This window comes from Danio rerio, chromosome 3 (assembly GCF_052040795.2).
Source record: "Danio rerio strain M-AB ecotype USA chromosome 3, GRCz13ab, whole genome shotgun sequence".
NCBI lineage: Eukaryota > Metazoa > Chordata > Actinopteri > Cypriniformes > Danionidae > Danio > Danio rerio.
Window position 1 is genome coordinate 45,950,803 of NC_141023.1, and position 288,358 is coordinate 46,239,160.

Consider the following 288,358-nt stretch of genomic DNA (forward strand, 5'->3'; position numbering starts at 1 on the left):
CGTGCAACCCTCCCACACAAGCCACATTTGGGGAGAATCGTTGATATTGTTGTCACATGAACACAATGACCACTCTTTTACATAAAATATTGCAACTACTTCAGAGTTGTTGTAGGCCTCTTGGTTGCCTCTTTGACCAGTTTCCTCCTGGCTCTTTCCTCCAGTTTAGAGTGACGTTCTGATTCAGGGAGGGTCTGTGTTGTACCAAATACATTCCACTTTTTAAAAAAGGACTTCACTGTGCTTCTAGGCATTGATAAAGCATTTGATTTTTTTTTGTATCCATCTCCTAACTTGTGCCTGGCCACAACTTTATCCCAGAGATCTTTTGACAATGCCTTGCCACCCATAGTTGATGGTTTGCTTCAGTTGCACTACCTGAGGTTGAAATGTTACACTAAAGCTATTTTCATGCTGAGCTGATCAAATTGACCACCAATGAAAGTTAAATTGTGTTGTGTGTCGTTAAGAAGGTGATTAGCTACATATGATTGAGTTTACAAGTATTTTTTAGGAGGGGAGTGATCCTTTTCACAACTGAGTGAATTCTGTTTCTATGCTTGTTGTTGTTTTCTAACATGTTGGTGTTATATCTTTTACATGGATGTTATACATTGTACTGAATAATTACACCTAGATAAAACAAAACTGTGTCTGTCTTCATTTCAGGCTACAATGCAACAAAATGTAAATATTTTGAAGGGGGGTGATTCTTTTCTATACCCACTATATGTGTGAGTATACCTGCTAATACTCCTGTTTTTCCCAGGGGTCTTCCTTATTGCAGACCCATCTCCAAACTTGACTGCCACAGATGTGTAGGAATGGCTGACGTTGGCCATAGCAATGACAAACAGCAGTGGAACGCAAGCTCACAAACGCATTTAAATCCATAAACAAAGTGGCAGGTGTAGCATTTTCAATGTGGCTTTAGACACAATATGAGAATATAACGAGTTAACCAGATACACTGCAGGTGGTTACAAGTAACAAAACACAATTAAATAAATAATTTGCAAGCTAGAGAAAACAAGGAGGCAACCATTTTGATCACACTTACTTACACTTGTTAAACGGAGGAAGAAACTTATCTATGAACTGTGTACTGATAAAGTTCCTGTCAAGCTCTGTCAAAGTCCAAACTAAACTTTGCCGGACACCGGCCCTCGAGGACCGAGTTTGGAAAGGCCTGGCTAACAGTACAGTTAAAGTCTGCAGACCCGGTACCAGGTCCGTGACGTCATCGAATTTCGCTTTTAGATTTAAAGGGCTAGCATTGCACCAGACCCCCTTAAATGGTTTCGTTTGAAAGTGTAGAATCTATATTTTATGCACATATGCATCAGTTTGGTTTTTACTCTACTGTAAAAAAGTTATTTACACTTAAATACACAGTATTTTGGATACCCGAGCTAGGTATTTTACATTGGTTCATTTTCATATTTTTCATGACACATGTACAAGTTATAGCTCAAAAGAAAGCTCTTGCCAGTGCTCATGTGGTTCTAGCATTCTTTTTAGTGAATTATATTTACATATCAAACAGTTGCTGAAAGAATCGCGGTATTTCCATGGCCCAGAAGCAAAAACAATACATTTATGGTCACTAAGCAGCCCCAGATAGCACAGACAGCTGTCATCTCTTACCTTCTGCTGTGTGCTTCAGGGCCATTTCTCCTGTTTTTGAGGTGATGTGCATGTTATCCTTTTATATGTCTGACGTGGTCTAAACACAGTGAATTATGTTTGATCAAACAAAAGAATAGTGAAATATGAAAACAATGATCGGTCCCTGTGGCTTGTATAGCACCTCTCATCAGTTTGAGTACAATAAATTTTGCATAGATTATGGTAACATTTTTCCTATGATTACAGACATGTGCAGGAACCACCTAAATTAATTACAGCAAGCTAGACCACACAGAACCTAAAAAATACACTTTCAAATTTGAGTTTATAAAAAAATACAAAAAAGTGTAAAAAAAAAATAAATAATAAGTGTAAAATAATAAGTGTAAAATAAAAATAAAAAAACTTTTTATTAGGTGTTACTTATAACATAGACAACATATACAGTTATTTCAAACACTTTCAATAGTGTTTTATGAGAATTCAAAGGGTTTTCTTTAAAATGATACCAAATTTTTGCATTTACACCTCTGCATTTGGATTTGGGAAGCTTTTAAATGTGTGTAGGCAAAATCCAGGCAGAAATCCCAAAATACAGAGTTTTTAAGCATTGTAGTGATGAAATCAACAGAGACATTGATTGATTGTATTTCAATATACAATATATTTACTATTGTTGAGTCATGGCCTGAGAAGAGTATGTTAATGTTCTTCTCACCCACTTTATCTCCTCAACTTTCTTCTCATGTTCAGCTAGGTTTGGGGGTTGGTTTTCACTCATGTTTGACAATGCTTTGCTCAGGGTATAATAAGGAATGATAACTGTTGAACTGGGAGAATTGCTTTTACTCTGCGTCTCCCACACACCCGTGCATAGCCTCATATGCTATTTCACGGCCTTTGTTGCTCAGCAAATGTTACAGCTAATTTCTTTATAAAGTATGTTAGTTTGTTTCATTCTACTGTCTGAATATTTAAACATGTAACTTAATTAGAAACTTACCTTTAAGGCGTTAAGATTATTTCTCTTTATCAATGATGATAACTTTAATGGAGTCAGATTAATTACAATGGATTCAGATAAATAATTGGTTTAAACACTTCATCCTTTGACTGCTTTCTGTTTCCGATTACTGGTTCAGAATAGCAGCGTAAGCATCAAGCCTTACAATAGTCTTTTCTGATCCTTCCTTTAACAAACGTCTGACGAATCCCCCGTTGTAAGCGTGTAGATAGCTGAAGCACTCGACAGAAAAAATAACAGGAACAGCACAAGGCTGGGCTATAATGCTAAGGTATTTTTGCAAAAATAAACCTCAATCACTGACTCTAACAGTTTCACCTATGGGTAGAGAAAATAACAGTAACTTTCCCCTCATACTTCCAAAAATATCCAGCAAAGCACAGCATCTTCATGACTTCATTCAACCAGGATTTTCTACAGTGTTTGTCCTCATTTTCTTTGCTACTGTTTGTGGGCGGGGCCACAGGTTTCAATTTTTCCGGGTGTGTGCATGCAACAATTGGGCAGAGCTTATGTTTCGTATTAATGTCACGCCTAAATGGCTAAAGACTCATTATCAAGACGATTCATTTGAAGCACTATGAGTCGACTCTTTTATAAATGAATCAATAGTTTTAAAAACGGTGCACTTTCAGATTTAAGCCTTAGCTGGATATTTCACTTCACTTATAGCTTACTTAGAGTCTCACACTGCATTAAAGGTCATTTTCAAAAACCCATAATAGGGCACTTTAATCTAATTTTTATTATGATGAGAGAATTTGCAAGCATTTAACACTCCATCAATAAACATGATTTTTCAGTGAAGACTAATCTGTCTCTTTCAGTTGACTACTGCATTCATCAACTCAATATAAATGCATCTGATTGGTTAAAATGGTCATTACTGCAAATAAATGTGGAAAATAGCAGCGATTAATTTAATATAAATGTAATTTATTGGAAACTTATTTCTCATGGTTGCAAATGCATAATCTGACGGAATGTGCATGGATCTACATAATGCTGTGAATTGACACTTTTAATGTGTTTTTACATTTGATTTCAATTGTGTCAACCATAATCATTTATTTTAACTTTGCAGGGGCATATTTGCCATCTTATCATGAGTTTGTGAGCAATTTTTGGTAATTTTCATAGAATTTTTACCTCAAACTTTATTCATTTTCAACCCTCCTTATGTTTTACAAATACAAAATGTAATTGTTTTGTGAACTTTGACAAATTTAGTGACTATATATCCAGCCAATGATATTATCAATCTTCCACTGATCAATCTTATTCATGTTCGAATTCCCTCAAAATGTCAAGACCTGGCCAGTGAAGCATCATGTATTTCATGACAGCAATATTGTTCATTAAATTATGATTGATGGCACAGGGTCACTGTGAGAATCAACCATAGCAGATGTAAATGATGTTTGATTGTAGAGGTGATCTTGGGAACAGATGACTTCTGAGAGCAGACACTGCAAATTGATCCAACTTCTTTGTCTTTCACCATGAACTGTCATATATGCTCCAAGGATCTGGGCCAAGTCCAAGTCTAATCCAATCTCAGATCTCAGTGCATGACATGTTTGCCCTTGTGATGACAAGGCCTTTGAACATGTAAACTGTGTGAAGCAGTCCCTGAGTGAATCCATTTATTAACGTGTGATTAAAGCACTTCACGGACTACAGAGAATGTGCACTCTCTTTCTTTCTTTCTTTCTTTTTTTTTTTTTTTTTTTTTCACAACGTGATTCAGGTCACCAGTGTTTAAAGTCAACATGAAGCACCATTTGCAGGCAATTTTAATTCCATGAAGGTCAGGGTGAAGTTCAGCCTCAAGAGCATCTTGACATGGTGCCTCTTTCAGATTTAGCGCAAGCAAATAATAGCCAACTGATGAATTGCTCCAAACTGCAAAAAATCTTTTTACATTCAAAACGCCACAACTGAGATAAAAATAGCACTCAAATCAAAACTCATTGTGATATAGTCATGTGATTGTAATTTAAAGGCTTTTTAAATAAGCTGTGTAATGGAATGATTCATTGGTTCTCAAACCTGGTCCTGGCGCTGTTCTGCAAATGTTGAATATCTCTATTGTTTAAAGTCCACATGAAGCAGAAGTTGCTGAGACTTTTATTTCAATATGTTGATGTATTTCTAATTAAAACTGACTATTGAGTAGGGGGTAGGCTTTGGGCCACTTGGGACATAAGAAATCTACTGAATTGTACATATACATTTACATTTAGTTATATAGCAGATGCTAAATGAGGAGGTATTGAGGAGGTATTCAGCAATTCAACTAGAAGAGGGGATACACACAAGAGCTGCTAATTATACAAAGTAACTTGTTTGTGCTCAAAAAATGTAGTGCTAAAGTAGGAGGTTTTTTATGGACAGAGGGAGAGAGAGAGAGAGAAAGTGCTTCAGTAGGTGGCTTTGGTATCATTCAGTGGGGTTCAGGTGCTCTTGGAAGAGATGGGTTTTTAGTTGTTGTTTGAAGGATACCCGTGTATCCACAATCCAAGAGGAAATGGGAAGATCATTCCACCAGTGTGGAACATTGAATCAAAAGGCTTTGGAAAGTGATTTGTAGCCTTTCTGTGATCGCACCACAAAGCGTGTTTTCTTCATTAAAAAAATAAAAAATAAAATTCTGCATTGTTTTACAAAAATTTATTTAGACAAAATATATTATTAAGTGTGAATGGTTATTTACCCATAATCATCATCTCACATAGTTTTATACCCTTTAAATAAGCGATTCTCAGCTACAGTCCTGAAGGACCATCAGCACGGCACGTTTTGCATGTCTCCTTTGTCTGTGACTCCCTTTTCAGATCTTGCAGCAGAGATTTTCTTACTACGGGGGAGATAATTTTTTTATTTTTTATTTTTTTTTGTAGTAACTACCATTGGAAAATCCATAATGATAACTTTGTAACGTGAAGCACTTACAGTTGAAGTCAGAATTTTAATATATATATATTATATATTATTTATTTATTTATTTATTTATTTATTTATTTATTTATTTTAAGGTCAAAATTATTGATCGGTTGTCTACAAAAACAAACCACTGTATACAGTAACTTGCCTAATTACCCTATCCTGCCTAGTTAACCTTATTAACCTAGTTAAGCCTCACTTTAAGCTGTATAGAAGGGTCTTGAAAAATATCTAGTCAAATATTATTTACTGTCATCATGACAAAGATAAAATAAATCAGTTATTAGAAATGAGTTATTAAAACTATTATGTTTATCAGTGTGTTGAATAAATATACTCTCTGTTGATTAGAAATTGGGGGCAAACATAAACAAGGGCGCTAATAATTCAAGGGGGCTAATAATTGTGACTTCAACTGTACATAGGGTTAGTCTTTTAGTCTTGTTTTTTACGTATTTCTATGGGCACAGCACTAGCTTTAGCCATTATTCATTTTAGGCTAATGATTTCAGGCTTGTCTTCAACAGGCTTTGGGTAGGTCTCACTCAGCACCCTTGTTCAGTAGTCAGTGCACTGATCAGCTCAGCAGCCATTTTAAGTGCTGTCTCAATTGCAAAATTCTTCAAATACACTGAAGCATTCATGCCATCATGAAAACTAAGGTGCATCGAATTGCACGGTGTGCCCTTAACGTAAAGTTCAGAAGGATAAAATATGAATCACATGACCCAAATCATCAAACATAATGCCAAAAATGTAAAAATATGTTACTTATTTAATTTTAACATTAACAGACATAGCTAGATAGGTTAGGAGCAATCTAGCAATAATTTATAATTGCTTCATAGTTGACATGTTGCTTGTATATGAAAGAATCAAATTATTTAGCTGCACTAAAAATAAATATTTCAAATCTGTTGCAAACTATTTATATGGATTTAATTTAAACAAACAAATTAAATGTTGTAATGTTTAAATTAATTTTGTTATTTAAATTCAGCCTAAATAAATTGCTTACAACCACCCAACTTAAAACATTTAGTAAATCCAAGGAATCATGTTTGAATATTTTTTTTCAGTGTATAATGTACTTATAAAAACTTTGTAAAATTTATATATGAAAATTATTAGTTCTGCTTTTATAAATTCCAGCTTTGATAAGGTACAACGAGGAAGTTCTCATGGCAAAGTCAGAGTATCCCATTGTGTAGACCTACGGATGAGTAAAGTTTTGTAAACAAATTTCGGGAGAAGAATGCGCAGAAGTTTCAGTATCGAATATGTCATTGACAATTATCCCATTATAAAATCAGTTCTTGAACAAACCCCTATATATACCAAAGCTGTCTTACCTGCAACATCTCACGACTTTAGCATCCCTCCACCACCCCATCATCTTACCTTTGTGCATTACATTCCCGGGGGGAGCGTTCTGGGGCTGGGCTAGATACTTTGCTCGAATCCCAACTCCTCTTTGTTTCCTGATAAGGGGAATAACTCGAGTTGGGGAGTCTCCTCGAGCTCAGAGCCCTCTCCCCGGACAGCATGACAAATATGCTTTATACTTAAACAAATGCAAGTGTGAACTTGTGAAATGACCTCAGAAGCTATAGAGTGTTGATATATCTGTCTTGCAGTTTCTCCTAAGTAGCTGGGTTTGATTAAGGAGACATGTATAATGTGCAGTGTTGGTAGTCCTTCAGAAATGTGGTTGAGAACCACTACTTTACATTTAGCACACTTCATTCAAACTGGAATCATGGCAGAATATCCCGTGATGTCCACTTGGCAGCGCACTAATGGATCAAACCGCTGAAGCGGTAAGAAAAACATTGTTGACATTGCATGTACAGAGTGTTATATGCCAGGACCAGGTTTGAGAACCATTAGGATGATTCATAATGTGTCTGCTGTTTTTGGAAAATGTGTCCCATGACATTGTACAGATGGAGCATATTTCAATGACAGTGAGGATGCTGTAACTTATAATAATTTAGATTCTCCTGAGCCAACATCTTGGAATAGTGTTATGCATTGAAAGTCACCTTTGAATAAAAAAAAAAAAAACATTTTATATTTGCAGATCACTCTCTTGAATTACCTGGAAAGACACTGACAGATGGAAACATTTAGGATGGACCAGTGGGCTGTGGAAACATCTCATGTTGGCTGTCTGGAGAGATACACCACTGCACAGAAAAATGGGGTGTCTGTCTCACTTAGCTCTGCTATTACTATTGCTAAACAACAAGACACACATGTTGACTAAAGTCGCAGCCACATTTGCTGTTCATTGAATTTTCATAAGTGAAATTCAGTCATGTCAATAAGAATCCTTCAGTCAAGGGAAATTATCTAATCATTCTGTAGATTTTGTAACATGCTTTCTACGAATGGGCTGTATGACATCTAGACAGGAGCTTTGTTTTAAAATGCCTTCTTTGTGAGCTGTTTGTTTTCACGATTTGGTAGTTTCAAAATACTGAAGCTTCCAACTTCCATAGATGCCATTGTCATTTTTAAATAGTTGTATCATTGATTGGGCGACACAGTGGCGCAGTAGGTAGTGCTGTCGCCTTATAGCTACTCACTGTTTCAAACCTTGGCTGGGTGAGTTGGCGTTTCTGTGTGGAGTTTGCATGTTTTCACTGCGTTCGTGTGGGTTTCCTCTGGGTGCTCCGGTTTCCCCCACAATCCAAAGACATGTGGTTAGGGTGAATTGGGCTAAATTGTCCATAGTGTATGAGTGTGTATGGATGTTTCCCAGAGATGGGTTGCAGCTGAAAGGCCATCCGCTGCATAAAACATGTGCTAGATAAGTTGGCAGTTCATTCCACTGTGGTGATCCCAGATTAATAAAGGGAATAAACTGAAAAAAAATGAATGAATGAAGGAATGAGTATCATTGATATAGGGTGGTAGCAGTCGGTAGCGCTGTCGCCTCACAGCAAGAAGGTTGCTGGTGCTCTGGTTTCCCTCAAAGACATGCGCTTTAGATGATCTGAGTAAGCTAAATTGTCTGTAGTGTATGTGTATGTATCCTTGTCCTCCAGATTGGGGGTTGAGCATTGGGCTAATGACCCATCTCGAAAAAACGTTATGTTACGAAAAGGTAACATGGTGCGGCTAAATATCAACTTTGATATAAATGACCCTGAGAGAAAGTCCTTAAGTATCATTGATTTGTTACAGTAAGTTATGTCGGATGTGTGACAGATAGATTACTTAACTGTAATAGAGTCGAGGAACTATGATGTCACCTTGTTGGCTAATCAGCTGCTAGCATTAAACTGGTTCCCTCTATAAAATCCCTATAGGATTCTCCCATAGGCTTTTCGAAGATTGCAAATAATAAGCTCTGAGTTCAAACACTGCTCATTACACTTACAGGTTATATTCAACCGGATAATCCTCACACCAAAATACAACTTTGAGCCCTTTTAGATCTGTAATGCAAACGCAAGAACTAAAAAATTAACATTAGGCCATAAACGGACTACAGTGCCCTCGGGGAGACACAACTTTTCAAGCATATTTCTTAGAAACACTGTCCATGACAAAAAGTTAATCTCTCTGTTTGTTATATTGTAATCAACACTATATATATTATATACAAATAAATACGCAAAAACACAAAGACCTATGTGCCTTATGGATCGTTTTTTTATGTGGGAAATACATCTGTTTTGCTTTAAGGTTGTTGTAAAAGTTTTAAAACTGTAAGTATAAATGTGCCTATATAGTATTATCACAAGACATTTAAATAAGTGTATCACTTGCGTGCATACAGCCTGTTTACCTTAACAGACAACAGCAATGAGAAATGAGGAACATGTTCCATCATGGATACATAACATAATATTTTTCTTTTTTTGTTCGGAAGTACAGTGAAAAGCAGCCCATACAGTCACATCTACTATACAATTTATGGAGGAGTGTAAAAATTGCAGTTATGACAAAGTCAAATGTGTTCAGATGAAGAAAAAAAGACAAAAAAAATTCTTGATCACGTTAAAGTGACAGTTAACATGCATAAATTTTTACACATTTATCCACACGTTTGCATTACTGAAAGACAGACTTCACTGGTAAGTATTATCTTCATAATATCATTTAATTAAAATAAATAATCCACAAATGAACCTGTCTCGACAGTCTCTAAAAGTGAAGGCATTATCTACTCACAATCCAAATTCCTAATTAGAAAAATACTACAAACTATAAAATACTATTCATGAAAATACCTATAAAACAGACAAATGCAAATGCCCGACACAGGCGAGCTGTGTTCCAGACAAGTTCAACTCGATGACGTGTAATGTCTCCGACACCGCCTGTAGTCCCATTTAGCAACTTGACAGCAACCGTCTTTTTAAAGAAGCATAACCGATTTAAAAATTCAAGAGTCTAATGTACCAGATGTGTTATATGTCGTAGAATAAAACGTGAAAGTATATTTAGTTTTTGTTTGCCACAAACCTTTTTAAGCAATTTTACTGAAACCCCATTCAAAAAACCCATTGACTTTGGGACGAGGGAACCGGAAGCGTTAAAATGCTAACTCGCTTCCGAGTTTTTGCAAAGGAATTGACGTCATAGTTCCTCCATTTTATAAAGCTGATAGCTCCTTGTTCATCAAAAAGGAAGCTAAGAACTGATAAACGTTTAAATACTTTAATAAATAAATAAAAACAAAACAAACTAGAAACAGCAGTCACAATATATTTCTTAGTTCCTGAATGAATTAGCTGCTTTGAGCGAATCATCTGAATTCATTATTCAGTGATGGGTTTTAGTTTCTCATTTAGCACAGCAATTTCAACATAGCTTAATCAAATTTTACGTACTGTCAGAAGTAAAATCCATTTGGCCAACCACCCAGGTTGTTCCTTAAGAAATAGAGGAAGCTCAAAAAATAAACAAGTCTGCTTATGGTATAATAAAGAATGACTGAGCTTATTGTAAATCTATACCAAAATCCAAGTACTGGTCATACCTGTCACCGACTCGGTCCCAGTCATTCCCCTCGCTGGCCAGCAGAGGCCACCATCTCCGGACTTCTAAGCATTACATCATCCACTTACACTGATCTAGCACACCTGAACTGAATCCAGCTAACGACCCACGTACCCTTTATAAGCCAGCACCAAACGCTCATTCAGTGCGAAGTCTTGTTTAGCCCCGGCCAGCATTTCTGAGCATTATTCCTGCCTGATTTCTCGTGTATTACTCCAGCCTGTTCTTGACTCTGCTTCGCCTTCTGCCTGCCCACGACCCACGCATTATATACGGACTCAGATATTCGCTGCCTGCCCACGAACCACGCCTATTATACGGACTCTGATATTCGCTGCCTGCCCACGACCCACGCCTGGTTCACGGACTCTGATACTTGCAGCCTGTCCTCGATCTATGCCTGGTAATACCCTCTGTGTCTGTTCATCGCCAGTCTTTATTCATCATAGACTGTTGCTATTGTGTGTTTGCACGTTAGTGAATATTGTGTGTGTGTTCAAGAGCTTGATTAATAAATACTGCATAATGGATCCCTCCGTGTCAGTCTCCTCGTTACAATACCTCCTTTAGAAAGAGAGAGAAAAACAAAACAACATGTGTAATGCAAAAGAGGAAAATAATCTACAAGCCTACAAGTCAGTATACTATAAATAAAATTTGCTTTTCAGTTCAAACAAAAAAGTCTGACTACAGAGCAGGTTAAAATCTTAAATCCACAGGGACAACATCCCAGAGTATCCTTGGAGGGGAAGGCGGGTAAAAGGATATTAAAGACTGTACATAGTAGAATTTAAATTCAATGTTTTTACTAGTATGAGCACTGGATGAAATTGTTAGCTTCTGAAACCAAAGCCATTTCTAGCTTGGGTGGCAAGGTTAACACCTCGGAACCAAGGACATTGACCAGAAGCTGAGAGAAAAAAGCCATCGGTCGTGGCCCCTCGATTGATTTGGGTAAGCCCACGATTTGAATGTTTTGGTACTGGCTGCGACTCTCAAGATCGAAGACTTTAGTTTTGTAACTCGTTGTGCTCCTGGAGCCTCAAACACAGTGTCAAGTTGATTGAGCTGCTGACTAATCTTTGTAGCATCAGACTCGAGGTTGCCAATGTGAAGATTATGATCAGCCACTGATCATTGGATTGGATTGGATCATCTGGTTTGGCTGCCAAACTTTCGAAAGATGTTTTGAAGTCTTCTGCAATCAAGGCTCTAAGGTTGTCATGTAACGCACAAATCTCAGCTAACAAAGTTAGCACTTGGCAAAAGAGAGCTATGTCTTTCTTTATCGACCTGTCTCCCCCTTTTTGACATTTCAAAAGCGAATTAAGTCACAGAACAGTAGATAAACAAATACTGTCAGATATCAACAACAGCACTGATGTTAAAGAACAAAACTGAAAAAAAATTTTTGGGAGCGGACCGCTCCTCATAACCGGAACTCTTCTTAGTTTCCCATTTAAAAGTAAGTATATCATTTTAGTTTTTAAAACAAGCCTTTGTTTAATATTTCAAAAGTTCTATTTAAAACACTAATTTCCTTTCAAAAAAATTTAACTAAATGTTGCAATAGCACGTAGCGCAAGCTCTGTAATTGGTCAGCTTGGTAGCTGTGCCTTGCTTGGGTGATGCTGAGAGCGGCAGGCACAATGGAGCGAGTGTTCACAAGTGTTGAGTCCCATGATGGAGCTCCAGATATTTTTGTGTTTACCTTATGATTAATGTTGTTGCACATCCGCTGATTTCCACCTATGAATGAGGTAGCATTGAGGTAGCATTCAGAAAAATCAAAACACCCGCAAAGAAACTCTATACAGAGGAACATAACAACATTACTGCCAGCTAGCGCTTCAAAAGTGTCCTTGCAGAGCTGCACAAACAGCCTGCAGAAGTATAAATGCATGGCTACCGCAAGGCATGTGTTGTGGGTCACAGCGATTTGCTCAACGCAGAAGTATAAATCATGTGTAAATATGGTATCATTGGCAACCCAGAGCTATATTTCATGCAAACTTAAACTGTAGAGATCTGTACATCAGATGTTTTGTTAAGTGTCTGTGTTTATATACAATTGTGTCTGTATCCTAACATGATATAAAAAAAAAAACAAAAAACTGTATACGTATTTATTTTCTCACATGCAAGGGTGCGCATACAAATTTGGTCAACAAAAATGGTACAGTGCACATATACCGCTTGTTTTTTTGTTTTGTTTTTTCTGACAAGAGACAAAAACTAAAAATATCTATTTGGAAGTAGTAGTAAAACTTTACATTGCTCATAAACAAAGAAAAAGGGATAAAAAAAAATAAGCCCTGCATGTTTTCAGAAAATATTGCAAAGGTGCAGTAAAACATGTGAGGGTATAAGACAGATCCTTTTGGCACTCCATACCATACTGTTGTTAACTTTTATGATTCCCCATTTAAATGAGGTTCATTAATTAATGCATTTACTAACATGAACTACAGCAATTCTTGTTAAGCATTTATTAATCAGAATTCAATATTTACTAATGCATTATTAACATACAAGTTCATGCCTGTTCATAATAACATTAGTTAATGCACTGTGAATTAACAGGAACTAACAATGAACAACTGTATTTTCATTACCTATGTTAACTAACATAAACAAATACTGTAGTAAATGTATTGTTCATTTGTCCATGTTAGAAAATGCATTTGTGTTATCATTAAAAAAAATGCTAAAGGTCAGATAGATGGGATTTAAAGTCATCTTAGTGCCTGTTTCTGAATGCCAGTTCAAATTCAGGTTGCCCCATATGACAGTAATGTGGATTGATGAGGCATTTCATGCGAGCAACAGGCTTCTCAAGTCTTATCTTTTTTCAATGAATGTGAAATACAAAGAGGGCACAGAGAATATATGAGTGTGTCCATGTCACAGTCAGAGACTGATTTAAAACAGCCAGTTTCACGCTCTATAAACCCATCCCACCATTCAAGTTCAACCTTCCCTTCAAACTCCAGCACACAATTGCTAATCAGTATGGCTTGCATGTTATTCTTTTAAAAAACACTGTCAATCAGCCCCACGTCCTTCCTGTCTTAAATCAGATTGGCTTGAATGCCTTGAATAATTGTTGTTCTATCGTTAATCTGGGGCTGTAGTAATGCCAACCTATTAGTCACTCAAAACATCAACAGCTGTTCCAGGATTTTCATTGCTGGAAACCTTGATAACAGCTTTGCTGTTTCACAAATATGTTGTATGCTCTTTAGGAGGCACTGGAACTCTGTCAAGTGATTATTTCAATCTCCTTTTGATTAAGACGGCACCACGGTGTGTTTTAATTACTATATTTTGCAATCCAATAAATATATGTTGTCCTCCTGTCTTCTCCAGTAGAGACCAGTGTGATTGAGTCAAATAAAAGGGCAGCTTTAACAAATATTTCTTTGTTGTTTCAGAAATTATTAAATATAAAGTTTTTACTTTTTTTAATCCAATAAACTCACTAAACCTTATGCTTTCTTCTTAATATTGCTTGAGTTCCACATTGAAAATCCCTTGCTGTTGACATGCAGCCAATAATCTGAATTACCCACAGTTGCTGTGTTTCTCCACCTTAATTTTGCACATTGAGGTTTTGGTGGCTGCACTGAGCAGGATCAGCGGCCCACAGGGACTTGGATGGCGCCCGTGATGGAGTCAGTCAACACCTTTAGTTTCAGAAATTCCAGTTCCAGAACTTCATGCATTCCTGCTGAAAGGCTTGAATGCTAATCCTGCCTTATCCTGCGGAAAACACATCCCAGTCCCAGGACGAAGAGGCACATCAATCAAGGATTTGGCCTCTAGCCCCTTTTTCCATCTCCTGTGCATATACTCATCCTGCTTCCCACATGTCGAATTTGTACATCCCTAAACATAATATAAATGGACACATTTTCACCATCGCGTCCAATCTCTTTTCCACCCTGATTGCAATTGTCTGCTACTGCTTGGATTTCATTACTGAGGCTGTCACTGTGTATTCTGGCATTGTTATCACCAGGAAGGACAAACAATGTAAAATGGACAGGCGCATTATTAAGTTGACTTGCTTATAAAAGAGTATACTGCAGAAAGAAAGTTATCCTCTTTTGAGTACATATATTGGTAACACTTTAGTTTAGGTCACAAATCATGGCATTAACAAGCCATTAACCAGTTAAGCTCTGGGGCTATTTGGGGTAATTCCGCCTGAATTTGGCATTCTGATTTAAAAAGCTTCCCATACCCAAACAAATACAAACGTTTGGTATCATTTGAAAGGAAACCCTTTGAGATTTCATAAAATACATTTGAAATTGAAAATAATTGTTGTATATATTGTCTGTGTTATAATAAACACACAAAAAAGGCGCTTTTTTTTTAATAAACTGAAGTTTGGTAATGTGTGACTCGGGCCTTGAGTGTTCCAGCACCCTGGAAACAATTTTATTTCTTTTTATTTCAACGCTGAAATTTAACTCATTTTGCAGAGGACAACCATAAGGTAAAAGAAGATGTAGCTTGTCTATCTGTGCTAGCTCCGGCAGCTCACGGAGCAAATAAACAATAATTTCCCTTGTATGTTTACAAAAAACGAGTTAATACTTTATGATTCATTCGAAGACTTTTGGATATGTGATAGTAAATCAATAAAAATAACGATGGATCCTTATTATTGGGAATGAGAGCTTAAATTTGATGTATTACTTGCAATGTGTGTCTAATATCAGCGATGTGAAAAATATGCATACTGAACAATGTAAAAAATTTGTGTTAGGGGGAGTCGAGATATTTTACATCGAGTGTAAATTAGATGTAAATAACTTTGTTAAAATACAACAAATATCAAAGTGATGTATATCAGTTGAAAATAGACATTCTAAGCTTTCACCAAATAGGTCATATGGTGTTATTGATGCAGACAGACCTCTTAAATCTATAGTTATTCTCCCGATGACGTCATTTTGTCCCCGGTACCGGGCACGCAGAGTTTAACTGGTTAACAAACACTACTAGCTTAATAGTTTACTAATTAGTTGTTTATTAATAGTTAGTAAGGTATAAGTTGAGTTTAGGTATTGGGTATAGGATTAGGGAAGCAGAATAAGATTACACTTTATAACTGCTAATGAACAGGTAATAACTTAATTAGTAGGCAGGTCATAAACAAGTAGTTAATAGCGTGACCTAAACTAAAGTGTTACCCATATTTTTATACAGTTGAAGGCAAGATTATTAGCCCTCCTTTGAAATTGTAATTATTTTTAAAAACATTTCCAAAGCACTATGTAATAGAGAGATTTTTTCAACACAATTTTAAAACATAATTAGTAGCTAATTTCTACATATTATTGAGCGAGATACTAGTATTTGGCTTGAAGTGCCATTTAAAAGCTTTATTAGGTTAATTAAGTGAACTTGACAAATTAGATTAATTAGTCAAGTCACTGGACAAGTGGATTGCTGTATAGCCTTAAAAAATCATTTCTTAACGAGGCTAATAATATTAAACTTAAAACTAATATATATATATATATATATATATATATATATATATATATATATATATATATATATATATATATATTTTTTTTTTTTTTTTTTTTTTTTTTTTTAATGAAAACTGCTTTTATTCCAGGCAAACTAAAATATATAACACCTTCTCCAGATTAAATAAACATTATAGAAAATTCAAGGAAAATATACTTTAAGCCAGAGGTTTGCAAACTTGTTCCTGGATATTTTAGTTCCAACTCCAACTAAACATCTGATAATAAACAACCTGATAATCATGCTCTTTCTAAGTACACTACAAACTGCCAGGCAGGTTACGCAACAAGCCAGAATGTAAACAAAGGACCCGCCATGTTTGAAATACACAGCGAGAGATTACTTGCGATCGCCGTGCATCTATATCTGAAATAACTAACTTCTTGAGCTGATTATAATAACGTGCGCTTGATTATTGACAAGCTTTGAAAACCCGATCCTGTGAGAAGCTGACAAATGCGAGAATGACACATTCAGAAAGAAAAGGACAAACGCGAGAGTAGAGCACTGAAAAAAATGGAAAGCCAAGGAGCACGTTTATTTCTTCAGCAAATGTGAACAAACTGCCTTGTTTTAATTTTTATCATCACCTTTTGGACTAATATGAACTGGGAATGATGGAATGACTGTCTAACAGAGGCTACATGTGCTGCTGAAGATTACAGACACAGATGAGAGGTTTTCACTGACTGTAGGCTATACTTTGTATTGTTATGAACCTAATTACGGACAAAATGTATGCTGTGTGTACTTTTTCTGTAGTTGGTAACATATCGAGGACTGTAAGTGTCTGTATGTGTTCATATATGTTCATTTATTTATCTATTTAATATAATTATAGACGTTACAGTAGGCTATTTCGCACTGTCATTGATCAGCAGTTATAATCAACTCATGTTCATAGAAAAGTTAGTAATAAACATTTATACATAAGTATTTATGTGTGTTAAGCGTCTGTTTTGTGAGAAGTGCTTTTCATATGATATGTGATCGACCCGTACAGCTTTATTGTAGACATTTTCTCGAGCGAGCATGACCTCGACTGAAACTTTATCATCCACCACGCCCACCAAAAGGGTACCCTTTGTAGCAGAAACGCAAGCCTGATAAAGGTGACCCGTACCGACCCGAACCGTACCGTACTGGACCAGTCAGTGAAAATGAGCCAAAAGTGGCCTCTGGTGGATTTGTAAAAACAAAAACTGCAAAAATAAAAACATAGCTCTTTGGGATATATTTGGTGCTCTCTAAAAATGTATGTAGGGGTACATTTTCAAAATGAGTCTGAATTGGTAAAATTATGTATAATAAATTATATTTTTAAAGTACATTCAAACAGAAATATTACAATAATTTAGATTTTTTAAAATAGTTCCAAATAACATTTAATTTTGTTGTCATAATGTAGCCAAAAATGGACAGCAGTTGTTACAGTTCAGGTGGAGACCCTCCACAGGTTTTATAACCTGCATGCTGTCTCCACTCCTCACACTCAGTGAGGTTTTTCCCAAAACCTGTCATCTTTATTTGTCTCTTCATACGGCGAATGGTTTGTTTACTTTGAAAATTTACTTCATCTTCCTTCACACCCATCCTTTATTACTCCCTTTCTCGCATTAGCTGCCCTTTCAGGCTTCTCAGACTGTAACAATGGACTCGTCTTGTCTGCCAGTGTGCAAAACTCAAAGAAAAAAAAGGACCGGCTGCTGACACCACCTATTCAGCACAGCTCTTCCCACAGCCATCACAGGACTTTTGCTTTGTGACAGATTTTATTAACGGCAGGAGACATTGATGGATTTGCTTTCTGGCCAAGAACAGTCTCTGCCTTTTCACACCCAAAACACACACATCAATCAGAAAACCTGTTCCCTTTGGAGGTTCTCTCAAACATTGCTGCTCTATCCAGCAGATTGCTGGAGTCGAGTAGGGATGTCGGGATGTGAAATTGGCATTAGCCCCACTGAGCTAATTTTCTGACTGTAATGAAAGCCTGGATTTAATTTTGCAGCGTGAGATCCGATCCTCTGACAGAAGCGGTATTTTTATTAGCTTGATGCAGGAGGTTCTTCCTCTCCTGCTTTGTGCCCTGGAGGTGGCCATTTCGGTCATTTGCTGGCGATTCTTATCATACAGAGTATTGGGATTGCTCTCACCCATAGTCACCTTTTCACATTCCATTTCTCGCTGCCGAAATAGTTTTTTCATAACCAGAGGCTTCACTGGACGCTCTTATCTTTGGCTCGGTTTCAAATGAAACACATTTGGCTCACATTTCACTATACACAATTTATTTGTATAATTATTTTTTTTTCAAGTGAGGCTCAGCTTTTTCATAATGTTAATGGTTTGTTTTTGTATTCATTGTTTTGCACCCTCGCCCTGTTATTTTATTGAAACTTTATCTCAAAGGCTGTGTTTACAGTACACTGCAAGCGGAAAAGAAAGTGTAGATTTTTTGATGATATCTAAAAATGTTTTTTTTTTTTTTACTTTTAGACACAAATTGGCATTCAATCCAATTGGTCATTAATCCCATCCTAAAATTATTCAGGTTATTATTTTACTAACCTGTAAAACCCAACAGTCGTCCTGATCTAATGAAATGAGTGTAGTTAACTCAAAATTTACTAAAAGTTAATTCTACTCATTTGAAAAGAGTTTTGAATGAGTCATTTACTCAAATGGATTAAGTTCACAGTACTCATTAGGATTAGTTTTTGAACTTAAATGGTTTGTTGCAATCAGTTTCCTCAAATAGGTTGAGTTACCTGAACTTTTTGGGTTTTACAGTGTATAAAACATGGACATTACAGTTTTATTTGTATAATTGATATCATGATTTCCTAGTGTGGAGTTAAAAGTTGTTATGAGTGTCTGCTGCAATAAAAGGTGAAAGAAAAACAAAAGAATAATTTCTTATTTATTGTTTGTGAGATCTACATTTCTAAAGTGAAATAATATTATTAGATTAGCCTACACTCAGAAATACAGATACAATATCTGTCACTTGGATGGTACCTCTTCAAAAGCAACTATTTTGTCTAACATAGGCTCATTCTGAAAACATAGCCCTATACATATTTCTGGAGATCGCAAATTATGTAGCCTGAAGTACGTATGGCTGCATTTTGTCTTTAAAACTAACAATGCGGGGCAGTATGCCGGCAGACTTCAGATGCAGAGAGGAGTTTATCAGCACGATGGGGTTCAGATCCACTGAAGAACAGTTCCAGAAAGCAAGTAAAACAAAAACAAAAGCTATAAAAATAAAATAAACAAGTAAATAACAGGGTGAGAATGTGGTAAAATCTGAAAATGTGGTAAAAAATCAGACGAGGGCTTTTCTTTTTCAAATTGTTGGTTGGGTTCAGGAGAGTGGGTGGGCGGGTCAATCAATACAATTGGTTGGGTTTAGGGAAGGAGGAGAGTGGGTCAGCCAGTCATTCATTCACTCAGTTAAACAGTCAGTCAACAGCGGCCTCTGGTGGGTTTATGCAAGAACAGCAGGCGCGAATGGCACTCGCCAGAGAAATTTGAGAGAAAATGTAAAAATGTAAACAGCGGCCTCTGGTGGATTCGCGAAAACAAAAATGACAAAAAAACTGGGATGTATTTGGCGCTCTCCAAACATGTTATATGGAGCTATGTTTTCAGAATGAGCCTGGGTTGATTTTGTCTTAGTGTTACATATAAATACCTAAAACCTAATTATTTATAGTGTTACATAATAATACTTAAATCTGTACCTCATTGTACCTCAAAGGTACAAACGTGTTCCCTAATGGTGCTGATGTGCAGCTGTAAAGTACCAAAAGATACCACCTCAGTGACTTTGTACCTTTATTTCTGAGAGTGTATATTTATTTGTAATTAAGGAGAAAGAAAGAGTGTGTGCATGTGTGTTTGTATGACAAATTCGAATAATATGACTAAACGTAAATAATGTAAATAATGACTAAATGTAAATAATGACATTGGTATGACAAAAAGAATTTTACCTACATGTATGAGAACAAATTTCCCCATGTGCTCATTTACCAAAAGACTTATAAGAAATTTAGAATGTTTTTTTTTTTTAAAGTAAAATGCGCACAATTTCATTGTGAGCACAGTATAAAAAAAAAAAAAACTATAAGTGTCCCCACAAATCACAAAAACAAATATGGCACACGTAAATAATTTGTTAACATAATCACTTACCAATATATAACAATGCTGGAGGATATACATATGAAGACAAAATTATTAGCTGTGAAATTTAAATTATCTTTCAAATATTTTCCATATGCTGTTTAATGGATTTCTTAAGTCTTTGCTATGATGATAGTACATAATATTTTACGAGTTATTATGCGCAACGCAGTGGTGCAGTAGGTAGTGCTGTCACCTCACAGCAAGAAGGTCGCGGGTTAAGCCTCTGCTGGGTCAGTTTGCAATTCTGTGTGGAGTTTGCATGTTCGCGTGGGTTTCCTCCGGGTGCTCCAGTTTCCCCCACAGTCTAAAGATATGCAGTATAGGTGAATAGGGTAGAAATTGTCTATAGTGTATGAGAGTGAATGAGAGTGTATGGATGTTCCCAGAGATGGGTTGTAGCTGAAAGGGCATCCCCTGCTTAAAAAAAAAATTGCTGGATAAGTTGGCGATTCATTCAGCTGTGGTGGCCCAAGATTATTAAAGGGACTAAGCCAAAAAGAAAATGAATTAATTAATTAATTATTTATTTTGCAAGATAGTACTATTCTTTTTAAGTAGCAATTTAAAGACTTAAATGCTAGGTTTACTTAACCCAATATATCCTAGGCAAGTTAAGCAAGTCATTGGATAACATTAGTTTGTTCTGTAGCCAGTCAAAAAATTAATAAAGAAAATACTGAATGTTGTAATAATATAAACCTTAAAATCACTTTAGAGAAATGTAAAAACTACTTATTCCAGCTTTTTGAAAGTCTTATGAAAACAAAATTATATTTTCCTTGGGAAAGAAAAAAATATAATAGGAAATACTTTGAAAATCTCCATGCTTTGTTAAACATCACTTGGGAAATGCTTTAAAAAAAGGAACAAAATTGGGCTAATCAATTTGTCTTCAACTTTATATATAGCTGTCAAAGTTTAAAGTCTCTCATTCTCATAGCCTTTAAAAAACATAATATTGTCAAATATATTACAATTGTTGTAAAATCATTACGTTATATCAATTTAGTGCTTGTTATTATTGTGATATGTTATTAATAATAGATATTAACCATGCTGAAAGTAGTTTTTACTACAACTGTAATATTTAATCTGCATAGACATGTCTGCTTCATTATAAAACATTAGAACACTTAGGGCCCTATCATACACCCGGCGCAATGTGGCGCAAAGTGCGACTCAATTGCTAGTTTCAGCTTGGCGCAAGAGTCGTTTTGAGGTGTTGCGCCACACTGTTTAAATAGCATATGCATTTGCGCTCATATGTGTGCCCATAGGCGTTCTGGTCTAAAAAGGAAGGCGTTTTGAGGCGCATTGGTGGCGCGTTGCTATTTTGAGAAACTATGATAGATTTTTCACTACACTGTAAATTCTAACATGTTCAGTTTACTTAAAAAAAGTTTGGAAACCGATTGCCTTATTTTTGCAATATAAACTTACAAGGAAATCTTAAGTTAAGTTTAATTATTGCCTTGAAGTAAGAAAACTAAAACTTATAAAGTAAACTAACTGTTAAAAATTAAGTAAGTTTAATAGAAAATTCTAGTTAACATACTTGTCATTATTTAGTAATCTTACTTAGGGTTTTATAGTAAGATTACTTTAATAACTCTATTTAACTAATACTGTTCTACCATGTTCAGTTAACATCTTGAATGCTAGTAGTCTCAACATTGTTTTAATCCACCATTTTAAGTAATGTCAACTAAAGAAACTACGTGCAATCGGTTTCCACATTTTCTTCAATTAAACTGAACATAAAATATGTAGTTCAACCTACAAGTAATGACATTATACAGGTCTTAAATGTAAACATTTTATTTGACAAAATTAGCAGAATTTCACAATACACTTGTAATATTTTAGTATCACAATACACTTGTACACAATACAGTTTTGTAAAAACCTGTTGTAAAGTGCTGTAATATACTGTAAACAGCAATACAGACAAAAAATATAATAAACATGTTCAACCCTAAAACACAAGTTTTCGAAAAGGTTTGAAAATCTATCAAAAAAACTTTAAATACTTGACACTTGGAAAAAAGATACTTGAATTAGTGTAATTAAACATGCCATTGCACCAGCACCTTAAACATGGCAGCATATAGACACTCACAGAGGAACAGATATTAAGCTTTAAAGCTAATTTGTTAGACTGTGTAGTTTAGATTTTCCTACAGAAAATATCACATTAGTGTGGTCAAAAGTATTGAGTTTGGTATCAATCAATACTGAAATATTAAAAAATATCCATTTTCCACCAGCATTTGAGTGCTACTGAGCTCGTTCTTAAACACCATTGATTGGCCACTGTGTTCACATGCTCAACAGAAATGACTGTGATTGGCTGTGACTGTCATAGGTTTACCATTTTTCACTGAGTCCAAACAAAGTTACACAGACACTGAAGTGTTTCAAAGCCATGTCGATAGCTGATTTGTTTAGAAGCTAACATATAAGCTATCTGGTGATGAATCGACTGATCGACAGTGCTTTGAAGTTATCCAGTGTCTTTGTATCTTTGCACCTGGTGAACAGTGGTGAAGTGTGGTAAAAATAATGACCTTCAAAGCCAATCAGTCATATCTACTGAGCATGTGAACACAATGGCCAATCAGTTCTTGCAATGTTAGTGGGAAATGGATGGACTTTTTTTTTATTTATTTCAGTACCGATTGGTACCAAACTCAATACTTTTGACAACCCTATTAATCACAATAGACTTTTTTGGTAAAAAAAAAAAAAAAGTGTTTTAAACACCAAAATGCTACAGTCCTAAATGTAACACTGCAAACAGCAACATGTTAAAAAGCAACACTTTGTAACTAAACATGCCATTATACCTGAACCTTTAAACATAAAGCACAGCAGTATATAGGCACTCGCCGAATCAAACACATTACGCTTCCCTCCCAGCAAAAGCAACACACGTTGAACAAATTCAAATGCATTGCTCAAAGTCTTTGGGTAGTCCGAATTCAGTGTGTAAATCAAAGCAAAAAAAGAGACATACTGCATGTGGCAAAGTCCATAACCACTTTTCCTTCCAGTATAAAGGCCCACATTGCATCCATAATGAGGTTCTTTAGACATCTTCACACACGACAGTCAGCAGGCCAACATCTTCTGCACTGAAGTCCGACTCTACAATTACATCCTATGAATAGAGAAAGAAAAATAAGTAAAGTTTGATATTCTAAATGGCACTAATAAAGCCTGTAGTGGCCAGGAGACCAAAAGCAGAGGTGAAAAAAATACAATTCCTTGTGCTTAATTTAGTAACACTTTAGTAGGAACCAATTACCCTATTAACTAGTTGCTTATTAGCATGACTATTTGTGTTTATAGTACATTTTACATTCAAATCCTTCTTATAAGAAGGCCTTGCTATGGTGCTCCTTCTTCAATGTAGACCAACACGATGGATTTGCCTGTACTGCTTCTACTAGGCTTGTCATGATAGTGGAATTTATTACCAATCCATATAGTAATTTTAAAAACATCCATTTCCTGCTAACATTTGAGCATTGTTGAGTGTCATTTCTGTTAAGCATGTGAACAGAATGGCAAAACAGTGCTGTTTAAAAATGTGCTCAAAAGTGCTTAAAATGTTAGCAGGAAATTTGCTGCTTAAAATTGCAGCAGAGATTGGTACTAAATTCCAGTATCTTGAACATGATACTATTCTAAAGGAACAATACATTTTTTTAATTAAAGAAACACTGTAATGTAATAAAACAAACTGCAGTAAAAGTACTTTTAAAACATTTTCAAGAAATTAAATGCAAATGTGTGAGAGACCAATTGGTGCTACATAATCAATATAAATATTTTGTAGGGAAAACTTAATAAATTGGGAACCGATTCATGAATGCATTTGGTTTTGCTAGATTAAAGCAGTGAGTCAAGTTTGCATTATTTAGCACACTTTTTAAAAATGTATTCATAACTATTTTTTAATAAGAAAATTTATGTTTTAGTATGGCTTTTAGAACAAGGGTGCAGCCATCTACAATCCCACAGCAGGTGACTTCACAGGGTTGGTTATAATACGAAGCATCTTTGACTTTGTGGCTTTTAACACTATCTTTTTACATCTTAATCCAGCAGGTTCTTTCAACTGAAATTATATTTCTCTCAACATAATACATAGGTATTACACTTATTAAGATTTTTTTTTCAAGCTAATCTTCCTCCTTTTCAAAACAAGTGTGTTTAAAAATTAAAGAAATGCATTCATTACTTCACTGGCCTATGAAGCTAACTGACCCTGTGACGGCACAAGCTGCTGTATTTGCAACATAGCAATGCTCTTGCTCCAAAGGCCATAATATAACATCCCTCTTACTTTCAAATACTTACATTAAATGCATTTGTTTTATTTTAATAAAATTGAAAATTTTTATTAATAAGTGAAGTAAACTGGAATGACTGCTTCATTTCCAGTCTAAGAAAGCAGAAACAATAATACTACTTACAAAACACATCCTGAAAATTTCTTTAGACTCATCCCTCTAAAGGACTGAAAGACCCCGGAGAACTGCTGCCAGATGACCTTGAAAAAGTAAAGACAGGTAGACATGCATTATAGCCCAATGAAAACATCAAATGCAATTTATTGCAATCAAATGCAAATTATGATTCAAAGATGATGTCACAAAAATACCTTTGAATTAACATGTTGAAAATTTCTTCTAGTTTTCTAATGCAATTTTCTCCTGTTTTTTTTTTATTTCAATCAAACGAGCAGTGTGTGTCCAATGCAGCGTAGAACTTGGATCTCACATTTCTTCCTGATATTCGATTGAATTCTGCAAAGATCCAATCAAAACATTATTAGTCATTAATAACATTCAAAAACACAAATTCACAAAATCACACAAAGTTTTGAAAAGAAAACAAACCTTCTGCAGCACTTGCATCAGCTGGTGTTTCCTCTATGACTTCCTTCTGGATGTCACTGTTGTGCACAAAAACGTAAAGTGTTATTGACATGGCTAAGCGAAATTCTAAAACAAAAAACAGAAATCAGAAACACATGCAATGATACAATGCAATGCCATTTAGCAACAGATGTTACACTTTAACATGACATAGTTAAATGTTCTTGAATAATAAAAGCTGCCAAATACTCCCGGCGCCTGTCATCAAAAGCATGAGCTATACTTGTCACCAAACAGTAATAAACACAACCCCCGATTAAATATAATCATGGCATTGTTGCTGGTGTGCCTTACTTTTATGCGCATTAAAAGTGGAATAAATATTTGTCTCAATTGATGTCTTTAAAAGGACACTGAACTTTCTGACTAGGGTTGCACGGTTTACCGGTACTATGGTAGTATCGTGATACTATGGCTCCAAGATACTGGCGGTGCCACTGTAGTTTGTAAACGGTAGTATTGTCATTAACAGTCTGCCTACAATACATAATGCTGCATGTGAAAAAGTCACTAAAATACTTACACGATTCAGCAACAATAGATCATTGTATTTTAATAGTCTATGGAGCCTTCTAAGGTTGTAAAACTGTAGAATTTGCGCCTTTTATAGTAGCCTATTGCATATTTTGTGATGGTTCATTTTGAATCGGAATTCATTTATTTCTGTTCCTGTCAATATGATATAATAGCTACAACAACAGTGACAATCTATTAAAAAGAATGACTCATAAAGTGAAATTTTGAATTACTTTGGATTCTTATCCGATAATAAGTGTGAAAAAAGTATGATAGATGAAAAACCCAAAATAGCAACAGGAAACAATTTTTGACCACTTCATATAGCCTAGGTTTGTTGGAAAAATGCTCTTTTCTTTATGTATCTTTATTTTAATGTATTTTTTTTTTGCTGGAATGAATACATTTTAGGTGAAGAGATGTGCAAATACTTTTTTCAACAATAAGGGAATTATTTAAATTCAAGTAGGCCTATAATAACATATACAATATATTATTTCTGACATTTTTCTTTATTTCATGGATTTAAGTTATGAATTACAGTATTGCAATACTACTTGGTATCACCATACTTCAGCTGGTATAGTATTGTAACATAAATTAATGGTATCACAACACAACAACCCTATTTCTAACTAGTCCTCAGATGATTATTCAAATGGACAAAATATTCGGACTATTCTTGATCATGCAGTTCTTTGCTGAGAATTTTGTTAAATGTACTTTTAATGCATTAAACGATTTAAAATTACCCTGACACTCAGTAAGGAGACAAAGTAACGTTAATAGAACAATTCATGAATATGTTCTATGGCTTGTGCGGTATTGTTCAAAAAGTTTTCTTTGATGTGTAAGTGCAAAACTTACATTTCCACTGCATATCAGCTCACAAACTGGTAGTCTGAAATAAAAAATAAATAAAGGGTATAATGATATTACAAACCAAATATGCCACTCACAATACTCTAATGGTGTGCTACAATTTAAACAACCTTGTAATTGTTCAAATTTATTTGCCCTAAATTGTTAAAAATTAGTGAAACCTTTAAAAATGCAAACTAACAGGTTTGGCAAAGCCTGTTTCTTTACAGAAAGTTTGCTTATAACAAAGGCTTGTTGATGCCTTTGTGTGATATTGAGCAAACAAAGGGATGTTTCTGTGCTTGGTTGTACGAGTTATACCACTTCATCATTAACGTTATCCATCACACATATTCAGTCGCGTCTGGTCAGATTTATTTGTCATTACAGCAATACAAAAAACTCAATAACGTAACGGCAACACTGGAATAAACCTTCAAAACGGCATAAAGAAAAGACAAATAGCATATAAAACAAATAAATGAGTTAATGAAATATCTCTCGCATTTTCATAAGTTTAACTTTAAGTTTCATAGGGATTGTTAGCATAAGCACACTTTAGCATCATGTGTAAATATGTATCTGCCTCATACAGTGACACGAATCGTAATCGCATCGAAATCCTAAATTACCTACGACACTCACGGGTCCATTTTGAGCTGAAACTGCTTTATAATGTTCTAAAAGCCTCGGCGGGTTAAAACTGCTGCTGCCCCGGCGATCATGGAGAAAAAAACGACTGGTCTGGTCATGAGCCGCTCGCTGACGCCGGACCGAATCACAGCTGATCTCCTCACCTGCTTCCTGCAGGTGATCTCAAAAAAGTAAATCTTTAAAAAAAAACACGCATATTTTCGTCACAACAAGCGCCACTAAAGTTCAGCGATAACTAACGTTACTGTATTTGTAATGCGGATAAATAGGTTTCGTTTTCTTTTTTTAAAAATGTAGACCTACAGCTATGTGTTAACTTTACATCTATTTGAACGGATCATTGCGCGCGCTCTTGCTCTCTCAGTGCATCATTTAAAATGGCGCGGCCCGCTCTTTTAGAGCATAACGCCCACTTTACAAATTACTACTAACTTTACAAATTATTAATAGTTATTAAAAAGGACTAAGCAGCTAAAAATAGCTTATCTAGTAAAGTAGACAGTATTGCAAATAACGTGCAGTGGTCAAAACGATTAGTCACAACATCATGGGCTATTAATTAGTTCACAAAACAGCAAACAATTTCACAAAGTGCAGGAAATAAACAGATTACTGATACTATACAAATAAAATCAAAGTAGTAATTAAAACGAAAAGTTTACCTTGATTTACAGCAGTACATCTTCTCAATATGAAATCCTGTCCTTCAATGGCGGTGCTGGGTGGCGGTTGGTTGTGACTCGGGATGGTGGATGGGAAATCACCACCCAGTACGCATGCGTAACAGCATGGCTTAGCCCTTATAAGCAATTTTACTCAAATTACATTAGTTATGGGAACTTTATACCTTACTATGTCAGCAACACTAATGCATTTCTAGTAAACTCAACAATTAGCCTAAAATTAAGTAAACACACTAGAATTTTGATAGTAAGGAATACTATTCGCATTTACAGTGTAGACCAAAACAAACCCTGTCCAAAGTCCAGCGCAGAGTTGCGCCTCGCTTACGCACTGCTTAATACACACAAGATGTAGAGCAATACGCAAATATCTTTACATTTGAAAAGGTATATATAGGTATATACAGGATATAAATATAAAGAATTAAAATATTACAAAACATACTATTTTCTAGCCTACATAAAAATGAAAAACCACTGTTTTAGTGCCTTCTTCATCTCGGAAGGCTTTTTCAGTTCATTCATAACAATTTGCTTTTGTATATGTTATTAATATTAGCAGTATCATTTATTATATCCATATTTATATTTGTTTTATTAAAAACAAGCTTAGATTTGCCCACAGGTTTTAGACCACATGGGGCACAGCATGTGTATTTGGATATAACTCAGTTGTTTAACCACACTTCGTTATTATTGTTCATTTATTCGTTTGCTGGAACACTAAAAAAAAATTATTCAAAAATGATTCCTTAGATTTACTCAATTTTTTTACGTTAAGTGGTTCTTAACAATTTATTTGTGTTGAATTTAAACAAACAAATTAAGTTGAACATTATTAAACTTAATTTGCTTGTTTAAATTCAACATAAATAAATTGTTTGCAACAGTTCTGCATGCAACACTTTTTTCAGTGAAATTAGAACTGAATTTAGAAATATTTTTGAAACAAAACTTTGTGCTTAACAAACAAAATTAATTATTTATAGACTAATTGATGTCTGTGCGTAAAGATTTCCCTATCCACGGGAGCGAAAGTGAAAGTAAATCATTTATCTCTCATTCTTGCGCGGTAGATGCTGTTTAACTGTTTTCTTGCTAGTGAAATGCTCAGTTTTTCCACTTCCACTTACTTTACTTTACATTAAGAAAATAGACTCACATTAAGAAAATAGACTCAATCCTTTTAGACCATGCGCAATGGCGCAAATCGAATTTTTCCGTCCTTTTATTAGCAAAAACGCATTCTGACACGCACTGAAAGTGTTTGCGCCCTGTGTTTTGCGCTTTGCGCATGGACCGTCAAAATAGAGCACTTAGTGTGTCTTAGTGAGTAAACAATATATCTCTTTATTATACCTGTCAACATCCATTCATTTTCTTTTCGGCTTAGTCTCTTTATTAATCAGGAGTCACCACAGTGGAATGAACCGCCAACTTATCCAGCATATGTTTTACGCAGCGGATGCCCATCCAGTTGCAACCCATCACTGGAAAACACCCATACAATCCCATTCACACACATACACTACAGAAAAGTTTGCTTACCCAATTCACCTATATCGCATGTCTTTGGACTTGTAGGGGAAACCAGAGCACCCAGAATAAACCCACACCAACACGTGGAGAAAATGCAAACTCCACACTGAAATGCCAATTCAAAGTTATAGCTATTATAAAAAAACTTGAAGTTATCAAATCTCATTAACCTTTTCCTCACAGTAAACATTCTGATGAGAGCAGCGAATGAATCTCTGACATAGATTTTTCATTTGATTACATTAAATAACAGGTGTCACTTTAAAAACAAACAGATTTACAAAAGCGATTGCTTTCCTAACTTTACATGCTAATTTAAGCCAAATTTAGTTAGACATGGTTAGATGTTAGTTGTTTTAGATGTATATGTCTGTTCAAACCAACCTCGGGAAGCCAATACGGAAGTAACTAAAACTGCAATTCATCGACTCTCCTTGGAGGCCTGGCTTCAGGAAATCCAAATGATTTCTGACTACAATAGTAAATTGTTCAATTTTACAGCTGATAAAAACATATTTACAGCCTGGTACAAAAGATGGCTTTGGTGCACATAGCCATGATTACCCTTTATGACAATTGTGAGGGGGTGAATTTTTTTATAACTCATCCATTTTGTTTTTATTCAGTTATGTCTGTATAATTAAGGTTGTGGCTACTTGAGTGACAGCTAGGTCTTGGTGCTCGCTGTCTCGTCACCTTAGCTGATCTGGCTAATTAGCCATTGAGCTCGGCATATACATTGTATTTTTGTTTTGCTCCCAAACCATTCAAGTGGCCTCCATTTGCCAGGTGAGTGACATTATATACTTATATACCATCGCTATAAATGTATTTGTTTTACTTAAGATAATTTATCATTTATAATGTTCTTTAGACCTGTAATGCACTCCAGAATATGAAAGATTGATAAGCTGTAGTCTCTAGAACAGTTATTTCTAACATTGTCATACAGTGTTTGGAAGTAATTCATGTTTTTCTTCTGTAGAAAAACGCCATAAGAACAATGTTTAGTGCCTCAATGTTTTACAACAGAGTTTTTAAAAGACTAAACACTTTTTTGAAATAATATACAACCAAGCACATGAGGTTAAAACAGTAATGAGTCGCGGGTAATGAAGTATTAAGCGTATCTTCCAAAGAAAAGCCTGTCTAAGCCAGATCTAAGCAAAATACTAGCAGGTGTCTGTAGCTCCGCTTACACTCCGCCTCTTTGCCCTTTTTGGTATCCCGCAGTCGGTTCGAAGACGCACGAACAAAATGCCGATGGTTGGCCACGCCTACTTGTAGCTTCTATTGCAGTGTTCAGAAACCTATGGGTGACGTCACGGAAACTACGTACATATTTTTTACAGTCTTTAGTTCAAACACACACTGAAAACCCAGAGTGACCACTTTTGCTCCACTTCAAATTGCTATTTATCACTGGAGCGCGTCATTAACGCACCGCAACACGAACTGACTGTTTTGAAGATTGCATTGAAGGGGCAACGGTGCCTGTAATGAAAAGGAAGGGAATCCATTACTTCAAAGTGTTTTCTTGCCTAAATAAAATAAAAGCATAGAACAGACTCACATTTAAGAGCAAGTGGCATCCCCTGGTGGTTTGGCAGTATGGGTTGTGTATAGGGAAGATCGGCTCCTTGATGATTATTGCCACCCTTCATACACAGATTAAACATGCAGGAAAATATGGGAAAATACCTTTGAGGGATGATAGCGGGATAGAATTGTAAAACACAGGACAATCCCGGGAAAACAGGAGAGTTGGCAGATATGGTCTTTACACATCTACTAAAATGTCCAGATTTGTGTCCGGTTTTAAACCACATTTACAAGTAGCTCAGAACAGAAGCAGATTAGCATTTAAACATATAAAACAATTTCTGATCTGTGTCAAAAATACATGCTGCCAAATTGTCATGGTGGCTTTTTTATATAGCTAACTACAAAGCAAAACTGGAAAGAAACCATTTGTATGCACACAGCATCCATGTAATAAGGTATTAAATCTGAAGCCACTCTGCAAACAACATATCAGACAGCTGTTTCATTCAGAGGATCTGTTATTGATACTGTTAATGTAAGGCTGATGTCTCAAGGTAAACAGGAAAACACAGAGTATACACTCCTAATGAAATAATCACATCTTTTTTCAGAACACTTAGCAAAATGAACAAATATTAAACAGATGTCTCATTTATCATATTCACAATTTAATTTTGAGCCTTATTTAGAATGTTTTGAATATAGTGTTAGTAATATTTCACATACTTCAGTGAAACAACTTTCAGTCTAAACACATTTACTCATTCTTTTTTCTTCATCTTAGTTTATTATTTATCACGGGTCGCCACAGTGAAACAAATCCGCCAACTATTCCAGCAAATGTTTAACTTCAGTTGCAACCCATTACTGGGAAACACCCATACGCTCTCGCATTTACGCATGCTCTCAGTATAGCAATTTTGTTTACCCAATTCACTTAAACATGTCTTGGACTGAGGAGTGTATGCTCCTCCCAATCGAATGGCTCATCCAATCCAGCCAGAAAGATGTGGAGGAGGGTGGTCTCACTGAACCCAAGCCCCCGGACTGCCTCGAGAAGATCTTCGGTGTAGATGCCGAAGGGGCGATGGTTCCGCGGGTGAGACAGTTCTCTGGCTGGGGGTTGGTCGATGGGTCCTTCTTCCTGGGAGCGAGCTGGGCACAGAAATAACCCCATTTCTGCTGAGTCCTCTACTGGCCAGTTCGTACTGTCATGATCAGGGTTGGGGAAAAAGGAGCGAGGACCCAAGCGCAGAGTAAATAAAGTATTTATTTATACTTAAACAAAATAAAAGGCAAAAACAGCTAAACAAACTACCCCGAGTGGGAAAACATTAACAAAACAAATAAACAAACAACACTGGACTGGGCAGGCTGGCAGGGATAAAGACTTGAAACACGACAGGACAAGACTTCAAACGACAACATGTGATGACGAACTGGCATAGGACAGCAGACATGAGAGGTTTGTAAACGGTAGGAAATAACACAAACAGATGAACATAATTAACTAATAATGGGTTAACAAGGAAGGTGGGACTAGACAATAGACGGGAGAGCACATGACACAAAGAGACAACACAAGCCATGCGCTCACATAAAACAAGACTAGAACACGCAGCCAATGAGATAACTCATTAACCGCATGTTCATAACAACACAAGCATGTGGTGCGTGTTTACATGCTAAACACAACACCAACAGAAGACTGAATGCAAAACACGAGTACACAATGAATGAAAACCCTCACCGTGCACACACACACGCAGTGTGCATGTTTCATCCCAGCGCCGACCAAAACCGAAACCAACTAGACTGAGACGCTGGGAATGAAACACCACGCTGCAGACAGACAAACACTAACACGAGTACAGAGCCCTCGCGGCCGCATCAAGCGGGAGACACAGAGACACACAATGACAGAAACAGGACAAGACAGAACTAGTGTCCGAGCTCTGCCACCAAAACAAGAATTTACAAGACCAGAGTGGCAGAACCCTGACACTCTGCAATGACTCTAATAACTTATTAATAAAGTCATCTGGAACGGCCAAGGAAGCGTTCTTGCAGGACTTCCAGAGTTCATCAAGATTCTTTGGATTCATCTTCAATGCCTCATTTCTCATCTTATGTCAGACATGCTCGATAATGTTCATGCCTGGCCACTAGGCTGACCATTCCTGAAGCACCTTGACCTTCTTTGCTTACAGGAACTTTGTTGTGGAGGCTGAAGTATAAGAAGGATCGCTATAAAGCAGTGGTTCTCAAACTTTTTTCACCAAGTACCACCTTAGAAAAAAATTGTCTCTCCAAGTACCACCTTACGACGCTATTTTTAACCAGTATTAAAAAATAGCGTCGTAGGCCTAATTAAGCAGCTACAGGTGTGCACAGTTTAAAAATGATGCAAATTAATTCCTATTATTAAGAATATGTATTATTGTCAATCACTTTAAACATTTTTAATAGTCTGAACATTAACTGTGCTTGCAGATAAAAAAAAAAAGTTTTAGTTAAAATGTGCTTTTAAAAGTTCATTAAAAATTACCTGTTCTTAAAAAGTAAAAAAAGAAAACTGCTGTACTTAAATCTAAAGTATTCATAGTAGCCTATTCATCAAAAGCTGGAGATGTTGCTTGGACCTTATGAATATAGGCTATATGTCATATTCCTACACTTTCAGACAAATCTTGAAATATATGTTAAATGTACATATGACAGGGTTCATACAGGCACAGCCTAATGAAAATCAAGGAATTTTAAGCACTTTTTCCAGCACCTAATTTTTTTTTCAAGACTGACATGTTATGTATTGAAGACCTGAAATGTATTCTCAGCAACCCATAAAACATTGCATACGAATAGATACAAATAAAAACCATTAATAATAATATGTATTAATCATATATTAATAATATAATAAACCTGCACTAAATGCTTGTGATATCTTTTTTGTACTCAAGTAAAAATACTATTACACTGCTAAAATAACACAAATTTTAGTAAATAATACTAATATTAGGTAAAAGTACAAAGTACTCTTTTAAAAAGTACTAGTTGGTTACTTTTGAAAAAAAAATCAGATTTTCATTATGAAATCACTTTTTTTAAGTTTAAACCTGATTGAATGGTTTAATTGCTTAAATCCCAAAGCTACATGTATAGGAATTTGCACTAACAAAGGAAGTATGGTCAATTTTTCCTTTCATGACAATTAATATTTTTCAAAAGCACTGGTAAAACTACCACATAATCTTAAAGGCCATAGAGACACTTTTTGCCCATTTTTTAAACGATATTTTCAAGCTTTGAAAGGTTAAATTAAAGTATATGGTAAAAAGATTTAAATTTAGCCTTTTATTTACATTTGTTACACTATTTTTCTTTACAATATGGCAAATTTGTTTCTTAAATAGCTGTTCATCACATGTAGATTTTATTTTACACTTGATCTTAATCTAAAATAGAAACTTAAAAAAAATACAAGTACACTGTCAGTAAAAAAATAAATCAAATGGCTTAATTTTACTTGAGGTATTTAAAATGTGACAACAATACATTTATCAAAGCAGTGCTTTAAGAGTCTTATTGTTAATTTTGATAAATAAACAAGTAACAACGGATTGCTTTGACCTGTAATGCTTTAAGACGGATCAGAATACAGCTAAATGTATAAATCACACAAATACCTCACCCAGAAACATTTCCAGCATAATTATTTTGTCGTAAAGAAACAAAAAAAAATTCCACCTTTGCTAAAAGTAAGTTTCACTTTACAACACAGCCAAACAAGAAGACCATTAGCATTGTCATCGATCATGCATCAATCTATTTCTAAATACTTGATAACTTTGAATACTTTTGACTAAATTTAGTCAAGGAGCAAAGATAAATAATGTCTACTTTAATAGTGGAGAGATCGCGATTATATTCAATCTGAGCACGCAGGCGATCATGAGAGGACTTGCAGTTCATTTGAAAAAAGCCTATTTAAGAGCTCGCATGTCTGTTTTAGCGATTTGCGTACATGACTGCGCTGTCGTGTTAAAATAGAGCACTCGCCACATTTGCAGAAATTAGTAATTGCGCAATACCTCCAATCCCGCGCCGCCATTCAGACTGTATTTAGAGGAGTGACAGGTGAGAGGCGAGTCGACTGGCTGTCGGAGAGCGAAACCGAAACGTGTATGTAGATCATCAAAAAGGCAGGAAATATGTCCGCGGTTTAATTACTCTGCTAGACATCTCTATAGTGAAAACATCCGAGAAGCATTATTCCAACAAAACATTTGTTTTTAAGTTGTTTTTTCTGTCTCTGCAACACAGAAAGCATTTGTCCCGCCCTTACGTTTCACGCAACTCAATAGTATGATCCTGCACAACTGGAGTAGCTGCACTCTCAGGACCGCATTTTTAGGACCCTAGTTTTTTGCGGAAGCGCCACCTACCGGATTGGATGACATAGTGAAACTGCATTTCTAGGACCCGTTTTCAGGCACTTTTTTCCAGAGGTTAAAGTGTAAAACGCCTGCTTTAAATAACTATTTTAAAATGAAACAAATGAATTTACACCTAAAATATAAATGAATAAATAGAGTTGAGTGGCTTAAAAGTCTTAAATTCCTTGAAAAATACTGTATATTGATGAACCCCATTACATTGAACTAATTGGCTCAGTATTAGGCAAAATAAATTGAAATCAAATGGGATCAGCATTTGCAGTTACTAATTTAATACCAGGTTGTAAAGGTTTTAGAGAGTCAAGACACAAAAATGATTCAAGAATGTACATTTATATAAATATCCACACAGTCTTTCTGTATTAATGCAATTCAACCACAAAAATGACCCCACTGTTTATTAAGTTGCTGCATTCAATTTTTTATTCCTGTGAATGAGAGAGAAGAAGAGAGTTCAAATATATGTATGTATGTATATATATACACACAGTAGGGTAAATAAATATTCAACACGTTTCCAATTGTCTCAGAAAACATATTTCTAAAGGTGCTATTGACCTGAAAACCAAAGAAAAAAATATATGAATAGAAAACAAATCTAATTACTTTACAAATTGTTATCAACATCTGGTGAAAATTTCATGTCAACAGCACCTTTATAAATATGTTTTCTGAGAAAAATGGAAACGTGTTGAATATTCAATTCAATTTCAATTAATTTCATCTTTATTTCTAAAGCCCTTTTACAATGTAGATTGTGTCAAAGCAGCTTAACATTTATTAAATTCAGTTCAGTTCAGTGTGGTTTAGTTTTCACTGCTGAAAGTCCAAACACTGAAAAGCAAATCCATCGATGCACAGTTCCACAAGTCCTAAACCAAGCAAACCAATGGCGACAGTGGAGGAACAAAACTTTACCAATTGATGAAAGTGAAGGAATAAACCTTGAGAGAAACCAGGATCAGTTGGGCACAACCATTTCTCTTCTGGCCACACTTCACGTGCAGAGCTGCAGTCTAAGCGCTGGAGGCTGAAGAACACTGGGCGTCCATCGTGGAGAAGCTGCAGGTGTGAGTAGGGCACCAGCGGGTTTTCAGGCTGGACCACAGGATCAATGTGGGCACTCATCTGTCGCTGGGGTCTTTCATTAATCAGTATCATGCTCTCCACTTCTCCATGACCACCACTGCATCTGATCATGATACGGTCTGGTCCAGGATTATGGATACATCTAGAAGTCCTCTATGGTGGCATCATCTCTTCACAGGTCACGATCTCTAGAGGCCTCTAGATAAATATCCCCAGGTGGAAATAGGGAACAAGGAAAATAATTAGCGCAGCTGCTGTTCATAGTGTATTTAAACAAAAGATATTAAATATCAAGACAAAAATGAAGTGCTATGAGATAAATTAGCAGTTTTATAAATAAACATGAAACGCACATGATTATTTATAACAAAATGTCTGGTGCATTAAGACAGCAAGAATGTGTCCTCCAGGTGGTTTGTCAATCCCACTCACCCGCATAGAGCACATGGGGCAGCACAGTGGTTGAAACCGTCGCCTCACAGCAAGAAGGTTGCTGGTTCAAGCCCCGGCTGGGCCAGTGGTCATTTCTGTGTGGAGTTTGCATGTTCTCCCCATGTTCAAGTATATAATTGTAAATGGGTGTTTCCCAGTACTGGGTTGCGGCTGGAAGGGTATCCACTGTGTAAAACATATGCTGCATAAGTTGGCGGTTCATTCTGCTGTGGCAACCCCTGATAAATAAAGGGACTAAGTCGAAAAGAAAAATGAATGTATATAGATATTCTTGAATATGTAAAATCATGTATATAAACTCAAAAGGTTAATCAATTGTTATGCAATTAAATTTAGATTAATATTTAATATAAGTGGTATAAAAACAAACATTTGCTTTACAGTGTTAGCTATAATATATATACACACACAGATATATATATATATATATGCACTGTTGGGAGAACCAAACAGGAAACCTTACTGCCAACTCCATATTTTTTAGTATATAAGAGCAATACCCACCTATAGAATGGTCTCTCTTCTTTCGTCAGTTGTTTGTCAATCTGTCTGTTAAATTCTTTTACTTCACTGCAATAGAGAACAATCACTGTTGAGTTAACATATATACCAGTAACAAAAAGGCTCTTTGAGCATTGTGCAAAATTAACCATATTCTGACCTGTAATGATAATCGTTACCAGAAAGAAAGACCTGCTCAGCATCATCCAAAGACAAGCTCCTCAAGACACCCAGAACATGTACGATGTCCTATGAAAAAAATAAAATAAAATCATTTAAATATGGACTAAAATACCACCACAGAACAGCAAATCATTTTACATGGGTTCATAAATGAGTAGCACCCACCATGCAGTTTATATACTTATTTGGCCAGACATTCCTCTGGAAAATGAACACCACAGATAAGCTGCACTTCATCATAGATATGCTATAAACTCAAGAACACAGCTAGCATTTGTAACTGTATTTATAAACTGCTTATCAATGTCTATTAAATGTAGAGTTAATGCTAAACAAATAAAATATTAATAAATTAACTAGTTATTAAATGCTTAATAAATTATTTATAGTATGCAGATGTTATAAAGTGTAACTCAACAGTTTGCGATAACCTCAATGAAAATATTCCTGTAGTTTGTTTTCTTTTGTTCTTACAATGGGCCTAGGCAATCCAATCATATTGGCCATCACTTCTTATTCGCCAGGTAAAACATACTTGATATACATTAAAGATATGAGACTTTATATGGTTAAGGCCTGCAGAATAAGCCTAACTTTTAAAACCGTCAAACATCTCATTCATCACTGTAAAACGATGACAAAACATCAGGCTAATAACACATTGTGGGGCTAACAGGCAGTCAACACAATTTTTAATGTGCTAATGTAATACAACGTTGAGTAATGGTTTTTACACGAATATAGCAAAATATAGATAAATCTGAAACTCTCACATCAACGTGCTTTTACCATCTTAGTTTAATGCATGTGTCACTAAGCGTATTAGACCGCCGTTAAGTCAACAAGCCATTAAATCAACAATGTTTCGATAAACCATTGTCACGAACTACGATCGTCGTAGCATTTAATCAAACTAGAAAACGAACTCTAGAAAATTATTAACAGTTATAGCAGCTCTTACTCTGGCTGTGTAAAATTATCCATAATTATTATTATCATATTCTTCTGGAAAAAAAACTCGTCACGTAACATTTTTGTCCCAGTCCCCAGACCCTTGGGGTAAATCATGCAGGCTAATCTGGCATTTCTGCATAACTTTACAGTATAAAACAGCAGCATTACAAAATAAACACATACTTTAACAGTTTAAAATAAAACTTAATAGAAAATCGGTACTTACACTTTCCTTGTCATCCGTGTCGTCCATTAGCGCATCCTTGATCCAATCCGACAGTTGGCGCTGTCACAAAAATATAGGGTCCTAAAGATGCGGTCCTAAAAATGCGGTCCTGAGAGTGCAGCCACTCCAGTTGTGCAGGATTACCCTTCTCACGCAACTAGACAAGGTCGACTGTGATTGGCTACTTTTCATGTCAGTCAAATCACGCTTCAGAATCAATTCTTAAACTTCGGATACTGATTTTCAGCAGCTTATGACACAATGCACTAAAATAAACATTCTAAGCACAGCGTTGTGATCGTACGCTTCACAAAACAGCCACTGCTGATCACATCGATGTTATATTACGCATTAAAGGATTAAAAGTGTTAATTGTTTCTTTCATTATTCAGCGGTTCCTCCGCGTACCACTTGGAGGAAGCCCGCGTACCACTAGTGGTACGCGTACCACAGTTTGAGAACCACTGCTATAAAGAATATAAACATGGTAAAGAATTTGTCCTCTCCTATGGTTTGCAATGTAATGAGCAGTACAAATGTCTTGAAACTTGACTTTTTTATGTTGCCATCCACTTTGCACATCTCTACTTTGCACACCCCCAAACAAAATGTAACACCAATTGATTTATTTGAGAATAATGTCCATGCGGGTTCCAATAGGTCTTTTGCAGTATTTGTGATGATTGAGATGCAGTTCAACAGATTACTCATCGAAAAAAATCTATCTTCTGCCACTTTTTGATCAACTAGTAGTTAAGTATATATATATATATATATATATATATATATATATATATATATATATATATATATATATATTGTTAGACATAATGCCTGAGGACCTAAAAATATTTCCGTTCTCTCTGGAGAGTTTTCTGTCTTTGGGAGCACTTTTGATAATTTCAGGGTTACTGGGCAGAAACGTTTTTGTTCTCAGAGAGCTGGTTTAGTGGATTGATAGCCAAGGGGCACTTGACAAAAATGACAGCCAATGACATTCATGCACACAGAGAGGGGCTATTTTGAGCTCAAAAAACTTCATTTTTTAAACACCGGAAAAACAGGGGGAAAACATATCAAGTAAAAATCCAGTTAGCTCAGAGCTTAATGATAATTACACAGAAAGAATGTCACAGAAACGTCACGTGCGATTGGTTATTTTGAGCCATTCTGATCAATTATATGGTTGGCAGTATCCACGAGAAAGACAGCCTGATTATGTGTAATTTATATATTTCATTAGCATTAATAACACATCTAGGTCATCTGCTACTGTACTGCATTCTGTGTTGACACAGCTCTCATGAGATTTTGTTTCATTTATCTATTTTTATGCCCATTTTTGGCATGTGATTTAAAAAATGCTGCCATAGAAACAACAGGATGTACACAAAATTGTCAAACATGTTATAGAGCACTCAATACAAGACATATTTACTGGAGGCAGATCAACAGTACATATTTCGATTTTCAGATTTTGGAGTCTCTTCTAATGTTCGGATGAGCTGCTTAAGGTGTGTTTGATTGGGAACATACTTAGGCCCTGTTTACACCTGGTATTAAGATGCATTTTCGTTGATCCTATCACAAGTGGACAGGACTAAGTGTAGGTGTGAACAGAGTGTGAATTGTGGAGCTTGATGTGTCATTTGTTGGGGGCCATGGTTAGTCTTTCTTCTGGTTTCCATCCTCAAAGTAATGGTCAAACAGAGAGAGCCAACCAGGATTTGGAGCTTACATTACGATGTTTGATCTCTCAGAATCCTTCCTCCTGGAGTCAGCAACTCTCTTGGGTTGAGTACGCACATAACTACGTGTGCATATCTGCAACGGGCCTATCTCTGTTTGAGTGTAGTTTAGGGTACCAGCCACCTGTTTTTTCAAGTCTGGAATCTGAAGTCGCGGTCGCTTCTGCTCACGCTTTTGTCCAGAGGTGCCAATGCTCCAAGTGGGTGTTCGCACCAAGGCTAAAGCCAATCACCACTGGTCTAAGCCTTCCGGTTACGTTGTCAATCAAAAAGTGTGACTTTTATCCAAAAACATTCCACTCCGTACCATTTGTAATAAGCTTGCTCCTAAATATATCAGTTTGTTTTCTGTCACTAAGATCATTAGTCCAGTGGCAGTCTGCCTTAAACTACCTCCGGTGTACAGGAGAGGACATCCCGTTTTCATGTTTCTAAATAAAGCCCGTTTTTCATACGGCCATTAACCAGCCTACCCCGGTCTTAGTGACCCCCCACCCCTCGCCCTGCGGTCATGTCCTGATTTTTGTGAGATTCATAGGCTACCTTCGCCTGACTTCTGGCTATCTTCTGTCCTGTTGATTTGTTCTATGAACTTGTCAATTAAATTTTATTTGCAATTGGATTCAGTCTAATAGACTTTGTAAAATTTAAATCCACCAGAGGCGCAATGCACACTTTAGCCAACCAGACCAGCTTGACTGACGCACCCGACCCCTTAAACTCAACCGATAGTGTTTTCAAAAGCAATCTAGATAAAGAAAAGCCGTTGCGGCCTCATAATTTGACCACATTTTCAGCCTGTTATCTATTTTTTTAATTACCTGGTTTCTGGAATCGTTCTTTGCCAGACTCAAACTTTGTTGTCGCGATCAACTTCACTCTGCATTCCAAGTCCATCTATGTATGCAGTGGGATACTGAGCAACCTAGTAACATCGGAAAAGCAGTCCACACAGAAGTAATTCTTTCAGCTATATTTATTAAAAGGAACAAAAGCTGTCGGTGGTGTCATACCACCTAGTAGGGTATGTTTAGCAAACAAAATGGAGCCAGACATGCCTCTGGGTACATCTTTCACAGTCTCCAGAAATGTAGACAGACATATGTATCCACACTGAGCCTGTTTTGGAAGTGGGACTTCAGTGTTTCAGAATGACCACAAAAACATTACAATGCTGATTCTATTTTGAGTGAACCAGTTGTTTTGTTTTCCTCACTCTAGTTGACGAAAACCCTGGATTTTGTCATTTTATTTCCTTTCTTAACTAAATAACAGAGACAAGTAGATTAATACACAGGACTTTTCCTCAAGTTCTGCAGCAACCCTGTAATTACAAACTATTAAGCAGCGAAGCCGAATCTGAATCACATAGCAAATGAACAGCTTTTTAAACCCACTTGGATGTTTGTCATTCTCTGAGCCTTGAGCACCCTACTGTGAAGCACATACTGTATAGAATGTGTGCGGAAAGTTCATTACTTGCGTTTATCCGCTCCATAAGCCCAGCGAGTCGTCTGTGAAAACCTGGCATTGTTAAGCAGCTCCCTCCTTATTAAGCTCATATTAGATCAGTTAATGCACCGGGGGGTGTATAGCATTCCTTTAGATTTCATGCTAATTCAACCTTTCTAGAGCCTTTGGGTGATTGAAGGTGTCAAGTCTCCATTGTTCTCTTAACACACGCCCGATTTAAAGCACCCTTCAGGATCTGTGACTTAATGCCAGCTGTTAAAGCCTTGTTAGATTTGCCACTGTCTTAATATGAAAGCCCGGACTGCTACCCTTTCAATTTATTACAGTCTATTTTATCCTCGGGTTCTTAAAACATTCTCACCCTCACATAATGGGAAATTTTTATCCTCTGTCTAGACCTTATGATTCTGCATGGATTTTCTTTCTGACTCAAATTTTACTTTAAATGTGGAAGTTAATATAAATATGAAAGTAAAAAAAAACAGTAATTTAGCAAATGTGGGTATAGAAAAATAAATTAAACACTGAAAAGTCTTTACTTTAGCACAACCTGCTATATACATATTGAATAGAACAACCTGGATTGTAAATATATTGAATCTTGAATGAAAGAGTGACATTTATTGAATGAGAAAGAACTGTTTTAATTTGTAAACTGTTTTTAATTTAGTTTGTATGTGTGACAGTGTAGCTTACAAATTGGATTTAACAGACCAATACATCTACTTTTGCCAAAATAATTACTTGCAGAATAATGTAAAGTTGCAAATAATTTCAAGATTCAATGTGAAGATATACTACCTGAGAAAAATCTTGCCGCCTATCCAAGTTTTAGGAACAACAAATATTACCTTGACTCCTGATCATTTGGTGTAAAAAGTGGCTTCTATGAAAGGCAAAGGCCTCTATAGTATGCTTATTTCACCAAAATAATGTACGGTCATCCCTTGATTTTTTATTATTTAATTAGAACAGTAAAGTCCGACTTTGCTTAAATAAAAGTCTTGACACTCAACAAAAATAATGTATAGTATAAAATATAAAGTCATGGTGCAGTAGAAAAATAATAAATATTGTGTATGACTCCCATGAGCTTGGAGGACTCCATCCATACATCTCTGCAATGACTCTAATAACTTATTAATAAAGTCATCTGGAGGCCAAGAAAGTGTTTCTGCACTCTCAGAGTCCATCAAGATTCTTTAGATTCATTTTCAATGCTTGATTTCTCATGCTCAATAATGTTCATGCCTGGTAATTGGGTTGGCCAATCCTGGAGCACCTTGACCTTCTTTGTTTTTTCAGGAACTTTGATGTAGAGGCTGAAGTATAAGGAGTGCTATCCTGCTGAAGAATTTCCCCTGTGGTTTGCAATTTAATGGGCAGCACAAATGTCTTGATACCTCAGGCTGTCGATGTTGTTATTCACTCTGCAGATCTCTCGCACGTCCCCATACTGTATGTAACCCCAAACCATGATTATTCCTTCACCAAACTTGACTGATTTTTGTGAGAATCTTGGGTCCATGCGGGTTCCAGTAGGTCTTCTGCAGTATTTGTGACGATTGAAATCGACTTTCTGCCACTTTTCCAAATGATCAACTAGAAATCAAGCTATTATTTTTTGCTCTTACAACTGGGGTCGATGACAAGACTTTTGTCAAGTAGTGTATTTAAATGTTTTTTTTTTAAATAAGTCCTGCTTTGCAACCTTTTATGTTGTTTAATTAATGTTTCCTGCAAGGTAGTTGGTTTATATGCTTATTAATGATTAATATTATGCATAGCTTCTCTTGTCGTCATCTGGCCTTCTGTTTCGCCATATGTTCCTACGGTTGTTGTCAGTATACAGTATATATCAAGTAGGACTGGGATATTATTGTTACTGTATATAAGCTTATGAAGTTAAAAATTAAACAGGCATCAGAGGCTCAGTGGTTAACACTGTCGCCTCACAGCAAGAAGGTCATTGGTTCGAGTCCCGGCTGGGTCAGTTGGCATTTCTGTGTGGAGTTTGCTTGTTCTCCTTGTGTTGGCGTGGGTCTCCTCTGTGTGCTCCGGTTTCCCCCACAGTCCAAGACTGTGTGTGAGTGTGAATGTGTGTATAGATGTATAGGTGCATCCACTGTGTAAAACATATGCTGGATAAGTTGGCGGTTCATTCCGCTGTGGTGACCCTTGACGCATAAACGGACTAAACTGAAGTAAAATGAATGAATGAATGAATGAATGAACTGGCCATAGTGAATGAGTGTGTATGGGTGTTTCCCATTACTGGGTTGCAACTGCTGTGTAAAACATATGCCGGAATAGTTGGCGGGTCATTCTTCTGTAGTGACCTCTGAAACAGAGACTAGGTTAAAGTAAAACGAATAAATGAATGAATCAATGACAAGCATTAGAATTTCTCCAACGCTTTTTTCACCATGCACATTTTAGAATCAATTTTAAAGAAATTTACTGTAAAACCCCAACTAAACAATATTGAAGTGCGACACCATAAATATATTCATTTAAGTTTGATCTATCAACTACTATTCAAAAATCAATCAATTTCTGTTTTTAATATGAAAAAGTTTCACAGCTTAGATTTTTCCCTATACATTTTGAGCAAAGACAATAATGACTAAAAAACAAACTAAAATGTAAGGCATCTTTATACAATGACCGTACGGCGTATTTTAAAAAATAACATCTTAAATATTTATACTGTTAGGTATATTTTTTATAGATAGTTTAGTAACTCCAGGTCAAAAAGTAATAGTGTAAATTTTAACATGAATATCTTTAATGCTTAATGAGGATCAACCATTTTTTCCCTTATATTATGAACCTTTTTTTTCTCACTTAAGTTATTTAAATGATTAAAAGAGAATGATAACTTGCATTTATTATGCTTAATGTACTCAAAAAAAACTAAAAATGACATTGTCACAACCAGCGATCGCTTCCCAGAGGATCGCTGGTTCTCACATGAACTCTCAGAACTACATTTCCGCATTCCCCAGGACTACACATTCATACATGCACTGCTCCCAAACACGCACGCCTGCTCACTCATGTATCCTGATTGCAAGCACCAGCTGAACCTTTTTCACAGACTGATTTGATTTCATTCTTAAGCCACTCTCTCACGCTACCAGTTTGCCGAGTCTTGTTTTCCCTGAGTAACATTACAACGCGGTTCCCTGTCTTGTCTCTCCGTGTATCGATCCTAGCCTAGTACCCTTGTTATCCTGGTTAGCCGCCTGCCTTTCGACCTTTAGCCTGTTTGACTTTATGATTCTGGACTGCCTATATATACCTGTTTGCACCTAATGACCACTGCTTGCCTGACTTTTTGAATAAACTGCATATTGGATCTTACCTCCTGTTGTCTCCTGTCACTCCACCCCAGTCGTGGTAACAGACATCTTGCAGGAAAACCTATTTTAATTTTATTTAATTTTATTTGTTATTATTTATTTAGATATATTTATTTTAGTGCTTTTAAAGATTTTTCATTTTGCCAAAAAAAGTACAAAAAACATATATCTATAATGAACTTAGCTCAATTGTTTGTTTGTTCAGTCTATAGTTTTCACAAAACTGTCAAAGCTGGGAAGATTTGCTTATTATATGCGAAAATCTTAATGCAGTTGTAAAAACTGACAATGTAACCTGGCAAGTTAATTAAAATAAAATTGAGAACACTTAATTTTGATGGTCCATTTGAGTATTAGTCGATTGTCTGCTTAATATCTGTTGATACTGCTCCTTGAACACATTTAACTGACTATTTGACACTTTGGAAGTAGTCTACACATTACACTAACCCTAACCCCAACCTAACACTCTACTTATAATCTAATGAGAATTAGTTGCCATGTAGATGCAATGTAACGTAAATTCAACAATTTAGTAAATAAAGTGTGACCAAAAAAACTGTTAGGTTAAGGCTAATTTATACTTCAGCGTCAAGCGCATGTGTATGTTCTGGCACATCCTTCGCGCAGTCGCATAGCCCTCACCGTGGCTGATGCTGACATATACCTCTCAAAAATTTAACTACATGTCGAATTGACGCGTAGCACAAGCTCTGTGATTGGTCGGCTTGCTAGCTGTGACCATAGTGAGCATAACCTTTAGTAAGTTAGAGAGGCATAACTTGCAGTTATCAAGATACCAATGAACCATGCAAAATGTCTCAACGAGATGTTATTGGCAAGATGATGGAAATATTTACCAGAGAACATTTTTACCAAATGAGTTTACTCCAAATTTATCCACAACCAATTCATTTGATATATTATATTCATTCATTTAGCAACTCCACCATGCAACTCGCTAACTTCATCTGTTTTGTCATGAAAGTTAGTCAACTTGGTGTTGCCCATCTGTGTTTGCAAATAACAGTAAAATGGCAGGCGCATTAAGTATGAAAGCCTAGTGGCTGTACGTTAAAACCTAATTTGAGTTTAGGGTTGGGGAAGGTGTAGAAATGAATAACTATGATGCTTGGCTTTAGAAAAGGTGTAGACGTTAATAACTGTGATGGTTGGGTTTAGGTGTGGAGTAGGTGTAGATGTTAAAAACTGATGTACAGCGCCATTTTGCCGACAACATATTTTTGACACGTGGGTCTCCATAACTTCAAGTTACACCTCTAACGTACTACAAGTTAAACCCCTTCATGTTCCACCCCTGTCTTGCACTCCACAGACAGAGCCTACTCCACTAGGAAAGTGTTTGGAGAGAGTGTTTACAAGAGTCAAGTCCCTTAAAGTGGCATGAAGTTTTTTGTGTTCACCTTATGATTAAAGTTGTAGCACGTCCAAATGTTTCAACCTCTGAATGAGCTATTAAGATAGCGTTCAGAAATAGTAAAGCACCCATGAAGAAACTTGACACACAGAAACATAAAAACCTACTGCCAGCTAGCTAGCACTTCGGAAGTGTTATTACAGAGCAACACAAACAGCACGCGGAAGTATAAATGCACGACTATGTGCAAGATAGGAGCCGTGTCATGCCATTCACTTGACGCAGATGTATAAATCAGCCTTTACCCTTTCCATTTGTGTTCAATTTTAGCATCTGATGACTTTTAAAGTACATGTATATATGGTATATCTTAAGCGCATGACTGTTTTATGATGAAACTCTGGCAAACGTGTTGCTCTGATGACTGTTGTATTTTCTGGTGAGAGATGTGAGTTCAGCATGCATGACACATTTTGGACAGGAGTGGGTGTTCAGCCCACATGGCAAAATGAGTGGAGAGCCTCTGCAACAGGCTTTTGTTATTCTGAGTACCAGGCTCTTTGAACAGCATCATATTCACGTTGTTTTCGAAAGCTTAGAATATTGTTTGTTAATGTCACATGCAGTCGCAGCCTTTAATACTTCAGCATTGGGTCGGTATTTGTCAAATGTAGGTGCTAGCCACCCATTTTGGATTGTTTAATGTCAAACTTGGATTTGTCTTCAATATTTTCTATGCCACATGTAATCAATTCCAGTGGATCCTATACAGAGCACTGCAGCTGTTTCAGTGCGCTTCAAATTCAAATATCAGAGCTCAAAATGAAAGGGCTTCTATTGCTTTTTTTTTCCATAAAATTGCCAAATTGGAGTTGTTTGCGAAGAGAGGAGTTGGATGTGGGGTGTCTGCAGATGGACTGACAAGCCACTTTTTTCTCTCTTTTTCTCTTTTATATTGCTATTTTGCACACTCAGACTGCGAGAGGATGAAAAAAATGGTTTTCATGGCAACAGCAGAGAAATTGTCTAGATGACCATTAAAAAGAGGTGCTTATTGTGAGATGCAGCTTTTGTGAAAACCATTATGACACCTGACAACATCTTGAAACTATTTTCAATTTAAGACAAGTTATCCAAAATAAACCAATCTTGCAAAAACAAATTTTATTAATCAAATAATGAACATATTCACATATTCAAGCATTATCAAGCGAGAGAGGGTTCTGTGGTTCCAAATATTTAGTCCAAGTATATATAAAAGTTGAAGGTGCAGTGTTGGATTGTCCACCTTGTGGTTGAACTAGGTAATGCAGTCCTAATTCAAAATGTTGCAGAGGTTTTTTTTTTTTTTTACCTGGCCATTTCTTCAACAATTTTCACATGCAGGTTGCCAGATTGACAATAACTGACGACGGAGCTTGTGATAATTGTATCAAGCAGATTTTGTATGTCTAATTACTCTGAAGGTTTCATTTTGGGTCGCACCAACATATTGGGACAACCTTTGAGGCTAAAATGAAATATGCTGTTCTTTATCAAATGAATTGAGTGTAGTTAACTCAAACTGAAAGTTAATTCTACTCATTTGAAAAGAGTTTTGACGGTAATGATTTAATTAAATACCTCATTGCTTCAACTTAAATGGCGTAAGTTCACAGTACTCATATAGATTATTTTTTTAACTCAAATGGTTTGTAGCAATCGGTTTCCTGAAACAATTTGAGTTGCCTTAACTTATTACAGTACTCAGTTGGTTTGAGTTCTCTTCATTTATTTGGTTTTACTCTGCTCAAATAGCTTTTTTTAAGTTAATGGTACTCATTGGGATTAGTTTTTGAACTTAAATGGTTTGTTGCAATCGGTTTCCTCAAATGGTTTGAGTCACCTCTAACTTCTTGGGTTTTACAGTGTGTCAAAGCAACCCGGAGTTGCAGACCAAATCATTCTGACACAGAATGCAGTATTTGGACTTGCTATTTAGGATGCAGTATGAGGACTTTTGTATTGTTCTTTTTTTATTTTATTTTATTTTTTTAAGATAAAAATGTTCACTTAGCATTTTTTCTAAATATCTACAGGTAAGGAAAGGTCAAAAGCATTCAATTACCATACAAGGTGTTTGGACAAAATGCAAACATAGTCAAAATATACTGAATAAATGTATGTACTTGCAATATGTAGTGAATGAATCAGAAAAGGGAATAATCATAAATTGAAGACAATCACTTGTGTAATGAATATGGCCGACCAGACACATAATTATTCTGCTTTTATTCAACAAATAATAAACAGTCAGTTTTTCCAACCCGGAAAAGATTGGATAGTCAGTTGTAATCCTATCCCAAGGTATTTACGACACGAAGGAATGCTCAGAACTGGACAAACAGAGAACTTCTATAAGCTCCTTGCTTAAGACAGATGCTTTGAATGTAAACATTTATTATTTTTGTCTGTAACCAGGTGTTTTGCAACAAGTCTCTTGCTCATGTATTAATATTATGGTTTTAATACTTCTGCAATCAATGTTTAACTCTAACACAGCTAAGTGAGGTTGTAGATAGTTCATGTTTGATGTCCCTGCAAAGCTAATTTGGTTTACTGAATGATTGTTTAGATGTCATGTTAATGTGTGTGCATCATATTCCATGTTAAGAAACTTGAAAATTTTTGCATCAGTTTAAAACCAGAATGCCAATGCAAATCACCAAGCTTCACTCCGGAGAGTGGACACAAAACTATCCTTATAAAAACTTGTGACCTCAGGCCTCCGCCCAGAGACTAGAAGGCCTAGACCAGGGAAAACTTGAATTCAGAATCCAGGAGAACCCCAGAGGACTCCAGGAACCAGGAGGGGACCCAGACAAAATGAGTTAATCACACAGACATTCTCATCTGTAATATCGTTCTTTAGTTCTTTTCTGTTTTGAGTCTGTTTAAGTTTAGTATGCAGTGAAACCATGACCAGTCCTTTTTGCCACCTCAAAAACTTGATACGACAGATTCCTCCCCACTCCAAGCCTTACGAGGATAAAAAAACTGAACACCAGTTAACCACGTGCTCAACAGAGGGAGTTATTCACATCAAAAAATTAATCAAAGTAACGCCTCCTGATTAGCACAGAACTGGTGTTAACTAAAATGTAACACTAAAGAGACCAAAGAAGGGTTAAATTGATTATCTGTGGTTCGCTTGGATTGTTTCCATCATTAAACCAAATCAAATTGTTATTTTTCTTCCTATACTGATCTCTACACTTGTATGAATGTGTGTTTGTGTTAGGTATTAGTTTCTGTTAGCTTACTCAATAAAGTTTCATTTTAATTTAATTTTAATAGCAATAGCCATAATTGAAGTCAACTGTCCATTTGAACAATCGCTGGACGATTCATTTGTTCAGATTTAAAGAGTCGATTCTTTTGAAACCCTAATCAAATGAACTTTCAATTCTCTTTGAGCTTATTCGCTACACTTGCTTTGTTTCTAAATGAATCAATGTGTTTCGATGTATCGGTCTAGTCAATGACTCGGAATCAGCCATGTCAAAATACTCATATAATGTAATGTCATGAAATGTGTACATCCAAAGCGCTTCACAATCATGAGGGAGGTCTCTCCACTCCACCATCAGTGTGCAGTGTCAACCTGGATGATGTGACGGCAGCCACAGGACAATGACGCCAGTGTGTTCACCACACAACAGCTATGGGTGGAGTACGGAGACAGTGATAGAGACAACTTGATCGACAGAGATAATTGGAAGGCCATGATGGGTAAGGGTAATGGGTAAGTGAATTTTTAATGACCACAGAGGCTCAGGACCTCGGTTTAACGTCTCATCTGAAAGACATCATTTAGTCACTTGTTTTTGTACTGAACAAATCCGTGTGATTCAATGAATCAGTAAAGTGAATGATTCTCTGGTTCGATCAATGACTCACTTTTAATTGCAGCCACTTGTTTTTGTATTGAAAAAAATCAGTGTGTTTAAATGAATCAGTAGAGTGGATGAATCTTTGACTCAATCATAATTACAGTTACTTGTTTTATATCCATATGAATCGTTGTGTTTCAATGAATCACTGTAGTGAATAACTCTGTGACTCAATCCTCAAGTCAATCACTTATTTGTATTCGGTTTCTGAATGACTCAGTGTACTTTAATGACTTACTGAATTTCTAATATACGTAGTATTACATCATTGGTACTATGAAAGTGAATGATTTGAGCAAATCTGTAATTTTATATCACTATTATGAAAACTCCTCCTAAACTCCTTTTGACTTGAACTTTTACATGCATTCTGGCCTACAAATAGTTTCCACAACCCCATAAAGTGCTTGTTTAGAAAGTCCAGAAAGTGTGTGATCAACATTACATAGCCAGTTTGTCACAAAATACACAGAGGCAGAGATTTATTCAGTCACAAGAACCCACAATCCCCTGGAGTTGCTCTGCACAAAGGCACGATTAGAAGGTAGCAGCCGAGCCAAACAGCTTCTGATGTTTGGTTGTTGTAGAGCTAATCTAACACTGTTGATTCTGACACAGTTTCAGCAGCTTAATTGTGCTTTAGGGACTGGAGACAGAAATGTGATTCATTCCATCTCATTACAAAAAAAAAGATGTAAATCATCATGCATTCTCATCCCATTGCCTGCATTCATGCATTCCTACAGTACATCACTCAGAATGAGGACTGAATCTGAATTGATTTCCAATCTACAAGGTTATACCGGTGGGGTTTTCTCACAGCCTCAGAGATGTACATTTTTTTTTTAATTTGTAACTCTGACTTATAATACTCTTGTGAATTGAATCCCAAACCCACATTTCTTTCAGTTCTATGTGCAAGAATAGGCGTTTATTATAATACAAGTCTAATTTTCTTTTTCTTTTAAAGGGCACCTATGATGAAAATGATTTCTTTTTTAAGCTGTATGTAGGTATAGTGTGTCTACAGTCATATTGAGGTGATATAAACACAATTTGTGCATGAATATTGCAATAACATTGTGTCAGACTCATCGTTGCAGAAAGGCTTGAAGTAACTCTACAACAAATACATCGAATAATCATTGGGAAAGTACTTGTTGGAGTATTTCCTACAAACTTTATGCGAGATTTATGTTTCGTTTATCTGACACAGCTGGATATTAATGCATGCTCTGACAGGTAGGTGGGAATATTAGGCGGGAAGATCTAACATTAAAGGCACAGGCAACAAAAACAGCTCCAATGTGTTCAAAGCAGAAAAATTCTAATATTCTGAGAGGTATAATAAATAATCTGATGGGTGTTTTGAGATGAAACTCCAGACACTCACTGGAGGCACAAAAGCCTTATTTTAAATCTTGAAAAAGGGGTAAAATAGGTGCCCTTTAAGCTATATGTTGATACAAACACCTATTTCATTTATATTCATTACCTAGTTTTATCAGTAGGATAAATCTGCCTGTTTTGACTGAATATTTTTTGTGCTATCATGCGTTCATCATGTATGAACCATTATAGGGATGTCAAATGTATATTTATATTATGTATTATTTTTAATTAATAATGGTACTAAGATACAGATCAGTGCAAACTATTTCTGGTCAATTAAAGAGCAGACCCCCAAACATCCTTCACGGGTGAATGGGCCTTATATGGGGGCCTTTAATTCACATCCTGTGTGTGTGTAACTCAAAGATATAATTGTCATTTTAGAAAGCGAAACATCAGTTTATTAGTTGAGTATTTTTTTATTATTCATATAGTAATATTAAATCTTCTTCGTTTGTTTTATAAATAAGAAATGAGACGTGAGATTCCAGCATGAGATTTATTTCGAAATGCGGTTCCCCTGGTGCTTTTACCTATCACGACATCATCACTTCAGGGCTTACTTTCGCACTCTTCATTTTCACACAGCAGAAGGTGAAATGAGAATAATCAAGACATTAAGGGCAACCAGAATATCACCAGAATGTATGAATAAATCCATCCGTTTTTTACAAATAAATCAAAGTCACAGCATAGCTCAGAAACCACCATTAATATTTTCAGCATTATACTGCATTTTCCAAACCATTTTTTTACTTACAGTGGGATCATGCCTGAACTAAAAACCTTCAAGGTAAACATACTGAAGAACTACAACATGTTTTTTTTTTGTTTTTTTTTGTTTTGTTTTTTTTTTCAGTAATGTGATAGCAATTTGATACGACTCAAATTTTGTAAATATTGGATACAACAGGTATGTTTTACCATATATTTTTATAGTTATTACAGAAATTTTCAAATTGAACATGTACAATATGCATGGACCATCACGATTCTCATGGTATGATAACCTTATCATGGTTTCTCAGTTTGACGGTATTGTGATCACTGCTCTGAAAAATATTCTTCTTAAATGTCTGGGTAAAAAACAAAAACTTTTCCCCTTTGAACACAATATATTTTATTTTGAGAAACATTTAAAATAATTTGGAGCAGTAAACATGTCAGGCCAAATAATTCAAATAAATCATTTACTTGTGCTGTCTTCATTATTTTTTAAAATCTAAATCCAAGAATCTTAATGAATTCTGGGAGTCCTGCAAGAATGCTTTCTTTGTCATCCCGAATAACTTTATTAATAAGTTATTTGCGTCATTGCAGAGATGTATGGATGCAGTCCTCCAAGATCATAGGAGTCATATTAATATATTAATTCTTTTTCCACACCACCATTACTATTCTGTCCTGTACATGATTTCTGTTAAGTGACAAGACTTTTGTCTTAGCAAAGTCAGACCTTAATGTCCTAATTAAATAATTAAAAATCAAGCCATGATCATATTTTATTTTGGTGAAAAAAGTTTAATCTAGAGGCCTTTGTTATTATTTGTTGTTCCTAAAACTTGGATAGGCGACAAGACCAGGTAGTGTATATATGTCAGTGGCTACCATTTTCATCATTCTTCAAAATGTCTTTTTGTGTTCAACAGTAAAAAAAAAAAAAAAAAAACTTAAAGATTTAGAACCACTTGAGGGAAAGTAAAATGCAATTTAACATTTTCATCCCTTTAAAAAATGGATATGAATAAAAGAGTATAGTTTGAGAGTGTATTTTAACTGATTTAAATGAGTATCTTGAGAAACTTGAGATTGAAAGAACTGATGTGTGTGCTGTATAAGTTGCGGTCTCAGCTGGAGTCTCACCCAAGGGATACAGATACAGTGACTGTCTGACACGCACTCTCCTATTAGCACAGCCATGCTGGAATACTGACAGATCTGCTGCTCAGGAATCTGCTCAGTAGAATTCCGAAACGTTTCATTTTTTTAATGATTGCCCCATTTCATTAGAAGCATCTGTTCTGGCTTTCCGATGTCTGCTTATGAAAGTTTTTAAGCAATTAGTTTGAATCAGTCATTATTTTTGTGTAATCTGTGCGGCTGAAATTTGACATCTTGTGGATTTAACTCCTATTGTTTTTGTAGTCATTCACTTTATTTACTTTTTTTTATTTGACTTTTTGTGAGTGACGTAACAGACATAACTGATGAGCTCATCAATGACACTTTTTTTGAGTTTCATAATTTTTGACAGTATTACTAGCTATGTGTCCACATAATTTATGGCCATTTTTATATGTTTTTATTTATTTATTTATTTATTTATTTATTTATTTATTTATTTATTTATTTATTTATTTATTTGTTTGTTTGTTTGTTTATTTATTCAGTTTATTGCGATTCCGATTCCTGATATTGGAATTGATGGATTTCATTCTAAAGATTGTTTTTTTTTCAGTATTGTTTTTGTGCATTTGTTCTTTGTTTTTTTTATATTTTTTAGGTTTATTCCGATTCTAATTCCTGATACTAGAAATGACGGATTTCCTTCCGAAGACTTTTTTCTCAATGTATTTGATTTTCTTTCTCTCAGTGTTGTATTTTTATTAATTAATTCATTCATTCATTTGATTATATACTTGTGTTTAATAAAATTATTATTATTTTTTAATTTATGTTTGTCAAGGTTGCATTTATATAAAATTAATTGATGTATTTTTTGTTATTTATTTTAGCTAAAGTAGAGTGTAGTTTAATTACTTTGAGTTTGTTTGTTTGTTTGTTTGTTTGTTTGTTATTCTGATTCTAATTCCTGATACTAGATTTGATGGATTTCATTCCAGGGATTGATTTCTCAATGTTTGTTTGTTTGTTTATTTATCTCTTTTACTTCTTAGTTTTAAAGATTGGAGAAGCTGTGACCACAGAATTTAAAGGGAGCTGAAAGACTTTTTTTATATAAACATGAAGACACATTTCCATAGCTTTGATTGTTTGTAAAATGAAATTTGAATCTTAACCTACACCTCGCCAGTAGTCTACAAAATAAGCCTCATTTGAGCATATCATTTATTTTATGGATGGTTCAAGAAAATTGCTTGTATAAAATACATGTGCACAGTTCAGTTAAATGACAAAGTGTACTTTATATGCCACTGCAACTCAGTTTAGGAGTATTTTCTACTTTTGAACTGAAAAAAAAAAAGTGTATAAAGCAGTAGTTGACTCCTATTGATAATCAACTCTTGATTTACAGTAACCTTGCTTGGATTTGGGGAATCAAATATTTTTTTTAATAAACTGCCAGCTATTGCTACAGTAACAACAACAAATGGACTATTTGCACGGCTGGAGTTTTGCAGCCACTGGTAAACCTCAGGTGAAAGGTGTATGTGACTGTTTTTAAATTCACAATGTTCTCTTTACAGCATTGATTTTTGTAAAAATGTAAACAATGTGACATTTGTAACAATGTAATTAAAGGCAATCCTTCTTGACAGGTCTGATACCCATTTTATATCATATTTCAGTCAGAGAGTAAAGATCACTGATTTTTAAAGAAATCAGATCATAAATGCTGTGATTTTGTAATGGCATGAAAGTTCACCAGAGGCACTTGAGCTGGCTGACTGAAAGCTAAAAGTCTGTGTCCATATACCCATTACGTATTTTCATCAGTATCTCTAGATGCACCACAAAAATTCTTTCTCGTGACTTTTTCTCAGTGGATCACGTAATTTACACAACAGTTATGGTAACGCTTTACAATAAGGTTGTATTAGTAAATATTATTCACTAACATATACAAACAATGAACAATACATTTATTTTTATGCTATTTGTTCATGTTAGTTAGCGTTTATTAATAAAATACAGTTGTTCATGTTAACATTAATGTTTATAATCATGAATCTGCATGTACAAATTTTGTTCATAATTAGTAATGTTAATAAATATATAAACTAATGAAACCTTATTGCAAAGTATGACCACAATAATGTAAAAATCTCTCTTAAAAAATAAAAGAACATAAACTTGCTAATTATATTTTCCATATGTAAGATTCTATTCTATCAGCTCAACGACAGAATTCGATGAATGGTTGAGGTTAAATGCGTGTAAGCCTTTTCTAGCACTTCTGAAAACAATGGTTATATTAGAATTTATTTATATTTCTTTTCAACTACAAATTCAATATGATTCCAATTTTAAGTTACTGTCAGATTTAAACTGTATTTCTAATTAGGAATGGGTCACATTAGTTGTTCATGAATCAATTAAGAGTTTTGATTTCTATCTGATCCCAAACTCTTTAGTTATGCGTTCATTAGGGACCCAATTCTGCACAGAGTTTTCAAGCCCCAGGGTTTAGGTGTTTCTCACACACAGCATCTAGACATTCTGAATTAGTCAGAGGATGCAGGGTTAACTAAATCCCAATTAGTTTGGTTGCATCCTGCTCACACCGAAAGTGTTGACTTCTCCAAACAGTCTAGTGCAATTTGTTGTATATCATGTACACAGATCAAGGTAGCACCAGCCTCCACATAAACTACTCCAGTGGTTCCCAACCTTTTTTTTTCTTTGCCTGAGACCCTAATTTCCCCCCAAAAATATTGTAAGGGCCCTCTCCACATTAAAGATTACAGTAAGGATGACAAAAAAAAAAAATGCATGTAGCTGGGTCAGGGACACTTTGCTTTGAGAAAAAGGAATAAAATTTGGTTCTGGTAGCTACCTTGGTATCCTGCATTTCCAGTATTGTTAGCATTGCAACCCGATATGTTTAAAGCTTCCACACCTGGGTCCAGTATTCTTGGGTCATTAATATTAGCAGCTGAAGGCGAATCAGTGAGACTCGGTTGTTTTTGTGGAGGACGGATTACAAGTTTGTCCATATTTTAGTCAGCCAGGGGATGAAATCAACCCGGGCTCATTGTGAAAACGTAGCCCCGCGGACGTTTCTGCGGACGTTTTCCGCTGTTCCCTAGACTCGATCCCAGTCGTCGTCCCCGCGGCCAGCTCCTCCTCCTCCTCCGGGGCCTCCGCTCCGCCGACGCAACGCTGTGAGCTAAGCGGACAAACTGGTTGCATCGGGAAAGACCTCCACTCGGAGGTGAGGCGGCGAGCGCGAAGAGGAGGGGCTGAGCGGCGCCACACCGCCCCGCAGCGTTCGCTCGAAAAAAACTAAACGCGGCCTTACGTACCTCCGGCCACGTAAATCGCGGTCTCCAGAAACGTCCGCTGGGCTACGTTTCCAGAATGAGCTTAGGTTGGATAAAATGAACTGCTAGGAATCGTAAAAATGACACAACCCCCCACAGTGCTCGTTGAGGCCGCCTTGTGGGCCGGGACCCCACTGTTGGGAACCGCTGATCTACTGGTTATAAAAGATTTCAGGAGAATTCAGAATGAATCAAAACTTAACGCTTTATTTCCAGATAAAAATGTGCATCATGTCATCTACAGAAAAATAATAAAAAATTCAGAAGAAAATGCGCAACATCAATTACTCAAAGATAAAGTCCAAATTATACATAGTGCTGAGCTTGGGAGCTCTTCACTACGGACCGATCTGGATACAGACTAGCGACCATGAGACATTTCCTCCCTCTCTTTAAAAACACTATGAGAGCAATGAATGGTTATTTTGTTAAAGTTAACCAGTCATTTAAAGATTTACTCATCTATTGAGATTTAATCAAAATGTATCAAATATCATGAGCAAAACCCTGTTACCATTCACACCTGATTATGTATCAATACCAGAGGGGAAGGAATGTTCAGGAAAGACGGCAAAAATATGTCAAAGTCTATCCCTAGCATTTTTCTTCATATTCCTGAGTTTTTGTTGTTTTATTACAGTGCCCTTTTCAATGGAAAATTTAAATATATTTAAAATTTGAGGAAAATCCATCCCTACACGTATATCTTAGAAAGTCACAACTTGTGGTAATTTAACAGATTATAGACATGTTATAGAGGTTATAGAGTTTATCACCTCATTATGGACTTCAAGGAAATTACCAATTAGAAGAAGAAAATAATCTGAGATCTAATGATTAAACCTTAAATTACTTTTACAAAAAGGCCATGTTTGTATTGCAATTAGTTTAATTCTTCAGACATGAGTTTTAATCCTAAATCAAGTGTTTAGAAAACACCGTGCGTGGATCTAGTTTTGTTCAGCAACGTTAATAAACTAAACAGAGCTTGCTTCATTAAATATTCATTTGCTTTGTACAATCTCTGAAAATGTCATGCTGTGTTTGGATTTATCAGTTGCATTACTTATTTATTTTTACGCAGTACATCACTTTCTCATTTGTCGAGTCTTTAATGAGACGCTTCAAAATAACCCTTCCAGACACAAAATTCAGCATGTTTGGTCTGAAGCTAACAAAGACAGCTCTGAGGCTTTGCCCAATCAGAGAGTAAATGTCCATCACAGCTTCAGCCCGAGTCTAAAAAAGCTTTCGAAACGTGGAGGTGAGAGGAGTGCTCAGGTGGAGTTTGACAGGCGAGTGGATGAGGAGCAGCGGTGACACACAGGACAGCATGATGCTCTTATCCAGGCAGCCATGACTCACCATCAGTGCCCTAACAACTCACTTACTGAAGGAGGACTTCAAAGTCTAGGAGATCAACTGCAACCAGTTAAACATTGTAATAATTCTAGAAATTAGTAGTATTGTAATGTGTTTCCTAGTCTTGGGTTGTAGCTGAAAAGGCATCCACTGCATAAAACTTATGTCAGAGTAAATGATGGTTCATTCCACTGTGGTGACCCCTGATAAATCAAGGACCACATTTTTATCTATGCAGTTTTGCTGTTTTTCTACAAGGAAACGCAAGGTCACATGACTAAAACTGAGACTTTCTGAAAACTCTAGCCAGGGTGAAGACTTTCCAAAACATTGGGTACAGTGTACACTGTTAACCCTTACTGTAGATTATGCAGTAAATAACTGTAAAATAGCCAGTGTTTAGCTGTAATGAAAAGAAACAGTATTTTACTGTAAAAGGAGCAGGATTTGTATGAAATTCTGTAGTGTAAAGAATAAATTACAGTAATTTACTCTATGTACCATTACAGATATTTACTGTGATAATAAATGGTAAATTACTGTTCAACCATTACTGCCCCATCTACTCTGATGCTTTATGTTGCTATTTTATATTTATTTTATCTCTGTGTTTTCTTTGGTTCCTTTTATGTTTTTAACATTGAGTATCAAGAGTCAACCAATGCCACAGAGCTTATTAAAAGGTAAGTGTAAGATATGGACGAAATGCATTTAAAGGCAAAAATATTCACACAGAGCAAAGAAATTGTCACAATAATTTTTTAACTTTGTTTACTTTTTCTATAATTAATCTAATTTAATTGCCTAGTTTGACCTATAGTTAAGATTTTAAATTGCAATTTCAACTGAATATTAGTATTTTGCTAAATAACTAGTAAAAATGTGTTATTTAAAAAAATATATATATATCTTAAACAACACGCACATACATTTTTGCAGGGACTCAATGAATTTGTCTGGAAAAGTGGCAAGTAAAACTGCCATTAACAGTATAAAGGCTTTCCTAAATAAATGTATAAATCATGATATTTGTTGTGTTTTTTATTAAGCCCTGCTTCAGCACACTACCTTTAGATTTAGTTTGATCAGGTGTGTTTAATTAGTATAACTGCACTGTTACTCTGTAGATTGTGCAGTAAATACTGTAAAAAAACAATGATTTAGGCATGACCACACACTCCCACAGGCTGTCCGTCTTATTCTAAACACAAAGGTGTTAGAAAGAGTTTTCAGAAAATGCTGGCCCTTTAAGAGAGTCAGGTGTTTGATTTGTTTACTGCTGAGTGTGCTCTATTCTCTGTCTATCAATTCAGATGTTGAGTCTGATATGTTTTAGGCTTTAAATAAGAATCTAAAATGAGTAAGTAAAATGTGTTCAAATGTTTTTGAGGGTTTATAAAATAAGGCTGTGTTTTAAGTTATATTGTTGTTATCTTGAACTGTGTACTTGAAAGCTACATTGTTAGCTAGTTAGCCTCTCCTCATATAACTTCTTACATTACTTTTGTTTAAGTATATGTATTTATTGGATATTGCATACTGTCATAATGTACAGATGCTAACAGTTGTATGTATCTTTCTGGCAACTAAGCCAAAATTAAATTCCATCATCTCAGTAAGGGAACATGTGCACATCATCACAGGGAATCACAAAAACATGATACACATAGCCATCCACACACAAAAGCTCCCCTGTCCAGTCCCAGGTTGTGAGTTTGTTGCTAAGTATTTTTCAGAGCAGTGTTTCCATCTATGAATTTATATTAGAAACAATAAAAAAGTTTGTTGTCATGAGATAATTATAACAATAAAAGATTGGATCCTTTGGTTTTTCGGTGTTGCCAACTTTATTTTTGTTTTCTATAATTATTTTAAACTTTTTGAGATTTGACAGAGCTTTTAATTATTTAAAACTTTAAAATTTAAAATAATTATTTTGTGTTTTTTGCTGTTCAGTTTTTTTTTTTTTTTTTTTTTGCATGGTCAGCATTGAGGAGAGAGTAAAACATTTCACTGCAGCACTTTGTGTGTGTGTGTGTGTGTGTGTGTTTATTGGATATGTGATTGTGATAAATGTTGGCAGTTGCTTTCAAAGTATGCTATAAACCAGGGGTGCTTAATCCTGTTCCTGGAGATCTACCTTCCTGCAGATTTCAGTTGCTATCCATATCAAACACACCTAAACCAATTAATTAGGACCTGAACACCACGTGATAATTACAGGCAGGTGTGTTTGATATGGGTAGCAACTGAAATCTGCAGGAACGTAGATATCCAGGAACAGGATTGAGCACCCCTGCTATATACCATGGGGGTCAAACTCCAAGTTACTGGAGAACTGCAGAGCAGCAGAGTTTAGTTCCCACCCTGCTTCAACATTACCTGTAGATTTCTAACAAGCCTTAATTAGTTTTATCAGGTGTGTTTAATTAAAGTTACAGCTTAAAGTCCTGGTCACACTGCACTTTTCTCCCTATAGTCTTCCATTCATAAGCATGTGAATGCTGCAGACCTGGAATGCAAACTCATGCAACAAATTTTACAGTTTGCAGCATTGGAAAGTTCAAACTTGGAGAACTCTGAACTGCGAAATCACATCATGGGATTGACTAATCAAAGATCAAACCATGACCTCTCTGAACAGAAATTATGGACCAGTTGTTTGCTTTTTCAATCTCTAAATATTTTGTTTAATCCCACTCCTTTTCGCAGAGCCATATGACAGAATTTTGCATGCTTAAACGTTAGTTTGACTGCAGCCTTGCTGTGCAGACCTGTGGCTCTCAGTAATATGTAAGCTGATATTTATATCTGCTGATTTCTTAATTTTGTTATACATTTTCTGTTTTATATTTGTTTGCTGCCAAAACAATAAAATAAATTTGTCAGAATTTACAACTTAATTAATTTAAAGAATTAATAACATGTAAGAATACTAATTAATTTTAGTAACACCTTGACATACTATTGTGTATGCAGTATAATGCTGTGAGTTGTAACACTACAGTACAGTAATTAACTGTACACAGTTTCCAGTTAGTCACCACTACTGCTCTATTACAGTAATTAACTGGCAACACTGTTGCCAGCTACTCACTGCAATGGTTCGGTTACAGTAAACAACTGGCAACACTGTTGCCAGCCACTCACTGTAATGGTTCAGTTTCAGTAATTAACTGGCAACACTGTTGCCAGTTACTTACTGTAACCAAACTTTTACAGTTAGTAGCTGGCAACAGTGTTGCCAGTGTTCTACTGTAAAAAAGCCTGGTAAGGTCTAACAGTGTAGCCACGTGGACGCTAAAACCAGAGTTTAAGTCTCATGACGTCAGTGTGTGAGCTGTTTTCTACTTTCTGATTAGCCAACATGGCTGCGTTCACCCAACCGCTCAAGACTGTGAGATAATACAGAATCAATTTGATGGCTGACTTTGGTATTTAAAATGACTAAAACAACATTTCAGACGTTGTGCGATGTGGTCAGTCCACTTGTTTGTCCATTGATGTCATCCCCTTGTGTCCACATAACTTTTTTGATGCATATGCTGGATTTTATTTGGTAAATCTGTTTCCATCAAAGTTAATGCACATGGTTTTATCAGATAAAAAAAAGTTAATCTAACTCTACACTATTTAGGCCTAACAAATCAGATTTTTATATTTGGGTTGCATATAATTTCTATCCATTTTGATGACATATATTTTTTGTCATAATTGCACTAATACACTTTATGTGATAAATGAAACAAATAAGAACACATTTCATGTAAAATATCAATACATCCAATGTGTTTTAAATGCTTGTGTCAAAATGGCATACTTCACCTTTAATATTTAGGGACAATATTGACGCAACTCCACACAAAAGATGAAATTATACATCCATTGTGTGGAGTATGGAGCTGCGTCAATTTTGCCCTCAAATTTTAAAGATGCAGTAAATTTGACACCCAGTGGTTGAACTAGGTATTGCATTCCTGGAACAAAACAAACGCAGGTTGCAAAACAAATGCAAGTGAAGGTTGCCAGATTAAAGACCAACAGGACTATCAGGATGAGCAGTCTGACCATCAAGCCTTAAAGCTTAAATTGTGTTCTATATAAAAGCAATAACGCGCAATAGAAGGAATATTTTCCATATTAAAGCAGTTTTTGTTCCAACCAACACCTACAACTGATATATTAAAAACAGCTTCTATTTCTTGAAGCTGAACAACAACAACAACAACAACAACAACAACCTCTCAATGATCTTCTCAGGTACACCTCAGGTGCTTTTTTCCAATCTTAAATGGGAATAAATGTGAGTTTTAATGCCATTTGACATGACATTTATTGTCATACTACTGAAAGCAGCAGATCTTGAAAATAAAATATACCATTTGAAATGTAACTTTATAACTGTGAAAATGCAAACCAACACATATCAGTGATTTACCATGTGCATTTAATAATGTTAAGGAGGTTAATTATGTATGAATTAGATTATAAACCTTACCGTTTCATGAGTGAGTGCACTGTTTTGTGCTTCTGAATGGCTGTATTTAAACTTCTGTCATGTTTCTTCTGGTGCAAACAGGCAAATTGCTTATTACTGCATATCTTGTCACACAGCGTGTTGTTGGGACGTTCAGAACATTTATATTATTTGCTAATTAGTAACCACCTCGGGTGGAACTCTGAATCTGCGTCTCATTTTGAATCTGCTACTGTCCACCTGAGGTCGCATTTTGGTCACTGACTTAAATTGAATGAATGAACGAGCGCATGAATGAATGACCTTTCTGGGTGAATGAATGAATTACATGGTTTTCCACCAACGCAACCCTGGGTGCTGAAATATATTGGGCAAAACTGGCATTGGAAAGAACCAAAACAAAAAGGTACCCATTCCGGTACGCAACTCATATTTTCAAAGCAGAATATCTGAGTTTAGGATTGTTTTTTCAGATAAACAAGAATGTTCACTTGGCATGTTTCGTAAATATCTGCAAACATATTATGGTAGTTTTATGCTTTAGAAGAGTCAAAAACTTACATAACAGCACCTTTAAGTAAACCATTTTCATAGAATTAAATTGTTTGTACAGCTACCGAGCAGGCACAGGATGTCAACATGTCAGATTGATGTTATACCCCAATGTCGTGGTACGTTGCATTTTGGGTGGAAATGAAAATCAGGTTGATGTCAGAACCCTACATCAGTGTCCAATGTCAGACAGATGTTGGGTTTTGGCCACTTTCAAATGCAACATAATAACAAGCAAATATCAAAGTCTAACGATGCGACAGATTGACGTTGTGTGGACGTTACCACTAAGACATCAATCAGACACTATTTTGGTTGCCAAAACTGATGATTAAATGTCAGTATTTATCATCAATATGACAAGGGTTTAAAATGTTGGCTTAACATTCGATTTTGGTTACTTTCCAATTGTAACGAGGAGACTGACACGGAGGGATCCATTATGCAGTATTTATTAATCACACTCTTACTCAAACACTCAATATGCACAAAGGTGCAAACACACATCAACAGTAGTAGTAATGGTCTCAAGGCTGGCGGCAGACAGACACAGAGTGATTTACCAGGCATGGGTCAAAGGCAGGCGGCGTGATTCAGAGTCCATGTATCAGGCTTGGGTCGAGGGCAGGCAGCGAGTATCAGAGTCTGTGTATCAGGCTTGGGTCGTGGGCAGGCAGAAGGCAAAGCAGAGTCAGAGACGGGCTGGAGTAATTCACAGGAGATCAGGCAGGATATAATGCTCAGTAATGCTGGCCGGGGCTGAACAAGACTTCGCACTGAATGACTGTTTGAGTGCGGCTTATAAAGGGTACGTGGGTCGTTAACTGAAATGGGAATCAGGTGTGCACGATCAGTGTAAGTGGATGATGTAATGCTAGAATCCCGGAGATGGCGGCCTCTGCTGGCCAGCGAGGGGAATGACTGAGACCGAGTCGGTGACACCAATTCAACCAAAATCAATCAAATATCAACGTCATTTGACATCGTAATTGGCCATCAAAATAACGTTGCCCTCAGACACAGGCTAGTTGTTGAATTTTGGTTACCCAAATTCACAACATAAATTTAACATTTAACAAAGTTTTTTGACGTTATGTGCCTACTGGGTAGAAATTTGATAAAATCTAAGGGTTACAAACAGTTAATGATAAACTTGAGTGTGATTGTACACATAAATTTACATATCTTGTCATTTACATTTATAATAATAAAAAGCTTAATGATATTTGATCCTTTAAAATGTGCATAAAAATAGATGGATAGAAATGTAGTAAATGGTTGCTTTTTTACAGCTTTCTTCAGAATATCTTGTTTTGTGTTCCAAGAAAAAAAGAAAATTGTTTATGAATTTATGAAAAAAACAATTCATGGGGTGAACTATCTCCTTCACGGTAGAACAAACCGCCTGGATCAAACTGCAGCTAGTTAACTCCACCCGAACAGCACCTCATGCTCAAGGACTGGATGTGTTTTAATCCCACTGATCATCAGTCACAAGTTTACTTTCTTCTGAAATTCGCAGGCCATAAAACATGCATGCATTTTATCATGCCGCATGTCTTGGGCTTGTTTTAATGAGACAGTGACACCAGCACTACATTTCAAAGCTCTGATACTGTCACCGTTTGTCAGCGCTCTCAAACCTTCCCCATATGTCTCAACGCCGGCAGACCTTACGATTCATTTTCTTTCACTCTCACGCTCACTCTCTACTCCGCCGAATGCACTTTTTCATTCAAGCTCGGATGTCTATTTGTTTTGCTCCCATTTTCTTCGCCGAGTAAATTTACTTTCCCAAGTCGTATATATCTCCCTGATCCTGCCAGCGAACAATATTTTCTCTGGGTTTTATTGCCCGGGTCTTTTTGGCAGAATCAAACCTGACAAGCTTGTTAGACTTGCAGCAACAATAGCATCTACCCTAGAGATAAACTATAATCTCACAAAGAAGTTGCTCGCTCACTGTATGAGTGTGTGTTTCTCACTTTTTGACAATCGGATGACCTATAGCAGGTGTTGGGTTTGTTTATCTGAAGATGAAATATTAAAACGTGCGCTTTCTGAAGCAAGTATGAAAAAAGAAAACCCTAATCTGGGTACAACAGGCGTAAGCGAGTGCTAGAATAATTCCTCACGGCTGTTTCTCTGTCACACTTCAGCGACAGAAGCCTAATGGTTAATCATCCAGGGCTCTGAAGCAAAAGTTGTGTTTTTTGTTTCAAGCAGGGGGCGACCCAGATACTCTTCTGTCTTTAATAACAAAAGTGTTGTTGATCACCGCTGGGCCTTTGAGAAATCTGCTTAACCCCATTTAACACCCGAGCAATTGTCCCTGCCATTAACGCACCTGAAAACAACACTAAACGAAAACTGGATACTGGTGGTTAGAAAATGAGATCAATTCAGAGTTAACACACTTTACCTCGAAGTAAAGGAATTCAATTAGATTGGTTCCACTTCAATAAGCAGGACAAGGGCTTTTTTTTTTTTTTTGCTCTAGGGGTTTCATAGCTGCTTGTACACGATCAGTTGCTGCTTTTTCTGTGGATTCAAGCAGATCTGTCTCTTAAATTCAGTGGTTTAGGTCAAAATTAAGATTATTTGGTAACATTTTACTTGAAGGGATTGTTTGTAAGTGTCATGAACTTTATAATCATGACATGACACATGTCATGAGTATGTATGGGATTTTATGCATTCTCATGACAAGTGTCATTATCTCAGTTATGTCATTTTAATTGCATAAGTGACATTGACATGTCTTTCTTATGACAACTTGACATCAAGACCATATAACTTGTCATACATCTGTCATAAACAGTGAGTGTCACAAGGCCATGAATATTTTCTGGTCACTTTTTTTCAATAGCCATAAGTATTTATTGACATTTACAAGGTGCTGTATGTAAGTTTTTGACTCTTCTAAAGCATAAAAATATCATAATATGTTTGCTGATATTTAAGAAACATGCTAAGTGAACATTCTTGCTTATCTGAAAAACAATACTGAAGTTAGATATTCTGCTTTGAAAATGTCTGTTACGTGCCGAAACGGCTGTCTTTATTTTGCTAATTTAACTCACCTAGTGCCAGTTTAGCCAATTAAATTTCAGCACCATGGGTTTACTTGTTTAAAAACTGTATCCACGACCAAATTGCAACCTCCGGTGAACAGTAGCAAACTTCAAAATGAGACGCAGATTCAGCGTTCCACATGAGGTGGTTATTAATTAGCAAAGAATATAAATATTACAAATTTAAACATTAGGTGAGCAGGTTACATTGTACATTGTTACATTGTAACCGCGTGTCCTAACAAGATTTGCATGTGCCGAATCACTGATATGTGTTGGCTTACACTGAGTCACAGTTATAAACTTCAATTTCAAGTGTTTTTTTTTTCAAGATCCAAAGTGAACTATCTGTTGCTGCTTTCAGTAATATGGCAATAAATGTCATGTAAAATGGCATTTAAACTCACATTATTAACATTAACCACTGAATAATGTACTTGAGGTGTACCTAAGGTGATCATTGTCAGTCTATCTGTTCAGCTGCAAGAAATAGAAGCCTCTTCTAAAATATATATTTTAGGTGTTGATTAGGACAAAAAACTCCTTTTAATATAGATAACATCGTCAAGCACAAGTGATTTACATGTTTAGTCAATGCAAAGATGCGAATGCACATTCTGTGGCTCGATACATGCAAAAAAGGTGGCGCGAATGATGTAATTTGTGCAAATGAAGCGGCGCGAATTTAGCTTTTTGTGTGATTGATGCGCTCAACGTGCTTAACGCCTGTATTGCATGTTTCGTGCGAATAGTTTGAGTTCGAAAATCTGAACTTCAGCGGACACTTGCACCGCACGGTAATAAATCAGCAGCTTGCTCTTGTGGAGGTGTGATTATGATATAGCACATGTTGTTGGTGTCCCAGGGTAAAATCCTCCAGCCGACACCAACAACAATTCATCAAACTGGGCCGGCTCAGTCAGAAGCACCGCTAAAAGCTTCCATCATCCAGGTTAAGTTTCTGGAGGAGTTTATGAGCTCACAAAGCTGGATACACCTCTGAAAGGATCTAGTGGACACGGCTCCAAACGAATCAACGCTGTTTTTCAGCCTTCCTAAAGCACATAAACACAACTATTCTCTCAATAAAATCCATATTAGTCATTTAGCAACGAAGTTAGGGTCACCTGGCAAGCAGAAGTCTTGCCCATGATGCGAATCTGCGTCTGTTGTGAAGTGAATTTGACGTGCGAATAAAGCAGATTTGACGCGCAAATGAAGCAAGTAAACTGTCTATTTACGCATGATCAGGCTTGATAATTAGGCCAACTTCTGCTGATGACTCTGTTCTGTTCTGTTGTTGACTTCTGCTATATCTTATTCAACCACTGGGTGTCAAACTTACATACTGCACCTTTACTGATGTTTTAATGACAAATTAAATTTGTACCACTGTAGTTGAGGTCAAGAAAAATATGAATGATGTTCTAATATTTAAGACACAATTAAAGCAGCCTAATGACAATCATCTTTATGACAGATGTATGCAACCCAGGGTCAAAGGAAATATGTGCCCTGGACTACATTTTTGAAAACTGAAAAATATGTACCCTGAACTATGTTTTATTGCCATTTTTGTTTCCACAAAGACACTAGAGGTCATCGTGTCTATTTTTGACCATATCTCAAATACATTACTGTTGCACATTTTCTCATACGTGAAATTTCTCGCAAATCCACCATAGGCTAATGTGTATATTTCTGGCCACCTGAACATCCTTCTGGCGATATTTCCATGAGAGAGGCCGGTCAGATTGTCACAGTGCATGAAATATCAGCTTGATATCGATTGATCCACCTGCCCTCTTCCCTAAACCCAACCAATAGTGTTTTCCAAAGCAAACCAGAAGAGAAAATCCATCGCAGTGGTGTGCTTCTACCATGGTTTCACACTACTCTTTGTTTTGGTTATGATTTAAACTGATTTCTGGAACTGCCCTTCTAAAATCCAAACCTAGCCTCCCCAATCTGGTGTCTTTTGTGGTGAGTTATTGAGCAAACCAGTCAAGCCAGAATGGTGTTCAATATGGAAGTAAGTGGTCAGTGGTACCACACCGAAGCTTATATTTTATGCACAAAATAGCGACATTATGTACCTAAAGGCACATATTTCTCAGAATTGTGTCCCTGGGCACATTCATCCAATGAGCCTGTATATGATGTATGACAAGTTGTCAAGACAAACACAGATTATGATGTATTTTTTATGTGTTTGTTCTCTTTTCATTGTCATGATCTATCAGAAACCATTCTAATATGATGATATGATGATACAGAAACATGTATTGTTGAAAACTTGAAATATTGTACTGAAACTTTCAAAAAAAAAAAGAAAAAAAAGGAACATAATTAAAGCTGGACTGGAGCTTTTAAATCCTTACGGATTGTGAAATATGGTTGCATCACACACTAGTGTTCACATGAAAAAAATATTATTATTACAGTTATCCTGCCTGAGTAACTCCTGTGATTTCATGCAGTAGATCATCACTGACATTCAGCTAATGTTTACACCATATACACACGCACTAGCACTTTCTACACTTACTTGGTACATTCAAAACTGAGGCGATAATTTCTCTCAGGAGAGGTTTAATGGGGTCATGAACTGGCTGTTTTATTTTTTTCTGTTCTCCGTGGTCCACTTATAATGTTATCAAAACAATTACATAACTTAAGAGTAATGGGTTATTTTCCTGTTTTGTTTTGACCTCCTCATTGGAACACATTGCATAGATGTGGCAAATTAAAGGCTTTGAAGTAAACTTGTGCCCACTAATGTGATTGACTTTTTGATTGTTTGGAAAGACAGTTGTGTGCCTGCTGATTTAAACTTAAATGTTTGACAGCCTGGGCAACGCAGTGGCGCAGTAGGTAGCGCTGTCACCTCACAGCTAGAAGGTCGCTGGTTCAAGCCTCGGCTGAGCCAGTTGCCATTTCTGTGTGAAGTTTGCATGTTCTCCCTGCATTCGCGTGGGTTTCCTCCGGGTGCTCCGGTTTCCCCCACAGTCCAAAGACATGCGGTACAGGTGAATTGGGTAGGCTAAATTGTCCGTAGTGTATGGGTGTGAATGAGTGTGTATGGATGTTTCCCAGTGATGGGTTGCAGCTGGAAGGGCATCCTCTGCATGGAACATATACTGAATAGGTTGGAGGCTTATTTCCGCTGTGGTGACCCCAGATTAATAAAGGGACTAAGCCGAAAAGAAAATGAATGTTTAACGCCTCACATAATTTAATTTGATATATTTATACTTAATTTTTTTTTTTTTACAATGATTCTTATATTTTGTAAAAACCACATTAGCATATAATCTAGGCTAAACATTGGACCATGATGCCCTGAACAAGAAAATTTCTAAGATTTTCAGGAGGGGTAAATCTGGGATAAAATGATCTAAAACTCCTGTAGTGTGTGTATTACTGAACCCAATCTTTTCAGTGCATTTTTTGTGCCCACTTTTTAACATTACTTTTTAATTAATGATCAGATCATGGAATCAAGAAAACTGGCGGTCACACTTTTATTTTGATAGTCCATTTGTTGAATTTAAGTTACATTTCATATCCATGCCAACTAATTCTCATTAGATTATAAGTAGACTGTTAGGTTGGGGTTGGGGTTAAGGTTAGTGTAAGTTGACATGTACTTACAAAGTTTCTTGTAGTTGGTTAAATGTCTGTTAAATATCTGTATCAACAGATATTAAGCAGACTGTCTACTAATACTCAACTTGACCATCAAAATAAAGTGTTACCAAACTGGCTTTGAAATTGATTTGAACAAGTGAGTAATAGATGTAAAACATAGATTGTGTAACCATTATAACACTGTGTTTTACATCTGTTTAAAATGACTTGGTTATAATCAAAATTGCCCATGAATGCGTACCCTAACCTGATGTGGGGAAACAAAGTTGTTTTTCAATCGATTTTTGGGGCACAAAAGTGTTCTTGGAACTTCATATGTTTGCAGTTTTTGATTTCTTTTCTGGACCTTAAACATTTTAAGAGCCATTGCTGCATGGTCAGAGATCTCTCGGATTTCATCTAAAATATCTTGATTGTTTTTGGTTAAACTAATCCTTTAAATGTCCTTGTCCTTTACAAGTTGTAATAGAAGTCTCCAGTGTCTATGAAGTTTCAGTTTAAAATACCTCACAGATTATGTATTAAACTATGCTATAAATGCTCCCTTTTGGGATGAAGCCAAATATGTGCTCTTTTCTTTTGTGTCTCTTTAAATGCAAATGAGCTACTATTCCCCACCTCCTTTCCAGAACAGGGCAGAGCCTTTACATTCAATGCCTTGGTTACTCCAGTAACAAAAAACAAAGCATCGAAGTGAAGTTTATTTAACCTAATTTCGAGAGGATTAGATGCTTATGATTGTCCACAGCTGGTCCCGCATTAGACATACATTATTCACCCATCAGACGATTCCTAACTTACTAAAAATAATCAGTTTCTTACCTCAGTATCTTTGTCTTGAAGAATCCCCTTCCCACCCCTACTCCCCCTCCTTTCTAGATTGGGCAGCAAGGTGACCTAATGATTAGCCCAGTTGCCTCACAGCAAAAATGTCCCCACTGAACCAGTTAACATTTCTGTACGGAGTCTGCTTGTTTTCTCCATGCTTACATGGGTTCCTCTGTTTCTTCCCACAGTCCAAAAGCACGCAACCTAAGTAAAATTGGCATCACAGTTGAACTATCAGTAAGCCGTATATCTCTCTCCAGCCATCCCTTTATCTGTCATTAGCCAGAAATAAGTCAGGGGAGTTTATCGAGATCTACCTGCGCTCAAACTCCCCTCTCACCCTGCTAATGGGAGTGAGCCCAGGGCTCGAGGATCTTATGAAATCAGGGCTCTCTCCCAGGACATCATACCAAATAAGCTTTTTTATGAATCATCAGCTAAGTGTGAACTCTTGAAATGCATTTTAAAGCCTTGACAGTATAAATTATTCATTTACTATGCGCTCACAAAAAAAAGACCAAACAGAAATTTACTAACATTATTGGTGGCTGTGAATGTAAACATCTGTGAAATGATGGTGACAACACATTACTTAACCAGGCCTCGTACCCTTAGGTGAGAATGGTTTAAAATTGGGATGTTGTGATGTGTAAAAACATTCAGTCAGAACTACAATCCAAGCGTTCGCAGGCGTTCAAAAACTTGAGCTTTCTGATGTAGAGAACGGCTCCCTTTGGAGTGACTTTGTGCTTTTTAACTTTGCAGATCTTTTTCATGCTCAAACAGCCACATTACACACGAAAGGAAGCCGAAAGTGTCAAAAGCATAATAGGACCCCTTTAAACCTCACTTACCATGTCTCTGATGACAGTTATGCAGGGATCTCTGCACCGCACAGCCCAACGAGATCACAGTTCACGGCAAAAGTGTGAAAGCGCACAGACAATCAAACTGCAATCCTTAGTTACTTAACAGCCATCTGGATTAAGAACTGCAAATCTATTTATTTACGCAGCAACAGGATATTCGAAACAGAAAAATGTCACACTGAGGTATAATGCAAACCACAAAAACAAGCTGCTTCAATTAATTGTAAATCGCTTTGACCTAAAGATAATATCTAGCTTTCAAAGTGCGAGTGTTTGAAGTCGAAAATTTCTAAATGTCAGAATATATTCCCAAAAACAATGGGAAACCTTTCCCTGTGTCTGACAAGCAGATTTTATGATCACCTTTAAAGTCATGAGGAATAACCTCATTTGTCAATCTCCATAACACCTTCACAAATAAAATGGAGTTCTTGATTTTCAATACATTATCATCAACTATTTATTTATTTATTTATTTATTTATTTATTTATTTATTTATTTATTTATTTATTTATTTATTTATTTATTCTGTAAATAACAGTAGCACTTTAGTTTAGGTCACAATTCATGTTATAAATATATTATATTAGCTGTCTATTATTATTATTTTTTATTATTATTATTATTATTATTATTATTATTATTATTATTATTAATTCATTCATTCATTTTCTTGTCGGTTTGGTATATTTATTAATCCGGGGTCGCCACAGCACAATGAACCGCCAACTTATCCAGCAAATTTTTACGCAGTGAATGCCCTTCCACCCGCAACCCATCTCTGAGAAATATTATAATTATAATTATTATTATTATTATTGTTATTATTTTTATTATTATTATTATTAGTAGTAGTAGTAGTAGTAGTAGTATTACCTTTATTTTACCAGGAAAGACACATTGAGATAAAAAAATAATTTTAAGAGTGACCTTACCAAGATTAGACAGTATACATATCACATGGGTCAGACAACAAACAAAAAAGAAATATGTAAAAAAAAAAAAATCACACTGACAAACACACTATACAAACTACTTTAAGATTGTCCTTTTTCCACTATGTTGACGCACATCCGACTGAAATGTTTCGAAGGGGGAGGTAAGGTCATATTTTAAGGGTGAATGAATTTTGTAATTAATAATGTGCACAGTTCATTGTTTATAATATACATTAGTATATGTCAGAGATGCCCAAACTAGGGCCTGCAGGCCAAATTTGTTCCTTGGTAACATTTATCTTGGCCCGCCATCCCATCTTAGAAGAGGGGTGTTTTTTTTTTTTTTTTTGGTAGTTTGTTGTATTGTTGAGCTACAAAAAAAAGCAAACTGAAATTAAAAGTTTTGTTTAAATGTTGTAAATAAATCCGAATGTTTTATGTTCAATCTACCACCCAAATGTATCTTATTTCCTATTTCTAAAAGTTACCTTTCATCTGACCTGTCTTCCTCAAAAATGTGTGATGTTTGTGTATGTTCGTATATTACTTATACATTCACAACAGCTTTTACTGTAATATTACAAAATAAATATGTAACTTGGTACAAACTTGCATTTGTTATTTTATTTTAATGAATATTTTAATGAACATTTTGTATATAACTGTTCATATTAATAGTAGTGTGAATAATATTAAGAAGAAAGTCATTTATGTTTAGTGGAAAGATGGCAGCAATAGAACAATTAAAATTGTGTTTGCTACTATCATAAAAACAGTCAAAAAAGTAGACCATACTGTATTAGTGATGTTCTGTATAGCCTTCATTTTTGTGTATAGTGAGAATCCCCCGTCCTTATTCAAAAATATTTTTGGAGTGTACAATTTAGAGGAATACATCACAATAAAATATGTTCAATGTACACACCATGTCTTTGGTATGAATGTGTGAATCAAGCCTATAAACAATAAGGATTTAAGAAATAAGAAATCACCATGTACCCAAGCCGTTAACCCCAGAGATTGGCGTGCACTTCTTTTCTCGGATGACTCTTCGTTCAAGGTCAGAATCAGATGCTCTGGTGTGGTTGGCATGAGAGAACCACTCTACTCACCCTTCTGCATGTCAATTACCAGCTCGACATTTCGCTCCACCATGGGATGTCATTATGAACGATGAATTGTGAAGCCTGGCAGGACTTTAACTGTTGCACTGTAAGAATGAACGCATGGCATCATTGCTATAAACGGCGACGCACTCGCGTCATCATAGGAGGGCCACTAAATTAGATGCAGATGTTCAGCTTTCAGCGTCCATCCATTGAGAAGGCTTTCATTACACACCAAATAAAGCTCTTTATACCACCCCCACACACACTTTCTGATGCCATCACACAGCATATGCTTTCCATCAATAAACATTTCACAATTAGGTGGAAATTTGTGTACTTACCGCTCAGTTAGGCTTTATTCATATTGGTATTAGAAATTGACATTGCTATTAAATGGCTATTTAAGGGATTCAGAGTAGGTATAGTTAACCTTAATAAATGAAAAATTACACATAATTTACTCACCTTCAAGTGTTTCAAAATGAGTCTTTATGTTTTTTTTTTTCTTCTATAAGGATATTTTAAAGCAGCTGAAAAACGGTAGGCTAACCATTGACTTCCATGGCAATAAAAACAAAGCTATGGAAGTCAATGCTTAGCCTACATGTTTCCAACTGTCTTCAGAATATCTTCTTCAGTGTTTAACAGAGGAGAGAAATTCGTAAGAATTTGAAACAATGTGTGCATAAATGACTGACTGTTAATTTCTGGGTGAACTACCCCTTTCAATCGTTTTAAAGCAGAATAATTGTGTGATTGTCAGTATGGGGATGTGTTATAATAAGAATATGATGATGTGTGGTTCAGCTTTACGCAGTCAAAGATGTAACGCAGGCTTTAATTTGACAGGCTAATTTCACTAATTTGCAGTTGATGCTTTGTTTTGAGCAAGACGTGCACAGTTTCTAATTCTCTCAGTAAAGTGAAAATTGGGCCTTCGCCATCTCTTTTAGGTTTTTCACTTTCTGAAAAAGCAAGACGTGTATTTTTCCCTGTGAAATCATTTTGCTGTGGTTTAATAGATGAAAACAGAAAGTCTTATTTTGAAACGGTCAAATAAATCAGTGACAAACAACAGAAACACGATACTGCCCTCTGCTGCTACAAGCGGGGTAAATGCAGAGAGGTTCATTCATTTAATTGCCTGCTCCACTAAATGGTTGACCATGATTTGACTCTTTTAAATAATGACTGTTAAAGCCATTTAAAGAATTACTTTTTTAAAGAATGGTTAACACACACAGCATTGTTGGTTTACAAGAAAATCAAGTATAATCCTGGTCCACTACTAAACTTGATTTTGGTTTTATTGTATAAAAAAGCATGATCTTATATAATCTGAAATATTTTATGGCATACTTCAAAACTTAAAGATGATTTAGCATTCAAAAATATTTTGGTAATAATAATTTGGTCTTACACTACATATTTTCTGATTTTATATGATATACATATACAGTACTTTTACCATAATCTGATATATCAATCAACCATTTGGTAGAGGTTAATATTTTAGAAATTATGGGAAAAAATCATTGAGTTTGATAACTAGCAACATTAGGTGTTAAGAAATGCAATCCATTTTTTCTATTTATTTTTGGTTGGCAGTTAAAGGGTTAAAGAGATAGCTCTCCCAAAAAGTAAATGCTGTATTAACTCACTCTCCAAAACGTTCCAAACCTGTTTGCATCAATTTGTTAAGTTTAAGAAAGTAACTGAAGAATGTTGAAAATGTTAACTTCCATAGTCTTCGATATTCCATTCCTATTTTTTTCTACAGATATGGACGGCAATGGCTGTTTTTATTATTATTTTTTTTTATTTATTTATTTTTTATTTTTTAACATTCTTGTCCTAGTGTCATTTTCTACATAAATACTCTACATGACAACATTTGTTTTTGGAATTTGGAAGAATTGTTACTGTACCTTTAGTTTATAAAATGACAACAAATTAACATTTTACCCAATGCATACCTACTAATAGCAAAAAGCCTATATGGCCATATAACAGCAATGCAATATAACCACGACCCGTCTATTAATGCGCCCTCTAGCGGCGAAATATTCTATTCAGTCTTCAATACGTCAATAGATGGCAGTCTTTCTGACTTTTTTCCAATCAAATTTGGCATGAAACAGAAGTCCTTTTTCCACTATGTTGACGTACATCCGACTGAAACGTTTCAAGGGGAGGGGTAAGGTTATATTTTGAGGGTGAATGAATTTTGTAGTTTATAATGATGTGCACAGTACATAGTTTATAACAAACATTACTATATATCAGAGATGCCCAAACTAGGTATATCAAAGTTGACCCTTGATGACATTTAATTTGGCCCCTTATCCCCATCTCAAAAGAAGAAAAAAGCAAACTGAAATTAAATGTTTCTATCAGGGGCGTTGCTAGGGTCGAAGGAGATGAGGGGCTTAGCCACCCCCCCACCCCCACCCCTCCCCGTCAAAAAAAAAGTTCTAATTCATCCCGTTAAAATACCCCCACTTTCAAAAGGTGTAGGCTACTACTGTAATCTTAATAATGGATTATAAAGGATTTAATAATAAATAAAAGTTTTTTGAGTTGACAGTCTTTTAACAATAAATTGTGAAGCTTTGTAACTTGTAACACAAAAAAAAAAAACCTTGATAAATTAACCGACTTCTCATTTACTAGTTTGATATTCTTAGGCCCACAAGGAATCTGCAGTCACAAAGTTCCGCAGATTTTTAGCCCATCACTGATTCTGTTTATTTACTTGAGTTAATGTGTGTAAATTTATATTTGTTCATTTTTTTTATTATTAATTTCAGTAAAATTATTGACTAATATGAAAATATTTATGCTTTATTTACAATGAAGTTTTTACAGTAATATTTTCTGTCTTTTAGTAGAGATATTATATGAGAGACTTGCTTTGTTTACCAAATAAAGTAGATCTAATTGGATTTCCATTTTAAACATTAAATAAAAGTTAAAAAGATATTTTTATTTAATATATTATGGTTTTAGTTATGAAACTCCCAAAATCATTCCGCATAAATCTGCAGATTTTTAACAAAATTCTCTGAGAAATAACAAAAAACATCCGCAGATTCTGTCTGGCCCTATGATCCATGATCATACCTCTTGAGCCGCCTATCTCCTCCTGATTTGCAGTTTCTGTTTGTTTGTTTATTTGTTTGTTTGTTTTTTGTTTGTTTTTTGAAACTGTAATTTTCTGCATGTCTTCAAATATGAAAATATGATTTATTTTATAGTGTGAGTTGATTAACTAAGGTGTAGCGTTGTCATGACACTGCAATTTTTGAATTCAGTACCTCGCAAATAATGATATTCAATAGGTTACTATTTTGAATATAATAACAGTTGGCCCTTCCTAAGAAAAAGTTTTGGGCACCCCTGCTACATACAGTATAATATAAAAAATAAGTCAGTACGTTTTGATTTCAATGCAACTTTATATTTTAGGTGAAAAGTGACAAAGGCTATACATTATTCAACAAAGCCACTTTCAATTTTTATGCATGTTTTTTATTGTTATTTTTTGCTCAAAATTAAAAATGTTTTACAGCAAAACTTTTTTTAATAAAAAGTTCAATTTGTTGCTATTTGATTCATTCATTTTTCATTTCAATTTAGTCCAATTTAGTCCAATTTAGTATTAATCTGGGGTCGCCACAACGGAATGAACCACTAACTTATCCACCAAATGTTTTACACAGCGGATGCCCTTCCAGCTCCAACTTATCACTTGGAAACACCCATACACTCTTATTCACAAACATACACTACGGTCAAGTTTAGCTTACCCAATTCATCTGTACTGCATGTCTTTGGACTTGTAAGGGAAACCAGAGCACCCGGAGAAAACCCACGCGAACGCAGGGAGAACATGCAAACTCCACAGAGAAAACAAGGTAGTGCTGTCGCCTCACAGCAAGAAGGTCGCTGGTTCGAGCCTCGGTTCAGTTGGCGTTTCTGTGTGGAGTTTGCATGTTCTCCCTGTGTTCGCGTGGTTTTCCTCCGGGTGCTCCGGTTTTCCCCACAGTCCAAAGACATGTGGTACAGGTGAATTGGGTAGGCTAAATTGTCCGTACTGTATGAGTGTGTGTGTTAATGTGGGTGAATGTTTCCCAGAGATGGGTTAAGGCTGGAAGGGCATCTGCTGGATAAGTTGGTGGTTCATTCCGCTGTGGTGACCCCGGATTAATAAAGGAACTTAGCCGACAAGAAAATGAATGAATGAATGAATAATAATATGTGCTATAATTTGCCTTCTCAAACAGACAGAAGTGTTTATGTCTTGTAAATGTATTTAAAATCGATATATTCCTGATATATTTTGCTCTTATTTTTAAATAGAGATGTGAATCAAACTGACTCATTGTCTGTTTGCTGTACCTGTCCAACTTTCAGCTGCATGAGGTCGAGAGTTATTAAATATACTCTGCATTAAACCCAGAGTTAACAGAGAAGGTTTATATAAAGCGTTGTAAAACCCCTTAATCTGATCTTAAACAGTTTTGATTTCTTTGGATTTGTCAACCAACCTTTGCTTACTCTGCTCGTTTTGTGCTACAGACCTCTGACAGCAAAAATATATCTATGTTTATATGTTTTGTTTGTTTTCCTTTTGGAATATCATGTATATCATATGTACATGAACATCATAAATGACGAACATCATATGCCAGAATTATTAGCCCCCTTTGAATTTTTTTTTTCTTTTTTAAATATTTCCCAAATGATGGGTAATAGAGCAAGGAAATTTTCTCAATATGTCTGATAATATTATTTCTTCTGGAGAAAGTCTTATTCGTCTTATTTTGGCTAGAATAGAAGCAGTTTAAGAAAATTTAAACACCATTTTAAAGACAAAATTATTATCCCCTTATATAAAATATTATTTACTGTCATCATGTCAAAGATAAAATAAATCAGTTATTAAAAATGAGTTATTAAAACCAATATGTTTAGAAATGTGTAGAAAAAAATCTTCACTCCATTTAACAGAAATTGGGGAAAAAATAAACAGGGGGGCTAATTATTCTGACTTCAACTGTATTTCATATTAATATTAGGACCCGGCAGGCACCTTATTGTCAAAATGATATCAAAAACAAGTAAAAAAAAAAACAAACACAAATCAATTTGATGTCAAAACCTTGATGTCTATTTGACCTCCACACATTGATGCTATTTTGACCACCAATATAACAACACAATAGAATATAAGAAAGTTTTTTTTTTTTTTTTTTAACTGAAAGCTTCAATTTCAAGTATGCAATGGATATTGTGTATTATTTGATGCCAAAAAACATGTGAAAAAAACAATAACAGGACTGCAATCGATTTTTGATGTGTTTTTGGTGCTATAGTGTTCGATGTCAATTTCAAGGTAATGATTTGTTTAACATCAAGGTAGTTTATTTTGTATATGTTTTTTGACATTCTTTGACATCAAGTTTCCGGTTGGGAAGTAGGAGCACAACAATTAAATGTGTTGTTGTTTAGGCTTATCTCTGCGACCACTTCCTTTTCAGAAACCTTTGGAAATGCGAAAACCCACCATTGGCTAGTATTAGTCTCAGATTGTGTGTGTACACTGGCCGCCAGGGCGCAGCTGCAGCACAAACTCACATTGTTTTGTTTGCACTGATAGATTGTAATCTAAATGAATAATCAGTGGTTGGTGCCTCAAAGTCTCTTAGGCAGCTGAGGCTCCATCCTGCCCATCATCTAGCTGTGTGTGAAGCAGAATGTAAAAAAAAAAAAACACACACACAGCACTACAATGAGTCACATCTCACTCTCAGAGATACGGCTGGCATGCAGCCTGCCTCCCCCTTCCCCAAACCACACACTATTCTGGGCGGTGATTAAGCCTCACACTTCCATCAGCGGGTGGAGAAGTGTGGGCAACATGGGACGTGATCGGCTATGTAGGAGTAGACATGAGAAATGGAAGCAGGAGACAGAGAGAGAGAGAAACATTGACTTTTAAGGCCTTTTTATTGCAAGTTTTAAAATTTTGATTTAAACAGAAAATAAGATACTGGAAAGCTGTTAAAGCAGAGATTTGCAAACCGCTGATACTTAAAGATAGATGTTAAGACAGTTTTCAGAGTTAGCATGACACTGATTTGCCCCTCATTTGTAACTGAACAATGTCAAGTCATTTAACATTTCATAAAAACTATACTCTACATTTTATTTTATTTTAGTATTAAAAAGGCATCAGTTTAAAGATTACTCTTATATAGAGAATGAAGTCACATGAATTGCTCATGTGAGATTTTTTCACAGACTTCAACAGAGTGTAAAAATCTGTGGATCTTGTCTATCAAATCTGATCTTTAATTTGTGTTCTTCATTTGGATTCAAGTCAGTTGATTGGCCGGACAATTCTACAGCTTGATTTTTTTTTTTTTTTTTGCTGAAATGTCCACTCTGGGTTCATCTTTATCACCCTGATAATGTTGATAATGTTGCACTGAAGCAGCTGATATTAATTTAGAATGCAGAAAGGACAGAAGGTTGCTGAAGAACTTAGAGATTTCAGCTGCTGTCTGGGCTGCATCCCTGCATCATTTCATTTTATTACACATAACTTAATTTGTAACCTAATTAGTTTAGTTTTCTTTGCATATATGGATTTCTTTGGTTGTTACCAACAGCCGGGGAAAATTCAAGTCAACAGCACCTTTAGAAATATGTTCTCTGAGAAAAATAGTGACGTGTTTAATACTTATTACCCCCACTGTATGTATTACGTTACAATTTTGTTAAATGCTTATGTAATCTGCAATGTTTTGGCAACACTTGCCAATAAAGCTCTTTTGAATTGAATTGAATTGAGAGGGAGAGCCTTTTTTGACTTTTGACTTTAAAACATCTTTATTTTACAATAACATATCAAAGAGCAAAGTACAATTATTACAAATTATCACAAGAGACTATCTGATCACCAGACGTCACCAATCAAATAATAGCATGTCCTCTTCACATATCAGTGTACATACACTCATTTTATTTTTTACTTGTTCAAACTACTTAATTTAAATGAGCTGAAACAACACAATTCTTGAGATTTCATTGGGACAACTTAATTTTTTTATGTTCAATTCACATAAATTTGTTGAGTTAACTTAATCGTTTTGTGTTGGGACAACATGAATGAATTGTGTGGAACCCTGCATTTTTTAGATTGTAAGGTTTCATTTACTCCCCATTTAAATTTAAATTATGAATAAAATAAATTCCTTGTGAGTTGAAAACAATTTATCTTCCATTCAAATCTTGGATTTAACCAAGACACCAAAACAGTTTTCCTTATTTGATTTAGCTTAGAGAGAAAGATTTTAACTTTCAAAAATCTTTTAATCAAAACAAATATTATAACCATTTATAAACTTTACAACTTACCAAACATAGTTCTCCAAATTCTCCTCTCACCACAAGAGCATTTTGACACACCACCTCACATAAAAGAAACACATATTATTTGTTTATTTACAATATACATATTCCACAGTGACCCGATACTCCAAATATTTTACTAAATATTTTATACTAAATATTTTTACATTTGTGAGAAATTTTAAAATGGCCAATTTTGTTTGTCCCATCAGAAAATTGCTAAGTTTACACATTGTGCTTCCTATTCTTTTTTATACTTTACTCCAATAATAAATAATAAAATAAAATTTTGTGAATATAAGGCCTAATTTATTAGATACTTTATTTAATAACTCAAATAAGGGAGCTTATTGAAAACTAACATGAAGAGAAAGAGAAGTGAGAATGATCTTTCGCATGACTCACTTTGTAACTTAAGTTTGTTTTGATGTTGGCTCTGGTTTGGTTTGCAAATGATCTGTGATCCTGTTCTTTTTAAAAGCTGTTGAAACAAAAGGACATTCGAAAAATGCAGAAAAGGACTCCCAGGTCATCCACAATGTAGGTGAATGTTTTTGATTTAATACAGAATATTTTTTAGCTGAAACTGTGTTTATTGGTTAATATTACTGTTGTGTGCAATGGCAGTATGCACTGACATGTACAGTCGTCAACACTGTTTGTTTACAATTTGTTTATTTACTGTAGGTTGAAGCTGCCAAAATAAGCACACACCATTTTGTGGAATATTGCAGCAAACATTTCCTCTTTCAGTTGTGAACATGAACATGCTCAGGACCTTTTGGACCAAGGCTGTGGATTAAATGTAGCAAAGATAAAATTGAGTTTTGCACCATAAACACAGTCCATTGAGGCATCAAATTTGACATACATTACACTTTCACTTATTGGGATTGAAAATATATTATAAACATCCCTATGTGTGTTATGGCTCTGTCTTGACTTTTGGATGTTTGTGTTAATACACTAAAGTTAGATAGTTTTAAAAATTAACTAATCTAAAGCCAAATTAAAATGCATTTTTTACTGTTTTGTTCTTTCAAAAAGTATTTATTCACCCAGTAACTGTTGAAACATTATTTTCATGTAAAAATTTTTTTTTTACATTTTCATAATTTTTATTTAATATTTAGATGCTAAATTAAGTGTCTTGTTTCTATATAGAAAAGTTTTACCCAAATTGTTATTAACAATTTTGCAATAATTAAAATATTTACATTTAAACAAAATGAGCAAATCAAAAAGTCAAAGTATGATTTAAATGGTGCAGAATTAAAGTAACTGTATACATTTATTAATAATAATTTTGAAACCAAAAAAATTGATTTTGAGTACATGCATCAAACACTGCAGACATATTGTGCTTATATATTATTTTGTTTTCTTTATAAACTACAACAACCTTGTGGAAGCACACAAAATAATGTCGACACACCAACAGTAGGGTATATGATGGATTTCCCTGCTATTATCTGTTCACAAACTAAGAATTGTTCCTGTTTTTATATTTGGATATAATAAAGTTAAATTATATCATGTCGAGTATGAACTGACTTCGAGAGCACAGCAGATGGCAGTGTCTTACAAAAACATGCAGAAAAGTCTGTACATTCACAAAGTTTTTTTTAAAAATGTTTTTCATATTTTAGATTTTTTCAAGTTGTATTATTTTGTATCATATCATCATTTTATCATACTGAGCATATTTGCTCAGCCCAATAGTGAACACTAACATTGGTAGGCTGAAATTGTAAAATCAGCAGAATAAGAGTATGGTGTTTTTATTTTATTTTATTTTATTTTTTTTATGTTCTTTTCAGTTGTTTCAATAACTATATTTTATTAGTTTAACAAAAGTCTCACACCCCTGCTAAAAATAAAAAATTCAGAAACCATCACAGAAGTTCTAAAGGTTTTAATAATGGTTATAATGGAAATTTTATTGGTTTAAATTGAAGGTATAATGATCATTTTAGTGTCTACTGGCGTTATTTTGCCTTCTATTGGTGACAAGTTAAAACCCAATAAATCCTATTATTTCCCAAAATTCTTTAACCAATTAAAATGTAGTTGCTTTAATTGTTCAAATGTGAAGATTTTAAAGGTTTCAATTGTGTTTTGTGGGAACCATTCATATGCTGGAATGGTTTCTATTGTTTTGTTTGTTTGTTTGTTTGTTTGTTTGTTTGTTCACTTTTCCCTCAGCAGATACAGTATGCTGAACTTTTTACTCTTCTTGGACGTTTTGTTCGTTCATCAACGTATAGTTTCATATTTCAGAACGAATGTTATGAGAATTAAAGAGCAACAATTTATTCCGCTCACTTTCTAATTTAATCGAGCACTGTGTTAAATCATGTCTATTCAGCGTCAGTTCACTTCGGAAGTGTGATGAAGGGTTAACGCAAATTCATTACATCACCGGCTAAACACAATACCAGCGGCCATCTTTACTAACAGCAACAACTGCTGCTTCACTGAAGAAAGAAAATAAATGTATTGTTTTGTATTTTAGATGTGTCATTCAGGGAAACGCGTCTCATGTGGCAGCCCAAAAAGAGGTAAGATGCCGTTTTCCTTATTTCAATATTCATCCCGTTTTATTTGTGTGCTTTCAGAGTAAGATGTAAAGCCGCGCACGAGTGAATGAAACTCCGGCACTATACCTGAGTGTTTCATAACAATTATCCATTCCTTATAATTAGTCATGAACTGAGCTTTTAGCTAACGGGATGACTGATGTATAGACGTTTTTACAGCATACACAATGTTGTCACTCTCTGAACACTGTTTTGAGTAATTACAATATTATAAGTAGACAAAAACTGACGTACAACTAATTATTAGCTAAGAGAAAGTTCACGAATATTTTTCTTTGAGTAGAACTATTTAATGCTTAATTTAAACAGCAATTTTTAAAAGTGTACACAATATAGGCTAATAACATGCTTAAACAACATAATTGAAAACGCATAAAATAATATAGGCCTATTATTTTTTTATTAACATATGCTAACATAAATGGTAACGTAATATTATGACCTATTAAATTAATATGTAATTTATAGAGATTGAGGGATTTAACTATCAAGTAAGAAGGTTTGTCAATTAAATCATATTTTAATAAATAAATAAATAAATATATATATATATATATATATATATATATATATATATATATATATATATATATATATATATATATATATATATACATTTAAAGTCAGAATTATTAGCCCCTCTGAATTATTAGCCCCCCTGTTAATTTTTTTTCCCCAATTACTGTTTAACGGAGACAAAAAAAATTTAACACATTTCTAAATATAACAGTTTTAATTACTCATTTCTGATTACGGATTTATTTTATTTTTGCCATGATGGCAGAATATAATATTTTACTAGATATTTTTCATGAAACTTCTATACAGCTTAAAGTGACATTTAAAGACTTAACTAGGTTAATAATAATAAGGTTAGAGTAATTAGGCAAGTTATTGCATAAACATGGTTTGTTCTGGATACTATAAAAACAAAATTGGCTTAAAGAGGCTTATAATTTTGTCTTTAAAAATGGTGTTTAAAAAATGAAAAACTGCTTTTATTCTGATATAAACAAAACAAATAAGATTTTCTCCATTAGAAAAAAAAAACATTATCAGACATACTGTAAAAATGTCCTTGCTCTGTTAAACATCATTTGGGATATATATATATATATATATATATATATATATATATATATATATATATATATATATATATATATATATATATATATATAATATAAATTCTAAGGGGGGCCAATAATTCTGACTTAAACTGTGTACAACGATCAAAAGTTTGGGGTCAGTAGGATTTTAAATGTTTTAAAGTAAGCTTATCCTGCTCACCAAGGCTGCATTTATTTATTCAAAAATACAGTGCAAACTGTAAAATGTTGTTGCACTATAAAATAACTATTCAAAGGTAGTTTATTATTTAATTTAATCGTTTATTCCAGTGATTTAAAAGATGACTTTTTTTAGCTTAATTACTACAGTCTTCAGAGTCACGTAATCCTTCAGAATCATAATAATATTATAATATAAATTATTATTGTTGTTATTGCTATTATTATTATTATTATTATTAATGTCAAAAGTAATAAAAGCAATAATGACTGAAGTAATAATTTCATTAAAATGACATACAATAAGTAATAAATATTTAATAAATATTTATTTAACAATTTAATATTTTTTACATTTAATAAATGCCACCTCGATGAATAGAATAATTTTATTTAAATTATTGAATAATATATATATATATATATATATATATATATATATATATATATATATATATATATATATATATATATTCTTTTATAATATTTTGTCTTCTGGTCTTATTTATTTTAGTTCGACTAGAATAAAAGCCGTTTTTAAGTTTTTAAAAAACGTTTTAAGGTCAAAATTATTAGCCCCTTTAAGCTATTTTTTTCCGATAGTCTACAGAACAAACCATGGCAATGACAAATAAATCACTTATTAAAAAAATGAGTTATTAAAACTAATATGTTTAGAAATGTGTTGAAAAAAATTATATCTTCGTTAAACGGAAATTAGGTAAGAAAAAAAAACAGGGGGCTAAGAGTTGAGACTTCAACTGTATCTATAAATTGTACAAAATTGGAGGTCTTTTAACATGATCAAAACAATTAAAAACAGCTACATTTTATCAGTAATTAAACATAGCTGATTAAATTTATTTCAATGAATAATTAGCTTTAATTGTTAAAGTTTTTAAACATTGCTAATAATAATACTTGTTATTATAAAGATTTTATTGGGTAAAGAACAATATATTTTACTTTATTGACATTGTTACAATATAATTTGTTTTTATAAATGTTCAAAAATCTTGCAATAGCCCCTGATTTAGGGTTTTTCTAGTTTTTTAATGAACACCCTTTATAATGAGTTAAGATTTGTCCATAAACTGCTTTTCATTGACTGTCTTTCTCTATTCAAACCAAAATCTATCAGACAACATTAGGACAATTCAACACAAGTCATTCTGGAAGTTGAAACAGCTTCTTAAAGTAACAACGCACATTTACACACAAGTGCAAGAGGTGTGAGGGCATTGAGTGCAGTCTGACTGGGCTGTTTGTTACCAAAAACAACTGAAACAGTCTCTATAGTTCATTAAAATGTTGTTAAGTGCGCACACAGTCCTGGCTTTATGGGTGTGTCTGCATGGCAGCATTGTTGATGTTTCCTCTGCAGCGACCTTTAGCCTCGCTGTGATTGCGTGGAGGTGTGGTTCATCAGACACTCCCAGTGTTTACTGCCACAGGCCTGAGCTCAGACTCTCAGCACCGGGTACAAAATCCTCAATTAGGCCAGATTTATGCCCCCAAATAATCCGAGGTCTCATTTATTAGGCTTTGCATAAAAAAGTTTCTAAAAATGTACACACGCCAGCATAAATATAATGAATTTATTAGTGATTGTTGCTCATTTTGATGATTTAAAGTTCAGTTAGCTCAACTAAGTCAATATTTAAGTTAAATATGTTTATTTACACCTGCACAAGTATTCCAACCCCATATTGTGCATACGCCATTGAATAAGACCCTGGGATCGTTGGCCATCATTTCTTGCAATAGAGCCATTCCAGCATTATGAATGTGACATTTACAATAAAAACAAAAGAAAATTCACAGGGAATGTTTATGTTAACAGTATATTTACACATGTGTTTATATTCTCCATATATATCACAGAGTTAGGAGCTAGAAAATTATCAATCTATAAAAGTATTTTATATTTCAAACATTAGAAATAAACATGCGTTATGTTTGTTGACATACTTTGTAGAAATTCTGTGAATTAAACCACACAGGCCAAAAGAAATATTACTTCTGAAAATAATAAGAGTTGGCTCTCTATAGAACAAAAAATATTATTATTATTTTTTATTTAAAATGTTTGCATTTATAAGGAAAAAGCTTTTACGGATGTGACAAATGTTAAATCAGAACTTGTGTGACTGGTAAATCAAAAAATATTATTTGAAAATGATAAAAGAGATATTTGTTTGGGTTGTTTACATTACTGTAAATACAAGCCTGTTGAAACAACCTAGAAAAGGTTTCACTATTATCACTATTATGTTGAAAACTTTATTTTTCATAGCAAGGTTGACATTTGCATGGAATTGCTCAATAGTGACTTATTTTTCTTTTGTGTGTAACAGATTGATTTAAAGGGGAAGTTTACACTCAAAGATATCTACATTCTACATTTACTCACATTCGAGTGGTTCTAAACCTTTTTTCTTTCTTCTGTTGAACACAAAACAAGATGTTCTGAAAATATTTTGGGGGAAAATGGCTTTTGACATAGTAGGAACAACAAGTAGGAACAACAAGTAATATAGAAGTCAGATTCTCAAACTCAAACGGGTCTGAAACAAGTGAAACAAGATGAGTAAAATTTACTTTGCAGAATTTTAGCTTTTGGGTGAACTGTGCTTTTAAAGTGCCACAGTGTTGTTGTTGTTGTGTTTCGGCTGTTTGCAGTCATTGCAGTGAAGAAGAATTTAACAACCGCCCAGAACTGGAGGAACCAGATTGTTATTATTGATATTTATTCAAGCTTCTCATATTAATGGGCTTCGCTAGAATTTGCTTGACAAACAGACCTGTCGGAACTAGTGAATGTGTGTTACGATTTAAGAATAATATTTGCAAGCTGCTCTTAAATGGCAGAGCCATGTGTTTTAATTGTTTATCTGTGCCCTTTTGTCTGCGTAGCTTCAAATGCCAACTTATTTTCACAGCTTCTCTGCTTATGTGAGGCCGGGTAAATTAATTTGAGCAAAGATGCCAGCAAAATGAACAACAAATTCAAGCTGAGGCAAAATGCATAATTCAATATGCATAATTAAACTAAATTATTATGATTTTCATGATTACGATTGACAACGCAGTGGCGCAGTGGGTAGCACGTTCGTCTCACAGAAAGAAGGTCGCTGGGTCGCTGGTTCTATCCTCGCCTCAGTTGGCGTTTCTGTGTGGAGTTCGCATGTTCTCCCTGCGTTCGCGTGGGTTTCCTCCAGGTACTCCGGTTTCCCCCACAGTCCAAAGACATGCGGTGCAGGTGAATTGGGTAGGCTAAATTGTCCGTAGTGTATGAATGTGTATGTGTAGATGTTTCCCAAAGATGGGTTGCGGCTGGAAGGGCATCTGCTGCGTAAAAACTTGCTGGATAAGTTGGCGGTTCGTTCATTCATTCATTCATCCCAGATTAATAAAGGGACTAAGCCCACAAGAAAATGAATGAATGAATGATTACAATTAATTGTGTAACTGTGAATTGCTTCACAACATTGTATTTAATTCTGCATATCATGCATCAGCTTTCTTTTTCCAGTTTTTTTTTCAGTGATGAGTTTTGTAACAATCACAGATAAAACCGATCAGACACTGTTCTGCTTGTACTCGTGAATAACAAAGTGATGAAACTAAAACAGGGTGGCTCAGTGGGTAGCACTGTCGAGCCCCAGCTGGGCCAGTTGGCATTTCTGTGCAGAGTTTGCATGTTCTTCCCATGTTGGCGTGGGTTTCCTCCGGGTGCTTCGGTTTCCCCCACAGTCCAAAGACATGGTTCATAGGTGAATTGAATAAACTAAAATTGGCCGCAGTGTAAGAGTGTGTACGAGTGTTTTCCAGTACTGGGTTGCAGCTGGAAGGGCATCAACTGTGTAAAATGTGTTGTAGTTGGTGGTTCGTTCTGCTGTGGCGACTCCTGATAAATAAAGAGACTAAACTGAAGGAAAATGAAAATTAACTATAACAAAAGCTTTCCTATAACTAATGGCGTGCACAGACATGCCTTTTAGGAATGCACTGATATGTAAATTAGATACTGATATGTATCTAAACACAGATAACAATTTATATTTGGAATCTAACCAATATGTAAATGCAGAGAACCGATTATAGAGTGATACAAGTCTATTTATTCAATGGTCTGTTGAAATTCTTGATTCTGATTGGCTGGAAGTTGTGCAATAAAATAGTTTAATGCACAGGTAGTTCCAGTCAGTTTTGATCACAGTACGAAATAAATGTGCTTCCCTTTAAACATTATAGTAGTAACCATAGTAAGAGTAGGGCCCAATCCCAACTCTACCCCTTAGCCCTTCCCCTTACCCCTACCCCTCGTTTTGCGTGTGCATGCCAAGGGGTAGGGGTGTCCCAATTATCTTTAGCTTGAAGGCGTAGGGCTAAGGGAAAGGGGTGAATAGCCCTTCGAACGAAGATTTTTCAGCACCACACTTGAAACCAAATGGTAAGAAAATTTCCCAGAATACACCTGCCACAAAGGCAGTATTGCTGAACCCAGAAGTAATGAGATCCACAAATTAGTATGTTTTTGTCATTATTACGAATTTTTACGACAAACAAACATGTGTTTAAATATATTCATAACCGCATTCGTGTTTTACTGTCATGCTTTAAAAAAAACACAACATTTTGCAATCTATAACTTCAGTACAGCAGTCCCACAGCATTCTGACACTGCAATACCCTGTCAGTCATGTCTAGTGGCTGTCAATTGGCATTTTACAGTGTTTGCTATTATGTTAATGTTTTTTTTTGGTGTGTTTACAATAAGGCCACTGAGTAAATACACAGTAGAGTTACGATCTTATTGCCACATTAGATTGTTATGATAACATACTATATGCCTTTAGTGATTTCCTTAAGATAAATACCAAAAAAAAAAAAAAAAAAAACACACACATGAATCTCACATGAAGCATCAGATCGCGTGTACATATGATGACGTGTGCAGGTGGTGTAGTGCTGTCCCAATTCTTAGGGGAAAATTTTGAAGCCCTTAAGGGGAAGGGGTAGGGGTAGGGTTACAAAAATAGAATTGGGATTGGGCCTAAGAGTCTCTATTCAACTGTGAACTAGGGATGTCAAAAATATTGAGTTTGGTACCAATTGGCACTGTGATTTAAAAAAAAAAAAAAGATCATTCCTGCGAACATATGAGTACATTCATAAGCACCACTGACTGGCCATTGTGTTCATGTGCTCATCAGATATGACAACAGCCAGTAAGTTGTTGGAAATAAAACTAAAGAGTATGACAGTATACAAAGAAATATTGTTAAATAAGCTTTTTTGATTGTCTAGGTGATTGTCAATAATAAAAGGCATCCTTTATCATAAACCTTCAAATTGTTAGCATCAGGACATTGATACTGTGTTTCCAGTTGTGTATAAAAATAGGACAAAAGTAGGGCTGCTCGATTTTCTATATATATATATATATATATATATATATATATATATATATATATATATATATATATATATATATATATATATATATATATATATATATATATATATATATATATATATCTTGATAACCCAATATTACAAAAAATAAATAAAGTATCTAATTATGTTTGAATGTCTGAATGGCCCTAAGACTTAGATTGACTGTTTGTAATGATACTGACATGCTCAGAAAAGAAAATTCTAAATGGGTCCCATGTTTCAGAAAAAGCCAAAGTATAGCCATTTATTGTAAGCCTGATTTTTTCCAAATGCATGAAACTCATTGCATCTCGCAAGCATTTGTCAAAACTTGGGGGAAATTTTTGTTTCCATAATACACAGAATACACTGTCTTGCTAACAGTGTCAGAAATGCAAGAGCGTTTGCAGTAGTTTGATAACCCTGCTATGTTTGGAGAAAGTCCAAAAAGTGCAATAAGAGGACACGGTTCGATGTGTATCTTTGTCACAGAAGAGAAACACTTGAATATTGATAGCCAAAAATTAGTGATTAATGGACAAAGCCAAAACATATGAATTAAGTCTGCAGGTGCTTGATTACAGTGATCACATATAGGGTCCAAGTCTTGAGTTATACTTGCCAACCTCACTTTTGTCCAGTATATTCGATGAACAAATTTTAACTGGATGGGGCACAGAGGTATGAACGTAGGACAAAATCTGGTCCCACGTCTCATCCTCAAATGTAAGATTAAGGTCTGACTCCCGGTTGGAGTAGGGGTAGACATTAATAAAATACGATTTAATGGGATATTTAATAAATACTGTAAATAATTCTTGTTAACTTCAAACCGCAGCTGCATTTCTTTTAGCAGCAACCAAATCTAATTGCTAAAAATTGCTAAGAACTAAAACCGTAATTGCTAAGAATGATGTGGGTGAAGCTGTCAAACTGATATCATTAGAGAAGATCCACCACTCCAAACTCGAAAGTAAATGATCAGAATTTGATTGAAGATTACCAAAACTTTTTTTCTAGCACAATTGAACCATCCACCTAAAGAATAACAATGTGTCAATAAAAAAAAAAAAAAATTCTAAATAAACATTGTACCTTTTAATTTCATGTAGACTATATTGATCTCAGTCATGTTTTTCTCTAAATAGCCTTCATTGGAAGCCAAAATAGTCATCTCTAAGCTTAATATAGCTCGTGTTAACCAGCGCTGACTTGAATAATAAAGCATTCTCAGTTGTCGACAGGCCGAGTCTCACCCACCGCAGGTGTCAGTTCACCGCAGCATATTTCACATACATGCGTCCATCCTCAAGCAGCATGTGCTGAAAAGATGAACGGTGAGGACTGTTCCCTGTCTGTGAATCAATTTAAAGGAATTCTGACGTGCTCTAAAACAGCGGCCCCTGTTTTGAAATCTTCGTGTCCACATGTCTGCAGTAAAGACGGGACCTTTCGTCTGCAGCTGCGCTCGAGCGGGACTTGAAAGCTGGAGGTCCTGGTATTTATAGGCACTGTTAGCATAGTGTGTCCCTGGTGGTCTGGACATTGTTTTCTTAGTCTACTGCATCGCCTGTTTGACTTAAAGTTTGCGTTGTTATCGTTACCTGCTATCATCGGGTAAATGTTATTCTCTGCATTTGAACTGTAGTTTGCGAAAGTTGAAGTTCGCAAACACCAATGAACTCTTTGCTTTTGTCGATATCACTGTTCCGTTAAACCAAACAGCTGCTTAGCTTTATTTTTTTAACTTCATATTTCAAGCAAACGCCTGGTAAAAAAAGGAGTCTGTACAAATAACTTCTTTTTTTTAGCCTTAGTCTGCTCACATGACACAATAACATTCCTCAGAGATGTCATGTGATGCGACCTCACAGGCTTTGATGCAGATGAACCGGATTCATATCCATGCTCAGGTGTCCTCAGATCAAAAGCAGTCAGCGTAATTTGTTAGTCAGCGCTGCCAAATCAAATTTAAGCTTCTCAAGGGTTCGACAAACTTGCGTGGGATGCACTCTAGTAATGGTGTACGTGGCGACTTGTTGGTTAGTGCTTGTTTTTTTGTTGACTTCTATGAACTAAGTCTGTATGTGTACTGAAAACAATCATCAGTCAGTGATTCTCTGTGTTTTAGGATCAAAAGCAATGTCTTCCAATGCAGGATTCAAAGGCCTTGCTTCCTCCCAAATATGATCATGTATTTCTAATAGTATTTTTATTGGTAGTTGTAGTAATGGTAGTAATAATAAATAATAATCCGCTTGAATTTTGCAGAAATAAACTAGTATTATTAATTTATTCATTCATTTTCCTTCTGCTTTGCCCCTTATTTATCAGGAATCGTAAGTGGAATAAACAGCCGGCTATTCCAGCATATGTTTTACGCGGCATGCCCTTTCAGCTGCGACTTAGTAATGGGAAACACTCATACACTCTGACATTCACAAACACTCATACACTATGGCCAATTTAGTTCATCCAGTTCACCTATAGTACCTGTCTTTAGACTTTGAGGGAAACCCATGCAAAAACAGGGAGAACATGCAAACTCTACACAGAAATGCCAACTGGCCCATCCGGGACTTGAACCAGTGACCTTCTTGGAGTGTGGCAGCAGTGCTAACCACTGAGCCACCGTGCCACCAAATTAGTATTTTTTTTCATTCATTTTCTTTTCAGCTTAGTTCCTTTATTAATTAGGGGTCACCACAGCGGAATGAACCGCCAACTTATCTGGCATATGTTTTACGCAGCGGATCCCCTTTCATTTAAGCTTATATAATTCACCTATACTTCAGGTCTTTGGACTATGGGGGAAACCAGGGCACCTGGAAGAAACCCACACCAATATGGGGAGAGCATGCAAACTCCACAAAGAAATGCCAACTGACCCATCCAGGGCTCTAACCTGCAAATCCTCTTGCTGTGAGGCAGTCGTGCTAGCCACTGCGCCACCTCGCCGCCCCCAATCTAGTATTACTTATTATTATTTTTTTTCAAATCACTGAACCAGCCTACATACATTGATTTATATTGACAAAATGAACATTTATGGATTAGATCGGCAGAAATTGCAGGTTTTCACGTTTAACTTTTATATTCTATTAGAAGGACAGTCATCTTGCTTTTGTTATACTATCAAAAAAATATGAAAATGTTAAAATAAAAAGGCCTTTTAAATTAAAACCATGCGGAACAACCCCAAGCAGAACAGCTGTTGAGCAGAACAACTCAAAAAAGCTGTAATTATACCCTAAAATTACCCTTATGACTGTGTAAAGGTGAGGATATTAAAATGTATGATCGTTTAACCTTTTAACAAAACCTAGATTTTTATTAACTCATGTACATGATATTGGTAACACTTTATTTTAATGGTTCGTTTGAGTATTAGTAGAGTGTCTGCTTAATATCTCTGTTGATACTGCTTCTTCAACCGACATTTAACTGACTATAATAAACTTACACTAACCTTAACCCTAACCCTAATCTAACACTCTACTTAATCTAATGAGAATCAATTGGCATGTGGATGCAATGTAACTTAAATTCAACAAACGGACCATCAAAATAAAGTGTGACCATGATATTTGTACCTTGAGTAATTTAATTAAAATTTAATTAAAAAAATTAAAGTAACTATTAACCTTTTGCATATATTTTTTTTTTTAGTACAGAGAACAAAAAATTATGAAATTAATTATTAATTTTTAATACTTAATAGTTACACCTTTACTGACATTGATTTCTTTACCAGCATCAGTCCTGGTAACTTCTACTGAAGAAAAAACAGAAATAAAGTGTCAAACCTGACAAATTCGACAGGTCGATATTTTTTCTAATATAATGGAAGTCTGTTAGGAAGAATGTGTGACGCTTTTTGCTTAAATACTGTTTTAAGGGGAAGGGTGTCTGTCGCCTCACAGCAAAAAGGTCACTGGTTTGAGTCCCAGCTGGGTCAGTTAGCAGTTCAGTGTGGAGTTTGCATGTTCTCACCGTGCTGGTGTGGGTTTCCTCCTTAGTCCAAATACAAGCACTATATAGGTGGATTGAATAAACTAAATTGGTCGCATTGTATGTGTGTGCATGTGAGAGTGTAATGGTGTTTCTCAGTAATGGGTTGCAGCTGGAGGGACATCTGATGTGTAAAACATTTTCTAGATAAGTTGGTGGTTCATTCTGCTGTGGCGATTCCCTGATGAATAAAGCACCTAAGCTGATGGAAAATGAAAATTAATGTTTGAAAGGGTTCCATGGGGACATTTTTGTTTTGAAGGTCCTGAAAGAAACATTTTTTTAATGCATAATGTAAGCTAGATTTTTGGAAGGATATTAGTGTAAAATGTTAATAGTTCAATGAAAAATGCAATTTTTTTGCCAAAATGTATGTTTGCATTAGCAGAGCCAAAATATGATTAAATAAAATAAAACAAAAAAGACAAAAATGCCCATAAGGATGCAAAACCTTAAACATTTAACCTGCTCTCATGCTGTATATATTCAGGACATGAGAAAATGTTGTTTAATTTAAGTTAAATAAAAATGATGATGTTCTTTAAGAAATATGAAGAGTTCTTCAAAACAACATGCAATCCATAAACACAAAAGGGAGCTTTTTCCAAGAACTTAGCACATATTTTTAAGTATATATATATATATACATATTTGTCTTGTTCATTTATCTTGGCTGCCCTTATTTGTCATGGCCCCAGCTGTCATGGGTCCAGTCTGTTTTTGAGTAGGAGCTGTAGCGCTGATGTCTGCTGTTGATATGTTTGTTTTACCCAAAAAGAACATTGTGAAAGTGCTCACTTCATCACTCTGGTCATTGTTCGAAATTTATCTTAATGTTTTCTAGATGAAACAGAACATCTGCTATTCTGGAAAAAAAAAAAGTTTAATATTTGTAGTAATCCAAATTTCACAGAAGTCTATTAAAAGCTATATGTGCATGTCTCAATAATTTGGATGAATCATGTTATATATAAGAGAGGAAGATTCTGAGAAGATTGAACCAGAGATTGAAAATCATTTCTGAGCATAGTAAATCTGCATCTACTGCTGGATTGAATCTAATAGAGCCCATCAATATGCCGACTGCATGACAGCAAGCTGATTTCTGCTCTACTCATACCTGATTTCTGATTATTTGACTATATAGTGCTGATTCATTACCACCATTCCAACAACAGCTAAAAACCCATCTGCTCAGAGATCACTCGAACACCTGTGAACAAACCCAAGAACCCCTCTTCTCTCCCCCTCCACAACCTCAACACATTACGCAATTACAAGTGTGCCTCACACAGGTGAGTGGGCTTAACAAACCACCTGTAGAAAAGTTTGTGAAGCTTGTTTACGTACTAATTTTGAGAAGATCTTGTGCTTATGATTGACCACGGCGGTCCCACATTAGCTATCATTTGATTTACCAATCAGACAAATCCAAACACACATAATTAACTAAATGACCTTACTTAAGTTATCTTCGTCTTGAAGAATCCCCCCATCCACCCCGTCTCCTGCCCCTCTTTCCTAGAATAATGCTGGGTAGGGTGTCATGCATGGTGGGTCAATGGTTAGCACTGCTGCCTCACAGCAAGAAGGTTGCTGATTTGAGTCCTGGCTGGGCCAGTTGGCTTTTCTGTGTGGAGTTTAAATGTTTTTCCCATGCTCACATGGGTTTCCACCGGGTGCTCCAGTTTCCACCCACAGTCCAAAGCCATGCGTTATAGGTGAATTGAGGTGAATTATATTAGTGTGAGAGCATATGAGTGTTTTTACAAGGAATAAACTGAATAAATAAATTCGAGAGAGCTCTTGAGACCTATCTGAGCTCAGACTCCCCTTTCTCCCAATAAAACGGGAGGGAGCCCTGGGCTTGAGGATCTTCTGAGCACCCAGGACAGCATGCCAAACACTCTTTATTTATCAATCATCAGCTAAGTGTGTACTCTGTGAAACCTATAGACTTTTTTTCTTTGTTGCTGCATGGAGGGCATCATAGTGGCCAGCCCCTTCCTATAGGGTGCTTAGAACTTCCATTAATAATTGTCATAAGCCAGAGCAGCGTTTCTCAGCTGGGTGTCAATACTGTTTTCAGTGGCTTACAGAGTGTTTTTGTGATGCAAAACTTTAATTTTGAAAGAAAGATGTGTTTTAAAGGCGTCAGAAGCGGTTCAAGTGTGAGAGAAAAAAGATCTCTGTAGTGTCTGCCGCCAGATCAAATGCTGAAGTATAGTGTCAGTGTTCCTGACCTGTCAGCAGTTATATTGTACTCCTGGGCTCTTCAATACACACACAAACACAAAATACCTCACTGCATTTTAAAGAGCAAATCATTTTACTGGCATGAGACTAAGAAACTATAAAAATATTCCATTTCCAAAAATGACCAATAAATGTATGTTACTAATACTATTCTGGATTTGTATGTTACTAAAACTATTCCGATTTGCATGTTGATTCTTATCAGGAGCAGTTTTTGTCCTTTATGCTGAGTTCAGACTGCATGATTTTCAAAGTGGTCATGTCACAGATGTTTTCACACTGCATGACTATCTGGGTTAGCATTCTGTCTGTGCTGTGTTTACACTGTAGGATGGATCGGCGGCAAGAGAGTTCACACTGCATGACTTTAAAATAGGTAGAATCATCGACAACTTTGTCTAAACTACGTCTTACAACCAAACAAATGCAAGAAGTGACATGGAAACAATGCGAGGTCACGTAATATATCTTTTGTTATTAACTACATAATGGAAAAGAAGGCTTTAGCTTCCAAAAATGTAGCTATTGATGTTGCTCACCTGGCTTATGAAGAGAATTAACAATTTCTCCGCGGACACGGGTGCTCCTGCCAAATTTACACTAGCTTTTCCTCCATTTCTTGGGTACAAATAAACTGAAAATGAGCACTTTTAACTTCTCCCCCAGCCTTCCGCTGGCCTGCAGGTACCTGTACTTGTGAATGCTGTTCTCTAATTGGCTGCAAGTGATCGCGGAGGTTATTTTCCGTCAAAACTCATTTGACACGGCATGATTTGAATCGCCGACAGCTCCAGATATATAGCATGCCAAATATCCCACGGGCATTGGTGACTCATCGGCGATTCTCTCATATCTCGTCCTTGATAGTTCATACTGTGTGATTGTTACTCATGTGAAAAACACCAATTTGCCTGTAATTTTAGTCATTTGTCTGCAATTTCTCAAAACCTGTCGGCGAGTCAAAATCAGCTAAAATTATGCAGTCTGAACTTGGCATTAGTTAGTTGGTGTTGTGTAGTATTTACTTAGTTGGTGTTGTGCACAAAATGCAGTCTGACAACGAGGGAAATACATCGCAGCAGTTGTTTTCCTTCCCATTAGATCGCATTTTGTAAATAATCGGTCCAGGAGGTGGCGCTGATGGTCAGTAGTATTAGTTAAAAGACGTTAAAAGCAAATAAAATAGATTAAAACTATTGTTTCAAAGCTGTCCAAATGTGACTTTATACGCATCAGCTGCAGACCGACAGTTCTTGGCATCCTCCGCAAAGCATAATGGGAAATTTTGCATTCTAAGAAAAATGTCTACTTGGACCAGTTTTGCAACAGCATTTTAATCACTCCATACCTATAAAAAAAAAAAACATTGTGCATATATAAGATGTGCTTCACACAGGTGAGTTGACTTGACAAGCCACCTGTGGAAACACTCTTCTCTATTAAAACTCCATTCTCCTGCTTAATTCTCTGAACACTAACAGTTCCTTTGTGTAATTAGCACTTCTTGTGTCTGCTAAATGACAATGTAATTTATTGCCTGTTTTTTTCTGTAAGTCTGCTTTAGACCTGCTTTAGGCAGAATAGAAATAAAAAAAAAAGTTTTGTCTCCCTGTTGAATCTTGAACCAATCGGATGAGAGGAAGTGTGCAGTACTAGAAGACGAACCCAACGGCACAAGAGCGAGGGGTGGGATGTGGGCGGGGCAAAGGCCATGTGTTTTGAGCTTAAGGACCGCCCTCTTGGGAATTAGCTGGCTTTCTGGGAAAGTTAAAATGTGGGATCATTTTTGGGAATGGTAAAGGAATTTTTCCCCTCTCTTTCCTTCTCCTCTCCTCACTCATGCGGGTCTCACAGTGTTTTCTTTGTGCTGACTCCCGATGCCTACATTCTCCCGTGCACACATGGAAAAGCGTTGGAGGCTTTTTTTTCTATTTTTTATTATTTCTGGTGCTTTTTCTGGCCGCTCTCACAGCTATATTTAGCTGCACAGCTGACCCCCTCCGGGTTACTGCGGATGAGTCATTCAGTGTTTGTGCGAGAAGTTCTCATTGTGTAGTAATGCTGTAATATGGCCATAATGTGTCAGGCCAAACATCAATTGGATAGGATTTTACAGAACAACTGTTAACTATTTAAAATAAACACAACTGGAAAACATACCTAAGATTTTTTTAACAAACATAACTTGATCTTCAACTGAGTAAATTGTACCGTGTGATTGTTGTAGTCAACATTTACATCTGTTGATTATTTTATCCATGGGCTCTACTTACACTGAAGCACCGTTTCATTCTTTGTTTAAGGGTAAAAAGAATTTAGACATACCTGAGCAGCAATATAATGTTAAGCTATTAATAATAATACATTTATGTCTGATTTGCCCCTCTTGGAAATAAGAGAAAAATCTCAGTCAGGGCGATGTAGGGTTGTAGATAAAATATCATATCTTTAATATTTTTAAGAATTCAATAACAATACTAAGGACTGGGTGATTAAGACAGGGGTGTCCAAACTCAGTCCTGGAGGACTGGTGTCCTGCATAGTTTAGTTCCAACTTCTCTCAACACAAGCTGCCTGGAAGTTTTTAGTATACCTAGAAAGAGCTTGCTTAGCTGGTTCAGGTGTGTCTAATTGCGGTTGGAACTAAACTTTGGAAGATCACCGTCCCTCCAGGACCGAAAAATCATGCAAATTTTGTCTGTAAAGCCAGTTTTGGTAAAACTCCAGCATGTGTTCAGATGGAGCAGCATTTATTACATGGATTCATATTAAACTGCAAATTTAATTCTATTCTATTTAATCGGAGGGTAATGACATTAAGATAATGCATAAGGACAGCTGTTTGCATAGCTTCTCGATGAACTACGGCTCTATGCAGATAATGCTGCACATGAAATAATTACATAGAATAACATGGTTTTGCAGTCGAGTGTTTGAAATAAATCCTTGGTTGAGTTGATTCCTTAGTCGTTTGTTTATTAGTCATGCTAAATTAAAGATAATAGTTAAATCTTCTGTTTATTCAACATCCACTATTTCCCCATGAAACTTCCTGAGTTTTAGTGGGTAATTGTAGTGATTCAATTACTTTTTGTAGAGCGCCCTCTGGTTTTCGTAGAGATACACTCAAACAGTGGTCCTCAACCACCGGGCTGCGTACACGTACCGGTCCGTAGATCAATTGGTACAAGAAGGCTGTACAAGAAGTCATAAATTATTAGTTTGAACTATCTTTTATTTAGAAAAATCTTTTATTTTGAAAAATGACCGTATTTTCTAGGTTACATTTCGATCACTTGAGCACCCAAATTTAACCCACAAGCAGCAAAATGAGTAAGAAACAGACATCTTTGGAAAGTTTCTTTGCGAAGGGAAAAAGTCCAGTGAAGCACCCATTAATAGCCAAGGAATGGATCTGCAACCCATTTGTCAACAAATCAGGTGAATCCACCATGTCGGTGCAAGAAGATCAACTACTGGAGATCGCAAATGACTGCGGCCTTTTAGGCGTATTTTCTAGAGTTTGTGCAAGTTTGTTATTTTCAAGTGACGTGACACGCTGCCGCCTTTCAAATGCACACAGTTGAATGAATGTCATGAGCAAGTGTCAAGAACTGACCGATCAGCATTATACTTTGTATAGAATATACACATTTTAGTATACTAAGTGTCTTAGACACAGAACACCCAAACACTGCAATGCTTTTTAAAATTCTCCATAAATAAAACTTGTATCAGAGTCACAGCAATGTTTAGTCAGCTTGTCATCCTCTGAGAAAATGGTTGATGGTCACCTAGCAACCTACGATTCGTAAGAATATTGTCAAGCATTTACTGGTCCGCGGTGATAACAAAGCTGGAGACCACTGCTCTACCGATCACACCATGCTTCTCTGACAAGATGTCCATGAGAATCGCAGCTTTGCTTAAACGTGTTAGCAATTTCAATTGGAATAATCACCCAATCCTAACAATACATAAATAATATTGTGTTTTGTGCTATTGTTTTGGCTATTTTAAGCCTGTTTAGACAGTATTACATGAATTGATTATATGAATTTATTCAACATTCAAGCTGAAGTGTTATATATTTAACATACAAATCCAAGCAAACACACTTATGCGTGTGTGGATGTATGAATTTATTATAGGTATGAGGTAAGGTGACTGAATAACACTTGAGCACATTCCAAAGTATAATTACAACATTAATACATACAGGTATGGTTACTTACTTGATTATGTAAACACAACGATGTCATACACACACACAAACATAAAATAAAAACCTCTTTCTTCCTCCCACACTTTCCTATCAATTCTCTCTACTGTCATGTCCAATAAAGGTGAAAACCGATAAAAATCTATAAATAATGAGACAGCTTATAGCTCCATTACAGAGATCGTTTTGAACTGAAACTTTTGTGGACAGTCTGTCCCCCAGACTACATTGAACATGTTTAACATGCACACATCGAGTCTAATGTTTGGCCGAAGTATTTGGCAGTTATTTTTAGAAGTCTATTGCATATAGTGCTTATAAATGTAACAAGACTTAACCCAATTGAAAGTGTGCGGCACACATTTACCTATTTGATCTTAACCTCACTTTCAGGCACATGAAAAATGACAGAGCTTACTAAGAGTATGTCACTGGAAAAATATTTCAAACCTCTTTTTACCCCCAAGCGAATTACTTAAGAGAACTTGACGGTGAATATAACAAATCTTTTAAATTGTGTTCCACCTTTACTTTTTCTTTCAATGCTAGCATTTCCTTGAAGTCAAACCCGTGTTATTGGCAACACAGGCTCATTAGAAATACTTCATTCAGTCTAGATGTTTGTAAAACCACAAAAACGTGCTTCAACATACCTTCGACAGCAGTTTCTACTTAGAATAAAAGCTGACGGCCAGTATGACGACAACATGTTTTGTTCATACTCATAATATTCACAGGGACGTATGATTGAAGTCTGTGATTTGTAATCGAATACATTTGATTTTCACTTTTTTTGGAGTGGTCAAAGTGCTCAGAGTCTGGTGAAGCACAGTTCTACAACAGAGATAAAAGCAATCTAAAATCATGGTAAAACTATGTTGTCGTCATTCATTTTTCTCTTACGTCTGCTTTTGGAACACTGTTGTTTGGTTTTAGGGAAGAGTTTAGATCAGTGGTTCACTTGTCTAGGCCATCTCTTCCTTCTCATGGACATGTACTTGAAGGATGTGCTTTTGAAATGTTCATCAAAACTTTACTAACATATTTCAGATTTGTAAAAATGTAGACAGCGCCCTCTAGTGGATTTGTCATCTGAAACGTGCATGGAAACGTACCCAGAGCAATGTGTTTTACATTTTGCAAAAATGTAGGCTGAGGCACACGTTTCCATTGAGTCTTGGTTGGTTAATTTGATTCCTTGTGCCTCGATCTTCCTCCATAGGGAGAGAGCAGTTGTTTACCCTCAATTCTCAGTCATGCACATCCTCACTTCCTTTTCTAGGTGGAGTAAGAAAGAAAATCCCAATGCAACTAGTTCACTGACCGACTGCAGTACAGTGTCCTCAGTTGGCCCCCTTCAAAAAAGAGAATGTAATTCTGTTTGAGGTTTGGAAATTACGCTGGACTAAGATGAATTCTCTGAGTGTCAGTGAGAGGGGCTTAATGCTGATCTCTAGCGAGAAAACGGCCCAAAGTCTTTAAACTCGGCTCAGTGAGATTGAAGGCAGGGAATCTGAGCGTGCGAGAAAAAGCCAGCCAAGGCTTAGTGAAGCCACCGGGACTCGTACGCCTGGAAGAGTTAAGACATTCATCAGCCTGTTGTTTTTAATATGCTGGAGATAACAAGATCACAGTGCTCACTGAGTCACTTAATCTGCTTTCCATAGAAAGGGACTGTGAACTCAACAAGCGTGAAGTCCTCAAGTCTTCATATTTGGGATTAAAGCCCTTCATTTGTCATTGAATTCAAAAGCAAAAGATGCGGTAGATTAAGCTGGCGTGTAGTTTGAGGGTCTATTGTTCTGAGGAATCACTAGTTTAGTTTTGGATGACTGGGATCTCTCTTGTGGAGATCAAACATGAGGATGATGTCATGAAGGGGCAATAATATACATTTTAATATACATGTATATATTTCCATAGTTATTGTTTGTAGACACATTTAGGTTCGGTAAATAATACTTTTTTCTGCAATGACACTTCAATTGATCATTAACAACATGGGACAACACTTCATTTGGTCAAACTGCATCCCTCTGTGGTCATTGAAAATCCCATGGCACTTCTCGTAAAGAGCAGGGGTGTAACCCCGGTGTCCTAAGTCCCTTAATCGGCCCTAACTATCATGGCCTCCCAATCATCCCCATCTACCGAATTGGCTCTATCACTGTCACACCAATCACACTGTCTCTCTCAATAGCTGGTCTGTTGTGAGCGCACTGGCTCCATTGTCCTGCGGCTGCCGTCGCATCTTCTAAGTGGATGCTGGACGCTGGTGGTGGTGTGAAGAGACCCCCCTCATGATTGTGAAGCGCTTTGGGTGTATGGCCATACACAATACACATACACGCTATATAAATGCACATTACATTATATTACATTACATAAGATTTTCCACAAAAAAAAAATTAATTAATTAAACTGTTTTCAGTTTGATAAATGTAATTTAAAAAGTAATTTAAGTTTACTTAATTTAATTATGCAAACTTGTTGACTTAATTCGATTAAGTAGATGCAACTTTATTACATTAGTACTACTTACTAATATAGAAAAGTCATTCTTACTTACTGTATACTGAGTCATTTTTACTTGAATCAATTAAGTCATCTTAACTTTATATCAAGTATTATTTACTAATGAAGAAAAAGTCATTCTTACTTATAAAGAGTCATTTTTACTTGGGTCAATTAACTCATCTTAACTTTATATAAAGGTTTATTTACTAATGTATGAAAGTAATTTATTTTTCAGACTGAATTTCAACATTATCAGTGTTCAATAAGTATATAAAATACCACAATTGAGTGAAAAAAATAATGACCTTAAAGCTTCTAAGGTTAGCCATAACCTGAAAACCACACAGGGAAAATGGCAACTTTATGAAATGACATGACACAGAAAACACATGCTTTTTTGATTAACCATTATAATATACATGCATAAAACTCTGGAGCTTATAATATGCCAAAACCATCTGAATTTGAATTGTGCTAATTTGAATTAACAATTGTAATTTAATAAAACTAAATATTTACATGCTATTAAAAATGTTTGGAATTTCTTAACTTCAATATTGAACATCTGAAATTTAAGACAACTGAATTATTATAGACTTGCATAAAACTCTGAATCTGAATCACAATCTGAATTTCTGGTTTAGAGTTTTAGAATATCAATTTTTAAGCTCCAAATATCTTAATCTTGAAAACACAAAGCAAGTCTAACTGCAGTCTAGGAATTCATAACATACAAAAAATCTGAATGAGTAATGATGAGTTTTAAAAATGTAGTTTGTCAACTCAGAAATAAACAAGTAAAATATTTTTTTATTGTAATAATATATTTTACAAATTTTAATGTAATCTTTAAAATTTAAAATTGATATGTGTCTGTTTTAAATATTTAATTGCACTTATTAATTTCAGCTCACACTATGTTTATCTTATTTTACAACTGTTCTGATGCTCTTAGCCAAGTATGTATTTTATTAAAGATTTTATTTTAAGTAAAAATACACATAAAACAATATAATTTTGAATATGTCTGCAATAATACGCTTTCAACACCGGTCACTGGAGTTTTTTTGGTATTAATGTAAATCTTTAAGGTACAAATATACACTTTTTTAAATACTAATTGGACTTTTTGAAAAGCTATCACTCCAGTGACAGGTTTTTTACATTTATTTCTGAGAGCGTTTTAAAAAATCAGCATATCTACAGCTGTGGAGTAAATTAATAGTGTTTAAAATCTCTGCATCTGCTAAATTTTATTGTATATATACATCTGATCACATTTATTTCACATTTCAAATAAAATTTTGGCTCCCACTTTATATTAAGTGTCCCTAACTACTATGTACTTACATCAAAAAAATTAATTCAGTGTACTTGCTGTGTTTATAATGTATTTGAGAACACTTGTGGTGCTTTTGAGATGGAATAGAGGTTGGGTTATGGACAGGTTTGGTGGCATGGGTAGGTTTAAGGGTAGGTTAAGGTGTAAGGGATGGTCAACAGTGTATTTACAAATGTAGTTACAAAAGTTAATTACAGATGTAATTACATACATGTATTTAATCAAGCATAAGTACAAAAAGTACATTGTAGCAAACTATTAATTCCTATGTAAGTACATATTAGTTAATGCCACTTAATATAAAGTGGGACCAAATTTTGTTATACATAACATTCAAAGTATACAAAATACAAATATTTACATATTTCACTTTACAATTAATCCACATGTAATGAACATTTTCTGAAAAATACTCGTGCATGTGTGTGTTCATAATAAATATAATCAGTACACTTTTTGCATTAGTTTTTGTAGATTATGTAAATGCAAACTTTTTTTAATCATTAAATGAAATGTAATGTTAATGTCCTGCCATACTGGCAATGAACTTTAAACAGGAAGCAAGCAGGTTCATCACTTTTAGGGGTCCCTTGACACATTTTCTTTGTAACCTTCACTATTATCCATGTGTTTCTGCATTTGCATGTGTGAGAATGTTCACATACAAATGTTGCTAAATTCATGTGGTTGGAAGAGCATCCGCTGAGTAAAACATATGCTGTATTAGTTGGTGGTTCATTCCTCTGTGGTGACCTGAAATGGAGAGTAAGCCAAAGGATAATTAATAAATGTGTTTTCTCAAGGAAACACGTCACCTTTTCTTGAAAAAGGCTCATTTTGAAAGTCAAGTTGACTTGAAAATTTTTTGAAACCATTCAGCTGATTTCTTGTTCTAATGGGGTCACTATTAGCTTAGCTTAGCTTAGCATAAATCCTTGAATTGAATTGGACCATTAGCATTTCTTTCAAAAGAATATATTAAAAAAAGATATACTGTATGTAAAGTTTGAGTCCTCTCTTGATACATTATGTAATAAAACTGATGAAAAAAAAAATGGTTTGAGGCAACTGCTTAACTCTGCTCTTTTAAAATTAGCATTTTCCACAAAAGGTGGAGTGTTTCTTTAATTTGCATTGTGTTTGAGCTTTCTCTGCCTCTGCCTCAGAATAGACAAAGTCTTCAAGGTTTTGGTGCTGTGATCAAAATCACCAATACCACAATCTGAATATTCATAAAAAGTACTCTAAACGTTTAAATAATCCATAATTATTCACATGATTTTTAAGTGTCCATGAAAACAAGATCACGGATGTTGATTATCATGACATGCTGCATTATTGGAAATCGCCACACGTCTGCTTGTACCCTTTTACATCTTTACCCAAAAACCGAAATTTCAGATATGCAATATAGCTTCGCCGAGCTGAATGTTTGTTAAGCTGTAATTAATATGAATATGAATGTGGTTGTTTTTGCGGAGGCTGTGTTTGAGGCTCTCATAAACTTGTTTTCCATATCTCTTGATGGCCTCTTCTCTGGAGTGCCCCACATCCATAAATATCTGCCATCCTATTGTTCCGCCATTAATCAGCGCACAACTAGATTAGTGTTTCCAAAGCAACTGCATTGATTACATGCGAACCAGCCTTCTCTTGCTTTGCTCTCGTCTTCTTCTTTACATGTGTTTTCACTTCAGAATGAGGTACAGCGGATCTGCTTTCACCAATGGAGAACTACTAGCTGTTAGGTTGATCGAAACGGTTGTTGTTGTTGATGCTGTTCTGCTTTGTCTAATGTAAGAATATGTATTTATGTTTCAGAGGCATCATGACCTAGTGATCTTTATCTGGAGAGCTGAGAAACAGAGTCTGCTTCTGCTTTCACAGGTAAAGCTCATCTTCTGGGGCTTTATTTAGGACAGAGTTGTTGTTGCAGAGGTGTTATTTTGATCAAAGCTGGGGGTGTAGCTTTATAATATTAGTGATAGATTTTGCCAACTTTAACTTTGGCATGTGTTGTTGTTGATTGATTGATTGATTGATTGATTGATTGATTGATTGATTGATTGATTGATTGATTGATTGATTGATTGATTGATTGATTGATTGATTGATATTATTTAGCATACTATCATATTTGGAAAAATATTTGTTTATGATAATTCAAAAATGTATTGTTATTTTGTTTATCTTTTTTTTATTAATTAGTTTTTTTTATCAGTTTTAAATTTTTAACAATAATCTCTTTCAGTGATTTTTCTCTTGAATATTTCCTTACCTGTTAGAATAAAAGCCATGATTAATTTTTTAAACACCATTATAAGGTCAAAAGTATTAGCCCCTCTAAGCTATACATTTTTTCGATAGTCTACAGAACAAATCATCAATATACAATAGTATGCCTAATTACCCTAACCTGCCTAGTTAACCTAATTAACCTAGTTAACCCTTTAAATGTCACAAATTTCAAATGTCTTGAAAAATATCTAGTCAAATATTATTTACTGTCATCATGACGAAGATAAAATAAATCAGTTATTATAAATGAGTTATTAAAACTATTATGTTTAGAAATGTGTTGAAAAAATCTTCTCTCCGTTAAACAGAAATTGGGGGAAAAAATAAACAGGGGGTTTAATAATTCAGGGGGACTAATAATTCTGACTTGCTTCATAATGCTTCATAATGTTCACAATGGTATTTTATTAGTTGTTAGTTTAACCATGGGTGAGTTAAAGGCTGTTATGTTATTTTGTTTTCAGTGACCATCATTATTACATGTTCAAAAACATCAACTAATATTGCATATATCCATAATTATTATAATGGACATAATTAAAGAATAATTACACTATAACGTAAAATGTAGCGAAAAAAAACAAAAAAAACTAATGTATTTTTTAAGCCCTTTATTTAATATTTCACAAATTATGTCTAACAGAGCAAGGAAATTTTCAAAGTATGTCTAATATTTTTTTTTTTTCTCAGAAAGTCTTATTTGTTTTATTTCAGCTATAATAAAAGCAGTTTTTAATTTTTTAAAAACCATTTTAAGGTCAAATTTTTTGCCCCTTTAAGCAATTTTTTCCGATCATTTACAGAACAAACCATTATTATACAATAACTTGCCTAATTACTCTAACCTGCCTAGTTAACCTAATTAACCTAGTTAAGCCTGTAAATGTCACTTTAAGCTGTACAGAAGTGTCTTGAAAAATATCTAGTCAAATATTATTTACTGTCATCATGACAGATAAAAAAAAATCAGTTAGTAGAGATGAGTTATTAAAACTATTATGTTTAGAAATGTGTTGAAAAAATGTCTCTGTTAAAACAAAATTGGGGAAAAAATAAACAGGGGGGCTAATCATTCTGACTTCAACTGTATTTATATACATTATGCTTGTAATTTATTATATTTTAGGCAGATTCACTGCATAGAAAATGACTTTGTCATTCTAATCAATCTAAAAGACTGAAATCTTTCCAAATAGAGCTATTCAAACCATCAGGTGAAATTATATTCATATCACAATATATATCGCAGCAACATAAAGTACCTCAATGCCAGATTTATATCTGATTTAAATATATTTGCCAAATGTTAATACTCTAAAGTTATCTCTAATACCCGTTAATATACAAATGCTCCACATCACTTCAAAAATGCAATAAACGTCATAGAAGCTTTTTATTTATGACCTTATTATAGAGATTTCTCTAGATACCCATACAGTGGGTGGAGGATGTTTTGAGAACTTGTGCCAAGTTAATGTCAACCCATAAACTCTCTCTGGTGGTTGTGAAACGCAAGACTTCAGAACAAAAGCATGTACCCATGCCTGCTTTACCACCATCTAAACCAGGTTTTGGGTGCAATCTGGGACATCGCAGAGTGTGTTTGCATGCACATTCTTACCCAATTATGATTAATAAGACAACAAAGCACAAGGTCACGTAAACTTGTTTACTAGTTTTCCTGTATCAGAGTAAGGTCACAAACAACTTAAAGTATGTGTGAAAATCATACCTTACAATGTTTATTTTGCTAGCACACATTGTTATTCTTTAGGTGAACAATTAATCTGTGCAAGTAAATCCACTGAAAACCAATATATATTTTAGTAACCTTCTATCAAAATCTGACCCTTTGCTTCTGCGTTTGGAGGATTTACCTATGCAGATTAAAAGCAGTCCAGGGTCACAAATCTATTTTTGAGCATCTTGAGAGGATAATTTGAGTTTCTCGCACAACAGATCGATCGCATGAGTCCACTCTCAAACGGTTGGGGATTAAAATCCTTTAATTTGTCCACACAAAAACTCTCCACCCTTCCACAGTGATAGAAAAAAAGCTGCGTGTGAAGCTCTCCAGACAGACTCAGTCAGGCTAGAATATAAGCAGATGCTGATGTGGTTTTGCCAAACTCCACTTTGTCTTCAGCTTGGCATGAGGGATGAAGAAGCCAAGAGCGGGATTTGTCTTTGACAGGAGCATTTTCATAGCCTGAAGAGCTGTAGCTGCACATCCCATCAGTCAGCGTGTCTGCTCTTTTGCTGCCTTTGAGTTTTCACAAGTCTGGAAGGAGAAACTAATGTAGTTTGAGTGCAGATGTCATACACAATACATTTGACTTTCATTTCAGATAGTTAGAATATGTAACATTAAAAAATGATCATTCCTTTTGTTATAGAGCACTTCGGAGTCATTCATAACAAGCATGATGTCTATATATATAATGACAAATGTATTTATGTCCTCCTCACTGATGAAATTAGTAGTTGTCCTTAGTGTGTTACTAGGTTGACTTAGCAGGGAATCTTTATGTTAAAATGTATTAATCTAATCAGATGACTTTTGTGATCGTAGTCAGTAAATTAAATGAACGAGTTACACGTCGATAGATTTGCTCTTTAGTGTTTGGACTTTCTGCAGTGAATTTTAGGCATGGGACAAAAACCAGTTTCAAGGTTTAACGCAATTTGGAAAAGTCAAGGCTTTAAAACTGCCAACATTATCTGTTATATCGTTACTAAAGTATATGTAAGGGGTTTTTAATGGGGTTTTTTTTCTGTTAGATGTTGTAAGGAATTTTTTGTTTTTGAAACTAATGAAGAGAGCAGAAGTCAATGATTTATCTTAATTATTTAGCCTGACATCTTTATTGTTTCAAAATATTATAAATGTTTCTTAAAATAAAATATATTGTGTTCAATAAAGGAAAAATTAATGTTTTTTTTAATATACTTAAACACTTAATAGGAATATATTTTAGAGCTGTAATCACAATACCATCATATCAACAGAAATGTATACTGGCCCATGCCTAGTAAGTCTTAAACCGCTAAATTAAACTAAATTAAACTCAACTTCACCTTGAAAACTGGACTGAAGCTGTTTCAATTTACTACAACTTCTTTGTTAAGCTGATCTGACACAATCTACATTGTAAAAGCGCTATAGCAATGAAGATGAATAAACTAATTCTCTTATGAATGAACAAATAATTTTTTGAAAAGAAGGCTGGCTGATAATGTTTCATCGTTCAATAGCTAAATAAAGAAATAAAGAAATAAATAGCTAATAAAGAAATAAAATAGCTAAAAATTATCTTATTATGCATTAAAAAGGTGATGTTTTGGTTTTGGGGGTCTCTAACAACTGTCTGTTATGCATGCAAGGTAAAAAAAAACACTTTCATTGCATTTACTTTTACCTATTTATCCCAACGACTTCCAGATGATTCAGTCAGCAATTTATTTGTTCCCAAAGCCCTCCTTAGCATAATGCTAATATCCGCTGCTTGGTCCGATGACCCAGTCTATTTATTTGGTCAACTGTGTTCAGTGTGAGACAGAGAAAAATCTCTACCATGGCTTATCAACATTGTTGAAGTAGTCAGAGTGCAGAGTGTTTGAGTGAGCCCAATGCAGGAGTGCATTAAAGCAATGCAGTTAAACGCCAGCATATTACTCTACTCTTAACCATGATCACGAGCTCACAAACACATTTAAATCCGAAAACAAAGCGGCACGCATCGCATTTTAAACATAGCTTTAGATGCACTACAAGTCGTGTGGAGCGGTTACAGGTAACAAAACACAATTAAATACATAATTTTCAAGCTAGAGAAAACAAGAGGGGCAACCATTTTAATCGCACTTACTTACACTTGTGAAATGGAGGAAGAAACTGATCCCTGAACTGTGTACTGTAAAGTTCCTGTCAAGCTCTGACAAAGTTTCATACATCAATAGTCTTTACTGATCCTTCTTTTAACAAAAGGTCGACAACTACCTCATTTTAAGCGTGTAGATTACTGAAGCACTCGTCAAAAAAATTACAAGAACACAGCACAAGGCTGGGGCTATAATGCTGAGGTACTTTTGCAACAAAAATAAACTTTAACCACTGACTCGTTACAGCCTCATCTTTGAGTAGGGAAAGTAACACTAACTTTCCATCACACTTCAGAGCACAGCGTTTTCGCGACATAATTCAGCTGGGATCTGCTACAGTGTTTTGTCTTTCTCTTTTTCTTTCAACAGTGTTTTTTCCCGGGGGTTTCAATTTTCCCGGGTCTGCGCATGCAACAAATTGGTGGGGCTTGAGTTCCATATCGACATACACAGACATGGCTAAAGATTTGTTACCAAGAAGATTCATTTGAACCACTATTAGTCGACTGTTTTATAGATGAATCAAAAGTTTTAAACATGGTGCACTTTTAGATTAAAGCCTTAGCTTAATATTTGACTTCACTTAGAGCTGTGTTACACTCTACATGGAAGGTCATTTTCAAAAACCCATAATAGGGCTCTCTTAATAATCATAGCTAATAAAAATAGTATTATAGTAGTGAATTTTCATAAGACATACAGTATTGTTATCGCAGTACTCAACGACAATATTGTATTTTTTTTTCAGTATCATGCAGCCCTAATGTGAAGTTATAATTAATTTATAATTAATACCAACGTTTTGCAGTGTGAATATGAGCTTTATTTGATTTACCTTGATGGAATGACTAGTATGCCTCCCTATTCTCTATCTCTCTTTGCATAACATACATGGATATTCCTGATATGCTGCTCATAAATTTGCAACATGACCTGTTTTGAATTCGGTATGTCTTGTACTTTATAGAGCCCTTTACAGTCATTTCAAATGTTTGCTTTTTAAATCCCCAAGTCTGAACTGTGAAATGTGGTAGCATATATTTTCCAGTGCGGTGCATTGCAAAATTAGATGAGGCAGATATTACTGACGTCTTTGTCCTATGTGGCCTTTCTGTGTACCAAGACATACAGCATCTGTCAGAATAACACATTAAACAGCTGGACCAGTTGTGCTGCCTGGATATACTCCCGTATAACGTCTCTTGTTTTGGAGCCACAGCATGACATATAGAACTTGCACTTTTAAACATCAGTCTTAAGAATTTAAATGCTTTTATATATATATATATATATATATATATATATATATATATATATATATATATATATATTTATGTAAGTGTAATGATCCTTCCAGTTTATATATATATATATATATATATATATATATATATATATATATATATATATATATATATATATATATATATATATATATATATATATATATATATATATATATAAACTGGAAGGATCATTACGCTTACATAAATGCATGGGGGTTGATAATAGTGGGGGTTGACTGATCAGATTTCAGTTAATGAAGCTCTGTGAAATACAGTAAGACCATTCCTTAAAGGGTTTGTTCACCCCAGAATGAACATTTTGTCATTGTTTACTTATTTTTTTCTTATGTCGTTCCAAACTTATATATTTTTGGAACACAAATAAAGGTATTTTAGTGAAATCTAAGTGATTTTTATGTATTTATTTAAAGGTGCCATAGAGTGCATTGATCCAATATGTTTTCTGATATCTATATAGGTATTTAGCTTAGGTATGTTGAAAAATTCTCCAGAAACAGTTTTATATGCTCAGTTAAAACCAGAAAAGAATTACCCCTAGAATTGACTATATTTGAGAAGATCATGAATATGAATGAGCTTTACTCATTTACAAAAAGGCTAAATTATAATTATACTTGACAAAAGGGACTGACAGAGATGTATTATGTTGTATATTGTGGTTTAAAATATCTAAAAACAAAGGCAGGAATTAATAATAACCTCTGCATAAACAGACGAGTTTTATAAAGTTTATCAATGTACTTTAAATCCACAAAAATCACAGTAAGAGCTGAGTGATATGACACAATGCATAAATGTGCATTAATGCTCGTGTTATACATGTGTTTGTTGCCTCATTACAAACATACTCATCAAATTTCACGCTAAACCATCAAAAGAAACATTTAAACAGACCTTTTGTGCACTGAGACACACTTTTACTTATCTTAAAGCCTTTCCCATTTTTAAAATAAGAGTCCCATACATAGTTTGTTAAGTACAAGCTTCGATAAACATAAAAATAAGCTGAAAAAATCATTGTTGTAATCTTACTGTAAAATGTTGTGGTCAATAAAATTGCATTAACAATCCTGTGTGGATCATCAGAGTCAATGTTTTGTTCCAAATGGTAGGGTTGGGCGATTTGGCCTCAAATCAAATTCTCGATTAATTGAACATTTTAACTCGATTACAGTTAATGAACGATTATTTTATGTATTTATTTATTTTTTTTATTATTTTTTTGGCCCTCATAGTTCACTTACAGGTTTTGTACATTAAACAAACAAGTGATAGATTTCTGAATGAAGGGTGCATTACCTGACTTTAAAATAATTGAAGGAAACACACACTATCGACTATCTATGATTATTTATTGAACATCAGTGTTAAACAACTCTAATTAAAACACATGGCCTAAAACCAACAGTCATATTTTTCTTCTTATAAAAAAAGTGAAAATAAATAACTAACACTTTTTGAAACAACATAAATTATTTTTTAGTGTTTCAGTTTCATATTAAAAGTAGAAAATAATCAGTATCTCTTTTAAATAAACTAACCTCTGTATATCCTGTAAATAATAGGGATGTAACGGTATCAGAATTTCACGGTACGGTAATACCTCGGTATGAATGTCACGGTACGGTATTTATTGAATCATTTACAGGAAAAAAAAAAACTTTTGAAAATACTCCCAAAAAAGTGCCAAAAGTGTCAATGACATACAAATTAGCCATCTATCTGTTAGCTTTGAAACAGGAACTTCAATTTTAATAACAAAAAATTATTAAACCATGTAAAAAAATAAAGTTTCAATTTAGTATTTAGTATTAGTATAAAACTCATCACATTTAACATTTAATCACTCACTTAGATAGAGATGGGTTTAAAGGAAAATGATCATATAACTATAATCTGGTAAAAGCTGGTATCTCTGGGTATTTACAATGTCCCCTGCAACAGAAAAAACCCCTCTCATTTGGGACTGAGGATTCTGGGACAAGAGAGATATGACTTGGCCCATGTTGACAGCAGTGGGGTAACGTTGTGCATTGTCTTTCCCCCACTTGAGAGGACAAACCATGAGTGAGATAGAGATCTCTTTGCGGTACAAGTCAATGTCTGCATCAATCTGAACAGTGCTGTGTTTCTGCAGTCCCCATGACTGTTATTAGTCGTATTCCCCAACTTGCAGGCACGTGCACACATAGGGCTCAACCTGTGCAGTGCACATGCCCTTTTTAGTCTTGGATAGAAAATGCCCTTCCAAAACGATCAATAGTGCCCCCGCGACGCGACACAACCTCCGTCCAGTCCAGCCCTTCAGTAGGCGCGCGATAACACCTCTCTTGAGTATGCGCGCTCAACCCCCCCTCGGCGCTTTACAATACGCGCGCCACAACACAGCTGATCAGAACGCGCGCGACAGCACCGCTATTCAGCACGCGCGCGGCGACAACACCCGCTTTAGGTTCGATCATTTCCATCTTTTTTTCATCTCCGCTACTAGCAGCACACTCCATTTCCGCATTACTGGATCTGTAGCGACAACAGACCGCAAAGGATTATGGCCACGCCGGGGCTGATGGGAAATGAAGTTTCAGCTACCTCCCGTTCGCTTCATTCGCCTGAGCAAATTTTCTCAGAAGACCTATAGTTTTACCGAGTCATGCGACTTCGGTAATATCGAAAAAATTTAATATTGCGGTATGACGGTATTTACAATACCGTTACATCCCTAGTAAATAATATTTTAAACAGTGCATTTCTGGCATCTTCTGTAAACAAATATTTTATGTGACTCGACATACGGCAAAAAAATCGACCTGGAAAAAAATTTGATGGATTATAGGTTCTTAATGTTGATTTTGGTTAGTTTCCGATTAATTGTCTAGCCCTACCGAATGGCCTGTTTTTCAAGTTTATACTCTCACAGGATTTACATGAGCAAGAGAAAACATTGGTGTTTAAGGCTCACGGTATGTTATTTCCATGTACTAAACTCTTATTATTCAACTATGCCTACTTATATGCTTTTGCTACAAAAAAGGATATCACTTGGAGTTTCACTTATACTACAATTGATTCTGTTGCATCTTTAAAGTATGTTCATCTAAAACTCTTATGTTTAAAGAGGATAAATCAAGTGGATTAGGACTAAAACTCTGTTAAGCAAATATAAACAGAAGTTCAGTCATACATTCAGTCATTTTGTTTATATAAAATTAAGTGGAAAAGTGATTTTGGAAAAATTGTGCATGCATTTTATTTTGTAAATGTATTTATTTTGAGACAGAGTTTTTTCATTTTGTGGTGTGCTAAGTTTACTATCATCAGTGAATGTAATGCAATACAAATGAATGCATTAACCTCATCCGCATTTCTGGCCCAGTTAAAGTTCATTAACAAAGAACCACACACAAGTAAATTAGTTTTGCCACCACACCCCAGCAACAACAACAACATAAAGCTCCATTAAGGCTTTCTAATGTTTACAAGTGCTGCAAAACACTTAAAAGCCTTTTGTTTTTCTGGCAGGCTGCAGTCTGAGCTTCCCGCTAGTCGTCTGTGCCGCTGTGGTACTTTTCAGAGAGAGAGAGACCCGTTCCTCTCCCCCCGAGGAGAGATGGAGCCCCGGGGGAGTCTGGGAGTGGAGGGTGACGCGAGTGCTCTAGGGGTGCTGGTGCCGAGCCCACGGAGCGAAGCGGTGACCCATGACCTGGAGGAACTGTCTCTTCAGCCCACTCAAAGCCTTCCACCCATTAAAGAGCGCAAGAACGGTGAGTGAGACCATTCGGTCAGACCCCTCAGGCCATAACTCTGCTCCCAAGCTCCTATTTCCTCCTCATTCGCTCAACTACCGCCCCGATTTGACAGTGAGAAAATAAGGCTTGCCAGAAGGTTGAGAAATTTGTTTGTGGTAAGACGTGGGGAATTACACAGGAATTGCATGCGAACGCCAGCATGTAATCATGTCTTAAGTGCTGCCTTTAACTCTTTTCCAAAGTGTTTTTGGCTCAGGTTCGAGTGCGCGACTGCTAATCTAATGTGATAGATTTTTGTGTCGAACGCGATTGCAGAAAGTCTCCGATATAGAGGGGTTTTTTTAGACTCGCAGTCATAATGTGGCTTTGGTTTGGCAGTAACTCAAAGGCACAGTCGATCATTCAGAAATGATCATCCTGTCAGAATTTATACACCATCATCATGTTTTAAAGCAGTAGGACTTTGATTCTTTTGTCAAAGACATTTTTGTTCGAATGTCTCAGCCACCTAAATAATGAAAATATATTAGGTTTTCAGAAAAATTACAATAAGTTGAGTTCTGGATTACTGTAAGTTAATGCTAGTGACACAAATCCTTTTCTGTTTTCTGTAGTGATGAACCAACATTTTGGCAACAAATATTAAATGAAAATACAAACATTTTTAGTTTAATGAGAAATAGTTTGAAAATGAAACAGTGAAATTGGATTAGCATCAACAGGTAAATAAGTCAGTTGTGTATTGCATGATTGTACACACTCATTATTAGGGCTGGGCCGATAAAACTTCATCGATATTTACTTGACCGAACACCATTGTCAATAACGATAAAAAAAAAAAAACTTCTGTGTGAAACGCTATAGCACATGAAAGTAGCACATTTTCCAGGCACACCTAGTTGAAAACATTTCAGAATGCCACATGCACACCGTGATTCATGTAAGTAGAACTAACCAATCTGCTTAACACTTTGTGTGGAATATACACATTTCGTTAATAATAGCAAACTTAAACAAATACAGAGCACCTAAACACTGCAGTTCTTTTTCATTCTCTTCATAAATAGAAACTAGTATCAAAGCTGCAGTAATGGTTTGTTTGTTTGTCGTCCTTTGAGAAAATGGTTGATTGTCGCCTAATGAGAGACGCAAGAGGAGCGCAAGCACAAAGCGCATTGAAAATAATAAAGAAATCCGAGTCCACGCTCTCCCGATTTTAGATTTTAGATGCAACATGTGAATGGACTCCTGTTGGGTTTCGCCTCCTCAGGTCAGAATAACAACACATGTGAAAATTACTGTCGTAGAAATAAAAAGTAAATTGTAAATAAAAAAGGATGCTTTTGGTTTCTTTTCTTATGCATTTATTATGAGATATAAGAGGGCGACGCCAAGGCACAGTAGGTAGTGCTGTCACCTCACAGCAAGAAGGTCGATGATTCAAGCCTCGGCTCGGTCAGTTGGCATTTCTGTGTGGAGTTTGCATTTTCTCCCCGCGTTCACGTGGGTTTCCTCCGGGTGCTCCGGTTTGCCCCACAAGTCCAAAGACATGCACTATAGATGAATTGGGTAGTCTAAAATTGTCCGTAGTGTATGAGAGTGTATGGGTGTTTCCCAGTGATGGGTTGCAGCTGGAAGGGCAGCCGCTGTGTAAAACATATGCTGGATAAGTCGGCGGTTCATCCCAGATCAATAAAGGGACTAAGCTAAAAAGAAAATGGATGAATAAATGAAGATATAAGAGACAATAAATTTTTATTTATTTATTTTTGACTATTAAAACTATTGCCTTAGTATTGTTGGTAAAATTAAATCAAATCATTAAATAAATAAAAAAATCCTAATATTCCTAAATGTATTGTAAAAAAAAAATACTCAATAATTATCGATACCAAATAATATTAAACATTATATCATGATTTTATTATTTTTTTTCCTGTATCGCCCAGCCCTACTTATTATCCACTGGTGCATATTCATTATCTACTGCTTATTCATCTGGTACAAGTACCTTCTTGATAGATACTGAATGTCCACATGTGAGCACCATGACTAATGTGATAGCAATGGTTTTCACCAATTCAAAATATATGGAACAGAATAGTGTATTTCTGTTTTATCAATGAATCAAGTTCCAAATAAGGGGCGGCATGGTGGCTTACTGTTTAGCACTGTCGCCATACAGCAGTAAGGTTGCTTGTTCGAGTCCCAGCTGGATCAGTTGGCATTTCTGTGTGGAGTTTGCATGTTCTCCCTGTGTTGGCGTGGGTTTATTCCAGGTGCTCCGGTTTCTCCCACAGTCCAAAGACATGCGCTATAGGTGAATTGAGTGAACAAAATTGGCCGTAATGTATGTGTGTGTGAGAATGTGAGAGTGTGTGGGTGTTTCGCTGTACTGCGCTGCTGCTGGAAGGGCATCTACTGAGTGAACATTTGCTGAAATAGTTGGAGGTTCATTCCGCTGTGGCGACCCCTGACAAATAAGGGACTGAGTTGAAGGAAAATGAATAAATGATTGAATAGTTCCAAATAAACCTGAAGCAGAACATTTGTGCATCTGAGAGCAAAACTGTGGCGTTTCATTCCTAAATGAATCTATTTAAGAACAAAATAATTTGATTCAGTGTTCAATTATCATTAACATTCAAAAATAGTCTATAAATAGTCAGAAAATAGACTAAAAAAAGCCTTGGTTAGTCATGCTCAGCTCACAAATCAAGTGATTAGTTTCTAAATTAGACTGACTCGATGTAGTTCCCAGTAGTTTACATTGCACAGAAAATCGTGATTAAGACTGGTTTCAGAATTTCCCTGTTGTGTCATATGCATTTTGTATGAAATGGCATGCAATTGAGCAAATGTTGAATAATTGTTTTTCTTTTTTTTGAGCCTTCTTATCTTATAAACTTGGCTCTGCCTGATGGTCACTGTGATGTTATCGTCTTTTCCTTCTGTCTGGCTCTCACAAATTTGGCCAAAGCTTTTTTTTTTGGAAATCTTTTACTGGTATATGAGCCCTAATAAGTAGGCACTGTAATGGCTTGTCCAGTGGGCAGTTTGGCCGTGAACCTCGCCAAATTACACACTGACATCTGTCCCACTCCCTGCGGACATCCTTGCCCTTGAGAATGTCAGCGTGTCCTCTGGGCTGTTGGGTAATTTAGTGCTCGAGGGAAGTAAACAGAGACCTCATCAGGCATGTGTGCATTTCTAAGTCCATCACATGACTGTCTTCATTATAGTCTGGAGTAATCAGCGGTTTTCTCAGACATTTTGCATTAAACTATTCCCAAAACAGTGACTCACGAAGACTCTTCAATATTTAACCTGACATTGGAAATACCCTGTTGATTTTGCTGGCCTCAGCAATGCTGGAGATATTCTTATGCAATAATTAGGCTGGCTTGTGTAGCAAGCCAGACTACTGTTATCCTATTTTTCTTCTGAGACTAAAAAACAAAACGCATCTCCTCTTAGAGCTTTCGAGCTATGACCACCAAACTCACACCAAACCTTCAAACTGGCCTGACTCGGTGTGCTATATCTTTTCCAACTGATCCGACTTTCGGTTTTCCGAAAAACGTCCCGGGACCGTCGGAAAAATCCCATTGACTTAACATTGGACCAGACTTTGTGACATCATAACTCTGCATCAGACTGTCACACAGACTTCTAACTGGGCTCATTTAATTCAGACAACCTAACTGCCAATACCTGATGAGCTTTTAACTTTCTGGCCATGCCCTAGTAACCACTTTTGGGACCCTAGAAACTGTCCCATAGACTTCCATTCAAAAGACTGTCATTGACTTTACATTGGATCAAACTTTGTGAGCTCATAACTCTGCATCAGACTGTCATACAGACTAATGGCTGAGCTCATTTAACTCAGACAACCAAACTACCAATAACCGACGAGCTTTTAACTTTCTAGCCATCTATCTATCTATCTATCTATCTATCTATCTATCTATCTATCTATCTATCTATCTATCTATCTATCTATCTATCTATCTATCTATCTATCTATCTATCTATCTATCTATCTATATATCTATCTATCTATCTATCTATCATCTACTCATACTTTTTAAAACTGTTTAAACTAAATAAACTACTACCTACAGGCTTTCACAAGCCAGCCTCAAAGTTTGTCTCAACAAACTTTAACAATCTAGTTCTTGTATGTTATTGCTACTTGTGAAGATATTTGACAAGATTTGTCCAAAATGCAGGCTGTTAAAGGTCACATAAAATTAAAATAAAGTTTTTTAGATGTTAGTATTAGTATTGTTCGTTTGTAAGATACCTATAAGCGAGTGTGCTCCTGAACAGTGACAAAATTTCCATTTAGAAGATGCAAAACTGATATAAACATGTAAAGCCAGCAGTTTGTCACTTTTGCTTAAATGGACGAACAGTTTTATTCACAAAAAGCAACTGAGAAAACTCTTGAAGGGGGTGGAGCATGTCAGATACTAAAGAGCATTTGATTGGTTATCAGTTTAAGGTGTATACTACAGTTTCTTATCAAATCATAACCAATCAAATCAAATTCTTATCAAATCTTAACCAATCAAATGCTATCACTAATCACAAATAAAAATGCACATTTCAAACACTTCATGGGACCTTTAATATTTGAAGTTTAAATTATAAGCTAAATGTCATAAACACACGCACTAACACACTTACATTTTGTCTTAGGCCATTGGTATTTTCACAAAAAAATTATAATAATAAAATGGTTTGTATGTAGTATGTCAGTTTGAAATTATATTTACATTTTCAAACATATTGTCATTAATTGTAATTATACAATGAGATTATTGTCTGCCAAGGAGTCTCCACACAGCCAGTGCTCCACACAGAGATCTGATCTGATCATCATCCAGTCAGTCTGGAATGACATAAAGAAACAGAACAAACTGAGACAAACTCAGTCCAGAAGAACGTTGGCAACATCTCTAAGATGCTTCAAAAGTCCTACCTGCAAAGCTACTGCACTGTTGCTTGCTTTAGACCAGAGGTGCCCAAACTCAGTCCTGGAGTTCCGGTGTCCAGCAAAGCTTAGCTCCAACTTCCTTAAACACAGCTGCCTGGAGGATTCAAGCATACCTAGAAAGAGCTTGATTAGCTGGTTCAGGTGTGTCTAATTGAAACTGGAACCAAACTCTTCAGGACACCAGCCCTCCAGGATTTAGTTTGGGCAACCCTGCTCTAGACACTTGTGTAAAATGCTGTAAAATGAGGATGCTTTCAAAAACAATGCATAAATACATTCTATTTACATTAATTAAATCAAATCAACATTTGGTGTGACCACACTTTGCATTTCAAACACTTGGTACACTTGCCTGTAGTTTTTCAGGTAGTTTTGCAGGTTTTGGACATGTTTAGATTTAGCAGAATTCAGCCATTCTTTTCCCCTATTGTTTAAATATTTAATTTTATTTATAGGTCGCACTTTATATAAGATACAATTCTCACAATAAACAAACCATTAACTTTTTGCTCAATAAGCTCCTAATTTGCTGCTTATTAATAGGAGTTGGCTATGGCTATAGGTATTGAGTAGAATTAGATATGTGTAGATATGTGTAATAAGATGATATACAAATATGTACTTATTAACTTTTAATATCCAGCCAATATCTTAATAATAGGCAGGTAATAAGCCACTAATTAATTGGTCCATAGTAAAGTGTACCAAATTATATATATATATATATATATATATATATATATATATATATATATATATATATATATATATATATATATATATATATATATATATTAGAGGTGTGAACCTATACTGGTCTCACGGTTCGGTTAGGATTATCATGCCATCGATTCGGTTCAATTCGATATCTCGGTGCATCATGGTGCATTGACAATGCTTTCCATATACAGTGTTATATTTTAGGGGGGAGGCTATAACATGCTGTCTGTATAAACACACAGACACACAGCACCACACTGTCTCTCATTCAAACACATTCACAAACATAGACAGCATCAAGCAAATAAACACACACACGCACACACACACACACACAAACAAACACACTTAAGCCCTTGCAACAGGGAGAGCTCGCGCTGAGCGGAGCAGAAAAACGAAAAAAAATGAAAAAAATAAGCACTTTTCCGACGGTCCCTTACAGAGAGCTCCTCTCAGCGCAAGCTCTGCCGGCTAAAGTAAACGCAGACTGCGAGGGCTTAAATGGAGCAGTGCTCGTAATGTCGAGCGAAAAAAAGAAAGACAGCTGTAAAACATAACCAGCTTTGTCTTTCTGTAGGAAACACACTTTAGATCTTTTTAGGGTAAGCGTGTTTTGAGTTATTGCCGTCTATAACTGAATGTGTGTCAGTAAAATCGAAAACAAAACCAACTGAAGCGCGCTCATTTCTGGCGCCCCACTGGATATACAGCGCCCTAAGCATTTGCCTATGGTGCCTATGCCACGGGCCGGCCCTGAGTTGGGCGCTCACCTCCCTCGCGACAGAGCGCATAGGAGATAAATGACGTCACGACATAATAACCGGTTATGGTTATTACTGAATCGATACCGAATTGTCCGCGTCCGAAGAAACAATTAATTTTGACACCCCTAATATATATTTGGTAACACTTTACTATGGACCAATATTATATATATATATATATATAAAAGGCAAAGACCTCTAGATTACGCTTATTTTACCAAAATAAAATATGATCATGCCTTGATTTTTAACTATTTAAGTAGGACAGTAAGGTCTGACTTTGCTTATACAAATGTCTTGTCACCTAAAAGGAATAATGTACAGTATAGAATATAAAGTCATGGTGCAGTGGAGAAAGAATTGATGTTGTCTTTTACTCCCATGAGCTTGGAGGACTGCATCCATACATCTCTGCAATGACTCAAATCACTTATTAATTAAGTCATCTGGAATGGCAAAGAGCACGTTCTTGCAGGACTCCCAGAGTTTATCAAGATTCTTTGGATTCATCTTCAATGCCTCCTCCTTCATCTTACCCCAAACACGCTCAACAATGTTCATGTTTGGTGACTGGACTGGTCAATCCTGGAGCACCTTGACCTTCTTTGCTTTCAGGAACTTTGATGTGGAGGCTGAAGTATGAGAAGGAGCATATCCTGCTGAAGAATATCCCCTCTCCTGTAGTTTGTAATGTAATGGATAGCACAAATCTTGAGACCTCAGGCTGTTGATGTTGCTATCCACTCTGCAGGTCTCTTCCATGCCCTAAACCATGATTTTTCCTTCACCAAACTTGACTGATTCATTTTATATATAAATTTATTGATTAGAGTAGTAATCAGATAAGTAATTGAATCTTCAATAGTGTATGAGGGGGGTCATTAAAACACTCAAACCGATTGACCTCAGTTGCAAATACTGAGCCACACTCAAAGCCCATCGTACAAGCTGTGCTTAACGAGAGCGTAATGCGCAACAGACCACCTCATAACATTCAGTGTATGATGATAGACTTGAAAGAGTCCCGCAATAAATCCTAATACGAGACGTCGTTTCTGCTTTTTATCAGCTTAGAGATACTAAGTTATGAGTTTGAGTGAACGTCGTTTATCAGAAGAACTGCAGCAATAAATACCTTTAAAAGGAACACTCTTTTCTTGTATTGTGCTCATAATTGATTCCTGCTCGCCGCTGCCTAAAGATATTATGAGCTCATTGAGGGTTTGTTAGTCTGGCCTAAATCAACATGATCTGTTCCTGCTCAGGCAAGAGGACAGGCCGTACCCATCCTTCCTCTTTTCTACCCACCCGTCTAGCGGAGTGAAACTTAACGTCAGCGCTGTTTATAAATTCCCCTACTCGAACACTTATGTCAATGTTCCCACAGGTCATCTCACGACCTACACATTTCTGTCTTACAAGTATTGACATCCACACACTGAGTGGAAATGAAATGTTCTGTGAGATCTGTTTGTACAAACTTCCATGACTTTGCTTTATCGGTACTGTAAAAAATAGAATTAAGTGAATTTCCTCCAGCAACACTAGTACACAAGCAGATTTTTTCTTGTGATTTTTTTTTCTTGTGTTTTTAAGATGGTCTGTCAATTTGATAATAATTAAATTTTTAAAATGTGTCTCAAGACCGGTTGGCTTTTCCACACCCATTTGCTAGTTTTGAAAATAAAAATGCATTGTCTATATTAACCACCTTCTAATTCGAATACTTCAGATGTTTTGAATAACCTGAAACAGGCAGTTCTGTTACACAGCTGACACTGCAAAAATCACACAAAGCAAATATATTTTTATTTATTTACTTACTTACTACTTACTTAACGTATTTTATCTCATTTCATACTATCTTATTTTATCTTATCTCATTTTACTTACTATCTTAACTTAACATCTTTTCTTATCTACTTACTTACTTACTTACTTATAAGAAGGCAATTGAGTAATTAAGTAAGTAGGCACGTAAGTAGGCAAGTAAGTAAGTAAGTAGACAAGTAAGAAAGCAAATAAGTAGGCAAGTAAATACGTAAGCAAATAAGCAAGCAAGTAATTAGGCAAGTAAGTAGGCAGGCAAGTAAGTAGGCAAGTAAGTAAAGAAGCAGGTAAGTAAGTACGTAGACAAGTAAGTAAGTAAGCAGGTAAGCAAGTCAGTAAGTAAGCAAGTAAATAGGCAAGTATGTAAGTAAGTAAGTGAGTAAGCAAATAAAGGGGCATGTAAGCAAATAAGTAAGTTAGTAAGTAAGCAGGTAAGCAAGCAGGTAAGCAAGAAGTAGGTAAGTAAGTAGGTAAGTAAGTAAGTAGGTAAGCAAGCAAATAAGCAAGTAAGCAAGCAAGCAGGTAGGCAAGTAAGTAAGAGGGCAAGTAAGTAGGTAGGCAAGTAAATAAGTAAGCAAGTAAGCAAGCAGGTAAGCAAGCAAGTAAGCAGGTAAGCAAGCAGGTAAGCAAGAAATAAGTAAGTAAGTAAGTAGATAATTATGTAAGCAGATAAGCAAGCAGATAAGCAAGTACGTTTGCAAGCAGGTAGGCAAGTAAGTAAGTAGGCAAGTAAGTAGGTAGGCAAGTAAGTAAGTAAATAAGTAAGCAAGCAGGTAAGCACGTAAGTAAGCAAGCAAGTAAGTAGGCAAGTAAGTAGACAAGTAAGTAAGCAAGCAAGTAGGCAAGTAAGTAGGCAGGCAAGTAAATAGCCAAGCAAGTAAGTAAGCAAGCAAGTAATCAGGTAAGCAATATAAGTAGGCAAGTAAGTAAGCAGGTTAGCAATTAAGTAATGTGTATTTATATAGCGCATTTATAGTGTATGGGCATCCACCCAAAGCAATAAACAATCATAAGGGAGCTCTCCCCACTCCACCATTACACCATTTGTGCATTACACAAAACTGTTTAGTGTTTTTTGATCAATGTCATCATGTATTCAGTTTTTTTTTTTTTTTTGAGGTGCCCATCAGCGTCAGTGTCAGCCACGGTGAGGGCTATGTGACCGTGCGAAGACTGCACCTGAGCATATGCGTACGCTTGGCGCAGAAGTATAAATCAGCCTTTAGGATGCAGAAAGTTTAAAACATGATTCAACGATTCAGTATAAGGATACACACTGTGTTTTTAGGATAGCCCCCAAAACTGTGACATTTGCATAATTTTGTATTCGTGGTTAGTTCAGATTGAAGTTCTTTAATCAAAATTCATCAATAAGATTAGAAACTATTGCTGACTCTGCAGTAAACATACACATAAACATCTAGGTTTGGATGAGAGTGTATAAATATTGAAATATTTTGCAAAATGAAATATTTTGTGTGGAGTTTATCTTGAGAATTCATGGATTTTTTGAAACAATAGTTTGTCAATCACTCAACCCACGCACAAAAATAGTTTTGCACATCCCCAGTTGGTTCCTGCTCCGCTAATCCCATGGAGCAAACTAAACCGCACTGCATCATACTGGGCCCGGGACAACTTTCCCCATTGCTTTCCCCCCGGGACGTTCCTGTTCCATTGTGTTTAATCACTTTGGCAGATTTAGATAGGATTTGTTTAAATATTTTCTTTCCCTCTGCATTATTAATCTCAAGCGCCTTTGAAAAAAAAACAACAACCCTGGACGTAGATAAGAAATTTAATGGCGTTTTTGCAAGAAAACCCCTGGAGACACGTTGTGTGTTATTAGAAAGTCAGATTTCTGAAAAACAAATAAGGAACTGTAAACCCTGGATATGAATTCTGTCAACATTAAGTGACAAAGACAAACAGAGGCATCCCGGGGGGTTGTTTTTGCTGTTTTTCTTCCATGACATCATGTTTTCGAGGTCAAAAAGCTGCAAATTTTCTATTCTCATTGTAAAAGCTGAAGTATGCTGTGATATTGTAAGAAGTTCTGGCTTGGCGTGAATATTTTTTGCATTGAGTTCCTCTTTATTGTCTGAGAGGATGATGAAGTGCTGTAGAGGGTTAACAGCCAGAGCTCTGTAGTCCCGCCTCCACTGTCAGTCACTGCGCCAGTGAGAACTACACTACACACCCACAAACACTCACACGGCCAGTCTAGAGACAGAGCCGGTGAAGGAACTTGTCGGAACGGTCTGGATTTGAGCTGCACGCTGGGGAATTTCCTGACACATCTCGACGTTTTTTGCCTCGGCCCTCATTTCCCATAGCAATCCATGGGACTCCAGACACGGCAACAGTCTGATCCGTCCCTCATCTCCATGGCCTGCCTTGAAGTGGAGACGCTGAATGTCTGCAGGGGTAAATGCAAATATTTAAAAACCTTTCCCACAATTCCTGTGTGCGTGGATTTATGTGAGCATGAATTGAAGCTGATGCTAAACTCACAGCAGCTGGTAATTATTAGCGGAGCACATGTTGAGAAGATCCGGAGTGCGTACAAATGTTGTACTACAAATGTGCTTGACAGAATTATAATGTCATAAATAGTGACTAGATTTTTACTCAAGGTGGAATTTGTTTTGTTTTTTTCTTGGATGTCTGGTGTCAGTTATATTATGCCGTCATCTTAACGAATAGGTTTTCATTCAAACATACACCCAAACATTACCTCACCCTTCAGTTAATCATTTAGAGTTCTTATTGTGTCACTTCAGGAAGTTTATCTGCTTTTAATGCCTTATGGGAGGAACAGCTCTCTACAGATTTCTCAACAACTAGAAGTTCGAGTGAATGACGTTATCTAACAATTGATACCACTAAACAACCTCATGCAGCACTGATAGAGCACATGCAATTTGTGCATGTGTTTGAAAACGTAACATGCTGTAGTGCATTTACTTATTGTTCAAGATAATTTTGCTTATCATACAGTAGGCATACTTCATCTTCTGTTGTGAATACTGCTCAAAGTTGAGTAAAAAGTATTAACCCTTTTAAAAATACTCAAGAGTAGTCAGTATATACTTGCGAATCAAAGTTTAGCTTGTGGTTGATTTGTTTTACATGCGGCCTGGAATCTTTTTAACTTAATATGCAACAATGTAACTGTGACTATATGTAATTGATTAGGATTGACCAATAAAGCTGTGAGTTTCCAGCAGTTGGCACCACAAACCAAACTCGTTCAGCTCAGATAGAGTACATGAAATTTGTGCATGTGTTTGAAAACGTAACATTCTGTAGTGCATTTACTGTAGATATTGTTTGAGGCAATTTCCCTTATCATATAGTAGCCATCCTTCATTTCCTGTTGTGAATAATGTTCAAAGTTTGAGTAAAAAGTAGTAGCCCTTGTAAAAATACTCAAGAGTAGTGAGTATATACTTTAAAAGTTTAGCTGGAGGTTGATTAGTTTTCCATCTTTGTAACCTTAATGCAAAATTGTAACTGTGACTATGTGTTATAATTTAGAATTGAACTCTGACTAACAAGGTATGAGTTCCCAAAACTTGGCGCACAAACCAACCTCATGCAGCACTGATAGAGTACATGCAATTTGTGAGTTGGTTTGATAACGTAACATTCTGTAGTAGATTTAGTTATTGTTTAAGGCAATTTTGCTTATAAAACAGTAGGCATCATTCATCTTTGGTTGTGAATACTAACAGTAGTAGTAATACAGAGTAGTGAGTATATACCCTGCCAATTAATAATGATGCTTAAAATTGATTCATTCACATGTGGCATGAAATCTGTGTAACCTTAGATGCAAAAATGTAACTGTAACTATGTTATTGTTTGGTATTAAACTCTGACTAACAAGTTTCCAACAGTTGGCACCAAACACCAACCTCATTCAGCACTGATAGAGTACATTCAATTTGCTCATGTGTTTGAATACGTAACATTCTGTATTGCATTTTAGCTATTGTTTAAGGCAATTTTCCATCATCTTACAGTAGGCATCTTTCATCTTCTCATCATGTAGTCTCGGTCGTTGTGTGTAAAAGGTTTTGTATCATCTTGGACCCTTTTAATGTCTTTATAAAGAGATTTTTCTATGCCCAAATTAATTGGATGGGAATCACATGATGGATTTTTTTACTTAGCCAATTAAAATAAAGCAATGACTGCAGATTTAAAAGCACAGTAAGTGTACCAATACAGTACTTAAAATGCACTCAAGTAAATATTCACATTTATAAAACTTACTTTGAAAATAGTACTTTTGCTGAGAAGAACTATTCAGTTACAGTAATATGAGTATTTGTAATTTGTTACTTTACACCACTGTATACACTGTATGATGTCAGTTTTAAGAGTTTCTGTGCCCATTGATGAACCTTAAAAATCTGATAAATGCAGTGGTTTATCAGATCTCGAATCTCTGCAGTCCTCCTGAACACCCATGTAGATACAGTCATCTTTCGAGCTGCTAACTGTAATGTCAACACAGCCCAGGTCCATGTCAGAGTGTTTCATAAACAGCTTGGTTTAGTCAGCGTTAACAGGCTCAGTAGCCATAACACAGCCCATTCATTTAATTTACGATTGCAGCGTCTGGTTGCGTCGAGGTGTGGTCACATTAGCAAAATTTAGTGGGCAAAAAGTTTTTTGTTGATTGTCAATAGTAGTAGATGTGTGAAGCACAGCTCACACAGACGTTACTTGTAGTTTTTTTTTTTCTCTCTCTCTCTCTTAGATGTATAGAGATTAAAATACCTGAGCAGGGTTTAATGCTTGAAATGACAACAGTCCAGTTTGTTCTTCGATTTTACTTGAAATAAAACACACAGCAGCTTTTATTGGTTAAAGTGGTGAATTTGTATCTATCTGACATGAGTACAAAGTATGTGAGGTTAAACTTTTGTTTTTTATTATTATTCCTGAGTGTTCGCTTTCAGACTCCTCTAACTAAATTTTTTTTTAAAATAATGTCCATCAAGATTGTGTTAGAAGCGTGTAAGGACTTGAACGAACAAATGTGAAACATTTTTTTCCAGAAAGTTTACTTTCAAACCGCACCGAAACAAACTTCATTTTGTCCTGATTATGCTTGAAATGACATAAGTTTGGTTTGTTTTTCAGGGTATTTTGAAGCATGAGAGGGCTTTAAAAGAAGCGGCTTTATTTTTGTCATTGATGAATTTGCATGAGCTATCTGAAACTAATGCAAAACATGTTTGGGGTGAAACTTTCCTTACAGAAACTTTGTTGGGCCTGATTTTGGTTAAAATCACAGTAGTTTGTTATGGAGCCAGATCAGTCTCAAAAATAATACATTTACAAAATGAAAATCCATAAATGCACAGCACAATGTATATTTACAAAATCCAATTAATAAATTCAAAACACAATTTATGAATTTACAAGCAAAAATCATAAATATTTTCGCCAAATGAATTGGATTTGAATATTTATGAATTGTTTCAATTGAATTATTCATGAACCCGGTTTTGAAGTACAAACTGGATTTGTGTATTTTAGAATTGTGAGTGGGCGAAGCGGTGGCGCAGTGGGTAACATGTTCGTCTCACAGCAAGAAGATCGCTGATTCGAGCCTTGACTGAGTCAGTTGGCGCTTCTATGTGGAGTACATGTTCTCCCCGTGTGGGTTTCCTCCAGGTGCTCCAGTTTCTCCCACAAGTCCAAAGAATTGTGGTATAGGTGAATTGGGTAGGTTGAATTGTTCGTAGTATATGTTTGTAAATGGGTATGTATGGGTGCTTCCCGGTGATAGGTTGTGGCTGGAAGGGCATCCACTGCTTAAAAAATGTATGCTAGATGGCTTGGTGGTTGATTTCGCTGTGGTGACCTCGGATTGATAAAGGGACTAAGCCGAAAAGAAAATGAATGAATGAATGAATGAATTGTGTTTTGAATTTATGAATTGGATTCATGCATTTTTAATCGTATTTTGCAAACTTGCGAATTTTTTTTGGAAATGTGAATTGTGTTGTGAATGTATAAGTTATATTTTGCCAATATATCATTTTTGAGACTGATCTGACTCCATAGTTTGTCCTTCAATTAGTTTTTACATATTTTTACATAAAACAAGTAAGTTTCCTCACAAAAAATAGTCTTTTTCAAAGTAATAGTAGTTTGAACATGCAGCAAATGTCATTTTTTTGAGTGTTTGTTTTTTTTTTTAATGGAGGTCAGTGGTTTCAGGTTTCCAACATTCTTCAAAATATTTTCTTTTGTGTTCAACACAGAAAAGAAACTTATAAAAGTTTGAACCACTTAAGGGGAAGTATATTACAAATAATTAAAATAATATTGAACTATCCCTTTAATGTGTGGTGAAGTCTGTCTCAAAATTCCCAGTCCCAGATTCTTATCGAAACGACTGTATTTCACCTAGAGCAAAACCTCATCAAACAATGATCAATCTGACCACAGCTTTAGGCTTGGCTTTGGATTGAATCTTGAGAGGGTTTAGAGAAGTGAGGCATATGCAGGGCTCCGAGCTGCCTGTTGTTTATTGTACAGCTAGAGAGTGAGGCCTGGAGCCACATGAAGGTCAGTCAGGGTTCAGCGGAGAACATCAGGAATGACATCAGCTCAACAAACACTGGGATGACTGCAGGCATGACATGAAGATGATTGTGGTATTACTCTTCCATCAGGCTTCATTGTTTTTTTTTTTGTTTTTTTAAAAAGCCACTCGGTGGTGGCACAGATCTTGATTTGCAATGGATAACAGCTTTAATATTGAAACACACTGCCTCCTGGATTGGGACAGAGTGTTCCAAGCTTTTGGGGGCAGGGTGGTTTAGGAGAGGCACTCGGCCCCCCCTCCTTTAGTCTGGTCATTATTTTTCTTCAGCTCACTTTTTAAAAAGAAATGTTGTTCATTGCCATCGAGTGTTGGGTTATTTACCTCAAAAAAGTAATTAATTACTAATTGCATCATTAAAATGACATTTAAATTACTTTTCTAACTACTTTGTCTGAAACGTAACTTGATTTCTCAATAAGTCATTTAATTAAACTCAAAAAATAGTTTTGCTGCTTTTTAACACTGGAATCACCAGAGGTTGCTGTATTCCTAAAATCGTCAGTGCGGATAAAATTTACCTAGCCCAAATTTTGTTTAAAAAATTGTTAAAAAAAAAAAAAAACTATTTCACTGTTTTTCGCCACTGATAACAAAAAGTGTGTAGACTTATGAAAGGATTATTTCAGGATAACAAGATTATTTTAGGAGTAGGTTCAAATATCTAAATTTGAGCCATCATACTCTTTTACTTTTTCTTCAGACTCTCCAGCATTTATTGCATTTTGTGTTTTTAATAGCTCTTCAAATCGCCTTCTTTTACTCATTGTGACTTAATTCATTCATTATAATCACTAATTCAGTGAGTAAAAGTGAAAGTAAAAGTCAAGCATATATATATAGTGGGTAAATTTGCTGGCGCTTATAAATGTCCCACTTTTTAATCGATTCTTATCTAAACAATTTTTTAAATCTTGGAATTGTAAATAAGGCAATTTTAGTAAAAGTCAATGACTAGGAGGCTTGAATGTTTGTTATGTACATTTGAATAACAGTGATGGGTAAAATTGACCCCATGGCGGTTCTAGTGTTAAAATCAGCTGAATCAACACATTTGTTGAGTTTTTTTTTTTTTTTGGAACAACTTAGTTGTGTTATGTTCAGTCCACTTCAGTTTGCAAAAACAATTAAGTTAACTTAATTGACTTGTTTTGAGACTACAAGGATTTGTGTGTAACCCAGCTTTTTTTTACAGTGTTCTTGGCTTAATGCTACTTAAAAATGACCGTAAATCTCAATGCGTGTAGACAATAGAAATTAAACCCTTTTAATCTAAATCAAACAGACACTTTTAGTTTTATTTAAAGATAAAAATAGCACTTAAAAACTTTATAACATTTTATATTAACGACGCCACATTTCATACATAATAGTGATATATTTCTTATTAAATTGTTTGATTTTTGGATAAATCTATGAGAAAAAAAGTCTGATTATTATGCAAAAAAAGCTATTAAAACACAAATTTACCACAATATATAACACAATTGCTTCTTTGAATGTATAGCTTATATTTTCATTAACTAAGTACACTCTCAATTAATTTCAACTTGCACAAATTCAATCATCCTTATAATTGCAACCGTCATATGATATATGACATATGATATATAGTTGTATACCAAAAAAGGCAATTAAAATGCTGCCCTGAGTTCATCCATACAGAAATGTTATCATTATGTACAGTATTTAATGTAAGTACAGTATAACTAACTGTAGTTAAATTACCCAAATATTTAAAGTTTCTGCCACATTTATTCTTCCATCGTGGGACACCACACCAAAATCATTCCCACCACGGCTACATTGCAGCTTCTGTAAAACATTAGTTGTTATATTTCTTTTTTTTTTTAGTAATAGCGGGTTATTATCGCACCAAAACGTATTAAAAAGTAAGTGAATTATAATAGAGCAAACTTTGAATTGTAGTTGTGTTTTGCGTTATTTGTTTAACCCTTTAAGGTTACATGCTGACTGACTGACTGACAGGGCGGTGTGATGCGTAAGGCCAGCAAACACGATAGCTTTCAGTTATGATGCATACACTTTCTATAAATATACTTTATTTATAAATAAAGGTCTACGGCTCTGCATACAGTGACTTTATCTTGCTGGAGTTTCACTTTACTTCTGGACGCATCAATGCCATTCTGTAGGTCTCTAAGAGTCATTCGTAAATATTCCAAGCAAATCTAATAAATGTTGGAGACATACTAGTTGTGCACAAAAATCGGTGCACAAGCAAAGAGATTTGCATGCTCGTATTACATAGATGCGCTCACAACATTTGTCATTAAAATAACGGCATAGATAGTTGGAAGATCTGTGTAAAAGGCCTGCCACCACTGCTGAAAAAATCCTAGAGGAAACACTGCATACTATTTTTAGTAGAAAACTTATTTAATTGCAGTTACTTTGTGACTAGTTAGACCAAAAAGGAAATTTGAAACTCCAGAAAACATTCAAACAAACAAAAGACTCTTCAGTGGAGAAAAGGTCTTTCAATTATTAAAGGGTGTGCACATTTGGCATGTTTGCTTCAATTGAAACAAACTCTGCTGTGACTGATCTGATTGTGCGGTTCATTTGAATAAGTGTGAACACTGCCAGCTGAATGCTGGAGAACACCAAACAAGGGGATCAAGATGGCTGAAAACATGAGAATTCCAAAACATCATGCTGTGGTTTGACTGAATGCAACACTGACTCAATACATTTCACTAAACTAATAACAAAACATGATCATATTTGATCATAAAAAGACTAAAGGCTCAAGCATACTTTTTTCATCATAGTTCCAGTGTTGCCCACTGCAATTGGATACTTTTTCTAAGCATAATTTGCCTAGTTAACCTGATTAACCTTTAAATGACACCTTTAAGTCGAATATCTTGCAAAATAACTAGTAGACTATGATTAATTAGTTAAATTGAGAAATTGGTTATTAAAACTGTTTAATTTAAAAATGTTGAAAAATTATTTCTTTCTTTCTTTCCTTCTTTCTCTTTTTCTTTCTTTCTTTCTTTCGTTCTTTCTTTTTCTTTCTCTTTCTTTCTTTCTTTCTTTCTTTCTTTCTTTCTTTTTCTTTCTTTCTTTCTTTCTTTCTTTCTTTCTTTCTTTCTTTCTTTCTTTCTTTCTTTCTTTCTTTCTTTCTTTCTTTCTTTCTTTCTTTCTTTCTTTCTCAGACCAAAGAGCAAAACCAAGACAGTCAATTCTTTCTCACAACTGAAGAAATAAATTTGGTGTAGGACTATTGTAAAGGGCTAACTTTTGCCAATTGTACTGATGTTTTCCAGTTTTTGTCATTATCTCCCAATTTAGAGAAATGTGAAGGTGTGTTTTTACATTGTAAAGATGTGACAATAATTGGTCCAGAGTCAGCTTATGGGAAGGATTTATACAAAACATGTAGTTAAGTTTTTAACAAGATAGGTTTAAAAATAGAGTGAATGGTGTGATGTTTTACAGTTGAATGAGGATAAGCACCTCAATGGAGAGCATTGTACAAGTCACCATTAACTTAAAGACTTGGAGATCTGCAATGGAGATTTTTGCATGGTGCTGTTACAGTTAATATTTTTATTTCAATTTTATATCCTGACATTGATCGTGATTGCCCCTTCTGCTCGCAGAGAGATTCAGTTTTTCTTTTGTTTACTGTTTTACAGAATTTCTTTGGATGGAGAAACCTTTTCCACTAAAATTTTCATTTGTGGGTTTAAATATGTTTAGAGAAAACAATTTAAATGTCAGCTTCTTAATTTTTTATTAGGACAAGCTAAAATGGTGGTATATAGTACCAGAAAGCAAAAATTGAAGGGAATATGAGTCACAACTTGTTGACAGTTTTTGTTAGCTCTGCCAAATCAAGAATTCTTGTGGATTTTAGGTTTTTATAACTATGGATGACCTTCCTTCCTTTGACTTGACGCAGTGTTATGGTGGCGCTCTATGTGAGCTTTATGAAAATAAGCTGGTTTTTGCCCCCTTTTTGCCTTAATTATTTTTCTCTTTTCTTTTTTGTGAGTCGATTGTTTAAATAATGTATTAGTATTTTGTAATAAAGTGTTGTGTAAATCTAATTTCTTTTCTTCTTTCTTTCTCAGACTAAAAAGCAAAACCAACACAGCCAAATTATATGTGTAAAAAAAAAAACTTTAGGTTTTGTCATAAAAATGACAGAGTGAACAGGTCTGAATGTATTACATGCTTTTTACTGTATGTTTGTTTGTTTTTTGGTCTAGACCAAAAGCACTAAACTACAATTATGCACAGCCAACTCTGAGAAAATGTGTCAGGAACTATTCACCGAAGCGTTCTTCACACAAAAATCCTTCTTCTATCGCATTGCAGAAGTAAAACTTCTTGTGGAACCGTTATTTTCACAAGTGTGTAATACAGAATGCATGTGTTCTGCATCCACACCCCCTCCATGCCATTTCCAAAATCGTGTGTTTCCCAGGCCTTGTTCTCACAACGGCAGGGTTTATTTTAGCAAGGGTGAGTCAGACAGAGTGGTCGCTCTCCTGGGACTGGAGCAGAACTGGGTGTGCTGGGCCTCCCTCCTCAGCCAATCAGATTGCCTGTGCTGGGCATGTTGCGCTCTCCAGCATCCCATTTGTCACTATCAACTGTCGCACCTCCTCTCCAAATGTTTTGCAGAGGAGTGCTGTTCTTCTCTTGAACCAACATGCCCACGCTGGTGTTTTGAAACGCATAAACCCAACCGTCTTGTAGGATGGAGGAATGCTATTGGGTGTAGCAGGTTGTGCATAACGTCCCTCATTTCACCCTTCTACTCAGGCATTCAATGTCTTTTTGATGTTTTCAATGCCTCCTCATCCAAAGCAATAACTCATTGCATCTCGCTTTTTATGGGCAGCGAATCCAGAGCCAAAGATTTAAGATGACATCACCTTGTGCAGTTGATAGGACCGTTGCGCTGTTTATTATTTTGTGCTTTGGACGCCGTTCTGTTGTTGATCCCTTTTATAAACAGTGTGCTGTTGTGTGTTTGCTTTCGAGGTCAGGCCTGTTGAGATTTTTATTGCATTGCATAAAGTACAAATCTTGGGTTGACCTTTAACATCGAAACATTTCAGATGAAAGAGAAATGATGGATTGTATATTTGGTGGTTTCTTTCGCTTGGTTTTAAAACAGTGATTAGATGTGATTTATCACAAGACACACCAAAACTATGCAGCGCTACCAGTATTAACCATGTTAAAATGATTTCAACATGTACTGCAAGGGTTTTGAAAACAAATGTAATGCTTTTAGAATAAATGATTTCAAGATTAATAGCTGTTGGTTCAACCAATACCCCATTTTATGGATTTGTTTGTTGTCATTTATTATTTGGTCTTAAAATTTTTGTTGTTGATGATGTTATACTATAATTATTTGATTCCATTTAATTAATTCATTCATTTTCTTTCGGCTTAGTCCATACCTGTCAACATGACAGGATGTGAAAATAAGGGATATGCCCACCATAAACACAAAAAAATCCCCTAATTTTTTAATTATTTATTTACGAAAAGAAAAGAAATAGTATACATTAGTAGCAAATACATTAACAAACAGTTCAGCTTATTAAAATAAATAGCTATTATAAAGAAACAGAATAAAGATATCAAATCTCATTCATCTTTTCTTCACTGTATAACTGACATATTCTGATTAAAGAGAAACGATCAATTCATTTATTATGATTTTTCATTTGATTACATGAAATAACAGAGATGTCACTTTAAAAATGCACACGTCTAAAGTTATAATGAAAGCATTCGATTGCTTTCCTTACTTTTTATGCTCATTTAGGACAAAAGTAATTGTGTTTGAAAAAAAAAAAACACCAAGATTGACATCTTTAGATGTGATCATTAATAATTATGTCTATATGTCTGTTCAAATTGTTTAAATACGCACCCAAATCCCAGACTTTTGCTCAGCTTCAAATCACATGTACAGAATCCATTTTGGAAACAGTGTTTATTTATCACTATGGAGTGCGTCAGCTGACAATCACGCACCATTTTATGACTGTTTTGAGGATTGCATAGGATGGGCAACGGCACCTGTAATAAGAAGGAAGGTAATCGCGCTGTTTTTATATTTCTTTTAAAGTTTTTTCTTGCTTAAATAAAACGAAAGCACAGAAAAGATTCACATTTAAGAGCAATGGGCTACCCCTAGACTAAAGTCTTGTCATCAATTCCAGTTGTAAGGGCTACAAGTAATAACTGGATCTGTAGTTGTTCATTTTGAAAAGTGGAAGAAGGTAGAACCCTCGATTCTCACAGAAATCAGTCAAGTTTGGTGAAGAAAAAATAATGGTTTAAGGTTACATTCAGTTTGGTGGCGTGTAAGAAATCTGCAGAACTGATGGCAACATCAACAGCCTGAGGTATCAAGACATTTGTGCTGCCCATTACATTACAAACTACAGGAGAGGGCAAATTCTTCAATTCTTCAAATTACTTCAGCCCCCACATTAAAGTTCCTAAAAAAGCAAAGTAGGTCAAGGTTCTCAGGATTGGCCAACCCAGTCACCAGAAATAAATATTATTGAGCTTGTCTGGGCTAAGATGCAGAAGGAGACATTGAAGATGAATCCAAAGAATCTTGATGAACTCTGGGAGTCCTGCAAGAACGCTTTCTTTGCCATTCCAGATGACTTTATCAAGTTATTTGAGTCTCTAGGTGTTTGTCTTTCATATAAGTGACTTCTGATACCAAATGATCACCTAGAAGTCAAGTTATTATTTGTTGTTCCTAAAACTTGGTTAGGCAACAAGACTTTTGTCAGGTAGTGTAAAATACCCCAGTTTCATATTAATTTGTTGATTACTTTTTCAATTATTATTATTAATAGTAAAGCATGAACCAGCAGTTGCTGCAGACCTTTATTTTAGTAGGATGAAGTATTTCCTGCTGAAACTAAATATTGAGTAGGGGGCGGGGTCTTATTTTTCGCTCCTCTTCTTATTTTTCACTCGTGCAATCTAATGATTGGAGGGGCGTGGCTAAACATTATGCACAAACTGACATCATCAGACATTGCAAGCAAGCAGAAGCAAATTGTCAGTATTTGATTGAAGATGACCAAAACAAACAGTATGACTAGTTAAGTAAAATAACTTGCATTGATTAAATATTCACCTTAAGACTAACAATGTGTGCTAGCAAAATAAACATTGTGCCATTGGTTCGAGTCCCGGCTGGGTCAGTTGGCATTTCTGTGTGGAGTTTGCATGTTCTCCCCGTGTGGGTTTCCTCCGAGTGCTTCGGTTTCCCTAAGAGTTCAAAGACATACAGGTATAGGTGAAGTGGCCATAGTGTGTGAGTGAGAATGAATGTGTATAGATGTTTCCCTGTACTGCGTTGCAGCTGAAAGGACAACCGTTGTATAAAACATATGCTGAATAAGTTGGCGGTTCATTCCACTGTGGTGACCCCTGATTAATAAAGGGACTAAACCGAAGGAAAATGAATAAATGAATGTAGATTTTATGCAGACTCTTAAAGACTAAACAAAAATTGTGAATGCCCCCCATCATTCTTGATTAAGTGAAGACATGTTTTGGAATAATTCTAGTTTCATATCATACGAAGATGAAAACCTTCCTTAAACGTGCATTTACCATCTTTCCTAAGGTTATGTTTCTGTGTTTCCTCCACAGTGCTTCAGTTAAGACTGCAGCAGAGACGCACACGCGAGCAGCTGGCAGACCAGGGCATCATGCCACGTGAGTATGCATACCTGCTTCGTGGAAACACGTCGCTTAAATGTCATCTATTAATGTTTACACACATTCAGCCCACATGCGTTGCACTTCCACAAAGTAATCCACCAAGTCCAAAACAATAAGTTAGTGAAATGATCAATTTCCTTGTTATTTTAACTCTTAATCCCAGCGTCATTGACAAAGTATCATAGACATTATCGACTAAGCTCTGCACACATGCAGTACTTATTTTTCATAAAGTGGAACAGCCATGATGTGTGTTTTTTAATCATTTTTTAAATAGATTACTCCTCAGGCAGCGGGTGGACAGAGTAAGTTATGTGTGTCAGTAAGGAGAGCAGTTCTAATAAAAGAAAGCGTCTGTTGAGGATACACACTGATAAGGAAGCTGAGATAGAACAATGGTGTGGCTGATGTGTGTCTGCTGCTCGCCGTCTGTTTAGGGCCCCTAATGTCATGATCCAAGAGTCACAATAGTGAGTCAGCGACTGGGCCTTTTTGCTCAGCAAGATCTGTGGTTTTCCTCATGGATTTATAGTCAGTGCTTAATGTCTGGAGTTGTCCCACTACGAGCAGTTCTTGCGTTCCTTTATCACTTTATTGTCGAGGATTACAATGCTGAAAGTGTTGATGTTAGCGGTGATGAGGTCATGTTTGGTTATTGATGCAGGGCTGATCGATGTTAGTAAGAAATGTTTCCTAATCAAGGCACATCCGCTGTGTCATTTCCTGTTGACCGTATTTGAAGATGTCAGTTCAACACCCACAGAAATAGTTAAAGCAGAACCGATTCTCTGTTACTACATGTTTCAGAATTGTGGTGTTTTAAAAGGTTCCTTGTAATGTTTTGCACGAGTCTTAAAGTTTACATAAATCCATTGTCAAATGACATTTATTCATAATATACTGTAGATTGATGCCTTAAAGGGGACCTATTATGATGCAATTACAAGATATAAAAAAAGTCTCTGATGTCCCTTCAGGCCCGTAGCCAGCCTGGTGGTTCTTTTTTTCTCAAAAAGTGGATCTTTTTGCAGTTATACGCCTCAGTTTCTATTTAACTATGAGATTTAAATACTGCATTTTAGTGACTTTTTTGATGGATTAGCTAGTCAGATGTCATTATAACCACACTTTTTGATGTACTAAAAATATTTCCTAAAAATTGCAGTTAAAAAAAAATTCAAACAAGACTAATTTTTAAAATACAAATTTATTAAATCATATGTCATTAGGGAAAAAATAGCAATCTGTTAAAGTTTTAAAGTAAAAAAAACTATCATTTATTAGACAAAAAACAAACTGGCCAGCACATTCAACTGTCACAGTTTGGCCAGTTCAAAAAATAAATAAATAAATAATAAAAAAAAAATAATAATAATAATTAATTCTTCAGATTTTTTCTAGCATCTTTGGTAAAAAAAAAAAAAAAAAGCATTTTTCGATGGATTATTTTCATTATTTATGATGGCATAGCACCCACATAGGGTGGGTGTTCCGAACCCCCCGAACCCCCCTGGCTACAGGTCTGAAAAGTTAGAACATGTTTTATGCTTATAGTAAACATATTTTTATATACTTTTGGCTAATTTTGTCCAAAAAATTATAATACCTATCCAGTTTCATCTGGAATGTATGCCAAATCACCATCTGAAGTGGTTTGAGCGATCAGGTTTATATCCGATCAGAATAAGTGAGCTAACAGCCTTAAAAACACAGACGTGACAGAATTAGCGCCTTTTGCTGTGAAGTGACATCTGACGGCTGAGGACTCTGCATGCCATTAAAGCCTTCATCGGGCAGTTATTTAAAAAATGTTAGAAATAGGGAAAGGGAGATCATGTACTGGACAAGTCAATAAATATACAGGAAGTCCCTGCTAATGCAGCCAGTTAGCCTAGAACCTCAGGGGCAGATTTTCATCTGTTAGGAAGTAAGTCCCTTACCTGTTTGGCAGTCTTTATGAACATATGTTCAATATTTTGCGATAATGACACCGCTGCCTGCCTTTTCTGCCTCCTTGCTCTTTTCGACCAACAGCGTAACACCATGGATGTTGCATCAAACATTCAAATGTGACCACTCAGTGGGTTCTGTCATGTGACTCGCGTCACATTATTGTGGCTTTGAGGCTCTATGGGATTCGAATTACCGGCCAGAGTTATTTGAAATTACACTTTATTTCTATATATATTGAATATAAATGTAACCCTGTAGAATGAAGTTCTACAAGTTAAGTTTTAAAGTAATCTTAAGGTTATTTATTTATTTATTTAGTTATTTATTCATATTGGTTCTAGAACAGAATTAAATCTAAAATGTGTTTTGCATTCATTTGTGAATATACATCCTAATGTTGATGTGTAATATATGAGCGTCTATCTCTGAGAATATGATAAGATAGCAAGTTTGATCAACCTTCACTGAAATACATGGGGTTAACAAGTTTGGTAGGTGTTCCTACATGATTGGTTTATATGCGTGTAGTCCCGCCCTCTGGTGTGGAGTGTGAAATGTGATTGGCGGTTGGGAACAGAGAGCGGAGAGAGGAGACACAGCCGGCAGTTTTGGAAACTGAAGGGGAGACTCGCGTCGCGGCTGTTTTGATTGCGTAACATTCACGGAGTATAAAAACAAGTGAATATATATTGCGTGTGAACAACACGTTTTTGATTACTTTGAGTTTGTTTTGTGTTTGTTTTAAGTTCGCGGTGTGTTTTCATCATATAAGTTTCCAGTGTCAGTTATTAGTCAGTTCAGAGTGAGTGAGCATTTTTTAAATGCCTAGATTGTCAACTGACAGTTACAGAGGACTAAAGCTGAACTGAGAGAGAGACGGTTAAACCGAAAATAAGGAGGAGAAAAAAGAGAGACTGTTAGATTAGCATGAAACAACGTTGAAAGAGTCAAAGAGGAGCAAATAGCACCACAAATAGCCTGAATACTACATGAGATTTGCCTCTCATCAGCTGGGGAGAAAAAGTGAAAGTGAGGATTTGAAAGACCCGCGGCAGAAGTTCGCCGATCGATCGCGGCTCGTTGGCCCGTTGTTCACAAGTGTTGTCAGTTTGGAGAACTGTCATATATTGCTGTCATCTGGATCACTGTCAACTGGATCTCTGTCATCTGGATCGCTGTCAACTGGATCGCTGTCATCTGGATCGCTGTCAACTGGATCGCTGTCATCTGGATCGCTGTCAACTGGATCGCTGTCATCTGGATCGCTGTCATCTGGATCGCTGGCATCTGGATCGCTGTCAACTGGATCGCTGTCATCTGGATCGCTGGCATCTGGTTTGCTGTCATCTGGATCAAGGTCATCTTCATCTGAGGTATCTTGTTTAATTTTATTTGTGCTCAGGAGAGTGAAGAGGCCATTTTCATTTTCCCGGCCACAACGTACACTAGCAGCGATACAGGCCTGCAACGGGGGGTGTATGAATGTGTGAGTGTGTGGGCCCACAGAGTATTGAGTTGTTTATGGAGATGCAGTGAGCATAAAATACTGCTGCGTGTTTTACAGTATAGATTTATACTAATAGTTTATATAGGGTTAATTCAGTGTGTAATTTAGTGACACAATTGTAGCCACTTTCAAAGAGAAACATATTCAGTCACTCTTAGCCACTTGTTGATTTATAAGTTTAATTGTTAGAGTGTAGAAAGGTGGTATTTTTCTATATTGGTTTAATTAATATTCTTCATTGTACTGTAAATTGCTGGGTTTGACTTTGGGTCATTTTACTGTCTTTTAGCTGTGCATAAATTCTATATTTTGTATTTTGTTTTACATCTGGGGTTTTTCCCAATATTTACATTTCTATTCTAATTAAATTATTTATATTTTCTGATTTATCTAAGAGTTTTATTATTCACAGAGTTTATTTCTGGTAATTTATTCAAACACAGCAAATATTTATATTCTCATCTGCCTTATTTACATTACGTCATTGAAATATATCAGAGGGGCCTACTTCAACATATCTGTAGGCGTTTAGTGTATTGAACCTGGAGCGCTATCTTAAACTTAATACACCTAGGTGGCGCTACATAAAGTGGGGGCTCGTCCGGGATCTCCCTCTGATACATCAATGATAAGTTCATAAAGAAAGAAGAGACAAGTTAAATTATCTGTATCCAAGCACCTACTGTCTTCTATTCAAAAGTTCATAAACTGTCGCTATGGCTTTGAGAAAGGACCCCAGTCTTCAAGCAGAGTTAACAAAATGGTGTGAAGCAGCCAGTATTGATTCTACTCATGCTTTAATCCTGTTAAATGTACCTGTTTACACAGAAGTGGCAGAGATTGAAGATGTAATGGAAACTGTCAAAGCTCTGGGAAGGGTTCGAGTGAGGGACACAAGAGAAGGACCTACTGCCCAGTCTATGATGGTTCTATGTGAGTGCCGACAAGCCACTGACTCCACCCGTATTCCTCCTGAAGTGACAAGGGGGGAAAAGAGTGAGCCCTGGTCAGTTATCGTGATTCAACCAAGTGAAAGTGCCTCTAATACAGATGCTGAAGGATTCTCTGAAAAGCTGACAAAGTTCCTGATGGAGGAAGGGAAAACTTTTAGTGACGTAAAAGCTTTAATTACACCCCACAGTGCTGGTGATAGTTCTCCTGAATCAATTATACGTGCAATGGGTGAAGTACTGGAAAAGACCATAAAGCCAACAAGTGATGGAAATGCATACCGACGACTTCGGACATTTTCAGCCATTGTTCCAACCCCAATTGGAGAGGAAAACATGGATAACTGGATAGATCAAGCAAGGCTCATGATAACTGAGTGTGACTGTACTGAAAAAGAAAAACGACGCAGAATCATGGAAAGCCTTAAAGGACCAGCAATGGAAATAGTGAGAGCTGTTCGTTTCTCAAATCCAGAAGCAGGTGCTTTAGAGTATGTGGAAGCATTAGAGAGTTCCTTTGGATCTTCAGAGTCTGGTGAAGATCTGTATTTTAAGTTTCGACTTATGCGTCAAAATGCAGGGGAGGCATTATCAGAGTTTCTGAGGAGAATTGACAAAGCTCTAAAAAAAGTGGTGGAAAGAAATGGCCTGTCTTTCAGAATGGCCGATAAAGTGCGAGTAGAACAACTCATTCGAGGGGCAGTGAATTCTGATCTCATGTTGCTACAGTTGAGGCTTCGAGAACGTACAGCATGCCCACCTTCTTTCCTGAGTCTGCTGAAGGAAATACGTGAGGCAGAAGAGAGTGAAGCTTCTCGCCACAGAAGGTCAGCTAAAGCCAAATCCATACAGTATTGTGATGAAACCACAAGCACATCTGTCATTCAAGAACTCAAAGGAGAGATTCAAGAGCTGCGTGCACACTTATGTGGAGTCATGCCCAAAACTGTTTCTACTTCTTCTTTGGTGGTTAAATCCAGAGAGAAACCTAACCAGATGGAAAAAACAGAAGATGTAGAAGTTCAAGAGTTAAAGAAACAAGTTCAGTACTTACAACAACAGTTGGCAGTTATGAGTGTCAGTCCTTCTCAGGGCTCACTAGAGGTTACAGAACAACGGCCAAAACCATCACAGTCCACTTCATCATCATTTAGCCGAAAGTCAACCAGAACAAAAGATGATTATTTCTGTTACAAATGTGGACAAGACGGTCATATTGCGACAAAATGTCAAGCCCCACAAAATTCAGACCAAGTAATCCAGAAGCTAATTCGTTCTTTGCGGCAAGCTAAGAGTTTTAAGTCCGAGGCTAATGAAAGCAGAAAAACCCAGAACCAAGTTTGTTTCTCTAAAAAGAGTCAGACAGACATAAACAAAGCCAGCAGTATTCCAAAAGGCCTAGTTGGACCAGCATCAACAGTAGAAGTGACAATTAATGGACATTTATGTCAAGCCCTGTTAGACAGTGGATCACAAGTGACAATAGTGTTTGAGAGTTGGTACTCTAAGAATTTAGATTATGTACCGATTCACCCCTTGACTGGATTATCCATATGGGGCCTCAGTTCGTCCAGTTATCCTTATAAGGGATATATAGTAGTGGATGTCACTTTCCCGTTCTCAGTCAGTGGAGTAAAGGAGCCGCTGTCCATCTTGGCTCTCGTATGTCCTGAACCTCAAGGGCCCTCCCAGTTACCAGTCATTATTGGAACAAACGCCAGTTTCTTCCAGCGCCTTGCTACTCTCAGTCATGATGTAAAATCATCCAGCACTGCACAAGCTTTAAGAATTCATACTAACCTTCCTGAAATCCATCTCAATCAGCAGACATGTAAAAATACCTTAATCGACCAGCCTGAGGGGAAAGTACGGTGGATGGGACCTGAAAAGTGTGTAGTTCCATCTAGAGGAGAAGTACTGGCTGTCTGTAAAATAGAGACTGAAAACCCCTTGAGAAAAAAATTTTTTGTGGTAGACTCACCTGAAGAGGACAATCTTCCAGCTGGTACATTCATAACTCCATTTGTGCTTCCCTTTTCCACCATTCAAGATAACAGTGTGCAAGTGTTAGTCCATAATGAAACCTCAAAGGACATTTCAATTCCATCGGGTACAATAATGGCCAATGTGTACCTTACTGACACACTTACTGTTGGTTCTGGGGAAAAAAGCTCTCAAGTAATTGACCCAAGCCTGTTTAAATTTGAAGACTCATCCATTCCTGAGTTATGGGAAATGAGACTCCGTCAGAAGTTGGCAGTCAGAAGTGATGTCTTTTCTACCAATGAGTGGGATGTGGGATTAGCCCAAGGAGTTGAACATAACATTAGACTGACAGTCACCAAACCTTTCAGAGAGCGCTCCAGACGCATCGCTCCTGCAGACATCGAGGATGTGCGACGCCATATCAAAGAACTTTTAGAGGCTGGAATAATTACAGAATCAAGAAGCCAGTATGCATCGCCCATTGTAATTGCAAGGAAAAAGAGTGGAGCAGTTAGGATGTGCATTGACTACAGAACTCTAAATGCTCGCACCATCCCCGATCAGTACACTACTCCCAGGATTGATGATGCTCTGGACTGTTTGGCTGGCAGTAAGTGGTTTTCTGTGCTAGATCTTCGCAGTGGATATTATCAAATAGCTATGGCTGAGGAGGACAAAGAAAAGACAGCATTTATCTGTCCTTTAGGATTTTTCCAGTTTGAACGTATGCCTCAAGGGATTACTGGAGCTCCAGCCACATTTCAACGGCTAATGGAAAAAGCTGTTGGTGACATGCATCTCCTTCAAGTAATAGTCTATCTGGATGATATCATTGTGTTTGGGCGCACTCTTGAAGAACATGAAGAGAGACTATTAAAAGTTTTAGATCGACTCAGAGAGTGTGGCCTCAAAGTTTCAATTGATAAATGCCAGTTTTGTCAGTCCCAAGTACGTTATGTGGGGCACATTGTGTCAGCTGCTGGAGTATCACCAGACCCAGCTAAAGTTGAGGCGGTAACCCGCTGGAAAATGCCCACTGATCTGAAATCACTGAGATCCTTTCTTGGTTTCTGTGGATTTTACCGACGATTCATAAAAGACTACTCAGCCATTGTAAGGCCATTAACAGAACTCACTAAAGGGTACCCACCAACATCTGGCCAAAACAAAAAGACCGCAGATGTCAGAAAATATCACAAAACGTCTGAGCCTTTTGGAGAGCGTTGGGATGATAACTGTACAGCAGCATTTCACAAGATCATTTATTGTCTCACACATGCCCCAGTACTTGCTTTCGCCGACCCTAACAAATCCTATGTTCTTCATGTGGATGCTAGCCTTAATGGTCTGGGAGCTGTTTTGAATCAGGAGCATCCTGGTGGACTTAGGCCAGTAGCCTATGCAAGCCGAAAGCTGAGTGCATCTGAGCAGCGTTACCCCATTCATCAGCTTGAGTTCTTGGCGCTTAAATGGGCAGTTGTGGACAAGTTCCATGATTATCTTTATGGTGCTCAGTTTGTGGTGAAAACAGACAACAATCCACTTACCTATGTGCTGTCCAGCGCCAAGTTGAGTGCAACAGGTCACCGATGGTTAGCTGCTTTAGCCACATACAACTTTAGCTTACAATACAAGCCTGGGAGTCACAACACGGATGCTGATGTATTGTCACGCTACCCCTTTGAATCAGCTATCTCAACAGAATGGAAGGAAATTTCAAAGTCAGGAGTAAAAGCTATTTGCCAGTTGGCAAGAATTAATGAAAGTGATGAGTCATCCTCCAGGCTAGTGGATCATCTATGTGTCTCTCCTCACAGTATCCCAGAAGCATTTGCTTGTCCCACTTCATTGAGTTTCAGTCCTATGGAACAGTTGAGCCATGAGGAGTTAAGTAAGGCTCAAGATGAAGATCCTGTAATTGGTATAGTGAAGCGAGAATTGGAGTCTGGACAAATACTTACTGATACTAGGAGTTCAGATGATTCAATTGCTCTGTTACGGCGGCAGGGACCCAAGTTGAAAATTGAAAATAAACTTCTGTACAGAGTCACCAACAGTTCCTGCAGAAAGGAAAATATACAGCTTGTCTTACCCTCAAGGTATTGGTCCCATGTACTGCGCTCCTTGCATGATGACTCTGGTCATTTGGGGGTGGAGAGAACAACTGAACTACTGAGAGATCGATTCTATTGGCCCCGAATGTCTAGCTATGTGGAGCAGTATGTTAAGAATTGTGGGCGATGTGTAACAAGAAAAACAGTACCTAAGAAGGCTGCTCCACTGAACCACCTAACCAGCAATGGGCCATTTGACTTAGTATGTATTGACTTTTTATCTATTGAGCCTGACTCCAGAGGTCTAAGCAATGTTCTGGTTGTAACCGACCACTTCACTCGCTACGCACAAGCATTTGTAACCAAAGATCAGAAAGCACTAACTGTGGCCAAAGTACTGTGCGACAAATTTTTTGTTCACTATGGCTTACCCACCCGAATCCACTCAGATCAGGGAAGAGACTTTGAGAGTGGTCTCATAAAAGAAATGCTTAACATGCTTGGTATAAGAAAATCCAGAACGTCACCCTATCATCCACAAGGAGATCCTCAGCCAGAAAGATTCAACCGAACACTGCTGTCCATGCTCGGTACTCTGAATCCTACGGAGAAACACAGATGGAGTCAGCACATCAACCGATTAGTGCACGCTTACAACTGTACTAAGAATGATGCAACTGGATATTCCCCGTACTATCTTCTATTTGGAAGAGAGGCTCGTCTGCCAGTGGATGTGTGTTTTGGAACTTCACCTGATGGAAAAGGAGCTGGTAGCCATCGACAATATGTAGAAAGAATGAAGTCAGAGTTACAACAAGCATATCAGTTGGCAACTGAAACTGCACAGAAAAGTCAAAAGAGAAACAAACGATTGTATGACAAGCACATAAAACATCAGACACTGGCTGTAGGAGATCGTGTGCTGACAAGAAATCTGGGTATGACTGGAAAGAACAAACTTGGTGACAAGTGGAATTCTGTTCCTTACCTGATAGTTGAAAAGCTGAATAACTTACCTGTATATCGTTTAAAACCTGAATCTGGGATGGGAAGTGTGAGGACTCTTCACAGAGACCATCTCTTACCTGTTGGGGATGATGTGAGATTGTCTGATTCAGGAAAAATTCAAAATACAGCTGCTCCAACAAAGATCAGGACAGAATCTGTGGGGAGAAAATATGGAAGAGGATTAAAGGAAATAAATCAGAACATGACAGGAAGTGGATTGAGAAATGACTCAGACAGTGAAGAGGATGACTTGTGGTATTACTACCCGAATAGGGTCGATGAAACTCAAAAGTATGTAACACAGGAGGAATCTTCAATAAATGAGGGAGCAGTTTACAATAAGGATGAATTGGAAACACCCGCTGCAGAGATGGATGACACATCAGTCACTGACCAGGGCCACGAAGCAGTATTGGAGCAGACTCCTGAGGAGCTTGAAGATCCTGCTCTAGAAGGGGGAGATCCTGGAACAGCCAATACTACTAGAGAGGTAGTAGAGCATGTTCATGTGCGACCTAAGAGAAACACAAGACCTATAGACCGATTGAGCTATGATTGTCTGGGGAGACCCACTAACAAGTCTTTAACCTTAGTTCACAGAGGAATGGTTGTAAAAGTACAAGGTGGGGATAGTTCACCAAAGTTTTGTAATACAGTGTGGTGCCACCCTATGGCACGGTGTACTCATTGTGTTCAAGTAAGCAATTGTGCTGAGCCTGAGATCACTATTGAAGTTTAATGAGGTAATCTCATGAGGACATGAGATGTTTAGAAGGGGGAGCATGTAACCCTGTAGAATGAAGTTCTACAAGTTAAGTTTTAAAGTAATCTTAAGGTTATTTATTTATTTATTTAGTTATTTATTCATATTGGTTCTAGAACAGAATTAAATCTAAAATGTGTTTTGCATTCATTTGTGAATATACATCCTAATGTTGATGTGTAATATATGAGCGTCTATCTCTGAGAATATGATAAGATAGCAAGTTTGATCAACCTTCACTGAAATACATGGGGTTAACAAGTTTGGTAGGTGTTCCTACATGATTGGTTTATATGCGTGTAGTCCCGCCCTCTGGTGTGGAGTGTGAAATGTGATTGGCGGTTGGGAACAGAGAGCGGAGAGAGGAGACACAGCCGGCAGTTTTGGAAACTGAAGGGGAGACTCGCGTCGCGGCTGTTTTGATTGCGTAACATTCACGGAGTATAAAAACAAGTGAATATATATTGCGTGTGAACAACACGTTTTTGATTACTTTGAGTTTGTTTTGTGTTTGTTTTAAGTTCGCGGTGTGTTTTCATCATATAAGTTTCCAGTGTCAGTTATTAGTCAGTTCAGAGTGAGTGAGCATTTTTTAAATGCCTAGATTGTCAACTGACAGTTACAGAGGACTAAAGCTGAACTGAGAGAGAGACGGTTAAACCGAAAATAAGGAGGAGAAAAAAGAGAGACTGTTAGATTAGCATGAAACAACGTTGAAAGAGTCAAAGAGGAGCAAATAGCACCACAAATAGCCTGAATACTACATGAGATTTGCCTCTCATCAGCTGGGGAGAAAAAGTGAAAGTGAGGATTTGAAAGACCCGCGGCAGAAGTTCGCCGATCGATCGCGGCTCGTTGGCCCGTTGTTCACAAGTGTTGTCAGTTTGGAGAACTGTCATATATTGCTGTCATCTGGATCACTGTCAACTGGATCTCTGTCATCTGGATCGCTGTCAACTGGATCGCTGTCATCTGGATCGCTGTCAACTGGATCGCTGTCATCTGGATCGCTGTCAACTGGATCGCTGTCATCTGGATCGCTGTCATCTGGATCGCTGGCATCTGGATCGCTGTCAACTGGATCGCTGTCATCTGGATCGCTGGCATCTGGTTTGCTGTCATCTGGATCAAGGTCATCTTCATCTGAGGTATCTTGTTTAATTTTATTTGTGCTCAGGAGAGTGAAGAGGCCATTTTCATTTTCCCGGCCACAACGTACACTAGCAGCGATACAGGCCTGCAACGGGGGGTGTATGAATGTGTGAGTGTGTGGGCCCACAGAGTATTGAGTTGTTTATGGAGATGCAGTGAGCATAAAATACTGCTGCGTGTTTTACAGTATAGATTTATACTAATAGTTTATATAGGGTTAATTCAGTGTGTAATTTAGTGACACAATTGTAGCCACTTTCAAAGAGAAACATATTCAGTCACTCTTAGCCACTTGTTGATTTATAAGTTTAATTGTTAGAGTGTAGAAAGGTGGTATTTTTCTATATTGGTTTAATTAATATTCTTCATTGTACTGTAAATTGCTGGGTTTGACTTTGGGTCATTTTACTGTCTTTTAGCTGTGCATAAATTCTATATTTTGTATTTTGTTTTACATCTGGGGTTTTTCCCAATATTTACATTTCTATTCTAATTAAATTATTTATATTTTCTGATTTATCTAAGAGTTTTATTATTCACAGAGTTTATTTCTGGTAATTTATTCAAACACAGCAAATATTTATATTCTCATCTGCCTTATTTACATTACGTCATTGAAATATATCAGAGGGGCCTACTTCAACATATCTGTAGGCGTTTAGTGTATTGAACCTGGAGCGCTATCTTAAACTTAATACACCTAGGTGGCGCTACATAAAGTGGGGGCTCGTCCGGGATCTCCCTCTGATACATCAATGATAAGTTCATAAAGAAAGAAGAGACAAGTTAAATTATCTGTATCCAAGCACCTACTGTCTTCTATTCAAAAGTTCATAAACTGTCGCTATGGCTTTGAGAAAGGACCCCAGTCTTCAAGCAGAGTTAACAAAATGGTGTGAAGCAGCCAGTATTGATTCTACTCATGCTTTAATCCTGTTAAATGTACCTGTTTACACAGAAGTGGCAGAGATTGAAGATGTAATGGAAACTGTCAAAGCTCTGGGAAGGGTTCGAGTGAGGGACACAAGAGAAGGACCTACTGCCCAGTCTATGATGGTTCTATGTGAGTGCCGACAAGCCACTGACTCCACCCGTATTCCTCCTGAAGTGACAAGGGGGGAAAAGAGTGAGCCCTGGTCAGTTATCGTGATTCAACCAAGTGAAAGTGCCTCTAATACAGATGCTGAAGGATTCTCTGAAAAGCTGACAAAGTTCCTGATGGAGGAAGGGAAAACTTTTAGTGACGTAAAAGCTTTAATTACACCCCACAGTGCTGGTGATAGTTCTCCTGAATCAATTATACGTGCAATGGGTGAAGTACTGGAAAAGACCATAAAGCCAACAAGTGATGGAAATGCATACCGACGACTTCGGACATTTTCAGCCATTGTTCCAACCCCAATTGGAGAGGAAAACATGGATAACTGGATAGATCAAGCAAGGCTCATGATAACTGAGTGTGACTGTACTGAAAAAGAAAAACGACGCAGAATCATGGAAAGCCTTAAAGGACCAGCAATGGAAATAGTGAGAGCTGTTCGTTTCTCAAATCCAGAAGCAGGTGCTTTAGAGTATGTGGAAGCATTAGAGAGTTCCTTTGGATCTTCAGAGTCTGGTGAAGATCTGTATTTTAAGTTTCGACTTATGCGTCAAAATGCAGGGGAGGCATTATCAGAGTTTCTGAGGAGAATTGACAAAGCTCTAAAAAAAGTGGTGGAAAGAAATGGCCTGTCTTTCAGAATGGCCGATAAAGTGCGAGTAGAACAACTCATTCGAGGGGCAGTGAATTCTGATCTCATGTTGCTACAGTTGAGGCTTCGAGAACGTACAGCATGCCCACCTTCTTTCCTGAGTCTGCTGAAGGAAATACGTGAGGCAGAAGAGAGTGAAGCTTCTCGCCACAGAAGGTCAGCTAAAGCCAAATCCATACAGTATTGTGATGAAACCACAAGCACATCTGTCATTCAAGAACTCAAAGGAGAGATTCAAGAGCTGCGTGCACACTTATGTGGAGTCATGCCCAAAACTGTTTCTACTTCTTCTTTGGTGGTTAAATCCAGAGAGAAACCTAACCAGATGGAAAAAACAGAAGATGTAGAAGTTCAAGAGTTAAAGAAACAAGTTCAGTACTTACAACAACAGTTGGCAGTTATGAGTGTCAGTCCTTCTCAGGGCTCACTAGAGGTTACAGAACAACGGCCAAAACCATCACAGTCCACTTCATCATCATTTAGCCGAAAGTCAACCAGAACAAAAGATGATTATTTCTGTTACAAATGTGGACAAGACGGTCATATTGCGACAAAATGTCAAGCCCCACAAAATTCAGACCAAGTAATCCAGAAGCTAATTCGTTCTTTGCGGCAAGCTAAGAGTTTTAAGTCCGAGGCTAATGAAAGCAGAAAAACCCAGAACCAAGTTTGTTTCTCTAAAAAGAGTCAGACAGACATAAACAAAGCCAGCAGTATTCCAAAAGGCCTAGTTGGACCAGCATCAACAGTAGAAGTGACAATTAATGGACATTTATGTCAAGCCCTGTTAGACAGTGGATCACAAGTGACAATAGTGTTTGAGAGTTGGTACTCTAAGAATTTAGATTATGTACCGATTCACCCCTTGACTGGATTATCCATATGGGGCCTCAGTTCGTCCAGTTATCCTTATAAGGGATATATAGTAGTGGATGTCACTTTCCCGTTCTCAGTCAGTGGAGTAAAGGAGCCGCTGTCCATCTTGGCTCTCGTATGTCCTGAACCTCAAGGGCCCTCCCAGTTACCAGTCATTATTGGAACAAACGCCAGTTTCTTCCAGCGCCTTGCTACTCTCAGTCATGATGTAAAATCATCCAGCACTGCACAAGCTTTAAGAATTCATACTAACCTTCCTGAAATCCATCTCAATCAGCAGACATGTAAAAATACCTTAATCGACCAGCCTGAGGGGAAAGTACGGTGGATGGGACCTGAAAAGTGTGTAGTTCCATCTAGAGGAGAAGTACTGGCTGTCTGTAAAATAGAGACTGAAAACCCCTTGAGAAAAAAATTTTTTGTGGTAGACTCACCTGAAGAGGACAATCTTCCAGCTGGTACATTCATAACTCCATTTGTGCTTCCCTTTTCCACCATTCAAGATAACAGTGTGCAAGTGTTAGTCCATAATGAAACCTCAAAGGACATTTCAATTCCATCGGGTACAATAATGGCCAATGTGTACCTTACTGACACACTTACTGTTGGTTCTGGGGAAAAAAGCTCTCAAGTAATTGACCCAAGCCTGTTTAAATTTGAAGACTCATCCATTCCTGAGTTATGGGAAATGAGACTCCGTCAGAAGTTGGCAGTCAGAAGTGATGTCTTTTCTACCAATGAGTGGGATGTGGGATTAGCCCAAGGAGTTGAACATAACATTAGACTGACAGTCACCAAACCTTTCAGAGAGCGCTCCAGACGCATCGCTCCTGCAGACATCGAGGATGTGCGACGCCATATCAAAGAACTTTTAGAGGCTGGAATAATTACAGAATCAAGAAGCCAGTATGCATCGCCCATTGTAATTGCAAGGAAAAAGAGTGGAGCAGTTAGGATGTGCATTGACTACAGAACTCTAAATGCTCGCACCATCCCCGATCAGTACACTACTCCCAGGATTGATGATGCTCTGGACTGTTTGGCTGGCAGTAAGTGGTTTTCTGTGCTAGATCTTCGCAGTGGATATTATCAAATAGCTATGGCTGAGGAGGACAAAGAAAAGACAGCATTTATCTGTCCTTTAGGATTTTTCCAGTTTGAACGTATGCCTCAAGGGATTACTGGAGCTCCAGCCACATTTCAACGGCTAATGGAAAAAGCTGTTGGTGACATGCATCTCCTTCAAGTAATAGTCTATCTGGATGATATCATTGTGTTTGGGCGCACTCTTGAAGAACATGAAGAGAGACTATTAAAAGTTTTAGATCGACTCAGAGAGTGTGGCCTCAAAGTTTCAATTGATAAATGCCAGTTTTGTCAGTCCCAAGTACGTTATGTGGGGCACATTGTGTCAGCTGCTGGAGTATCACCAGACCCAGCTAAAGTTGAGGCGGTAACCCGCTGGAAAATGCCCACTGATCTGAAATCACTGAGATCCTTTCTTGGTTTCTGTGGATTTTACCGACGATTCATAAAAGACTACTCAGCCATTGTAAGGCCATTAACAGAACTCACTAAAGGGTACCCACCAACATCTGGCCAAAACAAAAAGACCGCAGATGTCAGAAAATATCACAAAACGTCTGAGCCTTTTGGAGAGCGTTGGGATGATAACTGTACAGCAGCATTTCACAAGATCATTTATTGTCTCACACATGCCCCAGTACTTGCTTTCGCCGACCCTAACAAATCCTATGTTCTTCATGTGGATGCTAGCCTTAATGGTCTGGGAGCTGTTTTGAATCAGGAGCATCCTGGTGGACTTAGGCCAGTAGCCTATGCAAGCCGAAAGCTGAGTGCATCTGAGCAGCGTTACCCCATTCATCAGCTTGAGTTCTTGGCGCTTAAATGGGCAGTTGTGGACAAGTTCCATGATTATCTTTATGGTGCTCAGTTTGTGGTGAAAACAGACAACAATCCACTTACCTATGTGCTGTCCAGCGCCAAGTTGAGTGCAACAGGTCACCGATGGTTAGCTGCTTTAGCCACATACAACTTTAGCTTACAATACAAGCCTGGGAGTCACAACACGGATGCTGATGTATTGTCACGCTACCCCTTTGAATCAGCTATCTCAACAGAATGGAAGGAAATTTCAAAGTCAGGAGTAAAAGCTATTTGCCAGTTGGCAAGAATTAATGAAAGTGATGAGTCATCCTCCAGGCTAGTGGATCATCTATGTGTCTCTCCTCACAGTATCCCAGAAGCATTTGCTTGTCCCACTTCATTGAGTTTCAGTCCTATGGAACAGTTGAGCCATGAGGAGTTAAGTAAGGCTCAAGATGAAGATCCTGTAATTGGTATAGTGAAGCGAGAATTGGAGTCTGGACAAATACTTACTGATACTAGGAGTTCAGATGATTCAATTGCTCTGTTACGGCGGCAGGGACCCAAGTTGAAAATTGAAAATAAACTTCTGTACAGAGTCACCAACAGTTCCTGCAGAAAGGAAAATATACAGCTTGTCTTACCCTCAAGGTATTGGTCCCATGTACTGCGCTCCTTGCATGATGACTCTGGTCATTTGGGGGTGGAGAGAACAACTGAACTACTGAGAGATCGATTCTATTGGCCCCGAATGTCTAGCTATGTGGAGCAGTATGTTAAGAATTGTGGGCGATGTGTAACAAGAAAAACAGTACCTAAGAAGGCTGCTCCACTGAACCACCTAACCAGCAATGGGCCATTTGACTTAGTATGTATTGACTTTTTATCTATTGAGCCTGACTCCAGAGGTCTAAGCAATGTTCTGGTTGTAACCGACCACTTCACTCGCTACGCACAAGCATTTGTAACCAAAGATCAGAAAGCACTAACTGTGGCCAAAGTACTGTGCGACAAATTTTTTGTTCACTATGGCTTACCCACCCGAATCCACTCAGATCAGGGAAGAGACTTTGAGAGTGGTCTCATAAAAGAAATGCTTAACATGCTTGGTATAAGAAAATCCAGAACGTCACCCTATCATCCACAAGGAGATCCTCAGCCAGAAAGATTCAACCGAACACTGCTGTCCATGCTCGGTACTCTGAATCCTACGGAGAAACACAGATGGAGTCAGCACATCAACCGATTAGTGCACGCTTACAACTGTACTAAGAATGATGCAACTGGATATTCCCCGTACTATCTTCTATTTGGAAGAGAGGCTCGTCTGCCAGTGGATGTGTGTTTTGGAACTTCACCTGATGGAAAAGGAGCTGGTAGCCATCGACAATATGTAGAAAGAATGAAGTCAGAGTTACAACAAGCATATCAGTTGGCAACTGAAACTGCACAGAAAAGTCAAAAGAGAAACAAACGATTGTATGACAAGCACATAAAACATCAGACACTGGCTGTAGGAGATCGTGTGCTGACAAGAAATCTGGGTATGACTGGAAAGAACAAACTTGGTGACAAGTGGAATTCTGTTCCTTACCTGATAGTTGAAAAGCTGAATAACTTACCTGTATATCGTTTAAAACCTGAATCTGGGATGGGAAGTGTGAGGACTCTTCACAGAGACCATCTCTTACCTGTTGGGGATGATGTGAGATTGTCTGATTCAGGAAAAATTCAAAATACAGCTGCTCCAACAAAGATCAGGACAGAATCTGTGGGGAGAAAATATGGAAGAGGATTAAAGGAAATAAATCAGAACATGACAGGAAGTGGATTGAGAAATGACTCAGACAGTGAAGAGGATGACTTGTGGTATTACTACCCGAATAGGGTCGATGAAACTCAAAAGTATGTAACACAGGAGGAATCTTCAATAAATGAGGGAGCAGTTTACAATAAGGATGAATTGGAAACACCCGCTGCAGAGATGGATGACACATCAGTCACTGACCAGGGCCACGAAGCAGTATTGGAGCAGACTCCTGAGGAGCTTGAAGATCCTGCTCTAGAAGGGGGAGATCCTGGAACAGCCAATACTACTAGAGAGGTAGTAGAGCATGTTCATGTGCGACCTAAGAGAAACACAAGACCTATAGACCGATTGAGCTATGATTGTCTGGGGAGACCCACTAACAAGTCTTTAACCTTAGTTCACAGAGGAATGGTTGTAAAAGTACAAGGTGGGGATAGTTCACCAAAGTTTTGTAATACAGTGTGGTGCCACCCTATGGCACGGTGTACTCATTGTGTTCAAGTAAGCAATTGTGCTGAGCCTGAGATCACTATTGAAGTTTAATGAGGTAATCTCATGAGGACATGAGATGTTTAGAAGGGGGAGCATGTAACCCTGTAGAATGAAGTTCTACAAGTTAAGTTTTAAAGTAATCTTAAGGTTATTTATTTATTTATTTAGTTATTTATTCATATTGGTTCTAGAACAGAATTAAATCTAAAATGTGTTTTGCATTCATTTGTGAATATACATCCTAATGTTGATGTGTAATATATGAGCGTCTATCTCTGAGAATATGATAAGATAGCAAGTTTGATCAACCTTCACTGAAATACATGGGGTTAACAAGTTTGGTAGGTGTTCCTACATGATTGGTTTATATGCGTGTAGTCCCGCCCTCTGGTGTGGAGTGTGAAATGTGATTGGCGGTTGGGAACAGAGAGCGGAGAGAGGAGACACAGCCGGCAGTTTTGGAAACTGAAGGGGAGACTCGCGTCGCGGCTGTTTTGATTGCGTAACATTCACGGAGTATAAAAACAAGTGAATATATATTGCGTGTGAACAACACGTTTTTGATTACTTTGAGTTTGTTTTGTGTTTGTTTTAAGTTCGCGGTGTGTTTTCATCATATAAGTTTCCAGTGTCAGTTATTAGTCAGTTCAGAGTGAGTGAGCATTTTTTAAATGCCTAGATTGTCAACTGACAGTTACAGAGGACTAAAGCTGAACTGAGAGAGAGACGGTTAAACCGAAAATAAGGAGGAGAAAAAAGAGAGACTGTTAGATTAGCATGAAACAACGTTGAAAGAGTCAAAGAGGAGCAAATAGCACCACAAATAGCCTGAATACTACATGAGATTTGCCTCTCATCAGCTGGGGAGAAAAAGTGAAAGTGAGGATTTGAAAGACCCGCGGCAGAAGTTCGCCGATCGATCGCGGCTCGTTGGCCCGTTGTTCACAAGTGTTGTCAGTTTGGAGAACTGTCATATATTGCTGTCATCTGGATCACTGTCAACTGGATCTCTGTCATCTGGATCGCTGTCAACTGGATCGCTGTCATCTGGATCGCTGTCAACTGGATCGCTGTCATCTGGATCGCTGTCAACTGGATCGCTGTCATCTGGATCGCTGTCATCTGGATCGCTGGCATCTGGATCGCTGTCAACTGGATCGCTGTCATCTGGATCGCTGGCATCTGGTTTGCTGTCATCTGGATCAAGGTCATCTTCATCTGAGGTATCTTGTTTAATTTTATTTGTGCTCAGGAGAGTGAAGAGGCCATTTTCATTTTCCCGGCCACAACGTACACTAGCAGCGATACAGGCCTGCAACGGGGGGTGTATGAATGTGTGAGTGTGTGGGCCCACAGAGTATTGAGTTGTTTATGGAGATGCAGTGAGCATAAAATACTGCTGCGTGTTTTACAGTATAGATTTATACTAATAGTTTATATAGGGTTAATTCAGTGTGTAATTTAGTGACACAATTGTAGCCACTTTCAAAGAGAAACATATTCAGTCACTCTTAGCCACTTGTTGATTTATAAGTTTAATTGTTAGAGTGTAGAAAGGTGGTATTTTTCTATATTGGTTTAATTAATATTCTTCATTGTACTGTAAATTGCTGGGTTTGACTTTGGGTCATTTTACTGTCTTTTAGCTGTGCATAAATTCTATATTTTGTATTTTGTTTTACATCTGGGGTTTTTCCCAATATTTACATTTCTATTCTAATTAAATTATTTATATTTTCTGATTTATCTAAGAGTTTTATTATTCACAGAGTTTATTTCTGGTAATTTATTCAAACACAGCAAATATTTATATTCTCATCTGCCTTATTTACATTACGTCATTGAAATATATCAGAGGGGCCTACTTCAACATATCTGTAGGCGTTTAGTGTATTGAACCTGGAGCGCTATCTTAAACTTAATACACCTAGGTGGCGCTACATAAATATATTATATTAATTATATAATAAATATATTATATAATATAAAATTATATAGAATAATTAAAAGGACAAATTCTGGACCTTTTGGCCGTAGGGGGGTGGTTCGTTCAAACCACCCGAACCCCCCCTGGCTACGGGCATGCCCTAGAGTGCATAGTGAAGTTTATGAAGTTTAAGCAAATCGTACTAAATTGTACGAATTAGATCGTACGAATTCATACGAATTAGCCACTAAATGAAAAAGTTACGAATTGCCGTGAGATTGTGTTGTTTAAACCCCAAGTAATAACAATGACACATATTCAGTATTAATCCGCACAGTGGCAAAAGTTGAACTATTTTTTAAAAAAATTTCCGTGCCACACGTGAGGAACAGCTGATGGTGGCCATAGCAGCAAACATCAAAGCCACATCGCGTATTCAACGTGGTTTTGGACGCAATATGTGAATAGCCCCATAAAGATTTAACCTGAGAGACACAGTTCAAGCACTGATCTATAATAGATACTGTAAGTTTCAAGCCGTACAAGGCGATTTACAACTTTTAACACACAATCATTTACATATTTTGCAAAATACAGAGAATGAGGCAACAATTTTAACCTCTTAAGGGCCAAGGTATTTTTACATGCATTTTTTTTATTTGCACAGAATGCACATGTGTGGCCTCAAACCATATCAATATGAAAGATATTGGATAATCCTGCATCACGCTGGGGAATAATATCGATATATCCCCAGAACTCGATATACCTCTGAAACATTGAGCATATTTTGCAGTATTACAAACATTTTTATATCTATTTCATCAGGCTTTGGAATTTAAAAAAAAAAAAAACACAAATAATGTACTTCTCAGTCACAATATAGATGAAAATGCTGCGCCATCAGAACAGGGTATACACCACCAAGTTTTGCCAGGGCTTTCTGCTCTTACTGGTCAGATTTTGCCCAGTCATTGTGATTGATTGAACGCTTGCAGTGTTTGTCAGAAACCAAATTCCAATTATCATCTCTGAATTTCAGCTTTCCCTCAGCATTAGTAAACAGCAATATGAGCTTTAACAATGATGTACGTTTTATTGTATTAGCTTGAGATTTCATCCTACAGAAGAGCATACAAAGTAAACTTGCTTTCACAGTGCAGAAAACAGCGTCTTCTCAACATGTCGACAACACAAACTAAACTCTTTCAGACTTCAGATACAACTAGACTTTGTAGGTATATACGGGAATTAGTTCAGTCGAAAAAAAATCAAGGAAGCTGGAACCACTGACCTCCACAGTATTTGTGTCTTCTACTTTGGAAGTCAGTGGTTACAGGTTTACAGCTTCCTTCAAAATAATGTCTTTTGTATTCAACAGAATTATTGTTTTTTGTTTTTGTTTTTTTTAGGTGAACTGTCCCTTTAAGAATCAGTTTTTGTTTCAGAGACTAGAATAAAAATTGCTTTTCACTTTGATCTTACAGTAGAAGCATTACAGATTATTTATATTCACGAACAGCGACTTTACACAATACACGAAAGGTGATTTTCTCTAAAGAAGAGTTATAGCTGAATCAATAGCATTTAGAGCTAAACAAAATTAACACTTGTGCCTTTGAGGTCTTATAATGCAAATCAATCTGTTATTTCTACATTATTACTTTTAACTGACAGACAAATCACACAGCACTCGGTGCATTCATGATAATCTGGAGCTTCAGGAAAGTGAAAATAATGTACATTTTAGTCACTTTATTTTGATGGTCCGTTTGTTAAATTTAAGTTACATTGCATCTACATGCCGACTAACTCTCATTAGATTATCAGTAGATTGTTAGGTTGAGGTTTGGGTTGGGGTTAGGCTTAGTGTAAGTTGACATGTACTTGCAATGTTTTTTTTAGTGTACTAATACTCAAATGAACCATCAAAATAAAGTGTTACCTACAATTTTTAATGTTAATTATTATTATTTATTTTTTTTGCAAAGACATCAGCAGCAGCCACCACTTACTGTGTGCTTGTTTTTTGTTTTTTTTTTTTCTCAAAGTGCCTGTAGCCATCAACTTGCATTTCACGGGTTCACACTCACAGATATTTGACCGAATAGAACATGTGTATTTGCTGTGCTGTCCTAGGAGAGGTCTCTAAGCTTGGAAAGACACCTTAACCCGTGTTATTCCTCTTATCAGGATAGAGAGAGTGATGGGGTCTGTGCACACTGTCTAGCCCAGCTCCAGAACGCTCCCCTTAAAGATTTATGTGGGTATCAGGTTTAATAGTGTATAGTTGGGGTGGTGGAGGGATGCTAAAGTTGAGAGAAAACAGAGGTATGATGTGTTTGACTATTTATAGGGGTTTGGTCCTAAGCTGATTGGATAATAGAATGATTGACGATAATGAATTAGCCTTGTCAAAATTAATCATGCTTCTCCCAAAATTTGTTTATATAAAATCAATTTATAAATCACCAAGGACTTCTGTTGTTTCAGATTTTAATATTAAAATCTTCATTTTCGATGAGGAAAGGAGTCACTACCTTAGACTATTTTTTTTCATTTACCTGGAGTGTGAGTAAATCAACAGCAGAAGCTTTAATTTTGGCTATATTATCTCTTCTATATTGTTTCTTAATCATCCTCTCAAAAGGCCTGGCTTGTTCTAGAGAATATATCTTTCATCAAAGAGATAGTTCCCCCAAATATTTACTGAATATTTACTCACCCTTACATGGTTTTTAACATTTTTGAGCTTCTTTCTTCTGTTGAACACAAAAGAAGATTTTAAGGAAAGCTGGAAACCTGACCATTGACTTCCATAGTAGGAAAAGCAAATACTATGGAAGTCAAGTTCACCATTTTTTAATAAGCCTTTTGTGATCAGCAGAAGAATGAAACTTGTATATTTAAAGTGTGAGTAAATGATAACAGATTTTTCTTTTTTTGGGTGAACTATTTCTTTATTTGTATTTTTAGCTCCTATTGGCAAATTTACAGTAGTTTTCTGCTTAAATCTGTCAACATAGTTATAAAAGTGCACACTCTCTAAAATCAGGCAGAATGCTGACTTTCTAGTTTACCTTCAGTACAATAACTCTAAGATTATCCTTTAGGGCACACATGTATGAACTTTACTTGACACAGAGTCTCAGAGTTCAACAGTTTAACATACCAAATGCGATTTGCACATATCTATTTTAAAGATATGAAATAATGTCATGTCAGTGTTATGTAATTAACGGATGTTTATTTTTTCTTCCAGCGCTGAAGACACCTGCGGCTTTTCATGAGCAGGTCAGAAGTTTGGAAAGGGCAAGGGTAAGTTGGCTCTTCTCAGTATTACTCTTACACTTTCCATGATTCATTAACGAACTGCCCTTTAAAAACCTTATTAGTAAAGGTTATGAAAAGATCACAACACCATAAAATTTAATTAATCTGCTTAAAATCATGTGTAATCAATGCTGTTCAGTAATTAATTTATTTATACCATGTTGTTTTCTAAATATAAACCATTTTATATATTAATTTACTCAATTTATATGTATTTTTATCTTATACAGACTGAGAACTTCCTGAAACACAAAATTCGAAGCAGACCTGACCGTGCTGAACTTGTTCGCATGCACATTTTACAAGGTACGTACCTCACCGAACAGATGTGCTAAAAAAACACCAGTCTTATAAAAATACTTTGTCTCACTTCCTGGAGACTTTATCGTGTAGCTTTCTAAATGCTCTGAAGTTGTTTATTTGTTTCAGAAACCCACGCAGAGCCTTCTTTGCAAGCTACTCAGATGAAACTGAAGAGGGCACGTCTGGCAGATGACCTCAATGAGAAGATCGCACAGAGACCTGGACCAATGGAGCTGGTGGAGAAGAACATCCTGCCTGTTGACATTGGTAAAAACGAGGGTTATTTACCTGCATAATAAGGAAGACATACCAAAAAGTGGTCCATACCTCCATACTTGTTCTAAAACATCGACAGCATTTTTGTTTATACCCTGTAAAAGAGTTTATGAAATCAATTTGTGTTGGGACAACATGAAAGAATTAAGGTAGCTTATTAGTTTTTACAAATTTAAGTAGATTGAACTTAAAACGATTAAGTTGTTCCTAAAAAATGATTAGTTGGATTGTTTCAGCTCACTTTAAATAAGTAGTTTGAACAAACAAAAAACATAATTTTAGCGTATACTATGGATGAAAATGGCTTCGAAAATATTTTATTCTGTGTTCAACAGTGTTAATAAATTCATAAAAAATTTACTATAAGTCATTAAAAAGTAAATCAAGTGTCAAGGATAAAGTATAAACAATTTTTTGGTGAACTAACCCTTTAAAGCAGAATGGATTTTGATTAGCTGTTTTGTTACAAAGTGGATGCTTGCAAAAGACTTGTGGATCCAAATGCAGTTTATTAAAGTCTAGTTTGTTCAGGCAATGGTCAGAAACAGGAGCACAAGGGTAATCCAATATTTGTGATCAAAATGGCGAGAGGTCAGACTAGGCAGCTATGAATCAAAACGAGGAACAAGGCAAGAGTCGCAAACAAATCAGGAAAACCGATTTATAATATTCGCAATAAAACAAGACTCCCCAATGTGTGTGAGAAGGTTAGGTGTATATATAGTCTTTGTAATCAGTGCATTATGAGATACAGCTGTGTCTGTGTGTGAGTGTCTGGATTATTGTCAGCTGCTGTAGGGGTTGATGAGCACAGAGAGCACTGGGAGTTGTAGTTCATTAGGAAGTAATCTCCAACCGAGAAAGTACCGCTGGAGATTAAAATGACCATCGGCCAATAAATGTTTATTATTATTTTTCTAGTAATCATTATCGGCCAAAATATTAATACCGTTTATTTATTAACAGTGTGTCCTCAGGGTCTTAAAAAGTATTAAAATATTATCATTTTAAAAAACAAAATTTTAGGCCTTAAAAGTCTTAAACACTTGTCATGAGGGACTTCCATTCATTCAGCAACAATCTATCTCATTAATACTTTTAACAATTGTATTGGTAAATGTATTTAGCAATATAGTTCAGTTATCTTTCTTACAATAGCATTTGTTTAAATATTATCTGTATTTATAGGGACCTGGTGAGGACACTAACCTGGACAGACTGTTGCATACGTTTAGTTTATTATAGAAGAGTAGTAGACTTTACTGAAACGTTGTTTAAATTGTGTGGCCAAGAAATAAGTAATTCAAATTTTTTCGGTGGGGCAAATAAAAATCTTGTGCAACCACTGGCACAGCTGGCCTATTTGAAAAAAAAAAAACAACAACAAAAAAGCAGCACTTAGTCCTGTATAAGTCTGATATTTCATTCATAATGGTCTTTAAACAGTCTTAAAAAGTCTTCAATTTGACTTTCAATATTACAGAAGCCCTGCCATAATTATATGGTTCATCGACTATAATGAACACTTCGGCCATGTACACACTGGAGAATCCGGTTCTGTTATTCATTAATTTACAGGAGTGAAAAGTACATTGAACAACTTGCAGGTGGTGACAACATTTCACATAGAACTGAACTAAATAACTAGTTGTTGATGTATTAAAATGTAATGAGAGTTGTGTCTCTCTACTTTACAGTGAGAAATCACATAGAATAAAACACGTCTTGATTTATTAGTTGATGGATCTTACTGAAAAAAGGCAAAATAAGAATAACCTAATAATACATTGTACCCCCCCCCCTGTCTTTTTTTGTTTTACTTAATATTATTTAATTTTTGTCTTGTCTTAATTGTTTTTTCCTTTTTATTTTTTCTCTTATTCTTTGTCATTTCTCCTCATTTTGTTTTCTTAATTTGATGTTGTTTTGTCTTGTTTCTTTGTTTTGTCTAAGCGTGTTGGTTTTAGTTGTGTCTTGTCTTTTTTTTTTCGTTTTGTCTGATCTCATTTCATTTTTGTTTTTTGTTGTAAAGTATCTTGTCTTGTTTTTGTCTTTTTTCTTTGTTTGTTTGTTTTTCATTTTTGTCTTATTCTTTGTAATTTTTTTCTGATTTTGTTTAAGGAGTTGTTGTTTTGTCTTGTTCCTTGTTTTGTTCTTTCTTGCTTCATTTTTGTGTTGTCTTGTTTGTTTGTTTTATTTTTGTTCTTTATGCTAATTTTTTTTTTGTTTATTTGTTGTTGTTTTGTCTTGTTTCTTTGTTTTGCCTAATCTTGGTTTGTTTTGTCTTAATTTGTTTTGTTTTATTGTTGTCATTTTTTCAATTTTGTTTAATGTTTTGCTTAATGTTTTGTCTTGTTTCTTGTTTTGCCCTATTTTGTTTCTTTTTTTGTCTTGTTTTTTGTTTGTTTGTTTGTTTGTTTGTTTGTTTTTTCATTATTATTTAGTTTTATTATTTCTCGTTTTGTTTATTGTTCTGTTGTTTTGTCTTGTTCCTTGTTTTGTATGTTCTTGTTTTGTTTTGCCTTCTCCTGTTTTGTTTTTTGTTTTCATTTTTTGCCTTATCTTTTGTCATTTCTTCTAGTTTTATTTAATATGCTGTTGTTGCTGTTGTTTCTTGTTTCCTGTTTTGTCTGCTCCTGCAGTTGATGAAGTGGACGACTGTAACTTCAATGATGACAGCAGCGAAGCTCTGTCTCCAGATCAGCCAGCTAGTCACGAGTCTCAGTGCTCTGCATCTTCTCCTGTGGAAACCAGACTGCCTGATTCATCGTCTGTATCGCCTCCGACTGTCTCCAAACTCCAGGTCAGCCTCTTAACAGTCCCTACATCCAGACCACACTGTCTGTAAACCAGTACAGGAAAATTCACTGCAAATATTTACTTGAAGCATTTGATAAAAGAAAGACTGATATCAAATCCATCTATTAAAGCATAAGAAGCAATATGCTCTGCAGAACAGTATCTATCTTATCAACTGATATTTCCCCTTCCATTATGTTTTTATCACTCTTTGTGGCCATATGGCTTTTTAAAAACTGTTTATCTCACATGTGTCTACCTACATGCCAGTGCTCGGACATCCTAAACCGAACTTCAGCAGAAGATAGTCGAATAAAAATGAATGCCACTCAGACCGTCATTGCTGCTGTTCCCACAAGACCCGGACCCACCCTGGTGAAGGTAAACCATATGTCTCTAAACCACAGTGATGTCATTTCCTGTCAGTGTTTGTTTTGTGCTCTGAGATAAAGGGCAGTGACTCTGTGGTATTGCTGAGTAATTTCATAACAGCAAGTTATATGTGGAGAAATTTACCACACAGACTATCATAATGACTTTTTGTATTTAATTGTGCACTATTGTCCATCGGAAATTCAGTAAAAGTCAGCTGATCTAAACAAAATGTAATGCGTTGAATGATATAGTAATTAGTTAAAGTTATTAGTAACTAGTAAAACTATGGTAACTAGTAACCTTAACTAAGTAATGTGCACCTTTTGTAAAGATGCTTTGAAACAATAATTATTGTGAAAAGCACTTAACAAATAAACTTGATAATAAATAAATTGAATTGAATTGAATAGTACTGTTTAAATATTAACATTTAAAAATGCTATACCAATAAAACATTTTTTTTCCTCTAGTAAATAATACATTTATTCATCAAGGACAAGTTAAACTGATCAATGGATTTTATTTCAAATAAATGCTGATAATAATAAATTATTTAAATATTAAATATTTTATAAAAAATAAAAAAAGGTTTGTTTCATGGTTTCTACAAAAATATGAAGCATGTATATGATATGGATTGAAATTTTCAGTGGGTCTAGTATAAGCACTAGATCTTTGAACCAACACTTGTCCCATGGTTCGGTTCGATTATGATTATCATGTCGATCAATATCGATTCGGTTCAATTCTATATCTTGGTGCATCATGGTGCATTGACCATGCTTTCCATACACAGTTTTATATTTTTTTCACAGCACAGCAATTCTTGTATTAAAATGTATAAATATATTTATATACTATTTATAATACAATTTTGTCTTTTATTACAACAGTCAGATATATAAACTGTGCCTTTAAACAACACAAGCATTTATAGCAAATAATATAAACAAATATAAATATCCCTTTCTGATCCTTGTCTACCAAGTTCTCTTACGCCCCTTTGATTGGTCACACGCTCAACAGAAAAGGCAGTGATTGGCTGTCGCGCGTTGTGCTCTTCACAGATGAATGAACTGATAAACGGCAGTGGCGATCACAGCTGATCCATGATATATCCAGAAGTATCGCTGCAACAGCCGAGAAGAGAGGAAAAGTCATGCCAGCAGGTCAAGTGGGCCACAGTAAGAGAGAGAGAAATGAAGTTTACTGTCATTCTCTCAATCGCAGTGAAATAGGGGCTTCAGCTGTGAAAGACTGTTCAGCAAACACACACGCAGTAAAATTGTCCATAGTTTCTGTGTTTTTAAGTAGTTGGAGCATTGTAAACAATCGCGCTCACCACCCTCACAATAGTAAGCTACCGCGACATAGTGCAAATGAGATAAATGACGTCAGTACACAATAACCGGTTATGATTATTACTGAACCAATACCGAATTGTCCGCATCTGCATCACGGTGTACCAAAGAAACAATTATTTTGACACCCCTAGTGAGCACTTTTAGCTTATCTTAGCTTAGCATAGATCATTAAATTGTATTAGACCATTAGCATCTCCATCAAAAATGATCAAGTTTCATTATTATTCCTATTTTCCTATTTTTCCTTTTAAGTCTAATGGGAAATAAAAAGTTGCTCTTTTCTAGGCTGATGGACTATAAAGAAAGTATAGTATAGTTCAGTATAGTATAGTTCCTTCTAGGCTAGGAACTATACTCTCATTGCAGCCTGATAAACAGGGGGAAATTGATCACATAAATGCACCTTTGACAAAAAAAAAAAACATTCAAAATTTCTGTTTAACAGAGAAGTTTTTTTTCAACACATTTCTAAACATAATAGTTTTAATAACTCATTTCTAATAACTGATTTATTTTATCTTTGCCATGATGACAGTAAATAATATTTGGCTAGATATTTTTCAATACACTTCTGTACAGCATAAAGTGATTTTAAAGTCTTAACTAGAGTAATTAGGTTAACTAGGCAGGTTAGAGAAATTAGGCAAGTTATTGTATATCAATGGTTTGTTCTGTAGTCTATTGATATATATATATACATATATATATATATATATATATATATATATATATATATATATATATATATATATATATATATATATATATATATATATATATATATATATATATAACTTAAAAGGGATAATAATTTTGAACTTAAAATGTTTTTTTAAAAACTTTAAAACTGCTTTTATTTTAGCCGGAATAAACATTATCAGACATACTGTGAACATTTCCTTGCTCTGGTAAACATCATTTGGGAAATATTTATAAAAGAAAAAATTAAATGTTGGGCTAATAATTATTTATATATTTATCAGCCATAGTGTTCCTTTCACCCCAGTGGGCGCCAAGGGCAAAAGCATCTGCAGCTGTTGATTGCTGGGTAATGCTTTAATCACAGACTTCGGGCCCTATCATACACCCGGCGCAATGTGGCGCAAGGTGCGGCGCAATACTTGTTTGGTAGTTATAACTTGGCGCAAGAGTCGTTTTGTGGCGTTGCGCTACGCTGTTTAAATAGCAAATGCATTAGCGCTCATATGTGCATCCATAGGCGTTCTGGTCTAAAAAGGAAGGCGTTCTGAGGTGGACCGCTGGCGGTTTGCTATTTTGAAAAACTAAAATAGATTTTTCATTAGACCAAAACTAACCCGGTCTAAACTCAGGCGCAGAGTTGCGCCTCGCTTACACACTGCTTAATAAGCACAAGAGAGCAATAGGCAAATATCTTTACATATGAAAAAATTTAAATATTAAGGATATATATAGGATATAATAAGAATAGATATAGAATATAAATATAAAGGATTAAAATATTACAAAACATATTATTTTCTAGCCTACATAAATATAAAAAATCACTGCTTTCATGCCTTCTTCATCTCGGGAGGCTTTTTCAGTTCATTCATAACAATTTGCTTTTGTATAATGTTATTATTATTAGCAGTATTATTTATTATATCCATATGTATATTTGTTTCATTAAAAACAAGCTTAGATTTGCTCACCTGTCAGGTTTTAGATCATATGGGGCACAGCATGTGTTTTAGGATGTAACTCAGGTTTTTGAACACACTTCGTTAATATTGTTAATTTATTCATTTGCTGGAAATTAGAACCGAATTTAGAAATAGTTTTGAAATGAATATTTGCGCTTAACAAACGCAATTAATTATTTATAGACTAATTGATGTCTGTGCATAAAGGTTTCCCTATCCAAGAGCGAAAGTGAAAGTGATCCATTATCTCTCATTCTCACGCAGTAGATGCTCTGTTTAACTGTTTTCTGTTGAAAAAAAAACTGTTAACTGTTTGCTAGTGAAATGCTCAGTTTTTCCACTTAGACTTACTTTACGTCCTGTAAATAGCGAATGTGCTTATGGCGCGACGCAGCTGGCTCTTAAAGGGAATGGGAGATGAGACTTTAATTGGTTTATTCTCAAAACACACCTATAACTCATTAAGAAAATAAACTCAACCCTTTTAGACCATGCGCCATGGCGCAAAGTAGATTTTTCCATCCTTAAATTAGCAAAAATGCGTTCTGACACGCCCTGAAAGCGTTTGCGCCCTACGTTTTGCACTCTGCGCATGGACCGTCAAAATAGAGCCCTTCATGTGCAACAGTATCAAAAACCCATTTTTGCAATCGACAATCAGCTTTGCCTTTTTCAAAATACCACATATTTTATTATTTAGGTAGCTTATTATTTATTATTAAACTTGAACTTAATTTACCTTAAAGTATACAAAAAAACACTAAAGCTAAATTTAATTGCTGACAATTTAGAATTTTACATTGAAATATAAAAAGAATAATTTACTAATTTACATATTAATATAAACCACAGTAGTGTCTAAGTGATTTAATAATACAACAAATCATTCAATCATCTTCCATAATATTCAGCAATTTTGTCTTCTAGAAAAAAAAGAAATAAAACAGAAGTCTTTGATTTTTTGCTGAATAAAATGTTTAAAAGGACAACTTTTCATTTTAAAATAATATTCATTCATTCATTTTACTTCAGCTGAGTCCTTATTTATCGGGGGTTGCCACAGCAGAATGAACCGCCAACAATTCCAGCATATGTTTTGCGCAGAGGATGCTTTTCCTGCCAAAACCCAGTATTGGGAAACACCCATACACTCTCACATTCTCACACACACACACACTCATACAATATGGCCAATTTAGTTGATTTTATTCACTTATAGCGCATGACTGTGGGGGAAACCGAAGCACCCAAAAAAAACCTACATGAACACAGGGAGAACATGCAAACTCCACACAGAAATGCCAACTGGCCCAGCCGGGACTCAAACTGAGGTGACTGTACCAACCACTGAGCCACCGTGCCGTCCTTTTTGAAATCATAGGCTTTTATAAAATAAATATCTTTATTCATCAATTAATGCATCCCTGCTGAATGAAAGTATTGATCTTAAAAACAAAACCCCAAACTCCTTAACGGTGGTGTATATCTAACTAAAAACACCGTTTACCTCAGTGTCAGCACAGCACAGCAGCAGTGCTGTTGTTTGTCACTCTAAACAGCTTGTTTAGAGCAGCTTGTCAAAACTATCTGAGGCCAAATCACTTTCAGAGTCGCAGCAGATGCAGAGAAGAGCCAGCAGACGCCTTCTGTCTTCAATTGGAGGTCAAACTAAATCATTCACATTTAGAGAAGAACAAACAGGGACACAGAAACATGAGTCAGCCAACAGCTTTCATATTTATTTATCATAATCCATGCCTTCAAAGCATACTCCGCATATTTACCACATAACACAGGGTCACCGCTGACCTTCTCTCCCAATGGTGCTTTTGGGAAGCTACACACACACACACACACACACACATCTAAGCCAGCCTGAAATGGTGTGTTATTACATCCCAATGACTTTCAGCTCCCTTCCCCAGGAGCCAAACCATTTTCATGTGTATCCTGTGACTCAGTATTTAGGAACAATGAGGGTCATGTCCCCTCTATTCTTCCTGTTTCCTCTTCCTGTGATTTTAGGTAGATGCTCATACACGTCCCACCTATTCACTGCGGTTGCAAACTTCACAAATCTCTCATCTGCAGGTATTCTCACAGTGCTGACAGTTCTGTTAGCAAGAGAACTGAGCGAGCTCAAACACCTGAAATCACAAATTTGGTGGATAATATTCCAAAGCGACAGGGTGTTGACTATGGGTAACTTCAGGTGACACCTTTTGTTCAGTTTTTGTTTTTAGCAAAGCCAGCCCAACCAGTTCAATGACAAGAGCCAAAGCAATGATGGATAAGAATCCAGAATGACTATATATTTATTTATTCATAACTTGACGTGAATAAAACAACTACAACAAAACTGAACCACAAAATCACGGTAAAACTTTTAAATACAGTTCAATTAGTTCCTGCTAGTTACTGTAACATGAACAAACCATAAACAAAATACTTATTACAGTATTTTCATCTTTATTTTATTTATTTATTTTTTTGCTTTGTTTTTAACAAAGCTATCCCAACCAGTTCAATCACAAGAGCCAAAGCAATGATGAATAGCAATCCAAAATCATTGTAGATATTAATTTATTCATAACCTGACATGTACGAATCAACTACAACAAAATTGAACCACAAAATCATGGTAAATCTTTTAAATACGGTTGAATTATTTCATGCTAGTTACTTTAACAATATACTTATTACAGTATTTATTCATCTTTTTTGTTAATTTTTTTTGTTTGTTTTGTTTTGTTTTTAGCAAGTCAGCCTAATCAGGGGTGCGTTTCCCAAACAACGACGTAACTTGCGGCTGAGCTATCATAGTTTAATGTATCTTTTAGGAAAAGAACAATGTAGTGACGAGTGTTCCCCAAAACCCCTAGTTTCTCTATTGCAGATCCATTGCTTGAACCACATTAGTTAGTTAAGGGAAGAACCCCATCATTTCTTTGTGCAAATTATATTGTTTTACATGTACACACATTTAAAATAAAATAAAATTTTAGATTTGGTAAAAACATGCACTCGCTTTTCATATTAACTGAAATATAGGTAAATGGCACACATAGGTGTTTGCTTTACTAATATTATTAAGAAGTTGAACATTACATATTCTATTTTAAAACATATCACTTACAAAAGCTAACATTATTCTAGTATTATATATAAATCATATAAATAAATAAATAATGAGGCTATTTATAATAAAACAAAATGTAATATTTTTTTATTTATTAGAAATGAAAAATCATACGTTAATAACAATATTAATAGTATTAATGAAGATGATGATGATGGTTATAATTATAATTATTATTATTATTATTATTAATATTATTATGTAGGCTATTGTTTTTTTTTTTTTTACGTTTACAATTTGACACTGGTAAATCACAGCAGAAGGTTCTAACCAGCAGGCCCATGTCATATACAGTACAGATATTTAATAAATAACCCACTATAAATGAAAATAATTAATGTATGCTTTTTGTGTTCACAAGCTTTGAAGCTTTGGAACAAACCTTTGAAACGCTATACAGAAATGCCAACTGTCCCAGCCGAGGCTAGACCCAGCGACCTTCTTGATGTGAGGCAACATTACTACCCACCACGCCACTCTTTTCTAGCCATATTAGCCTGTAAAATAGTAAGTTTTCTTTTTACGACAAACTTGGTAATGATGTAAACTAAAAAAAGAGTCAAGCTTTAAATAGGAAAACTACTTTACAATGGTTTAATCCAATTCAATGATCTATGCTAAGCTAAGATAAAAGTAAGAGATCAGCTGAAGGAAATTACTTCTCGGGTAAATTATAATAAAAACCTAACCCATCAATAAAACTACAATAGTATCTATATATGTTGTGATACAAAAATAAACTTAGCGTACATTTCAATCTGCTTCCTAGCTCCTGAATTATTATGTCGCAGGTGTCAAACTCCTGGAGGGACGCAGCTCTGCACAGTTTACTTCTAACCCTAATTAAACACACCTGACCCAACTAATTAAGTCCTTCAGGCTTGTTTGAAACCTACAGATAATGCTGCGCACACTAGAGTTTGAGCATGCAAAATTCTGTTGCACGGTGCTGTGAAAAACGGCGGGATTAAACAAGATGATTGGACATTTAAAAAACGCAAGCGATTGGTCCATGTTTTAAATTTCTCTCCAGAGAGATTGGTCTCATTTTGTGTTTTCAGTCTGACGCATTCGCGTGCGTATGAATGGAAGTCTATTAGGAGAAAGGTGCAGTGTGACCGCAGCTTATGTGTGTTGTAACAAGGCTGGAACTAAACTGTGCAGGGCTGCGGCCCTCCAGCAACTTAGTTAGAGAACCCTGCCTTAGGTCATGTAGGCTACATGATTTTTGGCACAGCATGGTTTTCTAAACATTGGTAGACTGATGGTAAAATCCTGGAATTTATAAATACCAAAATAACTGATGGATTTTACATATTGATTTCATAAGCACCTTGATTTTCATATACCAGCAACGTTTAAAATATGTTTAGATTTGTATCTGTCTAACTACTGTATATCTAAATACTGTCTATACTGTAAATAATAATTTCTTTTTTTAAAAAGCCTCTCTCATGTACCTTTGTTTTGTGAGTTGGTTCACTTGATTCATGTTTCTGCAGAAATCCATTACTGGAGCATATTGAGCATTCATGCTTTTCATTGTGCATTGAGGGACTTTTCTGGAAGGATTTTGTGATGGATGCTAAAATAGCTGACTTCCTGATCAGTCCCCTGACTACTGAACCACCTACTTCGAATGTTATCACTTGATTGATCTATCAGTGGTTATCAGCTGATAGATATGGGCCAGTAGGGGCCTACTGAGCCCATCCACATGATTTTTGTCCATCCACAAGGTTAATCAGCTATACTAATAGAGAAGACTCCAGTTCCCGATCTTTTTCTACATTACTGTGAGGGTTGGGTTTAGGGTTGGGAATAGGGGTAGATGTTAATAAAATACAATCAATGGGAAATTTAATAAATAATATAAATACCTCTTGTAAGTTATGTGATCTATAGCTGATTAACCATTTGGATGGGTGATAACAGCCTTCTGAGCCTACTAGTAGGCACAAAAGGCCCCTACTGGCACATATCTATCTGTTCATAACCACTGATAATGCCCAGTCAATTGAGTGATGAGCATTCAAATCAGCTGATTCAACAAGGGAGCTGATTGAGACTCACCCTTAGACTTCAATAAAACTTATTAGAAATTATTCTAATATTCTGCAATTTGGTGTTGAAGAAAAAATTGAAATCACAATTCCAAAAGACAGATTTTATAACGCCTAGGCGAAGGTGTTGATGACGGTGGTTGATTTCAGCTGGCAACTTTTATTCACCTCTTCTACTGTTTTTCCATTCAGCAAAGCCAGCCCAAACTGTCCAGCGACAAGAGCCGCAGCAAGAAGAGTAAAGAACCCAAACCACGCATTAAGAAGCTCAAGTATCACCAGTACATCCCACCCGACCAGAAGCAGGAGCCCAATGAAGCCCCGATGGACTCGTCTTATGCCAGGCTGCTTCAACAACAGCAGCAGTTTCTGCAGCTCCAGATTCTCAGCCAACAGCAACAGCATTACAATTACCAGGCCATATTACCAGCACCACTCAAGTATGTGTCACACTCACATTTAAAGGTCTTTTCACATGGCATGCACCCTTTAGCTCTAGCACAATGTGTCTTTCATTTATTTTTTATACAGGTCCTGTTATTGTTTAAGTGTGTATAATTTAATGATATATATAATATGGTGATGCTATAAAATGAGTATAATAAAATTATTACATAGTTTTTATAATAAAATAAATCCACCACCAACACAATAATAACCTATTCATAATTCAGCTGCTGCAAGTTATTTCTGATAAATAGTCAACAGCAAATTACCCAGCAGGCACACAACATCATAAGACGTTGATATTAGGTTCGATTTAGGTCATGACATCAGGTGACTAAAATTCAATGCCTAGCCAGTGTCTAAGGGCAATGCTATATTGACGTCCAATCACGACATCAAATTACGTTGATATGTGAAGTTTCATAAACTAATTTCGAGAGGAGCACGTGATATGATTGTGCACCGCTGGCCACTCATCCGTAATCAGTAATAATCCAATCAGAATGATCCTAGCTTAATATAAATGGATCACTTTCTCCTTATTGCTCTATCTTTGTTTTGGAAGAATCCCCCCTTCCACCCCATCTCCTCCTTTTTCTCCCATTCTAAAGGGGGAGCGATCGAGACCTACCTGATCTCGGTTCTCCTAATATGCTTCTACACCAGGCGGGAGCCCTGGGCTCAAATATCTTCAAGCTCAGGGCTCTCTCCTGAGACAGCATGCCAAACCTGCTATAATTGCCAAGCATATCTAAGTGGGAACTCTTGAAATGGTTGATTTTAGGTTGTGTTGGAAAGTGACCAAAATCCAACGTCTGATGGATGTCATAGTGGTAACGTCCACACAACGTCAAGGTGTAACATGATTAGATGTTCATATTTGGTTGATTTTAGGTTGATTTTAAGTTTGACGTTGATGTTGGCCTGACGTTGGGTTCTAACATCAACCCGATTTTCATTTACAAACAAAAAGTCCCCACAACGTTGAGGTACAACGTCAATATGACATCATGTTGACGTCCTGTGCCTGCAGGGTACATTATTGATTATGTGGGAAAATGACAGGTCAGTGATGTCATTTTATGAAAACCTTTTTCAAACACAACATATTGCTGCAAGAAAACGCACTGATTTATTTATTTTTTAAATGCAGGACGTGTAATATTAAGTGAAATTTTCCTCCAGTACATAAATTGTATGATTTCTTTTAGTCTGTAAATGATAGATATATTTCAATTTTTCAAAAAACACTTGCATGCTGACAAACATAATGATGAGAAAAGCTAAATATATTTGAAATACATTTAAATGGAGAATGTTAGTCATACTGTTTTAATCATATGAATGATGCAATAGAGATTCAGCAATCATTATTTTTTTAATGGTCAATTCCAGGGCTGCACAATAAATCATTTGAGCATTAATATCTCAGTGTCTGGGTCTGTTATTGTCACATCACAGAATATGCAAAATTAGAACCTAGTGTTGGAATTATTTTTGACCAGAAACCAAAGGTCAAAACAGACCTGCAGAATTTAATCATAAAACAGTAAATGTTTATCATCTGTTGAGTGATTTAAGACCTGTTGCTTTGTGAGCATTTTAAGAAAGTTTAAAGCAATTTAATAGTGCATAAGAAGTTTAAAAATGATGAAGACTATGCAATGTTATTTTACATTTGATATATATATATATATATATATATATATATATATATATATATATATATTTTTTTTTTTTTTTTTTTTTTTGCCGAAATAAAGGAAATTAGACATTCTCCAGAAGAAAAAAGTATTTTCAGACATACTGTGTGAATGTCCTTGCTTTGTTAAAATAGTTTAATTATTTAACTGTTTAATAATTACACTGTATATACTAACTTACATAAAAAAAATTATATTTGTATTTTAGTCTTCTACAAAATCCTCCCAATAAATCTAAATGAATGAATTTCCAAATATAGCTTTTTAAGTCATCTGGTGAAATCGTATTTATATCGCAGTAAATCTCGCAGAGAAAATAAATATAGCAACATCGAATTTTTTCCATTATCGTGCAGCCCTAGTCAATTCCACTTTTCAGATCATTATTTTCGAAAGGAATGAAAACATGAGTACATGAACAAGATGTTTATATGCTCTGTACATTTTTAAAGACACATTATCAGTAGTTTGTAAAATAAGACAGTTTACTGAAACCCTGGAGAACTGATAATAATTTTTTCCAGAGCTGTTTAAATACATATCTGCATAACACGCTTTGCTCCATTGAGTTGAGTGCATTGGGGAACACTGGAATGCAAAATGTCCTTTAGGCATGTATGCGCATAAACATTATGCTATTTCCCCTTATTTAATGTCAGTTCAATTGAATTATTTGTTTCGGACCAGTGCAATTGAATATAATTCTGATATATCAGTTTCAGTTCTGACACTAAAATGATTTACTGCGAGCCTGATTGCATTATAACACAAGTGCGTAGCTCAGAACGGAATGCGAACATTGTGTGCTATGAATGATAGCCTTTAAATAACGTTTTCAACTATTAATCTTGTCTAAAAGACCTTTCATCACACCAGCTGTAATACAGCAGTTCCTCACATTCGTTTCCACTTTGACTTCTGTTGCCCCAAGATATACCTCTGCTTCTATTGTGTAGAAAGGCTGTTTATTGTGAATGATGAGGGGAACAGGAAGTTCCCGTTGCATTTAAAATCCCTCACACTCCTCTGCAGGCAAGTAGCTGAGAGTCCGAACAGCTGCCCCAACATCACCCTGAGCACCAGCCCCAATCTTCCTGCTCCCATTGTGGTGTCTCTGCCCAGTGTGGCTCCATCACGTCCCAACAACGCTCGTAAAAGCGGGTCTCTTCCCTCCTGCCTAGATGAGATGAAGGTGGGTGATGTACTCATTTGTTTATGTTCTCCATGCAAGATACGCTTCGTTTCCACTGAGCAGTGTGATTAAGTGCAGTACAGTATGGTATGGGTCACCTTGATTAAACTTCATTTCGACGTCATTCTCACTTGATGAAAGCAAGCCATATGGGTCATACAATTATCTGTATAATTATTATACAGATAAATATAATTAAAATATAATTATTTGTCTTTTACACGCTCAATTCATTATTTCAAATGTAGACATGTGGCAAGCACTCAATAATAGACAGAGAAAGCTGCATCCCTCAAATTTCTGCATGTTTAGATATGACATAAATAGCCCCATAAACAACAATGGAGGACATACAACAGGTTATTTGAGTAAACAAAAACTAGACTTTGAAGACTAAGGGCCCTGTCATACACCCGGCGTAGTGTGGCGCAAGGCGGGACGCAGTAGTCTTTTAGTAGTTTAAGCTTGGTACAAGAGTCGTTTTGAGGCGTTGCGCTACGCTGTTTAAACAGCAAATGCATTAGCGCTCATTATGCGCCCATAGGCGTTCTGGTCTAAAAAGGGAGGCATTCTGAGGCGGACCACTGGCTATTTTGAGAAACTATAATAGATTTTTCATTAGACCAAAACTAACCCGGTCTAAACTCCGGCGCAGAGTTGCGCCTCACTTACGCACTGCTTAATACACAGAAGAGAGCAATAGGCAAATATCTTTACATATGAAAAAATGTAAATATTAAGGATATATATAGGATATAATAAGAATAGATATAGAATATAAATATAAAGGATTAAAATATTACAAAACATATTATTTTCTAGCTTACATAAATATGAAAAACCACTGCTTTTATGTCTTCTTCATCTCGGGAGGCTTTTTCAGTTCATTCATAACAATTTGCTTTTGTATAATGTTATTGTTATTAGCAGTATTATTTATTATATCCATATGTATATTTGTTTTATTAAAAACAAGTTTAGATTTGCCCACCTGTCAGGTTTTAGACCATATGGGGCACAGCATGTGTTTTAGGATGTAACTCAGGTTTTTGAGCACATTTGGTTATTATTATTCATTTATTCGTTTGCTAGAAAGTAGAACTGAATTTAGAAATAGTTTTGAAACGAATATTTGCGCTTAACAAACAAAAGTATTTATTTATAAACTAATTGATGTCTGTGCGTAAAGGTTTCCCTATCCAAGAGCAAAAGTGAAAGTGATCCATTATCTCTCATTCTCACGCAGTAGATGCTCTGTTTAACAGTTTTCTGTTAAAAAACTGTTAACTGTTTGCTAGTGAAATGCTCAGTTTTTCCACTTAGACTTGCTTTAAATTGCTGTAAATAGCGAATGCGCTCTTGGCGCGACGCAGCTGACTCTTAAAGGTAATGGGAGATGAGGCTCTAATTGGTTTATTCTTAAAACACACCTATAACTCATTAAGAAAATAAACTCAACCCTTTTAGACCATGCGCCGAAGCGCAAGGCAGATTTCCCGTCTTTAAATTAGCAAAAATGCGTCCTGACACGCCCTGAAAGCATTTGCGCCCTGCGTTTTGCACTTTGCGCATGGACCATCAAAATAGAGCCCTAAGGGCTCTATTTTTACGATCTATGTGGAAAGCACAGGGCGCAAAAACAGTAAGGGCATGTCGGAGTCCACTTATGTTATTTTACGGATGGAAAAATGGGTTGAACTCATTTTCCTAATAATTATAGTTGTGTTTTGAGAATAAACCAATGAGAGTCTCATCTCCCATTTCCTTAAAGAGTCAGTTGCATCACGCCATAGCGCATTTGCTATTTACATGACGGACTTTGTAAGTGGAAAAACTGAGCATTTGACTAGAAAGAAAACAGTTAAACAGCATCTACAGCGCGAGAATGAGAGATGAGCCTCCTCATTCTTTACTTTCACTTTCACTCTCGGGGATGGGGAAATGTGTTGTACGCACAGACATCCATTTGCCTATACATAATTAATTTTGTTTGTTAAGCGCAAAGATTTGTTACCAAACTATTTCTAAGTTTAGGTCTAATTTCCAGCAAACTAATAAATGAACAATAAAAACTGAGTTATATCCTAATACACATGCTTTGCCCCATATGGTCTAAAACCTGACAGGTGGGCAAATCTAAGCTTGTTTTTAATAAAACAAATATAAATATGGATATAATAAATAATACTGCTAATAATAATAAAATTATACAAAAACAAATTGTTATGAATAAACTGAAAAAGCCCCCCGAGATTAAGAAGGCATGAAAGTATGGATTTATATTTATGTAGGCTAGAAAATAATATGTTTTGTAATATTTGAATCCTTTATATTTATATACTATACATATCCTTAATCATTATTAAGCATATTTATATATTTGCATATTGCTGCACATCCTGTCTGTATTAAGCAGTGTGTAAGCGAGGCGCACAACTACCGCACTCTGGCTGGACTTTAGACCGGCTTTGTTCTGGTCCATTGAACAATATATCATAGTTTCTCAAAATAGCAACGCATCAGCAATGCGCCTCAACACACCTCCTTTTCAAGATCAGAACGCCTACAGGCACATATATAAGCGCAAATGCATTTGCTATTTAAATAGCGTGGCGCAAAACTTCAAAATGACTCTTGCGCCAAGCTGAAACTAACAAACAACAATTGCGTCGCGGATTGAGCCGGATGTATGAGAGCTTTTAAACTGCTGGTCAAAACCCTTTTTGTAAGCTAAAGCTAAAAACATTTACAGACATATTAACAACAGACACTGGCACTGAAAATCTGACATGCAGCTGTATAGAGAAACATCTGTAGATACACCTGTAACACACCAGTCAAGCGCATAACATATCAATAACAAATGTTCTATATGAACGCATTCCTTTTCTTTACGTATTCATAACTTTTCTTTATTTTCCAAAAAAAGTAAATTAGACACATTTAACTGCATAGTTGGTGTGATCTTTAATATGAAGAAATCTGAATTATCAGAATTCTTGTTTAAAACTTGAACAGTAAATGCTGAGTTGATTGTTATTTTGTTTATTATCATTTCATTTATATTGTCAGACAGCTTAACTTTTCACAAATTGTGCTTAATCAGCTGCACAAAGGGATTTGCATGCTGAAAATCCTATAAAATTGATCAATCTAAAGATTCGACATTTATCGTGATAATTATCGATATCGACCGATGTAAAAAAAAAATGATTGTGATAATTTTTTTGCCATATCACCAAGCTCTAGATAAAGGATGTCAGGCGGTAAGATGATCTGTTAATTAACTAATAACGAACTGTCCACATCTGCATTGTGTTACATTGAAGAAACAATTAATTTTGACACCCCTACTTCTGACTGTAAAAACAGATATAAATGTGTACCGTACCGTAGTGTGTCAAACTGTACTGGACAGTGGAAACAAGCCATTAGACATGTGAACAGAAGTACAGCTGCTCCTATGTCTTCTAGGTGGCTGAACTCAAGGCAGAGTTAAAACTGCGTGGACTTCCTGTGTCGGGCACAAAGATCGACCTGATAGAAAGGCTCAAAGCACACCAGGAGAGCTCTCAAGCCATGGACACAAACATCTCCAAAGCTTCTCTGCTACCTGATAGCATGAGCACAACTCCACCCGTGTCTCCTGAGGCCTCCAATGTCAGCATGGAGGACAGCAGGGACAGTCCTACTAAAGCCCAATGCAGACTGTCTCCGGCCCAGCCTCCAGGAGGGACCTCGCCCTTCAAACTTGTATCTGAAGACATGGACATCAAGGTGTCCGAAAAAGACCAGCGCCTCCACGAGAAGGAGCGCCAGATTGAGGAGCTGATGCGCAAGCTGGAGCAGGAGCAGCGGCTGGTGGAGGAGCTGAAGATGCAGTTGGAGGTGGAGAAAAGGAGTGGAGGACACCAGGCTGAACCCTGTCCACTGGTCCAAGTCAAAGAGGAGATTGGTGCCAGCCCTAGCTGCAACTCCGGGCAGAGTCTGCAAGCTCCAGGTGTGAAACAGGAAGAGCCACATACCCAGATGGCCCACGCTCAAGTGCAGCAGTTCTATATTAAAACCCAGCAAGTCCCTCAAGTACTGCACCAGCAGGCACTTATCAGCCCGCAGTCTGCCTCACAAATCCTGCTTCCCATCAGCCTGCCCAGCAACCCCATGAGCACACAGGTGATATTTCACTTCTGTTTATGGTTAGGAAAATGTATACGCTTATAAATATTTTATTCTGAGCTTTTCTTTTCTTTTTGGCAGGCACCAACTATTCTCCAATCAACCAGTTTGGCACAAAGCATCGGACAGACTCCACTTCTGCAAACACAAACGTCCAATAATGCGATGCTACAGCAGCATTCAAATCAGACGCCTTCACCACCCCATGTGAGTATATACCACTTCTGTGTGATATTCATCAAAGACTCTAGAATACACTAGACATGTCACTCGTATAGTTTTGAATGGGGAAAAGTGTAACAGTCAATGTGTCGAACGAAGCCCTTACTACTAGTACAGGAGCCATTCATCGATCGCTATAGACCAGGGGTGGCCAACCCTGTTCCTGGAGAGCCACCTTCCTGCAGATTTCAGTTGCTACCCATATCACACACACCTGCCTGTAATTATCACGTGGTGTCCTAATTAATTGGTTCAGGTGTGTTTGATATGGGTAGCAACTGAAATCTGCAGGAAGGTGGCTCTCCAGGAACAGGGTTGGCCACCACTGCTATACACTTATTTCACGCGGCCGCCATTTTAGCGAGGCTGCGGTGGGAAGAAACCCGGATGTATAGGACCAGCACTGTAAACATTGCAGTAACATGCTGTGTACTACAAACCTCCAGCTGTTGCCGAGATTTCAAAATGCAGAAATGGTGTAAACATTACTTAAATATAATTTAGTAAGTTTATTATAAACAATTAAAAGCAATTTAGCATCAAACAAGATCACAATCTCAGTGATACGCTAAAGTGTCCTCCTAGGCTTCAGCTCATGGCACTAGTTAAACACCATGAGGACGCTTTCCTGCTTCAGCCTATGTAACCCGGTGAGTGATAAAACACTGCAGTCCTCTGCAGCACACCCTCGTGTTGTCTGTAATAGTGTTGTCCTTTTACTGAAGTTTTAAACCCGGCTATTTCCAGCTAACATGGAAGTGCTGCTGAGCGCGGATGACTCGACTGATCTTCACGGCTTCGCGCTTCAGTCTCCGTGTATCTGTATTTGGTTTGCACTCAGTTCCGCTCTTCACCCAGTGCAAACACAGATACACGAACTGGAGTGCGAAGCAGCCGTTAAGATCAATTGAGTCATCAAGCAGATCGCTTGGCTCATCTGTGTTTGTGCTCAGTATACAGCGGTGGGTGAACTGATGACCTTCTCGGCCAATCACAATCATTTCTGTTGAACATGTGAACACAATGGCAAATCAGCGCTGTTTTAAGAAAGTCGTCAACATTGCCTTAAATGTTAGCGCAAAATTGCCGTTTTTTCTTTTAATTCAGTATCGTGACAAGTCTAATATATATTAATTCGAGTTTGAAAAATGGCATCTAAAACATGTGTTTGGAAAAGAAAACGTTAGCTAACTAGTGCCATTCCCCTTAACTTAGCTAAAAATGAGCTCTGATATCCCTTTTTACATTCACCAGTCATTCAGAACGGACCTTCGGGTCACCCGGAAGGCGGAGAAATTATAAATTTGTGTCACTTTCTCTTCGCTGATAAGATATACAGCCAGATACACAACATTCCTATGCAACTCCCAATGATACTTCCAGGTTTCTTCCCACCGCAGCCCCGATTTCGCTTTTGAAAATGGCGGCCACGTGAAATCAGTCTATTGACTGATGTTTCTCTGAGGGAGAGGCTTGGACCAGACATGTGCTTTTACCACAGTTTTTGTGGCTGACAAACACACTGAAATCTCTTTGAATACATGCTTTACAGACATAAGAAGTATATCCACATAAAGCTTGAAATATGTACTTTTAAATGAATCAAGTGCACTTGAAAACAAAAGTTTTTATTTTTTTTATTTTGTAATCTGTATGGAACAAATGCGAGATTCAGTCCATCTTGTCAAACGCACATCACATAACAGCAACTACTCAAAAGCCCACTCCTTGTAAAAAAGGAGTCGCTTTCATTTCTGGAGAAGATTCAACATTAAGAACAAGTTGTGTATTACTTCAGAAGAGCAGCTCAATCAGATGTTCATTATCCAGAGGATAGTAATGTGTAGAACGGCCATAAATGAGGTTAGTGTCGTGATCTTGTTCCTTTCGAGTGCGTATGCACTGTAGCTCAGGCAACCTAAAAAAATACAGATTTAGTTTGATTCAATTGTTTAGAAACAAAGCTTATGAGACAGTTGTTGTTTAATCTTATTGGTTCAAATATGTAATATAATCAAACGTTTAGTTAAGAGTTTTGGAGAATTTGATGTTTCCCCTGAAACATCGTGCCTGAGCAAACTGCCAGAGAGGCATTTCAAAGATGACCGCCAAGTGAAATGACCTTGTTTTCATCTAGGGAATGAGTAATGGGTGAAGAAAACACCCATGTCTTGTAGACAATGAAGAAGAAGGCTCTTTCATGAGTTCACACTTAGCTGATGAATGGTTTTAAAGCTTGTTTGGCATACTGTCCCGGTAGAGAACCCTGAGCTCATAAGAAACTCAAGCCCGGGGCTCCCTCCCGTTTGCAAGGCGGGAGGGGAGTTTGAGCTCAGGTAGATCTTGAGAACTCCCCTGCTGTAGTAGCTAATGAACAGATAGTGATTCTTCTTAAGAGATAACTACTTACTAGAAGCATGTCTATGGTGCCAATTATTAGTCAATTAACTTAAGTTGCATGTTTTTGGATGGTGGGAGGAACCCAGGGGAAACCCATGTGAGCACGGGGAGAACGTGTAAACTCCACACAGAAACGTCGGCTAGCTTGATAAGGACTAGAACCAGTGACGTCCTTGCTGCGTGGCAACAGTGCTAACCACTGGGCCACCATGCCACCCATCTAGGAAAGGAGGAGAAGTGGGGGTGGAAGGGGAATTCTTCAAAATGAAGATGGCTGTTATATAGAACTTAGGGTATTTATAGTGGCTTAGGACTCGTCTTATTGGTGAATTATAAATTGGATAATGCGGGACCGGCTGCAAGCAATCATAAGCATGTGATGCTCTCGAAATTAGTTTATAAATAAACTTCACTTATTTATATCTATTTAGAAATGGGCATTTTAGATTTGGAACAGAATGGAAGCATTCAAAGCATCTATCTAAGCACTTTTCAGCTCTTAAAATATTTTAGCATATAGCATGGTCCAGGGGTGGTCATGTGGTCATGCAGAGTTTTGATCCAACTTTGATAAAAGCTCACCTGCATGTAGCTTTGTAGTAACACTCAAACCTATTGCACTATTTTGAGGGAGCAGGCATTTGTAGTGGTGTCCGAAATAGTGAGCATTCTGCACTCAATCCCACAATGCACTACGATAATGAGTGTGTAAATGTTAATTTCAGTGATAATTTTAAAACTCAAACAGTGTAGCTATGAGTTATGCGTTACTGTGATTTAAAAGATATTAGGATAAAAGTTAGAGCAGGCTGAATATTGAAAGGCAGTATTAATGCACATTTTGTCAGTAAAGCCGGTTCTGTAATTTAATGTAAATCTCCAGGAACGGCTTTCAGATGGAGCAGAGTTTACTACACAGAGCCAAAGTTCACTGACAAGCAACGCAAACGATTAAGACTTAATTGACACAATGCTGAAATTGATAAGAATTGTTTTACAGATGTTTGTGTTGCTTTACAGTGAACTATGGCTTAGTTTTGCTGCTGAGCTGAAAGCATGTGAAAATACGACATTTAGTAACATGGTTGAAATATATCTCTCTGTAAGATGATTTAGTAGTTGTGTGTTTATTAGCAATGACGAATCAATGAAACAGTTAAATCTCCTGCTCTATTTGATTTCTCAGCCGTGTCTCTTATATTTGGCGTACATGCAGTTTCTACGCCCTCTGGCTTTTGAGCAAATTTGTGTTTCCCTGACAACATGTCAAATAATCATGCAGCTCTAATAAAAGTACAGTATAAGATCAATATATGATCACATTTTTATAAATATATACTTTAGTGTGCTTGTAAATATTAACCTTTAATATTCCTCTTCCTCTCAGTGTTCCCACTCTTCATAAATTTAAGTTCCTTTTTGTGATGACAAGGCCTGATCTGATTTGGCATGTAGGTTAAAACGAAAACCATTTCTGAGGTCTGCGATGTGTCCTGTACTTATCTCTCTGATGTTGTCCTGGTGATAGCAGTTGAGTTGATTTATTACCCTCTCGACAACATCAAACGCAGACCTGACGAAGTAGGTGACTGAAGAAAAGAGCAAGGGGAAAATCAAAAAGAGCACTAATCAATAAGACAGAGACTTGGTCTGTGATCAAGAGGTTTTTGTTTACATACTGATAAACACATATTTTCTTACACTGCTGCTCTGGGCCTGATATTAACATCCCGCCTCATGTTTTTACAGGCTTTACCTTTGTGTGGAGGTTCACCTTCTGGGTTTGAGTACAGGCAGAACCAGAACCAGCCCCAGTGCTTCATCAACAACTCGCCCAGAGTCTCCCCAAGACACACAACTCCAAATGGACATATTAACAATGTAAGACAGGCTCTTGTATTATAGCAATCATTCACTCCCATATGAAAAAATACTGTGGTAATTTATAGTAAATGCCATTGTAATCATACTGTAGCAAAATGCTTGAATTAATCTGTTTGTGGTGTGTAGTTGCTATGGCAACACAATAACTATAGCGTTATAAACAAATGACCCAATACTGTAGTTTTCTACATCTATAGGGTGTGTTTTACTACAAAAAAACTAGTTTACTGCAGTAAAGACTAAGAAATGCTACAGTATTTATAAAAGTTTTATCAGTTCACTATAGTTTATACTAGAGTACATGTTTGTGTTCACTAACAAAGCATTGTACATTAAATACTATATACAGTATAATACACTTCACTTAGTGGCGTAGCGCAAAATGCGGAGGCCCCCCTGCAGGGATCACTGACGGGGCCCCCAGTTGCGATCACAAATTGAGGAGCGGGGAAGGAAGGCGGGGTGGAGCGATAATGCGGGGAAGCCTTCACAAACTGAGGAGCGATCACAAACTAAGGAGCGGGAAAGGGGCGGGGTGGAAGGACAACGCGGGGAAGCCTTCACAAACTGAGGAGCGATCACAAACCGAAAGCAGCGAGAGCGTCAAAGTAGCCAGAAGTCATTCATTTTTAATGAGAACCAGCGGCGAGAAACATCGCGGAGCGTCTTCTCCTGTGTGGGCGTCGAGGAGAGTTGAAATCAAGTCAACTTTATGGTATAAGCTATGCTGCGGTTTGGCAAGCAATCAGAATGAAGACGTCCACCACTTGAGAGGAGTTCAGAGAACTTTAATTCCGACCACAGTTGTTCCCAAGAGTTTGATTATTGCGGTTGCCGGATTTTCAATTATTAAAAATCGAGACGACATGGGGCCCCCTAATCACGCAGTGTGTGCCCTGCGGGCCTGTCCGCTACACCACTGACTTGACTATAGTATGGTTCAAAAGCACTATAGTATTTACTAGAAATTACTACAGTATTTTTAATGAGGGCTGAAACATTTTGATACCAGAATTTTTTCTGAAAGGACCAATTTGGGGGAATTCAAAAGTGCCTTGGAGACTTAGACTGCGTCCAAAATCGCCTATTCTCAGTAGGCACTGCACTCGAATTTAAATGTACTACTCGGCCATTAGAAAAGTACTTTCGATACAGTATAAATGTCAGTAGTATAAATTGAACTCTGACATACTACATCCGCCATTTTAACATGTTTACGGGACCTACCCACATTAGTTGTGTCGCTTCACTCTGATTCATGTATTCTCTCGCAGGGCATCATGGAATACCACAGTGTGCATCGGATGCACACTTCAGAATCTCGCTGAAAGTAGTAGGTCATCGTTAGGCCCACATGAAATCTGCGCACGCAGAAATCCGCAGATTTTTAGCCCATCATTTAGTCTATTTATTTACTTGTGTAAAGGTGTGTAAAATTATATTTATTCAGTTTTTGAATTCATTAAATGATTGACTAATATGAAAATATTCATATGATTTATTTACAATACAGTTTGTAAAGTAATATTTTTTGTCTTGTAGTCAATATATTATATGAGAATTATGTTTTGTTTATCAAATAAGTAGATCTAATTGGATTTGCATTGTAAACATTAAATAACAGTTAAAAATGTATCATTTTGGAATTCATATATTATGTTTTTAGTTACAATAATCGCAAAATCCTTCCGCATAAATCCGAAGATATTTTACAAAATTACGCGCAGAAATAGCAAAAAATATCCGCAAATTCTGTCTGGCCCTAGTCATCGAGGTACTTCTCGCATACTGTTTTTCAATTTCTTTAAATTTGGACATACTTCTCGCCTTTTTAGCGTACTATATAGTATGGAAGTATGGGATTTCGGACGCAGCCTTAGTGTTAGCTGCTTACCTGGTAGAACCACCAATAACAAAACGTTGGTCCTAGTAGATCAATATTATAGTAATCTGGTATTGCGGAAAACTGGTTCAAGGGATCAGTGATATTATTTGAAATATACCATTAAAACATATTATCACTATAAAATTAGTCTTCCTGTGACTCCAGGAGCATGTGTATGATACAGTTTTGCTAACCCTAACATTTTGCTAACTCCAACCCTATTACTTCATTAGTCAAGTGTTTGAAATCCCTTTTTTTGTGAGCAGACATGGTTTCATATCACAGAATCAGGAGGAAATCATGCCATCTTATAGTATTAACTACGTTGAAAATAGCTAAGCTGATTAGCATTGCATTAGAAATATACTTAATCCTTATGAAATCACTCCGGATGGCTTGAAGAGCACAAATAAACCATATAGTGCCACGATAGTTGATGTCTTTACTTCTGTAATGCAGATGTGGTGTTTATACTTAGTTTTGCCCTCTAGAGTATAATATGAATGAAACATTATATCATGCATGTGTTCATAATATTTTTTGTACAAGTCTCTCAGTGGATACATATGAATTATTGTCATTAATACTGTGACCGCAATAAATAAAGCGAACATATCATGATATGGTTTTTATTTCATATTCCTCATCACTAACTTGTACAAACATGGACTCTTGTTCAGTCATTTTTTAAGTAAGATGTGAAAGTGAGTCAGTATTTTATTTGCCCCGCCCTTTTTATTGTGATTGGACGGCTGGATAAAAAGTGACAGGCGCAAACATCACATTGTACCTCAATGCGCTCTGCAATCAGGAGAGCATGCAGAACGTTTTTGGCTGCGTAGCAATTGGTTAACAAACACTCTGAACACTTATTTTTGTTTTCCATAGAACTAATTTTGATTTTCTTGAAGAAAAAAACAGGACATTGACAGAATCCATGTGTACGCTCACTTTTTGTTCTTTAGTGTAGCTAATCAATGTTTTATGTTTTGTTTAGCCTCCCTCACCCTGTCAGCTCAACTACATCCTTCAGCCATCATCATTCCCCAATCACCACAGCCCGAAGAGCAAAGACCCCCCCGGCTACGAGGAGGCCGTCAAACAAACCAGAGGTCTGCAAGCCACAATGCAGGTAATTTAAAGCTATTCTCAAGTATCAGTTTTAACTAGTATACAAATGGAGATCAATATCAGAATTGAATTGAATTGAACTGAACTGAACTGAACTGAACTGAATAGAATTGAATTGAATTGAATTGAATTGAATGGAACTGAATAAAGGATAAAAACACAATAAAGCCCTGGGCTTGTTTCCATCGTGGTCCTCGCTGCATGTTACCTTATGCTAATAATAGTAAGCTAAGTTACTTCAGATTGCTCATGGAGATTCTCCACATTATCCTGTCCTCTGATATTTTTGACTTTAATGGACGAACAGCCATTTTGGAAGACTTAAATGATTGATTGTCATTGTAAAGATGCATTATTTTAAAAATCACCAATTGTAACAACGAACTTTTCGTGCTTGCTAACTTTTATCTAGAAAACATGCTGTCATGCTGAGTCTTTCAGTCACTTTAGAACAGCTCAATATCCTTCCGTCAGTGAAAATTGCAAAGTTTGGCTGCCAGGTAATTTGTATTTAGCCAGATTATACTAGGTTTTGTCAGATAAATAAGGAATTAGCAAATTAATGACAGCAAATGGGACTTCCAGCATAGCTGCATGCTAAGAATGATTAGCTAAGCAACTCATAGCACCCTCTGCTCTTTTACTCCGGTTTAGATAATTTCAGATAGGTGGAAGTAAGGAATTTTAGAAAAGCGTAGGTAACATAATGTTGATCTCCACTCCAAATTGAGCACTTAGCCAAAGCTTAAGTTCCACTTGTTTTACATTTGTCCACAATCTACAGGTTCTGATCAATAAAAGGTCCTTGTTTTGGTTTAAACTGAAGGATATCTCAAAGTATGCTGCATACTTTGTAATGTCTTAGTGTAGTCTTATCTCATATTTTTCCATAAAGGTTCCCACTGCCACCAGTCAGCACATGGACGATTTGTTTGACGTCTTAATAGAGAGTGGAGGTGAGAGCTTTCAGACATTCAAATCACAAATTTCAGCTGTAATGAATATGTAACTAAACCATTTTTGTGGTCTCCCAGAAATTCCACCTCTATCCAGGCAGGATCCATCTCTGGACAAACTTCACCCTGTGACAGCCAACATCACCACCTTGCCTATCAACACGGTGCTGTCACGTCCTCCTCCACAGGTACATGTGGCCCGTCCGCCTAACCAAACCCATGTGTCTCCACTCAGCCTGGTGGCCCTGGCGTCTGATAACCAGCTGGAGGCTCTTCTGGAGGACGCAGAACCCCGAACCCTGAGACTGATGGAGGAGCTTAAAAACCAGCTTTTGGAGCGACCACACTCTCCGATGGACACCTCAGATCTGACTTTCACAGATGCGCCGCCCACCGCCCTTCAAGTACCTGGTCTCGATAACATGGAGTGGTTGGACCTCACGATCCCCGGTCCGGCTGGCATCTCCTCTCCAAACCCAGTCTTTTCATCAGATTTCTTGGATTCCACTGATCTGCCGTTACACTGGGAATGAGCTCACAATGGATGGACTGTTGTAGAGCTCAGTCATTGGGTTCTGTGCGAAAGCCAATGTGACCACTGATAGTTTAGCACCAGCTTTTCTCATTTGCGCAGGTTTGTGTGCTGTTATTGTTACAAACACTTCTTTCAAGGCAGAAAAAGAATGTAGAGACACTTTTTATCCACCTATATATTTAGGCAGCGATCTGCTTTTTAGATATATTGAAGCAGTTTTTGAAACTGTTGGCCTTTGGTATCTAAAATGTTGTTTTTAGATTATAGTAAGTGTCTTTTTTTACTGACAGGATATGTATATTAGTTTCATGTCACTCTTTTTGGGGAAAGTAAGGATTATAAGTGCAGTCATTGTGCCTTTGCTATTCACTTTGTCCATGAACTGTAGTCATTTATTTTAAAGGGATAGTTCATCCTAAAATTATTCTAAACTTTATCTTTCGTTTGTGGAAAACAGAAGAACACATTTCAAAGCTGTTTTGTCTGTTGAAATCTTCATTTCCACTTTGTAGCTGCGTGTCGCTCTGGGTGGGGTCGTGCTGCAAACACAGGTCTGTGTAGGTCTACAGCACAGGGAATACAACCAAACTCTGAGCGAGCTGAGAGAGGATTATTTGAACTCTACTAGTGCTCCTATTTGCTGTCACTCACGAAATTTGATCTTCATTTGCATGAAGTTGAAGGATTGTCAACTTTGTTGCGGCCACCTGGTCGCCAATGATCGATGTCGCTTGCATAGACGGAGGTCGCCGAAAGTTTCTCACTATCCATTGAAATGAACACTCACTTGTCTCTTTGCCGCTGCAAGTCGCACGTAGTGTGAATGAAGCTTAAACTTTAAAGCTCCAAAAAAGACATAATGGTAGCTTTTAAAAGTCTTAAAAGTGCAAATTGACAATGTTTATTTTGCTAGGACACATTATTTTTTTAGATGAACAATTAATCTGTGAAAGTTAATCCATTGAAAAAAAAAAAACTTAGTTCTGATTAATCTTTAATTCAATTCTGAGCATTTGCGTCCTCATTTGAAGTTGCAGACTTTCTCTATTGACATCAGTTTGACAGCTGCAGCCAAAATATTCTTAACCATGCCCCCACTAGCTTGCTACAAGCGAACTATTCACAAAAAGGAAGCTCCAGCTCGACTCAATATTCAGTTTCAGATGGAAGTACATCAATATGCTGAAATAAGTGTCCGCAACTTCCAGTTCTGTCTGACTTTAACTGTCACACTGTGCTTAAAAATGATCAGTGTACACATACGAATAGCTTATTAATAACTTTAAAGTTGGCATGAAAATAAGTCTAATATTGTGAATGAATTATCCATCTGTTATTTAATTTTATTAAACAGTATTTTAATAACGTTTTACTCAGATATACATCACAAATCAAGCAAATGTCTTCCATCGTGACATTCTAATCTCACTGAATCTTTTGATTAAACAAAATAAGGGCTTGAACTTCATCTTGTACATCATACAAAGGATCATGTTCATTTTGGAGCTTAAAAAACTCAAACATTCTTCGAAATAACTGCATTCATTCATTCATTTTCCTTCGGCTTAGTCCGTTTATTCATCAGGGGTCGCCACAGCGGAATGAACCGACAAATTATCCAGCGGATGTTTTACACAGCGGATGTCCTTCCAGCTGCAACCCAGGCTGCAACCCAGTACTGGGAAACAAAATAACTTCTTTTGTGTTCGATTAAAGAAAGAAACTCATACAAAATGATGACCTGTACTTTAATTTTGGGCTGAACTATCCCTTTAATTCTGTAAAGTTTGCAAATGTCCAACATTTGTGACAGAAACATTGTGCCGTGATAATCATTACAAATATGGCTCATTTACATTGGCTGTAAACTGCCATTGTGCGTGAGCTGTTAGCCATCGCATTAGGGTACTCAGTAATGTGGCAGCTAAAGTAACATAAAACATTCAAATTTATACAGCACACAGGCTGAGGAAGAACAGAGCCAGTTTGTTTACCAAACCCAGCATGAGGCCAAAGAGAGGGAGGGGGAAAACCCACAAACAAACCTAAGCAGTGGCCATTATCATCCATTACAAAAGAGCAGAGATAGGATGAACGGTATTTCTCTCTTACAGACCAGACCAAACCAGCTGAACTGGCACAGTTGTGTGTCCTGACCAGGGAAACAACACTAAACAGGACCAGTGAAATTTCCATATTCAGATGAGGCTGAATTCGGATTGAGACTCTGCATTACTGTACGTTTTTGTTTTTGGATGTAGATGGACTGCTGAGGCCTAACTTCACTGTATTTCACAGAGCTTCTTTCTGCTTAAAGGAACACTTCACTTTTTTTGGCAAAAGTGTCATGTTTATAAGTCTCCGAGAGTAAAACAGTTTTACCAGTTTTGAATCCATTCAGCTGATCTCTGTGTCAGCCAGGAACACTTTTAGCTTAGCTTAGCATAAATGATTAATTCGGATTAGACCATTAGCATCTTGTTCAGACCCTTCTGTAGTTGCATCATGTACTAACACGGAAAATGAAAAGTTGCTATTTTCTTTGTCAATATGGCTAGGAATTATAGGCTGCATTCAAAGTCGCCTACTACTCAGTAGGTACTACATATGATTATTAATTTACTACACAGCCATCAGAAAAGTACATTCTATACAGTATGAATATGAGCAGTTGATTCACTCATTCATGAATTCTTTCACGTGGCATTAAGGGATATCGAATCGTCCATCTTGCTGGTAGTGGTCATGCAGGTACTTCTTGCATATTGTTTTTCAAATACTATGAATTTGGAAATACTAAGCTCACATACTGTATACTGTTATTAACGTACTATATAGTATGGAAGTGTGCGATTTCGAATGTAGTGATGTTCTCAGTCCAGCATAATCCGCTTGTTAGGTGTGACATCATGCGAAGTGGTTTCCGGGTCCAGTCGTATATCAAACTATATGGGAAGACAAATGGTAATAACAAACATTTACAAAGCGATGTAATACTATCGAAAATCACAATTTATATATATATATATATATATATATATATATATATATATATATATATATATATATATATATCCATGTCTAATATCCGATGGCCAGAAAGTGATTAATTTTTTTATAAATTGTAAAAATATTGGTGTCTGTGACAACTAAAAAGTGGTCATAAACAAATATTTTCATAATTCAAATGAGTAGCAGCTTGGACCCAGAAACAGAATTCCATTCGTCACGACTTAAATGGATAATCAAGGGCTGCATCCAAAATTGCATACTTCCATACTGTATAGTGCGCTAAAAACAATATGCAAGCCGAGTAGTATGTGCAAATACATAGAATTCGAAAATCAGTATGCAAGAAGTACCCCGGTGACCTACTACCTCCGGCGAGATTCTGAAGTTTGCAAATTATGCGCTATCCCATCATGCCCTGCAGAAGAATTCATGGATGGGAGTGAAGTGATGCAAGTCTTGCGGGTAGGTCATGTGAAGAGGACAAAATGGCGGTTGTAGTATGTGTGTGTTCAATTCATACTACTACTGTACTTTTCTAACAGCCGAATAGTATGCTTAAATTCAAATGCAGTACCTACTTAGAAATCGGCTGTTTCGGACGCAGCCAAGGACTACAACTTAGTTACTTAGCTGGGGACTATTTTCTGGTGCTGCACAATATCATTGCACCTGCTGCAGACATGCTAGGGCAGCAAAGTTGCTTGATTATTGTAATAGATCCTAGACATATCAGCCTAGAAATAAGCAACTTTTCATTTTTTGCCAGTCTTACACAATGCAACTAGAAAACAGTCAAGCTTTAAATAGATTTTTTTTTGAGTAAGATGCTAATAGTGTATGATCTATGCTAAGCTAAGCTAAAAGTGCTACCACCAAACCTGGAGATCGACTGAATGAATACTAAAATGGTAAAGCTCAGCAGTTAAACTGTCGTTGAGCTGTAAAATGAAGCTACCCCCCCCCCCCCACTCCTTAAAAAAGTGGTATGTTCCTATAACCACTGAAATGCAGGTGACATCAAGCCTTTGTGAATGTTCTGTTGCTAAAGCGCATCTTCTCCAGTAATCTGTAAGACTTTTAGAGTATTCCTCTATAAAATGTAGCGACTGGAGCATTTTGAAGCAGACATCTGAATGATTTTCTTATCACCACTGTTTTAATTTATCACTCTATTAAGTGTTTTGGCAAATATAATAGCACATTTCTCCCTAGACGCTCTGTGAAAACATGCCAATGATGCCAAATAGTACACCTACTTGATCTTGGACTGAGCCCGTTGACAATCAGTTCTTTATCCAAACATGTTGTCAAAATGAAAGAATGTATTTCTATGCTTAGAAATGTAATTTTTAAAGGGATACCATAGTTCCGTCTCTATCAGAGACCAAGCGCTTTTAGTTTTTTTAAATTTACACAAAAAAATCATATATTTTTATCACGTTTTATTTCTCTAGAATTATTTTTTGTACAAAAAAAGACCCATGAAGGAGCAAAATCCTATCATCAGACCTGTAGCGAGGTGTACTTTTATCAAGCATATTCAACAGAGTAATTGCTTTGCTGTGAAGAAAACAAAATGTTGAAAATGTAATGACCAGCGTGATGTAGATGGTATGCCTCATGTTTTGCACAGTGTATATATTTTTACGCAAATGTAGGCTATTTGTGCAACTGTAAATACTTTCTCTTTGTATATATATCTTTATTGTATATACAGCCTTTTATCATTAAATATTTCTGCATTTGAAACCATCAATGAATCATTGAGCCCTCCATACTTGCAGAACTGAATCCAAAGAAAGCTTTAAAACAATAAATAGACTTGACATTTCACCACTGATAATATTTTTTCTCAGAGGAAAGGCCTACAAAACGAGACGGAATACGTCTGAATTCCTTTTAATCAGCTGAAGAACTCAAACTCCAATATATCCAGACAGAATCAAGCCTTTAGTCACATCATGTCTTGATTCAGTTTGTTATATTCCTCTACTACATCATGATGAAAGCGTTTAGTACTTAAGCGTATGTCCAAGCCATAATTAAGTGTTGAATGTTCTTGAAGTTTAAACCAGTAGACTGGAGTTACCTTGTAGATTCCGAAGTTGACTTTCCTTTTGGTAAATAGTGAGCAATGAAAGATCACGACTGTACCTTTAAAAACAGGCATGCAGGGAATTCCATTGGGATCTTCCCTGTATAAAAAAGGTCAGGATGACATTTCCGAAACATTTCCAGGTGCCTCGGGTTGCGTAATGATTATAAAAGTGAAGATTCTTCTGCTGAGCTTCCTGTTCATTGCAGCTTGATTAGAGCTTCTGCCCTCAGAACCTTTTGCAAGTGGTGATGTGACTGCGGCATTTTGGGCACTTGTGAATCACGTCTTTGAGGGAATCCACGCAGAACGGGATTAGACAGCAGCCAGCAACACAACTACACAATAAACAAGAACACAAATATGTCACGTGTGATTCTTAATACAAATAGCATAGACTAGCACCAGGGTGCATATTACATGGAGGTTTGGAGGGGGGGGGTCTGGCCCTCCCTAATTAACACTTGATTTTACTGAAGGAATTAAAAACGATGTATGGGGGTATCTGCTCATTAATAATTACGAGATAGTTTGCTCTGATCTGTATCTTAAATAATATAAATAATTAAAATAATAGATAACTTCAATATAGATTTGACCACCCCTATAATGGTTCATACCATTGTGAATGCAAGTTTGCGCCAAAAATATGAATTTGTCGGTTTGAAACCAGCAAATCTAGAGCAGCAACAAACAGTGCAAGTATTCACAAAACATGTTTCTTGATGCATCGTTTGTATTTTATTATACTCTGGCTTGCACATAGAAGTTAAGCAAAAAAATACAAAATATGTTCAGTCTTTCATGGTCATCCCTTAATAGGTGCAGGAAAGCAAACATGTTACCATTTATTTAATATCTCAAATGTCATTGAGAACCACTCAATATCCCTCAAAACACTGAAAACATAATCTAAATAGTGTTTAAAAGGATATTTCACCCAAAAATAAAAATTCCCTCATGTGTTTAAGTCTCTTTCTTTAGTTGAACACAAAAGAAGATATTTTAAAGAATCCTGGTTGGGTTGCTGTCACCAATCGACTTCCATAAAAAGAAAACAATTTTATGGAAGTCCGTGGGTGCCAGCAACAAGCATTTTTCAAAACATCTTCCTTTGTGTTCAACAGAATAAGGAAACTCACATAGGTGTTGAACAAGGATGAATAAATGATGACCATTTTAAGTTTAGGGTCAACTATTTCTTTAATACAAATCATATATAGCAAAATGCTGCCCTCTAGAGTCACCTTTTTACTGTGCTACTGCATTGAACTAAGGAGACGTGGACACTGAGGTAAATAACGTTATTTTTATCGGCTATTTTAGCTTCGTTCAGCACTGAAACACTGATTAATCGCTGATTAATGTGAATCATACATTTCGGCAAGTCCATTTATATTTTTCAACAAACCTTCTGGTGTTAATTCATGTTAATTCATTGCTCTTAAAGGAGTTGTTCCCAAAAATGAAAATAATCCCATAATTTATTCACCTTTAAGCCAACCTTGATGTATATGACTTTCTTATTTTACAGTCAGCATAGTTTTAGCTTTTCCATGCTGAATATTGGATAGAGGTCCTTTTTTAAGTTTCTAAAAGCACATCAATTTAGAAGGAAACTAATGCATACGCCACAAGTGTGTTAAAGCATTGCATCGGTGTGTTTTGAGGCAAAATAAATCACTGACTTCAGAAGGCTGCCAAATGTGCATTCGTTCTTCAAAATATCTTTGTCTGAAATAAAGTCATTGAGGATGGCTTGAATATGAGTAAATATGGGATAATCTACATTTTTAGGTGAACTATTCATTTAATATTAAAATATTCAGTCAAGAGAAGTTATATATTTTATATAGATACAGTTGAAGTCAGAATTATTAGCCCACCCACCGACTAAAATTAAATTAAAATTGGCTAGAATAAAAATTTTAAATTAAAAAAAAAAAAACATTTTAAGGTCAAAATTATTAGCCCCTTTTAGCTATATTTTTTATCAAGAGTCTACAGAACAAACCATCATTTTACAATAACTTGCCTAATTACCCTAACCAGACTAGCCTAATTAAGCCTTTAAATGTCACTTTGAGCTGTATAGAAGTGTCTTGAAAAACATCTAGTCAAATATTGTTTACTGTCATCACGGCAAAGATTAAAAAAAAAAAAAAAAAAAGTTATTAGAAATGATTTATCAAAACTTTATGATTAGAAATGTGTTGAAAAAAATCTACTCTCCGTAAACAGAAATTAGGGGGGGGGGGGGGGGGTGGGGTGGGGGGGCTTATTGGCCTGATTGGCCTTATTTTTAAATGGAGATGTAGCCCCTCATGTCATACTGGATAATGCACTTCAGTGGGACTTTTAACATTAACAAAACTTAGAGATTAATTAATTCATATTATTACCATATAATATTTGACACAGCTATTAATTACAAATTATTTATAGTCGTTTATCAAAGCTATTTGCATGAAATGAACAGTCAGTCATGTGCTACTGAGGAAACACTAAAATAAATATTTAATGATTTCAGACCTCAAACCATATCAGATGGAAAACTGAAAGGACTGTTAGGGATGGAAATTTTAGAGAATCTCAACAATCCTATTCAGCATAGTTGACAATAAAGCACATAAAGGGCAGCTCACCCAAATATAATGGAGATGAAACACATAAGATAGGCCACACTGCCAACTTGGGTTGAGACATCTGTAGTTATAAACTGCTGACAGAATGGACACTGTGTTAGAGATGGTTGTGGAGGAAGTTGCCGAACATCCAAAATAACCTGCGGAGCTGAGAAAACAAACAAGCTTTCTGTGAGGAAGCTGCTTTGTATTTATGCAGCCATTTCTTATCTCAAAAAACATCAAACCTCACCACAATTTTAACCCTTGTGTGCTGCTGGGGACGTTTTCAACCACTGTAACCACTGGTGATGTTGAGTCTTAATTTGACCAAAACTTTCTCTGTATTTCAGCAAATGGAATGAGTTTTGGTGACAAATCTTATATTGACACATTTTGGTGTTCATGGCTGTTTTTGCTTTTGACTACCATTACAATGACACCATATCATTTTACATTCTTTATTGTTGGTAAAAAGCTGGTGGTTTTCCCTATTGAAGATTTTGTCATTTTTACTGTTGATCATCAGATAAAAAAAAATTCTTAGTTTCTGGCTTTTATGTGGAATTCTATGTGGTATAGTATGTGTGTGTGCTTGTGTGAGTTTGTGCACTTACTTTGTATGACTGAGAAAATCTAAATAAGCACCTCAGAACATAGTAGACATAGTAACACACGCACACTATAATTTTCTGCAATACTTCATAGAGCTCCATATAAAGTCCAGAAACTTTTTGCATGGGCCTATATGTAAAGGGTTAATGGTACCAACTGATGAAACAGTAAAAATATCAACAGTAAAATCTACAATTGATTTAAACAGGGAAAACGGCCAACAATCAAGAATGCATGATTATGATGTCATAGCTTTGCAATCAAAAAAATGTTATAATGGAAGTCAAAAACAGCCATGAACATAATGAAAGGGTAATACATTTAAACAATACACAAGGGTTGAAAATAAATGGGATTTGGCCTTGATGTCACAAAATGCCATTTTCGGTTTGTTTTGAACAATTTTCCGAAAGAAAAAAAATATTTTTTAAATTAGTCATTTTATATTGAGTAACATTACTAATATGTACCTAGACTGAAATTAATATTTTTTTTTACTATGTACTTATTGTGTAAATAAATACTATAGGTGGGCATAGATTATTTTTTAAAATATAGATTAATCTCACTGTAATCTTGGAATTAATCTAGATTAATATAGATTGAAATGGCTCATTGAATTCTGCCGAAGGCATTCAGAATATGCGTGCTACCCAAATATTGACTAAAAGTAAGTCTTTAAGAATGGGTTTCTCAAGCCAGGTGGCACATTAGACCAGGGGCTCATCTCCTGTTTTTAAAATGCACCACAAACTGATTGAGAAACTGTTCCACAATGATAATTGGTGATGAAAATAAATGATGTTTAATAAGATGTACTTGTGTTACAAACTGTTTATTCTGTTAAACATGAATTTTAAACTGTAGACAGCGATAAACTCCAAAAAGCTATTTTGAGTACCTTAATCCAACTAAATTCATAACTGAACTAAACAGAAATGGAATTGAGTTGTGGAATATGCAGATATTAGTGGCATTATTGAAGTAAACACCGCAATCAAACCATTACTGTCATGTAGGACTTTTGCCATATTTTCCGACAAGATCCACACACGCGGCTGTCAGTAAAGGACAACACACACACACACACACACCGCGAAATGCGGGAGTTTTTTCTTTCCATTCGGCGTGCGTTATTAAATTTCATAAAACTTTCACCAGTCCTTACTCCTTATTTGCATCTAATACCCCAGTTTGTCACGGTGGCATGAATAAAATGTTCATGAGTTAAAGTGAAACTGCCGAACTGCAGTTAAAGTCACCCAAACTCATACATGAAAGCACTTCATGCACCTTAATTATATTATTGTCTATTAAGGAAAATAACTAGATTACAGATGTCCATGTAAACGTATTCATTAGTGTTTTTGAAGTAAGTGAAAGATCCAGAAGGGCATTCTGCTGGTTTGATTTAGAAGGGCACTTTTTTTTGTCAGACAGCTCACCGGTTTGACTTTTTATTCACCATCATTCAATTTAAAAAGCCCCTGCTCCATTTTATTGGTATATGTTTTACTCGAACGCATAAACTCTACAGGTGCCTGATAGATAGATGTGTAGCTAACATTTATCAGATCCACTCTAGTGAAACGCATCCATGTTAGCACATTACGTTTGATGAGGTCATTTCAGAGTAGGAATACACACAGGTTCGAAGACTTGTTCTCACCCCCTATGTTACAATTCGGCCAGGTATACATCCACTCTAAAATATCAACAGGAAAGTCACCATAGCTTGCATAGAACAGACCAAGGTCCCAACTTAACTTTGAGAATAGATTAACAGCGATATTTTTAAATTGCTCGATAAGAGTCTCACGTTAACACAGCATGTTAACGTTGATAACAGCCCGCCACTAGTATATGTTTTTTCATTGTCCTAATGCTTAAATACTTGCATGCAATTGCATCTGTAGTTATTTTTTGTAATTACATGTATAATTACGCTGTTGACCATCCCTAACACCTTAACACACCCTTAAACTAACCCACACAACTAAACTTTTCCCTAGCCTTATTAATATACCATCCTAATAGCAACAGAAGTGTTCTGCCATGCATCATGAGCACATCAAGTACAATTTATTTTGATGTAACTACATAGTAGTTAAGTCCACCTAACATAAAGTGGAGCCTAATAATCTAAAGAAATGGAGAGAACATATGAAGAGTTCACATGCAAAAAGTGCCGGCTGACATTTCCATAGAAAATAAACATTTTTCTTAACCTCCTTTGTTCATGTTGAGATATTTCACTTTAAAGAAAAGGAAAAGGACTTTTTATGTGCCATAAAAGTGATATTACTGAACATACACACAGGAGCCTGATAAAAATGCTCACTTTAGAAGAAAATTTAGATGGCATTTAGAGGTTTTTGCATCTTAACTCTTCATATAAAGGGTTAGTTCACCCAACATTGAACATTTAACCAATTACTAACCTATGTAAGGTTTCTTTTTTCTGTTGAATTTAAAAGGCGATGTTTTAAAGAATGGTGGTTGCTGGCACCCATTGACTTACTTAGTAACATTTTCATACTATGGATTTCGATAGGTACTAGCACTCATTATTCTTTAAAATATCTTCTTTTGAGTTCAACCGAAGAAAAAATTCATAACGGTTTTAAAACCCATGTGAGAGAGAGTACAATTTACAATACTGAATACAAAATAAATCACTTTAAGAGTGCGCATCATATATTTATTACCATATAAACACTCTTACCTGGAAAATCAGGTGGTCTGTCAACAAATACAACACCAGATGATGATGTGTCTGAAATAATAATAATGATAATAATATTAACTATGCTTCCAAAAAACACAAAGATCAATTTCTAAATGTTTAAGCATAGTATAAAGCATGAGGTGTCATTTTACTTATTACAGTAGGCAAGCCATTCAATCGCTCTTGCTTTTGCTCCAGTTCAACCTTTTTCTCAGAGAGCTCTTTAAGCTTCTCATCAATTTTCTGAAGTTCCTCTCTCTCTTTGGAATACTCTGTTGGTTTAAAGATCTAATGTGAGTGACATCAGTTCACTAAAATAGGAAATTTACTGTAAAAACACACACATACATGCAACCATATGTGACCCAGGATGACAAAACTTATGTCATAGGGGTATATATTTGGCAATAGCTACAAATACATTGTATATGTCAAAATTATTATTATTTTATTATTATTATTTTCTTTTATGCCAGAAATTATTAGGATAAGTAAAAACTGTGTTCCATGGAGATATTTGTACATTTTTCTAGTGTATATAAAAAGTTTTTTTTTTACGCTCAGACTTTTAAACAGATGTATCTCAGCCAAATATTGTCCTATCCGAACAAACCACACATCAATGAAAAGCTTATTTATCCATTATGTGAAAATCTCAATACAAATGTAGTCCAGTGTCAATTATAACCAGAATTTTCCTCTTAAAAATCATTCCTAGATGTCTTTCACATTATATCTGGCTTCTGTTGTAAATCATTAAAAAGCAAACAATTATTTGGTTCGATCTGATCATACTGACGTTGCTCGTTTTGCCCGTTGTTTTTCTTGAACTGAATGAGCATGGCCAACACATTGCGTCTATCGGTGAATTGCTGTCTTTTAAGAGACAGAAGGTTGAGGTCTTCAAAGATGTTCGACAGCTGATCTTCAGATTGCTCAGGCATGTTGAGGGTTGAGATGACCGCTCACCTAAACATCCACAATTCTCAAACCATCATAAAGAGTCTTCTCTGAAAGAAATACAACACAGTTACGCAACAGAACTTCGCTTTAGGGCAGGAATGCAGGAGAATCAAGGCTTTTGTATTACAAATACCACTTTTAGTGTGTGATTATAATATGAATGAACAGTAAAAGCAGAAGTGGTTAAAATTGGATTAAAAACTTACCGATGCATACTGTAGCGTCCCATCAGTAGCTTTCCACATTCCAGTAATAAGGAAATATGTGCTTGGTTGTATACTGTAGCGAGGAACATGTTGGTAATATTTAAAGTATGTGGTTTACCTGTATTTTACTAAATGCAAGTAAGGCAACTGCTAATTCATGTCATGGTGAGGCTCTTAAATGGCACACATATAGGTTAAAAGCAGTTTTGGGCAAAATAAGAACAATGAAGGGAAATAAAAATGCACTTTAAAAAAAAATCAATCATGTTTTCACCATTTACAAGTGTAATATGTTATATACAATGGTTATATCAATATGAAAGCAACATGTAATTACTCAAATTATTTGAGGGCTTCATAAGACATCAAGTGAATAGATGTGGATGTACAGTGTGTATTATATTGATATTTAGTCTCATTGAAGTAGTCTATTCACACATTTGCATCGATGCAACCAGACACCCGAACTGTCACATTTGCATTTTGTGGGAAATATAAAAGGGGAATTTCGAAGAACATTGTCTAGAGTTAACAAAATAAGAGCTCATAAAAAATAAAGCACAAGCCTAGTCCATATGACTTGTATACTGTATATTCTGTATGAATGTGACAACTAAAAAGTTATTTTGCAGAAAAGCAAACCCCAAAAAGGATTATTTCAACCCAAAATTCATTTATTCATTCATTCATTTTCCTTTAGCTGAGTCTCTATTCAGAGGTCAATTTCAGGCCAATTTTATTTCATTCACTTATGGTGCATGTTAGAGCTCCAATATATCATTTCATCATCGATATTGCAATGTGTGAATCTGCAATAGTCACATCGCACATCTGGAATGTCAAACTGGGATTATAATTGACCAAAACAGTTTAGAGCATGTGATTTGTAAAGTCAAATCTAATAATGTGAAAGAATTTAATTTGGATGTATTTCTAGAGTTTGTTACTTTAATGAACATGAATTGCCTAATTATTTAATGAAATTAATTATTATTATTATTATATATAATAAAGCATAGATATTACAGGAATAAAAATAAGGACAAAATTATTAGCCCTTTAAGCTATATAAGCTGTCTACAGAACAAACCACTGTTATACAATAATTTGCCTAATTACCATATCCTGCCTAGTTAACCTAGTTAACTTTAAGCTGTCTAGAAGTGTCATGAAAAATATCTGGTAAAATATTATGTACTCTCATCATGACAAAGATAAAATAAATCAGTTATTAGAAACGAGTTATTAAAACTATTATGTTTAGAAATGTGTTCAGAAAATCTTCTCTCCGTTAAACAGAAATTGGGGAAAAAATAAACAAGCGGCCTAATAATTCAGAGGGGCTGATAATTCTGACTTCAACTGTTATACATATATATATATATATATACATATATATATATATATATATATATATATATATATATATATATATATATATATATATATATATATATATATATATATATATATATAGCATAATTTTGTATGTTTTACGCTGCTTATTCCAATCAATATAAAATTAGAAATTATTTCCAAATAAAGTAATCTAATAAAATTATTTTTATATCCCAATATTTATTTTTTTCCAATAACAAGCAGCCCGGAAAAAAGCGCATGTCTTTGTACTCTGGGGGAAACCGGAGCACCCAAAAGAAACCCACGCGAACAAAGGAAGAACATGCAAACTCCACACAGAAATTCCAACTGGCCCAGCCAAGACTCAAACCAGCAACCTTCTTGCTGTGAGGTGACAATGCAAACCACCAAGCCACTGTGCCACCCAAAAATCAATTATCATTTACTTATTCTCGCATCCTTCCAAACTCATAAAACTGTTGTTTATTAAAAAAAAAATTACTTTGTCATTGTTTAAAGAGATTGTCTCTTCAGAAGACTTGTATTAAACAATTCAAATAAAAACAAACAAACAAACAAACAAACAAACAAACAAAAAAGCACACACATATTTCATTTAAGGGACAGAAATTTATCAGATTTCATTAAAAACTTGGTTTGTCCTCCAAAGATGATTAAAAGAACTAATGGTTTTAGAATGACACGATGACTAAAGTGTCTGTTTGGGGTGAACTGACCTTTTATAAAACATTTTGGGCCAAAACAAACAAAAAAACTATGCAACATTTTCTCTGTTTTGGAAATTGTCGTTGACATTTCTCTGCTATTTACAACTTTAGCCCAAAAACGTGGCAGCTGTTCATTTCTTCCTCAGTTTCTTTGAAAATGTCACTTCATCTCTGTTCCTGACCCCGTAGCTGAGGACAGAAGAAACACAATCATGCTTAACCACAAAAAAAGAAAAATACTTCCGCAATGCAAGATTTGGACTCACTCCTTCAGTTTTCTTCTGTCATCCTCTAATTTTTCCCCATTGAAAACTAGATGAAATGTCCTCCACACATATTTCCTGAAGAAAAAAGACAGACAAAAAATCGAAATAAAACAAACAAAAAATACAACATTTAACAAACAAAACGAATCTAAATAAATACAAATATAAATAAATACAAATATGATTAAATAAATACAACAAAAGTACAACAACAAAGGTCTGAAGTTATACTAACAGGAGCAAAAAAAATTTTTAGGCGTATTAAATGAGCCCATATTTTTTTAAAAATGTTTAAAAAAAAAATTAAGTATACGTACTAGCATGATATAGTCATGACTTAAATTCCTTAAAAATCTGAGTGAGGCAGATTACATTACTTCTGTAATATTCAAGCCCGCATGAGGTTTTCTCTAATTTACTTATTTTCACTGCCATGAAGAGTTCAGATGCAAAAACCTCTAAGTGCCATCTGAAATTTCCTTCTAATATTAGCATTTTTCTCAGGCTCCTATGTCTTGATTAAGTAATTTTAAATTTATGGCAAAGAATAGCTTATTTCCATCGATTATAACATGAAATCACTGAACATAAAGAGAAGAGACTGAGAAAAATGCTCATTGTAAAAGAAAATTCTAGATGGCACTTGGAGATTTTGCATCTGAACTCTTCATATTTTTCTCACGTCTCACCAGCTGACGTGCTTGACACCTCCTTCTCGCTGTTGCTTCAGCTCCATATATCTGCGAATGGCTTTCTTGAGATCCAGAACAGTTGCAGACTGCACAACCACAATAGCTGTGGAGAGATGGGCTCCAGTCAGAATCAATTAATAAATAACAACCATTTAAAAAAAAAACATGTCAAGAAACATATGCTGTTTCCCAGATCAAGATCTCATGGGTCACTGGGAATCTGGCAAAGACATATTAAATAAGAAAACTTACGCATGACTTCTCCATCCGCCTTACAAACCCGAACAGTCATAGCCTGGCCATATTCCAGAGCCACCTGAGAGTTTACCTCCTCCAGTGTGACCTGAAAAATTCAAAGGTTCAGAAATATAGGATTAATAATTAATGCATTCAAATAAACAGTTTATTTAGGACTGGTAAATTAAATGGTTGGTTCATGAAATCTGAGAGTTCCCTCATTCTCCCTAGACAGCAATGGTTTCCAATTTGTTCAAAGTCCTGAACAATACAAATTAATCATCATCAAAACAGATCATATGCCTACAGTGGCTCAATCAGAATATTATCAAGCTACGAGAATACATCTGTGTGCACATAAAACAAAAATAACTACTTTACTCAACAGTTTCTTCTCCTCAGTGTATTGCATGTGTTCACGAGTGGTGTGCACTTATGTACTGACTATGACTTCCTTAGTTTGAAACAATTCACAGACACATTTGAGGTAATAAGCAAGTCAGAGGTGCAACCAAACGCGGCACATAAATGTGAGCATTATACTGACACAGAGGAGAAGAAACTGTTGAAAAAAAATCTGTAGAATATAGAAGATTTTAAGCTGGAACTATTACCCTCTAGTATTTACAACTACATTATCAGCTATTCACAACCTGGACAAACAGCTCTGAGGAAGATTTTAAATATATTAAACTCAAAGTGATGGCGCTTCTTGACCACCATTATATAGATAACGTACATAGGAAAACATAGTTCTCAACTTAAAAAAAAAACGTATTTTCTGTTCTACTTAAGAACAGAATCTTGGGATGTCAATTAACCGAACATTTTAATATCTGGGTGAATTGTCCGTTTAAAACAGCCCCTTGACTGCATGTACACCTGAATGGGCAGGTCACACAGAAGCGGGTCCTGCACTATGAGAGCCAGCCCTTCTTCAAAGATGTCCAGAATTTCTGAGTGTGGAAGAGCCTCCTCGTCTTCTTCCTCTTCGTGCTCCTCTTTTATTTCATCTTCCACAGTTTTCTCCTCTAACTCTTTTTTGAGCTCGGTTTCGTCCTTTATTTCGTCCATTTTATCTTCAAACGTCTTGTTTTGAGGGTATAGAAATCCAAGACTTATAAAAAAGTCACTAAGCGTTAATAGTTAACATAACTACAATTTCGTAAAAAAACTGTACGCCTTTTGCAGAAGCTTATTGTATTAAAAATTGTAACTTTAACAATTTGAGCCGTTCCAGCATTTCTTTTTACATTTCATTTTTATAAACACGCTGTCGGAATATTTCAGTGATGCACCCGACTTTAGTTCCGCATAGGTTTTTTATGATTCACATTCTTTATTACAATAACAATCTTCTATTAAAATATTTTTTAATCAGCATTAATATATTCGTTGACATTTTCATATATATTTAAGTTTAATATATACAACAGAAACAGTGTTCATCCTTGTCTATATTTCGTTTTATGGCGAGCCAATAATACAGAGGCACATTGATTGTCATGTGCTTCCTGTAGCGACTTAGAAAGGACTGTGTGTAAATACCAACTTCAGTTGCATCAGAAAGAAACTATAACTGTATTTACTACGTAACATAATCTATGACTGTTTGAAAATGCTCCTGTTTTGTCCGACATGTGGGAATGTGTTAATCGTGGAAGAAGGACAGCGATGCTTTAGATTCGCGTGTAACACATGTCCATATGTGCACAACATCACGAGGAAGGTAATGCATAACACCGGTTATGGAAATTTGTATCTAATAAGCGTTTGGAACGTTTGATTCGAACGCATTAAAGTTCGACGGAACGCCGACATTTAAAAGTTCGATTCGAATGAAACGAAAGAAATGACTTGATTCGATAATATGAGAACGTGTGAGGAACATCTGATGAGATCAATGTTTCTAACATTACAAATTATATAACAAAAATAGATTTGAGTGAGGGAGTGTTTATGTTCTATCAAACATTGCTTTCAGAGCATGATAAATAACGCTGGGTTACTGAGTAGTTACTTAAATGAAATGGTTAAATGATTATAAGATTGTATTGTACTTTAAAATGCTCTTTATTTCATCACGTTATTATATTTATGTATAAAATTTACAGTTTTAGAATAAATTCTCATTAAAAGATATTTTGAATAATGCTGGCACCCATTTTCTACCATAGTAGGAAATAAGAGTTGATTGAAGTCAATGGATCCCAGCAACATTCTTCAAAATATCTTCTTTTGTTTAACAGAAGATATAAACTTACTCAATGTACTTAATAAACCAAGAACTTCGTTTATATTATCTTGAAAACGTAGGAATTAAAAATATTTTAGAAATTTTTTAGAAATATTGTTATAGCTTCAGGTGGATAAACATCTGGATACTTAAAAGTTTATATTTGATGTCACTTCATAGATACTTATGTATGTGTGTCTTATCATCAAATGTTCATTCATAAATTGCACATACTTCTGAATTAAATCAGCCACAGTGCCACACGCAGGTTAACATTTTACCACCACTCTTTACTTCTCTTGTGTCTATGAACTCCGTAACATTACAAAACTTCCCATCATGCCACCTGTTTCCCGTCTTAAAGACACAGATGCAATTATAGCACATGACAATACTAACTTCAGAATCATAACACAAAACCTGGATAAATAAATCACCTCTATAAACTACTGACATTGTTTTTAAAAGATAGCTCTTAAAAACTCATTTTTGCATCCCCCAAAATGCTGTTGTGCAAACAAATGGCCAAAACACATACAAGTTTTCAATGCTTAGTTGGTCTGTAAATGTAATTGGCTGTTAAGTGAAAAAGTCAATTTCAAACTCTGATTAGAATTCAAAATGACGCTGTTTTAGACACTGGTAACAACTGTATTTATACAGTGACATATTAAAGAAGAGCCACTTGTCATAGTATTTTTGCTATTTATGTCATTGATAGTTTTTTTCAACATTCCGCATATATATTCTTTAAAGTCTGTGTGAAATCCAAATTTACAGTGTTTATTTTACAAGCACACAATGCTATTCTTTAGGTAAATGATAAATCCATGCAAGCTAATTCACCGAAAAAAAAAATCTTTGTTCTGATAATCTTCAAAGTCTGACCATTTGCTCTGGCGTTTGGAGTGGCAGTCCTTCTCTGATGATGTCAGTTTGGCAGATGCATCCACAATATTCCTAACCACGCCCCTCTTACCTTTAGTTGATGAGGGAATGATGTGCAAAAAGAAAGCCCCGCCCCCTACTCAATATGCAGTTTCAGTTTGAGGTCCTTCAACATACTAAAATAAGTCTCAGCAACTTGCAGTAAAATTAAAAACACTTATAAATCACCTTGAACCATCCTTGTTTTTATTAGTATCTAACAATTGAAGCTTGTTTCTATGAGGGTTAGGTTTATGGTCAGGCATAGACAGTATCATTGACCTGATAAAAAAATAGGAAAACAAACCTGTTTATGTGCTTTAACAGGTAAACAACAGAAAGTACCCCAAACTGAAGGAGGTTGATGATGTTCTTGGAGGATCTGCTGCTTGGGAAAATGTGGATTCCACTGCAGGTAAACAAATGAAACTTGAAAAGTAAAGTTTGCTCACAAACTTATGGTGGATTGACTGAGACTAGTCTGAAAGTTTGAAGTAGTTTTAAAGTTTAATTAATTGAAATAGTTTTTAAGAATTTTGAAACAGTCGGCATAGATTGATAACTACATATAGGTCAGCATGTATCTAGTATGGATTGGTATGTTTTAGTATAGATTGGTATATGGTTAGTATGTTTCTAGTGTGGATTAGATTATTATAGTATGTTTCTAGTCTGGATTGGTATATTATTAGTATGTTTGTTAGTATGTTTCTAGTATGGATTTGTGTGTCCTTAGTATGTTTCTAGTGTGGTTTATGTCTCTAGTATAGATTGGTATATTGTTAGTATGTTTTAGTGTGGGTTAGTATATTTTTAGTATGTTTTAGTATGGATTGGTGTGTCCGTTAGTATGTTTCTAGTATAGATTGGTATATTGTTTGTATGTTTCTAGTATGGATTAGTATATTTTTATTATGTTTTATGGTATGAATTGGTGTGGCCTTGGTTTGTTTTTTAATGTGGTTTATTATGTTTCTAGTATGGATTGGTATATTTGGAGTATGTTATGTTTTTCTTCCATGGATTGGTATATTATTACTATGTTTCAAATGTGGATTAATATATTTTTAGTATGTTTGTTAGTATGTATCTAGTATGGATTGGTGTGTCCTTTAGTGTGTTTCTAGTGTGGTTTATGTTTCTTGTATTAATTGGTATATTGTTAGTATGTTTTTAGTATGGATTGGTATATTTGGAGTATGTTTGTTATGTTTCTTCCATGGATTGGTATATTGTTAGTATGTTTCTAGTGTGGATTAGTATATTTTTAGTATGTTATTAGTATGGATTGGTGTGTCTTTACTATGTTTCTAGTGTGGCTTGGTATGTTTTTAGTATAGATTTGTGTGTTGTTAGTATGTTTCTAGTGTGGCTTGGTATGTTTTTAGTATAGATTTGTGTGTTGTTAGTATGTTTCTAGTGTGGCTTGGTATGTTAATAGTATAGATTTGTATGTTGGCAGTATGTTTCTAGTGTGGATTATATTCAATGTAAAGTCAATGGCAGTGTTTTTTTTTTTTTTTTTTTTTTTTTATAATGGAAGTCTATGGGACAGTTGCTACTTGCTAGGGTGCTGTAAGTGGTTGCTAGAGTGCTGCTAGTAAGTTGAAAGGTCATCAGTGATTGGCAAAATTGGTAGTCTGGGTTAAATGAGCCCAACCTTAAATCTGTATGACACTCTGGCGCAAAGATATAAGATTACAAAGTTTGGTCCAATGTTAAGTCAATGGGACTTTTCCGAATTCTCTGGGTCAGTTTTTGGAAAACCGTGAATCGCATTAGTTGGAAAAGATATAGCAACTCAAGTCAGACCAGTTTGGAGTTAATTTGGTGTTTGTAGCTTGAACGGATTAGGAGGAGATACATAAAGAAATTAGTCTCAGAAGAAGAAGGAAAAGTATAACAGTATGTTGTCTTTCTCAAGCCACCATAATAAAAATGTATCTACATGTAATAAAAGACAGTTTTCCTGGTTTAATTTGATGCTTAACATTCTTCTCTATTTTTTTCTTCGTTTCTTGAAGAACCCTGTCCAAAATGTGAGCACCCAAGGGCTTATTTCATGCAGATTCAAACCAGGTCTGCCGATGAACCAATGACAACCTTCTACAAATGCTGCAATATACAGTGTGGCCATCGATGGAGAGACTAAATCTAGACTTTGTTTGGGAAATATTAGAATAATGTATTGAATTGTTGGAACCCCATCATCATTTGTGTAAATTAAAACCCTCAGATGCTCTTTAAACGTTATTTCCCTCATCTAGAAGCTTTGTAAAATTAGGTTGTGTGCAATAACCAGATCATTCACTTGCCTTTTTTGGTGTTTATGTGTGAAAGTAATAAAACAGATGCTCATATTTGATCCAGTTTGTGTTTTTATTTGTTCAAATGAGTCCATACGTTTTGTTAAACATACACATTTGAGACTTGGGTTGAGCACAGCATCTGCTGTAGAGCCACAGACTATTCTCAAGGCATTTATCTACAGCTGCATTCCCATAAGACAAGCTTGACATCTACTCTGTCGGAAAACAGCGTCAAGTCACTTCACAAAGCAAGTAGACTTACAAGTCGAGAGCGTATTTGATTAAAGGGAGCCAGCCTGGGTTGTGCAAGTAAACCTCATGAACATGCATACATATTTACTGGAGATTATCGTTCAGTAGTCAGACAGACGGCATGTGGTTACAGTGGATGTATGGATGAGGTCTTTTTTCACTTTATATTGGTGGAGGTTTTGAAATTTGATTTAATGTGAGTTTTGAAGGGATAGTTCAACCAAAATTGAAAATTCTGATTTTTATGAATTTCTATTGAAGACAAAACAAGATATTTTGAAGAATGTTGGGGAATAAGCAGCCATTGATATCCATAGTAGGAACAACAATACTATGGAGGTCAATGGTTGATTATTTTTTCTTTAAATCTTCCTTTGTTTTTAATGGAAAAAAAGAAACTTAAATTGGTTTATCCAATAAACGAAGATAAGATTTTCATTTATGGTTGAACTACCACGACAGTTAGGTTTTGTAATGCCTGAAAATGCATATAGGGTGCAAGTGAATTTAGTAGGAAATATTTAAGGTGTTTGTTAGATTAAGATGAATCCATTTAAAAGTCGTATAATCAGACAGCAGGGTTATATGCATTTTCACAGTTTGCTACATCTTTTTCCCTCTTCATAATAAATACTACGATAAAAATATGTAACGTCTTTCACTTAAAGAGCTATAATATTAGCAGATTGTCTACTGGAGACAGATGATTAACATCAGAGATCTTAATAGAAATTATAGATGAAATAAATATTAATAATCTATAATAATGATTTAGATTTCAGATTGTTGGGATATATTTCATAAATATTCACCACCTGCGTGATGATTTATCCGAACAACGGTGCACTGAAGAACTCCATATCACAAGAAAACCTACATTTTGTCATGTTAGTGTCTGATGACTTTGTACAATCACATTCACAGGAAAATGTAGAACAGTCTGGGTCATGATCATGTAAAACATTTACAAATCTAAAAAGGTAATTGCGACTTCTTTTCTCTCAATATTGACTTTTCTTGCAATTTCAAGTTTATATTTCGCAATAATGACTCCTTTTTAAATTATTCTCAGAACTGAGATACAAACATGCACCGCAAACATTGAAAGTTTCCATCCAAATCAAATACCATTCTGGGTATGTTCTCTGCAGGTTAGTGTTTTGGTAAACAAAACCTAATCTTTACAAAATGTTTCATGGGATGTTTTTTTAGTAGAGAACATCCTAGCTTAGAAAAAGTGCTCAATTTAGTGTACATAAAGAGAGCTTTTCTGGCTCATCAAAATATAAGGTTTTGGGAACAAACAAACAAAAAGTATTTTATTAGAATCGCAAGTTTATATCTTACAATTCTTGCAATTAAGTTATACATCAGAACTGTGAGAATTCTCTGTGAGATAAAAAGTCGCATTAACCTTTTTTATTCAGCGGCGCAAACAGGTTTCCATAAATTAGCCAGCAATTTGCCAAAACATAAAATTATTCAGTTGAGCCTGCTGTTAAGGTTTTTTTTTTTTTCTCTGCAAAACACATGCTATTTTTAAGTGCCACAGTGCTATTGTGTGTTTCAATTGCAAGTTTTGCAGTTAATTGTACAATTTGCTAGCACTTTCTGAATGGAAAGTGTCTGCAGCCAAACTACACCACTATTCTGAATAAATCTTGCATATTATGTACTAATACAGGTAATACCTACATACAATCACTGGCCACTTTATTAGGTACACCTTACTAGTACCGCGTTGGACTACCTTTTGCCTTCAGAACTGCCTTAATCCTTTGTGGCATAGATTCAGCAAGGTACTGAACATATTCCTCAGAGATTTTGATTTATATAGACATGATAGCATCACACAGTTGCTGCAGATTCGTCATGATGCGAATCTCCCATTCCACTGCATCTTGAAGGTGCTCTATTGGATTGAGTTCTGGTGACTGTGGAGGCCATTTGAGTATAGTGAACTCATTGTTATGTTTAAGAATTTAGTCTGAGATGATTTGCGCTTTATGAGCCATCAGAAGATGGGTACACTGTGATCATAAAGGGATGGACATGATCCGCAATAATACTCAGGTAGGCTGTGGCATTGACACGATGCTCAATTGGTACTAAGTGATGACTAATGTCCAATTTTGGTGAGCCTGTGCAAATTGTAGCCTCAGTTTCCTGTTCTTAGCTGACAGGAGTGGCACCCGTTTTGGTCTTCTGCTGCTGTAGCCCATCTGCCTCAAGGTTGGATGTGTTGTGCATTCAGAGATGCTCTTCTGCAAATCTCAATTGTAACAAGTGGTTATTTGAGTTACTGTTGCCTTTCTATCAGCTGGAACCAGTCTGGCCATTCTCCTCTGACCTCTGGCATCAACAAGGCATTTGTGCCCACAGTACTGCTGCTCACTGGATATTTTCTCTTTTTTGCACCGTTCTCTAAAAATCACAGAGATGGTTGTGCATGAAATTCTAGAAGATCAGCAATATCTGAAATACTAAGACCAGTCCGTCTGGCACCAACAACCATGCCATGTTCAAAGTCACTTAAATCTGTTTTCTTCCCCATTCTGATGCTCAGTTTGAACTGCACTAGATCATCTTGACCATGTCTACATGCCTAAATGCACTGAGTTGCTGCCATGTGATTAGCTAATTTGAAATTTGCGTTAACAAGCAGTTAGACAGGTGTACCTAATAAAGTGGCCAGTGAGTGTAGTATTGGTGCTTTTGAATTCGTACCACTTCGTCAGTATAAAAACAGAGCAACATGACTTAAGAGTTCACATTTTTGCAGGCAGAAAAAAAGGAAACAATCTCTTTGGATGATACAATCTGACCATGAAGGAAAAAAAAATAAGAAAGAAAAAATAAGGATGATCATCCATTAAATCCTCATGGCTTGTTGCACACAGTATTAATAAGCGCATAGTTAATCTGCTTTGACTTCTGAAGGCCAGTTCAGAAAGCAGCCCAGCGTGACACACTGATGCACATATGGCCTAAAAAATATGAGCGAGATTACAGCGATGCCCTGCGGTGTGCTGGTCTACGCCAACAGAAAAGCCAGACATTTTCTCCCTTTTTTTTAAGACAACAACAACACTACAGCTAATAGAATCTGAAAGTAACGCAACAATCACTTCTAAACATGTTCTGTAGTAGAGCTGGCAAGAATAAATGCTTGTAGATGCTTCTACGTCGATCATTATAGTAGCAAACACTGACCTACCTTATAAACGAACCGACCTGGATAACAGATGACGGTTTACACAAGTCCCAGTTTACACAGCTTATCGACAACACAGAACAGCTAAGTATAGAGGTTTGAAAAGCACCGTGGCTATAGCTTCGATTCACAGTTGAAATCAAATTCTCTGTATATTAGTTTGCATTCCACAAATATCGACCCTAACATGAACCGCATGGCATATTAAAACGCCAGGCGCTTTAATGAAGGCTATTTAGTGTCTCTAAATCAATAAAAGGTGATTCAGATTGGCCAACGCAATCTCACAGCAATTCGTAACTTTTTCATTTAGTGGCTAAAGCTGCGGTCACACTGGACTTCTCTCCCCATAGACTTCCATTCATACACACGGAAACGCATCAGACCGAAAACGCAAGTTCGTGCATGAAGTTTCGCAAGTCACTGCGTTGCAAAGTTCAAGCTTTGTGAACTCTGACCTTGAAATCGCATCACTTGATTGCGTGAGACCAATCGAGGACCAAAACATGACCTCTCTGGACAGAAATCTTAAATACGGACCAATCGCTTGCATTTTTTAAAATGTCTAATCATCTTGTTTAATCCCGGCCCTTTTCACAGCACCATACGACAGAATTTCGCAAACTCAAACTCAAGGGTGACCGCAGCTTAATTCGTATGAATTTATACGATCTAATTCGTACAATTTAGTACGATTTGCTCATCACCCAATGACGATTGGGTTTAGAGGCGGGGTTGGGTGCCACACCTCCTTTTTAAAATCGTATATTTAATAGGAAAGAACTCATATGAATTAGCCACTAAACTGACAGAACGTAAAATACGAACGTTTTCTCGTGAGATCAGGCTGGATTGGCATACATTACTGTATATATGCCTTATAAATAGAAACCCTTCATCTAGAAATGACACGTCTGCACAACAATGCATGTTACATATACAAGCATATCAAATCCAGACAAGAGATTGAAATTAAAACTAAAAAAGGAAAATACATTTCCATAACATTTGCATAAAATGCCACACACAGAGACACACAGGTAAGAGCGATGTCTTTAAAACCAGCTATGAAAAAATTCCATTTTAAGGTTAAAATAAAACTATAATGCATAAAATAAGAATCCAGCAATACTGACCCTGAATGAAACTCACCTAGTTTTGTTACGCAAGCCTCTTTTCACATATTCCCTTTCACATATACACTTCACTGCTAAAATAATAAATAAAAAACAAAATAGTGCTTTGATGTAACCCTGACCATCGTGCATATAAAATGTGCCTTCTCGAGTGAATTCTTCATTTGACGTGCATCTGTAACTATAAAATGTGCCTGTAAATTAAATGCGGTCACATAAACTGAGCAATGGCTAGAAATATGAGCTGTCAGGTAGGGGGAAAGTGAAAACGGAGCGGACGGAAATGAAAGTGAGTCGCCGACACCCACCAACATCAGGTTGCAGCACATTTGTTGACGGGATAAACTGTTAGCATATGCGCTTGTATGTGTAAATATAGCCCTTGCAGTTCGGGCAGGTGTGCGTCACGTCCTTGAGGTCGTCGATCAAGCAGGGGATCAAGCAGCAACCTAGGTCGCAACTGCAAAACAAAGACAGAAATCAAAAGCAATCACATATTAATATTAATTTTTAACATGTTAGTATGTTGCTAGCACTTTTCTAATAAAAATTCACGCACACTAATATTTCATTGGTCGACCTTTAGCATTAATTCTGTGGCATGTTCACCGTGGCATTATTGGTTGCATTTATTTTTCACCAAAATCTTGTATTGATGATCGGAGAGTTGCAAGTTTCCTCCAGCACATCCCAAAAATACTCAATAAGGTTAATGTCAGGACTCTTTAGTGGCCAATCCATTTGTAAAATGGTATCTAAAGCTCCCTGGATCACTCTCTCACAATTTAAGCCAGATGAATCCTGATATTGAAATATGTCTAAGCCAGTGTTTCTCAACCACGTTCCACCAACACTGCATGTTTTGAATGTCACACCTATTACAGGTCTTTCAGTCTCTCCTAACGAGCTTTTTATCTGAATCAGGTGTGTTTGGTTAAGGAGACAAGGAAAATGTGCAGAGCTGGTGGTCCTCCAGGAACGTGGTTAAGAAACACTTGGTCTAAGTCATCAGGGAAGAAAAAATCCATTGAGGGAATAATCTGGTCATACAATATATTCAACTGACCACATCCTTTGGACACATAACATTGCTGAATCTAGAGATGAGCAACTGCAGATCACAGATCACAGCACTGACCCAATAGACTTGTATGGTAGGCACTAGGATTGATGTTACATCACTCTAAAACAAGGTAAATCTGGACTCATCAGACCAGACCATATGACCTTTTTCTAGTGCCCCGCAGTCTAATCTTTATGCTCCCTAGCAAATTGAAGCCTTCGTTCTAGATTATCCTCATTGATAAGAGGTTTTCTTAAGGCTACGCTGCTGTTTAGTCCCAATACCTTGAGTTTCCTTTGCATCATGCATGTGGGAATGCCAAGATGTATTGTTATGATTTGATTTCATCAGATATTGTGATGAAAATATAAGATATAAGTGATGAACGCACTTGATCATTCTACCAAATCAATGTTGATTTCCAGAATACCATTTTACGTTACATTTACCGCCATAATGAAACCGACAGCAGTTTACCTTAGATCTTGAAAATAAAACAACTAGCAAACATGAAGTTTACGTGAATGGAAGAACTGTGTAAACCTACAAAATCAGTCCCTCTGCATGTACGTTTAATAATGCTAATAAAGTGTAATATTCAATAATTAGATAAGAAACCTGTCCACTTGGCTGGAAGTGCAGTGTGCTCTTCTGCGCTTCTTAATGTCTGATATTCAAATGTTTCCGTGGCGTCTAGTGCAGACAGTCAAATTGCTTGTCACTGAAATTTTGCCACAGTATTAGTATTGGACCTTTTTCTTCACTTATAAGCGGGTGCAGCAATTCGAATCTTTTTGGCTAGAGACTTTCAGTCCTATTCACTTCCATTTATTTTTAGACGTTCTGCTGCTTGATGATACAGACTGATGTTTTCTTCTTATATTATTCTACTTTGCCTTTATACACCATTCTAATGTGCTAATCCCATTGGCCCATGAACATTTCCTGCTTGTTATCAAACTATTTCACAACTGTAACAAGAGGCAATTCAATCAGGACTTAATGTTAAAACAGCTATTATAACATTATGCATTAATGTGTGGCTCTTTTTGCATTCTCTGAAGATAAAGAAATAAAAAAAAAATGTACAACAGCAAATACGTTGAGACCATTGTTTCTATTTACATAACTCAAATTGGTCTATAGTCATTGACTTACTTGTTTGTAGAGCAAGTAGTTTAATAGTTTTCTGCTGTTTATTATTCAAAGTCATTTCTCCCATAGGAAACAGAATAAGGTCAATATGGATCATTTTGTGGATCATTTTGAGGGATGTTAACAATAACAATGGTTCTAATGTATTTGCTGTAATAAATTTTAATTTTCCATAGTTTCCAAGAATCCAGAAAGCTCCACATGATGATATTTTTTTTTAAATGGCAGCTGTGTTAACATTAGTTATGATTGAATCACTTCTTGTTACAGTTCTGAAATAGTTTGATGACAAGCAGGAACTGTTCATGGAACAATAATATCGCCATATAAAAAGCTAGGTTGCAGCCGGAAATGATGTTAGTGAGGCGAGCAGGGGGCGCCCAATCAGCGGACTGTGTGGGTCCTAACGCCCCAGTATAGTGAAGGGGACTCTATACTGCTCATTGAGCACTGTCTTTCACATGAGACGTTAAACCGAGGTCTGTGGTCGTTAAAAATCCCAGGATGTCCTTCGAAAAAGAGTAAGGGTTTAACCTAGGCATCCTGGCCAAATTTGGCAACTGGCTTCTGCCCATCATGGCCTCCTAAACATCCCCATATCATTATTGTCTCCTCTTCACTAATAAGCACTTTGATTGTCCAGAAATGTAAGGAACTATTATTATTTTTAATATTGAGTTGTTCAGTTCACTACTCACCCGACAAAGAAGCAGAACATGCAGACAAGTGTGTTCATGAGGCCGATGTCATGGCTGATGCGGGTAATGATGGGCTGTTGGCAGTGTGGGCAAACCGTCTGCACTGGAGCCGACTGAAACATCTCCCCCTGTAGGACAGTCACGGTGGTGGTGGCGGCACCTGGAGGAGCCAGAACTGTGGCTGTGTGCCCTGGAGCAAAGTGACTGGGCCCTGGACCAGCATACTCGCCCATCGTATGAGGAAAGTGCCCAAGGGGAGGATAGTAACCACCTGCAGCACATTCATTTTCAAGTTTAGTTATACTTTATTTAGGAAAACAATGTTTGTTGGTAATGGTGTGTTTTTAAGATGCTGTAAAGAGCTTGAAATTGAAATGCAATATGGGTACATACAGTAGTGTGAAAAAGAATTTGCAAGTAATGATTTCTTAATTTTTTTATACAGGTTAGTCACACTTTAAGGTTTCACATGATCAAACTAATTAGATATTAATCAAAGATAACAAGTAAACACATCATGTAGTTCTGAAATTAAGGTGTTTATTATTGGGGGAAAAACACACGGTAACACAAATAATAACTACACACTATAAATCATTTATTAAGCATTAGCAAATAATGGATTCATTAACTCTTAATTAATATTAATAAACGTCAACATTAATAAACGTCAGTAAGCAGTTTATAAATACAGCTACAAATACTCTATTCTAGACTTACGAGCACATTTATAATGTCTTTAATTGTATTTTTATAGCTTTTTAATGATTATTATTATGCTTTATAAATCCCTTCTGAATGACAACTAAAGGGTCAGTTTTATTCTTAACATGACAAAAAGAAAATAAATGACTTAATTTCTATTTACTTGAAGATACATCTTGAAGATACATCAATATCTTATGTAAAATAAAATTACTGTACAGTTTAAACTTTGTTAAACAACTTTGAAATGTTGTATCATAATATATTGTTAAATTATTATATTGTTGGTGTTTTATCTACTTTTATTTAACTGCATTTATTTCCATTTGTATTTTGACATTCCTGTTATTCGGCAATGCTGTTTTTCATTTGATACGGAGCCTTTGATTGCAATTTAAAGGTTTTACAAAGCATAAACATCCCCCACATTAGATTAGGTGACAAAACTGCATGAAGTTGACTTAATAAAGCATTTATTAACATAGATAGTAGCCATTACTATATGACTGAATAATAAAATATAGAAATGTTGATTTGAATAGTTAATTAATTGTTTACTAACTCAATCTAAATGATTCTAAAAGCCACCAACTACTCTTAAATACAGATGGTTTGTAAATAATGCAATACTGAATGTAGTAATGAACAATTAATAACAAATAAAGTATGAAAGAACAATTGTTATGCACATTATAAATGTGCTTATAAGTCAATACAGCATTTGTAGCTGTATTTATTAACTGCTTACTAACGTCTATAAATGTAGAGTTAGTGGTTAACAGATAATGAATTTACTAATTGCTAATGCATAATAGATGATTCGTAGTGTGTAGTTATAGTGTTACCGTTTTCTTTTTTAGTATCCTGAATAGAATTCACAATGAAACCTCAATGAATTAACATGAACCATCTTGTAGAGCATTTATTAATATGTTTTATAATATTAAAAAAAAATCCTTTATTTGAAAAACTTTATTTTTCAATGCTATATCAAAGAGGAATTAAAACTGTAATAAATGTATTGTTTGTCATATTGGTAAATAGACTAACTAATAGACCAGAACTTTAAAAGTATGAAGGCATGGATTTTCTGTTGGAAGTCCGCTTCAGGATAGAGTAACACATATGCTTTCTTATGTCTTTGTGATTATTAATAAAATTGAATGTTTAAGAGCCTAGATTATAAGATGACCTTAGTGTCATCTTTTTTCAGAGTAAAACTGTAATGATATGCGTGTCTTTGCTTCTTCTGTATGCCAAATTATTTGTTTTCTCAGGATCTACCAAGCCAGGTGAGAGGTTATTTTAAGTAAATTCCTTTGTATGCGAGATGGACTTTCTGTCTAGTAGCAAGCTGCCAGTTTGGATGTTGATTAAACCAGTTTTGATAAGATGACTGAGAGTACATGAAACAGCCTTGAGTATGAAACAGATTGTACTGTGCGTGTGTGTGTGCGTTTGTGTGTGTGTGTGTGTGTGTGTGTGTGTGTGTGTGTGTGTGTGTTCTGTTTGTTTGAGGATAATGTGTGTGTTTGTTCTGTTTGTTTGAGGATGATGTTTACAGCTGTCTGGGGTCAGCTCTGAATAGACTAGTGGCTGTCTGACTTTTGTATCCTCTTAAGGCCCAAGGTGTTTTTTACATGCATTTTTTATTCCTCTTTGCTATTTGAGCTTCTTGGAACCCAATTAGAATAAAAATCCAAGTATTGTTTTAGGTTTTGGGACATTTCATATGCTGCAAAACAGTTGCAGGATGACACTGCATGTCTGTAACAAAAAATAAAACATTCAAAGTATTTTTAAATAGCCACTTAAGAACTAAAATGTGCTGTCCACTCAAGTCCTAGGAGCGTATGTGACACCTATGTGACACCAATCAGGTTAATACACCTATATGTATGACCAGGGTGTGAACTACACACTAACAACTGGGGTGGGTGGACAGGGTCAAATTTAGGTTTGGACGATGTCGACCAATTTGGCATCGTATGATGCCGAATGTGTGACATCACAATGGATGATGGCATCGTCGTCATAGGCGGAGGTGAATTAATTATTTATTAATAATTAATTCATTCATAATGAATTTATTATTTGTAGTCTACCATTTCAACTACCTGACCCACACAAATCACAACATGTCAATCACTTTTTCCGCGGGAGGTTGGTCAGTAAAAAAGGTGCACAACCAACAGTATCTGAGGTTTTCACTAAAATTACTAAGTACAAGTGTGAAAGTGAAAGACTGAAGCAGTGTACAGACACTGTGACACCTGACAGATTCAAAAGACAGAAGAGTCATTAGATAGAGACAAGATTAATTAAATATTATGTTTAACAACTAAGAGAGACGCGATCCAGCGGTACATCCTTGGTAAACTGTACGACATGCACTGCTTTCTGGAGCTAAGACGAGCGCATGACAGTGTGTGTGTCTGTGTGTGTGTGTGGTCACGTGATGTGCGTTATCAGCGGACAGAGGGCTGTTCAGACATGTTAGGTAAAACACTGTGTGGATGTGGATAATTTTCGTTGTAAAATGCATTTTAAAACGAAGACGTATTAGTGTAAATGGGGCCTGAGAGTGTATTTTTCGTGAGCGGGTTTGCGACGGGGCAGAGGATCGACGATGTCGGCTCATCATCGTGTTGTCTATAGGCCATCCCATCAGCGATGGACGATGGCATCGTCTATCGGCCCAACCCTAGTCAACTTTTTCAGCTAGTTTTTGTTATACATGCTTCAGTGAATCAAATGTACTGTATGTATTTATTTAAATGACATCTTTATTAATCAAATGTATTTAAGTTTTCAGTGTTTTGTGGGATATTTTGTGTATTCTTACCTACAGTATCCGATTAGCTACTCCTGAGATCACTGTAAGTCAAACTATGCAAACTATAATCTAATTTGACTTTACTTTTAGGCTTCACAGAAACAGTCTCGTGGACAGTTACATTGTCTATCGGTGCTCTAGATATGCCGGTTTAAGACTGTTGAATGAGTTTTTTCTCACAGACTGACTGATGCGATTATGCATTCACAGTGATATGAATGCATGTAGGGGTGGTCAAATGTGTATTTATATTATTAATTAGATTTTTTATACACATTTTAATTATTTACATTATTAATTAAAATACAAAGCAGAGCAAATTATATCTTAGTATTAAAGAGCTGACCGCCATGTTGTTTTGATGTCCTTCAGGAAAGATCAAGCATTAATTAGGGGGATCAATCCCCCCCAAATCCCCTTGTAATCCACACGCTGTATTTGACACAGTTTATGATGTTATGTGAGAGTGTGATTGTTGTTGATTTGAGATTGTAAGCAGAGCAGCCTACAAACTCTTTGTTGGTGTTGAAGATGGCTTATGCTTAATAAAAATGCAACTCTCCTTTGTAAACTTTCTTTTATTGAGTCTCTGACTTTGACTCTTAGCTAGGTTTTTGGGTTAAAACTGTCAGTTCCTTAACAATTATTACCATTTTTTTCTATTTAAATCATATTAACTAATTAAAAACCACTTTCTGCTCTTTAACCAAACACTTCACTTTCATTTTCACTGTAAACTGAATCATGACCTGCATTATTTTTCACTTTCTCTTCTCTCAGTAACCCTAATGGTTTCTGAATGGCTGCTGATGGTGTTGGTTTGATTGGCACACTTGCAAAAAACAGAAATGTGCGCACATCTAGAGAAAAAACTTGAAGGCAGGTGCACGATCAAAAAACAAACATAAGTAGCAAAAGATTCAAAGTAGGTCGGCACACTGCCACTTTAGCTCTCAAAAAATTTTATTAGTCAAAATTACAAAAACACTACGTTTCGACCGACATGGTCTTCATCAGGTAAAGCGTTGCAAATGGAAGTCCTCCAGAAATAGACAAACAGCTCTACACAGCACCTGCAGTCAATTATCACAATCAGCTAACAAGCCGGTAAACAGGAACAATTGCATACAATAATATACATCTTAAACAATGTGAAAAACATGAATACAATTACAAACAGACATTTAAAATACAAATACAAATTCTCACTATAGAATTCCTCGGAGACAGTATTCTATAGGCTAGATAGATATAGCACATCACACCTGCACAAAATCACATCACTTAAACAAAGCCAGTAGACCTAGGGGCAAAAAACATTATGTACATATTTAGTATACAACAATTCATTCATTCATTCTCTTCTCAGCTTAGTCCCTTTACCAATCCGGGGTCGCCACAACAGAATGAACCGCCAACTAATCCAGCAAGTCTCTACGCAGCGGATGCCCTTCCAGCCGCAACCCATCTCTGGGAAAAATATACAACAATATAGAATGCACAAACACTTACAAAAAAGATTTTAAATCAAAATCTAAATTCAAACCTCTCGGGGATAAAGTGTTTAGTGTGTAAATGTAAAACGCTTCCCTCTGTAATAAAAGTCTGTCAACATCGCCACCCCTTCTCGGCACCTTCACTTGTTCAATGCCAATATATCGCAAAGTCGCAAGGTTATGTTTCAATGCATTAAAATGAACGGCGATAGGATTTCGTTGATCGTTTAATCGTATATTACTTCTGTGTTCAGCAATTCGTGTTTTTAAACACCGTCTTGTTTTACCTATATAGGCTAAACCACAAGGACATTTAATCATATAGATCACATTTTTTGTGTTGCATGAAATCACACCTTTAATCTTTAATTGCTTACCTGAATGTGGATGACTAAAAAACTGACATTTGGTTGTAAAATTACACTGTGCGCATTGACCACATCTATAGTTACCTTCAGGGACTGAGAAAGGATTATCCGACCGATCGGAACCTTGATCTGCTCTCACTATCATTTGTCGCACATTAGGAGCTCGTTTAAAAACAATTCGTGAAGGATCTTTACAACAGTGTCTCATAACAGGGTCTGAATTTAATATATGCCAATGTCTACGTACTATATTTGCAAACTCATTACTTAAAGCCGAATATTGAATAATACAAGAAATCCGTGTGTTAGTAGGTTTTAGTGTTTTTCGAACCAAGGCTTCTTTTTGATCCATATTTTCGAAACGGGCCGCAGCTTCCTTAATCCATTTTGTAGAATAACCTCTATCATAAAAACGTTGACATAATTCCTTACGTTGTTTTTCAAACGTTAATTAAACGTTAATTAAACGATCAACGAAATCCTATCGCCGTTCATTTTAATGCATTGAAACATAACCTTGCGACTTTGCGATATATTGGCATTGAACAAGTGAAGGTGCCGAGAAGGGGAGGCGATGTTGACAGACTTTTATTACAGAGGGAAGCGTTTTACATTTACACACTAAACACTTTATCCCCGAGAGGTTTGAATTTAGATTTTGATTTAAAATCTTTTTTGTAAGTGTTTGTGCATTCTATATTGTTGTATATTTTTCCCAGAGATGGGTTGCGGCTGGAAGGGCATCCGCTGCGTAGAGACTTGCTGGATTAGTTGGCGGTTCATTCTGTTGTGGCGACCCCGGATTGGTAAAGGGACTAAGCTGACAAGAGAATGAATGAATGAATTGTTGTATACTAAATATGTACATGTTTTTTGCCCCTAGGTCTACTGGCTTTGTTTAAGTGATGTGATTTTGTGCAGGTGTGATGTGCTATATCTATCTAGCCTATAGAATACTGTCTCCGAGGAATTCTATAGTGAGAATTTGTATTTGTATTTTAAATGTCTGTTTGTAATTGTATTCATGTTTTTCACATTGTTTAAGATGTATATTATTGTATGCAATTGTTCCTGTTTACCGGCTTGTTAGCTGATTGTGATAATTGACTGCAGGTGCTGTGTAGAGCTGTTTGTCTATTTCTGGAGGACTTCCATTTGCAACGCTTTACCTGATGAAGACCATGTCGGTCGAAACGTAGTGTTTTTGTAATTTTGACTAATAAAATTTTTTGAGAGCTAAAGTGGCAGTGTGCCGACCTACTTTGAATCTTTTGATTGGCACACTTACCATGAGGATGAGGCATAGGCATTGGCATATGCATTGGCTTCGGGATGGGGCCTTCGCCTGGGACGTGTGGAGGGACGAAGCCAGGTTGCTGTGTGGCTTCATAAGGTGGAGGTCCATATTCTGGAGGCAGAGGGTGTCCTTGAGGAGGTCCAGTCATTACTGGAGCAGTGCCTGCTGAGGAGACACAAATTTATCACAAATCATGGAAAGGACACGATTTCTGTCTCCCCAAAGCTAGACTTGCTTCTAGGGCTGTGTGATCAATCGAAATCAAATAGCAATTGCAATTCTAAACGTTGTGTTAGCTAAATCGCAAGAGGCTACGATATGAAATATATAGTATTTAATTTCCCCCACCCAGAGCAAATGCGTGACTGCCATTGGTGTGTGAAAGTCTTACTAGCCAATTGAGTGACCATACTTTCGTTCTGCCCAATCAGAATTTCACAACTGAACCCCATGCGGAATGCCATGGGATAATGGCATCTGCTGCTTTAGAAGCATTAATAGACAACTTAATATAAAAAAAACAGCATTGGTAATATGGGAATATTTTGGTTTCAAAGTCAAAACAAAAACAGGTCATTTTTAAGAGCTTGCCATGGCTTACAGATTATTGAGCTGAAGCTTGACTATAAAATTAAAATCACAAAATCTGTCCAAAAAAAATAATAATTACATTTTTAAAAAATGTGTGAAAATAAAATAAATCACAATAATATATTTTCCCCAAATTGCACAGCCCTACTTGCTTCTCATAAAATCATTTTTAAACAGTGGGGTCTAAATGAATACTCATCTTTTTGTAGACGTGTATGCAATAATATTCATATAAATGACTTTAACAACAACGTTTTATGGTAGTTGTTAAAGGAAAATTGAATGTGGGTTTCTTTTATATTACAATAGGTTTGCTGCTAATTTGCTGGTCTCAAATGGTAGTTTAAAATAACAACATAATTGGTTATAAATTTATTTTAAATCATGGCTTCATGATATTGGAGAACATCCAAAATATTTGTATACATTTATAATATTTATATTTTTATTTATATATTTAAAATATATTTAAATATTTTATTAATATTTCTATTTTTATTCTTTACATTTCTCTGCAATATATTTGAATCTTGATGTTTTTACACTGATTAAATTTTATGTAGTTGTTGTGGCTAATTCGAGTATTTTTAACAAGAAAATGCAATGAAAAGATTTACACTGAATATTTATAAATGTCTCCAGAAGACCTACAGAACAGCATTGGTGCATCCTGAAGTAAAGTGAAGTGGCTATAAACTCCAGCAAGATAAAGTCACTGTAGTCACTGCTTTATCTATAAATAAAGCATAATTATAGAAAGTGTGTAAATCATAACTGAGAGCTATGTCATGTTTGCTGGCCTCCTGCATCTCGCAGCCCTGTCAGTCAGTCAGTCAGTAACAGTGGTGTAAAGTAACTAATTACAAATACTCAAGGTACTGTAATTGAGTAGTTTATCTCAGAAATTGTAATTTACTAAGTAGTTTTAAAAATGTGTACTTTTACTTTACCTTGAGTACATTTTTAGTGCAGTATCTGTCCTTTTACTCTCACTACTTTCCTTCAACCTGCAGTTACTACTTTATTTTTTCTTGTTTATGGGAATTAGAAAAATCAGTCCTGTAATTCATGTTCAATCAAATCACACATAGAAGGTAAATTGCACATAATGAACTACTTCAAGACATGTGCACTTTACATTGCAGCAAACTGTTTGGAAGCATTAAGTGTCCAAGAAGATGTTTAAAATCTTTACACGCATTGACCCAGAGACTGTTTAGGACAGGGATACCCAAACACAGGCTGTTTCCCAATTCCAAGAATGCAGAGAATGGACTTGCGTTCTTGTGGAGACCTGTCTTGCCAGGTGTCCTCGGAAGAACAGAGTTCTTGTGGTCTTGAGTATTGGAACTGAACTTTGGCAGCTGATGATGACGTTATACTAGAACACGAGGATGCAAGACTGCTGAAGAATGCATATTGAGAAACAGCCACAGTTCTGGAGGGCCGATGTCCTGCAGATTTTAGCTCCAACTTGCCTCAACACACCTGCACAGATGTTTCTAGAAAGTCTAGTATGAGATTGATTAGCAAGCCCAGGTGTGTCTAATTGGGATTGGAACTAAACTTTGCAGGACACCGGCCCTCCAGGACAGAGTATGGGCAACCCTGGTTTAGATGCATGTCACTGATGAGAAGATGATGCATATTTACTGTATGATGATTGAAATGGCCTTAAACACCCAGCAGACACAAGATGTCAACATGCCGTCAGATTGAAATTGTACTCTAACGTTGTGGAGACACTGCATTTTGTTTGGAAATGAAAATTATGTTAACATCAGAACTCAACATCAGCCCGATGTCACTGTCCAACCTAAACCCACCAAATATCAACATCTAATGATGTTACAGCTTGATGTTGTGTCGACGTTACCACCATAACATCTATCAAATGTTGAATTTTGGTTGCCATAACTGATGAGTAAATGTCAGTATTTGACGTCAATAGGATGTTAAGATGTTGGTTCGACATTGGATTTTGGTCACTTTCTAACAACCTAAAATCAACCAAATATCAATGTCATTTAATGTCATTATTGGACAATTAAAATAATGTTGTCCTTAGACGCTGGCTAGGTATTGACTTTTGGTCACCTGACATCACAACCTAAATCTGACCTAATATTACAGTTTTTTTGGATTGCTTACACACTAAAATTAAAAGTAGTACACTATTAGCAAAACCTTACACACAAGTATCAAAACATCAGCCCATATTTGCACAACTATAAGCACATTGTCAGCTTCACACTTGTTGCAAATCTCTACACAAAGTGATTTGCAAAACACTAAACACACTTAACATACATAACACACTAAAATCTATCATGAAGTCTCTTCCTTGCAATACCAAAGCACTGACTGTCAAATTACTGCACCGTCCAACCAATTGGTTCAACACAGTCGTCAGGTGTGCAAACACTTGTTTGATTAATTGTAGACACACAAATCAGGTGTTTAAGCACTGTAAAATGCCAGTTTCAATGAAAACCATCAGGTCTCAATATCAACACTGTCACACACCATAAAAAAAAAAAAAAAAAATATATATATATATATATATATATATATATATATATATATATATATATTCAAATGAAGCAAATTTATGGAGTGCCTTTCGAGCACAATTTCGAAAGGGTGAAAAGACTGTGGCATGATTATGCAGAGGTATGTATTTACTTGTGATCTTGCATACTGTCTCATAAACTTTTACTGTACTGTAATACTAGATCTACACTGAACTACACAATTTTGGCTGACACTGTTCTTCAGGTAGTTTTACGAATGGATGGAGAGGAGATCTAGCATGAGTTTGCTTACATAGATGATGGTGTGTTCAACCTGACGAGAACACAGAGTAGAAGAAACATCATTAGCCACAGGGCTATAGTCAATGTCCCAGGGCAACGTGGGGGAAATATACAGTAACACTCTGTGCTGCCATTACAAAGAATGGGGTCCTCCACTGCCATGACCATATGGGCCCTTACAACACAGCACATATACTTACATTCTTGGACCAATTGTACAACATAACAGCAGCAAATGAAATCGATCATACGCAATACATTGTTGTCTGGGACAATGTGTCTTTCCACCGTTCTGCTCTGGTTCAGAACTGGTTTTAGCAACATCCACATTTTACCGTCCTATATCTTCCACCATACTCTCCATTCCTCAACCCTATTGAAAAGTTTTTCTCGGCATAGTGGTGGAAAGTATATGATCTTCATCTCCGAGCTGAGGTACCCCTCATCCAAGCCATGGAGGAGGCCTGTGACCAGATGGAGGTAGCAGCAATACGTGATTCTACATTCAAGACACTTCTTTCCAAGGTGTCTTGCTAAGGACAACATTGCAATTGATAATTCTCATGCCAGATCTATCTTACAGTTCAATACGTAAAGTGACATGTTACAGTACTTTGAATCTTCATGCCAACATGTTGGACATGTTGAGGAATAAATGAGTTTCTTCAAGGTGCAACATTGTTCTTGTGTAGTGTTTGGTGAATTTACTTTATATTTGTACTTTGTTGATGGTAGCCTACTCTAATCACAGGGAAGCAGAAGTGCTAAAAGTGTTTTAGGTTTATCACAGCAGTGTGTAACTCGTGCAAACAGTGTATAGTAAATGTGAAAATGTGTGTTTCTTATGGTAAAAAAGTGTGGTTTTTAAACATAAGTCTATAGTTTTTATAAGAGTGTTTAATTATGCAAAGGATCTGTAATGTTTTGCTAATTGGGTGTGTGGTTGTGCTAATTGTGTGTACTGTTTTGAAAACACGGGCCCTGTTTTGAAAATTGTGCTTAAGCAATCCAAAAAAACTGTAACGTCTTATGACATTGTGTGCCTGCTGGGCAATAACTAAGTGCACTACAGAATGTTAGGTTTACACACATCCACAAATTACATGTAAATGCATCAACTTTTAACAGCATAATACTCAGTACTCATTGAGTACTTTTAAAAGGGCTACTTTTTACTCATACTTTGAGTAATATTTACAACAGATACTTTTACTCTACTCACACTACATTTTTAGGCAAGTAATGGTACTTTTACTCAAGTATGCTTTTTCAGTACTCTTTCCACCACTGGTCAGCAAGTAATCTTTAAGGGTTAAACAAATAACGCACAGCAGTACTTTTATTACAAACAAGTTTGGTCTTTTATAATTCACTTAAATTTTCATATGTTTGTGCGATTATAACTCTCTATATGAAAAAAATAAATAAATAAATAAATAAAACATTAACAACTCTGAAGGTTTTCAATGAGAAGCTGTAATGTAGCCGTGGCGGGAGTTAATTTTGGTGTGGTGCCCCACCATCGAAGAATTAATGTAGCGAAAACCATGATATTACTAACTTCATGCTAGCATGTTTTAAAACATGGCCAGCATATTTCATCATGTTGCTCAAATTCTACTTTTATCAATATAATATTTATACAAAATGTTTTTTTACAATTTATAGTCTAATCCTCCCTCAATCAATTAAATTTCACACACAAAAAAAACTATAAGTTTGTGAAGTGGGCATTTTCATTAAATTTTCCATAATTTACCTTTAACTCTCAGCACAGCTGGACAGCCCATAAAGCTTTCAAGCCACTGCACTTACACATAGTGAATTCATCTTCAAAGCAGTTAAAAAAACGCAAGAGTTCAAGTTAAATGTCAACAGAGATGAAAGGAATATCAAGAAATTTACCAGAATGCAGAGGTTGTCCGTTCTTCTCCTCGAGGAGCGGAGCATTGGGGCCCCCGGGGTATGGAGGAGGAGGGTCACTGGACATGATGAGTCCCTGAAAGGAGGCCAGAGAAGCGACGTTTCCCTCACGAGACGAATCACTGCGTTTCTGAAGTGAACACACATACAGGCCGCACAGTTCAACAAACACACACCGTTAATGTGATATATATCACCATCCCTGACTACTGTTGCCGAGCCACTTCAAGCACAGCCAATTACCATCGATTTTTCAGATGCTGCCTGCCTCAACGTTCCCCTGAGCAGGCAAATAAAAACAACATATCCATAAGCTTTAGTTATCTGCCTTTATGAACACTGATTTCTCTGCACTTTTAATTAATAACAAATGACAGATGGTCTAGACAAATGTTATAAGGTAAAACACTGTTTGGCAAGATTATCAATGAGTCAGATGTGCAAATCACATCGATATATTATTTTAAAAAATACAGTTGAAGTCAGAATTATTAGCCCCCCTTTATTTATTTATTTATCTTTTATTTTAATTATTTCCCAAATGATGTTCATCAGAGCAAGGAAATTTTCACAGTACATCTGATAATATTTTTTCTTCTGGAGAAAGTCTTATTTGTTTTATTTCGGCTAGAATAAAAGCAGTGCTTAATTTTTTAAACACCAATTTTTAGGACAAAATTATTAGTCCCTTTAAGCTATATATTTTTTCGATAGTCTACACAACAAAGTATCGTTATACAATAGCTTGCCTAATTACCCATAACTGCCTAGTTAACCTAATTAACCCAGTTAAGCCTTAAAATGTCACTTTAAGCTGTATAGAAGTGTCTTGGAAAATATAGAGTCAAATATTATTTACTGTCTCATGACAAAGATAAAATAAATCAGTTATTAGAAATGAGTTATTAAGCTATTATATTTAGAAATGTGTTGAAAAAAATCTTCTCTCCGTTAAACAGTAATTGGGGAAAAAATAAACAGGGGGGCTAATAATTCAGGAGGGCTAATAATTCTGACTTCAACTGTATACTGTAACACTGTACGAAATATTTAGATTAAAGACATGTTTAAAATAAAAATTTACTTTTATTTGGCAAGAATGAAGTTAAATATTCAAATGTGACAGTATAAAAAATATACCATGGTTTTGGTTTAAAGTGTCACAAAACACTAAAACACATTTTTTTTTAAAGTTGAAAGTTATATATATATATATATATGTATATATATATATATATATATATATATATATATATATATATATATATATATATATATATATATATATATATATATATATATATATATATATATATATATATATATATGTCCCACATTGCTATTAAAACACTATTAGAACCAAGCGGCAACCTCCCATTCTCCCTCGTGAAGCCAATAAGGAAGTAACTGAAACTGCAATTCATTGACTTTCCTTTGGGGGCTGGCTCCAGGAAATCCAGATGTTCACTGACTGCTAAATTGGCCAATTTTACAGCTGATAAAAAGATGTTTACAGCCTGGTACTAAAGATGGTTTTGGTTCATATAGCTAATGTTACCCTTCATGACAACTGTGAGGGGTGGCCTTTTTTTATAACTCATCAGTTTAGTTTTTATTCAGTCATATTAAGTCTGCATAATAAAGGCGTGGCCACTTGAGTGACAGCTAGGTCTTACTGCTCGCTGTCTTGTCACCGATTCCAGCCGATTAGCTGCTGAACTCAGCAAATACATCATATTGTTTTGTCTTGTTTTATGTGGCTTTACACAGTCAATTGCCTTTTGGAATTATTCCCTACAATTATCCGATTATATGTCATGCTGTGTGCACATAATTGTGCTCACAAACCCTTCAAGTTGCCACCATTTACCAGATAAGTGAAATTATATACTTATCTACCATCTCTAAATGTATTTGTCTTACTTATAATCATTTATCATGTTCTTTAGACCTGTAATGCACTCCAAAATCTGACAGATTGATAAGCTGAAGGCTCTAGAATGGTCATCTGAAACGTCGTCATACAGTGTCATGCCTGGATTTCATAAATAGCTTTGCATTTACGAACACAGACTATATTTGAAGTATTTGGAAGTAATTAGCGTTTTCCTACTGTAGAAAAACATCATAAGAACAATGTTTAGTGGCTCAGTGTATTACAACAGTGTTTTTAAAAGTCTAAACACTTTAATGATACAGTAAACAACAAAGCACATGTGGTCAAAACCCAAATGAGTCGCAGGTAATTAAGTATTACGTTTTTCTCTCATAGAAAAGCCAGTCTAAGCAAAATGCTAGCAGGCGTTTGTAGCTCCAATGACGCTTACGCCTACTTGTAGCTTCATTTATGCCTTTCAGAAAATTATCGGTGACGTCACAGATACTACGTCCATATCTTTATGATTTATGATTTATGTTTATGATTAGGACATATATTTCACACAAAAAAAAAGAAAATTGGTTGTTTTTGCTTTTTTTTTTTAGAGCAAATTCGTTCTTTCGGTTTGAAAAGAAATTTTGACGCTCCTTCACGGCAATGAGGTAATTGTGTAAATTGAAGCGTGGTGATTGGCTGTCAGCACCGGCCAGTTTTCAGCATGTCTGTGCAAAATTCATGAGGAAGAGTTGGTTCGAACCAAGCAGCGCACTATTATGAATGAGATGCAACTTCATTAATATGCATGAGATAGCTTTATCGCTTTTTAGCTGTTACATAGTTCAGAGAAGCATGGTCCAAATGGTGCTACCAAGCACAAATAAATGTCTAGCGATTGGTCCACTGCTCTTGAACTGAACGTTAATGGATTGATTAATATGGATCGCCAATAAATGTTAAGAGTGTGTGTGGTGGGGGAGAGAGAAGTAGATCGCAGATGAATGTTGTGAAGAGCGGGGGTAAATAAAATCAAGTACAATCCTCATAATGCATGTTCGTTGATACTAAAAGGTCCATCATCAATACCTCTTCTTCATTTACTAAACACCAGAACAGCTAGGAAACCTACAGATACAACTAAAACATTAAATGAAAGAGCCGATAGCTGAGTTCATTATGTGTTAATGCACATTTTGAAGTACTGCATAAGAGCAATAAAAACATTAAAATTTTTATGAAAACGTAATTTACAAAAAAATTTTAAAAAATGTTTTCTTGATTTTGGTGATTTTGGAATTAATTAACGTGAATAATAGGAGATGGAAATTCATTTGCTGAATTAATTGTGACATACTGAACATTAGACCCACGTTATTAATTATCAATCCCTATTATACTTCCCTTATTTACTGTTGGTCACTAGGTTAACTTACCAATACTACAGTTAGGCACTCTAACAACTTAATGGAAACAACCTAATTTGGGATTTTTTTTTCTTTTTTTGTGAGAACTTAAAAAAAAAAAAAAAAAGCTTTGTGTTATGACTGAAACCCATCTTATGTCATAGGATAAGTGCAATCTTTCGATTTACGTACAGTGTTTTGGCTTTTAAAAATGATAAAGTGAAAATATTTACACTATAGTGGGAACACAAGGACACAGTGCTCCTGAAACCTGGAATAAATAGGTCAAAGACTAACCAGATGTAAAACATTGATATCTTTTGTGTGTCTTTTCATAAGATGACAAAAAACAAAAACTGGTTAAAAGGAAATAAATGCAAATGAGGAACAAGATCATGGTTGAGTCGACACCTCATTTGCAAGCCAAAACGTTATAGTGTGTGTGGAGTATAATAACCCATTTAATCAACTTTCACCATTCTTCCTCAGGTGATAAAAATAACATAACAGCACATATGAAGAATTCAGGTCAAACATTTATAATCAATATGGCCAATTAAATGCCTCATACAATCAAAAAAAAATATTTTGTTGCTTGTTTAATGTACTTATTTATAATGAGCTGAATCAATACAATTCTTTGTTTTTTTGGGAGGGAGGATAACATAACTGGTTTATGTTCAATAAGCTTACATTTGTAAATACAATTAACTGATTTGTGTCAGGACAACATGAATGAATTGTGTGGAACCCTGCATTCTTTTACAGTGTAGATGCCTTTCTTTCATGGAAAACAGGTAAAATTGCCATGTACAATTACAAGTTATCTAGTTTGCAATTTCTTGGAATGACTATAACTAGCCAATGGGGATGAATCAGGAAATTCAAATATAAAAGCATGTGACTGATACTAAACATGGAGAGTATAAATGTCTGCCTCTGACGGTTACCACAGTCAGAGTAACTTGCTGCCCAGTTCGCATCCTGCGTTTCTTGGGATAATGGAAATGAATTACGCAGAAAGCTTCTCCACAACCACAACTTAAGTCAACAAACATATCTAATGCACTGCTGTCATGCTGTTAGTACATTTTAACTTCAGCATCAAAAACAAAAATACTACATAAATACTACATTTTTTGTGTCATTTGATTACTGGTATTTTACAATTTCAAAAACCAGGCGGAATTACTGCTTGATAAATTGTATTTATCTTCACAGTTAAGTTTTACTTAGTTATATATCTACATTCAAAGACATCCTATAAAATACAGCAAGCTCTCAAAGTAAAAGACAGAGCTTTTGAGAAGTTGTTAATCTAATCATCAACTTATTTTTTATAGCAAAATATGTGCAGTAAAACTACATTACCCATGATGCTTTACAGAAAATGCCACTAATCGGAGGACCACTCCCATGAAATATTGTCTTCTAAAAGTCTTTAATAAATAAAATAAATAAAAGTCTTTGAATGTACAGGTATGGACAAAAATAGTTTCTCTGGATATAAGCTTTATAATTACATATCTGAATATACATGCAGTGCTCAGTGATCCATCTTTTAAACAAATACTTTCTATAGAATGCTATACAATAATATATTTGTGCGTATACATTAGATTAGTCAGTACTGAAGCCAAATCTGGATCTAATCTTACAAAATAATTAATGATAATGGTCCAAAAATTAGTACACTGTTTACACTAGCAAACAAGTTTATATGTTACGTTTTTTCTTTTTTTAAAGAGGGGGAGGAATCAAGAAAAAAAACAAAAATATATCCAATTTATTATAAATATAGTTGTAATTGAACTTTTACTTTTAAATTGATTAAACATTTAAATTAAATAAAACATTAATTTAAATGTATCATCTTTCTATTTATAAGAAATGTTTGGTGACTAAAATATCTTTTTTTAGAAATGCATGGTTTAATAAATCTGCTTTGCAAATGCAGCAAAATGTATTACATATAAACTGAGAAATGGATAAAAATATTTATTTTCATAATGGGGTGTACTCATTTATGCTGAGCACTGTATGTATATACAGACATGTTTATAATAATATAAAAACAATGCAATGCTCATATTAAACTAGAATTAAGAAATAATTTTCAATCACAATAAATAAAAGCATTATATGTATTGTATGTGCATTTATTTATTATTGCCCATTATTTATTTATTTATTTGTTTATTTTAGATTTGGAAAAAAATGCTTTCAGAAAAAACAAAAGAAATATCACTATTTAATAAAGCCAAAGTCAAATCTAATAAACACCCAGAGAATTGTCAAGTTGTCCCTAATTGAGTTACATGGCGGTTTACATGTATTTCAATATTTGACACTGTATAAAGTACATTTTTCATGTTGTGATTCACTAGCTTTGTTCATGGACTGTATCTCTTTAACGAAGACTTAAAATCCCTATGGAGGAAATTAATAGAAAATACACTTCAATATGCATTTACTGCACATTAGCATATTTCTGAAGAATCAAGTGATGTCGCAGTAACGATGGAGTAATTACACTTTAAAATTTATTCACAAAATTTTTTTTTTTTTTAAATGACACAGCCACTGACACTTATTTTAATAAAGCTAAACTACCAGTCAAAAGTTTGCAAACATGAGATTAATAATTAAGTTAGTAGTTACGTTATTATTATGTTTTTCATACAAAACTGTATTATTATTTATTATGTAGGTTTAATTCACTCGATAATCCAAATGTTTTTTTCTTCTTTCATTTTTAAACGTGTCCGTTCAGCCTGAGTTGTAGGGGTGTTTGTTCTAGTGTTTTCTAGAGTAGATGATGCTCAGAGATCAGCGATTATCCAACCTGAGTTTCATCGCCGCTAGCACCGATTACATAAGACTGACCTAACCTTCATGTCTCTCTCCACTATTACTCAACTTTTAATGTAAACCAATCTTTCATTTTCATACAACATGTTATGCAAATTCAAATCTCTGGCCTCGTCATCAGTGCTGAGAACCCTTTAATTTACCGTTATTCTGAATAGAAATAAGTCACGTCTCTTCACTCTGACTCAAAAATAGCACACAAGTATAGAGTGACCATATCGCTGCATATAGCGTTACATGCGACCCTCATACAACGCTGTACTATCAGCTGGCTATTAGCTAACGTAACACGTATCATTTAGCCATATAAACATAACAAGCAAAATAAATGAAAGGCTATCTGATTTTTTTTTTTAAATCAAGCATTATAAGCAAACGAATCGTAACAACTTTAATAAACAGCTGTACTGATATAGCATCGTTAGAGATTAAAACCCATCAGGCATTCATAACGTTAACGTTACTTGTGAATGATGAAAACACAGTCAGGCCTGTCGGCTGCTGCTACACTGTAAGCGAACTAAATTATAGCGCAATGACCATACATACAACGTGCCGTTACCTTTTGTATCCACGGCGTTTATCAAAATATCAGGTTTGACAACTTTTCGAGGATTTCTAGCTCGCACGTTCACGGTTGTGGCCCCAGTTTTCCAATAACATCCGCCGCTTGGAAGGATTTGACGTAAACACGGGAATCGGGAGGTGTGGTGATCTTACTTATCATACTATGGCGAAGAACTGCGTCATGAATATGTATTAGGTCACACGAGTGGTCCTGCGAGGTTACCAGGCAACGTCAGCGCTACGTCGTTAATATTCATGAGTTTAGCCTTCGCCATGGTAGGGTTTTCAAGTTGTGCCACTTTAATGATAAAAAAAAACCGGGATCTGCTTGTGAGAGAGTTGAATTTATGTATGGTAATCTAATAAATGACGAGGTTTTGTCTGACTAGTTGGTTAGGCTGCCAAATATTTGTCAATAATGAACTTTGATCATTGAAGCACTATAAATTCTGGGAATTCTGTATGTTTTGTCCTGACCCAAACGAAAATTTTGTTTTACTACAAAATATATATTTCTATGATTATATATGGTTATTGGGTGGTTCATTCTGCTGTGGCGACCCCAGAATAATGAAGACACTAAGCCAAAAAGAAAATTAATTAATTGCTTAAGGCCCCCAAATCACTAAATCTGCCCCAGTCATACAAATCAGCGCTAAATCTGCCCCAGTCATACAAATCAGCGCTCAAATAAATAAATAAATTCCAAACCTTTATTATAATTACCTTTGATTAATAAGAGTTTGTACTTACTTTTCATATAGATCATAGGGCACACATCCATCTGTAATCCAGGGTGTGAATTATGGCAATCAGGGGGGTCAACTTTTTCGGTAATGTTATTTTGTGTATTTCTTCAGTAAATTAAATGAAATGACATCTATACTATTAATGAAACATATTCAATTTCTCAGTGTTTTGTGGGATAGGTTGTGTGTTCTGACTTACAATATCCTGCTATTGGCCATTTCAGAAGTTACTTTAGGTCAAACTATGAATTTTACTTGACTTTTAGGCTTTACACCTATTTTGCAAGAAAAGTGTTTCGTGAACACTTACCATTTTTATCGGCTTCGATTTATTGCATTCACAATGGTATAATCCATTATAGGGGTGGTCAAATGTATATTTATATGATCTATTATTTAATTAGAAATACTACTATTTAAGATGCAGATCAGAGCAAACTATTTCTTACTATTTAGAGGACCATACATGTTGTTTTCACATCCTTCAGGGAGTTCAAGTATTAATAAGGTATTAACCCGCCTGTAATTTGCACCTTGCTGTAATTAGCATGTTGACTGGTATTTTAACATTAAAATGCTTAATATTTCCAATGGTTTTAGAATTTGTATTATTTTCAAACTAGTCTTTTATTCAGATTAAAGTGTAATTTGAAGACTTAATCAGTTAACTACAAAAGTTAAAATAATTAGTCAATTTTTTGTAATTGATTTGTTGTGTATATCAAAAATATACAGTAAATTTTTCTTAAGGAGGCAATTAATACTAACCTTATTTTTATTTAAAATAAAAACTGCTTTTAATCACGAAATAAGCAATAAGAAATAAGACTTATTACGACTCCAGAATAATTTTTTTTTTTAGGAAACACTGTGAAAAAATTATTTACATTAAACATTTACATAAACATTATTTTAAATGAATGGGAGGGCAAAATAAATTGACTTCAACTGTAGGCCTATCTGTTTACAGGTGCAACAATGTGCCTTGATGTACTTGAATGTTAGAAATGTGTTATCCTACACCAGTACAACGTTACTTGTAAATGAACAAGGAATATTATTATTAAGGTTATTTAATTATCTTGTTTATGAAGACTGCAGAGTGATGCATGAAAAAATGACTTTGAATATTTTGTAATATAAAGTATTTTGTGAATTATGTTAAAACATGCTCCTAAAAGTTCAGACTGCTTGAAAGGGGGTGGGAAATGATGCAATACACATTTTGTCTCAGTTATTGTTTTTTTTTTCATAATACTTGGAGTACAAAATTAAAATTTATTTCACTTAATTGCACCTAGCAGAATATTTTGTGGAAGATAGTAGCATCTGTGTGCAAGTCCAATATAAACTAAGGATAGCTGATGTTGTGCTGCATCTTCTTTTGTTTAAAAGTAACTGTAGTTACAAATGCAGTGAAAATATGTTTGCTAATTATACTGTAGGGTCCAGCCAGTTGGTCCAATGACAGTATCCAATGGTGGATGAAGGTTCACTGCATGTTCGGTCTTTCCAGTGCACAATGTTGATTTATATTAAACTTAACTCATATCTGACTCCAATTTTATTATGAGGTGGTTTAGAATATTAATATATTTATCCTCGTTTTATCTGACTCCAATTATAAAACATTCAGAAGATTATTTTGTTTCCTTTCACATTATTTTAGATTATGATTGAATATTCTTTTGATTTGTTATTATACCTTATTCTCATTTACTCAGATTCCGATAGCATCTCGAGTCTTGCACCGGCCGGGTATACAATCTCTTAATACAAGCTTGTCAGTCTTGGTCATTAAACAGAGGCGATTAACCACTCTCCTAAAAAGGCAGAACACTACTTACTCAATTTAGGAGATTTTTTATGTGGTCCCCATAGATCTGTTATCTACTAATTCAAGACAAAGTATTTTAATAATAATCGCGCAGGATTATACTATTGTAGATGAAGGCCTAAATATCCACATTTAAAGTAGTTTCAACAATATTTTGTTGTTCTAAATAGTTGGCCTTTTACAGTCCAAGTATACATGAAATAATGCCAATTTGTTAGTCGGATCTCTACCAACATTGTATAGCGTGCCACGCTGCTCCGTCTAACATGTTTTAGTCCGTTACTAACCTGTACAGTGGCTTGTAGTGCTATGGACAACAACATTTATCAGTGATAATAACACGAGGTTTGAATAATTCAAAACATAATTTATTAGTCAGGTAAATGTATTATGCCAAATTCAATCAGTCAATTCATAAACGATCAATACAAAACATCAAATTATCAAAGATAAATCCAAGATGAAAAGATGCATTCCTGACTTTTTACATAATGTGTAAATTTTACATAACGTGGAGCCTAGGCTCCATGTTATGGGCTGATCTGGGTAGGCAGAATCGCGCTGAGTTTTTCTCAAACCTTACCTTAAATAATCCAAGAATTCCCTCAAGGAAGGGGGTGTGAATAACAAAAGTCATTCACACTTAGTGGAAAGTCACACCCTTCACAGTGGTTCAAAAGATGCCTGAAGATATATATTTATTGTTTTGATTGTCTATTTCTGAGAGAATGAGACTATTGTACCAATCGCACTGAGACATTTCAAATGATATCAAACATGATAGTTAAAGTCAGTTTGGTTAATCTAGAACATTCAAACATTGAAATGACCATATGCGTGAGTTGGGGGATGAAGCTGAGTTTCAGCATACTCAGATGCAAATGCAGCAGGAACTGGTTTTTCCCGCATTCCCCCCTGGTGGGTTGTGGAGTCCATTGGCCCTGTTTTCAGCTCATGTTTTGAGTTGTCAAAGACATCAAAAATATTTGTAATATTTTAATTCTTACAATACACACATGAACACATTAGTGCATTAAATGACTATGTTTTTTTGAGAGCTAAACTAGGTTTTTGTGAACTAAGCAATGTATCAGTTGATAAAATATGGTTATTTTCTGTAAATTTAAACAGTCCAATAAAACTTCTGTATTTTTACAGAAAATTCCTGGCAACCACTGCCGGTATTTTTCAGTAAATTTTACGGATTTTTTTAACAGTGTAAATAAATTAAAGCTAAATTAAAAATGTTGTGTTGATTGAACTAAACAACATTACATTACCTTTATGTAACTAGCTTAATTCACTCAAATAAATATTATTTCTTTAAGGTAATTTAACTTGGTTACGTGGAACCTGTTGACATAAAAAAGTTAATTAAAGCCAACATATCATTTTTTTTGAGTGCAGTTTCCAATCCAACCCCTGCACATTAGATTAAAATGGGTGTCCACATTTACTGTAACCCATATTCATTATTGATGTGTGCAGTATTTTGTTTCACTTTGTCACTGGGCTACCTACAGTAAATGATTCAGGGACACTACTCACTATCAGTCAAGCTGAGGACAAGCAGTCTATGTAAAACTTAGGATTTATGCAAATGGTATTTGAAAAGAAGTGCACCTAATCAGTTATCATTTCATTGATAATCCATGTGTACCAAACTGTTACAATGTGTTGTACGTTATGTGCAAACCTGGCACACAAAGAGAAGTGTACTTTAACTGAATATGAATGCATTGATATAGCATTTATAACAGTGTATTGATAAACATCCAGAGCACTTTACAATCATATATAGTGACTTCATTCTCTTTTTTACCACAGAAAGTCAGGACCTTGTTTTTAACATATCAACCATCTGTAGTTGCAAGAAAAATTATGTGAACCCTTTATGATTACTTGAATTTCAGCACAGTCTGCTTAAACTAATACAGTACCACACAAATATTATTCTTTCATGATTTTATTGAACACATGTAAACGTTCACAGTGCATGCAGGCTGGAAAAGGTATGTGCTTTGGGTTTAATAACTGGTTGATCCTACTTTGGCAGCAATAACCTCAACCAAGCATTTCCTGTTGCAGGTCAGACCTGCACAATGGTCATGATGGATTTGAACCATTTGTCTTTACAAAACTGTTTCAGTTTACCAATATTCTTGGGATGTCTGCTGTGATCATGCCACAGCATCTCAATACCCATGATGGCCCCTCCACCATATTTTACAGTTGGGATGAGGTTGATGTTAGTGCACTGTTTCTGCGTAATTAAATGTGCACCTCAACTTTCCTGTTTCCACCTAAACTGTTTGTCGTGACCTCCACAGGGTTAACATGGCCGAGCTGCTAAAGCCAAACCTTTGGTTACTCGTGTCAATGCCAAATGTCATTATTAGTGGTGCCAGCAACAAAAATCTTGGTCTGTAGGCAATGTAAAACTGATGAGAGTTACAGCATGGAGAAGCCCCAAACAACCATACTAGCCATACTGTTGCATGCCCAAAGTAAAGCATGGGGTTGGATCAGTGATGGTTTGGGCTGCAATATTATAGCATTTCTTAGTTGCAATACTTGTGCTAGATGGACCACGGTTTACTTGATTTGATGAACAATCGACACTCGATTTGATAAACAAAAACGTGAAGTTATTTAGTCGCTTTGTGGTGTTTGGAGGAGCAAACCAGCAAACCAGGAAATGTGTCAAACCAGCAAAAAAAAGGCTTTTGGCCACTGTGCAGGAATTGGCAAGAACTGATGCTCTATTGGCCCGCAGAAGGTGGCCCTACACTGTTAGACCTTACCAGGCTTTTTTTACAGTAGAACACTGGCAACACTGTTGCCAGCTACTCACTGTAAAAGTTTGGTTACAGTAAGTAACTGGCAACAGTGTTGCCAGTTAATTACTGAAACTGAAACATTACAGTGAGTGGCTGGCAACAGTGTTGCCTGTTGTTTACTGAAACCCAACCATTGCAGTGAGTAGCTGGCAACAGTGTTTAAAACAGTGTTTAAGATATATATATATTTTTTTAAATAACACATTTTTACTAGTTATTTAGCAAAATACTAATATTCAGTTGAAAGTGCAATTTAAAATCTTAACTATAGGTCAAACTAGGCAATTAAATTAGATTAATTATAGAAAAACTAAACAAAGTTATAAAAATTATTGTGACAATTTCTTTGCTCTGTGTGAATATTTTTGCCTATAAATGCATTTTGTCCATATCTTACACTTACCTTTTAATAAGCTCTGTGGCATTGGTTGACTCCTGATACTCAATGTTAAGAACACAAAAGGAACCAAAGAAAACACAGAGATAAAATAAATATTAAATAGCAACATAAAGCATCAGAGTAGATGGGGCAGTACTGGTTGAGCAGTAATTTACCATTTATTATCACAGTAAATATCTGTAATGGTACATAGAGTAAATTACTGTAATTTATTCTTTGCACTACAGAATTTCACACAAATCCTGCTCCTTTTACAGTAAAATACTGTTTCTTTTCATTACAGCTAAACACTGGCTATTTTACAGTTATTTACTGCATAATCTACAGTAAGGGTTAACAGTGTGCACCATAGGTCTCAAACTCGATTCCTGGAGGGCTGTTCAAGACTACTAGAAACTGTTTAGCAGGTGTGAGCTGGAGGTAATTGGAGCTAAACTATGCAGCGCTGCGGCCCTCCAGTAATTGAGTTTGAGACCATTGCCCTACACCATACTAATGAATTATCGTGACCTAAAACGAGGCATTTTAGCTTCATTGTCCAACCCCTCTATGTATATATATATATATATATATATATATATATATATATATATATATATATATATATATATATATATTAACAGAGGGTGCCAATGAAAGATTGGCAATGGAAAAATTTATGACTCAGGCTGACCTGGGGACTAGGAATACAATGGTGGTCTGCTATAGGCAAAATTAGGGTGTCATCTAACCCAGTGGTTCTCAAACTGTGGTACCTGTACCACTAGTGGTACGCAGCCTTCCTTCTAGTGGTACGCGGAGGAATGAAATATGTCATGTACATGCCATACACATTTCAAAATTGATCAAAAATGATGTATATAATATGTCATAAATGACATATAGGCTATATTTCTAATGTAATCTGCCATGTTTTTTAACTGCAGAGTTGTAGCTGCTTTACTGGGCCTACTACGCTATTGTATTTCAATACTGCTCATTTTGGTGGTACTTGGAGAGACAATTTTTTTCTGAGGTGGTTCTTGATGAAAAACGTTTGAGAACCACTGATCTAACCAACACGGATCCAGGGGGTTGACAGCCAGAAAGAAGCTCAATGTTTCAGTTCATTTTCATTCTTTGTTTGAGGGCAAAAAGAAGTTTGAAAAGACTGAGTGATGGTTAACTGTTTTTGAACCTCCCAACACCCCCCCCCCCGCCCCTCCCTGGTGGTCCTTCCCACTGTATGGGATGGATTCCCCGGCCGCACCCTGGCTTCCTGCCGGGGCGCCTGAACCACAGACTGACCCTGAGCTGGCCCTCCCATCCCTCCCTTTGTTCCTGCTCCGCTCCGCCTCCCCTCTTGGAACCAGTCTGGGAGCGTCTGGAAGCCGCTCTTTAGAGGGAGGGTAATGTCACATCCGTCAGTGACCACCTGTGGGCGCTGTAGTGCACTAGGACTTTGAAGGCACTACAGCGTCCCAGGAAAAGAACTACATTTCCATACATACACCGGAACATATACACTGACCTGTCATATCTGTTTTGTGTTACTGTTGATTATCTGGACTATATATTCAACCATTCCACCTATGTTTGTGATCGCGTCGTTTGTCTACTTTGTCTTCCTTGTCGTTCTTGTCCCCAGTTCTAGTAAGTCTTGCTACCGAGTTTCTTGTTCTTGTATTTTTTGCTACAGTCTAGTTTGTAAAGTTATTGTTTCTGAGCCTTGTCTCTGTTTTAGTTTCTAGTTTGGTCGTTTGTTACTTTGTATTTTGATCACCTTGTTTGTTGCACTGTAAATAAATATCTGCACTTGGATCCGCACCTTTTTTGTTTTTGTACTGTTTTGATCACGCCAAACGTGACAGACACAAATACATTTAACTTATACAAATACTGTACAATCTGCTATTTTATGCAATTTCAAAATAGTCAATTTTTCTGCAGCCTATGTTAATGTTGCTGTATTTTGCTTTAAGATAGACAATATTTCCAAATAAGCAGATGAATATGATGTGACTTGGCATTTTTTTATATTGCTGTTTATGATGTCAGTAGCTTTCAGTGTATCAGGTTTGTTTCTCACCCTTTACAAACTCTCACAAGTTATTCAGCATTATTTGTTGCACAGCTTTTAAATTTCTTTTGTGTTTGTGAATGTGAGCATTGCACAAAGTTTGTTTGGAAAAACAGAACATAAATCAGAACAAAATCAACTTCTCTCAACTCAGATTTTGTAAGTGTTTCTTTGGATCAACATCGTTGACCAGTTCCTGGATTATTCTGTTTTATCCTGCAGTTTCCACAGCTAAGCGCTGTATCGCTTCATCTAACACTTTACAAGTTATTTAAAATAAAATGAATGCCATTTTCTAAATTTCTTTTTCATTTGTTAATTTGTGACTTCTAAAAATGTAAATGCATACATTAAATCTGAGTCATTTTCTCTGCTTCTCTTTTGCTCAATTTGTTTGATATATGGGCTGTATAAGAGTGGGGATTTAATACACAATAATAAAGACCTGTATTTACAGTCAAGCAGAATATAGACCATTTCAATATGGTCATGTCATTGGCCTTCAAACATTACCTGCTTGTTAAAACAGATATCATACGATTATTTATCAATACATGGACCTTTTTGGATTCTAGGAAGCTATAGAAAATAAAAATGTTGAACAGGAAATACATTAGGACCATTATCATTGTTTGCATTCCTCAAAATGGTCTGTAGCCTTGAATATGAAATAGCCCCCACACTAAATTACAGGCTACAATTTTTCTCCCCATGCAAAAGCAGTGCAACGAAAATGTATACTATGACTTGATTAAGACACATATAAAAATCACACTGTTTACAGTGTATTAATAAAATATAGTCTAGACCTAGTAATTCATAGGAAAGCAGATGAACCTAGAATATGCTGAACTGCACCTTGTCACGTCACCAGACAATTGCGAATGATTTATTAAATGAAAAGTAAACAAAGTATCGAGGGATACAAACAGGCTGGAAGCCAGAGAACACAAAAAAGTGTCCAAAACAAAGGATACCAACAGGCTAAATTAAGTCAACGTCCGACGATCAGAACACAGAGAATTCTGACAACAACAGACAGGCACAAGAACAATAACGGACTGATGACAAGCAGTAACCACAGACTGAATAAATAGCCAGTGAAATCAGGATCAGCTGGTGGGTGCTGATTAAGTCAGCTGACTGGAAAGCAGACTGTCAACGTAAAAAGGTAAACAAACACACACCCTCGCACACAACAACACACATGGCATGACACATAACATACAGAAGTAACACACAGACCCATAAACCATGACACACCTAGTGTTGGGAGCCACAAAATTCATTCATGTTATTATGCTAACAGTAGGTTTTGTTAAAAAAATGAAATATGATGTTTAAAATATGGAAAACTAAATGTATATGTATAAATATTTACATAGGGTGCCAATGAACGATTGGCAGTGGAAAATCCCATGAATGAATGAATGAATGAATGACCTAGGTAGAGCAGGGTGATTGGAGGGATGTGGTGGAATTAGAGTGGACAAAGATGATGATGGTCTGGAAAGGCTTGTGTCATCTGACCAAGGCAGATCCAGAGAGATGAGGCCCAGAATGCCGCTCAGTGTCACAGTTTGTTTTCATTCTTTGTTTGAGAGCAAAAAGAAGTTTGAAAAGCCTGAGAGATGGTGGAGTTTTCAAACCTTCCGATACCCCCACTGCACTGCAGTAGTAAATGTGTAACGCTCATAGAGGTCATGCTTTATGCGTGTACCCCTAAACACAACAACGATGGTGGCTGAGGCCCCGTTTACACTAGTGCGTTTTAGTTTGAAAACGCATAAGTTTTGCTACGGTTACGCCATCCGTCCACACTACGCCGGAGTTCTCGAGCGCCGAAAACGGAGCTTTTTGAAAACGCTGGAGAGGCCGTTTTCATTCTGAAACGCTGCTGCTCCGTCTCAGTGTGGATGGGGAAAGACGGAGACATCTGAAAACGGAGGCGGGGCTGCAAACGTTCGCCTATCTGATTGGGGCTTTTCCTCAATATTAAGTAGCCTAACACACACAGTTCAGTCTCGCATCCTCTTCTTGTAAGTTAAGACTTCGCAAGTTTGATCAAGGCTGCAGTCTCCCCCTTCCCAGTTTGATATGGAAAACATACCGAGGACACGCGTAAATCTTCAAAGGGAACAGTGTACTTTATAACTTCATACACATCACCTTGGCTACGTTGTTTCACTTTCTCAACAATAAAATGTAAACATGATTTAAGGAACTGCCTATTTTCTTTTTAATATTAGAAAACTTAACAGACAGCAGAAATGTTGAGGCGTCGTGCTGCATATATGAGCGTCATCTTCACTGTGTGGATATTTATAACAAAACGGAGCCGACAACTGCCTCTTTTCAATTTCAGTAAAAATACGAAACGCACCCTCTCTTTTGCTGAATATCAGTTTTAATAATCGACAATTATAAAAGTATAACATACAATAAGTTTATACATTGTAGGAAATAAAGGCAAGCGATCAGTCAATATACCTGGATTAATCATTAACTTATCTTTGCACTTAACCAAAACATGTTACCCGTGAACAAGTAACTTAATAGATTCCAATGACCAAAGTCAGGGAATTGGCCTATGTCGTTAAATAAGACAACAACATGAATGAAATATCACGTTTAGCAAATATAGTGAGATTAGATCCAGCGGGAGATGCTGGATGAGCAGTCCGACAAGCAGAGCTCTCATCTGGGTAGAAATGCTGGAGCGCTTGCCCGAGAGTGTGTGTGTGGTCACGTGATGTGCATTTTCAGCGTTTTGGTGTGGACGGAGAGCTGTTCAGAAACGCTGGGTAAAACGCGAGTGTGGACGCGGATCATTTTCATTCTACAACGCCGTTTTAAAACTAAAACGCACTAGTGTAAACGGGGCCTGAGACAGAAGAACAGTTCTGTCACACATTATTCAAACATCTGTCAGCCTCCTCCAGCCTGCTGCACAAGAAGAATCACTTCATCACATATATTTTTTCTCTCCATTTGCTGCTGACAAACATCGAATGAAACAATGTTTACAGCTTCATAAGATGTGGTGTAACAAGGTGGCTCATCTTATCTGGTGTGTGACACCCCTGTCTTTAAACTTTAGCAAGTGATTGTGAAGGTGCGAACACATCTGTACCAGCTCTGCCACTTTATTCTCCTTGTTTGTTGATGTTTATGTTGCTGACATATTGTTGTTGTTTTGGATTTTGTTCTCCTGTCAGACCTCTGTGGAATGAGAAATTAATTGGGGGGAACAAATTGCACTTCATAAAAAGCTTCAAAGTTTCAGAAGACACCCACTGTTTGTGTAATCACTACGGACCAATAGTAGCTCAAAATTATTTAGAAGCACAATGAACTCCCCCAAAAGTTCACTTGCTGTGGTGTTTCTTGGATGACCAGATTTTGTTAGAAATTACATAATAATTAAATCAGACTTGAGGTAAGTGGAGCTCAGTCGGGTGCGGTGCAGGGCTTGTAACAAGCCTGGGTTGGAACCACCGTTATGAAGCTGGGCCAGCGCGTGTGCATGGACCATAGCATGCAGGGTGGAAGCAGCCTAGCCCACGGCTGTGTGGGCTCTGGCTTCAGGGAGGCAAAAAAACAACACGCTTTGGACAAGAGACGAGGCATATTCCAGGAGAAAGAGGAACCATGCGGGCTCGCAATGGCACTCTCAATCTGGAGACCTGCTCACCAAACAAGGGTAGTGTGACAGGGACGCACGCAGATTGAGCAGAGAAATGTGGCCTACAGACTGTTTGAGCCCATTGTGCACTTCCGGGAAGTAAGGTATGGGAGGCTATGTCACTCGAAGCTTGGATGGAGCCCGTGGAGGAGCGAGAGGTCCACAAGCCCGAGGGCGGCAGATTTAATCCCACTGTAACCCTCAGATCTGCCCGAGTGGCCAGCCGTGGAGCGGGAGACATCTTGGGTGGATGGCTCTTTTGCAAGAGTAACCCGTGATCTTAACTGCGCAACAGACATGCCGCCGCAGTGATGGCATGCACTGCCCGCAAGCACCGCATTAACAAGCTGGACACCAGACGTGCAACGCAGTGCTCGTGCCCATCATCCAGGGGCAGAAAACCACCGCATCCAGAAATGCACGGTCGGATCAATGTCCTGAAAAGGACGTGCTGCATGACTGTGTTGCTCTTTTAGGTGAAAGTGCAATATACACCGGACCCAAAGAATGCCAGGCAAGGGAGAAACCCAGCATGTATCACACGTTGGACCGGAAGAACGATATCGTTAGCTCAGAATCGCTGATGATGAACCCTCATCGACTCTCTCAGAAGGCTGTGAAGTCTCTGAAGAAAAAAGGATGCCTCTCCTTGCTTTCCCTGTGCTTATATTGCTAAATTTGATTGCAACAAGAATCAGGTGCGCAAGCTGACGCTGCCAATTCATTGGCATTCCATTGGCCTGTTTATATACTCTTTCAGACAATTGGCTTTCTGAACGAAATTCCCATAAGTGGATTAAATCCACTATAGCATTGAAGTTCCCCATCCGAAGGAGAACAGTAGCATTACATTACTGAATGTATTCTGTTCCTCATGTCTTTGGACTGTGGGGGAAACCAGAGCACCCGGAGGAAACCTACGCGAATGCAGGGAGAATAAGCAAACTCCACAAAGAAACACCGAGGCTCGAACCAGCAACCCAGCGACCTTCTTGCTGTGAGATGACAGCATTACCCACTGCGCCACTGCGTCGTCAAGTTCTTTTTCAAGGTCTTTTTTTTTTTTTGGAATGCACCTCTACACTGATGATTTGTTGAATAGGGTTCCTTTCATTTGGTTTCAGTTCTGCATTGGAGCCCACCGGCAGCTATAGCTAAGTTCATAGTTGCCAATTTTCATATTGAAGTAATTTTTTACATGTTATCTATATTTGATTTCTCGATGACATGCAAGTAAACAACCAAATATAAGATTAAAAATAAAAATAAAAAAGATGCAATTGACTTCATTCCTATTGCTCGATGCTTTCAACTTCCTACTCCTAATTACAGGATGCAAAATGGAGTTAAACTCTCCTAGATAAAGACAAATTTCATGTTGCTAAAATTCTTTATTATTATTATTATTATGTTTGTTGAGAAACATTTATTCGTAGTAGTGCTGTTGCCTCACAGCAAGAAGGTCGCTGGTTCGAGCCTCGACTGGGTCAGTTGGTGTTTCTGTGTGGAGTTTGCATGTTCTCCCTGCGTTTCCGTGGTTTTCCTCTTGGTGCTCTGGTTTCCCCCACAGTCCAAAGACATGCGGTACAGGTGAATTGGCGAGGCTAAATTGTCCGTAGTGTATGAGTGTGAATGAGAGTGTATGGATGTTTCCCAGAGATGGGTTGCAGCTGGAATGGAATCCGCTGCATAAAACATATGCTGGATAAGTTGGCGGTTCATTCCGCTGTGGGGACCCCAGATTAATAAATAAATTGATAAATCAAGGTTCAAGAGTTCACACTCAGCTGATGATTGATTATAAAGCTTCTTTGGCATGCTGTCTTGGGAGAAAGCTCTGAGCTCATAAGATCCTCGAGCCCTCAGGTAGATCTCGAGAACTCCCCTGCTGTAGTAGCTAATGAACAGATGGTGATTGCTCTTAAGAGATAACTACGTACTAGGAGCATGTCTATGGTGCCTATTTGGATTAGTCAATTAACTTAAGCAATTAACTTTGCATGTTTTTGGATGGTGGGAGGAAACCAGGGAACACGAAGGAAACCCACGTGAGCATGGGAAGAACGTGTAAACTCCGCAAAGAAACGTTGGCTGGCTTGGTAAGGACTAGAACCAGTGACGGCCTTGCTGTGAAGCAACATTGCTAACCACTGGGCCACCATGCCACCCATCTTGGAAAGGAGGAGGAGCAATGGTGGAAGGGGGATTCTTCGAAACGAAGATGGCTGTTATATGGAACTTAGGGTATTTACTTTATATGGGCTCAGGAATCATCTGATTGGTGAAGTTTAAAGTGTTTTTATGCACTTGAAAGAGTTTAAGTGCTATTAATGTGCGTTTCATCACACTAAAGGCCGGCTCACACTGTGCGATTTTTTTTATAATCCTGAATGATTGTAGCATGTCAGACTGAACGAACATGGCTCCCATGTCACACTGTAAGATCTCAGCTGTCATAAAGTCAGACTGAACGACAAAGAGGACACGCCAAAAAAATGCGTGACACCCATAACACTTTTACTATGCCGCGTTCTGAAATGATTCCTCACAGCAAGCCTAAACAATCTGTAGCGTCAATTTTGCACACGGCATGTCTCAATAACAAAACCAGGAAGAAAAAAACTGTTTCGACATTTCCCCGTGGTCATTTGCATTGTCACATGGATTGCGCCATCAAATTCGGAGCTCCTATTGGTTATTGGATTGATGCTCATCCCAGCTGTTGTCTTACAGCAGGAAAGTGTCTGAAATCGTCTGACACTGCCAGAACTTCACCAGAGGAAAAATCTGATCCCAACAGGAATTAAGCAGCCGTCTATGAACATGTCGAACCAACAATCAAAGATCACCAGATTTAGCCTAGGATTTCAGGAATCTTTTAGGACTTCCCAAACTTGTCTCAGATGTCAAAATTGTTGCTGAAATCTCACAGTGTGAGCCGGCCTTAGGACAAATGGATTAGTTCTTTGTGTTTTCACAATTATTATATTATATGCTAAAAGATATGTTTTCGGGGGTGGTTACGTCAAATAACCTTTGACTTTTAAGTAATAAATTCGTTTATGAATAGGAATTGGTCTGTCGAGTACAGTTGTTTTGAGTTAGAATGCCAAATGTTCTCCTCCTGTTCAAATTTTACTTTGAAGTGTGCATACAACATAATTGCCCACCGGCTATCATAGTTGCCGCATATTCAAATACTATTTTCTAGCAACAAAAAAAATTCAAACCTGGGGAGAATAAATACAAAACATGTTTATATGGGATACTGTTAACAAGCATGCATGAAACCATTTAGAAAAATTTGGGCACAAATGGGTTAACATCTCTCGAAAACTCTGTTCATTTCCACCCACTAAAGCTTTGATGAACTGAAGTCATTGACCTTACAGTCAAAGTTTCAGCAATAAAGTTGATCTACAACATTGTTCAGATCAGTTTTCCTAATTATATGCAATATGTTTCAGAATTTCTTTGGACTTTTTTTTCTTTCTGCACTTGCACAGCTTATCAGTTTCTCAGGTTTGTGTGTTTAATTAATACTGTGTTTTTTTTTAAGATGCGTTTTAAAGAATGTTTAAATATGTTTTAAGCTTTATTATTATATTAATGTGAATTTTATCATATTTAAAAGCTTGAAGTTTTAAATTGGAGTGCTTCATTTCTTTTAGATGACTTGTTTAAATTTTTATTGTTTTTTTTTTTCAAATATTGTGCATGTAATGATTATGACAATTAAAAGACTTCAACAGCAAAAAAAAAAAAAAAAAAAAAGTTAGCTTTTGGGTAAATAACTAATCAGCCTTCCTCTATAATTTACAAAACTTTCGAAGCATGTCTGCTTGCAAAATTCTGTTCAGCTCTTATATATTGAATCACATTTATCTCATTATGTTTAACAGGTACACTTGCTGAATGTCCTCTTCCGATCAGCCCACAGAGTGTTGTTGTGAAGTTCGGCGATTCTGTTTCAGTAAACTGCAGCTCTTCTGTCACACATATGGGGATGGGATGGGAATCCACTGTGGGAGGAGTGCACCTGTCCACTGCCAGTCTGATTACATGGAGAGTGTCAGAGCTGACAGACTGGGACATATATACACCATTCTGCTACATAAACTATGACAAACAACAGTGTGTAGTAGCTCTCCCAGTCACCGTTTACAGTGAGTTCCTCTGTCATTACCTTTTGTCTTTTAATTCTCAGAATATCTAATAAATGTAGGTTGATGACTGCAGGTATCAGAGTGTGTGAATCTTCCTCCACAGAGACTCCAGACAGTGTTTCCATCAGCACTGTGAATCTAACAATGATAGAGGGAAACCTGTATGAGCTCCTGTGTGACGTTCACAATGTGGCTCCTGTTCAAAAACTCACTGTCAACTGGTACAAAGGAGAAACTCTGGTGGATCAAACCAACTTCACTGACACCACCAAGAGTCCAGTCAATAAAACATCTAAACTCCTGATCCGTCCAGACAGAGCTGATGATGGAGCTCAGTACAGGTGTGAAGCAGAGCTGAACTTGGGAGACGAAGGACCTCAACATCCTCCTACAGTTACATCAAAGTCTTTCAGCATTAAAGTTCACTGTAAGCTTTTATAATGCTAAACTTGCAAGTTCATTAGGACCTTTTGGTCTGTTCGACTCTCATATTTAGAGTTCTACAACAATTTGATCATATAGTACTATGAATTAAATTACTAGATTAAAAATGATCAGTTACTCAGTAATTTCACTGATGTATTAATAGCAGCTTCTCATCATGTCTTTGCTGTAGTGCTGAAAATTTGTTCCTATGTGCTCCTCAGATAAACCAAAACACTCCAGGTCCACAGAGAAGATCAGTCAGAGTGATGATGTCTCTTTAAACTGTACAGTGAAGGCAAACCCGGCGGCTGTGTACACATGGCACTCGAAGCATCTGATAGAGAAGATCAGCTCCTCAGTGATCCAGTCCTCCACACTCAGTCCAGGAAACTACACCTGCACCGCTGCAAACTATCTGGGAGAAGACAGCAAAGTGTTCATCGTATGATCTACATGTGGGTTACAAGTGAGATGGTATTACTCTCGATACATTAATAAATGAATTGACTGCACATTTGCGGTTTTATAACTGTAATTGTATTCTCCTGGTTGTGAGATGCAGGGGTTTGTCATGTTTGGTTTCTGGCTGTAAAACCAGTCACTCCTCTGTACACTCAAAATGAGAGCTCTTTATTGATATAATGGTTCCATGAAAAACCTTTCTCATTTAAAAAAAAATATTTAGAATCTTTGTTTATAAGAGAACAGCTTTAGAAGTTTATTTAACTCTGAAGCATTGAGATTCATTGTGTGTTGTTTCCAGTAGTACAGTCAGTAACACTTTCTGTTTTTGTCACAGGCTCTTGCCTTCTGGTGGTTCCATCCACGTTTGTCTCGTAGGAGAGAATAAGTCGCTGAATTTAATTTCATTTTCTCCAGTCTTGGTGTCACCGACTCGGTCTCAGTCATTCCCCGTGCAGGCCAGCAGAGGTCATCATCATCGGACTTTTGACATTACGTCATCCCCACTGACTGATTGTCGCACACACCTGCAGCACATCTCCTAATCACCATGCTCACACATATAAGCAGCACACACACACCTCAGTGTGAAGTCTTGTTCTGCCACAGCAAACACCACTGAGTGTGACTCGTCATAGCCTGCTTTCCCATTGCTTACCTGGACTGGATCTCGACCTTGTCTTGCCTGCTGCCTGCCCTGAACCCTAGCCTAAATATTGACTTTGATCCTTGCTGCCAGCCTCTGACCCACGCCTGCTTACTCACCCTGTGTTTGCCTGCCGCCAGCCCTTCGACTTGATACTACTGTGTTTGATACCCTTCGTACACTTGGACTAATGTACTGGAAACTCATTTAAAATATGTGAACTTGTAGCGGTTCACCTATCAGGAAGGCTGTGAGGCTTGATATGCACAATCAGGGAACCGCTGTATCCTAATAATGTCTTGCTTTGAGATGTTAGCATCTGATGATCCCTGAAAAAGATTATTTTTATTGTCATGATATAAGATCATGTATAATCTATCAGTGTATTAACATATTAATAGTTTAATTGTTGAGGATATTTAACTGTTACAAATATAATCCACTGTTTTATGCATTATCAAAATACTACATTTTTCTGCTGCAGTTGCTATTAAGATGAACATTATTTCCACAAAATCAAATGAATACTACTATGTATGGTACTATTTTTGATGTAGATCTTTAGTGTCTTAGGTTTGTTTCCCACCCTGTAAAAAACCATTCACAAGTTATTCAGCATTATTAATTTGTTGCACAGCTTTTGAAAATCTTTTGTGTTTGTGAATGTGAGCATCATACAAGAAGTGTTTGGGAATGCAAGAAGTTTTGTTTTTAACAACAGAACAGCAAAATCAACTTCTCTCAACTCAGATCTTCTAAATGTTACTGTGAACACCATTGACCAGTTTTTGGACTATTCTGTTGTATCCTCCAGTTATCTCAGCTGAGTTCTGTGTTGGTCCCTGTAACACTTTACAGTAAAAATTTCAGACCAAATGATGAAAATGTAAAAATAAATTAAACCAAATTTTTGTTTTCCTTTTTTTCATGTACTTAATAAAGTGATTTTTCCATTTCTCTTTCTTTTTTCAACTTTACATTTGCTAAATTGATATCAGAAATTGTAAATTAATAAATTAAATTTGTATTTTTTGTTTCTTTTTCTAGTATTTAAAACTGTGTGCTGTATGAGACCATGGATTAACAAATTCACTACACATTATAAGCCTGCTGTTTACAGACAAGCAAAATATAGCCCAGAATATGAAAGTTGAAATTACACATTTTCTCCCCTTAAAAAGCATTGAAAAAAAAAACAATTTAATATAAAGTAATTAATGAACACAAGGACATAAAAAAATTACTTCATTTACAGTTTATTAATAAAATATAGTCTAGACGTACTACATTTACAGAAAAGCACTTGAGCCCAGAATATGCCAAACTGCACTTTGAATGTTATATCGTCCAGGAAGCCTGCAGAACACTGTTATTAACAATTAATTTGTGAATTATCTATTTATCTTACTGTGAATATTGTCTGTTTTGGGGGGAAAAGTAAACAATGTTAAAACAACAACAATTTCTTTAACATCTCTCCTGCTGGGGTGACGCGGTGGCGCAGTGGGTAGCGCTCTCGCCTTACAGCACGAAGGTCACAGAAAGGTTGACATTTCTGTGTGGAGTTTGCATGTTCTCCCTATGTTGGCGTGGGTTTCCTCCTGGTGCTCCAGTTTCCCCCACAGTCCAAAGACATGCGGTACAGGTGAATTGAATAGGCTAAATTGTCTGTAGTGTATGTGTGCTGTGAATGAGAATGTATGGGTGTTTCCCTGTGATGGTTTGCAGCTGGAAGGGCATTCGCTGCATAAAATATTTGCTGGATAAGTTGGTGGTTCATTCCACTGTGATGACCCCAGATTAATAAAGAGACTAAGCCGAAAAGAAAATGAATGAATGAATAATGAAATTACCAGTACAAAACAAAACAAAACAAAAACAAAACATGATATAATATATGACTGATCTTATTTAAAGCACAGACAGGTTATCACAAATTTCAGATTCTGCAACCCGCACAGATCACTGGGTAAATACACTCACGCCTTACTAGCTATCAACGGCAACCTAGTTTTCCCAGGTGGCCTACTGGCCAGCCACAACCCTGTTTACCTTCAGTGGGCAACCAGTTTAATGTAGAGTGATACGGCTGTGGCAAATTTCTGTAACAAAACAAAGATAATCCTTTAATTTGTAACACTAAATATAACACAACAGCAAAATAGGTGGTTTCATTTCTAAAATTCATGATGGAATGCCCATGGAAGATTTGGCAGTAGAAAATCAGATGAAAGAATGATCTAGCCAGAGCTTTGGGGTTGGAGGACTGTGGTGGAGCGGAAGTGGATGAAGACAAAAGTGGAGCCAAAGCCGTGGACACCTGAGCCACATCCAGAGGTCTGAAAGGCTTTGAAAATAGCAGGGTGTCATCTGACCAAGGTGGATCCAGACAGATGTGGGTTAAGGCACTCTAACCGAGAGGGGTCTGGTTGCCGACCTGGTGAAGTGCAATCTGACCTGCATCCAATGCTTTTTAATGGGCTCACCTAACCCCACCCTCACAGTGATGTCACTCGCTCCATTTGAGTGCATTGTGTCTGATATTGCATTGCTGAGTGATGCAATTTCAGCTTGCATCATAAAAGCTGCATCCAGTTACTATTGCTCTAACCCCTAAGGATGGTGATCCATAGAGGATATGAGGCTGAGGCTTGATCTGAAGAGGTCTTTTTTTTTTATTCTGTCTTGTTTTCGTGAGCCACTACACTGATGATCTGTTGATTTGGTTAGGGTATATCTTTCACTCATTCTGAGGATTCAGTCTATATTTATAGAAATGGTTTGGTTTCATTTCTCTATTTTGCAGTCAATAATTTCACCTCAAAAACACTTCTCTTCTCAACTCGCTCAAGCTTCGACAAGCAGCAGTCATAGACCTTCCATTCAAAGTGACAGTGATAAAGTTGATTTACAGCATAGTTCAGCTTTCCTGATCAGACACAACATGCTTCAGCATTTCTTCGGACTTGTTTCTCTCTTTGCAGTTTCACAGCTTCTGGATCTCTTAGGTTTGTGCGTTTAATCTCAACCTTTTTGGTTCCGAGAGATGTTATGAAATTAGTCTAAACATGTTTTAAGCTCTGCTGTAAAATAAATAATCATAATTTGTTATAATTTAAGTTTGGAGTGTTCCGTTGGAAAGCTTCATTATCTCTGTACTGTGGACTGTGCTGATTTATTCTCTAAGCCCACATTCAACAGTCTGTACAGGTCATGACAATATGTCAGGTTTAAGTTTTGTTAATCTTGCTGTAGTTGCACTGGTGTCCACAGCATTCATCTACAACAGTAAATCTAGCTAGAGTCATTTATCTTTTCTGACAGTGAATTTAGCTGTTATTCTGGAATAAAAACAGCAGAGTATTTTTATCTGCAACTTCAAGAGAAGCAAGACAGATGTCAAAACCAGCTGGATAGCATATATGAGCTACTTTTATGTGTTATGCTATACTATTTCACTGTGGTGAACAAAAGGATTCATTACCTTTGGTAGTTTTTCTTTCTACCCATGTCTTACACTCATTGGGCAGCTTCCCTACTTTTCAGCTCTGTTTAATACAGTTTATGTTGTACACACGTTACCTGTCGATCAGTTCAGCGATTCTACAGCTGTACCATTAAGCTAATAATGTAGTAGTCCAATAGTGGTGGTGTTCTTGGCTGCACGCCCTTCCTGTCTGACACTAAAATAATCTCAGTATTCTGATGCATTTTTCAACAAACTTTTAATATTTGTAATAAAATAAAGAAAGGTACAACAAGATTTGTTTGTGTGTAGGTTGATGGGGGAAACTGAGGTATGTAGCTTAAGATAATCCCCTACCTTTGCTTAATGGTTCAATCTGCCCCTAACTAGCCGACAAGGACCACTGAAGTTGCTCTGTGAAATACAATCAATACAGTCAATGTAGTTTTAGAATTTCTGAATGTAGCAAAGAGATCACACCTCAGTCCAGCAGATGGCGGTTAATGCACACAGTTTGCAAAGCTGTCAAAGAAAAATCACAGAAGAAGAAGACTGTGTCCGAAGTCCTGCCTGTAATTATCACGTGGTGTTCTGGTCCTAATTAATTAGATCAGGTGTGTTTGATATGGGTAGCAACTGAAATCTGCAGGAAGGTGGCTCTCCAGGAACAGGATTGACCAGCCCTGCATTCTATACATTAGTCCACTAATATAGTTTACTTAAAGGAGTGAATAAAATGAGTTAGTGAATGACCGGAAGAGATGCTATTTTGTTTGTGCTTTGCTGGATGATAACCCCTCAGAGAGATTAGATTTTCATCTCCTTAGTCAGACCCTGCAATAGTTGTAATGAAGCCTAATGAAACAAAGACTTTTGATTTCTGTCATGTAGAAACGTTACTTTAATTCAATCGTTTTCTTTTTTTAGTTACACACATGGGTAGTATTGTGCTTAGATGTCATTTTATGCTCAAATAATTCATTTGGCACATGAACTCACGGTGCACTGCATTATGGGGATTGTCTAGCTGTTGAGTGTACATGGGTGGAACACTCATTATTACTTTGCATTGTGGAATTGATTGAGTGAATTTCGTAATGTCTTCTATGGTTTCGACACCACTAAAAATGACTAATTCTTGTACTGTTTGAGGGTATAGGGTCGATTTCAGATACAGCTGAAGAAGTTGCTTTTCCTCTGTGTCAAACTCAAATGCAGTTACGGGTGGGTTTTTGACCAGCTTAAGCATGCAAATGTATTATTTGTCCATCATTAAAACACTGGCATCACATTACTTTAACATTATAAATATATTCGTAAAAAAAAAACTGGCAGACATTAAGAGGGACCAGTAGTATTAATTTATTAATGAACAAATATTTATTTTAAAAAGTCACTTCAGATAAAAATGGCATGTGCTCTGTACAGGTGACCTCTACCTGTGCACATGCCTGGTTCTGCTGTTGTGTGCTGAATCACATTTATCTCGTTGTGTTTAACAGGTACACTTGCTGAATGTCCTCTTCAGATCAGCCCATGGAGTGTTGTTGTGAAGTACGGCAATTCTGTTTCAGTAAACTGCAGCACTTCTGTCACACATCATGGGATGGGATGGGAATCCACTGTGGGAGGAGTACCCCTGTCCACAGCCAGTCTGATCACATGGAGAGTGTCACAGCTGACAGACTGGGAGATACAGTCACCATTCTGCTACTTGAATTATGACAATCAACAGTGTGAAGTAGATCTGCCAGTTACTGTTTACAGTGAGTTTCTCTGTTATTATTATCTGTGTATTTTCATTCTCAGAAATCTCTAATAAATGTAGGTTGATGACTGCAGGTTTCAGAGTGTGTGAATCTTCCTCCACAGAGACTTCAGACAGTGTTTCCATCAGGACTGTGAATCAAACAATGATAGAGGGAAACCAGTATAAGCTCCAGTGTGACGTTTACAATGTGGCTCCTGTAGATCATTGTGACAGATGATCTGTCTTATAAATATAAGTGATTTGTGTGTTTATAAAGTGTTACACTTTAATGTGTCGGCTCCTTTAAGAATGCACTCCTCATTAGTTATGCATGAGGAACATACCACGAGGTTGTATGTTATAGCATGTTCCGGTTAACAAGTGCGCTTATAATAAAGTACAATCTTTACATGAAGATGGACGTGTGTTAATTCCTTGGAGTATCAGTTCACAACATGGTGTCAGAAAACGGCACGGATTTCTCGCCTGAGTTTAAAGCCATTTTGATGGAAAGCAAAGACTGCTCATAAAGTTTTTTTTTTCTCTTTACCAAAGCCGCATAGTGTGACTATGGCGGATTGCTTTCGGAGACCCGACCCGCTCTCTTTCGAAGGAAATGTTGCTGACAACTGGCGAATCTTTGAGCAGGAATACGACATTTTCATCGCGGCAGCACACCACGATAAGCCTGCCAAGACAAGGGCCTATATCCTCCTCAATCTCGCAGGACCGGAGGCCATAGAACGAGAGCGTTCATTCGTCTATGCAGCAGAGGTGCGTGCTCCGGGTGAGAATGGCGCTGTTTTAACTCCCGCTGAATCAAAGGAGGATCCTGAATGCCTGAAAAGGAAGTTTCGAGAAATTTGCAACCCACAGCAAAACAAAACTTTGGAGAGACACAAGTTTCACTCTAGAAACCAGAAACAAGGTGAGACTATTGAGTCATTTATTAGCGATCTGAGGATCAAAGCAAAAGCATGCCAATTTGGTGATTTGACAGACGAGCTGATCTGTGACAGGATAGTTTGTGGCATCAAAAGTGAAGGCTTAAGGAAAGCACTGTTAAGAGACAGTGATCTAACACTGATCAAAGCCATCTCCATATGTCGCATATATGAAATGACTGAAGAAAGTAATAAAACATTGGCGATGCCACAGACGGCCACTAACGTGGATGCAGTACGTCCAGTTTCCACCAGGAGGCGCCAATACACAGGACGAAAGCCTAAAACAGAACAGAATGATTCACTGATTATAAATAACTGTAAAAACTGTGGAAACAGCCATTTGGCAAAGAAAGAAAAATGTCCAGCTTTTGGACAGCTGTGCCACAACTGCAAGAAAAATGAATCATTTCAAAAAATGTTGCAGACAGCGTTGCCAATATGTACAAAAGAAAGCAAACTACAAAAAGGCAGTTCAGGAGCTTGAAATAGAGAAGCCCCCTGCATTTGACGACACTTTTTATGTTGATGGCGTTGAATTTGATAAGTGTGTCGACACTGTTAACTCTTTCATGGCTGAGCAGGAAGAAGGATTTGTAACCTTACACATTAACAAAACTCCAATAGAGGTGAAAGTCGACACTGGGGCAAAATGTAACGTCATGTCACAAACAACATTCAAGCGAATTGCTACTAATATACAACCAGTGGAGCAAGAAAACACACCTAACCTTGTGGCTTATGGTGGGAGTAAAATTGAGACAAAAGGCTTAGTTACACTGCAGTGTAATTTAAAAGGACAAAGACACTCACTCCCGTTTTTCTTGGTGGATCAAGATGTACAACCACTTTTAGGATTTCGTGCATGCCTGGATTTAGGGATTGTCACGATGAGCCCACATGTTCATCTGGTCAGTATGGAAAAATCCACGGAACAAGTGCTTGAAGAATACAAAGACTTGTTTACTGACGAACTTGGAGAACTTCCAATCACATACTCCATGACAATTGACCCAAGCGTGCAGCCGGTAGTTCGCCCTGCACATCGAATTCCACTGGCCATGCAGGATCGTGTTAAAGCAGAGCTAGACCGCATGGAAACTTTGGGTGTCATAACACCAGTCTCTGAGCCAACAGACTGGGTTTCATCCATGGTCGTGACGCATAAAAAAGACAAACAAGAAATCAGACTGTGTATAAATCCTAAAGATCTCAATACTGCCCTAAAAAGACCTCATCACCCGATGCGCAGTGTAGAGGAAGTAGCATCCCAGATGTCGGGAGCAACAGTGTTTTCTGTGCTGGACGCAAAGAACTCTTTCTGGCAGATACGTCTAGACCGCAAGTCCTCTATGTTGACTACATTCAGCACACCGTTTGGGCGCTATAGGTTTCTTCGTATGCCCTTTGGCATAAACTCCGCAAGCGAAGTGTTCCAGCGCTCAATGGAGCAGCTTTTCTCTGGCTACCCCTGTTCTATCATCGTTGATGACATCATCATCGGAGGCCGTGATGCTGCTGAACACGATGCTAATCTGAAAAGAGTGTTGAATCGAGCACGCAATGTCAAACTCAAACTAAACCCTGCAAAATGTAAGTTCCGTCTGGACCGAGTGAGTTATGTAGGCCATGTCTTTACTAGTGAAGGCTTAAAGGCTGATCCCTCAAAAACAAAAGCAATTTTTGAGATGCCAGCTCCAAAAAATGTCCCAGCATTGCAGCGCTTCCTTGGTATGGCAAATTACCTAGGGAAGTTTATTCCAAACTTAAGTGATGTTGCTGCACCTCTAAGAAAGTTAACGCACAAAGACACTGCATGGTGCTGGTACCACCAACACCAAGAAGCATTTGATACTCTCAAATCATGTTTGACAACGCCACCTGTCTTGTCATACTATGATGTAAAGAAACCCGTCACATTAACCTGTGATGCCTCATGTTTTGGACTCGGTGCTGCATGTATGCAGGATGGCAGACCAGTCGCGTATGCATCTCGCACACTCACTGACACAGAAACTCGATACGCACAGATCGAAAAGGAGCTGCTAGCTGTTGTATTCGCCTGCACCAAATTCAGGGATTATGTGTATGGGAAATCTGTGGTTGTTGAAACAGACCACCAGCCCCTGGTGACGATTTTAAAGAAACCCATTCACACTGCCCCTGCAAGATTACAGAGAATGATGCTCAGGTTACAGTGCTTTGACATCACTCTCGTGTACAAGAAAGGCAAACACATGTATCTTGCAGACACCCTTTCCCGGGCTCCAAACACAAAAGTCCCTCCAGATGCTGAAAGTGACACGTTCGAGGTCATGTCTGTCAGTTACATCTCCACTGCACGACTGGAGGAGTTGCAAAAGGAAACAGCAGAGGATAAGGTGTTACAGACTCTCAGTACGGTGATCCAACAAGGTTGGCAAAATAAAAAACATACCTTGTCTCCTGATTTGCATCCATATTTTCCCTACAGGGATGAACTAGTCGTGGAAAATGGAATAGTGATGAAAGGCCACAAAACAGTCATTCCTCGCTCATTACAGAAGGAATACATCAAAATAGTCCACAGAGGACATCCTGGATTGGATGCCACCAAGCGCAGAGCAAGAAGTATCATTTTCTGGCCAACAATGACAGCTGATATCACAGCAGAACTCATCACATGCTCAGTCTGTAATAGCACAAAGCCACATCAACAGAAAGAACCACTTAAACCATACCCAGTTCCAGACTTGCCCTGGTCTACAGTGGCAACAGACATGTTCGAGTGGCGTGGTCAGAACTACATGGTGCTTGTGGACTCATACTCAGGTTGGTATGAGATTGATCTGCTCCGTGATACGACATCCTCAGCTGTAATCAGAAAACTGAAAAGACATTTCTCAGTGCATGGCACACCGCACACACTAATTTCTGACAATGCCAGACAGTACACAAGTCAACAATTTAGAGACTTTGCTAAACAGTGGGACTTTGTACACGTCACTAGCAGTCCAGAATACCCGCAGTCAAATGGTTTGGCAGAAAGAGCAGTACGCAGTGCTAAACAGTTGATGGAGAAATCCCACAGGGATGGGACGGATGTATTCCTCAACCTCCTAAATCTGAGAAACACTCCTCGTGACGAGACGTTAGGCTCATCTGCGCAACGGCTTCTGTCACGACAGACACGGTCAGCCATTCCTGTCAACTCTAAGCTCTTAGAGCCAGCTCCCAAACAAGCCGAGCAAGTCGCAGCACAACTCTTCAAAAAGAGGATGGCTCAAAAGCGATACTACGACATCTCAAGTTCACCACTGCAACCACTTGCAGAGGGACAAGTTGTCAGAATGCAAACCCCAAAGGGTTATGACCGCCTGGGCACAGTAAAGGAAGTAAACAAGGAGCCTCGTTCCTACACCATTCAATATAATGGAAAAACATACAGAAGGAACAGACGCCACATTCTTCAAGTCACTGAGCCTGCTCCTTCGAGGTTTGACCCTGATGACAGTGACATTCACAAAACAATTACACACACACAGGACAGTGTTCCCCCTGAACCACAAACACACTTTCCACAAACAAAATCCACAGGTACTGACTTGCCAAAGCACACAGTACTATCCCCTACCAAGGTTGGTAGTACACCTTATAGAACACGTTCAGGTCGTATTTCTAAGCCAAACCCTAAATATAACCAGTGAGTTTTACTAATAGTAGACTCTGTGGCACTCTGATTGTCGTTCTGAATATGTCCCAAATGTTAACTATAGTTATTGTGATGCTGACAATATTACATTTTGTTGATTTGTTTTTTTACACTTAAAGGAAAAAAAAAGGAAAAAAAGGCCTGATATTATATATTTTTTTCTGCATTAGTCACATGGTTGTTATTATAGTGATCCTTATTTTCATTAATGATTGAGTTAAAGTCATGCAGAAAATTTGTTTATTGTTATATAAGTTTTCTTTGTTTCGTAAGATGTTACATCTAAAGAAAGGGGATGTAGATCATTGTGACAGATGATCTGTCTTATAAATATAAGTGATTTGTGTGTTTATAAAGTGTTACACTTTAATGTGTCGGCTCCTTTAAGAATGCACTCCTCATTAGTTATGCATGAGGAACATACCACGAGGTTGTATGTTATAGCATGTTCCGGTTAACAAGTGCGCTTATAATAAAGTACAATCTTTACATGAAGATGGACGTGTGTTAATTCCTTGGAGTATCAGTTCACAACAGCTCCTGTTCAGAGTATCACTGTCAATACAAAGGAGAAACTCTGGTGGATCAAACTAGCTTCACTGACACAACCAAGAGTCCAGTCAATAAAACATCTAAACTCCTGATCCGTCCAGACAGAGCTGATGATGGAGCTCAGATCAGCCGTGAAGCAAAGCTGAACTTGGGAGAAGAAGGATCTCAACCTCCTCCTACAAACACATCTGAACCTCTCTGCATCACTGTCTATTGTGAGTTATTTGTCAGAAAACATTTGTTATCAAGTCCAATGCAAGCAGACTTTAAGTGGTTATAACACAATGTATCACAGTCTGTCAGGTTACAGAAATCAGATACAAAATGAAACTTTCATATTTAATATAAGAATAATTATGTAAATAAAGCAAAATCTTAAACTGTGCTTCTTGCCATAGTTAAACCAACAATCAATGAGCACAAACTGCCCTCCATAGTGTCTGTAGTACGAGGCTATTCAGAGGTGGTTGTTTGTGAAGTAAGGAAACACAAAACCAAGAATCAGCTGGAGTGACGGCACAAACACAGTTAATAGTGAAACATTTACTATAACAGAGTCCACAGCTGAGAATCTGACCTGCACTGCAACCAATGCTGTCGGCAGCTTTAGCAGATCAGTGACAGCGGTCTTTGAAGGTAACTATGCATTTGCTTTACATCTGACCCTCAGCATGATTGAAGAATTTATATGTGCTTCAGTATTAATGACATTATTTAGTATTTAAACTCATTTTAAACCAAATATTCTAGGGTACAGATCACTGATGTTTGTGAAATTCTGGTCATCCTTTTTATCAGGCCCGGATTGGCTAATCGGGAGGACCGGGAGAATTCCCGGTGGGCCGGTCCGTTTTTTGGCCGCGAGGGCCGGTGTCCCTAGTTCCAGAATCGGTTGCTCTCAGCAGTCACACTTTTTAAAAATAATTTATTTATTTACTTGACCACAGCCTTCTTATTCATTATTTTACCGCAGCTCTGCTCTTTAATCTCTTTTCTCGTAGCCTCGTGAGCAGGATGCAGGTTAATGATGATATAACTAGACAAGTCGCCATCAAATGTACAGCTGTTGTGGTACAGTGGTTAGTATGTTAGATTATGACGCGGCCAACCTGGGTTCGTTCCTTGTCTGAGTAACAATTTTTTTTTTTTTTTCATTTTTATTGTTAAGACATAATACTGTAAGGGTTGTTGAACATTTGAAGTTCTAAAAGTGCAGTTTTCTCAAAAAAAGACGTGATAGTGTAATTAGAAACTGAATTGGAAATAACCTTATTTTAATATAGTCAGTGGTGAACTGAGGTGGGCCGGTCTGAGGCTTGAAACTCCAGGGCTGAAAAAGAGTCCCACTCCGGCCCTGCTTTTTATAATAAGTGAGACACCTCTGTCAGAGTCATGGCTTGCCTTGTTATTTTGTCTGTACTTTTCAATTGAGCTTTTGGTTTGTTGGTCTTGTAATGCTCTGCATGTATTGTAATCATTAGTGAATGTGTAATAATATGGACGCTTTTTAAGTGTTTAGGTTTGTTGATTGTGTCATCGTTCACTCAAAAACTGATTTTTAATTTGTCCAAAATACTTTAAAATGAGCTGAATCAACACAATTTTGTTTTGTGGGACAACTTAATTGTTTTATGTTCAATCCACCTAAATTAGTGTAACAATTAAGAACTTAATTAATTTGTGTTGGGACAACTTGAAGGAATTGTGGGGAACCCTGCATTTTTTTACAGTGTTGTTGTCTTGGATTTTTCTAGTCTATAATATTTAGACCGGCTGCTTTGAATGCTTGGATTGCTTTTCATTAATGCTGATTTACTCATATATTTGTTTCTTTTGACACAGAGAGTATAATAATGCCTATAATAATAGACGTTGTTTGTGGCATATTGCTGGTCATCTCAGTCATCTTAATTTACATCTATGTCATCTGCTACAAAAAAAAACAAAAAAAAAAACAAGATGGGCCATTATAATTTCAAGTAGCCCAAAGCACCCAAAGGACTCTTAGTGCAGCCAACACAGACCCCATGAAGGAACTCTTTCAGAGCAACATCTCCACATATGATTCTCTCCCACAGTCAGATCTTTCAGGACGAACTGTGACGAGTCCTCTTATGGATCAGTTTTAACCTTCAAAGACATTTTAGTCTGAGTATCAGCTAAAAGGTTTGAGCAGCACTGTTACAGTATAATTGACTTTTAGTAATCAAACTGTACTTGTGCTGTATTTTCCCTCGGCTTTATTATTAATGACAGTAATAAAGACAAACTGGTTGTTTCATTATTGTTGGCTCATAATGTTTCTTTGGTTTAGACTTTAAATGCAGATCACAGAAGCTTGTCATTGATTTTGTTTAGCTTTTTTGTAACTGAAGCAAATTCTGGCCGTTCTTTTTAAAACAAGTAAGCGTTTGAGTCAATTGATAAAAACTGTACTTGTAGAGTTTATTAGCACTAAGAATTGGAGAGAAAAAAACTATTCATCAATACATATGGCGATTATTTCTTTAGCAAATCTGATTTTCAAAACAATTTAGAGCATGATGGTGCAGGCCTGCGCAAGCTAGAAATAGAAAAAGAATCCATTTTGATAGACAAATGTACTAATTTGCTGCCAAATTGGCTTTATTTGGAATGTAAAGATTTTAAATCTGGGGCTTCTGCACCAAACTTCTTGCCTATAGATTGTTAAAATATCATTAGTTTTCCATATTTTGTGATTTCATGTTTTAATTTTCCCCCTTTATTTCTGCTTGTGAATTGCATTATGGGACTTTGATTTTTCTTAAAACAATTGAGATACTGTCTGGGTTGGTGTTGTATATTACGCTACATATATTTTCTGTTATTTTACAGACTTATCTCTCCATATAGTTTTTATTATACATTATATTATTTCAAACTACTATTGAATTTTCAACATTAAAAGTTGACAGAGCAGAGATCGCATAAAAAGTTGACAGAGCAGAGGTCCCATAGTGCAATTCACAACCATTGAAAAACAAAATGTGAATGACAAAATACAGAAACCGTTAATGGATTTCTGTCCGTTAACAGATGTATTTTAAAGTGTAACGTGTGACCTGCTTCAGGACGCTGTTTAAAATCCTGCTGTGTCACAAAGTCAATCCTAGAGTTGTCACAGAAGTAGTGCAGCACTGTGCTTCCGGGCTGGTGTCTGACCGGCTTTAGACTCACTAAAGAATATGGACAGAGCGGCATTCAACTGCATTTACAAGCCGCTATTTTATGCATTTCCTAAATAGTATTTTTTTTTCTGTAACCTATAAGAAGGTTGCTGTTCTTTGCAATTGCTTTTATAAGATAAACAATATTTACACAAAAAAAAAAACAGATGAATATTAGCCTACCCTTTTTGATGTTGCAGTTTATGATGTCAGCTTTGACTGTATCAGGTTTGTTTCTCACCCTGTAAAAACTCATTCATAAGTTATTCAGCATTTGTTGTACAGTACAGCTTTTGAATTTCTTTTGTGTTTGTGAATGCGTTTACTGTGGCTTAATGATGACACTGATATAAAATCAGATTCTGTTACAGATTATTAATAAAATATAGTCTTTAGGCCTACAAATTCATAGGAAAGCAGATGAACCCAGAATAGGCTGAATTGCATCTATGCTGGGAGCCACAAAACTCATTCAAGTTACCATGCGAACAGGTTTTGGCAGTACAGGCGAATTAGGTAGGCTAAATTGTCAATAGTGTATGAGTGTGAATGAGTGTGTGGATGTTTCCCAGAGATGGGTTGCGGCTGAAAGGGCATCCGCTGCGTAAAAACGCGCTGGATAAGTTGCAGTTCATTCCGTTGTGGTGACTCCGGATTAATAAAGCGACTGAGCCAACTAAAAAAAAAGAATGAATGACGCACCTATTGATTACGGTTATTTTATTTCACACATTTTATACTGTGAAAACAAATATTAACCTTCATCGCCAGTTAGAACTAGCCTATTTAGTTTCACGAGACAGTTGTAAAATTAATTGTAATTGTAATGTAATTGTAATATTAATCTCTCCTGCTGCTGTAAAATGAAGCAAAACTGAATATATTATTATAGATCACTCTAGTTAAAATTTAACAACAATTTGCAATAGTTTTTTTGTTTTATTTTATTTATTTTGTATATTGTACTTCTAATTTTACCAACATATTTAAATAGTTTTCTCTTATTTTTGGTTGTTTTACTTGTCTAGATTTCTTTTTTTAATTTTCGTTTTTTGATGAATACTACCACTGGACAAAAACGCTATATTGTATATAAATGTGTTGCTCACTTGTTTCGAGAATGTCGCTTTGTTAAATCTTTCTGGTCTGATGTAAATTCTCTAATTGTCCAAAACGTGAGGTAATTTTTTCTTTAAGCTATAGACATATTATGTTGTTCATTAAGAAAATGCAATTCCTTAATTTTACTTTTTGTACACTGTAAAACCCAAAAAGTTAAGGCAACGCAAACCATTTCATGAAACTTGCAACTAATCAACATGAGTACCGTGAACTTACTTAAATTGAAGTAATGAGGTATTTAATTAACTCATTACCTTCAACACCGAGCTCAAATTTTTAGTCAATTTTAAGTTAACTACACTCATTGATTTTAATAAAGTTGACTGTTGGGTTTTACAGTGTATAACCCTCGTTTTATTTATTGTTATTTATTGGTAAGTTTTTTATTAAATTTAAATTACTCAATGTAAGTAATTTTGTTTATTTTTTTAAACGAGAATTAGATCTGTACTTGAAAACCATCACAAACTTTCATAACAAAAAGCAGTTAAAACGTATAAAACATGCACTTTATTTAATTTTCTGCATTAATTTGCACTATTTTTACATGTGCCCTTTCTTATTTATCAATTTTTTGTTTCTTTTTGTTTTTCCAATTGTCTTTCTTTTGCTTTACTTTTATAATATTTCTTTCAAATTGTCACATTTCTCTTGTTGCAAAAAGTAATATTTATTTTGTTTGTTCTATACTTCTATCTGTTTGTATTTCTATATGTTGCAATTGCCTGTTGTTATTGCAATAAAATATATATATATATATATATATATATATATATATATATATATATATATATATATATATATATATATATATATATATATATATATATATATATTTTGAAGTAATGGGCAGAAATTCCATATATGCCTCACAAACGTAGTAGAACATTCCAGAAAATCCCTTATATGGATGAAGGCATCCAGCAATTGCTGTACTTGAATGAAATCAACAGATCTAAACTACAGATCTAATTTGAAGTAATTTCTAGCTAATCTTTATTTTTATTTATTTATTTTTTTAACTATTTTTGTTACAATTTTTATTATATCAAAAATAGTAGCCCATTAAATGTCAATATTTTGCAAGCTATTGAATTTAGAAATTCCAGTATTGACAACACACACCTTAGTTTATCACTCTGTCCAAATGAACATGTTTGTAGCTTTGTATCACATTGGATAACAACTCACACTATAAAATAAATCATATTGTCAGATTTGAAGACATGCAGAAAATTACATTTTCAAAAAACAAACAGACACTGCCAATCAGAAGACAGGAGACTCAAGAGGTATGATATGGCTCATGACAGACTAGTAAATGAGAAGTGGGTTATTGATATCAATGTGTTTTCCTTTTTGGTGTTACAACTCAAAATGCCCTGATTTATTATTAAACAATTTTTTATCCTATTAAATTAAGATTAGAGTAGATCATCTTTTGAAAGTTCGGATATTTTAGCGGGGTGAATTAAAGCTTCTCTCTCTCTTTTTTTTTTTTTGGTGGGGACTTCTTTGGGGCTAAGCCCCTTATTCCTTTAGATCCTAGCAACGCCCCTTCCCCAACCCTAACCTATCAATACTTAAAATCTATTGAAAATTAGTTGTAGATAAAATGTAACTTAAATTCAACAAACGAACCATCAAAATAAAGTGTGACCAAAGGAAATATTAACTCCTTAACGCAAACTTTTAAAATGTTATTTTTACTCTTATTGTAAACTTGCTCAATAATGTTAATTATTTATATTTTATTATTTTTATTATTATATTACTTTCTCTCAGAGGATATGTTTGTTAATGAGTCATAAATTGTAGGCCTATTTATTTTATTTTGAGGGGATAGTGTGAAAATACAACTAAGAGTCTTTAATTTTTCTATGTTGTATTGTTTACTTGTATGGTGAAAGAAAGAAAGAAAGAAAGAGAAAGAAAGAAAGAAAGAAAGAAAGAAAGAAAGTCGCCCTTTTAGTCGCATGCTTCTAGCTTTATATTGTTATATCCCAAAATAACCACAAGATGGCGGAGTATGCTACAAAGCAGCACTCCAAGGACTCGGTTTAAGGAATTTTAGATTTGTTTTTGCATTTAGTTTTTTTCTTCTTCTTTCATTGTATCATATTCATTTTGATTAAATCCTAAAATTATGAGTGAAAAAAGTTCAGCTACCTCTTTTGATCTCCAGATGTGGCCTGTAAGGTTTGACTCAGCTAACAAGAAGATAAATTTGACTTTTTATAATGAGTTGTTTAGTATGTAATTCAGCTTTTGGTCATGTCCAACGTCTATTGAACGATAATAATAATGTTGTAAGATTGAACCTACTAAAATTCCCTCTCAGATATTTTCTGGGTGTGGTTATAGTTTTCACCACAGCCGCACAGTTTACATTCACAGTTCCTGTGTGAAGAGGCTGATTTAAAACCTTTTCTCTTTAGCTGAGCTTCCCTGATCACATACAACATGCTTCAGCGTTTCTGTGGACTCGTTTATCTGTCAGCACTTTCCCAGCTTTGCCTCAGAGGTTTGTTAAATCTGCTTGTATTTTTTTTTTATATAAATTCTTTGGAGTCTAAATATGTTGTATATTTATCTGGAGGTAGATTATTGTAACCGTTATAATTTGGTTCAGAGTGTTAAATGCATTTCTCTTCAGTTGAGGTTACTTCATACTACTTCATATTAAAAAAGTTTTTTATTTTAAATCATGATTATGGCAGTAGACTAAGCAACCAAGAAAACATTTTCACTAGCTATTATAGGTAAACAGAGTAACCAACTCATGCATGGGTCTACTTATTCAGTCACTTCAGTTCTGCTCTTCTGTGTTAAATCAATTCTTCTTATTGTGTTTAACAGGTACACTTGCTAAATGTCCTCTTCAGATCACCCCACAGAGTGTTGTTGTGAAGTATGGGGATCCTGTTTCAGTAAACTGCAGCACTTCTGTCACACATATGGGGATGGGATGGGAATCCACTGTGGGAGGAGTGCCCCTGTCCACAGCCAGTCTGATCACATGGAGAGTGTCAGAGCTGACAGACTGGGAGATACAGCCACCATTCTGCTACATAAATTATGGCAAACAGTGTGAAGTAGCTCTCCCAGTCACTGTTTACAGTGAGTTTCTCTGTTATTATTATCTGTGTATTATCATTTTTAGAAACATCTAATAAATGTAGGTTGATGACTGCAGGTATCAGAGTGTGTGAATCTTCCCCCACAGAGACTCCAGACAGTGTTTCCATCAGCACTGTGAATCCAACAATGAAAGAGGGAAACCAGTATGAGCTCCAGTGTGACGTTCACAATGTGGCTCCTGTTCAAAAACTCACTGTCAACTGGTACAAAGGAGAAACTCTGGTGGATCAAACCAACTTCACTGACACCATCAAGAGTCCAGTCAGTAAAACATCTAAACTCCTGATCTGTCCAGACAGAGCTGATGATGGAGCTCAGTACAGGTGTGAAGCAGAGCTGAACCTGGGAGAAGAAGGACCTCAACCTCCTCCTACAAACACATCTGAGCCTCTCCGCATCACTGTATATTGTGAGTCTACTGAATATTCGGTGCTTACGGTTTAATGTAAAAAGATGTTTGACTTAATTTTCCACCAGTGTTGAGCAATTCAACATGCTTTACAGGTTTTGGGTTCGAGAACTAATATAGCTTATGGGTGATTGATATTGAGAAGTTTAATTGTTTGCATAAATCATTTAATATTATGTTACACAATCACAGGCCACTTTATTAGGTACACTCGCAGCATGGTAGCAATTTAAGATATTTAGGCATGTAGATGTGGTCAAGATGATGCAATAGTCTCTGGATGCAGCCTTTTTGATGCAAGCTGAGATTGCATTGCTCAGAGATGCAATGTCAGACACAATACCATCAGTGCCCTTACGAAAAATTACTTCAGTTTTTTTAAAGGAATACTGCAGTTTTGGGTAACTTCTGAAAAGTGCAGTTTTTTGGAGATGAAAGTCTTTACTGTAACTAAAAGCATTACTGCAATACAACTGAAGTACTACAATACAACCAACTGCAGTACATCTACTGCAATACAACTGAAGTACTACTACAGTACAACTGCAGTACAACTACTGCAATAGTACTGATGTATTACAACTGCAGTACTGCTAGTGCAATGCAACTAAAGTACTACTACAGTACAACTGCCATACCGCTGTTGCAATACAACTGAATTACTTCTACAATACAACTGCAGTACAACTACCAATTTTCCTGCTTGGTTGACAGTGGCTTCCAAATGAGGTTTCAGTACGCTAACTGGATTGCTGAAGTACTACTGCAACATGTATTGCACTCTTCAGAAATATAGCTAACTACAGAAATACATCTACAGTACTGCAATACATAATAAAATTAAAGTGCACTTTTAATACTGATGTACCTAAGTGCAATACATTATAAAACATATCACTATATTGCCCCTCTCAGTTTATTTAATGTTACTTTAGTTGTACTGCTGTTGAACTTTATTGTATTGTAGTTGAACTGTGTTTATACCAAATTGTACTGCAATTTTGCAGTTGCATTGAATTTTGTCACAGTTATCCTTGTATAAAGGCCACTGCTGTTGTTCAGTTCACTGCAGTTATTTTTTATTATTCATTTTTGCAAATTCATTAATTTTCTTTTCGGCTTAATCCACTTATTAATCCGGGGTCACCACACCGGAATGAACCGCCAACTTATCCAGCATATGTTTTATGCAGTAGATGTTCTTCCAGCTGCAACCCATCCCTGGGAAACATCCATACACACTCATTCACACACGTGCAATACGGGCAATTTAACCTACCCAATTCACCTGTACCACATGTCTTTGGATTTGTGGGGGAAACCAGAGCACCTGGAGGAAACCCACTCGAACGCAGGGAGTGCATGCAAACTCCACACTGAAATGCCAACTGGCACAGCTGAGGTTTGAACCAGCAACCTTCTTGCTGTGAGATGATTGTGCTACCCACTGCGCCACCGTAAAGCCCATTTTTGCAAAATATCTCTTAAAATTCTAATTAGAAAACTACTTGAATCCAAAAAACATCCCTGAAAAAAGAACAAAATATTATTGGAAGATGTTGAAGATCAAACCCCTTGGAACACAAGTGCAGAACAGTTCTTAACACACCATTGGCATATTGAACTACAGCAGCACAAGTGCAGTAAAGACAAAGTTTACATGTTTTACTCTAGTTTACTGCAGCTTATACTGTTGTTGAACTTTACTGTACTGTCTTTGAACTGTGTTTATACTTTATTGTGTTGCAATTTTTCAAATACTTTACTTTACTGCAGTTATACTTCTATATGCTGCTGTTGTACTGCAGTTTTACTTTAGTTTACTGCAGTTATTTTTTGTTAGGGTGGTGCTAGTGACGTCACTGTGAGTGGTAGGGTTAGGGTGAGCACATTAAAAAGCATTGGCTGCCATTCAGCTGCCATTCTTGTTAATAGTTTAGTCACATACGGGATGTTAGATTACTGTAATTCATTTCTGTTTGGCCTCCCTAAAAAGTTAGTTTGTCCAATTTCATTAGCGCATGCCCCGTGCACCCCTCCCTCAAGCCAAAATTATAATGCATGTGGAAATATCATTCACAAATGACTTGCTGCGTTTAAAGTGCCTAGAATTAATTACATTGAAACATAAATATACGGCTTACCTGATTCAGTGTGATGGCTGAGCCTGCTTCTATGAGGACAACATGCTAATCTGTGGTTGGATTCCTGACACGTCAATAAGCGTGAGCCATAGCCTTCTTGCTGTTGATGTACGTACATACAGAAAATGCTGCTTCGCAAATCCAAGTTTGCAACATTGTGGTTGATGCGAACATTGAGTATGTTTAAATGGGCAACAATACTTTAATACAATAATAAAATTTTTTTATACAATTAAGACAATATTCTGATTAAGAGTTTACAATGTAAACAGTGATTTTTGATCACCTTAATCCGACTAAAGTCATAACTAAACTAAATAGAAATGGAATTAAGGTTCCAATTAAGGAATTAAGGTTACGTGGAGTTTGCTAATATAAGTGGCATTGTTGAAGTATTTTCCCTGCATTTTGTGAGAAGATCCACACATGGCTGTCAGTAAAGGACAGCACACACACATGCATGCACACACACACACACACACACACACACACACACACACACACACACACACACACACACACACACACACACACACACACACACAAAATGCAGAAGTTTTTTTTTTCTTTCATTTGGTGTACGGTATTAAATTCCATTTAAACAACACTCTTCCACCAGTCCTTACTTCATAGTCACGTCAAATACCCCAGTTTGTCATGGGGGCATAAACAAAATGTCCATAAGTGAAAGTACAACTGCTAAAACTGCAGTTAAAGTCGAAAAATTAAAGATGAAACACCCAAAATGACATACCTGTTTTATTTTCTTTCATTCACCGTCATTCATTTTAAAAAGCACCCGCTCCATTTTATTTGCTGGAACACATTACTATTCCCTCTAGTGATCGCATAAAAATCCTCATCATAATTTACTCAAGTGCGTGAAAACCCCTGCTATATATAATGAAAGTATGGGATTTCGGACACAGTGTACTAAACTCAGAATGTCCTTTCATTGGTCATTCCTGTGTATTTCAAGAGTTCACACTTAGCCGATGAGCAATAAAGCGTAATTGGCATGCTGTCCCGGGAGAGAGCCCTGATCTCGTAATATCCTTGAGCCCAGGGCTCCCTCCCTTTAGAAGGGCGAGAGGGGAGTTCGAGCTCAGGTAGGTCTCGAGAACTCCCCTGCTTGCCACTGTGTGAGAAGTGTAAACTAAGGTTGTCTTAGGTGATAATTTGGTTTAGTCAATTGGCTATGGTGTGTTTTTTAGACGGTGGGAGAAAACCGTGGAACCCGGGGAAAACCCCACGCTATATTAAATGTGTAAAAATGTTGCTGTAGTGCTGAGAAATATTCCTCTGTCCTCCTCAGATAAACCAAAACACTCCAATTCAACAGAGATCATCAGTTGGAGCAATGATGTCTCTCTAAACTGTACGGTGAAGGCAAACCCGGCTGCTGTGTACTCATGGCACTCAGAGCATCTGACAGAGAAGATCAGCTCCTCAGTGATCCAGTCCTCCACACTCAGTCCAGGAAACTACACCTGTATTGCCACAAACTTTCTTGGAGAAGACAAAAAAAACTTCACCATCAATTGCGTTACAGGTGTGTTAGTAGGTCTACATGAAATCTGCACCCACAGAAATCCACAAATGTCCAGCTCATCATTCCATCTATTAACTCACTTATGTAAATATATGTTTAGTATATATTTATGCTGTTTTTATATGTCAGTAATACTACTAAATAAAATGCAAATGTTTAGATTTGTGCACTATACAATTTGTAATGTTAAGCATGGTATAGTAGCAAGGTTCCTTGATTATTATGCTAAAATAAGTGTATAGTTCCATTCAAGAGTTCTATACTATCAGCCTAGAAAAGGAACATTTCAATTTCTGTCAGTCTTAGTACATTATAATTACAGTAAAGTCAAGCTTTAAATTGATTTAGCTTTTTTTTTTTTTTTTTTTTTGAGTGAGATGCTAACAGTCCAATCAGATTCAATGATTTATGCTAAGCTATGCTAAAAGTAAGTGCTCCTGTCAGATAGGCTGATTGGTTTCAGAAATTATAAAAACAAACTGTTTAACTCAAGAAGACATGTAAAATTAAAAAAGAAAAAAGTGTAGTCCCTTTAAGAAACATATGAAGAGTTCAGATGCAAAAGCTGCTAAATGCCACTTTCGCCAAAAATGAGATAATGACATTGAGTGAAGGCTTTAGGCACATAGTACACCATCAACAAATAGATTTGCTTCAAATCATCTGAATCGCAGCATCAGCACATTCAGGAATAACAGTTTGTTGGCAAAAGCTGCTAAAGGCCACTTGCCTTTGACAGCAAAAGCCGCTATCTCCCGAGAACCAATCAGATGTGCGAATTGAATCATATGTTTTCAATGTAGCAGTGCGCTGATACGCCGGTTTTTATGAAAAGACATTTCGATTTTCATTTTAAAAGATGGAGTTTGATCAACTAGATGAGCCTGTCTGACTGTCAGTGAATGTCAAATGAAAATGTGCCTTACCTTAGAACTCTCTGCATTATAAGAAAAAGAAAACACAATGTGCAGTCGGAAGTGTAGCATGCATTCATAACATTTTTTGCGCAGTGACGCTACTTTGAATGAGTCCGATTTACTATACAATAAACGGCAACTGCGTTTCACGAAAGACAGAGTTAAAATACCATTCTTTTATCCCACGTGGATGCTATGAGGATAAACAAGAGACGTAAAAGAGACCAAGACCTTGAGTATAAAATTGTCTGAAGGACATCCCCTTTTTGCTCAGTAGGCCCACCTTGTGTTTTATTTGCTAATTTGGCTATTTAAAAAAACATATATATATATATATATATATATATATATATATATATATATATATATATATATATATATATATATATATATATATATATATATATATATATATATATATATATATATATATATATAAATTATGTATTAATAAACAAAGCACAGATATTGATGTTTCACAATGTTTCAAACTACAATATTTGAATCTACCAAGCTTAGTTTACAATGATTTTATTGCTCTACTTACATTAAATCTAAAATCCCAAATATCAGAAATAACAACAGATTGTTAAGATTTATTTAATGTCAGTTTTAATGTGTTTGGTTAATGCACTTACTTGGCAGATTTTATTCGTTCATTTTCCTTTTGCTTTTTCTCTAGTTTACCACAGCGGAATGAATCGCCACTTACTTGACAGACATATTTTTAATTTTAGGTTGTGTAATGTGTTTTATGTTTGGAAAAATAATTTCTAATTTACTCTTTAGTAATTTTTCAACTAAATACTCTGTCTTGTCTCGATTAAGACGTTTTTGCAAAAAAAACAAAAAAACAAAAAGCAGAAGTGGATTTAGCTGGTTTTGACGCAAAAGAAAACTTTCTAAAGTGAAATTTATGAAAAAAAAAATTTATTTACCAGCTAATAACCTTATCATTACAAATAAAATAAAATCTCTGAGCCTAATTACAGGAGCCTGATAGAAAATGTTCATTTACAAGAAAAGAGGTTAGATGGATTTAGAGGGTTTTGCATCTGAACACTCCATGTGCTTCTGATTTGCATTGTACACCATAAATAAAGTCAAGAAGTCATTTTTATTTATATGTTTAGTTATCTACTCATATGCTTTCTTATTATTGCTTTTCTTTTCTTATGCTTATAAGTCAAAAAAAAAACAAAAAAAAAAACGAAGAACTGTGCATAGTCAAGCCTCACAAGAAAACTTAAGTATTTTACGTTTTGTCAGTTTCGTGGCTAATTCGTCCAAATTTGTAGTTCAGTCGTATAAAAATGTAAAATTTTGAAAAGGAGGCATGGCACCCAACCCCACACCTAAGCCCAGCCGTCATTGGATGAAGAGCAAATCATACTAAATTATATGAATGAGATCGTATGAAATCACATGAATTAGCCACTAAATCAAAAAGTTACGAATTGCCGAAAGATTGTGTTGATATTGTGGTGTATTTTTACTGATAAAGATTTAATAAAGCCTTTATTATGGCTTAGATCATTAAAAACAATTACAGCTGATGTGTTGCAGTTCATGATATAATCGCACACTTGAATAAATTACAATTTTTATGAATCAGTAGTGAAAGCTTTGTGCATTCTCCTTCCACAGGTTGTCATGGTACATTCTGGACTGTTCTGGTTTTCCCCCAGTTGCTGGTTGCATTCACGTCTATCTTGTAGGAGAGAATTAGTCCCTTATGCTTTATTTTCTCAGAAATGGGATTAATCTGCAGGCCATTCATGTGAATTTTGTTAACTTCAAATCAATTACGTCAGGGATGTGAATGATATGCTACACATCACTTTTATTTGTAAATTCAGTTGTGTTTTTTGTTGTTATCAAGAAGTATTTGACCGTCAAAGTGAATTTGCAATTAGACATTTTTTATATTCTTGCCAAAAAAAAAAGATCTCAGTAATTTTTTTTGTACTGGTTACTAATACATTCAGTTTAACTTTGATGCCATTTGTCTGCCAGAAACAATATTTTATTAAAATCATTAACACACAAATACAGTATTTTCTGTTTATTATGCTTTTAGAGAATAGTTAGTTTTCATGCCAGTCTAGGAGATGTTGCAGTTGTTAAAGTTTATGAAAATGATCTTATTTTGTGTTTGACGTTTTTTTTCCTTGTTTTGTGAAATATTGTAGTATTTCTTGTTTGTCACCTTTAAATATTTTAATTAGCCGATTTTACACATGATGCACTCATTGCACAGCTTCTGGATTTCTTTTATACGCTGCATGTGTGAAGAACAAAAGAACTAAAAATAAACTTTGGCTTTGACTTTCTCAGTGTTAATGGTGATGCATTTACTGGGTTTGTCGAAGGAAATGAAAAGGCGTTTGGTAGAAACGAACGGTTGGGTGGAGTTTCTCAAAGTCTGAGGACACAAAAAGTGTTATGCGTGTTGAAGATAATATTTTCCTACAGTTAAACTGTTTTGTCTAACTATTTTTTAAATTCATTCAGTCGATCTCCAGTGCTGGTGGGAGCACTTTCAGCTTAGCATAGTTCATTGAATCAGATTAGACTAGAGCATCTCTCTAAAAAAGTTTAGATAATTTAGTTATTTAAAGCTTGACTTTTCTGTAGTTATTAAGACTGAAGTTAAATTTAAATTTGCTATTTTCGATAGTTAGATATGTCTGAAACAGGGGTGTCAAACCCAGGTCCTGGAGGACTGCAGTCCTGCACAGTTTAGTTCCAACCCAACTCCACTTACCTGCAGGTTTAAAATGAGCCTGAAGGACTCTTAAATTAGCTTGATCAGGTGTGTTTATTTAGCTTTCTGCACGCCATATCATGTCAGCAGCAGGTGCAATGATATTACACAGCACCAGAAAAGTCAAGATACAGAAATACACATAGGATTAGCTTTAAATAGGAAATTTTTTTAAACACTTTGGTTTGAGCGAGATGTTAATGGTCTAATCCAAACGTGTCAAACTCAATTTCTGGAGTACCCAGCACAGTTCAGTTCCAACCCTGCTCTAACACATTTACCTGTATGTTTTAAACAAATCTGAAGAACTCAATCATTTTTGATCAGGTGTTTAAATAGGGTTGGAACTAAACAGTGCAGAGCTGCGGCCCTCCTGCAGCCAAGTTTGACAATGACTAATTCAATGGCTGTGTCCAAAATTACTTAATACTCAGCTTGCACATTGTTTTTATCATATTATAATATGGAAGTATCCGATTTTGGATGCAGCCATTGCTTTATGCTAATAAAAAGTTAAAAGTTCTTCCGCCAGACCAGTAGATCAGATCAATGAATTAAAATTGATTAAAAAAATTGATTTTTTTTTAAAGAGGGAGTGTCCCTTTAATACTGCAACTAATCACAAGGTGATGTGATATTGTATATTTATTAGTGTACATTGTGATTTTTTTTTTTTTTTTGTGACTGGATCATTTTCTGTCATACAGTGCACTTCACTTTTTTTCACATTTGTTTTATGTTCCCGCCTTGGTAACACCGTAGAATAACTATCCATTATAACTAGTTAAAAGACCATTAATAAATTGTTAGCTAATGAGTTTCAAATGACTTGTTAAATATTAGTTAATAGTTTGTTAATAATTTATAACTGTTTTAAAAATAGCCAATTGATAATTTACAAGCAAAAACCATTTGTAGAACTTTTCTAATAAAATATTTTTTTTATTTAATTGTGTTCATGTTTAATACAAAAAGTACCCAAACCTCATGGGTTTGTTGTACATTCATTGGGTCTGTTGTACACTGCTGTTCTGCCATGTGATGACTCAGTATGTGTGTTTCTATACATTAAACACAATGTTCAACATTCATCTGTGGCGTTTCTTTGGTAAAACACAGTACACAGAAAAGCCTATAAGTGTAACAAGGTTATTGTACAATTTTTTTATATTTTAAATATCACATCAAATTTCTGTAGCTTGAACTTGTTCCATTCATTTGCTGTTCTACAAAGTTTCACTGGTATTAGTAGATGATTAACAAACTAACAACTGATTGGTAAAGTGTGAGTTTATTATTTAAGTGTTAGTTATTAGCTTATGTAAGTTATTCGGACGTGAATTTAAAGTTGCAACTTTTCCTCAGTTACTAACAGTTAATAGATGAAGAATAGTTGAAACTTTAGAATAGCATCGCAATAACATATATAAACTATTAACTGATATTTAACAAGTCTTTGGTAACTAATTTACTAACAGCTTGTTCATGATCAATTACTAATTTTTTAGATATAGTTTTAAATCATTAAAATACAGTTAACAATTCATTAATAACTTGTTAACTTACAGCTTTTCAGTTATCTGTTGGCTATCTACAAGGCACAGTTATAAATAATTGACAGACTATTAACTATTATTTAACAAGTCATTTATAACCTATTAACTAACAGTTTATTAATGTTCTATTAAATAGCTATAACGGATAGTTATTCTAAAGTGTTACCTTTTTTTATTTTTGCAAATTTATTAAAAATAAAAAACCTGAAAAAGCACATGTACATCAGTATTCACAGTCTTTGCCGTGAAGCTCTAAATTGAGCTCAGGTGCATTCTGTTTCCACTGATCATTCTTGAGATGTTTCAGCAGCTTCATTGGAGTTCACCTGTGGTAAATTCAGTTGATTGGACATGATTTAAAAAGGCATTAACCTGTCTATATAAGGTCCCAGGGTTGATAGTGCATGTCAAAGCACAAACCAAGCATGAAGACAAAGGAATTGTCTGTACACCTCCGAGACTGGATTGTCTTAAGGCACAAGGCTGGAGAAGGTTACAGAATTTCTGCTGCTCTAAAAGTTCCAATTAGCACAGTGGCCTCCATCATTCGTAAGCTGAAGATGTTTGGAACCAACAGAACTCTTCCTACAGCTGGCAGACCATCTAAGCTGAGTGATCAGTGGAGAAGGGCCTTAGTCAGGCAGGTAATCAATAACCTGATGTTCACTCTGTCTGAGCTCCAGCGTTCTTCTGTGGAGAGAGGAGAACCTTACAGAAGGACAAATATCTGTGCAGCAATCCACAATCCAAGGCCTGTATGGTAGAGTGCCAGAAGAAAGTCACTCCTTAGTAAAGGGCACATAGCCAGCCAGCCAAAAGGCATCTGAAACACAATTCTCTGATACGATGAGACTAAAGTTGAAATCTTTCGAGTGAATGCCAGGCTTTCTGTTTGGAGAAAACCAGGCACCGCTCATCACCAGGCTAATACCATCACAGTGAAGCATGATGGTGGCAGTATCATGCTGTGGGGACTAAGAGACTGGTCAGGATAGAGGGAAAGATGAATGCAGCAATGTACAGAGACATCCTGAATGAAAACCTGCTTCAGAGTGCTCTTGACCTCAGACTGGGGCAATGGTTCATCTTCCAGCAGGACAATGACCCAAAGCACACCCCCAAAATATAAACAGAGTGGCTTTACAACAACTGAATGTCTTTGAGTGGCCCAGCCAGAGCCCAGATCTAAATCCATATTGAACATCTCTGGGGAGATCTGAAAATGGCTGTACACCAAAAATAACGCAAAAAAATTTCCCAAAGACAGGTGTGCCAAGCTTGTGGCATCATATTCAAAAAGACTTGAGGCTGTAATTGCTGCCAAAGGTGCATCTACAAAGTATTGAGCTAAGGCTGTGAATACTGATGTACATGTGATTTTTCAGGTATTTATTTTAAATAAATTTGCAAGAACTTCAACAAATCTTTTTTTTTACATTGTAATTATTGGCTATTGTGTGTAGAATTTGAGGAAATAAATTAATAAAATTTGGATTAAGGCTGTAACATAAAAAAAATGTGGAAAAAGTGAAGTGCTATGAATACTTTACGGATGCACTGTAGACTATTAACACTAGTCCTCCCCTCTCCACCCATCTCTCACACTTAAAATTTCCGTTACCCTGAACTCAGCTACAAAAACATCCGGGCCTAAAAACAAAACTTCCTTCATCGATATTAACAAAGTACATTAACGCATGACCAGTATGATAGCTATCAGACATTGAGGTGTCATTTCACACTTAAAGAAAATCCATTAGAGCAACAAATTATTTCTAAACCTTATCTTTTTTTTATTAAATAGTCTTCTGTTGTATATGTTAAACAGAGTGACCTGTGCAACTTCAGTCTGCCAGAACTTCCCGTGAATGAGAGTTGCCACAGCAACCTTGCTGCAGCAGAGCATTTTAAGACAGTGAGCAGGAACTCATCAGCTTTTGCCCAACAGAAGTTAATTTGTTGATAAAAAGACACCAACATGTTTTAGATAATCAGTGGCAGTTCACTAGTGAAGATCACAGGAATAATTTATTACAAATGAAATATATATTTAAAAAAAAAAAAGGATTTTAAAAGGCTGTTTTCCCAGTGTGTTCCATTTCTTGAAATGACCATTTTTAAGTACATTTCAATAATATAAAGACACTTTTTCCTCTATAAAGATCCTTTGAATAAATTTATACACAGTGTGTATGAACCACACTACCGTGAAGTGTATCATACTATATAGTATTTAAAACTCATTAATAAATGCTCCAGCATATAGTGTTTACTATAGTTAACTGATAAAACTGTCATAAATGCTGTAGCATACTTTACCACAGTAATCTGTGGTGTATTGTAGTATAACATATTCCATAGCAGTAGAAAACTACAGTATTGGGTTATTTGTTAATATTACCATAGTTGTTGTGTCACCATATGAAATTATACACTTACCACAACAAGTACTTCACTGTTCAAAAACAGTGTTTACTCTAGTATTTTTTGTCATGTGAGACATTAACAATTCTTCATGGAACCATCAATGCCACAATTAACCTTTATTTTTAAGATGTTCTAAATAATAATCAATCAATTTAAATGCCACCTTTAGACAAATAACCATTTAAAGTTTTGTTAATGTCTGTATTTGATTTCATTTCACAAGACTCAAACGTGCTAGAAAATGACTGACACTTTATGAGAAATATTAAAGTGCGAGCAGAGGGAGAGCTGATTCTAATGAGGCCCACTTCTTCAATCCCCCTCCAGGCCCTTCAGCACAAGGGAAGGCTTTTGTTGCCTGTCACAGCTCGCTGTTTTTAGTTGCCAAGCAGGACCGAGTTGGAATTTCTCTTGCCTCTGTGTCTGGACTATAGCGGATCTTAACCACTTCCATCAAAATGAAGAACAATCTCTTGTGCTTTCTTGGTCTGTCTATTATCGGAATAGGTAAGAAGTTAAAAATGTGCGAATATCATTGGTTGTTTTATAGTATTTCATGTTACACTCAGTTGGTTCTAATCTGTTCAAAACTTAGTGAATCCTTCTGTACCATCTTTGTTACTACAGTAAGTAACAGATAGTAGTAATAAATAAGTGATGACAATTTGGATTGGAGAGAATTCTACTAAAGTTTTACTTCATGTTGTAGTACGAGCCTGTTAAATGGTTCATTCTGATTGGCCGGTGAACATTCCAAGGTGTGCAGTTATTTTCAGATAAACGCCCAGCTAAAGTAGTTCTAAAGTGTTGCCCACACTATAGTTCCTGAGTATATAAAGTAGATCACTACACTTTTTGATCTAAACTGTTCCAAATGAGTTTTTCGGCTTGTAAAAACGCTTTTATTGTGGTGTGTTGGTTAAATTTACTCCAGCTTCGTTATGATGGTGGCTGTTTTTGACTTATTGAGTTCCAATATAACCACATTTTTTTGACTGCAAAGACTTGACATCTTATAATCCTGCATTTTGATTGAAGATCTAATTTGGATTTTCTCAGATATATCAAGGTAAATGTGCAAAGGTCTCTCTCACATACTACATATAAAAGCCAAAAACAAAGTTTTTTTGCAGTGTAACTGATGATCAACAGCAAAAATGAAAAAAATTAGCTTTTTTTAACAGTAAAAACCACCAACAACCAAGAATGCACAATTTTATGGTGTTATGTCTTTGCAGGCTCAAAATGCCATTATAATGGAAATCATTAGGGGCAAAAACGGCCACGAACAAAACAAAACCTTAGTCAATTTGAGTGTATTGTTGAGTTTTTGAAACATTTCAAAGCATTTTCCTAAAAAAAATATGTGACAAATTAAGATTTGTCACCAAAAGGCATTCCATTTGCTTAATCTTAGAGAAAATTGTGCTCAAATTAAGACTTAATTAGAACTTAATCACCACAAAGTGGATGAAAACATCCCCAACATCACACAAGGGTGAAAATGCAATATCCTAGCAAGAATAATGAGCGTGTATTAGATCTAATACATGTCTAAACAAAGATCTTTTGCTAAAACAGGGCTACATTTGTTCTTTTCCTACTCGTCATGATGCCTGATGTGATTTATTAGAGTAACTTGATTTAAACTGTAAACAATGAGTGAAGTTTACAAGAGGTGCAATTTTTCTCCTCACAGATCATTCTAATTAGAATTAACAATTTACTTCCAGCAGCCAATGAACACCACAAATCCAAAATATTTTTTACTTGCATTTAACATTACTTTATTGTATTGAATACGAAGAAAAGATAATCTGAAGGAACAAAATACAGTGACCCGAGGGCCTTGGCTACTAATATGCTTAGGGTAGCTTAATACCATGTTCAAATACCAAGCGTAGTGTTATGTGCAGGTCGATTATAAAGCTTAAAGCCAGACATTCCTCTCGTTAAGTTTTATCAATGTACAGATTATGTGTAAAGCAACATTTCTTGACATTAATTAAATAGAGATTTCTTTACATTATTTTAATGGGGACTATTATGAATCTTTTATACAAGATGTAAAAGTATCTGATGTCTCTAGAGTGTGTATATGAAGTTCCTGCTGAAAATACTGCACAAATTATGCTTTAGAGCTCTTTGAAATACTGATGATACACAGGGCAATTTTTTAGCAATGCAAACTTTGGGAAATTATGCCATAAATAGGCAACCGAGAGAGACACAGTATAACTAATTAGGTATAATGTTGTAGCACATTCTTAACAGAAAAATATCCAAGCATCATCACTCTGCAAAACTGCCCAGCAGCATAGCCCAAAAATATCTTCAGCACTGCCCTGTGTATCTAAATTAAACCTAATTGTGTCATTTTGGTGACTGTCACTTTAAATTCAAATGAGATTTCTATTGCTATTTTTGCTATTTTTAAAAGAGGGCAGAGCAACAAATGCCTGTGGGTCAGCATAGTGGCAGATTCAAAAACAAGATGATGTCTAATGCTAATGAAGGAGACAGTCACTAGTGGGCGGGGCTTTCCCCCTCTGATGACACATATAAAGGGACAATGTTTGTTTTCAGCTTGACAGTTGTCGTGAGCAAGAAAAAGGTGGATTCTCTGTGCAGTTTTGCTGATGTTGATGATATTCTCTGTTTAGTGTCAGGTGACAGTTGCTCCCTAGAGATTTCTCCGCCCAGAGCAGTGGTGAAGTTTGGGGATCCGGTGACGGTCAGCTGTGTGGCCTCTCGTCCCGTCCGAGTGCTGGGATGGGAATCGATTATTGCCGCATCACACACTCAGCACGACCTGAGCGTTCAGTGGCGGGTGGACAGTTTGACGGACTG

The 288,358-nt window shown here is 36.2% G+C and overlaps 8 protein-coding genes and 3 long non-coding RNA genes across 28 annotated transcripts in view; 6 read left to right on the forward strand and 5 right to left on the reverse strand.

Annotated features, from left to right (window-relative positions):
• Positions 1 to 22,164: 22,164 nt before the first annotated feature.
• LOC147846014 (uncharacterized) lies at positions 22,165 to 28,050 on the reverse strand. Of its 2 annotated transcripts, none has more exons than XR_015481156.1 (6): positions 28,002 to 28,050; positions 26,692 to 26,725; positions 25,270 to 25,325; positions 25,032 to 25,176; positions 24,844 to 24,920; positions 22,165 to 23,522 (listed from the first exon to the last, which is right to left on the reverse strand). It is a non-coding gene; the product is annotated as an uncharacterized LOC147846014 (long non-coding RNA). The 2 variants fall into 2 exon arrangements; XR_015481157.1 differs by lacking the exon at positions 28,002 to 28,050 and adding an exon at positions 27,331 to 27,709.
• Positions 28,051 to 35,815: 7,765 nt separating this feature from the next.
• LOC147846015 (uncharacterized) lies at positions 35,816 to 39,021 on the reverse strand. 3 transcript variants are annotated; one of them, XR_015481160.1, is made up of 5 exons: positions 38,973 to 39,021; positions 37,770 to 37,858; positions 37,613 to 37,678; positions 37,088 to 37,342; positions 35,976 to 36,853 (listed from the first exon to the last, which is right to left on the reverse strand). It is a non-coding gene; the product is annotated as an uncharacterized LOC147846015 (long non-coding RNA). The 3 variants fall into 3 exon arrangements; XR_015481161.1 differs by having other exon boundaries at positions 36,272 to 36,853; positions 37,088 to 37,273; XR_015481159.1 differs by lacking the exon at positions 37,088 to 37,342 and having other exon boundaries at positions 35,816 to 36,853.
• Positions 39,022 to 84,192: 45,171 nt separating this feature from the next.
• mrtfbb (myocardin related transcription factor Bb) lies at positions 84,193 to 194,372 on the forward strand. Of its 3 annotated transcripts, XM_087245078.1 has the most exons (17): positions 84,193 to 84,326; positions 107,266 to 107,331; positions 116,451 to 116,692; positions 139,314 to 139,379; positions 162,764 to 162,819; positions 163,065 to 163,140; positions 163,264 to 163,404; positions 166,056 to 166,216; positions 166,483 to 166,593; positions 175,010 to 175,257; positions 178,000 to 178,159; positions 181,634 to 182,332; positions 182,417 to 182,542; positions 186,707 to 186,838; positions 189,724 to 189,858; positions 190,753 to 190,813; positions 190,892 to 194,372. In XM_087245078.1, the coding sequence occupies exons 3-17, from the start codon at positions 116,539 to 116,541 to the stop codon at positions 191,344 to 191,346; spliced, it is 2,781 nt and encodes a 926-aa protein (XP_087101204.1). In that variant the 5' UTR covers positions 84,193 to 84,326; positions 107,266 to 107,331; positions 116,451 to 116,538; the 3' UTR covers positions 191,347 to 194,372. The 3 variants fall into 3 exon arrangements, with proteins under 3 accessions (XP_087101204.1, XP_087101203.1, XP_087101205.1); XM_087245077.1 differs by lacking the exon at positions 107,266 to 107,331; XM_087245079.1 differs by lacking the exons at positions 84,193 to 84,326; positions 107,266 to 107,331; positions 116,451 to 116,692 and adding an exon at positions 127,217 to 127,423.
• Positions 194,373 to 195,787: 1,415 nt separating this feature from the next.
• Positions 195,788 to 204,349, reverse strand: LOC147846016 (uncharacterized). Its single transcript, XM_087245083.1, has 6 exons — positions 203,592 to 204,349; positions 203,222 to 203,432; positions 202,575 to 202,694; positions 202,420 to 202,470; positions 199,101 to 199,248; positions 195,788 to 196,793 (listed from the first exon to the last, which is right to left on the reverse strand). The coding sequence occupies exons 2-6, from the start codon at positions 203,364 to 203,366 to the stop codon at positions 196,685 to 196,687; spliced, it is 573 nt and encodes a 190-aa protein (XP_087101209.1). The 5' UTR covers positions 203,367 to 203,432; positions 203,592 to 204,349; the 3' UTR covers positions 195,788 to 196,684.
• Positions 204,350 to 205,560: 1,211 nt separating this feature from the next.
• On the reverse strand, positions 205,561 to 210,082 carry snrnp25 (small nuclear ribonucleoprotein 25). Of its 2 annotated transcripts, none has more exons than XM_087242667.1 (5): positions 209,998 to 210,082; positions 206,889 to 206,979; positions 206,634 to 206,739; positions 205,945 to 206,019; positions 205,561 to 205,867 (listed from the first exon to the last, which is right to left on the reverse strand). In XM_087242667.1, the coding sequence occupies exons 1-5, from the start codon at positions 209,998 to 210,000 to the stop codon at positions 205,810 to 205,812; spliced, it is 333 nt and encodes a 110-aa protein (XP_087098793.1). In that variant the 5' UTR covers positions 210,001 to 210,082; the 3' UTR covers positions 205,561 to 205,809. The 2 variants fall into 2 exon arrangements, with proteins under 2 accessions (XP_087098793.1, NP_001017690.1); NM_001017690.1 differs by lacking the exon at positions 209,998 to 210,082 and adding an exon at positions 207,756 to 208,156.
• On the forward strand, positions 208,367 to 212,401 carry polr3k (polymerase (RNA) III (DNA directed) polypeptide K). The gene is given in 3 exon segments (NM_001002553.1): positions 208,367 to 208,602; positions 210,364 to 210,451; positions 212,061 to 212,401. Coding segments are annotated over 3 exon segments (327 nt in total). The 5' UTR covers positions 208,367 to 208,491; the 3' UTR covers positions 212,189 to 212,401.
• On the reverse strand, positions 212,397 to 238,738 carry cdip1 (cell death-inducing p53 target 1). 6 transcript variants are annotated; one of them, XR_015479851.1, is made up of 6 exons: positions 238,608 to 238,738; positions 231,878 to 232,025; positions 226,557 to 226,727; positions 219,864 to 220,134; positions 215,325 to 217,407; positions 212,397 to 214,308 (listed from the first exon to the last, which is right to left on the reverse strand). XR_015479851.1 is itself a non-coding variant. In XM_087242789.1 (5 exons), the coding sequence occupies exons 2-5, from the start codon at positions 231,960 to 231,962 to the stop codon at positions 217,296 to 217,298; spliced, it is 639 nt and encodes a 212-aa protein (XP_087098915.1). In that variant the 5' UTR covers positions 231,963 to 232,025; positions 238,608 to 238,738; the 3' UTR covers positions 212,397 to 217,295. The 6 variants fall into 6 exon arrangements, 2 of the variants coding, with proteins under 2 accessions (XP_087098915.1, NP_001092712.1); XR_015479853.1 differs by having other exon boundaries at positions 215,325 to 219,699; positions 219,747 to 220,134; XR_015479850.1 differs by having other exon boundaries at positions 226,557 to 226,730.
• Positions 238,739 to 253,522: 14,784 nt separating this feature from the next.
• On the forward strand, positions 253,523 to 256,841 carry sc:d0202. Of its 6 annotated transcripts, none has more exons than XM_087243153.1 (5): positions 253,523 to 253,704; positions 254,085 to 254,348; positions 254,452 to 254,775; positions 254,996 to 255,240; positions 255,574 to 256,835. In XM_087243153.1, the coding sequence occupies exons 1-4, from the start codon at positions 253,641 to 253,643 to the stop codon at positions 255,220 to 255,222; spliced, it is 879 nt and encodes a 292-aa protein (XP_087099279.1). In that variant the 5' UTR covers positions 253,523 to 253,640; the 3' UTR covers positions 255,223 to 255,240; positions 255,574 to 256,835. The 6 variants fall into 6 exon arrangements, with proteins under 6 accessions (XP_087099279.1, XP_087099278.1, XP_087099276.1 ...); XM_087243152.1 differs by having other exon boundaries at positions 253,537 to 253,704; positions 254,996 to 255,248; XM_087243150.1 differs by having other exon boundaries at positions 253,557 to 253,704; positions 254,422 to 254,775; positions 254,996 to 255,248.
• A 1,836-nt stretch (positions 256,842 to 258,677) lies between these two features.
• LOC147846017 (uncharacterized) lies at positions 258,678 to 268,569 on the forward strand. Of its 2 annotated transcripts, none has more exons than XR_015481175.1 (6): positions 258,678 to 258,890; positions 260,851 to 261,114; positions 261,221 to 261,278; positions 266,261 to 266,500; positions 266,684 to 266,921; positions 268,128 to 268,569. It is a non-coding gene; the product is annotated as an uncharacterized LOC147846017 (long non-coding RNA). The 2 variants fall into 2 exon arrangements; XR_015481174.1 differs by lacking the exon at positions 258,678 to 258,890 and adding an exon at positions 260,274 to 260,572.
• A 4,438-nt stretch (positions 268,570 to 273,007) lies between these two features.
• On the forward strand, positions 273,008 to 280,703 carry si:ch211-66e2.3. Its single transcript, NM_001115104.1, is given in 5 exon segments — positions 273,008 to 273,119; positions 273,455 to 273,715; positions 273,822 to 274,145; positions 277,605 to 277,841; positions 280,406 to 280,703. Coding segments are annotated over 5 exon segments (954 nt in total). The 5' UTR covers positions 273,008 to 273,058; the 3' UTR covers positions 280,477 to 280,703.
• Positions 280,704 to 285,887: 5,184 nt separating this feature from the next.
• si:ch211-66e2.5 overlaps positions 285,888 to 288,358 on the forward strand; it is a 16,407-nt gene continuing 13,936 nt past the window's right edge. The window contains exons 1-2 of the mRNA XM_087245082.1: positions 285,888 to 286,015; positions 288,172 to 288,358. The exon at positions 288,172 to 288,358 is cut by the window's right edge and continues 80 nt beyond it. Of these exons, the coding sequence (XP_087101208.1) occupies positions 285,967 to 286,015; positions 288,172 to 288,358 (236 nt within the window). The 5' untranslated portion in view covers positions 285,888 to 285,966. The remainder of the gene's footprint in view (positions 286,016 to 288,171) is intronic.

Excerpts from the sequence above, each read along its gene's own strand:
- mrtfbb (XM_087245077.1), top strand. The coding sequence starts at position 84,307 with ATGTGGCAGCCCAAAAAGAG. Across the intron at positions 162,820-163,064 it reads GAAGTTTGGAAAGGGCAAGG|ACTGAGAACTTCCTGAAACA; the intron begins GTAAGTTGGCTC and ends TATCTTATACAG. Across the intron at positions 163,141-163,263 it reads TCGCATGCACATTTTACAAG|AAACCCACGCAGAGCCTTCT; the intron begins GTACGTACCTCA and ends TATTTGTTTCAG.
- LOC147846016 (XM_087245083.1), bottom strand. The coding sequence starts at position 203,366 with ATGCCTGAGCAATCTGAAGATCAGCTGTCGAACATCTTTGAAGACCTC. Across the intron at positions 202,695-203,221 it reads CAACGGGCAAAACGAGCAAC|AGTATTCCAAAGAGAGAGAG; the intron begins GTCAGTATGATC and ends TTAAACCAACAG. Across the intron at positions 196,794-199,100 it reads TTCATCTCCATTATATTTGG|TTGTGTTGCTGGCTGCTGTC; the intron begins GTGAGCTGCCCT and ends TTTATTGTGTAG.
- snrnp25 (NM_001017690.1), bottom strand. The coding sequence starts at position 207,947 with ATGGACGAAATAAAGGACGAAACCGAGCTCAAAAAAGAGTTAGAGGAG. Across the intron at positions 206,740-206,888 it reads GGCGGATGGAGAAGTCATGC|CTATTGTGGTTGTGCAGTCT; the intron begins GTAAGTTTTCTT and ends ATCTCTCCACAG. Across the intron at positions 205,868-205,944 it reads GACAGAAGAAAACTGAAGGA|CTACGGGGTCAGGAACAGAG; the intron begins GTGAGTCCAAAT and ends TTCTGTCCTCAG.
- cdip1 (NM_001099242.2), bottom strand. The coding sequence starts at position 231,962 with ATGTCCAGTGACCCTCCTCCTCCATACCCCGGGGGCCCCAATGCTCCG. Across the intron at positions 226,731-231,877 it reads CGGACAACCTCTGCATTCTG|CAGGCACTGCTCCAGTAATG; the intron begins GTAAATTTCTTG and ends GTGTCTCCTCAG. Across the intron at positions 220,135-226,556 it reads GCCTATGCCTCATCCTCATG|GTGGTTACTATCCTCCCCTT; the intron begins GTAAGTGTGCCA and ends AATGTGCTGCAG.
- sc:d0202 (XM_087243150.1), top strand. The coding sequence starts at position 253,641 with ATGTTTCAGAATTTCTTTGGACTTTTTTTTCTTTCTGCACTTGCACAG. Across the intron at positions 254,349-254,421 it reads TCTCCCAGTCACCGTTTACA|GTATCAGAGTGTGTGAATCT; the intron begins GTGAGTTCCTCT and ends TGATGACTGCAG. Across the intron at positions 254,776-254,995 it reads TTTCAGCATTAAAGTTCACT|ATAAACCAAAACACTCCAGG; the intron begins GTAAGCTTTTAT and ends TGTGCTCCTCAG.